This window comes from Phocoena sinus, chromosome 9, assembly GCF_008692025.1.
Source record: "Phocoena sinus isolate mPhoSin1 chromosome 9, mPhoSin1.pri, whole genome shotgun sequence".
In the NCBI taxonomy this organism is placed as follows: domain Eukaryota; kingdom Metazoa; phylum Chordata; class Mammalia; order Artiodactyla; family Phocoenidae; genus Phocoena; species Phocoena sinus.
In genome coordinates, this window is record NC_045771.1 from 22,771,915 (window position 1) to 23,060,272 (window position 288,358).

The 288,358-nt window shown below is 44.2% G+C and overlaps 4 protein-coding genes across 21 annotated transcripts in view; all 4 read right to left on the reverse strand.

Annotated features, from left to right (window-relative positions):
* Nucleotides 1–45,440: 45,440 nt before the first annotated feature.
* Nucleotides 45,441–180,137, reverse strand: NRF1 (nuclear respiratory factor 1). 6 transcript variants are annotated; one of them, XR_004351402.1, is made up of 13 exons: nucleotides 180,022–180,133; nucleotides 136,189–136,420; nucleotides 127,943–128,057; nucleotides 124,903–125,029; nucleotides 110,575–110,715; nucleotides 98,020–98,178; nucleotides 96,800–96,997; nucleotides 95,641–95,742; nucleotides 89,092–89,249; nucleotides 81,262–81,386; nucleotides 49,788–49,829; nucleotides 47,839–48,548; nucleotides 47,421–47,562 (listed from the first exon to the last, which is right to left on the reverse strand). XR_004351402.1 is itself a non-coding variant. In XM_032642852.1 (12 exons), exons 2-12 carry the CDS (start codon nucleotides 136,409–136,411, stop codon nucleotides 47,399–47,401), a joined length of 1,554 nt encoding a protein of 517 aa, XP_032498743.1. In that variant the 5' UTR covers nucleotides 136,412–136,417; nucleotides 180,022–180,137; the 3' UTR covers nucleotides 45,441–47,398. The 6 variants fall into 6 exon arrangements, 4 of the variants coding, with proteins under 4 accessions (XP_032498743.1, XP_032498742.1, XP_032498744.1 ...); XR_004351403.1 differs by lacking the exon at nucleotides 47,839–48,548 and adding an exon at nucleotides 61,254–61,357 and having other exon boundaries at nucleotides 47,496–47,562; XM_032642852.1 differs by lacking the exon at nucleotides 47,839–48,548 and having other exon boundaries at nucleotides 45,441–47,562; nucleotides 136,189–136,417; nucleotides 180,022–180,137.
* A 41,889-nt stretch (nucleotides 180,138–222,026) lies between these two features.
* On the reverse strand, nucleotides 222,027–226,201 carry SMKR1 (small lysine rich protein 1). Its single transcript, XM_032642562.1, has 2 exons — nucleotides 226,181–226,201; nucleotides 222,027–222,522 (listed from the first exon to the last, which is right to left on the reverse strand). The coding sequence occupies exons 1-2, from the start codon at nucleotides 226,199–226,201 to the stop codon at nucleotides 222,328–222,330; spliced, it is 216 nt and encodes a 71-aa protein (XP_032498453.1). The 3' UTR covers nucleotides 222,027–222,327.
* On the reverse strand, nucleotides 222,393–279,318 carry STRIP2 (striatin interacting protein 2). Of its 8 annotated transcripts, none has more exons than XM_032643610.1 (22): nucleotides 279,141–279,297; nucleotides 273,123–273,192; nucleotides 270,024–270,098; nucleotides 268,881–269,015; nucleotides 267,409–267,529; nucleotides 266,565–266,633; nucleotides 266,267–266,373; nucleotides 265,419–265,546; nucleotides 264,335–264,538; nucleotides 262,842–263,077; nucleotides 262,525–262,590; nucleotides 261,777–261,840; nucleotides 260,793–260,864; nucleotides 256,837–256,911; nucleotides 256,067–256,164; nucleotides 255,482–255,608; nucleotides 252,554–252,654; nucleotides 249,156–249,222; nucleotides 240,932–241,036; nucleotides 239,846–240,050; nucleotides 228,813–228,919; nucleotides 222,393–222,522 (listed from the first exon to the last, which is right to left on the reverse strand). In XM_032643610.1, the coding sequence occupies exons 1-21, from the start codon at nucleotides 279,279–279,281 to the stop codon at nucleotides 228,855–228,857; spliced, it is 2,331 nt and encodes a 776-aa protein (XP_032499501.1). In that variant the 5' UTR covers nucleotides 279,282–279,297; the 3' UTR covers nucleotides 222,393–222,522; nucleotides 228,813–228,854. The 8 variants fall into 8 exon arrangements, with proteins under 8 accessions (XP_032499501.1, XP_032499498.1, XP_032499497.1 ...); XM_032643607.1 differs by lacking the exon at nucleotides 222,393–222,522 and adding an exon at nucleotides 231,562–231,688 and having other exon boundaries at nucleotides 228,816–228,919; XM_032643606.1 differs by lacking the exons at nucleotides 222,393–222,522; nucleotides 228,813–228,919 and adding exons at nucleotides 229,203–230,102; nucleotides 231,562–231,688.
* Nucleotides 279,319–283,694: 4,376 nt separating this feature from the next.
* The window catches only part of AHCYL2 (adenosylhomocysteinase like 2), a 204,276-nt gene continuing 199,612 nt past the window's right edge, over nucleotides 283,695–288,358 (reverse strand). For all 6 annotated transcript variants that reach the window (XM_032642990.1, XM_032642989.1, XM_032642994.1 and 3 more), the window contains 2 exons: nucleotides 287,110–287,230; nucleotides 283,695–286,710 (listed from right to left, as the gene is read on the reverse strand). In XM_032642990.1, the coding sequence (XP_032498881.1) occupies nucleotides 286,704–286,710; nucleotides 287,110–287,230 (128 nt within the window). In that variant the 3' untranslated portion in view covers nucleotides 283,695–286,703. The remainder of the gene's footprint in view (nucleotides 286,711–287,109; nucleotides 287,231–288,358) is intronic.

Below are 288,358 nucleotides of genomic sequence, written 5' to 3' on the forward strand. Positions count from 1 at the left end.
AACACAGAAGATCAATAAGGTTAATTAAAAACACTTGGGTCAAAAAACAAACAAACAAAAAAACAGGTCTTAAATTTGAATAGAAATTGCTTGCTTTCTTGCTTGCTTGCTGTGTTGGGTCTTCATTGCTGCACACAGGCTTTCTCTAGTTGCAGAGAGCGGGGGCTATTCTTTGTTGCAGTGCCCCGGCTTCTCACTGCGGTGGCTTCTGTTGTTGCCAAGCACGGGCTCTAGGTGCGAGGGCTTCAGTAGTTGTGGCGCACGGGCTTAGTTGCCCCGCGGAATGTAAGATCTTCCCAGACCAGGGCTCGAACCCGTGTCCCCTGCACTGGCAGGTGGATTCTTAACCACTGCGCCACCAGGGAAGCCCCTAAAGAATTTCTTTTAAAAAATTATTAAGACAAATAATATTTCCTAGCTCTGCTGACTGGAAAGGACTAGAAATAATGACCAATCCAGTAGCAGTGAGTACCCCCTGACATCCAGATTCTAGACTCTGAATATTATCTCCCACTAAAAAGAAACAGGTGTCATTGGAGGAATTGTTGATTCCAGGTCTGAGGCAGAAAATGTCCAAGATGAATCTAGAACTTGTCATACCAGAAAGCAAAGATGCTCTCAAGGAAAAATAGGACTGAGTCAAAAGGACTCAGGAGCCGGCCTGAATAAGCTGCTCGGCATCATTAGTTATCAAGAAAATGCAAATTGAAGTCACCGGTGAGACGATGTGAACATCATAAAGGATAATAGCTGCAGTGCTAAAACACATCAATGCCATTCCATCCCTTGCACCACAACAAAGCCCTCTCTGATCAATGGAGGATGTTAGGGAACCACTTCATTCTGAAAACTGGCAAATAAAAAGAAAGAATCAAGTGTGTGAACTGCCTTTCCTATATGAACTGTACCAAGGAGCTAATCAAATCAAAGAGGGGAGACCTCTCTTTCTGGAAGTAGTGCTGTGAATAAATGGAGAAGGAGTGATAGACGGTCCCCGCTTTGAAACGTTTAATGAAGCAACAGATCTAGAGCAGCAGTTCTCAAAGTATGACCCTGGACACAGGGGGCCATGTGATCCTAGGATTTTCTTCATATATTTCAACCCAAAAAACATATCACAACAGATTGAATGCAGAAGCTGATAGGACAGTCCAGACGTTGAAGACATTTGCAAAAATGTAAGACAATGCCATTCTTCTTCTTAAGTACTATTTTTTGTTTTTGAAAATGGTTATTTTCATAAAATATGTTATTTTTGTTAACATATAATACACTTACTGTTGTTATTTTTGAAAGAACTAATAGTTTTTAAATTTCTAAGTTTTAATTTCTAATAAAGTAAATGCAAATAGATACAACTCATATAAATAAAACCTCCTTGGGGCCCTCAATAATTTTTAAGAATAGAAGTATTCTAAAACCAAGGATTTTGAGAATCACTGATCTAAGCAAAATGTCCTCAATGGCTGATAACATCTGAAGAAAGTCTTCGGTACAACCTACAAAGTATCTTGCCTAAATAAAACCTGAATATGATCAAAATACCAATTTATAGGAAAAACAAGAACAAAAGAATGTATTAAATGACCCCACGGGGATGCAACTGAAAATATCCTGACTGTGAGAAACTCTACAAGATAAATGACCAGATTTCTTTAACCAAAAATTGGAAAGTGGGACTTCCCTGGCGGTCCAGTGGTTAAGACTCCATGCTTCCACTGCGGGGGGCACGGGTTCGATCCCTGGTCGGGGAACTAAGATCCCGCATGCTGTGTGTGGCACAGTCAAAAAAAAGAAAATTGGAAAGCATCTACAGCAGCAAAAGGAAATGGAGGGCAAGCGGGTAGACCTCATGCTGTGTTCTTATCACAATAAAATAATAAAATAGAATATAAAATAAAATATTTTTTAAAAAGCAAATGAAGGGGAGCCTGTCTTGGGATCAATTAGAAGAGACAAGAGACATATCAACCAACAGCTATGTATGGACCACATATGGATTCCAGTTCAAACAAACAGAGGGGATGTTATGGACAGAATGTGTGTGTCCTCTCAAATTCAAATGCTGAATCCTGAATCCCCAAAGTGATGTATTTGGAGGTGGGGCGTTTGGGAGGTAATTAGGTTTAGATGATGGAATGAGGATGCAGGTAGTGTCGTTATAAGAAGAGGGAGAGACCAGAGCTCTCTTTCTTCCTGCCATGTGAGGACACAGAGAAAGTGTTGGTCTGCAAACCTGGCAGAGAGCCCTCACGAGACACCAAATCTGCCAGCACCTTGATCCTGGACTTCCCAGCCTCCAGAATTGTGAGAAAGAAATGTCAGTTTTTTCAGCCACCCAGTCTATATTTTGTTAAAGCGGCCCGAGCTGACTAAGGCACCAGGGGCCTTGAGGCTGGGGAGATCAGGAAGAGCCTGCTAGCAGAGACAACGCTTGCTCTGCGTTTTGAAAGATCAGCAGGAATTATTCAGGCAAAGAATGTTCCAGAAGAGGTACAAACTATCCTCATTCAGGGAACTGCAGTAGTTCAGTGAAGCTGAAGTGTAGGGAGCATTGGAGAGTGGAGAGGTGAGAGGGTGGGATAAGTAGGGCCATACCATGCAGTATGTGAGCCCCAGTTCGGAGAGACGGGGTCAGCTCTGTTTCAGGAAGAGGGGCTGGGGTGCATCCTGCCACCCCACTGTGCTCCATCTCTCTGACGCCTGGCCATGCAGGGGACAGCCAGGTCCACATCTGGTCACGGTCACTGGTCACAGCGGACTGGGCCCATGTGACATCTGGCCATTGTTATAGGACCTTCAAATGGTGTGGCATGAGGCCCTGGTGGCTTGCAAACAACTGTGCCGAGAAGCCTAACCTTCAAGACGGGTGACAGTGTGCTTATGGCAGTTTGGGGATCAATATAAAATAATTATGCTGGAGTTTCAAGGCGATATACTAGGGGACTAGAGGCTTGATGAGCCCTCAATTGGGGTGTCCTATAGAACCTCCTTTGGGACAGGCTGACAGGTAGCCACCAACTGGAATATGTCCCCCAAGAACCAAGAGAGGAGCCTGGAGGAGCCGTATCTCGCCAGCAGGTATCCTGGGAATCCTTTGCTGAACGTGGATCCTTCCCACTGGACTCAGTAAGTTGCATGAGAAAGAAGTGTCTGAGGGTCATCTTCACCAGTCCTCGGTATTGCAGGGCTAATGTGAAGTGGTGGAGTGTAAACGGAGAGGTCAGCGAGGCAGTTAACTCCCAGAGACAACAGCCGGTGACCTGCGTGAGGGTGCAATCCTGGAGATGGAAAGACCTGGAAGGACTGGGAGCTATTTGGGTGGCCTGAATGTGGGGCAAGAAAGTTCTCCCAGGTTAGAGTGAGGTGTACCATTCATGCGAGGGGGAGCCTGGGAGAAGGAGTGGGTTATGGATTTTTTAACATATTGGCTTTGAGATTCCTGTGGGACCCACACGAGGCTACTGGGAACAGAGATCTGAACCTCAGGCTGGAGATCCACTGAGAGAGACAGATTTAGCCATCGGCAGCCTACGGTGGGTGGTGGTGGGGCTCTGGGTGATGTTCCAGAACACCAACTGTATTTATTTTGTGAGGCTGCTGTTAAAAATTACCACAACTGGATGGTTGAAAACAACAGAAACATATTCTCTCAGTTCTGGGCAGAAGTCTGAAATCAAGTTGGCAGGGCCCCTGCCTCTGGAGAAGCTGGGAGAAAATCTGTTCCATGCCGCCCTCCCAGCTTGTGGGGGCAGCCAGCAGCCCTTGGCCTTCCTTGGCTGGTATGGGAGTCACTCCAATCTCTGCCTCTGTCCTCTCACTGCCACCTCCTCTGCTGTGTCTGTCTCCTCTGTGTCTCTTATAAGGACACTTGTCACTGGATTTAAGGCCCACCAGGATGTTCTCCTTGTCTCAAAATCCTTAACTTGAGGGGCTTCCCTGGTGGTGCAGTGGTTAAGAATCTCCCTGCCAATGCAGAGGACATGGGTTCGAGCTCTGGTCTGGGAAGATCCCACATGCCGTGGAGCAACTAAGCCCGTGTACCCACAACTACTGAGCCTGCGCTCTAGAGCCTGTGCTCCGCAGCAAAAGCCACCGCAATGAGAAGCCCACGCACTGCAACAAAGACCCAACGCAGCCAGAAATAAATAAAATAAATTTATTTTTTTAAAAATTCCTTAACTTGATTATATCAGGAAAGACCCTTTTTCCAAGTAAGGTAACATTTGCAGGTTCTAGGGATTAGGACGTGGGTGGACATATCTTTTCGGGGGGGGGGCACCATTTAACCCACTACACCAGCCATTAAGGAGAAGAAACAGGCAAGAACTCGGTGAGTGGGAGCTCACCTGGACCCTGCAGGGCTGGACCTCGGATGCCGCAGGACTGCAGAGGGACCCACTTGGGGATGGGAGAAGGTGGGAGTGGATATTTCTGGTTTGTTTGCTTTGATGCTACTTCTGCTCCTTGGATTTATTTCCTTTGGTGTTTAACAAAGTCTCTTTTGAAAGTTCTAGTCTGTCTTGGCTGTGTTGCAAAGAACCTGGTTTTTGGACCAGAGTAACAGAGGGGGCTCAGCTCACCTGGGCCAAGGTGTGTCAGCAGCCCTCCAAAGTGAGACACTGGGGGAAAGGAAATGAGGGCACAGGCAGCTCCTTGAGGCAAACGGGCCTGCCCTCCTGGAAGCCTCCTCTCAGAGCCGAGCCTCAGAGAGCCAGGGTTCTGTTCCATCAAGGCAGTGGTGTCCTTTACACAAGGCCTCCAGCCTGGGAAGCCTCTGGACGCCGGTGGTGCTGATGTAGAAATACAAAAGGCAGAGAAGAGGCAGGAGTTGGGTGGGCTGGGGAAGGGCGGGGAGGGAGGTGGAGTCCAGACTTTGCAGGTTCTGGCTACCCCCCGTGCCCGGGGAAAAGAGCCTTCTAGACCGTGAGACCCAAGAAGGCTGGGAGAGCCCCTTCCCCACCCCCGACGTTAGCCACACGGAGGGTGGGCCAACGTGGCCCTGCGCCGTGAGCAAGCGGTCCAGCGTGGCGTGAGGGAGGGCAGGCGCCCGGGCCAGCCCCGCCAAGGTTCTCTCTGAGCCGGAGGCTGGAGGCAGGCGGGGGAGGAGCCGACACTTGAGAACCTGGAGAGAAACGGGCGGCCCACCTTCCAGATCGCCCCACCCCCACGGTTTCCGGTCGCAGCCAAAGGATATAGTAATAGTGCCGGTCTGGAGGGCGATTGTTGCGCGAGTGAAATAGGCTGTTGCTGTGAAGCTTTTAACACGCACCTACTCAGTGGTCACTGATGGTATTAACTAATGGTCAGTGGTCGTAAGCACATGGGAGGTGGCAGTAGCCTGAGGTGGCTCGCAGGGAAAGTCGAGCACCTCTGCAGGGATGGGGTGACAGGAGCAACGGTTTGGGGGATGGCTCTGGGAGGCTCTGGGCTGATAATCCATCTCTCTGAGGTCCCCCCCCACCTAGAAAAGTGGGAGTTCATGTCCTGAAAGCAGAGAAGCCCCTTGAAAGAGGAATATCTTAGTGAATCTCACAACTCAGGTCATGGGGCATCATGCAAATTAGTGGGTACCCTAGGGGAAGACCCCTTTGTTCGATTCTGATTCCCCAGGCCTGAGAGTGCTTTCCAGAAGAACTTAGGGAGGAGATGCCATGCCCTTCCTTACCTTCCAGATGCCTGTCCTCAGGAAGTTCTGCTTGGTATCTCTCCGAAGGCTCCCGTGCTGCAGCCCTGGCAGATGCCCTGTGTTGGGCTGGGAGACATAGGCAGAGGGTCTTTGGGGGGCAAAAAAGGAGACACACAACAGAATTGGAGGACTCTGCCCAGCTCCATGGTGACAGCTATACACCCTTGGCTTTGGGGGGCAGGCAGGTGGGGAGGTGCCTGCCCGCCTGCCCCCCAGGGACTCAGTCTCTGTCAACTTCAAGAGCAATTTCCTTTATTACCGGCACCATTGGCTGGAACCCTGGATGAGCAAATGAATGTTGGAAGCAGGTGGGCACAGTTAATGCCTGCGGACGGCTTTATGTTCTCTCAGTGGTAAACAAAGATAATCTGAACTCTAAACAACCAGTCCAGGCTGCCCACGCAGTCCTCGCCGCCCACAGCAGCCCTTGCTCAGCAGATGATGGGCTTGTTTGAAAGACGCCAGGGCCCTTCCTTAACTGTCCAGATTCAGGGCGGTGGAATCACAGGATTCCACGAGGAGGGGCCGCCCTCACCCTGCCAGGGCCGCAGCTCTGCGAGGAGGATCCTCCTGCCACTTCCTGGCCCCTCACCTACTCCAGCCTCTCACTGCCCCGCAAACAGGAAGTCCTGCTGTGCTGCAACCGCCGCGATGATCCTGTGACACCCAGAGCCTCCAGGCCAGACTGGCAGAAGGGGTAGAGGCACCTGGGCACCCCAGCCCCAACTCCCCCGACATCTGCTGGGCAGGGTCTGCTCCCTCTTTCTGCTGGGCCAAGACTGGCTGGGCTCCTGCAGCCTGCATTCAGGAATATCTTAGTGAATCTCACGGCTCAGGTCATGGGGGACATTGTACAGATTAGTGGGTACCCTGGGGGTAGGCCCCCTTGCTCGACTCTGATTCCCCAGGTCTAAGAGTGCTTTCCAGAAGGACTTAGGGAGGGGATGGCACGCCCTTCTCTGCTTTCAGGACCTGAACTCCCACCTTCCTAGGTGGGGGGGCCTCAGGCTGCTTACTGCCCCAACTCCCCTCTCCCAGACCCCATGGCTCTGAGGGCAGGACACTGTCATAACTCAGCAGGCCTTTCCAGGGGCCGACAGTGCAGAGCCCCTTAAGGGCACCCTGCAGCATCCGAGGCTGACCACATGGGGGTCCCAGGGCGGGGCCCCCACTACTGATGCCTGGAAGTAAGAATACCCATTACTAGCTTTTGAGCACTTACTATGTATGTGCTGAATTGCCTCTCATACTGGGGCTCACACAGATTTAAGGTGGGTCCTGCAGGAGAGGTGGTCTGGGGGTGGGTCAGGAAGCATTGAGGCAGAAGAGTTGGTATGGGCAAAGCTGAGGCAGGAACACGGGGTCTGGGGACCTCTGGCCAGGAAGGGGAGTCAGAGCAGCCCCTCAGAACACAGGAGTGGACACTGCCCTCCCTAAAACCCTCAGGAGGGGCCTGGAAGCCCTGGAATGGCAGATGGGAAGTAGGGTGTATTAAGGGGTTGCAGTATTGACAGCCTTCGGGTGGAGGTTTCGAAATACCTGAAGGGTGATTGAGGGTCATAGTCTAGTTCCATCACTGGGTGTTACTAACCAGCTGTTACCTTGGTCACATCATTCTGGTCGCTTAGTCTCAGTGTTCTCATCTGTAAAATGGGGGCATAGGTTGGGGCAAACTAAACCACTAGTCATTTTTCCAAATTTTTTTAGCATTAGAGCCTGGAAGCTTTTCCTTAAAGGAGGTCTTTCTTGGGAGGCTTAAGAACAATGGATAAAAATGGAGCTGTGCCAACTGACAGTGGGAGGGAGAAGCCCAGGGTCTGATCAGGTTCCCCTCTTGTGTCTGCCCTGGGAGGCTGTTTGACAATCTCTGGGTTTGGTATCTGTCACGATAGTGACTCCATGGTCCTGACCCCACCCCACGATGGTCCCCTGACCCCCACCGCACATCCCCAGCTCAAGCAGGTGACCCCGCCTTCACGCTGGCCCCTCCCGGTCTGTTGCTGGCTTTGGAAGAGGGACAAACGCCCTAAGTCCCAGCCCTGGAAAAAGAAGGAGGATTTGACCCGGCCCCCAGTCCCCTGGCATTAGTACTGAACTGTCCATATTTCTGTGCACCCAGAACCCCTGCACCCCGGAGCAGGGGAGGGGAACAGCCCTCCAGGGACCTAGGATGTAGTCGCAGGACCTGCCTGGCCTCCGGAGCCACCCTCAGCCTCGCCCCCAGCAGACCCCGGTTCAGGGGCAGTTGTCCGATCTCCCAGGGCTATACCCGAGCACCTACTACATACACGACTGGCTCATTGGCATTTATGACACTGTGTGTGGCTTCTGTGATATGAACCAGTAATGTTTTAAATTTGCACACCCTTTGACATATACATATATATATTAATCAAAATATATCTTTTAAAAAAAATACGAGGGGGACTTCCCTGGTGGTGCAGTGGTTAAGAATCTGCCTGCCAATGCAGGCGACATGGGTTCAAGCCCTGGTCCGGGAAGATCCCACATGCCACAGAGCAACTAAGCCTGTGCGCCACAACTACTGAGCCTGTGCTCTAGATCCCGCGAGCCACAACTACTGAGCCCACATGCCACAACTACTGAAGCCCACACCCCTAGAGCCCGTGCTCCACAACAAGAGAAGCCATGGCAATGGGAAGCCCGCGCACTGCAACAAAGAGTAGCCCCTGCTCACTGCAACTAGAGAAAGCCCACACGCAGCAACAAAGACCAGTGCAGCCAAAAATAAATAAAAAATTAATTAATTAAAAAACCCCAAAATACGAGGGACTTCCCTGGTGGTCCTGTGGTTAAGACTCCGTGCTTCCACTGCAGGGGGCACAGGTTCATCCCCGGTCCTCGGGGAACTGAGATCCCGCATGCCACGGAGCACCACCAAAAAAAAAAAAAAAAAAAAGAATTTGTGTAATAGCGGGAAATTGGAAACTGCCCAAATGTCCTTAAGCTGAGCTTGATAAATTAAGGAATAACCATAGGATGAAATACTGCAGCAACTAATCGTCATATAATGTAATCTTCCCAAGAGGGAAAGCTTACTCAGTGAGAAAAGTGAGGTACAAAAGAGTACGTACAAAATGGTCTCTTTTTTTAAATTATTATTAAAACAAAATGCACGGTGGAGAAAGACAGGGTGAGCCTGCATTGGGTGGTGATCCATGGGTGGTGATGGCAGCTTTCTGGGATTCCTCTTCGTGGTCTTCTCTGTCTGCAGTCTAGGGGTTACTTCTATGATGGAGGGGCAGCAAACATTAGTTTTAAAAGAAAATTAGAGAAAAAGGAAAAAAACAAAACCCCAAAGCCTCCAAACAAATTCTGCCAGGAGGCACACCCATGGGCCTGGCATTTCTGTGGCTGCCCTCCCCTCCCCTTTTTCCTCTGCTTCTGTGTCACTCAGGTAATATGACCCTCCTGGTGAGGAGGGTCTCCATTCCCTGGGCTCCTCTTTCTGAGGCCAGCTGCGTTTCCTGGGCTCAGGGCTCAGGCCTGAAGAGGGAGATGCTGCCTCAGACTGTACAGCAAGCCCAGGCCGTGGCTAAGAGGAAGATCCTCTATTCCAACACTCACTGCATCCAGGAGTTGGACTGGGTCTGCAGGACCTTCTGAGTTTGTGTGGGCGGTCCTGTCTGCCAAGGGCTTCTTGCCCTTTGGTTAGTTATCCCGTAGTGAGACACTGGAGATGGCCCCTGGCCTTCAGAGACAAAGAGGAGAAACCTATTTCAAGGGTCTCCCATTCCTGCGCCCTGTGCTCAAAGCTCCACATAGATCACTGAAGTTAAGTCTAACGTTCCTATGAGGGGGATAAACTTTTATCCCCATCTTCCAGATGAGGAAACTTAGGCTCACAGAGGTGAGGTAGCTTGTTTCAGGTAACAGCAGCCACAAAAGCTAGCAGACGCTCCTAGCCGCTGGCAGGGCTCAGCCCCAGTCTCCCAGGCTTGTTCCAATGGGGCCAGGTCTTACCCCCTTTCCTGGGTCAGGAAGGCAGTGGGAGGTCCCTTCTACTGCCGCTCAGCTGGGCCCCCGGGTGGGACACGTCTGACTAGGCCCTCTGCTCCCAGGCCCAGCCAGCTCTGCCATAGGTGGGTGGGGCCTGGAAGCCTGGCCATGCACAGGCTGTTCCTGCTGCCTGCCCCTCACTGGGTGCAGAACGGACAGTGTTTACCCCTTTAGGGCACGTGCCCAGCTGCCCTTTGGACGGGCACCAGCCTGTTCCAGTGTGAAGAAGGGTCTCCCGAGAGGCTGTGGGTGGTGTGTGGCCTGGAGGCCCGGGTTTGTGTTCCTCACATCACGGGGAGCCGGGCCCGGCCCCCCGTACTCCCTTCACCCTCCGGGGTCTCGCCTTCCCAGCTGTGTGGACTGCCCTTCGGGGCATCCTCAGCAGCGGTGTTCTTCGCTGTGCTGTCCAGCGTCACCTAGGAGGGCAGCAGGGTGTGTGCGAGGGGGGCCGAGGGGGGAACGTCTGAGACAGACGGCAGAGGACAGGAGGGCAAGATGGAGACAGAGCCAGCAAGAGCAGGCAACAGAAAGATTCAGAGAGACTCAAGGAGAACACAGGGGACACCCAGTGGGCCCAGCAGCTTTGGGGACTGGGGGTGCAGTGGGGGATGGAGGCCAGGTGGAGTTGCCAGATTTAGCAAATAAAAATATGATTCCCAGTCCAATTTCAATATCGAATAAACAACTAATACTTTTGGGGGGTATAAGTATGCCCTATGCAATACAGTTGACCCTTGAACAACACGGGTTTCAATTACATGGGTCCAGTTACAGGCAGATTTTCTTTCCCTCTTCTTTCTGCGGTACGCGGGCCTCTCACTGTTGTGGCCTCTCCCGTTGCGGAGCACAGGCTCAGTACGCGCAGGCCCAGCGGCCATGGCTCACGAGCCCAGCCGCTCCGCGGCATGTGGGATCTGCCCGGACCGGGGCATGAACCCGTGTCCCCTGCATCGGCAGGCGGACTCTCAACCACTGCGCCACCAGGGAAGCCCTACAGGCAGATTTTTTTCAATAATAAATCCTACAGTACTACACCATCCGTGGTAGCTTGACTCCTCAGAGAACCTCAGATACAAAGGGCCAACTATAAGTTTTCATTGGGCAGAGGGTCGGCGCCCCAACCCCCAGGTTGTTTAAGGGCCAACTATATTTGGGACGTATTTATACTAAAAAAGAAAAAGATTCATTGTTATCAGAAATTCCAATCTGACTGGCATCCCCTGTTTTATCTGACAACCCTAAAGCCAGGGCCTCTGTTTTCTTCAGCTGAAGAGGCCACTCAGAAGGCACTGGACTGCTCCCTCTGGCCACTGACCCCCATCTTCACACAGCCGGGAAGGGGCCTCCCCGTCCTGGGACGCGCTCAGTCTCATGGGGGTCAGGCCTTCCCTCAGGGTAGGGATATGCTGACCCACGACGACAGGGCGCTCCCTTCAAATGCTGGCTCAGACTCAGAAGCCACTTTACCCTGACGTGTGATGTAACATCCTGAGCCCCCAGAAACCATGCTGCGGAGCCCAGGTGGGCTGAGGTGGGTTCCTCAGGGATGAGTGGCAGCAGATGGTCTGGTGCAAGTGTCCAGAGGATGCGCAGCTTCTGCGAAGGGTATCCAGGGGCCCAGGCATGGGCGCGGAGACCAGGGAAACACCCCAGCCCGCACCAGGCAGTCTCTCAGGACAGCATAGAACACCTGGGCTGGAAGGGAGTTCCAACTCTGCTTTAGGCATGAGTGCCCGGAGGCCCAGAGAGGCAGTTCTGGGGGCAGAGCCCAGGCCCCTTGGCCCTCACAGCAGTGCTTTCCACTGCGGTGTGGAGTGTCACCACACCACTGTGGCCTGTGGCCATGACATATTACTGCCCCTCATGGGGATCCAGCATTTTCTACTTAGCAAAACAAAGTTCTCTCCCCTCTTTTGTCTCATTTGGGGTGCACAGCCACCCTAGATGCTGATGGAACCACCAGCACTGGCCCTGTTTTACAGATGCAGACCCCGAGGCACGTATATGAAACTAGCCCAAAGTCTTCCAGAGGGGTGGTGGTAGAGCTCCAAGCAGAACCGGAGCCATCTTTGCTGCAGGCAAAGTGAGGAACCCCAGGGCAACTTGTTGCTCATTCTTCAGCCAGTCTGGGTAGGGACCCAGAGAAGTTACCTAGCTTCTGTAGACAGAAACTCAAGTTAATGGGCAGGCTTGGATGATGGAATATTTTGTGTATTTGCAAACAACTTCACCCAATCCCGAGAGTCTTGGTAGATTCCAATTCCTGCAAGAAGGGACTCTACAAACTTCAGAAAGATAGCAGAGGTGCCTCCGGCAGCACCTCCACTCCCCCTCACTGGCAAGCTGAGCCCCACCCTGCTCTCTGCGAAGGTGTGGGCTGGCCTTGGAGCCCAGGGCTCTGAACTCCCCACTGCCTGCTTGGCTTGAATGGATTACTTCTGATCCTCCCCTGCACCTCAGTTTCCCCACCAGTGAAGTGGGTGGAAATACGCTGTCATCTCAGGCTCGTAGGGGCCCAGAGTGATGCCCTGTTTGATTACAAAGTGGATTAAAAGTCTTGTGTACTTGATACAAGTAATTCTATCCTGTACATGGATAGTTTCATTGAAAAGCAGCCTCAGGTGGCCTTTCACCAGCCTCCCTGCCCCTCCCTTCAAGCCCCCATGGAATGGGCTGTGAAGGAAAGAGAGAAAGATGATAGGCTCCTCCTGGTGCCCTGAGGTATCACTGTTGCTGTTCTTTCTTGCAGAGGGCTCCCAGGAAGACCCAGCGGGGCTGGGTGTCTAGGCCAGGCAGGCCCCAGTTCATACCTCGTTCCTCCCAAGCTGGAAGCTTGTCTCTCCCAAAAAGGGCCATAATGGCTAGACAATGGGCTCAGACCGGAGGGCCAGGGTTCCTGCAGAACACATGGAGGGGCTCAGGTGCCCAAATGCATAGCCCAAGCTCAGATCTGGCCTCTGGCCAAGACCTAGTCCCCTCCTGCCCCTGGACATCTAGGTAGAGGGAGAGTGTAAGCTGCCCCAGGGGAAGCTGCAGTCCTGTTGCAAGGCCACCCTTACTCTGTTCCTCACAATGCAAGTAGGAAGGACTCAGCTGAGGCCCTGAGGTTGGTGCATAGGTAAGCGTTCGGTCACCACTACATTAGCTGTTGGTTCGGTGTGTTTCTGTCCCCCTCCTTCTGTGAGGGTTTTGCTGTTCTTTTTCTGTGCACAGCTCTTCTGCTGACGGTCTTTCATCATCTGCTCCTTCTGGAAGCAAGGCCTCAAATCAACAAGTGCATAAATGACATGTGTCCCGGTGGTTTTCAGGAAGTTGGATGTTAATGGAGCAGCATTCCCATCCCCACCATGACCACCATCTCCCCCTCCCATAATGCTGACACCCAGGCCTCTGGTGGCCTTGACCAGTCGAAGCTGCAGGCTGCAAATAGCTGTTGTGTGCAGCCCGCTGCCTGCACGAGCTGGAATGGCTGGGCTGGCCTGTTTGATTTCAAATGGATAGAAAGACTCCTGGACTTTATACTTTGGAGCAGAGTGATATTCTCCTTCGTTATGGCTGATGCTGGATTCAGAGACACAGCTCTAGAAGAAAGTTTGAAACTCATAGTTTTGTGAGCAGCAACTACCTTCACTGGCATAGTTGGCGAGATGGGGCCAAGGCCCGTCTGGAGCTCAGGATGTGGGGCTGCCTCTCTGCCCACTGGAAGCCAGAGGGTCCCTCCGGGGATATCCACACTCACTCTCACATAATGGCACTCAGACAGACTTGGTCCAAGTCCTGGCCCCACCCCATCCTGGCTGAGAGACCAAATTCCTGAACCTCTCCAGCCACAGTTTTCTCATCCATAAAATGGGCATAATAATGCTAACCTCACACAGCTGTGGGGAGGAGTGTAAAGCGCCCACGCAATAAGTGTGATTTCCTACCTCCTGGGTTTTTAAATAAATTACAGATCAGAAAAAGAAACCATGTTTATTAACAAATGCCATTTATATATTCAACAAACATTTAACGAGTGCCTACTATGTGCCAGAAAGGTACCGTTAACACCTGAGCTCTCAGACAATTGCAGGGTGGTGCCTGAGCTTGCAGGTAGGAAGTACACACAGGGACACATAGCCTGTGTGGTCAAGAGGCATTTTGCGTTTGGATTTTCATGAGGGAAATGGAAGGTTCAGCAAATGTGACGAGAGTCTTCGGGAGGAATTTCATGGTTTTCTAACCTCTAGACTGAGGGCAACCTGAAGCAAGATGTCCAGGCGTCTTCAAGGCAAGGTCAAAGCCACCATGTTAAGAAAACACTTCTATAAATGTGGCTCAGCTAGAACTAGCTTGGGGCTGGCTGAGGCCTAGGGCAGATGGCCTGAGTAAGCCCCTACTGAGGCCTCCAGTAGACTCGAGTGGGGCAGACTGGATTCCTGGGATCCTGACAGCCAAAAATCTAGGGTTCAAGTTTCAGCTCTGCCACTCACTAGCTGTGGGACTTGAGTGAGTCAATCTCCTGGAGACTCAGTTTCCTCATTGGTGGAATAGGGTTGTCCTGAGAATCCGATGAGATGAAGTGTGTAAAAGCCGTTTGTAAACAGCCAAAGTGGCATGATCAGGGTTGGGAGTGAGAAAACCTGGGTCCGAGCCTTCATCTGCCAAGGGCCCTCTTAGTGAACTTGGAAAAGGCACACTCTCAGCAAACCTCAGATCTTCCCATGCCACCGAGATCTGAGGAGGAGAATTCTGTAAGCCGTGATCTATCAGGTCTCAGTCAATCCGTGGCCCAGGCGCCCCAGGTTTCCCTGGTGGCTCCAAGGTGCCTGGAGCCCTTCACTGTGGCACTTCACTCAGAACATTTCCTCAGTATGGAGAACAGATCTGTGGTTTCCAAGGGGGACACAAGAGTGGGGGAGGGATGGATTGGGAGTTTGGGGCTAGCAGATGCAAACTATTGTATATAGAATGGATAAACAACAAGGTCCTACTGTATAGCACAGAGAACTATATTCAATATCCTGTGATAAACCATAATGGAAAACAATATGAAAAAGAATGTATATATAACTGAATCACTTGGCTACACAGCAGAAATTAACACAACATTGTAAATCAACTATACTTCAATTAAAAAAAAAAAAAAGAAGAGGAACATTTCCTCAAAACACAGAGCCAGGGAGTTCCCTGGTGGTCTAGTGGTTAGGATTCAGCGCTTTCACTGCTGTGGCCCGGGTTCAATCCCTGGTTGGGAGGAAAAAACACAGAGCCGGGTCCTTGTTCCCAGCCCCCTCAAAACTTACCCGTCCAGGCCAACAAGCACATGAAGAGATGCTCGACATCATTAGTTATCAAGGAAATGCAATTTGAAACCACAAGGAGATGTAGCTTCACACCCTCTAGAAGGCTAAAATGGAAAAGACTGGCCAATCAAGTGTTGGCAAGGATGTGGAGCAACAGGAACGTGGCAGCACGTTGATAGTTTCAAATGGCCATGATGGGAGTACTCCTACCTCGGAAACCAACAGAGGCTCCAAGTCAGGGCTGCCCTCCATTCCAAAGAGCTGGTTGTTAAACATTTACCAGCATAATTTCTGATGGAAACACGCCCATAAAGAGACTTGTACATGAATGTTCATAGTAACATAGTATTCGTGATAGCCTCAAATTGGAAATAACCCAAACGTCGACCACCTGGTGAATGGATGAACAACCCGTGGTACATCTAGGCAACGGAATATGACTCAGCGATAGAAAGGAGTGAACTAGTAATACACATAACAACGTGGATGAATCTCAAAGGCATTATGCTAAGTGAAAGCAGCCAGGTTCAAAAGATTACATATCATAATTGCATTTAGATGAAATTCTAGAAAAGGCAAAACTACAGTGATAGAGAGCAGATTAGTGGTTGCCAGGGGTTGGAGATGGGGTGGGGGTAGGGAGGCAGGGGAAGGAAGTTGACCTGGAAGGGAAATTTTAGGGGTGATCAAAATGTTCTATACCCTGACTGTGGTGGTGGTTACATGGGTGCATATACTTGTCAAAGCTCATCTAATTGTATGCTTAAATTGATTCATCGTATTGTACGAAAATTATACCTCAACAAAGTGGTCCAAAAAAAACCAATACCAAGACTTACCCATTCTGTGTCCCACTGCTTTAGGTCCCTCTCTCTGCTGACATATTTGGGTTACTGTGGGTTCATGGGCTGCAGGACCAATCTTAGGGAAAACTCCTCACCTGATGTCTACAGGATAGGCTGATGGGAAAGCGATTCTGAAGCAGGAGATGTACCTCAAGTTACACCTCCTCCGAGGTGGGCCAGGGCCTGCTGGAGTCAGGGAGGGCAAGACTGGGCACAGGCTACTGTCCCTTTCAGTGGGCGTCCTTGCCACCTTCTGCCCCCCACATGAAGTCACTGACCTGTGGAGCTGACTGACAAAACTTACGTTTCCCCCAAAGCCTAGTGGAACTGAGAGAACTGGGGTCATTGACGCTTAGAGGAAAGATGATGGGAGGGGGGTGAGGGCAGGGAGGGACCAGGACCATGTCATTATTTACCACGTGTGCTTAGAGGGTTAGCATATGGCAGATAATAACCAGCTGTTCTCTGTCGGTTCCAGATGGATTCAGAGAAAAATGGCCTTCGTTGGTAGCATGAAAGATTTAGGTGGGCCACAGTGATGAACTTCCTGAGAGAGTTCTTGAGAAAGTGGACACGTGTGTGCGAGGGTGCATGCGTGTTGTAAAACCAGAGCAGGGGAAGCAGGCACTGGGTGTACATAACTCCTTTCTCTGGAACACTTCAGGAACTGGAAAGACAAACCTCATTCTGAAATGAGCCTGGGTCCCTCTGGGCTGGGGACAGAGCAATGGCCTCAGACCCTTTCTCTAGGTACCTTGGAGGGCAATTAGCTAGCTTGTCCATCAGTAAGACCCCCAAACCAGAAGTCTGTGGAGCCAGATGGGTACTCACTTCCATGGCCCGACCCCCCTTCCAGACGACCCTGTGCACTCTCTTCCCCATTAGTGCAGAAAAGACCATCCATCACCAGCAGGGATGGTGATGTCACAGCTGCAGGCCTCCGAGTGCACAGGAAGACTGCTCCAGCCCCTCCAAGGTGCTAAATCATTCATGGGGTAGAGAGCCCGGGTGGCAGGAGATTTACTGCTGAGGAAACACTTTAGGGACTAGTGGAAATCAATTCTTTAAAGAGATCCCATCAGCTAGCAGGTGGCCTAAGGCTGAGGCTTGGGCATGTGATAGGGACCCAGTGAAGTGGGAACTGGCAGGGGGCGGGGGCAGCTTCGCAATTCCAAAGCAGAGGATGGAAGGGAGACCAAGGCTTGGGGCCCAGGGTAGGTCCAAAGTGAAGGCAGATTCCCAGCACCCTGGGGCGCGGGAGGGGGTGTGTGTGTAATGGGAGGGGGGCTCTCAGATCTCCAGCTCTGGCTCACATACTCCTCCTGTCACCCCCTATGGGGCTTCCGTGCCAATACCCACAGGAACTCTGCAGGTCAATAAGACAGAATAAGGAACATTGTTGGAATGTGTTTACTGAGACTCTTGGCTCTTCCACCTTGGACTACCTCATCCCAACCAGTCCCTGCCGGAAGGGGAGATCTAGGCCAACTTTGGTTTCTCTGAAGTGGAAGTTGGAGCATTCCCTGGCATTCATCTTCTTGTCTGAAAGAGAATGTGAGCTCCTAGAATGCCCAAACAGTCTGTTTTATGATGTAGAATTCCAGGACTTGATTCAGCTCCTGGGGTACCATGTGTTAATTTATGTGACATCCAGAAGCAGCCTGGGACTCCTGCTGCCCCACACCATGCAGCACACAGTGGGAGCTTCATATCCAGCACAGTAGTTCTCTTCTGGTCCAAGTCCAGCCCAGCTCATGTCTATAGTCACAGCATACTTCCTCCATGTGTCTGTTTTTTTTGGCTGTGTTGGGTCTCTGTTGCTGCGCGCAGGCTTTCTCTAGTTGTGGTGAGCGGGGGCTACTCTTTGTTGCGGTGTGCGGGCTTCTCATTGCAGTGTTCTCTTGTTGCAGAGCTTGGGCTCTAGGTGCGCAGGCTTCAGTAGTTGTGGCACACGGTCTCAATAGTTGTGGCTCGCGGGCTCTAGAGCACAGGCTCAGTAGTTGTGGCGCATGGGCTTAGTTGCTCCGCAGCATGTGGGATCTTCCCAGACCAGGGCTCGAACCGGTGTCCCCTGCATTGGCAGGCAGATTCTTAACCACCGTGCCACCAGGGGAGTCCCCCTCCATGTGTCTTGAAAAAGAAAAATGAAGGGATGAAGGAGAAAAGGAACAGTATTTTTAGATCAGCTTTGGAAAAGCAGACATAGCTCTAGGGTTTCCTTTACAGATAATGAAACTGAAGCCTAGAGGGGGAATGGACTTGTCCAAAGTCCATGAGATGGGAAAATGGAAAGAGAAAAGACCCCCAGAAGTCATGCTGAGCAGTTTCCACCTCCCTTGAGATGACCTTGGTCACTGCTAGCTAAAAGGGGTGATGTAGAGCAGGCAGCTGTGATGGAAAGAGACCGGGACAGGTTCTGGTCCTTGTCCTGCTGCCTGGCTCCTCTGCAAGATGGGTCTCACTGTGCTGCAGGGGGATTCCTGTGGGACCCTGGTTGTGACTGCACTCTGTACCCTGGCTCATTTATTCACTCAAACACATATTTATGGAGGGCCTTCCAAGAGTCGGGCATGGGGATACAGCAGTGAACAAGACAGATGTGGCCCTTGCCTTCCTGAAGCTTGCATGTTATGTTACCTGGGACTAGTGCTAAAGGCCGGGGCAGGCAATCCCCCCAATCCAATCCACCCAAGGAGGCTGGGCCCAGCCCTGATCCAGCTCTACAGGGTGCTCATAGCAGCTCCACATCCTTGACTCAGGCCAAAGGCTGCTTCCTACAGTAGGGACCCCACAGTTTTCAGGGCAGGGCTTCCACTTACTGTAAAAGCTGCATCTTCACCACTTTGGCCAGCCCCGCCCTCAGCTGCCCTCAGTCTCAGGAGGGCCGGTCTGAACTGGTTCCCACAGGGCAGGAGCCAATGCTGGACTCTGGTTCTAGGTAGAGCTTTGTGTGAAAAGCAGACTCCAGGAGAATCAAAGAGATTCAGGAATTCCTGATCTGCCCAGTCGCTACTCCCCACAGCCCTGCATCATCTAGGGCAGGAGGAAATCTTGGCTTGCAGCCCTTGTAGCTAGGGACCCAAGATACCCTCCTTCTAGACATCCCAGCACTTGCTTTGTGCCCACCCCTCAGGTTTGTCCCCAGGAAAATCTCTGCAGTTTTGCAGGTCCCCTCAGCCCCCCGCCCTTGGCTAGATGCCCAAGCCCACCTAGGGGACCCGGGTGTTTCTGAGGCCGGGAGCTCCGGCGGGCGGTGGGGGGGGAGTGCACCCTCAGTATTTCTTTCTTAACCACTGTTCTAGGAATTCTCTCTGGATCCGCCCAACTCAGCCCAGAGGTAGAAGCCCCAGGCAAGCAGCCAGAGAAGTGTGCTCTGGTCGCGGCTCTGGCCCCAATTAGGGGCCTAGCTAGGTCTCTGATCCCTCCCGTGAAAAAACTGAGGGGTTGGGTCAGACAACCTCCACAGCCCTGGGAAGGTCGGAGGGGACGCGCGGCAAACCAGATGGACCCCAAGGCCGACAGCGAGTGTCCGCGAACATGCGGAGGCTGAGAGGAACCCGAGCGGGGGCCGGCTGGGCGCGGGGCGTCCGGGAAGCGGCTGCGGGGAAGCGCGCACCGCAGGGAAAGGGCCCAGGCGGTGCGAGCCAGGAGATGCCTCCCGCTAGGAGCAAGAGAGGAAGGACGCCGTGCCCCTGAACGGAACGCCTCGCCCTCTCCACAGCTGTCTGAGAGCTGGGAAAAGACCATTTCGTGCCCGTGCAGGAGCTCCGGGCTCTCAACCAAGAAAGGCGGACAACCTGACCCCCTCGAATTGGGGTAGTGGCTGCAAATCTAATTTGGGAGGACGAAAAAGAACTGTCCCCTGAACAAATACTTTGCAACTTCCAAAGCGCTTGCAAAAAAACATTTCGTTATTTGATTCCCCCAGCAGTTCTCTGACTTGAACAAGCTCCCAATTTACAGTTGAAGAAACGCTTAGAAAGGTCAGGCAGGCGCCTAACAAACACAGACGTGTTAAGTGGTTAAAAATGCAGATTCTTCTAATTTGAGACAATTAAATCCTCACTCGGAAGCATCCCAAAACAGAAATACAGGTAAAAGCATTTGCCTGGTTTGGGGGCTCAATTATTCAGTTAAATTCTGCTTTGGACGTAGGAAGTGAAACATAGCCCGTGGCCAAAACCATTTCTGGGTCACCGACCTTTGGATAATCTGCTGAAGGCCTCGGGACCCCTCCCCCACCAACTGCAGACACAATCTCACAGAACCTCGGAGTTCCCGAGCCCTGTAGACATCCCCGGGCCTCGGATTGGGGTGGGAAGCTAGATTTCTAGCCAGGGGAGACCCTGGCCGAGCTCTGGCCCACAGGGCTCCTCTCCAGGGCCATGCACCGATTTTCTCCCTCTTTTCTCCAGAAGGAAAGTGCGGTGAGTCTTCTCAGCTTATTTCGCAGAAGAAGAAACCGAGGCTGTACTCAACCCCAAGCGGTGAGCTCCCACCCAGTGCTCGGTCCCCTATCCCCGCCAGCTGCCTCCTCCGCTGACTCCGGTCAAGGACACCTCTGAGGTGGGCGCTCAAGCCTTGGCTGCCACCGGGGCCAAACTCAGCCGGGGTGTCACCTGGTGGGAAGGTGGGAGACGGAGTGCTGCAAAACTGCACTGGCCGTGCCCGCTAGCTCCCCTCCCCCGGTCGCTCTCGCTCTGAGCACGCGTTCTGCACCCGCATCGCCCCGGAGCCGAGAACCCCGAGGCGCCCGCCCCGCCCCCCGCCCCTCTCCGCCCTCCGCGCCCCAGTTCGCTGTCTCTCGGGCTCAGCTCGCTCTCTCTGTGATTGACTCCTCCAGGCTTCAGCATCCCGAATCAGATTTTTAAAAAACCAATTCCTGCAGTTTCTTTTTTAACTGAAAGTTTAATACAAGCATGTGGTAAACACATACACTTCAGATAGTCCAGAAAGACGTACAGCAGAAAGTCCCCTGCTCTCTGGTCCCCGGTTCTCCTACACGGAAACCACCCCTATTTGCTGTGTCTTGGGTCTCCGGGCAGAGGCTTTTGGCGCATAAAATAACCGACACCTAGACACCCCCCTCATTTATATTTTTACACAAACAGAAGCCCATGTGTCCTTTGTGTTTTTCACTTAACATCCAGGATATTTTCCAGAATATATAACGACTATATATTTTTTCCTCACTCTTTTTAAAAGCTAGATAGATTCATTTCTATGACAGGATCGCTTTTCACTTGTCTATTTTTCTCGTTGTTTCTCCATCCTTTCATTCACTCCCCGCCCCCAGCCCGAGCTGAATCTTGGGGGTTCCCCGCCCTTTGAGAACCTTACAGAGACATTGTGCTGCTCGAAGAAAAAACGCACAAACACACCGTTTTTCGAAAAATGTCGGGGGATTAGTTGGGTTTCGAACACCCCTGCGAGTGTCGACCGAAGCACATCACATCTAAGATTCTAGAACAAAGCCCCGAGGGCTGGGCCTGGGCTAAGATCGAAAGCGCTGCGGCTCCGCCAGGGGACTGGAGCCCCCGGCACGTGGCCCTGGCGTGGCGTGGGTGGTGGTGGTGGTGGCGAGATCTCGAGGGGCGGCACCAGGAGCCTGGGATGCGGCGGCGGGGTGGGGTACCGGGAAGGCATCCCACAGGCCGGGATGCAGGGTCCGCGCCAGTGATAATACGGGGTCTGTAGTTGGCAGAGATCTACGGGTCACGAAGTACGCGCGTGCCTACACGTGCATTCTTTTTCTTCCTGAGAGGTGGGAGTCACTCTAACCATTTTGCAGATGGGGAAACTGAGGCTCTGAGAAGTGAAGTGAATCACTGAAAAACGCCCAGCTGGTAACTAGCGTGCAGGAGGACCCAAAGCCGGGGCTCGGTCTCACTGGGGAGTACTAGTTACGCATGTCATGGGGCGGAGAGCCAGGGTCGGCGCCGGGACCCGACCAGTCCGAGCGAGGCTAGTGACAGAATTGCCCCCGTCAGGGCGGGTCTAGGTGGGGGTGGGAGGCCTGCCTCCCACACACCCCGCCTCCCAGCTCTGCCTTGTACAGTGGGAAGAGAGCGAGAGGCCAAGGGTTGATGGATGACCTCTTCGCCCAACATCTTCAGCACAACGGGAACTGCCATGGAGGGGGCGAGGTTGGGGGTAAGGGAAGCAGAGTGGGGCAAGGGCCAGGAAAAGAACTAAGATGGCCAGAGAGGAAAGTCGAGACGCCAATAGAAAGAAGAGCCGTGTCCGGGGTCAGAGCTAAGGGCGCCGAGTCCTCCAGGTTGGAATAAGCAAGGCAGTCCTTCCTAAAAATTTAGGGGTCCTTCCTAAGCCCGACCCGTCGGGGAACCCAAAACTACACGTCGCGGATGCACGGCTTCGGGCGGAGACGGATGTCGGTGGCGAAGCGGAAAGGGTCTCTGTAGGGGGCGGACGCCGCCGCGGGCCAAACAGACGTCGGACCTGCTGAGGGAAGGCAGGAAACGGGCGTAGGGTGCGCGGGACAGAGTAGCAAAGGGAGGACCTGAGGTCGGCCGAAGCCACCTCCTCCCCCGCCTGCGCCTGGAGCCGAAAGGGATCCGGGGTATCGGGTCCCCAGGGGCCGCCCCTTCACCGTCGAGGTCCAGCTCCGGTTACCGGCCCGGCCTGCTCCCTAAAATATGTATGAGCACTTGCGGGTGCAGTTTCGCTGCCCCTCCCGGAGTGGGGCTGGGGGCGTCGGGGTGCTCGGGGAGCCACGGGGGGAGAAAGCAACGCTGGCTCCTGAGGCCGGGGCCGTCTCGACTTTCAGCCGCGCATTTAAGAAAAGGTGGAAACTGGATCCGTGTCGGCTGCGCCCCCGCCCTGCCAGCCCCGACGGCCGGACCGCGCGGCCCGGTGGCTCGCTTTGCGCTGTTTGGTGTCTGGTTCTCAACAGCAGGTGAATGGGCTCGGGCGGGGCGCGCCGCGCACGGGAGGCGGGGCGCGCGCTATAAAGGGGGCGCTGCAGGCTGCGGGGGCCACTCGAAGCCGGCAGGGCCTGCGCTCCCGCTCTGCAGTCCCAGGCACACCGCGAGCTTACCACCCAGCATCCTACAGTCCTCGGGGACCAGGTAGGGCGCGGATGGGGACTCAGCTAGGGAAGTTCAAGGCGACCTGGCTGGGTGAGGGAATGCGTGCGGGCCGGGGAGGGGTTAATGTGGAGCCAATCACCTCCCCGTTTTGGCCTGTTGGGCCCTGTGCGTTGCTCCTGATCTCCCCAGTCCTGGCCCTGGCGCACTGCGCCCCATCTCTGGCTGCGCTGAGAGCGACACCGAGGCTGCGCGACTCTCCTGGCCAGCGCGCCTGGGGTGGGGGTCTTGCCTCCTCCTCTGGCTGCGACGACCAGGGCCGGAGCAGGCCCCACCCAGAAGTCGGACCTATTGAAGGGTTCGTATCTGCACGAGCACTCTCGGCCCCTCCCGGCAAGGAAGGGGCGTAGGTGGGAAGGACCGTAGACCTCCACCCCCATCCCACCACCACTGCCTACTCCCTTCCTTCGCTCGAGCCCAGGGCGCGGTGCTAACGGTCTTCCATCTTAATACAAGAGACCTTTAGATTTGATGGGGCACCGGCCAGGAACCTTCATCTTTAGGGGCTTCTCAACCGCCAGACATTCAGGGGTCGATCGGGAGAACTAGGAGCTAAACGGGAGGAGGTCGGATTAACGTTTTATTTTAATCTTGTTTTGTACCGTGGTTGCCGTCTGGGGCAGCCAGGCGGGGCTGAGACAGGGAAGGGCGCCCAAAACAGCAGGGGGTGGGGGCGCACGGGTGCTCAGGATGCTGGGGAGGGAGGAAGAGGCCACCCCAGCGCTGACAGCCCGGGAGTCTCCTAGCCCCTGCCCCGCCCCTCGGAATGCTCCAGGTGGTGTCCGAGCGTAGGACGGCTGAAAAGGATCTAATCCACGCCCGCGCCCCAGCATTTGCCCGCCCCGCCCCCTCCTGGGGGAGCCATTGCCGTTGTGGGGGGAGGAGGAAGGGGGATGGGAACGGGTCTGGGGGCGGCTCCCCTCCCCTCCCCCTTCTGGGACAGGCAGCCTTTGTTCACGGCGGCGGCAGTGGCCAGACACCTGTGGGGCCGCAGAGCTGCCCGAGCGCAGGTGGGTGAGGCCGTGGCGTAAGCCCCTCGTACCCACTCCAGCCCTGCGACCCCGGCGGGTCCACTGAGACAACTCAGCCTTGCGCACCTTTCTGCGGGGGAGAGTGCGGAGATCCGTCCAGCGGCCCCACAGTGCGTCCCAGCTCCAAACGCACTTCCCTTCCCCCAGTCCAGGATCGGATTTCCAAGCTTGCTTGCTACGCTACACACACCTCGGCTAGCTCCCGGCTCAGAGGGCGGTGGGGTGGCAGGGCGCTGGTGCGCACCTCGGCCAGCTGCACCCCGGCCTGAAGGCAGGACGCAAGGAGAGAGGGCGGACGGCAAGACCCCTTGTGTCCAGACCCGGACGAGTTGGGCGAGCAGGCGGGGCTCCCGGCGTCTCCGCAGTCCCTGTCGGGCGTTCCCTGCGCTGTGCACCAACCGGAGCCACATTCAAGGTGAATCATCCCGGGCCCGCCCCCTGCCCCTCCCCCTCCTCACGGCACCTGAGCCAATGGCGCGGCGCAGGGGGCGGGCGGGGCTCAGGGGGCGGTAAACCCTCCCAGAGTCATTATCTCTGCACTCGGCGTAGTCCCTGCACCTCTGAGCCGGAGCCTGCGAGCCTCTCTCTGGCCTCGCCGTCCAGGGCACCCTGCGCACACTTTTCCTCGGGCTTCGGGGCCCCCATGCCTCTCCTGCCCTACCCCGCCTGCCGCGAGGAGGCGGCTCCTCCTCAGGTGGCCGGGCCGGGGCCTCCCCCAGCAGACCTGTCACCCGACACCCAGGAAGCGCGCGGCCCCATCCCGGCTCCTCTTTGTTCCCCCGCCGGGCTCCGCGCTCGGGCGCCGCCGCCTCCAGCGTCGCGCTGTGGAGGTTCGGGGCGCCGCCTTCGGTGCGGCCCGGGCGCGCCTTGGGTTCCGTCCATTGGCCCGCTCCGAACCAGGGTACTTTTTGCCTTGTTTCTCCGGTATGGACTCCTCGCGGAGCTGGAAGGCGGCGGTGCGCCCAGCCCGGAGCCGGCGCAGGTGAGTGTCCGGGGCGGGGCCAGGTGGAGCCAGCGCCGGGAGAGGAAGAGAAGGTGGAGGCGGGCGCCCTGGGGCGAGCAGTGCTAGAACCCGAGTTGCGGGCGGGTGGCCGGGCGGGCAGGGGCTGCCCGGCGCGGGCGGCCTTCGGGGATGACGCGGCAGTGCGGCCTCCTGGCTCTCCCGCGCCTTCCGGAGTCGCCCACGCGACCCCGAGGTCCCGGGTCCCCCCAGTGGAGATTGCTGTGAGCCCAGGGCTGTGCCCCGGACTTGGGGCGGCAGCGCGGCTTGAGGGCGGCTGGTGTTTAGCGAGGTGCTTATCGGCGCGGGCCCGCGCACCTCCCTGGGGAATCGAGCGGGGGTCATGTAGGCTTTTCGCCGCCCTGGTGGGCTCCGGGGGAAGCGCAAGGCTGAGAGGAGGGCTGCAAACCAGAGCCGGGAGGGAGTTCCTGCTCTGAGAATTAGTTTCTTCAGTCCCTTCTCAGGGCATCCCTGCAAGTCGTTACCACTTTTGTGGCCCCGGGGTGGCCCCGCCCAGTCTCAGGGGGTAAGCAGTTCTCGGACCTTCTGCTTCGCTGCCACCCATCCTGGGAGCCTCGGAGAACGCGGCTGAGACATTCTCCCCCCTTGCCCCTACTTCCATCCCTGTTTGCTCTAGGAGCACCCGAGGCCCCTGAGCTCTGCTCTGGGGTGGGCGGCGCGTCTCCAGCGCCTCACCGGTGAGCGCATCCTACGGATTGCGCTGGGAAGGTGCCACCCCGGAGTGTGGGGTCGCCCCATTCCGTGGCCCCCTCCAGGCTGAGCCATTCACTCTCCCTTCCCCCAGCCCTGGCATCCCTACGCTGTGTATAGACGTACCCTCCCGGGGCTGGGGGTGCTAATACTGGCTCAGAGAGATTAGGAACTGGAAGCCGGCGGTGCCCTAATCAACCTCTCCCCACCCCCATCGCCACCCCCATCGGTTAGGTGAGGACCGAGCCTCTCTGCATTCTGCCCGGCTTCGCAAAGCTCTTGAGGATTAAAAGCCCGATTTTCCTCCTGGGGGCCAGGTGGCGATGTCTGCATTATACCCCTGGTTCTCGGGCGAGGGGGGGCGGTCACTGGGCTCAACCGGGTGCGCACCACCCTCTGCCCAGCCCGCAGTGGGCCCAACGGGCACCGAGTCGGCAGGTCTCCCAGCCGAGAAAGAAATCTATCCTGTCTGTGGACCGAGCGCACCCAAAGGAACGTGGTGGCCCCATGCCCAGCTCTTAGCTGCAGCCGGCCAGCACATTCCCCGTGAGGTTGGTTCTCGGTTCAAATTCTGGCTGCTGACCTGCAGCCTCCGCTGCTTGTCTCTTTATCATTCATGACCGCCCCTTCCTGCACTGAAGACAAGACCCTGGCCCTGCTACTGGGAGGGAAGGGGGAGCCTCTGGAGTCGGTCTTATGCAAAGAAGAAAAAATTCCGGGGTACCAGTCTTGCTTGTAAGAATTTTGTTTATGCCTTTTCTTCTACGAAGTGGGTGAATGGGGCGCAGTGGCTCCTGGCTTGAGCCCACACAACTCCTGCCACCGTGTTAACGGTGGGTGCACTGGCGTCCAGGACAGCGAGGAAAGCAGCTTTGGGCCCCTCCCCTGCGACCTCATGGGGAGAAACGGTGGCAGGTACCGCGTCCGTGGCATGTCCGGGGGCCCCAAACACTCCTAGCCTCCAGCCCCCTGGACCTCGGGGACATTCGATGGAGACCCCGTCGCTGCAGGGAGCGGGTAGCGCAGCTGGGATCCGGAACTCCAGAATCACTGTGTAGAAGTCAAGGGGAGAGCCTGGGGGCTTTAGGATGGTCAAAGACCCGGAATCTCGGAGGGCTCGGCCTCTTGACCTCTCAGGAGCCCTTAGCACAGGAGGGGAACATGGGACCTGCTCTGTGCTCCAGGGCACCTGCGCTGAGGGAGGGAAACCTCTAGGGGAAGTGAGATTCGGATATCAAGAGGTCCTGGTACAGTGCAGGATGGTGGGGCTGAGACCACCGGGGAAGGGGTTTGTCAGCAGAGACCTTGTAGGGTGTGTAGGATACAGGAGACCCTCAAGTATTTTGGGCAGTTTGCTGGCACTGGTGTCAACCTGCCCCCCTCACCCGCCCCCCCGCAGGTCAGCTCTCCTTTTGACCTGCGCCGGCCCTTGGGTGTTCTTTTCTTTGCCAGGAGCTCACTCACGGCCAGGGTGGGAGATGAGGACCAGCCTCCTCGGGGACCTTATCTTCATCTTCCCACTCCCAGAAGGGGATTTCTGTGCCTTTGGATTTCAAGGTCAGGGCTGTGTCGTCCCCCCGACCCCACCGCCCAGGGAGGGAAGAGGAGGTGGCTCCGGGGACCCCTCTCAAACTGCAGTTTTCCCTCTTGACTTTTCAAATGAGATTTTTGTTGCTTACGACCCTCCCAGCTCTCCTTGCCCCCCATTTTCCACAGAGCGGGGAGATCCTGCTTTCCCGGGGGCCAGGCCTGAGCCCACCTTAGTTGAAATTGGAGACGTGCTGCAGGGCCCTGGAGCTTGACCCCAGCGGGGGTGGCAGTCTGGCAGTCGTGGCGCCACCCAGGCACTGCGGCACTGGGGCCTGACGCACTCCCGTTAGCAGGGGTGAGGCAAGCGCAGGGGAGGAGCCTTGCCCAGGTCTGCGCTGAGAAATGGAGGCTGGAAGGGGATTTGGCCTTGTAAGCTGTTCTCTGCAAAGATGAGGAAAACAGAGACCGCGTGTCTCCACAGAGATGCCCCGTTAGTCAGGAGAGCACCTAAGAACCTGGGGACCTGCTATGGCACCCTTACCTGTGGTCGCTTTTACTTCCAGGGCTGGGGGGAGCAGGACCCATAACTACAGTCCTCTCCCCAGACCTCTGCCTGCTCCTTGGTTGCCTGGTGCCAGGCTAATGCCCAGTGTTGCCCCCCAGAGAAAAGAAAAAAGGAATTCGGGGTTCTGTTTAAATACCCCAAGTAAGGCTTCTCATTGCTTAGAGTGGAGGCCTTGGGAAAGAGCTCCCGGACATTTCTCAGAGGATCTGCATCCCCTGCAGTGGAGTGGCCTGGGTTCCTATTAACATGCAGATTTATGGGTGGGCCTCCTAATCTACATTTCAACGGCCCCTTGGCTGAGTCTGTAGGGTACACCCAGGGCGCTGTTGAAAACTACCTCCCCTGGACACACTGTCTTTGCTAACCAGGCTTCCCAAAACCCCCCTCCCGCCCCCCAGGCTGGGAGATACCCTGTCTCTTCTTTTCTTTAGCAGAGTTCAGAGTTGTAGTGGGGGAAACTGAGACAGGCTGCCAGGCAGTGACTTCTAAAAACCTCCTTCCCACCGGGCTGGGTTGGCTTCTGGAAGACCAGAGCCCAGCAGTGGGATGTGTTGAGGCAGGACTGGGGAGTACCTGGGAGTGGGGAGGGTGAAGCGTAGAGCAGTGATTTGGGCCCCCCTGGGCACAAGTGACAGGGGCAGAGTTGGGTGAGAACTTGGTGTAGGTGCAAGCAGCCCTGAGGTCACTGGGAGAAGCATTGCCAAGGGGTTTTCAGGGTTTCCAGACCAGACAACGCTGGGGCTCTTCTAGCCACTGTGCCTCTGGGCTCCAGGCTGCCCTGGAGTAGGCCGAATTACTGCTCTGCTGAGCCCCCAGCCCTCTGCCCTGGGCACCAGCTCCCCTGGGGCCGACCCTCTCTCCCTTCCTCTGCCTTCCCAGGGCGCCTGGCACCAGAGGCAGGAGCCGCCACAGTGACTTCTCTCGAGGTAGCTGCTCTGGCAACCCCTGATGCAACCTCTCCTTGCCCCTCCCTTGCCTCCCTCGCCTCTGCTTTCCTCTTCAGTTCCCTCAGAGACAGCCAGAAGCGTCTCCCCTTCCTGGAGGGCAGCTGTGCCTCTAGCTCCCTCCGTGCTGCCTGCTTGGCCGTGGGTCTTCCGGCCCACCTGCCCTCCTATCCTGGCCTTCTCCTGCCTCAGTCCTAGCCACAGGCCAGAAGCAGAGATGCCCAGCCTGGGCAGTTCACGGTCTGATCTGGTTTGGGATGGGGATCCGGGGAGCAGCAGGTTTGGTTTGCCCCCTGGGGCTCTTTCTGCCATTACGGGGCAGGCTGGGGATGGAGGATGGTGGAGACCAAGGCATCTTGGAACAGGACTGCTGGTGTCTATGCTCAGAGGCCAGGAGACGTGCCCTGGATGTCCTGCTGGTCACTGTTCGTTTGGGTCCTGGCATGATGGGCAGAGAGGAGGCTCTGGGCAGCTGCTGGCTACTCTGAGCTGGATTTACTCCATCCCCAGCCTGAGCAAGGGTGGGCTGGGGGATGGGGCAGGGGCTGTGGTGGGCTTTCAGGTTGAGACAGGAAACACCTTGATATGGACATCTCCCCCTACCCTTTTCAAAGCCAGGAGTTTGGCCCTTCTCCCCTGCTGTCGTTGTCTCCTCAAAGGTCAGCTTGCGCTGAGTGGCTTGTGAAGGTGTGGGGTGAGGGGGCTGCTAAGCAGGGGGTGGGAGGCTGGGCCTTGGGAGCGGGAGTCTCTCCACAGGGTCGGCAGGCTGGAGAGTGCGACTCCTGTTCTGTGTATGGCACTGGTAGAATTCACTGTGAACAGTCTCAGTCAGTGAATTACCGAAGGGCCATAAACAGAGCAGAGACAGATCCGCGAGTGTCTCAGGAGCACCTCACCCCACTCTGGCCTCCCCAGTGGGCCTGGACGTCGGAAACAGGCTTCTTCCAGGGAGTGTAGGGACGCTTAAGATACCCACCCCTCCAGCGGGTCCCCAGAGGGTCCGCACCACTACCATCTGCTTGGCCGATTTTGGCACTAGCACATTTTTGCTTGTGTCTCTCCGCTCTGAGCAATCATGTGCAGTGCCAATATGGGAGAAGCGGGATGCTGCAGCCTTTCACCTCCCCCCCGCATCTTGTGTCCGGGCCCCAACGCTCCTCGCTGTCTCCCTGGCCCATCTGGCTCAGCTGCCGCGAGGGCCATGGCCCGTGGGCAGCCAGATCGCCTTACACTGCCTGGGGCCACAGCAGAGCTGGAAGCCCGGCAATCTGAGCTGGGCCAGCAGATGGGGCTGCCTGCGGCAGTGGAGGGGGTGGGTCACCATCTGTAGGGCCAGCCTGGGTGGTGCCATGGGTTGGAGAGGCTCAGCTCGGCTCCCAGCACACCCTTGGGGTGAGACCTGGGCTGGCAGCCCAGGGCCTGGCCTTCTGCCGCAGGAACTGAGGGAGGCAGCTCCTGGCACTGGGGTGGCCCTGAGATCAGGCTGGGTGTTTGCGGAGGGCTGTTGTCCCTGGGGGAGCGCCTGCCATGGACTGGGTCATCTGGATAGCACTAAGAGCAGGGTACCTGGTGAGCTTGGAGTTGGAGTGTGGTTCAGGCCCTGCCTCTGGAAGGTTCTGGGACAGAGGCCAATGGTCCCCTTCACACACCACAGACAGGAATCTGGCTCTCTGACTCCCTGGATAGGGGCTTTGATTATTGAATCTTTGCTGTCGTTGGTGTATCAGGTGACATCACATAAGTCATCTCGTTGATCTCCACTACAGCCCTAGCCCTGTGGGGTGTGGGATTTTTAAAGTCATGTTATGGACAGGGTAACAGGCTCTGAGAGGGAAAGGCCTGGCTGAAGAGCCCAGTCAATGAGTGGTAGAGCTGGGCCTGAGTGGCACTTCAGCCACCAGCCACAACGTGGGTGGGGTCAGCCCCGTTGATGGGTTTTGTGCTGTGGGCCCCCAGGGCTTGCAGACACAGCTCTTGAACCTATCAGCCTGGGCTCCTGAGGATGCCCCCAGACAGCAGACATTGAGGCTGAGAGGCCCGGACCCAGAAGGCCTGCCAGCTGACCTGGGATACTGAGCACCTGGGAGCTGTCAGGCCTGAAGTCACTGTCCCTGTCCCTGTCCCTGACGGAGATCCGTGGGGGGGGCGAGCCTCAGGCAAGGGCTGGTGACTTAGTCTGTATCAGCAAGAGCCAAAATAAGAGGCAATTTTGGTTTCTGGGCCAGGGAGTGGTGGGGGGAGGATGCCTGGTTGAGGCTGTCAGTGGAGGACAGCCGGATCCAATGGGCTGCTCCCAACCGCCCCTGACCAGGGCCCTCAGGACCACCTTGGATGGGCCAGCCCATTTCCCTGCCTGTTTCCCAGCAGGGAGGAGCCCCTTCCTAGTTCCTCCTGGGTGTGGTGATGGTAGCGCCATGCAGAAGTTCTTACGAGCCCTGCAGAAAAAAGGAGCTGTTGGCTTATTTCAAGATAGACGGGGAAGGGGACTTCTGCCCTGGTTAGCTGCCCCTGCAGCTGGATCTCCCCTCTGACAGCCCAGCCCCACACGGGGCGGGCTGGCCCGTGCTCTCCCTGTCTCTGCTCCAGGCCTAAAATGTCTGACCTGCCCGAGAGCTTCGCCGCCGGAGCTCGGGGCTCTAGGTCTGAGGGGCAGGGAAGAAGGGAGTGACCCCTGGCCAGCAGGGGCGTTGGAAGCCCACTGGGTGCGACAGAGCATCTCTGGGACTTCTGGAGGGTGGCCCTTGCAGCCGCCCCTCAGATCCCGGGTAGTCTGCAGTTAGGCTCCAATTCTTCCCGTGGCTTTGCTTCCGCGCCTCACACCTGCCCAGGTGGGCACCTTTGCTGAGCCCTTCCTAGCAGGTGCCAGTTAGGGGTGTGGAGGGACCAGTTCTGTGTCTCCAGCCAGCCTCCATGCCCTGCTGCCTCTGGGGGCCCAGCTCAGGGGTCCCCGGGGAAGACCGCAGGCCCCAATTAGTTTCAGTCAGGCCCTCATTTCTGGCTTGAGAGATGAGTTCGCCCACAATAGTGATGACCCCAGGATGGGACCCCTGCAGCCGGCTCTCCTCCCCAAGATCAATTTCCCGGCAGTTTGGGGTGGATGGGGAAGGCTTTCCTTTGCCTCCCAACCCGTCTGTCCCGCCTTTGTTCCTCACCACCCTGTACAATGGGGCCTGAATCCTTTGCGTGTTTCCCAGGGGAAATGGGCAAAAGGTTTTACCCATTCAACAGGAACCTCGGAGTCTGGGAGATGTTTAATCCACCCAATGCTCTGTGCCCCACAGGAATTCCTACTGTCTGACTTAAGTCTCTCCCGCTGCAGCTGAAAGCATTTTCTTGTCAGAGTGGGAAGGTGTCTGGGAAGCACTTTGCTCTGGTTTCGGGTGTTTTTCAAGAGCAGCCGCTCCCGGGTGTCTGCCTCCCGGTGCGGGGCCCCTCGCCCGGGGGGGCTTGGAGCCGCTGGAGCTGGCAGCTCCCTGGAGGGGCTGTGTGAGGTGGATTTTCCTGACTCCCCGCCCTCCCCCGCACTCCATTTCCGTAGGCAGTCCCGGCCATTATCCCAGTCCCTGCCCTGGCTCCGCGAAATGCGATCCGGCTCCATTGATTGCCCGTGGGGGCCGCAGTGCTGCCGGGCTGGTGCGCCTGTGGCTGAGAAGGCCCCCCTCCCAAAACGGCGTCCACAGGCCCCAGGCTGCCCTGCGGTGTGGCCCCTGCAGATGGGAAGGGCGCGACCCTGCCTACCTACACACTCTTCTGGGAGCCCCCAGGGAAGCCTGCCTCCTGGCCGAGTCGCTGCCTGGGCAATTCTCTGGGACCAACAGCCCCGTTTGCTCTGGTGCCTCCAACAGGGCTACCCACGCCCACAAGCCGTGCCCTTGCTCAGCACTGTGACATTCACCATCCAGCAGATTTCTCTCCGCAGGGGGGCCTCTCCCAACAGGCAGGCCTACTGGCCCTGCCCGGAGCTACAGGCACCCCTCCCCAGAGGGGTATCTGTCCCGGTGAGTCACAGCTGAGGATGGCCTGGCTCTGTTGTGTGCATCTCTCTTCTTCCCAGTGGCAGGGCTGCTGTCTCCCGGCCCCTGCGGAGGGCCACAGCCCTGTGGGATGGAATCAGCTGCTTCTCCAGCCTGGGCTTCTGGTTTGGAAACAGGCCCACCTGTGATTTGGTCTTACTGGCCAGGGGCCTTTAGGGCAAATAGATCTTTCCAGCCTTGGAAGGCTGGGCTGCCATGCGGACTGAAGACGTGAGGACCTAAGGGGCTTCAACACCCCTTAGGAAAGGACCTGACTACATCTAGGGGATGTGGGGCACAGGTGTGTGCTGTCTTTGGGGTAAGTTACCTGGAGGCCTGAGGAGGTGCTACTTTGGGGAACCAGACTGCACTAATCCTCCACGGTGTATGGAGTGGAGTGGAGGGGCTGGTGTGGGTGTATGTGGTGGGTTCCTTGATGTACATGGAATGCTGTGTACATGGGATAAGCTGGCTCTGGCCTGGCCCATTCCTGCCATTGACTGGCCAAGATGAGCGAGGTCAGTGCGCCCAGAGGCTACCCTAGCCCAGTCGTGGGTGGAAGGCCCCGCCCAGGTGTTCACGACCATCCTCAGGGAAGAGACGGCAGCAAGTGGAGCGGGTTGCCTCTTTGGGGCTTGATAGGGAAGAGTATTATGTACAGAAACTCGCCTGCCTCCCTGCGGAAGGAGGGACTGACATGGAGGGGTCTTCCTGGATCAAATGGGCCAGTGACATGGAGTGCCTGGTAAACGGCAAAGCTCTGCCACTTTAGCTGGCTCTTCTCTAGAGCCCAGGCAGAGGACTCCCGGGTTTAGAGGGGTGCCCCAGTCCCTGAACTCCCCCCACCCCCTGCGGCACACCTGTCCCCTGCTGAACCCCTTGCTGGTGGCCTGGCGTAGAGATACCTGGCCTGGGGTTCCCCCGAGAGCAGGTGGGCATAGCCTCGAGGCCTGGGCTGGGTCCTAATGGCTGCCCCCTCCATGTCCCCTCCATCCTGTCCAGTGGGACTGCACGGGGACTGCGAGGAGAGGGAGGGACCGAGGAGGGGCCGGGCTCCCACACCAGGGCAGCCACCAGGAAGAAGGCTGTAGCGACCTCGTCCTAGCTGTGGGGAGGGTGCCTCCCTCCTGGCCCTCCCCAGACCTCACTAACCGTCCCTGTCTCTTCCCTCAGCACAGGCCTCGGCCTCCCCAGCCTCCGGGGTCCCGGTTCTGCCTCCCACTGTTTTTGGCAATGGTAGAACTCACACTGGTGAGGTATTGGGATCCGGTGGTTCTAGACTTGCCAACTATGGTGCGAGGGCTCAGCAAGCAACTCTGCAGCCAGCCGCCGAGGGAGGGTCCACGCTCTACCGGGACCTGCTGCCCCGCTGGGACAGAGGGGACTCGGATCCACAGACCACCGGGCAGTGGCAGAGGGCAGGTGCAGCTGGAAGTGACACTTGGTGTTTCCCTGCATCCCCCTGAGGTCACAGGTCTCTGAATCAGCGGAAGAGCTGTTCTCTGGCCCTTGGAGCTACTGAGAGAGCTTGCGGTCCCGGCCGAGGTGAGGGGGTGGGTGGGGCGCCGGGCTTAGGAAGGAGGGAACGCTGGGGTTCCGGTGCCCTCACGGCTCTTCTAGGTGATGAGCCTCCTCACTCTCTGCGTCGGAGGCCCTGTTCGGGGTGGGCTCTTGAGGCCCCTGGGGAGGATCTCCTCTTCCACACTGAGAGCAGGTCTTCCCATTGGGCTGTTACCTGGGGGTATGATGGCAGAGGGAGGGCTGGCTGTCCATCCACAGGCATCCAGTAATCTTCCTGAGGCAGTGGAGGGACAGACGGATGGGACAAAGGGCCCGGAGATGTGATGTTTAAGCCGCTTGCATAGGTACGGGACTGGCTCCCTGCGGAGCTGGTGGCCCGTGGGCTGGACCGCTGCCTCCAGCTGCAGCTCTGTGCTGGGTGGATGGGCTGCTGATGCCTGAGTCTGGTAACAAAGCCTGCACCTGCCTTCCCAGAGCCTGGTTGCAGCAGGAGCTCCTTGAGACAGACCACGGGGTCAAGGACGTGGCTTGGGTCAGGACAGGTGGGAGAGTGGGGTGAGGCGTGGCTGTTGGGGAACCTTCTGTGCCTACAGAAGGCTCGGGGGCCGCTGGACTAGAGCTCCAAGCGTGTGTGCGTGCGCGCCTGCCTCTTCTGACTCACGGGGAGCCGTACGAATGCAAAGTCCTGCCCCCCTGCTCCCCAGCTCCAGGCCTGACCAGCCTTCCATTTCTGGGAAGACCCCGTCCCCCGCAGCTCTAGCTGTCTTTCCCCCTCACCTACCCTCAGAGGGTTGTCAGAGGTTCCAAACACTGAGGCTGATGGTGGGCATCGCCAGGCAGCCCGCTCTAGGCTTGCCCTGGTCCATGCAGCTGCAGCCTTTCGGGAAGAGAGGGGCCGAGTGAGGAAGTCTGAGGGAGAAGAAGGCTGTTCAGCGTGTGTCCCCCAGAAGAGGGCATTGAGCCTACAGCTCTTAAGAACGAGAAGGGGACTGTCCTTTCATAGGAGTTTAAAAACCTGATAAATTATGGCCAGGCATGGGGAGGTCGTGGGTTTGTTCCTTGTGCCACGTGTCTATTGAGCACTCACTGCATACCACAGTGTACAGCTGGGACAGGCAGTGTGAAGGGTGCGAGGGGCACTTGCCGGGATGCGGGAGCCCTGGAGGATGAGGGACATGGAACTGGGATGAGGGAGAGGAGGAGGAGGGGAGCCATTGGAGAAAGTGCAGGTTTCCTTGGGGACCACGCCAGGCTGGAAGGCAGACCATTGTTGAGGGCCTTGGAGGCTGTTTGTCCTTGAACCCGAGGGCAGTGGGAGCCGTGGAAGGCAGAGAGAAGGGATGTGATCAGGTGTGTGATTTGGCAAGATCACTTGAGGTAGGCAGAGGTAGAATGGAGGGACGAGACGGGCACGGGTCCCTGGTGAGGGCGCTGATCCGCGTGTTGATCTGAGGGGGAGATGGTGGTCTGGATGAGTGGAGGCGGTGAGGTTGGATTGGGGCGAGAAGAGTAACCAGAAACAGACCCCTTGGGAAGGCGAGTGAGGGAACATGGGTCTCCTGCCTTAAACGACTCTGTTCCTAAGCCTGTGAGCGGCGAGGCGAGGGTGAGCTGTAGTAATAACACCGCAGGCACCCTCAAGGGGCAGCCCGTGGTCCGCTGGGCGCAGGCCCTGTGTGGCGCTCCAGGGCAAGCACTGGGCTAATGGCCCGATGAGAATAAATTATCATCAAAGCCAAGGAGGTGGGCAGAGCAGGAGGTCAGGGCGCCCACATCCAGCACTCTGGGCCTCTTTGCTGCTCCAGGGAATTTTGAGGCCTGGAAGGGCAGACGGAATGGGATTATTCTGGGGCCTTGGTGGGGAGTTGAGGAAATCGGGGGGTTGGGGGGGCTTTGGGCAGATTTAGTCAAGGTGAAAGCTACCCATCTTTGAGCAGCTTATTATGTGTATTTTCGTGATTTCAATTAATCCTCACACTCAATGGGCCAGCCGGGATCAGGATGGATGAAGCGCCTTGACCTCAGTGAGGGGCAGGGAAGCCCACCCCTGGCCATCTGCCTCCCGAGGCTGCAAACGAATGCTGCTTTGCATGCCTGGAAGGAGCTGCCATGGGCTGTGGCCCCTTTAACCGCTGCAGGGTCCTGCCCTACCCTGGGAGCCATGGTTGCCGGGGTGATGGAAATAGCCAGAGCTGATGGAGGGGACCTGGGCACCTGGGCACTGTCACCACTGCTGCCTCCCAGCCTGTTCCCCAGACCGTCCTCGGCGCTAATCTGACCATCGCACCCCGCCCCTCCCCCCACCCCAGGATAAACCCAAGCGCCTTACCTGGTTTACGAGGCCGGCCCCCTGTGACCTGGCCTGCCACCTTGTCGCTGCTCCTGGTTTCCCTTGGTGCTCAGCTAGGAGGGGAGTCCACGTGGGGGTCTTGCCCCGCCCCTCACCTTTGTCGGTGTCCTTGAATCTACATCTATGGTCTGGTAGTGACCCAAATGCCCGGGACACACCTCTTCCCCAGTCCTAGCTGCCTCACTGAAAGCATCTGCTAGTAGATCCACTTCCCAGGCCGAGTCTCACTCATACTTTTATGCCCAGGGCCGGCAAGATGTGTAACAAGGCATGTGACAGGGAGGCCCTGGAATGACAGGGCATTGAATTGTAGCTTCCACACTCTGCATGACCTTGGGCACCTCCAGGATCCTGGTCACCCCAGAGCCCCAGTTCCCCACAATTGGAAGGGACACTCATGGCACAGGTAGCCCATCAGCCCCCTTAGGTCGAAGGGAGGTGCTCCAGTGAGCCAACTGATATTCCTGTTGGACCTTAACGGCAAAGGGCTGGGCTCGCTGCTGGACGGTGTAGACAGGGCCTGTCCTGCCATATACAGCTCAACTGGGGTGGTAGGACAGGTACAGTAACAGCCATGTAGATGGAGGGCAGGTCCGTGCGGTGGAGATGGTAGGAGGCACTGGGCCCAGAGGAAGGAATGGCCCCCAAGGCAGGGCTTTGAGTAAACGCAGCACCTAGACTGAGCCTTAGAGGAGAGGATCACATGGAGAGAGAAGCGGGCAGCAGTGGGCTCCAGGGGGACAAAGCCATAGCCAAGAGATGCCAGAAGAGTCAAAAAGGAGTAGTGGGAGATAAGGCTGAGGAGCCCTGGACTCACCCCTCAGTCTGCTCAGCCTGGAGGACGTGATCCTGTTCTCACCACAGTCACTAGCTACAGGCTACAGTCAGAGCGTGTAGTTGACACAACCAGGACAGGACAGAACAGTGGCCTCATGGGGGCAATTTTTGCCCCGCTGGGGGACACTTGGCAATATCTGGAGACTTTGATTGTCACGACTGGAGTGGTGGTTGCTACCAGCATCTAGTGGGTGGAGGCCAGGGATGCTGTTCAACACCCTACAATGCACGGTATAGCTTCTCACGACAGAGAATGATGGGCTCAAAATGTCAAGAGAGGTTGAGAAACCCCAGTACGGAGTGATAGATGAGAAGCACCAAGTTGGCATCTGAGAAGAATAAGTGTGAAACCCTATGTTTCAGTTAGAAGAAAAATCAGTTGTACAAGGGCAAGAGTGGAGGAGACCAGACTGCTGAAATGAAGGTGGAAGAAAGCACTGATGACTCTGGTTAACTACGTATTCATCTGGGACAGCACCGAAGGAGGGACAGCAGCAGGTCATGCGGGCGTGGTGGGGTGGGGAGGGGATAGGGTGTGTGAAAAGACTGTATCTGTGCCTTGGTCAGGGGCTGGTGCAGTCTTCAGAGCATCTACATCAGAGATCTGGACAAGTGACAGTCCGGGGACCCAGGCTCCCATCTGCAGCCATCTGCAGACTGATTACTGTAGGGCTAGCTCGTTGATACATTTAAAGAGGTATTAAAAATATATATTTTTTAATGCAGCTTTTTTGGTTTCCCCTGGGAGGGTCCTTCAGGAAATCTAGTCCACTTTATAATTAGAAACAGCTCACCAATCTCTAGGAAATGTTGGAACTGGAGATTTTGGCTATGAAAAGGTTTGGGTGGGAATGTGAAGGCTGTTTTCAAGTATTTGAAGGCATGGAGACCTTCACAGTTCTCTGTGGCCCCAGAAGCAATGGGTAGACTTTACAGAGAGGCAGATTGTTTGTCTCACAGAACTTCCTGACTGGTGTGTCGGGCTGTGACTTAAGACGGGCTAAGTCCCCATCTCTGGAGGTGTTCCAGCCAAGGTGCTGGGGAGCTGCGGGGGATGGCAGCCTTAGGGGGGCTGGACCAGATGTCCCTGTTCCAAGCGTCGGTTCAGGCTTAGGCTGGTTTCTCAGCCAGGGTGGGAGTGGGGGGGCCTCTTGCACCTCCTTAAACTTCCCGGCTACAATCTAGGCATTAGTGAGCTCACACACAGCTTTTTAAATGTGTGTAAGTGCTGTTGTGATGAACTACAAACGGACTGAGTTTTGCATTCATGGTGGCTGTATCTTTTCTCAAACACCAGATACTGGAAAGTCAGTGGCTGCAGTGGTAGGGCTGGTGGGCTATGGGGTTTTGATGGTGGCTCGGTCCCATATAAGGATTCTCAAAGCTCTGCTCTGAGTGTTGGCCGAGGCCTGACTTGAACCTTCTGGGAATGAAGGTCTCCCCCTGCACTGGCTCCACTGGGGTTTCTCAGGGTGAGAGGCCGGCCAGAAGAGGAGGCAGCCGGCCTTGGGGAGGGCGATGGAGGTGGCAATGAAGGCTCCCTCTTCCCAGTCTGGGCCCCCTGCCCAGCACCATTAACAGAGACGTTTCTGGAGGGTCTTATGTGTGTGCTCCCCTGCCCACCAATGTTATCTGCCCTGCCCTGCCCTGGAGGTCCCTACCTTCTGCCTCCTCAGCTCTCCTGAGAAGGCGGCATGGGGGCAGGATGGGGGCTGGAAGTCTTTAGGACCAGACGAACAAGGACAGCTTCCTGTGGAGATTATCAGGGGAGGTGAGATACAGGCAGAGGCGCTCCTTGTGTGGAAATAGAGCCCTTCGTTGCCACGGATGGACCCGCAAGTCTGAGGTGTCTTCTCTTTATGAAACCAAAGGCATCTTGCCTTGGTGGGTTTAAATACAAAGCGGTTTTACTTTCTGCAGTCATTGCCTTTACGATGTTCTGTTGACTCTCCCTTCTAGTTCCTTAATGAGGTTTTGAGTGAATTCCATAATTTTGTAAATACGGTCCATCATTAAGTCCAGACCATTTGAAGCTTCAGTCTCAATCCTGAGTTCAACTTCACCCTCTTCCATGCTTGCAAGGAAGGCAGGACCTGCAGTGTTTGGGGTGGGGTGTGGTCCAGATCCTCCAGGATGGGGGGGGGGGGCGGTGGAGCGTGGTGGGCAGGCAGGGAGGACGGGAAAGGAAAGGCAGAGATCCTGTTAGCTATAAGCACTTTCCTCAGGACCAAGGACCCCAATAGCTCCTCTCCAGTTCCCTGCAGGTCTTATACAGACTGGGGAGGCACCAGCTGGGGTGGCAGCTGGAGGCAACAGGGCTGTTTTTGCCTCTTGGTAAGCCCTGGTGGAGGAGAGTGGCTCCTGTGATTGGTGATTTTCAGCATATCACTGTGCTGACTCCACAGTTGGCAAATGTGTGGCCTCCTTTTATTTGGTCTTGATTTATTCTTTTTTTTTATTTCACTGCATACATCCTTCATGTAAAATGCTTCAAATTATTTTTGGAGAAAAGTGTTAAAAAGAACCCCTTTCCTTTGGGGATGGCGATAACGTTCTGAAATTTGATTGTAGCGATGGTTGCACACTGTTGTAAATACACTGAAGACCCTTGACTTGTGCACTTTAAAGCGGATGCACTTAATAGTATGTAAATTATATATCATTAAAGCTGTTTTTAAAAACCTCGAGGTTATTGGGGATAGCGGGAGTGGGGAGATGGGCACACAGTTACCCAATGATCCCTAATTTTCAGACTCAAGACATTCAGACTCAGGAGGCTCTTTGGTAGAGGCAATGAGGGGCAGCGGGAAAGCTGTTAAGACCCCAGCTTCACTGTTCCCTGGTTGCTGCAACTTCAGTGGAAATGACGGCAACTCCCTTTTGGTGGACCCATATTCCAGCCCCTATGGGGCTTCTCTACCTGTGGGATAGGCCCCCACCGACCATTCCCCACAGCCGGGTTTGGGTACCCTGCCCCAACCCTGATTAGCCCGGAGACAGACACGTGACCTCAGCCGGCCAATCAGCTGTGCCCTCCTCCCTGAGACCGCAGCTCCCTGTTGCGGGGTGCGAACTTGGACAGACCGAGGACACCGGTCTGTCTTTGTCAGGCACCTCTGGGATTTCTGCTGTTCACAACCGGAAAGGTTTTGATCACTAGTGGGCACCAGGAGCTTTCCGGCATCATCTCATTCCGTCTGCGCAGGCGGGCGGGGCAGTGCCAGGGCATGGACAGCACACTGAGGCCAGGACTCACAGCCAGGATACTCCACCTGGACCAACCCAGCTCACGTGGCTCATCTGTGGAACAGGAGTGACAACACTAGACTCAGCTGCTTCACTGGGAGAAGCAAGGGATTCCACTTTACGTTGGTGATAGGGTCCCCAGAAATGTCCATTGTTCACGGAGTTTAACGAATGTTTTGTATAGATGTCAACTGTGGGCCAGGATAAAGAATCCTATTGTGTGATTAGTCTCCCTTAACTTTTCTCTTGTGAATTAAAAAAAAAGAAAAAAAACCCCGCTCTCTTTAGAAATAGTTCTGGGGGGACTTCCCTGGTGGTCCAGCAGTTAAGAATTCGCCTTCCAATGCAGGGGCTGTGGGTTCAATCCTTGGGCAGGGAACTAAGATCCCATATGTCGTGGAGCAACTAAGCCTGTGCGCCGCCAAGTAAGAGCCTGCGCACCGCAACGAAAGATCTTGCATGCCGCAAGGAAGATCCTGCAACTAAGACCCGGCACCGCCAAAAAATTAAAAAAATCCCAGCAGGATTAAAAAAAAAAAAAAAAAAAAGTAAGTTCTGGGGACTTCCCTGGTGGTCCAGCGGTCAAGACTCCGTGCTCCCAATGCAGGGGACCCGGGTTCGATCCCTGGTCAGGGAATTAGATCCTGCATGCTGCAACTAAAGATCCCACATGCCAAAACGAAGATCCCGAGTGCCAACGAAGACCCAGCGCGGCCAAATAAATAAATAAACATTAAAAAAAAAAGTTGTAATGAGAGCCATACCTTTCCAAGAGTGGGCTTCGTGCTATAATCATACTGAGACAATGCTTAAAAAAAAAAAAGAAAAAAGCGTAATGTGACAGCTCATGCCCAAGAATGTGTTCAAGCACCAGCAACTTCACTGCCTTTCACCCTTGGGACAATCTCACAGGGCCAGTTTTTCTTAGGAATAAAATCAACATTATTTTACATCAAACGGTGTTAAAACACTTAACACTGGATTTTTGCAGAAATATTTTGAGTAATGAGGATGTGTGGGAATGGATGTTTTGGGTTCCGTGGATTTTCTAATTAAGGAATCACTGAGAAACTAAGGTCTCTCATTCGATGGGATGTACTGGGTGCCCGCTGTATACAAGTTCCTGTGTGTGTTTGCGTGTGTCCATGCATGTGCCGAAAAGGCCCAGCCACTGGGAGGCTGCGCTAGGTGTGGCAAGTCCTGGGCAAGGACCACAGCCTGTCCCTTACGACCTGCTCAGAAAACACGGACCACTGGGAGAGGCTGCACATGGGCTGAGCTCAGGACTCAGCTAGAGGTTTTTTAAAAATGAGAATCCAGGGACTTACCTGGTGGAGTAGTGGTTGTTTGAGACTCTGCGCTTCCAATGCAGGGGGCCCGGGAACGATCCCTGGTTAGGGAACTAGATCTCACATGCATGCCGTAAGAGTTCACATGCCACAACTAAGGAGCCTACCTGCCGCAACTAAGACCAAATAAATATTAAAAAAAAAAAGAGAATCCGGATGTGCAGCCCGTTTTCTGTCACCTGCCCCGAGTGGTTGGCACAAAGGGCAAAGCTTCTAAAGGCAGACATATCAGAGTCTGACCCCAGTCCTCCATTTACTAGTTCTGCATTTACCTTGGGAAGTTGCCGAGTCTCAGTTCCCACACCTATAAAATGGAATCAAACCTCCATCGGAGGTTGTGGAAAGGATTAGAAATAAAGGTGTAAAGCATTTTGCATAGTGTCCTATACAGAGCAGCCATTTAGTAACTGGTAATTGTAACTATTAGTTTCTTAAAGGGTAAGTTCAGAAGAAATTTGAGTTGAGACCCAGTTAATTTAAGTTACACCAACAATCTTATTTACAAGTGCATTAAATTTGGGGGACTCTTTCTAGCTTTCTTCCCCAAATATTAAATAAGCTACCTCTTAACCTCTCTGTGGTTCAGTTGGCTCATCCGTAAAGTAGTGACAATAACAGTACTTTGTAAAAACTAGTAAGTTAATATATAGGCAAATCTCTTAGAACAAGCCACATTGTAAGGGCTGTGTGCGTGTTAACTATTATTATTGCTACCATATAAACACTCTTAATTGCAGATAAGCCATAGTTCTCATAAACTAAAGCTAGGAACGCCTCTGAACAGGGCTGGGGGCACAGGCCTGTCCTTGCCTTATAAGTTGGTGCTGGGTAAGGCCCGGGTTCTCGGGGGATCCTCAATCCCCCCCACTCTGCAGATGAATATTATCCCTGTTCCTTTGCCTTTCCCCTCCCAACTCTGCAGAAATACACTCCAGTACTCAACAAATATTTGCTAACAGGTCAGCGGTTTTCAGGAGGGAGAAACTCAAATTCAGAGTGGGCTGGGGACTCATTCAGGGGCCCAGCAGCACCAGGAGCTGAACAGCAGGTGGAGAAGAGCCTACGTTCTCCAGCTATTTCAGGGTCCAGTCCTTACGCCGTATCTCCCCGCTCTGTGCACCTCTTTCCTCTGTGCTGCCTCCACCGTCCCGAATGGATCTTCTCCAAGAGCTGCCAACCTGGAGCAAACAGCAGAGGCCAGGTGGGAATGCACTGACGGGTGCCCCTGACTCTGGCATCTGAGCATGAGCCGTGCTGAGGCCACAGGCTGGCTTGCGCTGGTGCCCTGGGCAGCCCACGGCCCACTGAGATGGAGGTGAGAGCAGAAATGTGGGCTTGTCTTCCTCATCCCACGTAGCCTCTGCTCCAAATAAGCTTTGAAGTTTCCCGATTGGTTTTGGTGCTGACACCAAAGGGAGCCACCACGGGCCTAGTACAACTCCATCCATAGCTAAGGCTTTGGGGGCATGATAGAGGAGGGGAGAGGAATGGCGGCAGGTAGAAAGGAAGGCGAATGCAGGAGCAGGCCGTCTTCCACCTGAGAAGCGGCTGGAGATGAGCCTTGCTTGGGTCTGAGTGAGGCCAGCGCGCATTGGCAGCCTGAGCTCTTCTTACAGAGCGAACAGTCCCCTTCTCTTCCCTGCCCTTCGGGTTCTCCTCGGCTCACTTATCTGAGTTTGGAAGACTCCAGTGGTCACCAGCATCGTCAATAGATCTTCTCAAATGCAGGACTTAAAACCAAGAATTGCTAGCCCAGCATCTTGGTTTCGCTGAGCACCATATTCTTGTCTGCAGCCTGGATGATAAACTACTTAATGCAGAGGACCCTTAAGGAGATAAAATGAGATAATATAACTCATCCTGCCATAGCACTCCGTCCAGACGGCACCTTATCACACCGGGCTGCTGCGATCTGTTCACACGAGTATCTCCTCATCTCCTCCTGTTTCTCAGGCAACTGCCATGATTTATTCACCTGGCAGTGGTAGGCATTCACCAAGTTAAACAAAACTGACCTACAGACCAGAGCTGGTCTACAGGTGGGTTTTATTTTGCCTGCAGAGTATGTAAAGGAGTTTTGATTTGTTGTTGAAATCAGGAGACTCATACACAAACCTGGACTGCCCAGTTTCTCTGGAAAATTTAAAAGATGGGGCTTCAGGGCCCATGTTCCTCCCGCTTGGAGACGATCTGCTAGCACTCAGGAGGGGCTGCTCCCTTTAGACAGATGCTCTCCACTCTGTCCTCTCCATCACTCCTCCTCCTCTCACCACTGAATGGCTTCCACTTTACGCATTGATTCCACCTGCCTGGTCCCTGTAGGCAGCTGAGTTCGCAGCTCCTGCTGGTGGTTTGGGCAATAATGGAAGCAAAGGTCTCCACCTGCCCCACTGAAGAAAGTTTCGATAACATGCTTGCTGAAAAGGCAGCATCTGGGTCTTGCCAGGCAAACAGAATGGACTACGCCTCTGGAGAGAGGCCATCCCCACAGAGGCACTCTAGACAACCCAGCTGCTCCCTGGGTGGCCAACGGCAGTGATGTTTGGTTCATCTGGCTGCCATCAATCCTTCCTGGGGTCCACCCTCTCTGGTGACAACAGGTGATGATGTGCCATTTGTTCAAGAAGAGAGGGAAAAGGTGGCACTGGCTTTATTGAGCCCCCGTCAGGCAGCAAGGAAAACACTTCTGGCCTTCACATGCAACTGTTCTAATCATTATCACCAGGAAACCGACCCAAACATCCAAGGACAAAAGGAAAGAAAGGGGTGGCGGAGGCGGCAAGGAGCGCGTCACTCCAGGCTGAGGCTCGCAGTGGGCACAAGGGGCACAACGCGGAGGGGCAGACTCAAGGGGCTTGGAAGGGCCTGAAGCTGGGGCTGTGCTGTGGCAGGAGGCACGGGCGCAAGAAGGGCAGCTGCCACATTAAAATAGCGAGCTGTGCGCGAGCCCAGGGAGTGAGGGCCTAAAGAAACAGTTAATGGCTTGGGGCTCCCGCTTCAAGAAGAACAAGCCACTGCAGTAGTGAACAGCACTCATGTGGGGAGGACACAGATGGACGGGCACCACCACCCACCCTGATGTTTAATGTGGGATGCAATTAACCCCTAGAAGGGGGACTCCGGAATAGAGATTTTCAAAGTAGAGCCCCCTAATCCCCCAGGACAGCATTTTATAAAACTGATTCAACAGACCTGCTCTGGTGATGGGGGACGGACAGGAGGCCCCAGCCTCACCCTAGCACTCCCCTTACAGGGCTCCACAGCGCCAAGGAGCACAGTTCAAAGATCACTGAGCTTGAGTAAAAGCACCTTTGCCTTTTACAAAGCAGAACAAGCCTCCCCGAAAGAGAATTCCTAAGAGGCTAAGTGTTCCTACAGAGATGAACAGTTCCACTTCCTGTTGCCACTTTGTTACTATTTATTGAATGAGGCAGTAATAGACAGAATGGAAAACGACACAGAATCCATGCTCTGCTACTGGGGTCTTGCTTTTCTTCTTCTTCTTCTTGGCAACTTCTCAAACTATTAGGAGGTTATTTCACCACAAAGGAACACGGACTTTGAAGCCCCTGGACAGTTTCACAACGACGACGATAAAAAATAATAATTAAAAAAATAACAAATTGTAGAACTAGGGCTGTTTTATGTAAATTTCCCCTCCCTCCCCCCATTACGTACAGAAAAAAACATACAAAGAACATTGGATAGTTTTATATAAAACAAGCAAATACAAGAATCTGAAACTTTTCTCAAAGGCTGAGCAAGATGTGAAGAATCTTTTAATGTCGCATTAAAAGAAAAAAAAACACATTAAATACACTATCACACATGGGGGGCCCGGGAGGAGGGAGGAAGAGTTGTCCCTGTACTCAAGGAGCAGAGATTTGGCCTGTCAAAAAGTCAGGTGAATTTAGCCGCTGGAGACTTGGGGCTTGCAGCTGAGAAATCCCAGAATTTAGTTACAAGAACACCCAGACCAATCAACACGTGTGAGAAGGAAGCTGTGCGGGGACCCAGGCCCAGCAGGATGCACCTGGGAAAACTGCAGGGTTCCTTCTGAAACAGGGCCTGGTCCAGGAGTGCAGGAAGCACCCTCAGCCCTCTCTCTCTAACTTCCCCCAGCGTGACGGCCAACCTTCCACGAGCCAGGTGCCCCCGTCAGTTTCAGTCTCCTCTGTTAAGCTACAGAAAGTTACAGGAAAGGAAAAAATTGCTCCCATTGGTGTAACCTGGTCTTTGAAGATTTTTCTCTCCCTCCTTCCTTTCCCCTTCCAACCCCTCCCACCCCCCCCATTCTCTCCCCACCACGCACACACTCACAAGCACACTTAACACGCACGCACTCCTCAAACCCTTAATACTTCTGTTACCTTCAATTCATATACACGACCAATTCAGGACTGACCTTAAAACCAAAGCGACATGTTAATAGTCATGAGATCAAGAAGGTTTCCTCGGGAGGGGAGGAGATGGGAGGCTGAGGAAAACCCTCTCATCCCTGCCTGGGAGTTTTAAGGACATTCACTTGCCCGTGGCAAGGTCAGCACCTGGGCCAGCCCGAGGAGCGTCCCAGCTGCCAGACCACGAGGCCCTGGACCCTGCAAGCACAGTTTCTGGACCTCACCCCATTCTGGAACATCCTTCCTCAGGCAAGTCCAGCAGGGAGAGTTCTGGGTGGCCACTGGGAGGCAGCTTTGGTGAAGGGCATGGTCACCTCTGCCTGAGTTTGTCAGTAGCTCAACGCATGACCCTGGTATGAACAAAAACCGGTGGCTGTGTCTGGCCACGTACCCAACACCCACTAAACTGGGTGAATTATTTTTTCCACAGCTCACCTTGATCTCATACAGATAATTCCATGCGGGTTTCATACGTACATACATACATATATATATATATATATATATATGTGTGTATATATATATATATATACACACACACACACACACACACACGTATACATACACACATATACATACACACACATATATATACTTTATATATATATGTAAATGCGTATATCCATATGTACACATATACATATATTCACACTCACACATACACACACAGAACTATACACACGTTTTCGCAGAAAGAAGTCCTTGCCACAATTTGGCTTTTTGGGGACAGTGAAATTGACAACGCAGTATCTTGTTCCACCAATCCCAGAAAATCAAGAGTGGTGCTTTAAAAAAATGCAATTCCAAAATCCGCTGCCTTTCTTCCTTTTTAAAAAAAAGGTTAACAAAACTTTTCTTCCGAAGTCGAGAGACTTAATTTCATTTGATTGCACCTCTGCAAACGTGTAAAAAATTTTGAAGTAGACTAGAAAACGATGCCATGATATGGCTGCATGTCACTGTTCCAACGTCACCACCTCCACAGCCTGGCCGTCCATGGTGACTGCGCTGTCCGATATCCTGGTGGTCACAGGGGCCATGGCCACCTGCACCGGCCCATTGCCCTGGGCGAGGCTGGTTACCACAGTCTGGTACATGCTCACAGGGATCTGGACCAGTCCTGGGGAGACAAGGGGAGACCGTTGGTGGGGATTGGGTGCGGCTTCCCAGATGCTGGCTGGACAGGGCAATGAGCTCCAGCCCTCAGAGTATCACTGTCTGCAGCCTCAGGTAACTGCACACCCACTGTCCAGGCACGAATACAACCCTTTTCTCACCCCATTTTAATTCTTTAAAACAGACTAACAGGAAAGAAAATTTGGAGAAATTGTAGAAACATGCCTCAGAACAGGGCCTCCCCAAACTTGCCAAGAGATGACCCTGCCTGCCGGCCTACCTTCAACTTTAGGAAGCATACACAGGCCCATCAGGTGTGAATTCTCCTCTCAACAAGTCCATCTCTTCTGACTGCCTTCTTCTCCAGGAAAGGCCACCATTAATTTTCTCTGATATTCTGCTACACTGACTTCTTCAACCCTCTGGCTGCCTATGCTCAAGTTTCTCTCAGCTTGAAAAAACTTCTCCCTCAATCCTTTCCTGTCTTCTGGCCATTATCCCTCTCCTCAGAGTCAGCTTATTTAAAAAAGAAAAAAAAAAAAAAAAAGCCTAGGTAATTAGTTTTCTGATATTAGATTTCATAGACCAGTAAAATTTTTAAATATGTTCTGGGGTCAACTTTAAAAAAAAAAAGACCTCCAACTACCTCCTAATATCACTATTATTTTAGAAAGGAGGGTTTAACAGAAAGAAAGGAGGAAGCAAATAATTTCAGAAAAGGGCAGTCCTCCCTAAGAAAGGAAAGTTGATAATTTTATATAACATTAAAAAAAAGATTTCCAATTAAATAAGACAGAATAAATGCACATATAAAATTCCTCTTCCTTCTAAAATAAAAATTATAGTGAAGGAGGAAAAAAAGATATAAATGAGGGATGTCAACATATTTCTGGAAGATGCAAAGCAAACGTAAAGGGGTTCTGACTTATCAGAGAAGGGGAAGCTGCAACTCCTGTGTCCCAGAGAGCTCAGGACATGGAGGCTCAGCCACTGCAGAACAAGAGGAAGAAGCCAAAAACAGGCGTTAGCTGACAGCTTGTATTCAACTGACTGGACCAGCGGGTCCCACCAACCCCAACACCCAGACCTTTGTTGACAGGGCATCTGAAGTTCACCCACTGTATTGAGAAACTGACCCGGGGAGGCTGCAGGGAAGACCTATGGTGACATCTGGTGGGTGGGGAGGTGAGGGGAGGGGGGTGCGGAGACAATGAAAAACCTCGCTTGCGGCCCTAATATTTACCACCCCAAGGCCTACAGGCCACCCAGCTCTGCCCTGCATACCCCGACTATCAGTGTTTCAGTGTTTCACTCCTAGGGAACACAGAGAGAACAGAGACGATGTGGGGAGCAGAAAAAACAAAAATGAATGCTCCCAAACTCTAATATCTTCAGAGAGAAAAGGCTTGTATCATAAAAGTGGATAGCTTTATTAAAAAGGAATGAGAGAAAAGTCTTCAAAAATCAAATAGATGAAATCCATGCCACAGAAAGATCAGAAGGTTAAGTCAAGGAAATCTAGAGAGCAGGAAAGGTTAAAAGATGGAAAGCAGGAGACCTTAAGAGGTCCAAGCTCTGATAAAACAGAATTCCAGAGACCAGAAAAAACAGAAGGTAGGAAATTATGACACGTTGTAAGTAAATTTCAAGAACTGAAAAATATGAGTTTCAGATTGAAAAGGCCCACTAGGTGCCCAGCAGGACAGATGAAAAAAGATCCAGACGCTAAGACACAGCTTTGCAAAATTTCACACCACCAGGGATAAAGCAAAGCTCCCAAAAGATCTGAGAAAAAAAAAAAAAAAATCGTCATATACAAAGAACTGGAAATCATAGTATTGTGGGACTTCTCAAAAGCAAGCCTGGAGGCTAGAAGATGATGGAGCAATGTTTTCAAATGTCTGAGAGAAAATGCTTTCAGCCTAGAATTCTCTCTCCAGACTATGAAGTGACACCCAGGTCAGTTAAGCGTGGGGGCAGAATAAACACATCTGCAGACTTGTACGGGCTCTAAAAATTGGCCCGCCACGCACACTTTCTTTGGAAGCTCTGAAGGATGTGCCCTACAGAAACGAGAGAGAAAACTTAAGAAATAAGTGGCCGTGGGGTCTAGGAGACAGAGAATCCACTGTAGGGAGCGTGGGGGCAGCAGGAGGGCCCAGGAAGGGGGCTGTGCAGCACGTCTGAGAGGACAGAGGGGAAGTGGCATGAGCTCGTGGGATAAAGTACCTCGAGGGGTCTTCCAGAATTGGGTAGAACCGGTGATTACTCCTTAAAAAGTAGAAGAAAAAAAAAAGCAAGGATTAACCATACCCACTCGTCTTGGCAGTGAACAATTTTTTTTTTGAACAATTTTTACGTTTATAAAATTTTATGTTTCTAACAATATAAACATAGAAACTGAGTTATCAAAAATTGATAACAAGTAACGTCTCAACTCAAGACTATTGTTTAGAGCAATAAAGATACATACCAGAAAAAAGCATGAAGTGTTGCCCTTGGGGTACAAATATTTTTTTTTAAAGGCTTTTAGTCCTTTTTGTCATTTAAAACTATATATCACTTTGATGAAAATAAAAATTAATTAAAAAAATTTTAACAGAATATTTCCTAATGCAAAAAAAAATCAAACATAAAATAAACGTTATTTTACAATGTCAAATTGTATCTAATTGTTTTCTAGGAGTAAGTGTTGCCAGTTTAGAAATAAGTATTCGATGATGCAACCTGAAATGGGGCTTGAGGTTCTGCTTTGTCGACATTTTTGGAAATCCAGGCTCACCCTGGTGTGTGTTAATGGAAATGCAAGGCATGGCCCACCATCCTCACACTTGAGATGCTGGGACCTAAAAGGAGGAAGGAGGCCAGCTCAAGCAGGCTGAGGGGCCACACATTGGCTTCAGAAGGCTGTCGGGTTCAATTTCTTTCATCTAGCCCTTTGCAAATGGCTCTTACATGTCTCTAATCAATTCCTCTTTCCGTTCACCCCTTCCTGCCACCTGTTATGTTTCTATAACTCGTCATTCCCCAACCTCAAATTTTCAAATCCCCTGATGTTAAAAAGGTTCCCAAAGCCTATAATAAAGTTCAAATGTTGGGTATGGTATTCAGAACCGCTTGTGATTTGTCCAGTCTCATTTCCCTTACTCCCTGTGCTCTGGGTATCACCCTGGACTATTCTCAGTTCCCCAACATATTGGTCACATTCCTTTCTCTGGGCCTTTGCTCAAGTTGTTGACTACCTAGAATTCCCTTACTGCCCACTCCTTCCCCTTTAAAACTCTCCTCTTGGAAGCCTATCCCAGCCCTAGTCAATACTGATAGCAGCCTCCTTGGGGTTCTCAATAACCACTCGACAGTGGGGTATAATCTGGCTTGGCCCAGTTAATGTATGTAGACAGGCCTTCCCACTAGACTGAAGGCTCCTTCAAGGCCAGGCTTGGCTCTGGTTCATGTTCTATTCCCCACAGTATGAGGTACAAGGTGTGCCAAACACTGGCATCAACACGGCCTCAAGGGCAGCAGGCCAAGGGACTCTATTGTTGGCCTCAACCAACGTGCAGCTGGGCTCTACTCCCCAGTGTCTAGACTCCAGGCATGGGCCTGAGTGTATCTGAAGACCAAATGACCCCCTTCCATCACCCCAGTGTACCTTGATCATCTTCACTTTCATCCTCTCTTCTGGTCAAAACAGAAAAAGTTAGTGAAATAACCCAAAATGCCCTGTGGCAAAACCAGGACACCTCCAAAGAACCCACATGTTAGTAAACAGCAACCAAAACCAGAAGCAAAGATCAGTCTCATTTCACTGTTGTTGCTTCTGGGCTTGATTCAGTTCCAAAAGCTCTAAGCTTGGGGAACAAGTTACATACTTTACAAATACAGTGAATACTATGGGTGGGGAGCTTCTTCCTGACTATGAGCGACCGTCCTGGGTTAGTGATGGGGTGGAGAGAACCTTGAAGAACTGTGAGACTTAAATCTCTTCCACCCTGGCTTACAATGTGTTTGGGTTACCTAGGGTGTGGGTCCATGCCCAACACTGTTGTTAAAACACTTTTTAGTAGCGTGGAAGATCTTCCCCAAAATAAAATGGAGAAAGGTTCAAATGCAAAAATACAAATTGGCTGACACTGCTATAACCAGAATGATCTTTTGAACACAAACTGATCTTGCTGCACTCTTTTACAATTCTTCAGTGGTTTCCAATGGCCTGTGGGATGTAAAGTCCAGATCCCTTTGCAGGTATTTCAACCCTTCACATCAGCCCCTGTTGCTCAGTTCAGCCTGGTGATCCATGAATCCTCACCCACTGTACCTTCCAGGCAGGTGAACTGTTTGATTGAGGTTCTCTCCACACACACCTCCATGGTGTGCACACACTCTGACTTCTGCCTGGAATGACTGTCCCTGGCTTGTTCCTTGAATGGGCTTCTATTCTTCCTTCAATAGTCAGCTCCAATCTCTCCTCCTCTGTCTTAGCTCCTCTTTCCCCAAGGGCCCACAGCACTTTGCACTGGCATCCATGGAGGCAATGGTCACATTCTTTATCACTGTTTGCATGTCTTATCTCCAAGGAGACTGTAAATTCCTTAAGGGAGAGATGGAGTCTCCATACCTGAGTCCCTAGCGATCAGCAGGTGCTCAGTAAATGTCTTCTACACTCATGAATGAAACCTGCCTGCTGAGATTTCACAGGTGTCCTCGCCTAGGGACTAAATGACTGAAGTGGGTGAGTCTTCAGGTGATCAGGCTGTTTCAGAATGGGAGCTCTCAGTCCAGAGAAAGCAATACGAAAACAACTACACTCAGAGCTCATCCAAATAAAACCATTTTTAAAGATTTCACCTTCTGTCCTTCACCTCACAGTCAGGGAAGGAGTAAATTTGACCTCTACAACTGGGTGATAAAATGACTCCCATACAAAGCTGTCTCGAGAGTGAGTAACTGGTGACAGCGATTACATATCTAAAAAGCTTCTTGCAGGTAGAAATTCCATATACAGGGTCGTTTCGTAACCTCTAATGCCTTGAAATCCCAAGTCCGTTATTTTCTACATGCAGTTTCAGTCTACCTCTACCTTAAATAGGTGCATTACCATCCCATGGACTATTGTGGGGATTTTAGAATCTCTCTCTCTCACACACACAGCCATTCTGACCTGGGATTAGATTAAATCGACTCAGTGTCTCTGACCTAGCAGCCTTTATGTCTGTGGAAAGGGGGAGGGGGCTAGAGGCTTGGAAACCCAGCGTGCACTAAATCGGCCGGCTGCCCTTGGAAGAGAGATGATTAAATGCTGAGGTTCAGTAATCAGGCCAGGATTGTCCCTGCATCTGCTCAGCCTGCCCCTGATTAGCCCTAATCTAGAAGGCGTATGTTAATCTAAGCTTGTATTTGGGGTCATTTTGATTGATTAGGCAACAGGAAGCCCCTCCCATTCTACTTTAAGGACTTGAAGTTCCCCTTCAAGAGAACTTCCTAGTAATAAGACTCTCCTGGCATTTGTGCAACACTTTTCAAAGCCCTCTCACACCCACTGCACATCACTAGATTTCTGCTAAGACTCTGTAGCAGCAGGCAGGGCAGGTATTCTTCGCTTTCACAAATGATAGGCAAGTTCCTTTGGCAGAACTATGGACTTATAAAGGCACGTACTTAACAAAATCCTGAAGATTTTAGTACCCCAATCTCTAATACCCCCATCTTTCAAAGCTATAAGAAACCCTAGAGTTCTTCAGTTTAGAAAATCTAACCCCCCTTTTCTTTAAGTTCAAAAGTAAACAGATAAAAAGTTTAAACAAAACAAAAACATGGACTGAGAGAGACTGAGTGACTTTCCCCCCCTCAAGATGACCGAGTTTGTGGTAAAGTGAAGCATCTGGGAGCCTTTGCACGCACTAGTAAGCCCTTACCATCGAACACTATGTCCAGCAGGGACCCAGAAGGGAGAGGACTACCCACTTTGGGCTCACTGCTGCCTCGCCTCTCAGGCTTCTTGGTAAGGTTTACAGAATTGGCCAAAATGGAAAAAGAGGCCAAAAGAGACTCAGGAACTTCAGGTCCCAGCACAAGGATTTCCTTGTCAAATAGCAGTCAGCCCCAAATCCTGGAGGAACTGCTGACTCCAGGACCACATTCCCCTGTAAAAGAAAATGAGACCTGACCCTGCTCTGTTTTTCTACCACTGGGTATCATTCTTGAACCCAAATGGTCAAACACACTCCTCCCACTCTTCTCCCACCTCAACAAGTGGTGATTACATCCTTCCAGTTGCTCAGGCCAGAAACTTGGAAGTCAAGCCATCTTTGACTTCTCGTGCAATTCATCAGCAAATCCTGTCAACCCTCCTTTCAAATATAAACCCAGAATTCAACCACGCTGACTGCCACCACCCTGGACAAACTCCTATCCTCTCTTGCCTGGACTACATTTTAGCTTCTCCTGTAATCACCCTGCTTCGGCCCTGGCTCCACTGCACCCTGTTCTCCCCTCCACAGAAGCCAGAGGGATCTTCTAAAACTTCCACACGAGGTGATGGACATGGAGGCACATTCTGAAAATTCAGACATTTGCTTGGCCTTGTTTTCTGCAAAACAGGAGGTCATGAGGTTCTGTAGTGGTCTGTCTCTGATGGTGTCACCAGGGGAGGCTTTGTGGTAGACCATGGGCACCAATGAGAGTAAATTAAAGGTTAGTGTCACAGCCTTGCACACTCTGGATTTATCATTCATGAGCTGATCTACTCTATTCCTGACCCCTCGTGAGGTAATGAGTTTCGTCACTTACCTACCATGTAATGGATCTCTCTCACACACACGTGCGTGCGCGCGCGCGCGCGCGCGCACACACACACACACACACACACACACACACAAACGTATGCGTATAATTGGAAGTTACTTAGGGGAATTAATTCATTTTTCCCAAAACTAACTTCTTTTAGTATTCTGAGATTTGATGAATAAATCTATACAGTACAGTTAGCTAAATCTTCTTGAAATATTGTTTGGCAATGGCCACCCCGCCACCTCTCCCTGCCTTTTTGGCGGCTCTCTACTAAAGGAAAAATAAAGTCCAAATAGCTAATAGATGAGGGATTACACCAGCCTTTCCCATAAATACTCTATATTACCCCTTCATCACAACCATATCTGTCCTTTCAGTATACCCTAACCATCACATGTATTTACTCAGGCAGATTCCTCTGGCCTAGAATTATCCCTGCCAACCTAGGTCCTGTTCTTTCAACAATTTCCCTGTCTTTCAGGGGTTCCCCCAGACACAACAGCCCACTAGGTCCTCTCCTTCAGGGGATTTGACTGCCTCACCATTCATTTGGCACCAGATCTGTGCTAACCTGTTTCCAAGTAATTAGTTTTTTCCTATACAAATCTGCTTATTTAGATTGTTGGCAGGACTATGTCTTTGAGTACTGGGCAACCTGAACATAGTAGATGTTAATAATTGAATATGACAATTGATCGTGTTCTTCATGATTTTCAGAAGCTTGATTACATTCTCATTAGCCTTGGCCTCTGCAGCCTGAAGAGGTTTAGAGCCTTTTACTCTGCTCCAGAATGAGTAGGATTTTCTCCACAACATTATTAAGGTAGCACAGCCAAATGCCGTATGGTAGTTCAGGTGCATTTTATGTGAGGGTAAACAGAAGGTTTTATTTCCATTAAAGGCTCCCAGGCAGAAAACCTACGTGTGAATCCTGGCTCCTCACTTACTGGCGTGTGAGCCTCACTTTCCTCATACATAAAATGGTCATTACCAATTTCACAGCGTTGTTGAGAATTAGATGTGCTGACATAGATAAAGTCTGGCACAGTGCCTGGCACACAGTAGGTGTACAATAAATGTCAGCTGCTTTCAAAGATGACTTTGAATAAGAGGTTTGATGAAGTCTGGCTAGGGTCACAGATGTTAGACTAAAGCTCTCAGGAAGCAGAAAGGAAAGCAGAGACAGCACAGATCTCCTTTCAGCAGCGATTTGCTCCTGCCAGGAAGCACATCATTCGCCAAAGGCCTTCAAAGATGTAAAGATTAGAGATAAAAACCATGAAATCAGGGCAGATGGGCTGGCAGGCAGCTTCCTTTCTGAATGCAGCTATGGTCAGAACAGGCACTGGAACTGCACCATGACATATATGAAATAGCTGCTGATTCAGTGCATCAGTAAATAAAAAACCTAGGCTAAACCATTAATCAGTATTAAGAATGTTAAATATATGATCAGGGACAGTATGATATGATATCATCATGCTGATAAACTTCTAAACCCAAAAACTAATAACACAGGCTAGAGCCCAGTAGAGCACAGAGCTGCAGGCCTAGTCAGGGTCACCCAGAACCACAGACTGCCCTCCCCCCACCCCACTCCATGACAAGATAGAGCAGGACAGACGGCCTGAGGAAGAATGGGCCTTTCATTTGCCCTCACAATCTGGGAAACCTTTGGGAATTGTTGTTTGCTGTAACTGAATCTTTCAGCCCAAAGGCCTTCCAAGTTGGTCATGGAAATATCTTTAGCTGGAAGAAAAATATTGATAGTTGTGAGAGAAAAACAGCTAAACAAATAAATTCTCAAATAAACACAACAGTTGGTGGAAACGCAATAATTCTTAAAGCCCAAAGGAAAAATTCACAATGTAACGCCTTCTGTGGCTTATGGACATGAAAGCGAACTGTATGTGTCAATATTAGGAAAATGCCGGCTTAAATGGGGAACCAGAAGACTGTGACTGGAAGGGATCAGAATAAATAAGAAATGAAACCATGTATTGTATTACCTAAGTCACTTCTGCAGTTTTTAAAGAGCCACCGAGGGTATCTATAAGTGTGTTTAGGGATGACAGGCAGGAGGGAAGTCCTTTAAAAAATCTTATCTTCAGGTCTGGAAAGAAGTTTACATCAGTGCCTGACATCTCAGGAAAGCCACTATTATATGAAGAAAAATAGGCATGTTGTGTTCTGGTATAGAAATGGGAGAATATGAAGGGAAATCAGGTAAAGAAGCTAGTGCAGTAGGCAGGTGGCAGGCAGATAAAGAGGCTGAGAATAACAAACATGGACCAGATGGAAAGAGGACAGACGAGGGCAAGAAAAGGAAGGTCATGAAAAGAATGTTGATATCAAATGAAAAGGAGCTCCAGGTAACCCTCATAATAGTAAGACAAGGGGGAAACAGAAAAAGCATTTCTCTCCCAGTGGTTCTGTTTCTGTTATATTAGCTGCTTCTGGGACATTTAATCTTCCTTTTCCGTGTTCTTTAAGTCCGTGGCTTTTGAGGGCATTTGAGGGATTTATGGATTAAAATATGTATTACATCTGGCAAGTACTGAATATTCTCATGAAGCCAATAGCAGCCTCACAGGTACCCTGGGGTAATAGGCACTTCTCAGCATCCAAAGTTTTCTCCCCTCTTGCTAGACAATCTCAAGGCTCTCTTGGAAAAACCACTTTCTGGAATAACTTCCATAGCAATGACTCTCTCTGGGTAGGACAGTGTCACTGTGTCCTTAGCCTTGATTTTGCAGACCACCAAGAAAATCCTCTTGCCTGTATCCCATAAGCCAAACGTTAAAAGTGAATTCATTTTTACTTTATTAGTGAATGTATTTCAAAACATATTTTGGAGATATAATTTCACAATTCCCTCTTGAAATTACTGAAGTGCCCAAGAACATTAACGAAATCAGGGTTTAGTGCTTCAGAGTTCAGAATCACCATGGTTTATATCCTGGAGACTGAACTCCCAATGTGAGATTGAACAAGCCGACTCCAAGGCCTGTTGTCTGACCAAGAGGGCTTTAAACTGAAAATGGCAGGAGAGGAAAGTGTTCAGCTAAAGCCTGTGGGACATGTATATGCTAGGGAGGACATCTGATCAGAGATGTACAGAGAAGGGTAGGAGCTATACAGTAAATTTCCAGAGATCACTGGGAAGGGAGATAGGGAGAACACCCAAAGTCTCCGTTGTGGACAGGGTGTGAGCAATATGTGAAGAGCTGATATCTTTAAACAGGAAATAGAGCCTACATGACAGAAACCTCAGGAGAAAGCTACCAAGCTGTTTAAGAGTTTGCAATAGTCAGGTGTAGAAATGAATACGAGGGCCAATCAGGAGTTATCCAGAGTTAAGAATGGAGAGTTATTTATTTTTCTGTTATTACTTTCAATTTTTTTATTATGGAAAATTTCAAATAGGTGCAAAAGGAGAGAGACGAGGGTAAGGACCCCCATCCCCAGCCCCTTGTGCCCAGCATCTGGTCCTTGCCTCCTCTATCTGAACAGGGAAAGATGGAGGCAAAAGGCTTCCAAAGATGCTCTCCTGATTCTTCAAGCCCTCACTTAGCCCAGTCTGTAGAGCACCATTTAGAAAGCAAGCAAACAAACATCACTAGAACTTTCTAAGAGCATGCAAAGGGCAGAATTAAATTTGCTTTAGTCAGTAAGACACCTGAAGACAGCATACTGGAAAGTGGAAATAAACAGGTATGGGGTTTGACGGTCACAAAGAAAGAACTCTATCTTATAAACTTCATTTTAATCTATTATTTATCCTGCCTTTCCTACCTGGACTGTATTTAGCATAACCAAATTGTTAATGGGAACAAGTTCTTTATAAAAGAATTCCAGCTAATAAAGGCAGAAGGAATAATAACACTAGAGAAATCACTATTTTGAAACTCTTGGTGAAATAATGGATCTACACAAAGTCATCAATGGTTACTAAAACCGTTAGGTGATCAGGTGATGAAGAGTGTGGAACAGAGGAATCCCACCACCCAGGCAGGATGCAGCACCTGGAAGGGTATATAGCCTCTTAGTTACTCCACCCTCTAGCCGCTTCCTCCCTTCTGCAGAGATGAACCCCCTGTGGCATTCTGTCAGCATCCACTTGCAATGGGCCATATGCCATACAGAGGCTTGACAAGAATACAGAACTTCTAAAAAGCACTGAGCAGGAAGGGCCCCCAGAAAGTGGTGTGGAGAGGCAGCGGCAGGAAGACTGCCTCCACCCACACCCTGGTGCCTGGGCCACAAAGGTGTCTCTGACATCCACCTGTGGAGGTTTACAAATCCTTCGGCGAACATGCCAGCACAATGAGTGCCGACGATGCACATGTGTCTAAAAGCAGATCTTACAGTCAGCTCTTAGCTGAGCCAAAGGCAGGAGAGGTCATTTCCTCTGCACCACGCCGTTAAACTGGAACTTATGATGTGCTTTTCTTGTAGCAGACTTACTTTCTTTCTTACTTTTTTTAAACATCTTTATTGGAGTATCAGACTTACTTTCTAATTATGTCTTCTTTAAGCTAATATGAAAACTAATTTGTATTCCTTAAGAACACAGCAGCTGGCTGGGGGTGAAAGAGATGGGCCAGGCTTACCCTGGCTTGCTTAGAGAAACTGTCCAAGGATTTAAAATGTGTCATGGGTCATCTGCATACCAGATAATCTGTGTGTGGCAATTAAGAATTGACTAGGTTTACATTTATAAAACCGACAGGCCATTTCTGTCTCATAGGGCTGCTTTGAGGATAACCAACATTATATTTATATGATTTAAGTTCCTGAGAAAAGAGGTACTATTATTTCATATAGGTTTTCTCCCAGGAGTCAAATCAACCATGTAGTAGCTACTAGAGGCAGACAAATGGAAGAAACAAGCTTAAAGGTCCTGCCCTTGCTCCCCAGAGGAGCTGAAAATGGAAGATGCCACCAGCTCAGTGCTCCACTCCCGGGAGTGTTGTTCACGCCCCATGTCGTGCACAAAATGAACAATCCATGTACACGCTCTTGGCCCCTGAGTGTTCACATGCCCTCTTGTCCATGAGAAGCTCTGTTTAATGAGAAAAGAACTCTCAAGTCAAATAGTAGGGAGGGATGTGAAAGCTTAAGGAAGGGAAGGCCAGGAAGCAAGTCAGCTGTAAGTGGGCATTCCTAAAATTAAAGTCCTTTCTCATGGTTACAATTCATTATTATCATTATTATTATTGTTTTGTGAGGAGTGAGCAGGGGGTGGGGAAAGGACATGAGATTCTTGGAGGAAAAATAATTTTAAGGTGAAAAGACAAAACTTATAGTCAAGTAACATGGCTGGAAGTTGTTCCAAAAACATTCAGGCAATTTCCTTTTCCCCTTCCAGCAAGCCTGAAATCCAAAGTCCAAGGCTCACTTAAGCAGTCAAGACATTTCAGGAGGTACAGACCAATCTCTAAAACAGTCCTGTACACAAGAACTCACTGTGAAGATGGGCACATTGTATTTGTGCACTGACAGTAAGGTGGCTATAGAGTACTTGAAACGTGGCTAGTGTAACTGAGGAACTGAGTCTTTAATTTTATTTGATTTTAGTTAATTTCAGTTTAGAGAGCCAGGGCACAGCTCTAAAACCTTCCCAGAGCTTCCAGTGAGCCAACTCCACACCATAAGCATGCTTCAGTTGCACACACACTGTAGAACATAAGTGTTGCCTTTGTTTAGATGGAAACTCAATCTGAAATTGGATGCTCTGCACTTGCCTAAAATATATTTCCCTGGCATTCTTCTTATTTATATCACAGGTTTTTTCCTTTGCTGCCCTACCCCATCAACTTATTTTAACATACCCTACCTCCTAGGCTTGTGGGTGAGAAAATTTATCAACATTTGAGAGTACTATAGTATAGCTATACATTATAGCGCTACAAGTAGTAGGGAGAGGCTGGGCTGGGAAGAGTCAGAGAATTGCTGGACGCCTCTTTAGTGAGCCAATCTGATAGCAGTGTCTTTGTAGTCTCGCTCAGAGCAGTGTCTCAGTTTCCATATTTAGACCCCTTCAATGATTCTCAGATCCATTTACTAGCTTTACAACGGAAAAGATGTTTTTACCAATTCTACTTTTGAAAACCTCATTTAGGCTCTGAAAATCTCTAAATTGGGGCCTTTCTCATAATGAAGATTTGGTATAATTATAATGTCACAGGCAATTGTGCTGACAAAGTAAAACCAATATGTCTCCTTGCTGGGCCTTTGCTCTCAGTCTGACCAAGAGGAGGAGAAAAGAGGCTTTGTCAGGAGCAGATACGCAGTGGGAGGCGCCGGGAAAGCAGATCTGCTGAATGAAGCAGGTGCCACTTAGACATTCACTTTACTGACTCCGACCACAACCTCCCTTTCATTTGATAGCCTGCTCTTGGCAGGAGGATGGGGAAAGAGCATCACACAAAAAGGAAGCACGTTCATCCTGTTCAGTTTACTGCCCTGCTAGGCTGCTGCTGCGGGGTTCTGCACATTTGCTCTTTATGAAACAAACGGTAGAGCTGAGAAGTGAATCCCTGTATTTATACAGGTAATCTGAGAGCCAGAGGGCCCCAAACCATACTGGCTGAGCTGTGCAAGCTATTAGAGTTAATAACAGTGTGCTGACATTCCTTCAAAATCCTAATGGAAGCATAAGTAAAAAGAGGAAAGTTCCCTTTACCCAAGAACCTTAAAAACTTTATTCTGTAAGAATTTTTCCTGTTATGATATTCTGTTCTTGTGTGAACAGTGATTAATCCCCTCTTTACATGCTCAATTAAAACCATTTTTTCATCCACATATTGAATAGAAATGACTCCAGTTAAACTTGCCCAATTATGGCTCTGGATTTGGTATGCAAAAAAAAAAAAAAAAAAAAATCCCTTTACAGAATATTACCTGCAATGACAGGCACCAAGATTCTGTCTTGGTTACAAGGAGCTGGAATCATCTAAGACCAGAATCTGTCTTTCGAATACAAAGACTCAGAAAGATCTGGGGACCTAAAGGGAAGGAGAATGAGATAACGAAACATGTAACTTGGCCTTGAGGACACAGGGACGGAGAGGATACCATGGTCAGTGGTATCTATCTGCCTGATGGCAGGCACCTTCTTGGGAATCTCTGCTCTGAAGCCCTGACCTGAGTCCTCTGCCCAGAATATCCCTGGCTTGTCAAGTTTCCCCAAGCTGAGAATACCTGACACAGTCAGACCAACCTGGCTTCACATGTGTGCTAATTCCCTCTGGGGCCCCGAGGAGCCAACTCTGAAGACATTCAGCTTTCAACATGTAAAGTATCTAAAAGCATCTGAAAGACATGGCCATGGCTCAGATGAGCACTAAGAATAGAGAACAAAGTATAGTGGTCATTCCATTGTAAAGGCCCTCTTTTTCTCTGCAGGGCCTAGATTAGCAATTCCTGGTATAAAATGATAAATGCCTGAGGCCACCCTGGTTTATGATGGTGTAGTGGAGACGACACATCCCCTCTGGACTTCCAGATTCTGCAAGGAGAAAGATGAATCTAAACATCACAATGACACATTTTTTTTTTTTTTTTTTGGCCGCACCATGTGGCTTGTGGGATTTTAGTTCCCCGACCAGGAATTGAACCTGGGCCCTCGGCAGTAAGTGTGGAGTCCTAACCACTGGGCCGCCAGGGAATTCCCCACAATGAGAGCTATTCTGGAAGGCCTTTTGGACTTCAGGAGGTCACAATGAAGGGAGTAGGAAAGGAGGACAAGCTTCTACGCTGTGAAAGGGCTGGGTGAGTAACATACATAGGGCAGAGAACTGTAACCCCCTTTGGGCTCTAGAATCAAGAGCCCCATTACACATCTCCATGTTCCCATTTCTCAAAAGCAGCCATGTTTCCTTGTGAAATCTGGAATTCACCCAATGGTAATGGCTTCTTTCAGCCTGTAAGCCACCAGGCTCTGGATATTTAATTCGTTTTGGGGTCATGATAAATCCATTAGAGCACCTGACCTGAAGACAGCTGTAGTTGAGAAGAGAAATTTGCACTTGCGGAGCATCCAAGTGGAAATGGCCAAGTCATCTAGGTCATGAATAAGGCGACGAGGAAGTGGGCGTAGGTGTTGCCACTGCCTCCTGGCTCAGGTTTTCCTGCTCGGAACTCTGCAGTGCACAAAACTAGGCCAGCTCTTCTTGCAACCCTCTGCCCAGCTGTCCACCGGCTGCGGATTACTGTAGTCACGTGGCAGTTTTTTAGCAAAGGCTGGCTGTCTCTGTGCTGAGAAGGTCACTGGGAAGGGAGGCTCATGACATATTTCTGCTGCCCTCCCCTGTGCAGAGGGGCACAACTTGCCAGAAGACTACAGTATTCCTGCCACAGTCTTTATATCGGCGCTGTCCAACAGAGCTTTCGGCAACGATGGAGATGTTCTGTATCTGTGTGGTCTATTAGTAGCCGCTGGCTACATGTGGCTATTTAAATTTAAATGGGAGTAAATTAAAATTAAATAAAAAATTCAGTACCTCAGGCCACATACAGCTACTAAGCACTCGAACTGTGGCTAGTGTGACAGAATAACTGAATTTTAAATTTTATTTAATTTTAATTAACTTGCATTGAAATTCAAATAGCCACCTATAGCTAGTGGCTACTGTATGGGACACACTTTTATTTTATTTTATTTTTAAAATTTTTTGGCGTGGCTTGCAGGATATCTTAGTTCCCCGAGCAGGGATTGAACCCGGGCCCCAGCAGTGAAAGCACCAAGTCCTAATCACTGGACTGTCAGAGAATTCCCGGGACACACCTTTAGATCTTGGGTTTTGATGCCATTTACTTATTGGCTTCTGTTAAGATTCATCATGACACTGACTTCTAAAGTGAGCAAAATATGGCTATGACCATTCTTCAAAACAAGCCTGCAAAAATAGTGAGCCACATCAAGTAATAGTTTCATCAGATAAACAGTAAAGATGATTTTCATTTGTTTTATACCTTCTTTACTCTCTTGGTTGGGTGGATTGGCAAGATGGAGTGAAGGGGGAAAAAGGGAGCCCACAGAGGCAGTAGAAACAGTCCTGGAGATCTGGGTTTGGTTTCCAGTTTCACTATTTAGTAGCTGAGTGTCCCTGGGCAAATCCTAGCTTTAGCTGCCTCTGCAAAACAGGGCTATAAGCTCTGTTCTACCCACCTTACTGGGTGAAGGTAGAACAATGCAGACTGCTTACTTAGTCAACTGCAAGGCAGTGGTGGTGGTGGTAGTAGTAGTAGTAGTAGTAGTAGTATTGGTTAAAAAAAAACACAAAAAACAGGAAAGGAAAGAATGTAGAAAGAAAAGAAAAAGATGAAGGCCCTAAATAATAATGCTTAACGCATACAGTCAAAAGGCAAATAAAGAGCAAAACTGAAACAGTTATTTTCCTGGTATGACATCTACCAACATGCTTCCCAGAACGAAAACTTCATCTCAGGAGAAAGGTTAGCTGGCTGAAATGGGGAAAACCCTGTCTGCAAACAAAGTGTGTTTCCCAGAGCAGCCCAGGGAGGACAGGCTGTGAGGCGTGCTGTTCCGAGCGCTGCCCTGGCTACTGCAGTTCCCCAGTGTGGCACCAGCTTCTCAGGCAGCCTCAGATGCAAGTCCCGTTCATGCACTCAGCCCTTACCCTTCTTCTTTCTGAGCCACAGCTCAGAGCTCTCCTTATCTTATTTGTTCTAAGAAGTAATCTTTTCAGGTCTCTGAGTATGTCCCGCTCCCCCTCCACTTAAAAAAAAGACATGATTCTGAAGGGGAACAGTTGCACTACAGATGAACCTTCATGTGCTTTTTCTTACAGACCAGGCAATGCCTCAGCTTGGTCTGACTGACACCATCCTAGTATCTTAGCTTCGCTTCAGGTCTCCCTGTCAGTGGAAAAGAGGGCCATTTACCTTACAGGAGGGTGGCCTGCAAACCCAGAGTGCCATAGGCGCTGCTCTCTAGGGACTGTCAGGGTGTGGGGCTTGCAGCCTGGGACTTTCAGCTTACACTCAACACTGGTGCTCAGGAGCTGCCTGCTTCCAGTCCCGGAGGCACTGAACTCCCCGTCTTTGCATTAAAGGTACAGTATCAAAGAACACAACAGTTCTTTTCAAGCTATTATCATGCTTTAATGGTGACTGAATATGCACATTTACAGTAAAACTACACTTAATACCGTGGACACATTTCCTAAATTAATTTAATATTTACATCTCCACTGACTCATTTAGGAACAAGTCCTTATACTAATGTGTCCAGAGAATGAGGAAAAGGGAGAATGAGAGATGTATTTTATAGTTTATCAAGATGAAGACTGGCATTTTCTCTCTTATTTTTAAAGAAGAGTTGGAACAGAAGGACATGCTGTAAGTAATAATGGATGATGGTGGTGGTGATAATAAGGAAAAAGTGAAAAAAAGTCACCTTTCATGATGGAAGTTGAAATGCTGCTGGAAGAGAACAGCAGCCCTGGCCCAAGGAGAGTGATATAACCACATGCAGGAGCCATTAAACAATATCACCTTCAATTTCCTTCACTCAAGGTTATAGAAAAGGCTATGATCTATTCCCATTTTTACAGTATTCATCTCTGGAGCATAAGTTCTTCAACTGCATAAGGTAAGCATTTAGATCTGTCCTAAAGACAGGAAAGCAGGGTCTATGACAGTACCATGCACTCTGTACAACTTAACATATCTGGGGCAATGCTGGAGAAGAAAGTGATGCTGACAGCTAATAATAATTTCGTGCTTGCGATGGCTCTATAGCCATCGTACGAGGCCAAGCACTACGCTAAGCACTTCACAGGACTCGTTTTGTTTAATGCTCACAACCACCTATGAGCATGGAACTATCACCATCCTAATTTTACAGCGAAGGCTCAGAGAGGTTAATGCGCTAGAACACAGAGCTTGGTAGTGGTGCAGCTTTCAGAGTACCCGTCTAGGTCTGCAGGTCCTCCCATCTCCCTTGCCCCTCCTTTTACTCTCAGTGCCACACCAGATACTCACAAAGTGAAATGACCCTAGCCACACTCTCTACAGCAGAGGTTCTTAATTTGGGGGCGGGGGTGGGGAAATGGGAGCTCTCTCTGATCTATTTGCACATCTGATCAAAGCTGTGGACCCCAGAAAAATATAAAACCTTTCTGCAGAATTTCTCAGGGTCCACAGACCCAGGTTAAGGATGCCCTAACATTCGTATAATATACATAAAGTAGGTTTCCACAGAAAATTAAAACACACACATGTTGCCCCCTTCAGGTCCAGCTGGGCTTACCTCTTTATAATAAGTACAGGACAGACCTTTCAGCCATCCCGTCTCATTTGGGAGGCCTTGCAGGATAGGAATGTGTGTTCCTCATGCAAGGGCCCACCCAAAAGTCCTGCTCCCTTATCTGAACTCCATGTTTCTGTCCTTATCCACCTACTCTTTTATCCCCCTTGTTAAGAAGGCCAATTTTTTTTTAAAAAAAGGCATTCCAATGAGCATGGCTGAGATTAAATTCAACTGGGAAAACATATATATATATTTTTTGTTTGTTTGTTTTTGCTTGTTTTTGTGGTACACGGGCCTCTCACTGTTGTGGCCTCTCCCGTTGCGGAGCACAGGCTCCAGACGCGCAGGCTCAGTGGGCATGGCTCACGGGCCCAGCTGCTCTGCGGCATGTGGGAGCTTCCCGGACCGGGGCACGAACCCGTGTCCCCTGCATCGGCAGGCAGACTCTCAACCACTGCGCCACCAGGGAAGCCCCATATATATTTTTTTAAAGTTTATAAAAAGGTCAGAGGAAAACAGGGAGGTGAAAGTGATAACATGGTCAATGTGAAAAGAAGATAAAGTGTTTTTTCTGAAAGAATCTGAAAATTGATTTAGTTTGATCTGGCAATTGGGATGGGTAGTAAAATGTACATGTGTTACACAGTGCAGCAAGACTGAGTGGGGTCTTTGGGTTGTAGGAAATTTTATATCTATGAACCTTAAGGGGGAACCTCAGCAGCAGGACCGTTGGCAGGGCCAGGCCAGAACAGAGAGGGACGTATGGCACTGAAAGAAATGAGAAGGGCTGCTCTTTCTGTGAGTATAATGTGAATGCCCTTGTAAACAGCTTCAATTTTTAAACAGACCAGCCCCCTAGTCCACTTCTCTTCATTCAGGGCATGAGGAAGGTAGCTGGCCCCCGGTCTCAACCAGGACAGAGCAGGTAGTGGATGGTCTCCAGGTGTCGGACAACAGAGAAAGATGTACTTTACGAACGCTCTGGGGAATGAAATCAAGGGCTGGAGGCAGAGCCAAGGGGAAAGCTTCAGTGAGTAGCAGGGGAAGCAAATTAGCCAGTCAACTTGCTCTAAGCAGAAATGTAAACTCCCCTGAGCCCTTTCCCACATTCCCCAACCCTAACACCTCATTCTCTATTTCCCTGGAAACAGGTGGGGAGGCTGAAAGAGCCCTGGCATAAATTGAAGGGCAGCAGGAGGGCTTGGGTAGAGGATTCTAGAAGGTGAGAAAATAACTCTTCAGCTGCATTTACTCCCTTCTGACCATCATCTACTTCCGCCCCAGACAGTGTCCCCTCGTTCTAAACAGCACCAACCCAGGAATTCCCTGGCGGTCCAGTGGTTAGGACTTGGTGCTTTCACTGCAGGGCCTGGGTTCAATCCCTGGCTGGGGAGCTAAGATCCCACAAGCTATGTGTGCATGCCAAAAATAAAAATTAAATAAATAAAAAATAAACAGCACCCACCCATCCCTCTTATGTTCACTAAGTGCAAAGTAACCAGCTCACTGAAAATACTTAAATCTGACGGCCAGCTGCTGACTGCTTCTGTGACTTCCGGAACCAGAGAAACACACACACCTATAGGCTTCTCCAGGCGAGCAAAGGAAAGCCTGTGTGTGCATGTGCGTGCATGCGTGTGCAGTGGGTGGGGATGCTAGCAGGGGAGCACTTGGCATCAGAATCCACTAGAGACACAACATTGTAAATCAACTATACTCCAATAAAAATTAAAAAAAAAAAAAGAAACCACTAGAGGATCCCTACAGCCATGAGGAGCAGCTGGGGCAGATGGGCACTGTGGCTAGACCAGACAAAGGCAAGTGGCCTTCAGCAGAGATGGGAGAAAGGCTCTGACATTTCCAAACTTATTTGTTCAACACTGGGAGACAATCATCACGCTGTATTTGTGGAGTCCGGACAGAAACAGTTCCCATCAAAGGGAGGCAGCAGAGCAGAGCGGTTTGGAAACAAACTGCCTGAATTCAAATTTCACTCTGCTACTCTCTGTGTGAACCTGGTCAAGTTACCAAAACTTTCTGTGTCCCAGTTTCTCCATATGGTAAATGGGGATAATAGTGTTTACCTTATAGATATATTCTGAGTTTTAGATAAGTTAATGCATGTAAAACACTTAGCAGAGTGCTTGCATAAGCAAGCATTATAGAAATGTTTGTTAAATAAATAAAATTAATGGGGCACTGGGACTGAGACACAGAATGCAAGGCTAATAGCAGAAAAGAATGCTATGTCCTACCTTGCAGTACACCACAAGTGGGCAGTGCCCCCACCATCATCTTTAATACAAAAATGAAATTGAAGTTGGGGAATAAAAGAGAAATTAACATTTCAAAGTGCAAGAACTGAGCCTCCATAGAATTCTGCATAAACAGAATGGATGGCCACAATTTCTTAGTCTAGAAAGATACATCCGGTTTGGTCTTAAGCGAACGAACACGGTTGCAGCAGGGACAATGTATTCTCCAGCAACAATTACCGTCCCATTATCCAATTCACTGGGGCAGTATTCAGAGCACTTGTCTCCTACTCCTGGTCCATCTTTGTCATAATGAACACTCCCCATGTCCCCTGTCCCAGGGAAAACTGGGGCAGAAGGAGAAGAGAAGCCTTAAATTAGTCAATTTTAAAACTTCTTAGCAGTTCTGCTAACAGGCTTGGTAGGATTTTTTTCTAGGATGAGGCTTAATTTTTCCAGATGAACTTAAAAATTATTGTGAAGTTCACTCTGCAAAAAAACTCTTTGGAATTTTGATTGAATTTTTTTCAAATTTGGAAATAGGCCTTTCACTAGCTGCTAAGAATAACATCACAATAATAAAATATTACAGTATAAAGAACAGAACAAACAGATGAATAGAAACAAAAGAGCCCCACACAAGACCTTACACAGTCTACTTAAGAATTCTGCATAATAAAGATGAGATTTCAAAACAGTTTTTTTTGGCGGTACACGGGCCTCTCTCTGTTGTGGCCTCTCCTATTTCGGAGCACAGACTCCGGACACGCAGGCTCAGAGGCCATGGTTCACGGGCCCAGCCGCTCCGCCGCATGTGGGATCTTCCCAGACCGCAGCACGAACCCGTGTCCCCTGCATCGGCAGGCGGACTCTCAACCACTGCGCCACCAGGGAAGCCCTCAAAACAGTTTTAAAAGGATGGATTTCAACCTTTTTTACAGGATAAATGATGCTGGAATAATTAATTATGTAGGGGAAAAAATGATTCAGATTCCTACCTAATGCCATATACTAAAATAAATTCCAGATATTTTATAGTATTTAAAATGAAAATTGAGTCCATAGAAGAACGGGCATATAAATATTGATCTGACTTGGGGCCTATGTAAATATAAAGGTAAAAAGAGAAACAATTAAGGAAATAAAAGTGAAAGTGGGACTTCCCTGGTGGCGCAGTGGTTAAGAATCCGCCTGCCAATGCGGGGGACACGGGTTCGATCCCTGGTCCAGGAAGATCCCACATGCCGCGGAGCAACTAAGCCTGTGCGCCACAACTACTGAGCCTGCGCTCTAGAGCCCACGAGCCACAACTACTGAAGCCCGAGCACCTAAAGCCCGAGCTTGGCAACAAGAGAAACCACTGCAATGAGAAGCCCGCTCACCGCAACGAAGAGTAGCCCTGCTCGATGCAACTAGAGAAAGCCCGTGTGCAGCAACGAAGACCCAATGCAACCGAATAAATAAATAAAAAATTAAAAAAAAAATTAAAATTAAATAAAAAGTGAAAGTAACAGAAGTGAAATAAAAATAAACAGGGAAAGCTTGCAACATATACAATAAAGGGATTACATCTTTCCTACTGATTTGGAAAAACTCTTCATATGTTAAAGACTTCAGCAGAAAAACAGGTGAAGAACACGAATAGACAAATACAAAAATACACATGTGTAGATAAAATCATGAAGGAAAAAGTAAAATTATCTATCACTAATATTAAAAAATGCAAATTAAAATGAAATACAACTTATTGCCTACCAAATAGGCACACACACACACAAAGCAAATTATGCTAATATCCAATTTTGGTGAAGGGTAACAAAGCAGGTTCTAAACAGTTCTATTGTAAGTATAAGCAAGTATGAGCTATGTAGAGAGCAAAGAATCAAAGGTATGGACAAGATTTTATACCAAGATGAAGAGTATTATTTTTGTTGTAAAAATATTATTAATAGCCTAAATTATCAACAATAGGGAATTGGTTATTATGATGGATAATATGATGATATATTAGCAAGTATTAAACATATATTAGCAAGTATCAAAAAATATTTAACAACATGAAAATGGTGAAGATATTTCAAAATAAGTTATGAAATAGTACAACATGATCTTAATTAGGTTAAAAAACCTTATGAATGGGGGGAAAAGGCCATATTTTAAAAACTCAACAAAAACAAACCCTCAAAATATTAACATTCTATGTAGTGGGATCATAGATGATTTTTATAATCAGGACCAAAACAACCAAAACAAACACCTCCAGGAAATGCTATGCTCCCCTTTTTTCTTGTGGTGTTGTCACAAAAAGTGTCAGCCATTTTAGAAAATGTTGATCCTTTCTCAGCAGCTCTGGTACGAAGCTTGATGGACAATAATTGAAGCAGATGATTCCCATTACCTTTATTGATTAACTATGAACTTCAATTATTTGTTTTGTTTTCCCCCCATCTAGCTTTTTTCATTATTTTTTGTAGATATAGAAAGAAAGCTGAAAGATCTGTGGATCTGGTTCCCTAGAGAATTGCTAACAATGGATGGCAAGGATGGATAAGAGGTGAATATCACTCGAGAGTTCTTCAACCCGTGTGAGCCTGCCTTCATTGGTTCTGGAGTCCATTAGCAAAGGGAGTTCTAGGGTACAGAGGATGGCAGAAAAAAGGAAACCAATGGGCAATTTAAAATTGTTCAACCTCTTAAGATGTGTTGGGGGGAAAAGCAAGGGATAACTGTGTTAAAAAGAAAAAGAAAGAAGAAAGAAAAGAAGAGGTAGAGGAAGGAACTCAACCAGAGGCCTTTCCCAGATTTAGCATTTCAAAGAGAAAGGCACCTGTGAAAATCTTTGAATTGAACCAAACCATGAAACACCATCATAAAAGACCAAAGACTCAATTACCACTATTAAAAAAGGGAGAGACTTCTGGGAAGATGGCGTAAGAGTAAGACGCGGAGATCACCTTCCTCCCCACAGATACACCAGAAATACATCTACACGTGGAACAACTCCTACAGAACACCTACTGAACGCTGGCAGAAGACCTCAGACCTCCCAAAAGGCAAGAAACCCCCCCCCCCCCCCCCGCCCCACGTACTTGGGTAGGGCAAAAGAAGAAACAGAGACAGAAGGATAGGGACGGGTCCTGCACCAGCGGGAGGGAGCTGTGAAGGAGGAAAAGTGTCCACACACTAGGAAGCCCCTTCGCGGGCGGAGACTGCGGGTGGCGGAGTGGTGGAGCTTCGGAGCCTCGGAGGAGAGCACAGCAACAGGGGTGCAGAGGGCAAAGCGGAAGGATTCCAGCACAGAGGATCAGGGCCAACCGGCACTCACCAGCCCAAGAGGCTTGTCTGCTCCCCTGCCGGAGCGGGCGGAGCTTCGGTCGGAGCACAGGGAGAGGACTGGGGTTGGCGGCGTGAACACAGCCTGCAGAGGGTTAGTGCGCCACGGCTGGCCGGGAGGGAGTCCGGGGAAAAGTCTGGACCTGCCGAAGAGGCAAGAGACTTTTTCTTCCCTCTTTATTTCCTGGTGCGCGAGGAGAGGGGATTAAGAACGCTGCTTAAAGGAGCTCCAGAAACGGGCGTGAGCCGCGGCTAAAAGCGCGGACCCCAGAGACAGACATGAGACGCTAAGGCTGCTGCTGCTGCCACCAAGAAGCCTGTGCGCGAACACAGGTCACTATCCACACACCCCCTTCCGGGGAGCCTGTGCAGCCCGCCACTGCCAGGGTCCCGGGATCCAGGGACAACTCCCCCGGGAGAACGCACGGCGCGCCTCAGGCTGGTGCAACGTCACGCCGGCCTCTGCCGCCGCAGGCTCGCCCTGCACTCCGTGACCCTCCCTCTCCCCGGCCTGAGTGAGCCTGAGCCTCCAAATCAGCGGTTCCTTTAACCCCATCCTGTCTGAGCAAAGAACAGACGCCCTCCGGCGACCTCCACGCACAGGCGGGGCCAAATCCAAAGCTGAGCCCCTGGGAGCTGTGAGAACAAAGAAGAGAAAGGGAAATCTCTCCCAGCAGCCGCATAAGCAGCGGATTAGAGCTCCACAATCAACTTGATGTACCTGCATCTGTGAAATACATGAATAGACAACGAATCATTCCAAATTAAGGAGGTGGACTTTGAGAGCAAGATTTATTATTCTTTCCCCTTTTCCTTTTTTTGTGTGTATGTTTCTGTGTGAGATTTTGTCTGTATAGCTTTGCTTCCACCATTTGTCCGAGGGTTCTATCTGTCCGTCTTTTTTTTTTTTCTTAATAATTACTTTTTATTTTAATAACCTTATTTTACTTTATCTTCGTTCTTTCTTTCCTTCCTTCCTTCCCTCCTTTAGACAACGAATCATCCCAAATTCAGGAGGTGGACTTTGAGAGCAAGATTTATGATTTTTTCCTCTTTTCCTCTTTTTCTGAGTGTGTACGTGTATGCTTCTGTGTGAGATTTTGTCTGTATAGCTTTGCTTCCACCATTTGTTCCAGGGTTCTATCCATCCGTTTTTTTGTTTTTTTTCCCCTCTTAATAATTATTTTTTTATTTTAATAACTTTATTATATTTTATCTTACTTTATTTTACTTTATCTTCTTTCTTTCTTTTTTTCCTTCCTTCCCTCCTTCCTTCCTTGCTCCCTCCCTCCCTCCCTCCTTTCTTTCTTTCTACTTCTACTAATTCTTTCTTTCTACGTTTTCTCCCTTTTCTTCTGAGCCGTGTGGATGAAAGGCTCTTGGTGCTGCAGCCAGGAGTTAGTGCTGTGCCTCTGAGGTGGGAGAGCCAACTTCAGGACACTGGTCCACAAGAGGCCTCCCAGCTGCACATAATATCAAATGGCGAAAATCTCCCAGAGATCTCCATCTCAACGCTAGCACCCAGCTTCACTCAACGACCAGCAAGCTACAGTGCTGGACATCCTATGCCAAACAACTAGCAAGACAGGAACACAACCCCACCCATTAGCAGAGAGTCTGCCCCAAATCATAATAAGTCTACTGACACCCCAAAACACACCACCAGACGTGGACCTGCCCATCAGAAAGACAAGATCCAGCCTCATCCACCACAACACAGGCACTAGTCCCCTCCACCAGGAAGCCTACACAACCCACTGAACCAACCTTAGCCACTGGAGACAGACACCAAAAACAACAGGAACTACGAACATTCAGCCAGCAAAAAGGAGACCCCAAACACAGTAAGATAAGCAAAATGAAAAGACAGAAAAACACACAGCAGATGAAGGAGCAAGATAAAAACCCATCAGATCTAACAAATGAAGAGGAAATAGGCAGTCTACCTGAAAAAGAATTCAGAATAATGATAGTAAAGATGATCCAAAATCTTGGAAATAGAATAGACAAAATGCAAGAAACATTTAACAAGGACCTAGAAGAACTAAAGATGAAACAAACAATGATGAACAACACAATAAATGAAATGAAAAATACTCTAGATGGGATCAATAGCAGAATAACTGAGGCAGAAGAACGGATAAGTGTCCTGGAAGATAAAATAGTGGAAATAACTACTGCAGAGCAGAATAAAGAAAAAAGAATGAAAAGAACTGAGGACAGTCTCAGAGACCTCTGGGACAACATTAAATGCACCAACATTCGAATTATAGGGGTTCCAGAAGAAGAAGAGAAAAAGAAAGGGACTGAGAAAATATTTGAAGAGATTATAGTTGAAAACTTCCCTAATATGGGAAAGGAAATAGTTAATCAAGTCCAGGAAGCACAGAGAGTCCCATACAGGATAAATCCAAGGAGAAATACGCCAAGACACATATTAATCAAACTGTCAAAAGTTAAATACAAAGAAAACATATTAAAAGCAGCAAGGGAAAAACAACAAATAACACACAAGGGAATCCCCATAAGGTTAACAGCTGATCTTTCAGCAGAAACTCTGCAAGCCAGGAGGGAGTGGCAGGACATATTTAAAGGGATGAAGGAGAAAAACCTGCAACCAAGATTACTCTACCCAGCAAGGATCTCATTCAGATTTGATGGAGAAATTAAAACCTCTACAGACAAGCAAAAGCTGAGAGAGTTCAGCACCACCAAACCAGCTCTACAACAACTGCTAAAGGAACTTCTCTAGGCAAGAAACACAAGAGAAGCAAAAGACCTACAATAACGAACCCAAAACAATTAAGAAAATGGGAATAGGAACATACATATCAATAATTACCTTAAATGTAAATGGACTAAATGCTCCCACCAAGAGACACAGATTGGCTGAATGGATACAAAAACAAGACGCATATATTTGCTGTCTACAAGAGACCCACTTCAGACCTAGAGACACATACAGACTGAAAGTAAGGGGATGGAAAAAGGTATTTCATGCAAATGGAAACCAAAAGAAAGCTGGAGTAGCAATTCTCAATCAGACAAAATAGACTTTAAAATAAAGACTATTAGAAGAGACAGAGAAGGACACTACATAATGATCAAGGGATCGATCCAAGAAGAAGATATAACAATTGTAAATATTTATGCACCCAACATAGGAGCACCTCAATACATAAGGCAAATACAAACAGCCATAAAAGGGGAAATCGACAGTAACACATTCATAGTAGGGGACTTTAACACCCCACTTTCACCAATGGACAGATCATCCAAAATGAAATAAGGAAACCCAAGCTTTAAATGATACATTAAACAAGATGGACTTTGATATTTATAGGACATTCCATCCAAAAACAAAAGAATACACATTTTTCTCAAGTGCTCATGGAACATTCTCCAGGATAGATCATACCTTGGGTGACAAATCAAGCCTTGGTAAATTTAAGAAAATTGAAATTGTATCAAGTATCTTTTCCCACCACAATGCTATGAGACTAGATGTCAATTACAGGAAAAGATCTGTAAAAAATACAAACACATGGAGGCTAAACAATACACTACTTAACACCGAAGTGATCACTGAAGAAATCAAAGAGGAAATCAAAAAATACCTAGAAACAAATGACAATGGAGACACTACGACTCAAAATCTATGGGATGGAGCAAAAGCAATTCTAAGAGGGAAGTTTATAGCAAAACAATCCTACCTTAAGAAACAGGAAACATCTCGAATAAACAACCTAGCCTTGCACCTAAAGCAATTAGAGAAAGAAGAACCAAAAAACCCCCAAAGTTAGCAGAAGGAAAGAAATCATAAGGATCAGATCAGAAATAAATGAAAAAGAAATGAAGGAAACGATAGCAAAGATCAATAAAACTAAAAGCTGGTTCTTTGAGAAGATAAAATTGATAAACCATTAGCCAGACTCATCAAGAAAAAAAGGGAGAAGACTCAAATCAATAGAAGTAGAAATGAAAAAGGAGAAGTAACAACTGACACTGCAGAAATACAAAAGATCATGAGAGATTACTACAAGCAACTCAATGCCAATAAAATGGACAACCTGGAAGAAATGGACAAATTCTTAGAAAGGCACAACCTGCCAAGACTGAATCAGGAAGAAACAGAAAATATGAACAGACCAATCACAAGCACTGAAATTGAAACTGTGATTAAAAATCTTCCAACAAACAAAAGCCCAGGACCAGATGGCTTCACAGGCGAATTCTATCAAACATTTAGAGAAGAGCTAACACCTATCCTTCTCAAACTCTTCTAGCAAGGGAGGAACACTCCCCAACTCATTCTACGAGGCCACCATCACCCTGATACCAAAACCAGACAAGGATGTCACAAAGAAAGAAAACTACAGGCCAATATCACTGATGAACATAGATGCAAAAATCCTCAACAAAATACTAGCAAACAGAATCCAACAGCACACTAAACGGATCATACACCATGATAAAGTGGGGTTTATCCCAGGAATGCAAAGATTCTTCAATATATGCAAATCAATCAACGTGATACACCACATTAACAAACTGAAGGAGAAAAACCATATGAACATCTCAATAGATGCAGCGAAAGCTTTTGACAAAATTCAACACCCATTTATGATAAAAACCCTCCAGAAAGTAGGCATAGAGGGAACTTTCCTCAACATAATAAAGGCCATATATGACAAACCCACAGCCAACATTGTCCTCAATGGTGAAAAACTGAAAGCATTTCCACTAAGATCAGGAACAGGACAAGACTGCCCACTCTCACCACTCTTATTCAACATAGTTTTGGAAGTTTTAGCCACAGCAATCAGAGAAGAAAAGAAAATAAAAGGAATCCAAATCAGAAAAGAAGAAGTAAAGCTGTCACTATTTGCAGTGACATGATACTATACATAGAGAATCCTAAAGATGATACCAGAAAACTACTAGAGCTAATCAGTGAATTTGTTAAAGTAGCAGGATACAAAATTAATGCACAGAAATCTCTGGCATTCCTATACACTAAGGATGAAAAATATGAAAGTGAAATCAAGAAAACACTCCCATTTACCATTGCAACAAAAAGAATAAAATATCTAGGAATAAACCTACCTAAGGAGACAAAAGACCTGTATGCAGAAAATTATAAGACACTGATGAAAGAAATTAAAGATGATACAAACAGATGAAGAGATATACCATGTTCTTGGATTGGAAGAATCAACATTGTGAAAATGACTCTACTACCCAAAGCAATCTACAGATTCAATGCAATCCCTATCAAACTATCACTGGCATTTTTCACAGAACTAGAACAAAAAATTTCACAATTTGTATGGAAATACAAAAGACCCCGAATAGCCAAAGCAATCTTGAGAACGAAAAGTGGAGCTGGAGGAATCAGGCTTCCTGACTTCAGACTATACTACAAAGCTACAGTAATCAAGACAGTATGGTACTGGCACAAAAACAGAAATACAGATCAATGGAACAGGATAGAAAGCCCAGAGATAAACCCACGCACATATGGTCACCTTATATTTGATAAAGGAGGCAGGACTGTACAGTGGAGAAAGGACAGCCTCTTCAATAACTGGTGCTGGGAAAACTGGACAGCTACATATAAAAGTATGAGATTAGATCACTCCCTAACACCATACACAAAAATAAACTCAAAATGGATTAAAGACCTAAATGTAAGGCCAGAAACTATCAAATTCTTCGAGGAAAACATAGGCAGGACACTCTATGACATAAATCACAGCAAGGTCCTTTTTGACCCACCTCCTAGAGAAATGGAAATAAAAACGAAAATAAACAAATGAGACCTAATGAAACTTAAAAGCTTTTACACAGCAAAGAAAACCATAAACAAGACCAAAAGACAACCCTCAGAATGGGAGAAAATATTTGCAAATGAAGCGACAAAGGATTAATCTCCCAAATTTATAAGCAGCTCATGCAGCTTAATAACAAATAAACAAACAACCCAATCCAAAAATGGGCAGAAGACCTAAACAGACATTTCTCCCAAGAAGATATACAAACTGCCAACAAACACATGAAAGAATGCTCAACATCGCTAATCATTAGAGAAATGCAAATCAAAACTACAATGAGATATCATCTCACACCAGTCAGAATGGCCATCATCAAAAAATATAGAAACAATAAATGCTGGAGAGGGTGTGGAGAAAAGGGAACCCTCTTACACTGTTGGTGGGAATGTAAATTGATACAGCCACTGTGGAGAACAGTATGGAGGTTCCTTAAAAAACTACAAATAGAACTACCATATGACCCAGCAATCCCACTACTAGGCATATACCCTGAGAAAACCAGAATTCAAAAAGAATCATGTACCAAAATGTTCATTGCAGCTCTATTTACAATAGCCCGGAGATGGAAACAACCTAAGTGTCCATCATCAGATGAATGGATAAAGAAGATGTGGCACATATATACAATGGAATATTACTCAGCCATAAAAAGAAACGAAATTGAGCTATCTGTAATGAGGTGGATAGACCTAGAGTCTGTCATACAGAGTGAAGTAAGTCCGAAAGAGAGAGACAAATACCGTATGCTAACACATATATATGGAATTTAAGAAAAAAAAATGTCATGAAGAACCTAGGGGTGAAACAGGAATAAAGACACAGACTTACTAGAGAATGGACTTGAGGATATGGGGAGGGGGAAGGGTAAACTGTGACAAAGCGAGAGAGAGGCAGGGACATATATACACTACCAAACGTAAGGTAGATAGCTAGTGGGAAGCAGCCGCATAGCACAGGGAGATCAGCTGGGTGCTTTGTGACTGCCTGGAGGGGTGGGATAGGGAGGGTGGGAGGGAGGGAGACGCAAGCGGAAAGAGATATGGGGACATATGTATATATATAACTGATTCATTTTGTTGTGAAGCTGAAACTAACATACCATTGTAAAGCAATTATACTCCAATAAAGATGTTAAAATGAAAAAAAGAAAAATACCGCAGCCAACTGCAAACTTCAATATCAGAAAAAATTAATAAAAGCACAGCCAACTTAAAAAAAAAAAGATAACCGACTTAAGGGGGGGGTGGGGGAGGGATGGATTGGGAGTTTGAGATTAGCAGATGCAAACTATTATATAGAGAATGGATAAACAACAAGGTCATACTGTATAGCACAGGGAACTATACTCAATATCTTGTGATAAACTATAATGGAAAAGAATATGAAAAAGAATGTATGTATATATATTATAACTGAATCAATTTGTTACACAGTAGAAATTGACACAATATTGTAAGTCAACTATACTTCAATAAAACAAATTTTAAAAAATAGAATTTTAAAATAAGAAAAAAAAAAAAAGGGAGAACATAAATGAAATAGAGTAATGCTAGTGCTTGAGTAGTCTCTTTAGTGTTGGGGTGAGATAGGGTCCAGAAAAAAGAAGTCTTCAGATACAAGATCTCTTGTCCGGTCTGCCTTGGTAATTTGGAATTTAAACTTCTACCATGAAGGTGTCATTATCCTTAACTTGAAAACCACTGACCTACACTGCCCCAGCCATCTCACATTGGTTACTGTACTCTGTCAAGCTTCACACACAATGGTCCTCCATCCCCTCTAGTTCCATCCCAGAAGATGCTGAAACTCCTGCTTCAGGTCGGAACAGGTCAATATCCGCATTGTTCTTAGAAGAGTCATCTGCTAGAAGGATTTTTATTTAAGCCATATTTTGGAATCTGGGATGTATTTTTTTCCCCAGTAGTGTCTGTTACCAAATAGCACCTTGTTCTGCTGTCATCTTCCTGATAATAAACTCTTCCTGATAATAAATTTAGTCTACTGGCAGACACCATAAGCTTGTCATGACAAAAGTGACAAACAATGCCAATAGGACACAATCTGAAAGAATAATGAAAAAAGAACCCTTGAAATTCCAGACAGATGAACTAGTTGGTTAAATGAGAATATTTTGGCTCCAAGTCCCAGAGTAAATCCTATAGCACTCTGGGTAAAAATGCTAGAAGGCAGAAAGAGCATCAGAATTACCTGGATCATATCCAATATTAGATTCATCCTCTGGATTCCCAAGGGATAGATGACATGATACGTGCCTTCACCTAATATTACTAGGATAAGGCACAACTCAACAGTCTGATTTGATATAGCACCAAGAAAGTGGTAAATCCAACTCTCAAGTCTGAGTTCACACATGTTGGCAGGTCACAAACTAGGGAATGGTCTGCTTTGGGGAACCACTGGCTTTTTGGATGTAGATCATAATTTTCTCTTATCACAAATGCAGCCAACAACATGAAGTCAACACAACTGATTCACACAACCCAAGCTACTGAAAAGAAGCAGCTCCCAGGAATCAACAGTAGTGGTGTGGTTGACCTTTATCTCATGGCTGAATAGATCTACTTGGCGGGAGCCCCAGAGAGTCCTTACACTTACCTATAAATTCATCTACCTGAAAAGGTGAGGCTAGGGAGGAGCCAGAACTATAAAGCAGTCTCTTCTCCTCAACCGGACAGGTCAAGACCACTAGAAGGGATAACAAAGTATCCCATCAAACCCACACAGGGAATTATTTTTAGTAGTTCCATAGTGAATAACAGGAATTGCACTTCAGAAGAATGTCACACAGTCAGATATCTTCTGTTCAAGGTAGATGAGGACTGAAATGAGGAATAGAAAAAGATAAGGAAATAGGGGTAGGATTCAAGCTCAAGAGGGAGGTTTTCCTTAATTCCAACTATGGTCCATTTCACCCTGAACATACATGGCTATAAGATGCCCTTTACCTTGCAGTGTTCTGGCTAAGATCAACTTTATCTCTATTTGGGTTAGTTCATGGAAGCCCCTAGCCCTACAGAAAAAGCAGGCTGTAGTTTTAATATGTGATTTTTTGTTTAAGAAAATGATTCTCAGAAGCCACATGGCTCTTTACATTTCCTGTTATTCTTCTCTGGGAGACAGAAGTGCTTTCTTCTCCCCACTTTTGAAGGAGGATGCAGCATTGTGTCTTTCTTCAAAGACTTTTCCAACTAACATGTTATTTAGTTCTTAGGGATCTACCCTAAAAAAAGTGTCAGGGACTTTTCCTTCAGCCACTAAATGCCATTAAGGAACTGTCTGCTTAAATAAAAGTATGTCATTATCCATCCTCTTTCCAGGACTTTAAACTACAAATCTCCAAAAACCATAGAGTACTTAATTTGTCCTACTTAAGTATATGTATATTTTAAAAGCTTAATAAACAGTCACACAGAGTCTCACAGAACAGGACTGGTCTTCCTCTTTGACTCAGACTTTTGAGGCACTTCCCGGGCAGCTCAAGACTTCGTTACTGACTCCCAGAGCCTGCTGAAGTAGATCCAAAGAGCTGGGCTGGAGCTGTAAATTTTTGTCATATTTCTATGAACTTTATCCCTCTTGTTTATTCAGGATATCACCAATATCCAGGAAGTCAAAGAGCCGGGAAAGAAGGGCAGGGTGGTGGCAAGTTATTGGCTCAATCCGGAGGTCCTTGGTGAGGCCACATTTAACAGGAAGCAGAACCCAGAGCATCAATCAGAAAAGCGCCTTTATCACAGCCTGCTGGCTGACCTTGTGGTGAGATGGTGGTGCCCTTCTCGAGATAGTCAGAACATTCCTCGCTACCACAATGCACTCGCCCACAGGAGAGTCTCTGCTACAGTAAAGGACACTGATCTACCCCATGGGAGAAAATGGACAAAATGTACCCCATGGAAAATTTAAAAATCCCTCTCAGCAAGTACTGTCACAGCAAATAGTCACTTTTCAAATAAGTCATTCAGTTAGGTAGCCATTATTATGGCTTTTTTTCCCTCCCAGGAAACCCCAAGTCTCCTACTAGTGAAAGGAATCAGAGGCTCCTAGAATTTTCCTAGGTATCAATTGCCTACCAATATAAAAAAACTCAAATCAAAGTTCAACCTCATTCTGAAGGGTTTGTTGTCAGTCATGTCATGAAGGTTTAAGTGGAAACAGGGAAGAAATTCAATAAAATATTTATGCTCTCTTACCATTAGCATCTTGGACTCCAGTAAGTGCTCCGACAGCTGCTGCGGTTTCCCCAGACAGGACTATCTGTCCCCCCCCTTGCAAGGTGGCCTCAGCCAGGGTGGCGACAGCATGGGCGGCAGCTTCGCTGTGGGTATAGAAAGAGGAGGGGGGAATGTATGAGTTGAATAAAGGTATAGCACTGCAGCAAGACAAACCAAACTTTCAGCCTTCCCTAGGATCTCTCCACCGACTCCATGTTTGTGAGCCTACCAGCACATAAGGCTATTGACAGAATCAGAGCAATTTTTAAATGATAATAATAAATAGCTAGAGAAATCCCAAGTCTTTCACGTTTATACAGCTAATGTGAGATTTTCTTTAAACCTAGGATACGGGTGTTTAAGGACAGAAGGCACGCATTCCCAGTCCCTTCTTTATCAAGATCAATCGAGTGCCTGTAAGCCATAGTGGAAGCTCTGATCCATATTCACAATGCAAAAGCCATTTTGGTTGTCAATCACAATGTTTTCTTTTTCTCTTTTCTCTTTATGGTAACACAAGGCAGACCATCTGAAACTGCCTTTTTGTTTGTTTTTGTTTTTGTTTTTTTTTGCAGTACGCGGGCCTCTCACCGTTGTGACCTCTCCCGTCGCGGCTCCGGACGTGCAGGCCCAGCGGCCATGGCTCACAGGCCTAGCCGCTCCGCGGCATGTGGGATCTTCCCGGACCGGGGCACGAACCCGTGTCCCCTGCATCGGCAGGCGGACTCTCAACCACTGCGCCACCAGGGAAGCCCTGAAACTGCCTTTTTATAGCTAAGGATGGATGATAATGTGAGGAGTCAGCAACCTGGACTTGCTATTCAATTAATATTAAATAATTACTCAATACTCTGCAATAACCTATATGGGAAAAGAATCTGAAGAAGAATAGGCATGTGTATATGTATAAATCACTTTGCTGTACACCTGAAACTAACAAACATTGTAAATCAACTATACTCCAATATAAAATAAAACTTTTTTAAAAGATACATAAAAATATATCAAATAATAGCAATTTGGTTTACATCCATGATTCCAAATACAAAGTAATGGTTGACTAATATCTTGCAAAGTTCAGCCCTTCCTTTTGCTTCATGTATAGGTAGGCAGAACTAAATTAACACTTAAAAGTTTAAATTATCACTATAAGCCCAAAATCCTTGACTCTACAAACATAGTGAAATAATAAACCTCCCTTCACTGCAAACCAAACACTCTGCATAACAGAAAGATATTAGCCATCTATTTATAGTAAACACTATTCTAGCAGTTTGTATCCCATTTTTCTTTTCCTTATTGTATGCTTTTACTATATGCATAAATACCCACTTTTATTGATTCGATGATGATACAAACTATAAAATGTATTACTGTTTCATGTGCCAGCAAAAAAAGAAGAGTTCCTGGGCATTCCCTGGTGGTCCAGTGGTTAGGACTCCATATTTTCACTGCCAGGGCCCGGGTTCGATCACTGGTCAGGGAACTAAGATTCCCAAGTCCCACAGCACAGACAAAAAAAAAAGATCCTGACAATTGTAATCGTAAGATTATAGTTTACCATCCAAACTTCAGAGATGTTAAAATGTGGAAGAAAAGAAAAAAAGAACCCACCAGATAAATTCATCACCTCTCCTGGGAAAGTACCAGGTACCACTCTGCACAGTTACTGAGGGAGTATCAAAAGTGGGCATGGAGAAAAGGAGGTGGCGTCATTTAGTTTATCAGAGGTGGACAAAGTCCTGGGTTTGACATCAAATAAGCTAGTTGATTCAGCTTTGTTCTGAAGCTGCAGACTTTGCCACAACTATGGCAGTCATCTCGCAAAAACAAGCTGTAGGGGAGGATGGGGCGGGGGGCAGCTGTGGACCATTTAGGGCAAACGTGTCACGACTGTGGGCAAAGCAATGTGTACCAAACTTAACAGTGTCACTTTCATCTAAGAGAGTCAGCAAACAAGTAAAGCAACTGACATAATCATTCTTCTGGGGAAGACTTCTTGGTCACTATAAGGATGTTAGGAAGCAGTTTAAGAAGTCCAATGGACAGAAAAGTCTCATTAAATAGAAAATTCTGCCCTTCTTGCTAACTTGCCTTGCTTTTTAAATTGTTATGTGTGTGTTTAAAAAGTTATTTTTCTCTGATAATAAAATGCATGTAGAGACTTGTAAAAATTCATTAAGTATAAAAGAAAAATTTTAAACATCACGCAGAGATAAGAGCCATTTTCCTTCTAATCTTTTTTTTTTTTTGCGGTATACGGGCCTCTCACTGTTGTGGCCTCTCCCGTTGCAGAGCACAGGCCCCGGACATGCAGGCCCAGCGGCCATGGCTCACAGGCCCAGCCACTCCGCGGCATGTGGGATCTACCTGGGCCGGGGCACGAACCCATGTCCCCTGCATTGCCAGGTGGACTCTCAACCACTGCGCCACCAGGGAAGCCCCCTCCTTCTAATCTTAAACACAATTTTAAACAGATAATCAGGATCATACTGTACACAGTTTTATAGCCTGCTTTTCTTACCTAACTTGGTATTTCCCCATATAAATACTCTTTGACATTTATTCAAAATAATAAGTTAAATGTAAAACTGCTGATTCCCCCCACCCCCTTTTCTATTTGTTCAGCTGTGGTAACTTTTAATTTCCAGGCTTCCTTTAACTTAGTTCAAGATCATGATTACATATTTCAAATTTATTTACTTCCTTTATAAAAAATTTGGGGATGGAATTGAGGTTGAGCAAAAAGCTGAACAGAATCATAGAGTTTCCACGCGGCCCCTTTAAAAGCTAAGATCAATCTCTGTGCTAAAACGTACTTCCGATGTGATACCCACAGCCAGTCATTCCATAGTATCTGTAACATGAATTCAGAGCCAAAGTGGACCCTGGATCTGGAATTACTACTAAGGCTATTCTTTACCTTTTACAAGGTAGATTTTAATTTTAGGATGCTTTATAATTATTCATTAGAGATAGTAAAACGAATGATTATTTAGTGCCTAGACCCTTAACTTTTAATATTTTTCTGAGAAACTTGTGTCAAATAATACTACCAGCCAATTCTGCAGTGTTCAGCTATCACGGATTAACGATAAAAATATTTAACACTCTGACCTGAGACTTCATGGAAAGCCAAAAAGGATATTCTTTGGAAAATGCTTCAGCTGTGTGGTATTTTGAAAAAGAAAGCTGGTATATGAGAACTGTTTATATGGAAATAGGAAGCTGTGTTTACAGGTTACCTCAGCAACTGCTCATTTCCCCACTGTTTTATCACAATCTACAATAATCTTATTTCTTATGACATCAAAGGTGATGTCCTGCCACTCCTGGACACATGCTTGCAGGGTGAAATTTCACAGGCTATGAGGGGGAGAGCAGCCACCCAAGCCCTGACCCGGAAGAGTCCCTGTATCCAGTCATACCCATTTTATAATGTCTGAAGCTCTAAGTATTTGAAGTCAATTTTCTTAGTGCCTTTCTAAAATATGTTATGCTGGAAGAAAGCTGTGAAGCAGCAACAACTAAAGCAATCTGGGATGCCAGGGATGAGGGGTCCGACAGGGATGACAGGTCCACAGGTCGGTGAGGTTAGTTACTGCATGCCATGTTCAGGGGCCAGGGGCAAAGCAGCAATGCATGGATCTTTTACATGGTGCAAAAGACAATGGTGACGCCTGTGGTCAGCAGACTATCATTCTCAAGTCTATTCTAACCATTAGACTTCATGGGAAGTGATCAAACTGTACTGCGAGAAAAAGGTTACCTTCACTTAAAAGGTGAGTAGGGATCAAAATGTCTCTAAGCTACCACTTAGCAATTTTTCGACAAAAGTCATTTCCAAACCAGTTACAAATGAGAAGTTTCTAACAAGCCCCCCCCCCCCACCTTTTTTCTGTCAATGTTTTATCTGCAAGTGTCCCACCTTCACCTATAGGAAAAAGAGGCAGTTGCATAGTCCCTGTCCTCTATTTCCAGAGAGGATTTCTGATCTAGGTTGTCCATCCCATGTTACTGGACAAATAAATACAAGTTCATATATTAAAGCCATGTTTTATTTTAGTAAGATCTCTAATTTTAAGTCAATATTTTCATTTTAAAAAATGGTAAGAGTTGGGCTTCCCTGGTGGCGCAGTGGTTGAGAGTCCGCCTGCCAATGCAGGGGACACGGGTTCGTGTCCCGGTCCGGGAGGATCCCACATGCAGCGGAGCGGCTGGGCCCGTGACCCATGGCCGCTGAGCCTGCGCGTCGGAGCCTGTGCTCCGCAACGGGAGAGGCCACAAACAGTGAGAGGCCCGCATACCGCAAAAAAAAAAAAAAAAAAAGGTAAGAGTAAGTTTTTCTTTAGAAACATGATTCACTTCTTTTCTTTAAGCAAAGTCTCTTCACAGCAAAAGAACAGCAACTCTAACTTTCTTGAGCGTTTGTTTCCCCATAGCACTGAGTCACAGCACTACACACAGCAGACACTCAGTAAAAACTGTCTTCCTGTCAACAACATCACATAAATTTCTACCAGAGCAAATGTAGATTCAGTCTACCAATATTTATCAGTACCTGTCTCTATGTGCAAGGACTGTACTGGCTTTGCAGGACTTGTGTAAGAGGGAATGTAAGTTTAGGACAACTTAACCAACGACCTGAAACTTCAAATTAATCACTGTATTGCAACAAGCAAATGATGATTTCATTTCCTTTCCTGTCTGGTTGTTCAGGGTGAACAGGTCTGAGGAGTGACGCTCTGCTTTTCATTTGTTCACTTGATTCTCTCTCCATCTCCTCCTAAAAGTGTTAATTTATTCTGTATTTTGAAAATAATTAAAATTAACTAGCTTCTAGATTTTTAAATTACAATTTCTCCATACCCCTTTTGGGTATGGAGGGTGGGCTACAGGTTGTCTGAGCCCAGGGCCCTCATTCTAACTTGCTATACAAAATTCTTTTAACAGCATGGTTGAAAAAAAGGTCTGTCCTGCACCTGTCCTGATCCCCTTTCCCCTCAACAGCTGAGAGAACCCCTCTGCCTTCTTGTTCTCCAGCTGCCATTCCATGTAGCCTGCCTGCCTCTCTCTCTCTGCTCTGCACCCACATCTGCTGTTTACAATGCAGCAGAGGTGCAGGTGATTGTTAGAGAACCATGCTTGTTCCATCTGCACCTGAAAAAGAGAGGCTGGAAGGGAGCAGCTCTAGGAAATCGTTTTGTTACCACAGGAACAAAGACCCGATTCGCAGTGTACTTTTCACTAAGACGACTTCCAGCAACGAATTCTTTGGAGAGGCTGGGAATGGGTCTCATCCCATAGAGAAGCAAACACAAAGGGCTTGTGTCTTAAGTCCAATCCTCCTGACGTTAGACAGTGGGTTACCGCTCCTGGAATTAGAAGCCCATGATGTTCCCCTAGTAGCCTGCTATAGTCTAGTCTTCACTGCCAGGCTTGGTTTCTTCACCCTCAGCAGAGGCTGCAACACACCATCCCCCAACACTCATCGGGGTGTTGAACTATCTGATTGCAAACAGATTTCAACATCTCTTTACTCCTACATGCCACAGTGAACCATATTCTCCTTCCTTTGGAGTAAACACTGGAGCCACCTCAGCTGCATCTGAGTTTGTTAACAAGCCCTCAGGGGAAACCATTACCCTCCTTGCCTTTAGAAATAAGCCCTGGTCCTTACACTAAAGGGAGCCAGAATGTGCCTCATGTTTTCCACTATGTACAGGGTTCCCAGGACACTCCCACTTCACTGGAATAGCAAAGGTGCTGGCTCGATGAAATGAAGTTTTTCTGGTCTTTGATGGTGGCCTTTTAGACCCCACGCTACAGTGAGGGGTTACCGGACCAAAAGGAAGGAGGGTTTCACTCTGGCCATAGCTTTCAGGAAGTTTATCTGTGTGTCCTCTCTCAAAGGTACAGGTAGGATTGAGTCAAAGTGTAAGGAATCAAATAAGACTTTCATGTTACTGAAAAGTGATATGGTTCAATGGGCTAAGAAAAAAGTTTCTATCCCAGGTCACTCAGGGACTCACTGGTAACTCTGGAAGGAGAAGCGTTTGTGTATGTTTCAGTTTTTTATACCTGACCAACCACCAAGTCCTTACCATACTTCCTTCAAAATCAGTCACTTTATCTCCACTCTTACTACTAGTTTCCACACCTTTGACAAGTCATACCTGGACTGCCTCTTCTTAACTGGCCTTCTACTTTTAATCTCTTCTCGCTGTAAACAATTCTAAGTAGACAAATTTTAAAATATAAGTTAAATGATAATAAGTATAATTCTTGAAATGCTAATTACAGGCCAGACACTTTGATGAGAGTTTTATATACATCATTTCATTGAATCTTTATGATTCTACATGATGAAAATTATCCTTATTATAATGATGATGAGACTAATGCTCAGGGGTTAAATTTCTCCAGATCAAATGGCAACTAAATGGCAGAGGTAGGATTCAAACCTGAATCTCTACGACCTCAGAACCCTCTTCTCAGCCACTATACTATACAGCTTGATGGAAATCTTCTGTACATAAGCCTATCAAGGCTTTCTAGTGTCTACCACAGCCAATCTAAACTTCAACTGATTTTTATATTTTGGAGGAAGTGATCTCCTTACTCTGAATTCCTATGTTCATAGTCTACACCATACATTTGGACAGTAAATTACACTCTGAGTAATATGTGTTTTACTTAAATCAATCTCCCCATTCACAGTATGATTTCTTTTAAGGCAGACATTATATCTTAGAGCATTCTTTATTTACAGCCTTACCCAGTAGAGTGCTGGCATGTCACAAGAGTTCAAAGACTATTTGAGGCTAACAGCTGCTGCACGTAATGTTAACAGCAACCTTACCATATGCTGGGCACTGAACTAAGGATTTCACATGCATTGACTTTTCCCATTCTCACAGCACCCCTACAAAGTAGGCACTGTTTTTACCCCCCCGCCCCACCATTTTACATAGAGGAAAGCCTTGGCATTGAGCTCAAGTAAATCACCCAAGGTCAAACAGCTAGTAAGTGACAGAGCTGGGATTCAAACCCAAGTAGCGTGGCTTCAAAGCACACTCTTAACCATTAGTTAAAAGGTCTGGGTCCATTGAAAATAAAATTGTGTAAGCAATGAACAACAAGAAGAATAATATGGGGATGATTTTTTTCTGTCAACAACGAATAGAAGGAACCAAGCACGGAACAAAACAATTTAGTTTTGGAAATTACCTCTTACTAGAGTATTCCATTCTGCAGTATCCTTCCTAAACATATCTGAAGAAAATAAATTCAGTTTCTCCCAATAATCCAAAACTTATTTTATTTCAAAGTCACTGATAAGCAAGGGAAACAAACTTCCTGAAAGTCAGTAAAGTCAGCTCCTGACCAGCTAAAACATGGATTAATAGCCATAACAAAAAGCAGTTTCTTAGTAGGATAAAAGGAAAATCAATCCTGAAGCTTCTTGATTTTTTATTACATCCTTTGGTCCCTTTAAAAACACAAAGTACTTACATCTTGCTGCTTTTGGTCTGTTAAGGAGCACAGAATAGGATAAAGCAAAAGGGACCCATGTCCCTTGACCAGAAGGCTTGAGCTGGAAGTCAGGCTGGACTGGTTGCTGGGGATGGGATAGGATGGGAATGCAGTAGGTGAGGGCTGATTATAAAACAACTTACAGTATCCTATGGGTTAAGAGTATTAAGTTCCAAATGCCAATTGTGACAAACTGAGGTACAACATTTCTCTTTACATCTGTATACAGGGACAGATTCGACCTCCTCTTTTATCGCCCACCCCTGCCTCCACCTGTTGAGTGCCATGGTGACTGTGGCTCCCTGCTGCATCTCCTGAGAAGCTGCCACTGCAGCCTCTGCCAATGATGCCACTGCCTGGGTAGCCTCTGATGCTTGCGTCGTCTGGATGGTCATCTCACCTCCTTGTAACGTGGCCCAATTTTGTTCCACCTGAGGCAGAAAAGGACATGATAGTTAAAAAATCAAACTCACAAAAGGATTATGATTTTTAAAAGTCATTTTTCTAAAAAACTGCTATGTGCTCAGCCAAATACATACATACTTTTAAATTAACATGAATTACAATGTATAGAACAGGGTTTTTAGCATATCTTTGGTGTTAAAAAGGGGGGTATTAGAATATATACTTGAATTTGCTTATATTTGCGTAAAGAAACCCTGGAAGGACACAAAAGAAACCATTGAAAATATTTTCCTCAGTGTGTGCAGAGGGAGGAGTTGTGGGAATAGGTTGGATAGAAGGCAGAAAGAAGATTTTCCATTGCATCCTTTTACATAAAATTTGAAATATCTGAGTCATATCAATATAGTACCTATTCTAAAATCAAAGTTTCTGAATAAATCATAAGTATAATTCTAAAAAAGTTCAAACTGTACCAAAGGGAATACAATGCCAGTACTCCAGACCCTTTACCCAAAGGCCACTGTTGTTACCTATTTCTCTATTTCTCATGCATCTTTGCAGGGATATTCTCTTGATATGTGAGCATATTTACACATACACATACACACACTCAAGAAAAATGGCAGTACTTGCTACATGCCTTTTGTACCTTGCTTTTTTTCATAAACAATACAGCTCTGAAATGATTTTACTTTGGAATGTATCAAACTGCTTCACTCGTTCATGATTCATAATAATGGCTGCATAGCATTATATTATATGGATACACCATGATTTACTTAACCAGACATCTTTTAATGGGCATTTAGGTAGTTTCCAGTGTTTTGCTATTACAAACAGTACTGTGATGAATATCCTTACACACTACTTTGTATAGTTTATGTGAGTCTACTTACTGAGTAAATTCCTAGAAGTGGAATTATATATCAAAATTATTTTGTATTTTTATTTTTGATGGAAACTGCCAAATTCAGTAAACAATTTTTTTAATGTAGCAAAACCTGCTTTTCTTTTACTGGGGAGGAATTATGAAGAAACGAAACAAGCAACAAAACAAACAAAAACATACTATCTGGTTATATAGAGTAGATTAGAATTCAGCTTTTCTAGATCTAGAACAGGGTTTCTCAACAATAGCACTATTAACATTTTGGGTTAAATAATTCTTTGTTGTGAGGTCTGTCCTGTGGATTGTAGGATGTTTAGCAGCATCCTTGGTTTCTACCCGGTAGATGCTAATACATCCTCCACAATCATGATAATCAAAAATATCTCCAGACATTGCCAAATGTCCTCTCTGAGGGGTACAGGGGTTGCCCCGGGTTGAGAACCACTGACTTTAGTACAATGCTTTGCCGTTTAGAGATTTTTTTTTCAGTCCTGGATACCTGAATCTAGCTACTTCAGTCCATTTTGCTCAATAAATACTGGTTAAGTATCCCCTCGCCCCCCGCCCCCACCCCTCCACCCAAAACCAAAAAGCAACAGGGGTAGTGAAAGCAGTTTTTATTCTACGATACGGTAGGTGATAAATCAAGCAGCTCATGTATACTATTTCTACAGACTCAGGTCTCAGGATGTTAGCTGTGTTTACTGGAGCTCTTTCTGGGGCCCAGTGAGTGGTAAACTTGTGCCTTCATGTTACTGTGTCCCAAAGAAAGTGTCACAAGCTCTAGGAGACACAGATACTTAAAATGCCTCCCGTGGGACTTCCCTGGTGGCGCAATGGTTAAGAACCAGGAAGATCCCACATGCCGTGGAGCAAATAAGCCCAAGCCCCACAACTACTGAGCCTGCGCTCTTGAGCCCCCGAGCCACAATACTGAGCCCACGTGTCACAACTACTGAAGCCCACGCGCCTAGAGCCCGTGCTCCACAGCAAGAGAAGCCACCGCAATGAGAAGCCCACGTACCACAACGAAGAATGGCTCCGCCCACCGCAACTAGAGAAAGCCCATGCACAGCAACGAAGACACAACACAGCCAAAAATAAAATAAACAAAATTTAAAATAAAATAAAATAAAATAAAATGTCTCCCGCTTTGGCTCTATTGCTATACTTGGATTGTCACAGTGCTCCTCCAAATGTTTGTCAAAAGCTCCCCAGAGAATGAGACATCCCTTTGAGCTACATTAGTATTTGCCCTGAGTTCTTATAGACAGTGGGCTGTGCCAGCAAGCCTTCAGGGCCCAACATTAAGAGCCAGAGATGCCCTACTTCCTTCCTGTAGAGCTGCAAAGTTGCCCACTCAGGAATTCACGAAACTCTTGCTTCTTAAGGTATTACCTCTTTGATCTCATTATTCCAATGAGCATCACTGCAAACAACGCCACTTTAGATGGCAAGTTACACTGCCAATCCATAGATGGTTGATGATTCCACTCAGAACACCAGCTGAAGCTGGCCAGCCCTGTAGCATTTCCCTCTTTCCAGATCTGCCCCTCTATATTTCTGCCCATCCCATTGCTGAGTATGGCCTAGTGCAGCTCTCTCAAGTACTCATACTCTACAGCAGCAACTTAATACATATACATTTGGTTACAGCTATATTTGTAGTGAAAATGGTATTAGAATGTTGCCGTACACAGTATACTTTAAGGAAGTTAAATTTGTGGCACAAAAGATTAATGGATGGTGGTAAAGGGTGGAGAAGTGGGAAGAAGCAGATGAAGAGATTTCTATTCAGAGTAATGACAGGTAATAAATAAATCAGCTTAGGTGTTAAGGCTTCTTTGGAATTTCCTATTCTTGAGTCTCAGTGCTTTAGAGTTGTGTTTGCTTGAGCTCTTGCTGTGCTCCCTTTCCATCTTTTGGGAGCCACTGTGTGGTTATCTATGCCTGGATGTCACCATGTCCCAGAGAAAGGCCACAAACTCTAGAAGGGAAAGATATTCAGAGGATGTACAGTTAGCTTCTGTGCTTTTCTGAGAGAGACCCACTACAGTGAGGCCCTTCAAACTGTGGCTATCCTTGTCTCTCTGGCTACCGTGAACCACCTTGGCTTTTCCACACTTTCACACTGTGATGCACTGATTGTGATGCTCCCTTTGAGAGGAACACAACTCCCATCCTTTGCTTCCTGTTCACCCCTCTAGTCTGAGCTCAGGTGAGATTAGAGCCAAGACAACTCCACTTAAAGACAACTCCCTATAGTCCAAGGCTCAGGACCTCTCCTCTGGGTTCCACAGTACTCTGGGCTTGCTTCCACTAGATCCTTATCTGATTGCCATTTTCTCTACCACCTACCTGGGTGCTCCTTAAGAGCAAGAATGGTCTTTTTTTTTTTTTTTTTTTTTTCAGTACACGGGCCTCTCACTGTTGTGGCCTCTCCCATTGCGGAGCCCGTCCGGACGCGCAGGCTCAGCGGCCATGGCTCACGGACCCAGCCGCTCCGCTGCATGTGGGATCTTCCCGGACCAGGGCACAAACCCGTGTCCCCTGCATCGGCAGGCGGACTCTCAACCACTGCACCACCAGGGAAGCCCAAGAATGGTCTTTACTCTCCTCTACCTATAGTATACATAGTGTCTGGCACATGGTTCAGAAAGCATGTACTTAATGGATAGATGAAGAACATGTTCCTTTATTCAGATCTCCCTACTTGCTCTTCAGCATACCTATATTTCAAATAAACTGATATTCAAAAATTGATATTCAAAAAAAACCCACCTAAAATAAGCCGTGCTACTTCAAAACTGTTACATGTGTTGATGGTTCAGTTTAAAATTCATGTCTCTAATGTCTCTGTACTTTGGTTTCTTCTTCTAACAGAAGCACATGTCCTACTATTATCCGATATCATTTCTCTTTCAAATTTCAATTTTTCTGACACATAATGCAATTAATATCACCCATACCAATTGGTGGTCTTACCACAGAATAAATTCTCAAATCCATTTGTACTGTAAATATGCCATCAAAATGGAAATTGTGTATTTTGAAATCAATATATATAGTTTATTTCATATTATTTTGAAATTCTTTCCTTATTCATTTCTAAATGTTTATGTAATTTGTTCTGTGTCCCTAATTAGTTTTAAGTTGCATTAGGTTAGAGATTCTTTTGGTTTCTTTATAACTACTTAGATTATTCGATATTCTCAGCACACAGAGTACTCAGAGTTGGGAGACCATTTTATTACCAGAAGAGACAGGCCCACAGAAGGTCCTTCTTATAAATGTAACCAATTGCAACTAACTGGATGTTAAATGCAGTATGATCTAATGTAAGAGCTCTCACTGGCAAGGCTAGGATAACGAAATAACCTTAAAACTTCCAGAAGTATAGGTATTGTTTATTTTTGTAAATAACTTTCTGTTCCTTGGAGAAACAATGCTACATACAGGCAGTAGGGTGTTTCTACTGAGGCACCTGATGCAATGCTTTGTTGGCTTGATATGGTCTTATCTGTCCCAAGTCAGTGAGATATTCTACTTACAGTCCTCATGGCTCAAAACTAAGATGCTGACAACCATGTCAACATCTAATCAGAAGGCACACAGAAGCAAACTATAGACTCTAAAACATTTTGCCACTTTCTGAGATAACCTATGCTTCTTTTCTTCATATTTTTGTTTCATTGTAAGTGTGGGGTTAGAATTTTTTTAATCTGACTGAATCTGGGTATTAACCAACAGGTTATTTGTATATATCATTCACACACTTCCACACGATGACTTTAAAATGACATCAGTGTGCTGGAAAAGCCATAGATATGTGACTAAGATTTTTGTATCCTTCATATTTTCCATGAACTTTTGGATACATTGGTTGTGTGAAGTTATTCTGTAAAATGGGTTTCAAAGAATTAGTCTCTAGAGAAGTGTTTAAGCAACTCAAAGTTACTTTCTTTAAGAGTACCCAGGAAACATTCAGTAGGGAGATGCCTAAATAACTTTGACTGAGTCAAAAAGTAAAAAGTAACAAATCCCATAAATGTACCCACCACTGTCTTTGCTACCTCTTTCACACTTCAAGGAGTGTCTGTCCTCTAGTTTTAGTGTTTGGGGACTGACGAATTTTCCCCTCAGCTAATCCATTCTCTTTCATGATGTTTATATACCTTTAAAAGTAAATCTGTTGACTTCTACCTTTCTATACTGGAACAGCAAAGGGTAGCTCCTGCCCCAAACCTTCCCAGGCTCCCTCACTGGAAACACTCTCTCTTGAAGCTACAGACCACTTTGCAGCCTCTCTGACAGCAGGAACCACAGTTCATTTATGCAGATGCTTCTCTCTCCCTGAGAGCAGGGTTCCTGTGTAAATCAACGCTACATATCTAACACCTCAACTGCAGCACAGCGGGGGGCTCAACACATGCTGGCTGACAGGAGCCTGCTGTATTTCTCTTCACCTTGCTAGCCATGACCCTGTATCAGTTCTCTCCCTTCCCTGAGATGCACAAATGATAGTGATTTTGTGGTGTTCTGAGTGGAAATATTCCATGGTTTTGAACAAGGGTGAGATAATATTTTTAGCTTTATTTCTGATATTGCTCTTTGACATTTGTTGACTATTTTTCAAATTTCAGAAGTATAACCTTTAGGTGAAAAGTCCACAGTGACTTAACGAACCCTTTCCTGAACTTCACTAATGGCTCAGAGCTTAGACAACATTTTTCTAATTGCGTTACCCAGCTTCAACACTTACACTGCGCCTTTGGGCAAGTCACCTAACCTTTCAGTTTCATCATGTATAAAGCAAAGATGATAACAGAACCTATACTTCCTAGGGTTGAGGAGTGCTTAGTTTACCGAGTGTCAATAAAGGTTAGCTACCTTCCTTTAAGTTAACATCCCATAATTATCTCAGTTTTGATAGGGAAGGATTTTCCTGTTCCTTTTTTTTTTCCCCTGGCCGTGCCACGCAGCTTGTGGGATCTTAGTTCCCTGACCAGGGATTGAACTCAGGCCACAGCAGTGAAAGCGCTATGGCCGAGTCCTAACCACTGGGCCTCCAGGGAATTCCCAGGAAAGGATTTTCTTGTGAAGTCTTTTCAAAGGCTCATTTAAAATGCAATAAATCATGTCTACTGATTTACAAATATATATACCCCTTCAAAGAATGTTTTAGTCAGCTTTAGTTTTAATGATCTATTTTTTTTCATAAAGTCCAAAGATAAATTCTTTGGGATTCACAGCATAAAAGTACTAAATCCTATGTTACAAGTATACAATTGTAAGTTCCTGAAAGTTATGCCTGAATCATAAGGATCCATAAATTTCGATTGTTATAATTAACATACACAGAGTAAGCTACTTCACAAAACTGACATGGTGTGATGTCTTAAACGGTTTAAATAAAACAATGCTACAGACGCGTAGGCTACTTACAGTCTCTTCATCTTCTGGACCCTCCCTCTCCCTCACCTATACATTTGAGTATTTAAGTGGAAACAGACAGAATCCTTTCTTACCTCTCCATCAGCCACAGCAGAGTAATTCACTTGGGCAACAGTGACTGTGGTTGGCAATTCTGAAGCATCAGCCAATGTGGCTACTGTTGCCCCTGTACCAACCTAAAGAAAAAACATGGAAAGTGATGTGTCAGTGGATGGATCCTTCAACCTCTCCTTTACTCAGAAGTTAAGTTCAGATAATCCCAAATTCAGCAGAGGTAATGATTAATATGCCTTGTAATATGAAATGAATTACTAAAATCACATCTCAGACACTAACATGGGTTTCAGAGTTTTACTTCAACCATATAAGTCACTATGAGAAGCCATCATGTTTCATCATTGGTGCCCAGTGTCAGTCAACCAACTCTCTACTCTCTCCCCAATCTGAATTTTAGACGCTCCCTCTATCTACCAACAAATTACGTTTCACCTCAGAAGTGGTAATTCAGAAGGAATATTTCCTGGCCACTGAGAGAGTGAAATGGTAAAAAAAAAAAGAAGCCATTTTTACAGTGCTTTGATTTGGAAATGTCTAGAAATGCTATCTATAGCTTTGTATTTAGCAAAATGCAAACAATTTAAAATATTATTCAAAAAATAGAGTTCAGGTAGGAAGATCTTGGGGAGCTGTATAAAATTAATACAAGAATTTATATAAAGACAACTTTCTTGGGCTTCCCTGGTGGCGCAGTGGTTAAGAATCCGCCTGCCAATGCAGGGGACACGGGTTTGAGACCTGGTCTGGGAAGATCCCATATGCCGCAGAGCAACTAAGTCTGTGTGCCACAACTACCGAGCCTGAGCTCTAGAGCCCGCAAGCCACAACTACTGAGCCCACGTGCCACAACTACTGAGCCTGTGCTCTAGAGCATGCGAGCCACAATTACTGAGCCCACATGCCACAACTACTGAAGCCCGTGCGCCTAGAGCCCATGCTCCGTAACAAGAGAAGCCACCACAATGAGAAGCCCACGCACCACAACAAAGAGTAGCCCCCACTCACTGCAACTACAGAAAGCCAGCACACAGCAATGAAGACCCAACACAGCCAAAAATAAATAAATTAAATAAATTAAAAAAAAAAAAAAAAAAAGACAACTTTCTCCAGTCTGAGGTGAGGTGCCCACTGATCTGCCTCAGAAACCACAATCTGGTAACCAGAAGGTTTACTCACCTGGATAAGCGAGACAGTGCCATCAGGGTTACTAAAGGTCTGGACTACAGTCTGTGATGGTACAAGATGGGCTATACTGTGTGTGGTTGTGGCCTGTGTTTGTGTTTGCTGATCTTCAAAAGCATACAAAAGGTCCTCCCGCCCATGCTGTTTATAACAGTTTTTAACTATGGTCCGTAGTGCCTGGGTCCATGAAACCTGTCATCAAAAGACCAGAAAAGCACATTAAGTCACAAAGAATGTTGGTTATTCAGTTCTACTGTGGAATAAGCAGCTGCTTATTTATCAAACCAAACCAAACTTCCATGGAGTAACTCTCTCAGGATTATTTCCCACAGACCGATTTGGACATAAAGAAATTCAGCACCAAGTACCAACAATTTCACACTGGTTTCCTTCCTGATCAAAGTCGGGTTTAACTTTTGGGTATTCCTGAGGCCAACTGTTAAACTTCTCACAGAAGAAGGTTACTCTTTCATCAAGAATTTTATTTAAGATTTTAAAAAATATTTATTTATTTATTTGGTTGTGCTGGGTCTGCTGTTGCGGCACGCGGGATCTTCGTTGCAGCACGTGGGATCTTCAGTTGTGGCATGTGGGCTCTTAGTTGCAGCATGAGGGACCTAGTTCCCTGACCAGGGATCGAACCCGGGCCCCCTGCATTGGGAGTGTGGAGTCTTAACCACTGGACCACCAGGGAAGTCCCTTTATTCGAGATCCTCAGTAGATCTGAGGATCTAACTGAAAAAAATGAGTATGCAGAACAAGTAAGGGAGGACACCTGGTTTAGTCTTTCTTCTTTTTTAAAATAAGTTTCATTATCAGCAGACTTCACTAACTTCACATCTCTCTATATTTATATTTTCAACAGTGATGCTTGCTAATCAGAAATAAGGACATTTCAAGTCTTCAAAGTGATTAATACCTTTTACTTCAAGTTTCGTTAGTTTTTCCAAGCACCTTATAAAATTAAAACTGCTCCAAAAGGCAACTATGTAGAGAGAAGTGTAAATTCACAGAGCCATCCCAAGTTTTACAGTGATGGAGTGATGAATGGGAAAGGCTATAAATCAGAGAATATCAAACCTCTTTTGGGGGATAGGTTTGACTATTACACAAATGTTTTTAGACTTTATAGCATAAGAAGTAGAATAACAAAAATGAGGTGGTTGATTCAGAATGGAAAAGCAATAGGAAACTCAGGCCAGAGGAACCCTCACCCTCTGCTTTTGCTCTTCTGTGCGGACATCGCTCCGAACGTTTGCCCATGGGATATCTTCAGGCCACCAGATGGGCTTGCAGCTTTCTTTACCCCAGCCTGGTTTTCCCCGACCTGTGGAGTACTTCAGCATCTCTGGAATAAACGCCCGAAGCTGGGCCTGGAAAACAAGAGTGTGGTCATCAGTAGTCATGAAAGATGTCTGGGATGTGTTTGTGCCTCCAAACAAATTCTAAGATTATAAAAGAGAGCCTTCCTGGAGGGTTATGGAGAGCCCCAAAATGTGACTGTGAGAACCGTCTGTTTCTCATAGGTCACTATAGCTCCATGGGTGATAGAGAATTATACATATGTTGGTAAAGTACATCTTAAGCTGTATTTCATACACTTGCTCCTATAAGATCAAGAATATCTGCCCCCATGTTTGATTTCCGCCCCCTAAGGTACTATTGATGCTATAGCTTATTTCCCTTCTAGAACGTCCATGCATTTATGGTGTCAAGGTCAATATGTCTTCAACATGTTGTTCTGGAGGTAGTAATCAGAACAATTAGATGAGAGAAATAAGAGGTGACAAACAGATAAAATCACCACTATTTGTAAATGGTATGACTGTGTATCTGGAAATCCCCAGAGGATAAAATGAAAAAACTACTATAAACAATGAGAGTTTGGTAACATGATTGGACACAAAATATATGAAAATAAATGGGCTTTACTTAATAAAAAGGGAAAATAACTCTAAAACTCTTCTAAAAAGTTTCTAGTAAGATAGTCCAATGTCTATGAGTCTGACATACAGATATACGTATTGAAGCATGTGTTGATCTTAATGAATTTCATTCAGATTTATTTTACAAATCAAATCCAGACCAGACAGATGTTAAACCACAGAAACAACTACCTTTCTTTATCTCCTGGCATGGTAACCACGCTGTGTGTGTATACTGGGGGAGAAGGGGAGCCTACTTTGTGAATATTCTCAATTGCTGACAATGATTTTTGGCAAGAGAAGCAGTTTATCAAGTTATAATCTTCCTCCTCAGACGTACTGCTTTCCCTTGAACCTGGTGGTCTATAGTATACCAGAGATGAGCAGCATCCTTCATCTAAGAACACACTCATAGTGCCTCTTAAGACCAAAAGGAGAGGACAATTTTAGCATGAGTCACACGCAAGGACACGGGCTTGTAGCCGTAAAATAGAGAAAGAAAAAAAATAGAAATGGGAATACTTAAGTATTAATGAGATAATGAGTACAGCAAAACTTGTATTAAAGAGCCTATTTAAATATCAAGTGTTCTCATTTAAATACTATTTTACCAGAAGATGACAGAAATTGGTACATAACAGGGAAGCATGAAACCAAATCAGTAATGTTTACCTAATAAAGATAGTTCTTGCTGACTGTACTTACATCGTTAATTCTTGCCCCAAGCCTGCCATTTCACCTCCTTCTAAGTACCCCCCATCTCCCAGACAGTCTCCTGCCTGCAGGATAGGGTATTATATACTCCGTTATATATTTGGCTCTGTGGCATCAAGCAGCAGGCTAACAGAAATGTATCCATTTGCAAACCCAGGCTATCAGCTGGCTCATGAGGTCACTTCTTCAGTTATTTTAAGAAAGTGCATCTCAAAGTCATTTTTCCCTTTATCCTGGCTTCCTGGGAGTGTCTTTTTCTAGCCTCAGTTATATAGAGAAGGAAAAGGCTTAGTTCTCACACACAAGATTTATATTTCTTCATATAAAGAAATAATAGCTTTCTCTGATGCATAAACAAAATAAACTCATACCACAGACTTTTATAAGTCTTCCTCTTTCTTTTAATCCCATTACCAGTCTCCAAAAGGAGAGTTCTTTATATCCACGCCCAGCAGAGTGAGGAGATAATGAAATAAGAAGGCCAAATATCTCTAAATTAACAAAAAATGAAAGTTTTTAAAAGATGTTTTATGTGCTAGAATTTCTAGATGGGAAATGTTTCAAAGCCCCAGGAAGAAGACAGTAGAGGCTAATATGAGAGGCAGGAGAAACGGAAACAGCACAAAGGAAAGGTTACTTCCACAGGCAAAAACCTCTTTAAGTTAAAAAAATGGGCCCAGAGTGAAATTAATAAGTTCTAATTCAGAGTCAGATCTTAGCTTTTTAAAGTACTAACTATCAACTGTACAAAATTTGCCCCTACATCAAACAAGAGGCAAAAAGCACTTTCTACTACAAAAGTTAACTTTTAAAGACTGCACAGTTTAGAGATGAAGGACAATCTTTGCTTTTAAGTGCAAAGATAATGTGACTTCACTGAAAGAAGCAATTTTCCACCGGACTATTTTCATACTGTCCCAAATAACTAGTGCTAATAAAGGGATATTAATAAGGGTAAATGAGCTGTCCAGTATAGAAAGAGTTAAATGACTCCTTTCCAGAATTCAGCACTGTGCTCTCATTACCAGTTGGATTAATTACTGGTCCTGGAGAGTTTTGGAAACCCAAGCTACTCAATGCGCTTGTTAAGGAAGGTTTGTCTTTAATCCGCAGGGGAGACAATCAACAGGATCAGCAAAGGTAAAGCCTATCCTCTCCGGCTATCCTTTAATTGGGCTGCAACAAGCTTTCCCAGCCTCTCATTCTAATTTAGGGCTCTAGATGGGCTTCAAGTGCCCGGCGTGGTCAGTAAGCCCACCTCAAACCAGCAGAGAGTAGAAAATACCACTCCTTCCAGGGCACACTCAGCAAAGAAAAAAGGTATTAAACTCATGCCAGTGGCAATCAATAGTAAAGATTATGTGGAAATCACAGATGGTTTAAAAAAAAGGTTTTCTAAAACTGTAAGTTTTAATCTGGCCAAAATGAAACAATATTTCTTACTATGCTAGAAATTTTCCACTTGTAAATTTTGTTACTTTGCTGTCCAACAATGCTTTATCCTTATATATTCCCAAGTACCCTTCTCCTCCCATTTCCTCTCTCTTTGCTCTGCATGTACCCGAGATGAGGAATTTTGAGGCTCCAGATGTCCATTTAGGTTCAGTAACCAAGAAACGGCCTTTCAAAGCAAAATGTTTGCCAACTCCATATCTACTGAAGAGATCAGAGAATATGTAACAGATTTAAAGAGAAGGTAGCTAAAATCAAACCACATTGAAAGGTGATGTTTTCTATACCCTACAGGAAAACAGCAATGTAGCAGGGAAGGAAAAGTGAAGAATTTTCGGACTGTGGCTTCATAACTGTAATTTAAAATTATGAACTTCCAGGTTGACAGTCCCAATCATACTCAAATGGATATTTAAAGGGCATTAGAAAATAAAAGCAAAATGATTTTTTTGCTCACTTTTGGTAATTATTTGTACCACTGACCTCTGTTCATAGAGATAATGAAAGTGGCTTTCCTTACTAGAAACACCAATCCTATGTCCCCATGTTCGGTAGTAGTGCTAGCAGAAACACTGGTTTCTCTTAATCGCATTTTCCCATAAAACACATTCCCATAGAAACATGGGAAGAACAAGTTTGGAAGGAAAGATAAAATTAGAGAATTCAAGGGACAGCCAATGAAGACACTCCTCTCTCAAGCCAACACTTCTGCTTCTCTAGCTCCATACCCCATCTACCCATTACACTGTCTCCCTCCCATTAATCAAAATGCTCTTAAAATTTCCACCTTCTCTTTGAAGGAGTCTCAGATTAGTCAGTTTCTGCTACTTATCCTAGTTGTACTCTTCTGTATAAAAATTTAAATAACACAGATGAAGTCAAAGCTCTCTTTTTGATCTACCCTTCCCCAACCTAGTCACCTGTCCAGAGGCATCAATTTGATGAACATCCTTTTGTACAGGCCAAATTCTATGCATTTACATAAATACATGCTGGAAAGGCAGTTTTATGTGATGAAAGAAAACACACGTATTCACATATTTTAGTATAACTCACTTTTTCTACTCAACATTTTGCCATAGAGATCTTCTCACGGTAGTACAACTAGAATAATCTCATTTTTAAAGAAGCAGTTGCTTAGTACCCACAGCACAGCTTTCCCATTTTATTTAACCGCTCTCCTACTGATAAACTTTTAGGGTGTTTACAGTGCTTGTACATGCTTCTTTGAGCACACCTGCGAGTATTTCTGTAGCAGAAAAGTGGAATTGCTGGTTAAAGTGTATATGCATTTTGACATTTTAATAGATACTGCCTAACTGTCCTCCTAAAAGACTTTGTCAATCCTATTCCCACCAATGGTACAGAACAATACCCATTATTTCAAAACCTCCCTTCACACATTAAAAAAAAAAAAAAAAGCTTTAAATCTTTAATTTGTTTTCATGTTTTTCCTTCATTTTGCTTCCAAAAGGAAATGAGAGCATAGCTCTGTCACCTGTATATTGTCCACAGGCTCTAGGCTGGGGCAGGTCCTGACCCCTGCCTGCCGGCTGCCTCGAGGCCACAGGGCGCCTGGGGGTTCACGTGCAGCCCCAGGGGTCGCCTTCACATTTTTTAATTACCCTGCTTTCTTATTTTGGCTCATCGGATGTTAGGGAAATGATTTAATTTTCATTACTAGTGAGGCTGAGACTCTTTTTATGTTTACTGACTATTTTTCCTTTTTACAACTGTTCGTAATGCTTTGTTTATTTTTCTAATTTTCTTATTAATTTGAAAGAAATATTAATCTGTTCTAGATATTCTGTCATATAATATGCAGCTACTTTTCCCTAATCTAGTTCTGTCCTGAATATGGAATTTATATGCGGGCTCCCTGCTCTTGGTATTCCTGAATATATCCCTCAATTATTTTACTCTCAAAATATGCTGCGTTCTATTACATTCCCTTAATCTCATCCTGCTTACCTAAAATTTACAAAATGTGGAATGGCATCATATACATCAACATTTTTTGATCATTTCTGACAGTAAGAAAAGCCTACTCTGCACATAGATTCTGACACAGCAGTAGGAGAAACAGCTGGGAACTGTGATCTACAACAGTGGTTCTCAAAGTTGGCTGCACACTGGAATTGCCCGGGGAGTTTAAACACTGCAGAAGCCTATATCTCATCCCCAAAGATTCTGACTTAATTGGTCTGGAGTGTGGCCTGGGCACTAGGATTTTAAGTTCCCCTGGTGGTTCTACTGTGCAGCCAGTTTAAGGACCACTGAACTAATTTAAATACTTTTTATCCAGCCCTTCTTCTTTAAAAAAAATTTTTTTAATTGTAGTAAAATATACATAACATGAAATTTACCATTTTATAATGTACAATTCAGTGGCACTAAGTACATTCACAATGTTGTACAACCATCACCACTATTTCCAGAATGAATTCATCATCAAACAAAAACTCTGTACCTATTAAACAATAATTCCCCATTACTACTTCCCCCAACCGCTGGTAACATCTATTCTACTTTGTCTTTATGAATTTGCTCATTCTAGACACCTCATGTAAGTGGAATCACAAAATATTTGTCCCTTGTGTTTGGTATATTTCACTTAGCATAATTTTCTACTCTTTAGGTAGAAGAGGCCAGATCTATGCTTTTTCAAAACAAAACAATACTCAAAAAACCTAAACTGATAACTGATGAATGTTCTCTAAGTAAAACATGTCAATCCCTGTGAATAATTTCTTTCAAAGAAACAGTCGCTGTGCTGAGGCTTCTGAAGGTTTCCCCTGAAAACTTGTAAAGAATTTCTATCCTGTTGCATCATCACTCCAAGGTAATATTAAAGCAACGAAGATTGCCCCAGTGAGAGTAACAGGAGGGCAATAAGTTCAAGGGAGGAGAGGAAAGGGAGAGGGGGAAAAGGAGTGGATTTTAACCAGTAATATCAGACTGGTCTTTCCAGAGATATTTTTTCTATAATTATATTCTTTGCCTGGATCTCTTCTAACACAAAGTCCAAAAAGATTAACAACCTCCCAAGAACAAGAGACTCCCACAGGACTCAAATGTGGTAAAGAACATAACTGATTTTCCACTAGCAAAATCATAATTATTGCTTAAAGACTCTATAAGAAACAATTCAAGTCCTTTAACTCAAAATGTAGTCTGTCGTAGAGAATGGACTTGAGGACACGGGGAGGGGGAAGGGTAAGCTGGCACGAAGTGAGAGAGTGGCATGGACTTATATACACTACCAAATGTAAAATAGATAGCTAGTGGGAAGCAGTCGCATGGCACAGGGAGATCAGCTCGGTGCTCTGTAACCACCTAGAGGGGTGGGATAGGGAGGGTGGGAGGGAGACGCAAGAGGGAGGAGATATGGGGATATATGTATATGTACAGCTGATTCACTTTGTTATAAAGCAGAAACTAACACACCATTGTAAAGCAATTATACTCCAATAGAGAGGTTAAAAAACAAAACAAAACAGTGTAGTCTGTGAGTCAGCAGCATTGGCATCACCTAGAAGTTAGAAGGCAGAATCTCAGGTCCCACTCCAGTCCTACTGATTCACAATCTGCATTTAAACAAACAAGACTCTCAGGTGATTCCTATGCATATTGAAGTTTGAGAAGCACAATTTAGCCCATCCTCTGGTCTCTGGTCTGAAGTATCCAAGAAAATTTTGCCGACCTGGCTTTCAATATCTCTGAAAAAGATGACTTCATTATTTCATTGTAAATGCGACTGCAGAATCTATACCATATTAATGATTTCTTCTCCTAAGCCTTTTCTCAACCTCCTTCAATTCTTACACAAAAGAGGCAGACAGAAATGGGATAAGTTCTAGCCACTAGTCACTATTCTTAAAGGTGCCTAGAAATTCAAGTTTTCATTTTTTCACTAAAAATACTGCAGAGCTATGTGTTTTTTACCACACACACCAAAAAAGACTTTCTCAGAATCAAGATATATTTATAATAGTAAAAACAGAAGCTTTTCAGGTAAACATTTTATTTACTCATATAGAATTATACTTTTATCAAAACCAAAAACCAACATGCAAAACACAACAAAAACCACAACTACAGAGCTGCCTCCTGAAAGAATCGGCACATTCAGCTCACACAGAATTTAAGATACTACGTTATATGTAACTTCAACCTGTTGCAGAAGACAATTTTGACAGTTGCTGGAGCAAGTCAAGAAATTCTTTTACAACAGTAACTGTCCAGTGTAGATTACCAGAGATACTCAGTCTGAGCGATGATGGCAGTATAGTTTCATTGAAAAAAAGAGGGAGAGAGAGTAATGGGGGCAGGAGGAGAGAGAGAGGCAGAAGAAAGCACTGCCAATATGGACTCCACCCTAAGTTCTATTGTTTGTCACTAGCTTGCTTCATAGGTTGCTTCCTCTCTTTGTACCTCAGTTTTTTAATACATTATGACCTGTATTGGCCACTTCACTGCTGAGTTAAAAAAAAAAAAAAAAAAAAGCTAGGTTCATTAACTTTCTCTAAGTGAAAAATGGGTGAGAAATGGTATGTTCAGATTATTCAAAAGTTAATATAGGTAACGTATATAACTAGTATTAATAATTAGTAATAATACCTTTGTGTGATTCCTTAGTTTTCAAAGTACTTTCCAATATAACATCTCATTTTTTCTTCCTCCAACTCCATAAGGTAGGAGGGCAGGTATTATTCTCACTTTCATAAGATGAAACTGAGAACCAAGGCTACTATGTAGTAGAACGGGGATTTAAAGACTAGATCTTCGGGCTTCCCTGGTGGCGCAGTGGTTGCGAGTCCGCCTGGCGATGCAGGGGACGCGGGTTCGTGCCCCGGTCGGGGAGGATCCCACATGCCGCGGAGCGGCTGGGCCCGTGAGCCATGGCCGCTGAGCCTGTGCGTCCGGAGCCTGTGCTCCGCAACGGGAGAAGCCACAACAGTGAGAGGCCCGCGTACAGCATTAAAAAAAAAAAAAAAAAAAAAAAAAGACTAGATCTTCCAGCTAACTTCCTAATTTGTAAAGAATTAAAATAATGGGACACATAACTTTAGAACAATGTTGAATATAATTTATTCTCTTTGGATGATTCACAACTCATCTTAGGACTGTATATGGAATTATACTTGTAAATCAGGGTCATCAATATAAACATTAGCTATCTCCATAGCATTCAGTGCAGGTAAGATGATTAACAGAGCTGTCTGGTTAACCCAAAGTCCATCTCTATTCCAGTGCACTTTTATAATTCAGGAATTTTATCACTTCAAGGAAGTCATGAATTATCCATATGGTTTCAACTCTAGAATTGGTGTCCACTTAAACTTACGTTGTCCTTTATGGCTACAGACCATATCTGAGCTCTTCTTCCTTGACTATAATAGAAATTACACACACACACACACAAACACACACACACACACACACACACTCTCTCTCTCTCTCTCTCTCTCTCACACTGGAGAGCAAGGTTTAAATGAGATACTCCTGTAAAGAACTTAGTGTTGTGCCTTCCAATACACAGTAGCTACAGAAGAGAAAAATAAGAGAGAGAGAGAGAGAAAAGAGTTGACATCTTCACTGGAACATTAAAAAATCATTGGACAAAACAAAGCAGAAACATCAACAAACTTACACTTTAAAAAATTCAATTTGGGGTTTCTATGGTTATAAAAGAAATTCATGCTTATTAGACAAAGACACTGAAAATCACCCATAATGCCACCACACATATATAATCACTGTTAATATATTGGTGTATATCCATCTAAAGTTTCACACACACTCACACACATACAGGCAAGTTTCGTGTGCATGTTTTAAACAAATGAGATCAATTAACTCAATCTTGTATTCCCTGCAGGGGGAAAAATCTAGCCATCCCCGCCCCAAGTAGAAGAAAACAAACAAAAATAAAACCCTAAACCCCTCAAATTAGAGTACATAAGAAATGCTATTTTATAACTAGTTTTTAACTTAATATATCACAGTATTATTCTACTGCAATAGAGAGCAAATCATCATTTTTAGTGTCTAATATTTCACTGCACAGTCACTAACAGTCTCTTTTTTGGGCTAAACTGCTCTTCTTTCCATGTAAATTCTAAACACCACTATTATAATTTATTCAATCACACTGTTCTCAGACTTTCCTACTGTAAACAATGCCATGAGCATACATCTTTGCTTACTTGGAGGGCATGACATGCACATTTAAAATTTTGCCAACCTGCCCTCTGGAAAAATTGTACCAATGTATATTCTATTGATGATGCTTTATAATTCCCATAACCTTGCCTATCTAGGTTTGGTTTGAAATAGAACCCTGCTTTTACTACCATTAATAGTGAAAGGCTTTAGGATCAATAAGCTAAAAAAAAAAAAGAAGGTGTTTGGCTAACATTAAGAAGAAAGCAAATATTTGAGGAAAACAAAATAAAACACAATTTAAAAAAAAAAAAAAGGGTTGTGGGGGGAGGAACTGCAGGATCCGACTCCTCAGAAATTCCTGTTCAGCTGGAAGCTGGGTTCTTCATCACCCTGCTCACTCCTCCTCACCATGTTTGTTTCATTTGTTATGCGTTATTTTTTACTCGTCATCTGTGGTGAGACGGGTAAGGAGGGAATGTACAACAATAAAGAAGATGCATCCAACAAGATGCATCCAACAAAGTACCTCTGAGACCAACTCATGACTTAGTATCACCTTCCCTTGGATGTACCATTGTACCAAGCTCTACTGAGTGCATATTTCATAAAAATGGAAAACAACAGTTTTAAATGTTTTACCTCCAATGTGATAATTAAACTGTTTGCTCTGACTTCTGTGACCGTCCCCAAATTTTCCTAATTATCAGTAGCCATGATTTAATATAATAAAAACCTCAGATTATTTCAACCTAACACACCAAATGTGACAAAGAAGCAAAACATGCCCATCGCAGGAGAGGAGTTTACCTAAACATAGTGCACTCCTTCTCCTTAATGATGACTCCTTACTTCTGATTAAGTAAGCTTCTTAATCAGCTTAGTTAGCTTTAGATGTACTTTATACCTGAGATACGGAGTAGATTCTGTACATTAATCAGATAAGATTCACTTTATGTTTTCTTTAACCAGTCAGAATGGTCCTAGGGATAGAATAACAGCAGGTATGAAATGACAGGAAAAAAGTTTGGATAATGCTTTCCTTCGGAACCATTATCCAGAGATACTTCAAGTGTCCACAGAAAGATCTGTGAATCCAACAATCAAAAGATTACAATTCAGCATTATATTTCTAAAATACTGCATTACTTCAAACCAAGTTGTTAGTTCAGACTTAGGTAAAAATGAAGTGCCATCTCCTGAGCTGCAGCATCAATGTCTGCAGAGTGAACACCCACTCAGGAGACTTGTGACCCCGTTACCCACTCCCTGGATTCATTTCTGCTCTGCCTCTTAGGTCATTTACTGAACAGATATTGACTGAGTACTACAGTCACCCCTAGGTATCTGCGGGGGATTGGTTCCAGGACCCCACCACAGATAGCAAAATCCGAGGATGCTCAAGTCCCTTATATAAAATGGCACGGTATTTGCACATAGCCTACACACATCCTCCCATATACTTTACACCACCTCTGTATTACCAAAATACCTAATACAATGTACAAGCTATGTAAATAGGTGCAGCACTGCAAATTCAAGTTTTGCTTTTTGGAACTTTCTGCAATATTTTCCCCCCAATATTTTTAATCCGAGGCTAGTTGAATCCACAGATGCAGAACCCACGGATATGGAGGGCCAACTGCATTTAGAATACAGATATTATCTGGTGCCAGGCAGCTGTACTGGACAGCAGTGAAGAACAGAACTAAGCCCTTGCTCTCAATTCTAGCTGAAGAGACAGACCACACAAAAGTATAAATGTTAATAAGATAATTTCAGGTAGTGGTAAGTGTTACGAAGACAATAAAATAGGGGATGTATTAGGCTGTAACTTGGTGGTGAGGAGAAAGCTTCATTAGATGGGATAATCAAGAAAGGCTTGTCTCAGGAGGTGACATCTGAGTTAGACTTTGAATAAGATAAGGTCAATCATGCAATGAGTTGGGAAAACAATGTTTCAGGCAGAGGAAATAGAAAAAGTAAAAGAAAGAGCTTGGAGTGTTTGACAGGAAGAAAGAGGGTGAGTGTGGCCAGAGCACAGTGACTGAGGGGAAGAATGAGAAATGAGGTTGAAAGAGGCCAGGTTAATATAGGGTCTCAGAGGCCATGGCAGAGTCTAATTTGATTCTAGGAATAGTGGAAAGCCATTAAAGGGCTTAAACAAGAGGGTGATATTACCTGATTTAAGTTTTTAAAAAAATCTCTGGTGGCTCTGTAGAGCGTGGACTGCAGTAGAAAGGAGATCAATAGAACTGATCAATGTAAACAGTCCATGCATGAGATGCTAAAGGCTTGGGCAAGGGTGGTGATGGGAACTGAGAAGAATGGTCAGATTCAGAATACATTTCAGACATGAAATGACATGACTTGCTAATGAATTAGATGAGGTTTGTGGGGGAGTGAGGGCAAAACCAAGGATTACTCCTATGCTGGGACTTGAGCAACCAGATGGACCGTGGTGCCATCAGCTGATATGAGGAATACTAGGGGAGGAACACATTTGGAGTGGAGAGTGGGGGCAGTCAAAGGTTCTGTTTCAGGCATATTAGGTACTGGAGATCTAACAGTGGTATAAGCCGGGGTACAGATAGCATACGGATGGGATATAAGGCTCACAGGACAGGATGAGATTACTTGGAGAAAAACTACAGATAGAGCCCTGGGACTTGCCAATATTGATCAGGTGAGAAGAGGAAGAGGAGCCAGCACAGAGCTGAGAGGGAGTGCCCGGTGAGGCAGGAGGGTATTCAGGAGAGGGTGGGGTACAGAAACCAAGAGAAGAAAGTATTTTTAGAAGGAAGGAGTAATCAACTATGTTAAATGCTGCTGGAAGTCTGAACAAGATAAGGAAAGAAAACTCACAACTGAATTTAAAGCTGGAAGTATTAATAAAGAAATAAGGTAGAAAGATGTTATAAAAAAGGCATTTGATCTCGATCAAGCTATCACTTTTAAAGCTAAAAAACTTATAAGGGACAGTCTCAGCAAAATCCCTGAGGTATGTTGATTTATCAGGCTGAGTACATTTTGACTTCCCCTCTCAAAGGGAGAGGAGGAAAGCAATGACTCAGGAGGGTGTCCTTCTGAGTTTTCCATTCTTATTCCCTGGAGCAGTGAGCATTCCTTGGCAATAGTGTGGTGGTATTCAGAAGTTACATGGAAAGAGGAGCAGCTCAGCCCAAAAGAGACTGAAAGTTTACTTGTCCCCCTGATTGTGATTCATCAAAGTCCTGACAGTCTCCTGTCCAAACCAACTCCAGCTAAAAGTTTCTTTATCTAACCCAAGGGACCAAGTGAAAGGAAGAAACTGCCAACAGAAGTAGAAGACCACATCCACGCCCTCAGCTGGAGCATTCTCCTGGCACTACATTTTCTTTTCCAAGGCTGCTACTGTTTCACTATCAGGCTCCAGCCTGTGTCTCACTCTCGTGGTATATCACTGAGGACAAAACTAAAAAAAGAGATCTGAGGCCTGCCCACACCTGTGCCACCTCACTCCCTGCCCCTTACCTGAGTCATTTTGTCCACAGAGACTGGAATTCCATCGATGGTGAGAGGCGGCAGCTCTGAGTTAACCTCCTGTGGCGCAGGGGCGTGCTCTGCCAGGGCAGACTCCAGGTCTTCCAGGATCATGCTCTTGTACTTACGGACCTGCAGGGAATTAAGGGCAGAAGTAAACAAGATGCCCAACAACCAGGGAGGGTTGGTGCCAAGCAACCAGAGAGTGGGTGGGGCGGGCCTCCCTCAGCCATTGCAGAGCCCTAAGAACAAACATGTCCACAGCTAGCAGATAAAAATACCCGCTGGCCCCAAAGACATCACATTGTACAGAATTAAATGAAAAGATGATGAAATTACAGGTAACAATTGTAGAAAGAAGCCAGAGGAAAAATCTTTTACAGAAATACCGCTCCTCAGTTAAAATCACCTTTTCTCCGTAAATGCTGGCCCCAACACCTGTTCCAGATCTAACAGGAATGGCATTCATTATTCTGCATTTCCCAGGCCATTTGATAAAACCTAGCTGTGGCAGTTAATTACCAAAATCATTTTCAAGATCACTGAGGACTTATGTCCCTGAAACTCTAAGAAACTTATTTGAAACTTTCCTATGCCGTTACTTTCCTACAAAGCTAGACTACCAAGCAAACGGGAGATTCAAGTGTACAAGAGGCTGCACTGAAAGGCAGAGAAAAAAACTAGCTAGGTGTCACTATCAGTAAGGCCCAGGGCCAGAGAGAGCACCACAGGTCAAGTCCTCCTCCTTTCTGGTACTCCCTGGTGACAGAGGTGAACTTCAAACCCATGATGCGTCTGTAACTCTGACAAGCCCAGGTCTGAAGCAGATACTGTTACTCTGACTCCATTCCTTCCAATGCCAGTGAAAGGTCTCTCAAAACCCAGAACTTAACAGCAGCACATTGCACATGTACACATTCTTCTATCATGAGCAGAAATGGCAGAGAGACACTGGATCCTACCACCACCAATAATGGGTTCATTCACTTACAAGAATACACAAGGGGGATGAGGATACCTTTGGGGATAACAAAGAAGCCATGGAATTATAGAAATGTGACAAGATGGGATAGAAAATTAACTTGCTTTCAGGGCTCAGGCCATTATCTTAGAAAAAAAGGGTAAGAGAAAATGAGGTTTACCCAGAAGTTATGACAATGTTTGAGTCCTGGGTTTTCTGCTAAGTGGACTGAACTCCAATCACCACACACTTCCTTATAAATATCTCACTATGAAGATTAAAAGAGAAAGATTCCCATACTCAACCTCAAGCATATGGAAAAGTAAAAATTATTGTTGGCTACGATGTACAACTTTTACAGAGTTTTCCAAATAGGTCAACAATAAAAGTGATGAAAGAAAAATAGTGCAAACACGTAGAATCATTATTATCTCTAGAGATTCAGTTTTATCCTGGTTTCCAATAAAAGAGAAAGTTTCAAAAATTACTGCTGATATATTTATTGTAACTAAATAGCTGTGTTGTCATGGCATCTTTAAGGATACATATTTTCTGATTTCTAGGTTTCTATATCCTAAGTAGAGTTTTTACACTACCAACTCACAGAAAAACTGAGTAAGCCTAATTTATGGTCTTTGAACTTTAATGTATCAGGTTAAATCATTATATTAGTATGTATTCCCATAGTTGGAGTGAATGAAAATAATATAAGGGTAAATTTCATTGTGCAGAAACACCTGGCATTCTAAAACAAAAAATCATTAGATTATTACTATTATTAGCTAGTTTGAAACAATTTCAGCCATTTGTATGGGTCAGCAGAATTCCAGGAATTCAGATCCAGGCATTTTGCTAAACTTACCCGTGCTGTATAATTCCTTAAAAAAATCTTGATAAAAAAAAAAAAAAGAAGCTGGTAAAGCATCCCTCAGAGTAATTTACAACTTCAGGTGTGAACACAATATTTCTAAGTCTGCTTAGTAAAGTTAACTAACTTTCCCAGAATTAAAAAGCTAGGGCTTCAATTCTACCTGATCTATCAATCCTGAGATGAACCCCACCACCACCACATTTATCATTCCTCTGAAATTGGAATACATGTTAAAATTGCTGTAGACCAGGTGTTATGGGGCATAGCAGTCACTGACTGCACATTTGTGAACATGGCTGTTATCCCTGGAGGCATGACTGTAACCCCTGGCCTTTAAAATCAACAAACCATTTAGCACCATTTCAGAAAGGAATGTGAGTCTTGGCTGTTGTCTGATAACTTCCCCAGTGATCCTTCTGGTAAGACCAAAAAGCACCAGCATCAAACTTGTCGCAGCTTGGAAAAAGTCTCAGAGACAACAGTAGAGCTCTTTTTAAAGAAATGAAGCACCACCCATGCTCTTGATGGCACAGAGGACAATATTACATGAAACCACACATACAATGATGACTCTGAAACAAGAAGTAATCCAGAAGAATTGGACTGTGAGTGTGAAAAAGTTTTAGGAATAGCTAAAAAAAAATTTAGAAATAGGAAATTTATTTCACTTACATTTTCCTTTTTATGTATTTACAAAAGCAGTATGATTAAAATCTGTATCTAAGTAAGCCTGAAAAAACTCTTTCAATAAGTATAAAATAAAAATTCCAAGTGATAATAAGCATTGTGTCAGAGTTTGTCATTTTTTCTTTTTTTGGTGCTACATAAATAATGGTGCATCTTATAATTGATGGTATCAGAGATATGATGAAATACAGGTTTGTTTGTTTTCCAACTTCCACCTTCTATTCCAAAAACCACAGCTAAAGCCTTTGTCACTTCACACCAATATGTCGCTGTCAACTAACTTGTTTCACAATTAAAGTTAAAAACCACTTAAAAACAAAATCAGCTGGTCTGCCTACCAATCTCTCCTCCCCCAATTCATCCTCTATACTGCTGCCATTTAAAATTTCTGAAACACTGATAAATTATAATCAAATACCATTTACTGAACACTTGCTATGTGTCATGCACTGCATACATTATTCAATTAATTCTCACATAATTCTATAAAGAAACTACCATTATACCCATTTTGCAGATAAGAAAATTCAGGCTTAAGTAACTTCCCCAAATTATATAGCTAGTATATAGGAATATAGCAGAAAATCAAACTAATTTTTACGTAGCTTCAAAGCCTATATGTTCAGCCACTTCACTATCATTTATCTTTTTTCTCAAAAATACTCCTACAGTTCCCCACTTCTTATAGGATGAAGTCCAAACTTCTCAGTCTTGCGTTTCAACTGTTCTGATCATTCCCTACTTTCCCAATACTCTCCACCAGGGCCACCACGTACAGCTGTGCATGCCCAGCTCTGAGAACTATGTGAATAGCACCCTCCTGAGTTCCCAGCGCATAACCCAGAGTCCTACTGGGCAGCTTTGCTCACCATCCTCCCTCTTTAGCTAGCCATCCTCCTCACTAACTTCTGCATCTAGCAAGTTCTTTTGTCTCTGGGTCTTTAATTCTGCTTCTTATCCAAATATTATCCATCTTTCAAGGCCCAACTCAACTAATTCTGCTTCTTATCCAAATATTATCCACCTTTCAAGGCCCAACTCAACTTCCACTTTCTCTGAGAAAACTTCCCAAGTGTTCTTGCCATAATTATCTTACTCCTTTAAACTTCTACAGATTCAAATAATCATGTGTCACTTACATGTTATTTCCAGGCTACACTGTACACAACTAGTGTTATGAAATCACTGAGCACAGGAACCAGGCCTTTTGTTTATTTTTAAAATATATATTATGAAACATTTCACATATTCAGACATGTACAGATAATACATTAACAAACATCCTCATAATTAACAGAGATGAGAGCGTTTAGGGTGTTTACAGGAGCCATCAGAGTTCTGGGCACAGAACGCGCTTGTTGAGGATTTAGGAATTGGCTGCTACAACCGTAAGGTCAATGGGCCTTTAGTGAGGTTGCAAAAACAGTCCCAGACAAGATATAATTATTTTGCATACTCAAAGCTTTTCTGGATAAAAGAGGAATCTTCAGGAAGGTCTCAAAAAAGATTTTTAATATTTTTTTACCTATGAGCCCCTCTGAGATTAAAAATACATTGTCATCTGAGGTATATAACAAAGGGATGCTCACTTGAGCATCTCTTTGAGCATCAAAGCTGCCTTCAGACCTGTGATCCTGAAGCATGCCTGGCACAGAGCCAGGCCACACGCTGTGGCCCATGAAATCTGTTGGCTTCATTCTGTTCTCTCTTCAGTCCCAATGTCAGCCTCTTCCCTCTCCTGCCTCAGTCCAGATCTCAAGTTTTCCCCTTGCCCCCTGGATCCCTACTTTTGAACCTTGAAACCTCAAAGGACTTAGATGGATGGAATCCTTATCTCGTACTTTGTATCTAACAGTGTTAGTTATTTGTTGAGTAAGTTAATAAACAAACAATAGGGCTTTTCCTTTACTACTTTTTAAATATGCTTCCACATTTCATGTAACTTGAAGCCATTTTTTAAAAACCTATCTAAATAAGTGAATGACTTAAAACAAGAAATCATGAGACTATTGGAAAGGTGGAATTAAACAAAGGCAGAAGGATGACTTCAAAGAAGCTGGTGATAACCCCAGAGCTACCTCTTGCTTCTGTGACTGTGACTAATATCTGTACCTTAGAACTGGTTAGTCATACCCAGAGTAACCCCATCTAAATGCTATGGATTATTGACTCTGAGGAAAGAGCTCCACCTTCAGAAACTCCCATGGTTCTTCTGAAAAAAGATGGAAATTCTCTCTGTCCCTCAATAAAATTTTTCTAGGCCTATTCTACAAAGCTCATAAAAGTATGTGATAAGGCAGTAAGCCACCAAGACAATGTCCTTAGGGCACAGCAACTTTAAAATCTACCATTTGCCAATGCCTTTCATGCCAGTTCTCTGTAAACATTACATATAGGGGAATGATAATAAACTTTAATTAATTTCTACTGCTCCCCAGTGAAGTTGGTATTATCCTTATTTCACACATGAGGACACTGAGCCACATACAGGAAAAATCAATGTGGGAAACCACTCAAGAAATCAAAGCCGAAACAGAGTTTTCACAAAAGGGAAGTTTTTAGCTACATATGCCCACTCTAGTTAACATCAACCCATGGGTAGGATTGAATTAGCCTGTCTAAATGTTGGTAACTCTATGTTTTACTATGGGAGCCACACCTTCATTCACTAAGAATGATACTCAAAAAGACCAAAACATTCAATGGAATTATTCTGGAGGTCTTTTAACTTGCTTTGTTTTAAAGAGCAGAGGCCTTAAAAAGACAAAAGTTTTAAACTGCAGAGGACATTAGATCTGAAGGTAGTAGATCCCAAGCAGCTTAGAGAAATCTTAAGTTTCTAGGTTAAGGAACTCTCATTCTCCATCATAGTCAAAGGCCCTTTCTGAGAGTTTGCCTAATTTTAAGTTATTTCACTACCCCCATGTTACATATATAGACATGGCATATGTAATCTCTGAACCAGTAGCTTCTCCATCCAAAAAGTATTTATTATTCATTTGTATGCTGGGCACTGTGCTAAGGAAAGGGCTGGGGACAAAATGGGAAGCAAAGTTATCAGTCACAGTGCCCCAAGGTTGTATATATTCCAATCTAGTGGAGAAGACAAACACAAAAATAAATGTGTAATTACAAACTGGGACAAGTACTATAAAAGATGACACAATCTAACTTAATAAATCTTTACCTCTCAAGATCTCAATTTCGATCCAATGCAGGATCAGAATTTAGAAACCAAATCTGCATTCTGAATTTCTGAGTGCTGCCAAACGTTTAGGATGCTTCATTCATTCAACAAATATCACTGAGCAACTGTTCATGGCAGGCACAGTGCTTGCACTGGGAGCACAATGGAGAATAAAGTAGATCCAGTCCCTGCCACCTTAAGAGCTCACAATCTAGCTGGGGACAGACATTAATCAAATAATCACACAAATCGGTAAATAATAAAGCATCTATAATAAGTGCTCAGAGGCGCTGTGAGAGTCTTGGATAGAACAAGGGGCTTTAATCTGCACAGGGAGGTCAGAAAGACTTCACAGAGGAAGTGTCAACTGAGATGAGTTCTTAAATATAAGTCAAAGTTTAATAAGGTGAAGAAGGAGGTAAGAGAGGGCAAATCAGAGGGAAGAGCATACACAACAGCTTTGTGGAGGGATGAAGCAAGGGAGTGAACAAAGACTGTGGTTGGAGTAGAGAGAGAAGCTGGGGAATGGGGCAAGATGAGGCTAGAGACAGGTGGGAGTCAAGCAGAGGGCTCCTGCCACCGAAAAGGGAACTGGATGCACACCAAGATTGGTAGCTAGGGTCGTGGCAATGGAAACAGAGAAAGTGGGCCAATTTCAGAGATATTTAGGAAATGAATGGAGAACAAAGTAATAGATGGGGTGTGGGGTGGAGAAGAGGAGAGGGAGGTGCCAAAATGGCTCTAGGTTTCTGCCTTGAGTAACTGGATGAGGAGGACAGATATTGGAAACAGACATTAATTTCTTTGGTTGGGGAGGAGAAGACTTTAGTTTTGCTGAACTTGAGATGCTATTAAAATATCCAGGAGGAGATTTTTCTCTTTCCTATTCTCTTTCAGTCAGTCGTTTGAAAGTATTTTTGATAATGTCTGTTTTGTGTTATTTGCATCTTCAATATACATGGAAATGACTTTCTCCCTTAAAAACTACATACAAACATATGCACATATAGATGAAGTTTCTCTCTCTTACTTCCTACTCTCTTTCACCTCATCACTTACTCACCCCCAAGGTTCTCTGGCCTCTTCTCTTGGTTCTGCAGGTCTGACCAGGAGGAGCGAAAGGGAAAGCGACCTTTGCTGTTCAGTGGCACCAGAATAATGACCGTTATACTGCCTCTTTCCCTCCCCAGAAAGAAGCTAGCAGTAGCTATAGTGGGTGCTTGCTTATAGCAACCATACTGACCTTTCACAGAACTGGGAAGAACTGGAAGGTATAGTTGTCCCCCTTTAGAGGAGTGGGGGAAAGACTAAGAAAATGAGATTAAATTTGAAACTCCATATTCAATATCCTAGACAAACCTATGGGAGATGTTGGGCCCTGGCTCTACTATTCAGAAATTGGGGAATCTTGGGCAAATCACTTAACCTCTCTGAGCTAGCAGTATTCTCATCTGCAAAATAAATACCTACATCTCAGGGTTCCTGTCAGGACTACTGAGAATATAAATCTGCTCTACTATACAAATGTTAGTTACAACAATCCTCTGCACTCAGCAATTTCATAAACATGTAGAAAATGCAGATTTACTTTTAAAGTAGGATCAAATTCTGTATGGTTCTATTAACCTGTTTTCTTCACTTAATAATTCATCATCAGCATCTGAAAATATTAGAAAGATCTATGCTTAATGGCAGTGTAGCAGTCCTATCTATGGATAAGCCATCGATTTATCTGACCAACCCCTTATCTTTGAACTTTTAGGTTATTCTCAATTTTTAAAAAAATACTATAAATAGTACAGCGACTGATATCTTTGCTCATTTAATCAATTATTTTCTTAGGAGAAAATTTCAAAAGGAAGCTGGATTAAAAAGTGTACACTGGGGGCACTTTCTATCCCAGTTGCCAAAATGCCCTCCAGAAAATTACACCAATTTACATTGCCTGTTTGATATGCCAACACTGCAAGTTATATATCTTCTTCCTGTTTGCCAACATGAGCCATGTAAAATGACTTTTTGTTTTAATTCCCATTTCTTTGAAAATTTCTGTGGTTGTTAAACATTTGTAGTTTCTCCTTTTATTTATGTTCTTTTGTCTTTGGGTATTTTAAAAAATATAATTTTTAAATGAAAAAATTTAAATATACAAAAAGGTGGAAAGAACAGTAAAATAAATGTCTGTACATCCAGCACTTAGATTCAATAGTTGTACATTTTGGCATAATTACTTTATCTGCCATCTATACACACACACATTTTTTGGGCTAACCACTTAAAGTATAGACTTTGCAACACTTTTTAAAAATATATATATATATATATTTATCTATCTATCTATCTATCTATTTATTTGCGCCAGATCTTAGTTGAGGCATGCGGGATCTAGTTCCCTGACCAGGGATTGAACCCGGGCCCTGTGCATTGGGAGCTCGAAGTTCTTTAACCACTGGACCATCAGGGAAGTCCCAATACTTCTTAATATTTCAACATGCATCTTGGAAAAATAAGGGCATTCTCATACACAACTACAATACAATTATCACAACCTGCAAAAATAACATACTTCCTTAATATCATCTTCTAATATCTAACCCATATTCAAACATATCTTTGGATCTTTTTATTCATTAATCTGTTCATATTTTTATTGATTTTTGAGAGCTCTTTATATACTAAGAATGTTAATCATTAGTTCACTCCTTACTGTGTGACCCTGGACAAAATACTTAAGCTCTTAAACCTTCAATTTCTACATCTGTAAAGCACAGATAATAACATATATATATATACATCATAGGGTTGCTGTAATGATTAAGTAAAAATCATAAAGTGCTTAGCAGAAACAGACACATTGTAAACACTCAGTAAATTGTAGTTGTTCTTATTTTGAAAAATTTTTTTTCCAGTTTGTTGTTTTTGTTTTTATTTACAGTGGCTTGCCATACATCCCAGCTGTGGGCAAGGAGGTAATATGGGCAGAACACAGTATGGAGAAATAAATGAAACCCTGGAAAATATAAGAGAAACCTCAACACCACGTATTAAAAGACCCAGTAGGGACTTCCTGGGTGGCATAGTGGTTAAGAATCCGCCTGCCAATGCAGGGGACACAGGTTCAATCCCTGGTCCGGGAAGATCCCACATGCCGCGGAGCAACTAAGCCTAGATGCCACAACTACTGAAGCCCGCACACCCTAGAGCCCGTGCTCTGCAACAAGAGGAGCCACTGCAATGAGAAGCCTGCGCACCACAGCGAAGAGTAGCCCCCGCTCAACGCAACTAGAGAAAGCCTGCGCACAGCAACAAAGACGCAACGCAGCCAAATAAATAAATAGACAAAAGTTAAAAAAAAAAAAATGGCCCAGTAAAGTTTTCAATCCCCCTTTGACAAATTTGTAAAATAACTGACAATCTTGAATCTGAAATCCATATTCCAAAGATGAATGGCCCTACTGAATTTTAATTTTCCAGAGTTCCCAGCAGCCTCCAGAAAGAAGAGCAAGAAGGAATATTAATGATGGCTTCAGGTAGGAGGACAAAATGCAAATACCAAAATTTTAATAATATTTAATGAGATAATACATAATTATAATACATATAATACATAACCTAGAACACAGCATTCAATAAATGTTAGACATTATTACAAAATCATTTCTTTTACTGTTAATATGAGATTATGTGGAATACACTGCATAATTGATTACGGTAAACATGAGCTCTGATTCTTTAATACCACCCTGTGTATTGGTATATATATAAGATTAAAGAATATTCTGTACTTTGAAGGTTTAACAGAAGTCACCCCAAATAATCAGGAGCGTAGTGTCCCTTTGAAGGATATGGTTTAATTGCTTTTTCAGTTTTGTACATGTTTATTATCCTACTGAGGTTTAGATATATTTTCGTTATTTTATTTTCTTATTGAATTATCCACTTAGTTAGGATTTTTAATTTAAAAGAACAAAATTAATGCATATCATTTCCTTACAATGTTCAATCTATTCTTATCTGCAATTATAACTGTTATCTCACTTCTAAGACTGTATATTTTTCTTCATCCTTTTTCTCAATTAGCATGCTAGAAGTTTTTCTATTTCATTGGATTTTTCATAGTACCATTTCTTGAATGTAACAATTCTACTTCTGTTTACAAAATTATTAATTTCTTCCTCATGTTTACTTACTCTATTTCTTAGACTTATTTTCTTGTTCCCTTTCCAGCTTCTGGCTTTAGATGTAGTTTCTTTTCCTTCTTTCTTGTGTATAAAAAAAAAAAATCAAGGCAATAAACATTCCTTTGAGCATCAGTGTAGATCATAATTTTTAAAGTTTTTTAAAAATTGTTTTTAAGTAGTCTGCAAATTAAGTTGTTTTTTCAAATTTCCATGTGGCTGAAAATTCCTGTCAATCTTTTTTATATTAAGTTCTAAATTTTCTATACTTTGGTCAAAAACATGGCCTGTGTAATTTTCTGCATTTTACAATTTATTAAGATTTTCTTTGGGGCCTAATAATAACATATGGTCAATTCTTATAACCCATTCATGTAATTTTTCAAATATGGTATATTCAAAAATATATTTGTAAGATATCAATGTTAATATATCTATTCTTTATATTAACCTTATTAATTCTAATATTCGGATCTCTATGTTCTTATTTATATTTTTCTTCCTTGATCTGACAAAGATAGCAAAGCCTCCTACTACCACTAGTTTCTTTTTTTCTCCCATTTCTAACTTTTTGATCTACATTCTTTGCTTTAATGTTACTTGAGACATAAACTACTTATCAACACTAGAAGACCTATGGTTCTCAGTTAATACTCATCTGTCTTGAGAATCTGGCTTTGTCTGATATTAATGCTGTGATCCATGATTTATTTTTGTAGGGATTTGTCTGACATACCTTTGCCTGTTATTTTGCTTTTAAAATTTTAACACCTTTACTGAAATATAATTCATATACCATACATATTAGTTTCCTATGGTTGCCACAAAGTATCACAAACTTGGTGGCTTAAAACAACAGAAATTCGTTCTCTTAGTTTCACAGGCTCAAGCTGTTGGCAGGGCTGGTTGTTCTGGAGGCTCTAAGGGAGAATCCATTTTCTCATCTTGCCTAGCTGCCGTCTAGCACATATTCCTTTGCTCCTGACCCCTTCCCTGCACCCACCCTCTTGCTTCTGCCAACACATCTCCTACTTCTACATCAATCTCCCTTTGCCTCCCTCTTATATAAAGACACTCTGATTAGATTTAGGGCCTACCTGAACAATCCAGGGTAATGTCCCCATCTCAAAAATCTTTAACTTAACCACACCTGCAAAGTCCTTTTTGCCATATGGTAACACTCAAAGGTTCCAGGGATTTGGATCTGTATATCTTTGGTGGCCATTCATTAATCAGCCTACCACACACACCATACAATTCACCTGTTTAAAGTGTACAATTCACTCTTTTAAATATCTGTAGGGTCATGTAATAAGCATTATCATAATCTATTCCCCCTAAAAGAAACTCCATACGCACTAGCTGTCACTCTCCATTACTTCATCCCCCTTCTCCAACCTGGCAACCACTAACCTACTTTCTGTCTCTATAGCTTTGACTATTCTGGACACTGCACATAAATGAAATCATACAACATGTGGCCTTTTGTGAACGGATTATTTCACTTAGCACAACGTTTTCAAGGATCATCCATGCTGTAATATTTATCAGTACTTCATTCCTTTTTATTGCTGAGTAATATTACACTGTATAGATAATACAACTTCTTTTAATCCATTCATCAGCTGATGGACATTTGGGTTATTTCCAGTTTGTGGCTATTATGAATAATGCTGCTATGAACACTGTTATATATTTTTGTATGTAAGTTTTGCTGCAATGAACACTGTGTGTGTAAGTTTTGTTTTCAGCTCTCTTGGGTAAACGTAGGAGTAGAATTGCTGGGTCATATGTAACTTTGCTTTTAACATTTTGAGAAATTGCCTAAGTTTTCCAAAGCAGCTGCATCATTTTACATTCCCAACAGCAATGTATGGGGCTTCCAATTTCTTGACATCCCAACACTTATTATTGTCCATAATTTTTCCAACACTTATTATTGTCCATCTTTTTTATTATAGTCATCCTAGTAGGTGTGAAGTATTTCATCGTAGTTTTGATTTTCATTTCCCTAATGATTATTTATAAAGTGCTCATGTGCTTCCTGGCCATTTCTATATTTTCTTTGGAGAAATATCTATTCAGATTCTTTGCCATTTTAAATTGGGTTAATTGTTTTTTGTTTTTGTTTTGGCCGCACTGAGCGGCTTGTGGGATCTTAGTTCCATGACCAGGAATCGAACCCATGCCCCCTGCAGTGGAAGCACAGAGTCCTAACCACTGAATCACCAGGAATTCCAGGTTAATTGTCTTTTCATTGTTGAGTTATAAGAGTTCTTTATATATTCTGGATACAAATTCTGTATCAGATACATAATCTGCAAATATTTCCTCCCATTCTGTGGATTGTATTTTCATTTTCTTGATGGTATAGTTTGCATCTACTTTGAACATTTGTGAGTCACTGTAAGTATGTCACATAAATTAAATAGAATTGGGTTCTGATTTGGGTTGTTGTTGTTCCAATCTAAAAGGAAATCTTTATTTTTAACAACAATATAAATATAGTATTTATATTTATGGTTTATAACAGAATTAATTGGTCTCACTTATATTCCTTTGTTCTATACTTTGTGTTTTGTTTTGTTTTTTTAATTCCTCCCCTTATTTTCTATCTTTTGTGTATAGACTTTCTTTCCTCTTTAGTGGTCTGGAAGACATATTTTGTCTCTAATTCTACTGGCATTTATTCTTTAGCCTATATTTATCAAGTGTCAGTCAACAGAAAAATATCTCCTGCTTTTTCTCAGTTTAGGCTATCATATGACCATTTTTTTCCTGTTTCATAGAGTCTGTAACTTTTTGTATTCTATGGAGGACTCCAACAGTTTTCTAACACTTTCTTTTGAATTTTTCAGTGAGTAATTTTCAGAGGTATTTTTCTGAGTCTTCCAGATGAGGCTTTTTCATAGATCACATTACTATTAGTAATAGTAATACTATCTAAAAATTTTAATACTGAAGAAGACATGCCCAGATTTCATGTTTGTCAACTACATGAAGGCTGCCTGTTAGGTACCATTTTGCACTAGAAGCCATCTACCATATTCCTGTTATGAATATGTAAGGAAAGGTCCTAATATGCATCCTATTCTGGGGCCTCGGGAATTTAAAGGAAAACTCAAAACAAAACTCAAAAATGTTAAGAAAGAACCACAACATCTGTGTGTGTGAAAAAAAATACACTAAAATCTCAGCTGATTACTAATTCTGAACTCTTGAAATGTCTATTCAATGTGGGAGATCTAAGAAATGTTATTGTAAGCTAATAAATCTTATCCTAGTAAAAATAAAATGCAATTTAAATCTGGACAGATCATCATTCTACAAACGATTCAAAGTTATTTCAGCCAGAAAAGAGTAGTTCACATAGTATAAGTATGCAAGGGTAAAATACTATTTTTATAAAGTTAGCTATGGATAAATATATAATCAAAATATTCAACTATATTTCAAAATTGAAGCAGTGTTAAATCAATTCTTTGAAGAAATACAAGAGATTTAAAATATGCAACTCAGACTTCCCTGGTGTTGCAGTGGTTAAGAATCCGCCTGCCAGGGCTTCCCTGGTGGCGCAGTGGTTGAGAGTCTGCCTGTGGATGCAGGGGAAACGGGTTCGTGCCCCAGTCCAGGAAGATCCCACATGCTGCGGAGCAGCTGGGCCCGTGAGCCATGGCTGCTGAGCCTGCGCGTCCGGAGCCTGTGCTCCTCAACGGGAGAGGCCACAACAGTGAGAGGCCCGCGTACCGCAAAAAAAAAAAAAGAATCCACCTGCCAATGCAGGGGACATGGGTTCAATCCCTGGTCTAGGGAGATCCCACATGCTGCAGAGCAACTAAGCCCGTGCGCCACAACTACTGAGCCCGCGTACCACAACTCCTGAAGCCCACGCACCTAGAGCCCGTGCTCCACAACAAGAGAAGCCACCGCAATGAGAAGCCCGCGCACCACAATGAAGAGTAGCTCCCGCCCGCTGCAGCTAGAGAAAGCTCAAGTGCAGCAATGAAGACCCAATGCAGCCAAAAAATTATTTTTTTAAGTTAAAACAATAAAATAAAATATGCAACTCAGATATCAGTGATCAATAAAATGCTCCCAGGTTTGCCTCATGAAGTTCACATCTTGAGTAAACACCATTTGTTTCTGACATAATCAGTAATATTCTTAAAAAATCTTGCATTGGTTTCTTAAAGAACACAACGTCATTTTTTCCATTGCATCTGATGAGGTAAAATACCTTGTTATGGAAAGTAGAAACAGAAATGATCCTTTTTATTTTGATCTGCATAAAGGAGTTTGAAAACCAGGCCCAACTCCAACCTCTGGATGAAGGGAAGATAGAATAACTATTGTGCTAGACTAAGGATCAAAAAAATATGAACAACAACCCACAGAAAACAAACGGTATCTGAGAACACAACTCAAGTTTTCTTACCACATTCTCCAAAGGTGCTGCACCGAACACTTTAAAGACAGGGTTGGGTTTGGAGGGTGAGATACAAAGGACAATAGCTTGCTGTCCTACTCGAGTAGTATATTCATCTAATGTGGCTCGAAGTTTCCTGAATCAGAGAATGAAAAGAAACAAAAACAGTTAAAGAAGATAGAAATTACAGCGATACAGACACAAGATTTACTTTGACTTGGGACAATTTATTCTGATTAGATATGTTTCTTTTACCTGAATTTTGAAAAGGGAGTGTGTGAAGTTTAATGTCCTGTTCAGTAGAAATATGTACATACCTTTGTCCTGAAGACCCACGATTAGCTCACTGATAGATATAAGGGTCTACCTCAGGTGTACCTCAGGACACAGCCATGACACAATGCTGAACACAGCGAGTAACATACTTCCTGATCTCATCAATACCAAAGGGGTTTTCTCTTACTGCTGCAAAGATTAATGTTGAGATATCCTCTTATAGACTTTATTATATCAACTCCATGTTTAATGAAGGGGCCTTAAGTCACCTGCTTCTAATTTCTTTGATATAATCATTGTTTATGTCTTATTGACATAATTTTATCCAAAAATACTACTTCAAAAATGTTGCCATTTGCAGATTTTCATTGTGATATAAACAATAATTCTTAGTCCTGAAGTATTTTACAAATGAGGATGGAGTAAAAGAGCTTTTTCAAATATATCAACATTGGATGAAATAGAAACACTGTCCTTTCCCTCTGAAATCATGGGAGATTAAAGTTCTACATCCTATAATTCTTCTGGGAACTTGGTCTACCCTTTCAAGGGACTGGTGAGTCATGCCAATTCAAATGAAGCAAAGCCAACATGTCACAAGAAAGTTTTCCGTCTTTCTCCAAAAGCATGTACTATTGTGTCTATGCCCATTATAGAAAAAATATTTCTATAAATAATACATTCTAATTCCTCCTGCCTGTACTATCATTAAAGGAAATGGAATTTATCATTAAAGGAAAGGAAATTTTTTGGCCCATCTAGTGGTATATAACCTCTTTGCTGAAAGCTACTGTTAAGTACTCTCTGGATTTTCCCTTCAGTTTCTTTCTTATGTTCTTAATATAGACTATATTTTCCAGCTTTTGTCACATATCATTTACATGGGCTGGCACTCTGAATTCAACATTCCAGTAAACATCTGAAGTATTTGGATATAGTATTTAAAACACTACAAGAAGAAACTTCTGGAACATTTTATAGACAAAATTTCTTATCATATATGATACATGTTATGCAACCTGTCAAAATATTAACCCCTCCATGCACCACATCTGTGTAATAATCTTTCTTTGCAACCTACAAACTCTTCAGAAGAAATAAAACTGAGCAAAGGACCACATACCAAACAAGAAATTTGGTGGCATTCCTTGAAGGAATGAAGATCGAAAATATATTCACTGTCTCCAATTCCTCTCTTCCCATACTGTCTTGAAGACACTCCAGTCCTTTCATCCTTACTGCTCCTTTGAAAACACTCTTGTCAAGTTCAATCATGACCTCCATGTTGCTAAATCTAATGGTCAATTTGCATCTTACTCAACCTGTCAGCAGCACTTGACAGTGCTGATCACATGCCCTCCTTTTTGAAACACTTTTTGCACTTGGTTTCCAGAATACCACTCTCTTGGTTTTCCTCCTGACTCACTGGTTATTTCTTAGACTCCTTTGATAATTCCTCTCATTTCTCTAACCCCTAAGGGGTAAAGTGCTTCGGTCCACACTCATTCCCTAGGGGATCTCTTCCAGCCTCATAGTTTCAAATACTACCTATGTGCTTATATCTTCAGCTAAGGTCTCTCCTTTGAATTATAGACTCATATACCCAACTGCTTATTCTGTATCTCCACTTAATGGTTAAGAGGTATCACAGACTTAACGTGTCCAAACCAAATTCCTGATTCTGCCCTACCCTCACTCTCATACTTGATCCTCTTCCAGTAAGTGTCATCTCAATCCTTCCAGGAATCAGACCAGAAACCCTGAGGTCACCCTTCACTCCTTTTTCTCTCTCACACAGCACATCCAATCCATCAAGGAATCATATTGGGGTTACTTCTGAAATACATCCAGAACCTGACCACCTCTTGCTGCCTTTGCTACTGCCACATTGGTTTTAAGACACTGTCATTTCTGGCCTGGATTACTACAATAACCTCCTAATTGGTCTCCCTGCTTCCATTCTTGTACCCCCAGAGACTATTCTCAACACAGTAGCCTGAGTGATACTTTTAAAACATAAGCCAGATCATATCATTGCTTTGACCAAAAGTCTTCATTGACTTCCAATGTCACTCAGAGTAAGAGTCAAAGCCCTTATATTGGACCAGAAGATGCCATGGTGTGGCTCTCCACTACTACTCTGACCACACCTCTTCTCATTCTTTCCCTAGTTGTTCCTCAAACATGTCTAACGCATTCCTTCCCACTTCAGAACCTTTGCTCTTACTATTTCCTCTGCCCAGAAAGTTCTTCCCCTAGACATCAACATGGTCGCCCTTATATTTACTTCAGATCTCTGTTCAAAGGTTGGCTTATGAAAGAAGACCATTCCTATAGAAAAAGAGAAACTACTATATCCCCCCTAATCCCCTAAACCTTTCTGTTTTCCTTACTCTGCTTTGTTTTTTCCCACAGCACTTTCATCATCTGACCTATTACATACCTGTTTATTTTCTTTTTCCCTCCACTAGAATATAAGCTCGTTAAGGGAATTTATTTTGTTAACTGTTATATTCCCAAGGCCTAGAACAATGCCTGGCACATAGCAGGCATATAAGTTTTCTCTGAATGAATTAATGTGATACTATTCATCTGTTAATCATACTTCTAGTTTCATTTATTTATCTTGCAAGAGTACTTTAAAGTCTAATTCTGTCATCAAAGAATTTAACTTGGTGTCCCTTGATGAACCTAATAAGGTATAGTCTAACTCTGTCATCCACTCCATAAAGTATTTGAGGAACAGCAACAATATGAGAAAGGAAGCCCTCACCTAAGCAAACGTGTTTGCTGTCTCTTCCGGATAGACGGATTAGACTCAAACACATGAGGCCGTTTCCGTTTCTTTCCTGTTGCCACAGCAGCAGCAGCAGCCATTCCCACAGGACCTGAAATAAGAAGGGATGCGCTGAGATTAGGCAGAGCCTGATAGCTATACAAGGCAGAAAACAATTAGAGGTACAAAAAAGTAGCACTTATTTCCTCATATGTTATCAATAAATATAGATACTCCTGATATCAATACACTTCACCACTGTTCAACATGGATCATTTTTTAGTTTACCATTAAAACTTACAACAAATCTTTTTAAAAAGTAAATGACTGGGCTTCCCTGGTGGCGCAGTGGTTGGGAGTCCGCCTGCCGATGCAGGGGACACGGGTTCGTATCCCGATCCGGGAAGATCCCACATGCCGCGGAGCGGCTGGGCCCGTGAGCCATGGCCACTGAGCCTGCGCGTCCGGAGCCTGTGCTCCGCAACGGGAGAGGCCACAACAGTGAGAGGCCCATATACCGCAAAAAAAAAAAAAAAAAAAAAAAAAAAAAAAGTAAATGACTTATACTTCCCCGCCACACACCAGCTTGAATTTTATATAATGTGTTTTTTTGTTTTGTTTTGTCAGCATACCCATACTGTTAAGGCAATATTCTCCAAGGTGCTAGATGAAATTGCAGCATTGAGAGGAACAGTTTGCCAAAACAAAAAAGTCGCAGATTTCAAATTTCGTTTCCATCCCCGTGTCCCTCTATCCATTACTCCAAGAAACTGCCAAGTTAAGGAAGTCAGAGAAAATCACTCATACCTGGAACTCCAATACCACCACACCACATATAAGAGAAATATCTAGAAGGATACCATCTTAATCGGAAATTTTTTTTTTCTATATCTGAGAATTATGCCCTAAATGGAGCTGTTGACCACAAGGTCATGTTGATGAAAGCATCCTGGCAGGAAAGAGATGAAAACTGTCCCACTCTAAGGAAAAAATGTTAATAAAATTTGGTCTGGTTTGCCCTGAAACTAATAACTGAAAGAAAGGGTAGGCCTCAAGGAATTATTACAGTCTCCGATTCATGCAATCTCAACATATCAAGGGCATTCCTTTTTTTAAACAAAACAAAAAACCCGACAATCCACCTTCATCCCTATTTGTGAACCCTGTAAAAGGCTTAAATGAAAATTAGGTTTAAGTGCTCACGTTATCCTACATATATGTTCTATAAGTGGCTCAATTAAAATAGGCCTCCTTATTTTAATCTAGATGAGCCTCTCTACATGTTGTTTAGTAGTATACTCAGTCTGACTTAAATAAACTCCTCTAAAGAGCCCCAAAGTAATTAAAAAATAAATTAATGCCCTTTACCTTCCCTTCCATCATAAACAGCTGGTAGAGGAAAAAAATCTTATTGATGCATTTTTTCCAACATTTAATTTTTTTAAAATTGAGGTAATAACACTTAACGTGAGATCGACTGCCTTAACAAAATTTTAAGCGTACAGTACAGTACTGTTAACTATAGGCACAATGTTGTATAGTAGATCTCTAGAAACGTATTCATCTGGCAGCACTGAAACTTTATGCTGTTAACAGTAACTCCCCATTTCCACACCCCAGCCCCTGGCAGCCACCATTCTACTCTCTGCTTCTAAGAGTTTGAATATGATACCTCATATAAGTGGAACCATGCAGTAGCTGTCCTTCTGACCTGGTGTATCTTACTTAGCATAATGCCCTCAAGGTTCATCCATGTTGTCATATACGGTAGGATTTCCTCTTTCTTTAAGGCTGAATAATATTCCATATATACATACCACACTTCCTTTATCCATTCATCTGTCAATGGACATTTAGGTTGTTTCCACATCTTGACTACTGTGAATAATGCTGCAATGAATACAGGAATGCAAATATCTCTACGAGATCCTGACTTCAATTCTTTTTTTTTTTTTTTTTTTTCTGACTTCAATTCTTTTGAATAAACATCCATAGGTAGAATTGCTGCATCATATGGTAGCTGTTATTTTTAATTTTTTAAGGAACTTTCATACTGTTTTCCACAGGGGCTGAACCATTTTACATTCTCACCAACAGCATACAAGGGTTCCAATTTCTCCACATCCTCGCCAATACTGATTTTTTGGTTCTCTGATAATAACCATCCTAACAGGGGTGAGGTGATCTCTCAACTGTGGTTTTAATTTATATGTCCCTGATGATTAGTGATGTTGAGCATCTTTTCATACACTTACTTTTTGGCCATTTGTATGTCTTTAGGGAGATGTCTATTCAAGTCCTTTGTCCACTTTAAAATCAGGTTATTTGTTATGCTATTGAGTTGTGGGAGTCCAACATTTTATTATTAAAACTTTAAAATATATTTTAAAAACTTTAACATATATAGCAAAGTTGAAAGACCTTTACAGTGAACATTCATATATCTACCACCTAGATTCCACCATTAACATTTTAGTATATGTAACTATCCATCTTTCTACATGTTCATCAACCCATATTGGGTTTTTTTTAATGCATTTCAAAGTAAACTGCAGTATGATCCCCCTAAATACTTCAGTAGGAATATCATTAGCTAGAGTTTAATATTTATTCACAATTTTTTTCTTTTGAGGTAAAATTTACATATTACAAAATGTACAAATCATTCAATAAATTTTCAAAAATGCATACAACTATGAAACCCAATCCCCTACTAAGATATATAATAGTATCATCACTACAAAATTTCTCTCATGTCCCTTCCCAATCAGTTCCCACGGTACCGCCCACCATAAGAACACAATTATTGTTTTTTCACCCTATGTTAGTTTTGCCTATTCTAGAGCTTCAAATTAATGGAATCATACAGTATCTACCCTTTTGTGTAAGATTTCTTTCAATTAGAATAATTTTTTTAAGATTTGTCCATGTTGTTATATGTATCAGTAGATTGTTCCTTTTTATTGCTGAGTAATACTCCAGAGTATGAATAAACCACAGTTTATCCATTATTCTACTGATGGTCACTTTGGCTATTTCTGGTTTTAGGTATTATGAATAAAGCTGCTTAACTAAATTAATTAATTAATGCAGTTTAAATAAAAATCCCCATTTTTTGGTGTGGAACTTGATAAAGTTATTCTAAATTTTAAATGGAAGTACAAAGTCCTAAGAATAGCCAAAACAATTTCTGAAGATTTTAAAAAGGAGGCAGAGGCACTCATCCTAGCAAGTATCAGTAGTTACTATAAGGCTACAGTCTTTAAGACAGAGTGGAACTGACTGAAAGATAGACAAATAAACCAACACAACTGACTCGAGAGTTCACAAACACCCTTCTGTGTCAGAAGACAGAGGTGGGAAAAGGATGGATGATTAAATATGGTGCCGGAGTAACTGACTGTCTGCATGGAAAAATAATGAAAGTAGATTCATACATCATGCTATACATGAAAATAAATTCCAGGTGGATTAAAGGCCTAAATGTAAAACAAAAACATCAATAAAGCAACAAAAATAAACTTTATAACTTCTACAATAAACTACTGGAAAGTATTTATAAACTCAGGGTTAAGAAGAACTGCTTAAACAAGACTCCAAAAGCATAAACTGTAAGGTAAAACACTAATAATTTCACAATAATATAAATCAAAACCTTTATGGACAAAAAGAAGTAACAAAAAATTGGGGAGGGAGTGGGCAACAAACTAGGAGATAATTGCAATACGTATTACCAAGAAAACACTAGTGGGCTTCCCTGGTGGCACAGTGGTTGAGAGTCCGCCTGCCGATGCAGGGGATGGGGGTTCGTGCCCCGGTCCGGGAAGATCCCACATGCTGCGGAGCGGCTGAGCCCGTGAGCCATGGCCGCTGAGCCTGCGCGTCCGGAGCCTGTGCTCCGCAACGGGAGAGGCCACAGCAGTGAGAGGCCCGCGTACCGAAAAAAAAAAAAAAAAAAAAAAAAATTAAAAAAAAAAAGAAAACACTAGTATTAAAAAATATCAATAACTCTTAAAAAAAAAGACAACACATTTGGAAAATGGACAAAGGAAATATGCAAAATAAGAAAAGTTTATAGTCAATAAAGTTCTGAGATAATGCTCTATCTTGTCTTCCCTCACTGGCTGGAACCTCTTGCTCAGACAAGCAAATTAAACCAACACTGAGACACTGTTTCATACCCATCGGACTGGCAAAAATGAAAAACAATTGACAATATCAAATGTGGTAAGGATGAGAAGCAACAGGCACTCTAGTACACTGCTTGTGGGAATGCAAATGAATAAAACTATTTGGAAAGACACTTGGGATATCTAGTAAAGTTGAAAATGTGCCTATCTTTGCCCTCCAATTCCCCTCCTGGTTATACCCTCAAGCAGTGTTTTTGTTTTGTTTTGTTTTTTTAAGCAGTGCTTTTAAAACTTCGGATTTCCACCTGTTGGTGGCTCATGAGTAGTTTTTGTTTCTGTTTTTTTAATAAAATGGAATAAAGTAAAGAGATTAGAACACATGAGAGTGTGTCACTTGCAGGAGGAGTAAGTATTGCTTCATGAGAAATTGTTATTTTAGTTATATGTGCATCTGTTTATTCTAGATCACAATGTATTACTGTGGGACACTGTCAAAAGAACTTTGAAAACCAAAGCCAAGAGATCTCTCAATGTGTACAAGAAAACATATAAAATAATTTTCATTTGCAGCAATTGTAAATACCAAAAAATTATAAACAACCTAAGTGTTCTCCCAATATACAACATACTTAGATAATGAATGGAATACTAAATAACAGTCAAAATGAAAACATCTAGCCACATTATCAACATAAATGAATCTCAGAAAAATAATACTGAATGAAATAAACACTGTTAGACAAAAAATATCAGAGTGATACCATTTATATACAATTTAACACATGCAAAAACAATGTTAAATATTGTTTACTGATACATACACATACAAAAAAATATGAAAGACATGTAAGAGAATGATAAAGACCAAATTCAGAAGAGTGGTTACTTCAGTAGAGAGAGAGAGAAGGAACTAGGATTAGAAAAAGCAGTAACCAGCTACCCTTCCTGCTCCATTTACCTTACACTTCATTATATTCTTCAGAGCCATCAGTGCTTTATGAAATTATTTTACTTTATTATTTGTACCCTTCTCTCCACCGCTGGTCTGTAAGCTCCTTTAGGAGCAAGCTCTTGCCAGTCTTTGTTCACAGTATCTATATATAATAACATAAGGCATATAATATTGATAATTCCTCAATAACTGTTGAATGATTCAGTGGTAAATCATTTCTACCAGTTGGGCCTCAGTTTCCACATCTGCCACATGAAAGGGTTAAAGTTCTTTGCTAATCTTAAAACTATGACAGTGCAGTACAGTAATGTCGCAAAACTGTTCCTCAAAAGCATCTTCCTTCCTAGGAAAGAAGTTGAACTGGATTTATTATGTTAGGATGCCCTCTTCTGGGAAGTATTAAAATTTCAAAAAAGATATTTCACAAACATTTTATGTGTGTTTTGTCACTAAGCCTTATTTTTAAATTCATCATTCCAGAAATACACAGTAGATAACACCTGATAGGAATAAGTTTATTTTCATTGCAGCTGTCTTCTTCACTTTAAATACAGCATAAACTAAAAAAAATGTAGTATTTTGGCCATTTCTGATCATTGATTTCCTGTCCAGCTTTTCCTAAATATCTTCTAACATCAGTGTTCCTTATACAATATTAGACCCATCCAGGCATGGTCTACATGTAGTCTTCCACACAGTGCTAAATATACAGTGTAAATAGCAAAGAGAATGATACAAAATATCACTCAGCTTTAAGTCATTTAGAGGCCCAGAAAACCTCAAAACCTGGGCTTCCCTGGTGGCGCAGTGGTTGAGAGTCCGCCTGCCAATGCAGGGGACACAGGTTCGTGCCCCCGTCTGGGAAGATCCCACGTGCCGCGGAGCGGCTGGGCCCGTGAGCCATGGCTGCTGAGCCTGTGCGTCCGGAGCCTGTGCTCCGCAACAGGAGACGCCACAACAGTGAGAGGCCCGTGTACCACAAAAAAAAAAAAAAAAGAAAACCTCAAAACCTTAAATTGGATTAAGATGATCCAGGATTGCTAGTGCCCTCAGGCATTTGGTAGAAGCAAACAAAAATCCTCTCTAGAGGCGGATAATATTATTCTAGTTCCCAAATTATTTCTAAAAATGGTTTTCCAAACACACACACATCCAGCATTCATCCAAATATAACCAGTATGTGAAGAGAAAAACCAACATGAACAAGAAACAGCACTAGTAACATATCACAGGAACAGACCAGACCCATAGGCACTTCAGAAAGTAAAATGACCAAATGGCCTGTAAAATCATAACACTTACTTTACTCATAGATATTAACAAAAAAAAATTTTTTTTTCTATAATAACTGAAAACTGTAATACTGCAAATTTGGGAGGAAGGAAAAAAAACACTAGAAATTCTAAAACTAGAAAACAAAACCATTACCAAAACTAATAACTCAATGGACAGACTTAAAATCACCTTAGACATAGCTGAAGAAAAAAATTAATAAACTGGAAGACCATCTGCAGAAACTACATAGAATGAAGCATGAAGAGACAAAAGGGTAGTAATACAGAACAGAAGGAAAGAGACATAAAGGCTTCAATATGAAGACTAATATATTTAATTGGAGTCAAAGAAGGAAAAGAGACGGAATGGAGGGGACGCAAAACTGAAGCAAAATGTATGGCTAAGATTTTCCAGAATTGATGAAAGACATCAATCCGAAGATTCAAGATGTTTAAAGGAACTGTAAACAGAATAAATGAGAAGAAATCCAGAGCCAGCTATATCACAAAACCTAAAGACAGAGAAAATCTTAAAAGCAGTGGAGGAGGGGTCTGTGTGGGAGATAACCTTCCAAGGAACAGCTGTTAGAATGAAAGAGCTGAACGCTCAAAAGCAAGAATGGAAACCAGAGACAGTGGAATAGCATCTTCAATATGAGGAGAGAAAATAACTGCCAACCTAGAATTCCACACCTAGGGAGACCATCCTTCAAGACTGAAGGTTAAATAAAGACATTCTCAGGTAAGCAAAAACTAAGAGACTTTACTACTAGCAGATCCATGCTGAAGGAAATAAAATGGTATCTTTAGGCAGAAGAAAAATTCTCAGAAGGCAAGTGGGATATAAGGGGGAAAATTAACATTGACTATGTAGAAAACAAAAATAATGTCATATAGGGCTTAAAATATACAAAGAATTAACACACAGAACAACAACAGCATATAGGTCAGAAGCAGGGGGATGAAATTCAAGTGTTCTAAGAAACTTGCATTATCCCTAAAAAGAACAAAAGTACCACTTACATACGACTCTGAAATAAGTGAAGGGTGTATATTTCTAGGTGTACCACTAATAGCAAAAGTATGTATAACTTCCAAACTAACGAGAAAAAAATGAAAATAAAAAAAACAACTTTTCAATCACTCCAAAAGAAAATTGAAGGAAAAGTAAACAGAACAAGTGAGACAAAGAGAAAGCATATAGTAAACATGATAAATTTAAACCCAAATATATCAGTGATTAGATTTAATGTAAATGGACTAAATGCTTGACTTAAAAGTGAAGAGTGGGGACTTCCCTGGTGGCACAGTGGTTAAGAATCTGCCTGCCAATGCAGGGGACACAGGTTCGAGGCCTGGTCTGGGAAGATCCCACATGCTGCAGAGCAACTAAGCCCGTGCGCCACAACTACTGAGCCTGTGCTCTAGCCTGAGAGCCACAACTACTGAACCCACATGCCACAACTACTGAAGCCCACGCACCTAGAGCCTGTGCTCTGCAACAAAGAGAAGCCACTGCAATAAGAAACCCATGCACCACAACAAAGAGTAGCCCCGCTTGTGGCAACCAGAGAAAGCTCACGTGCAGCAATGACGACCCAATGCAGCCATAAAAAAAAATTTATTAATAAATGAATGAATTTTTTTAAAAAGTGAAGAGTGCTGGAATGGAGGAAAAAACAAAACCAAAGTTTTTATCACTAATAGTACATGAGTCTGCAACTTAAGCCTCAGTGTAATACAGGTACAAGTTATAAATTTAAGGCTTAAAAAGAAATCATGAAGAAATGATGACAATAAATGTGAGTGCCTGTATCCTAGGTTCTTTCAGATAAGCACAGTATCAGAGTTAAGCCAAAAATGAAGAGTTCCCAATACAAACATTACCTGCAGCAGCCAGATGGGCTGTTACCTCATCAGCCGCTGTGGAGTTGAGTATGTCTGAATCATCATACGAGGTGTCTTCAGGAGAAGAAGGTGAGTCTTCATCAGCACTCAACATACTGTGTTCAGTGTAGGTAGCCACATGGACCTGTTGAACTTGTTGGGCCACTGCATGGGCTTCTATGGTAGCCATGTGTTCAGTTTGGGTCACTCCGTGTTCCTCCATGAAGATCTACTGTCAGAAAAAAGGCAAAGAACAGGATTCAGTGTGTAATATATTCCAATGCTTAAAATAAGAGATATTTTCCCCAAGAGCAGAGGAACTCTGACAAGCCTTTGATTTTACTACATACCTCACCACACCAAGTCGTAGGAAATGGGGAGCATCATTCCAATGACATAAAAATAGTAGAATATTTTCCTTGTGTGAAACTATTTTGATAGTTTTTTTTTAAACAATCTGTGTGATTTTTATTGATGGGCGACAACTTTATACTCCTAGCTATCACTAAATGTGTACAATTAGAGACGCGGCGTCGTAGAAGAGCAGACAGCAGAATTAGACAGCAGACGCAGGGAATTATCAATCTTCATTATTTTGCCCATTTTTCATTATGTGTACACAGAAGCACGAATACAATTTGAAATCTTTTAATGGCAATAAAGTTACAATCACCCACCTATGTGACTGACATCTTAACTCCAAATATTTGATCTGCAATGTGTATGTAAGCAGCTTCTTGTCGCACAATTATTAAAATGTATTTTTCCTATTAGGAACCAGCAACTTATTTTTTGTGTTTGTTTATCTTTTGAAGTAAGAACTATTTCTTCTCTGATAACTGGCTCATTTTTATCATTTATCAAAAACTAAAGGCTGGGCTTCCCTGGTGGCGCAATGGTTGAGAGTCCGCCTGCCGATGCAGGGGACACGAGTTCGTGCCCGTCTGGGAAGATCCCACATGCCGCGGAGCGGCTGGGCCCGTGAGCCATGGCCGCTGAGCCTGCGCGTCCGGAGCCTGTGCTCCGCAACGGGAGAGGCCACAAGAGTGAAAGGCCCACGTACCGCAAAAACAAAACAAAACAAAACAAAAAACTAAAGGGTGAGGGAAGAAAGTGTGATGGATTAAAAAATTTATTTAAGGAAAGATAAAATTCATTTTCACAAATTTACAAGTGTTGTTGCTGGTGCAGGATTTATTCTACTATGCAGTTAGACTGGGAATCAAATGCAAGTTCCCCTTCTTACTCAGGAATGGCATTATTTCGGAAATGTGGTTTTTTGTGTATTTGCTTAAATCAAGCGATAGTCTGTCTCAACCAGATGGAAATTCATTGTGCTAATTTTATACCTCAAGTCACAAAACAATAAATATCCTTGATATTATATATAATGATAAAAAATATATTTAAAAGATCCTGGTGACTAGCATATGACATTGTGGACATAAAAACAGTAAGTAAGGGCTTCCCTGGTGGCTCAGTGGTTAGGAGTCCGCCTGCCGATGCAGGGGACATGGGTTCGTGCCCCGGTCTGGGAAGAGCCCACATGCCGCGGAGCGGCTGGGCCCGTGAGCCATGGCCGCTGAGCCTGCACGTCTGGAGCCTGTGCTCCGCAACGGGAGAGGCCACAACAGTGAGAGGCCCGCGTACTGCAAAAAAAAACCCCCCAAAAACAGTAAGTAAAATACTTAACATTTTCTTTATATTTCAAACACAAATGGGAGTTAAACATTTTGTCCCCAAAATGTGATTATTCAAATTGGTTTTTCTGCTTATAAAACTGTGTTTCTTATAAACCCTGAAATGATGCGGTAGTAAGATAAAGGTTTGCTCTCCTAGTGTACTTATGATCTGTCCCCTCTTCTTCCTCCCTAACCTACAGAGAAGTATATTAACCTTAAAAAAATTTCTGAAGCATACATACATACATATGATTTAAAATAAAAAGAGGTTCACAATATATATATTATTCTTTGACAATATATCTGGACATTCTGACATGTCAAAACATACAAATCTACCAGACCTTTCTAAATAGCCAAAGAACACTTCACTGTATCGATGTGCAATAATTATGCAACCAATCACCTACTGATATATAGGAAGGCAGCTTCTAAATTTTTGGTATTGTAAACAGCAGTGAAGTGAACATCCTTTTTTATCAAACTATGCATACTGGTCCTCAAAAAACTTTAAGAAGAATTACCATGTGATTCAGCAATTCCACTTCTGGATGCTATGCTGGGAGAACTGAAAGTAGGGTCTCAAAGGGCTATCTGTACACCAATGTTCATAGCAGCATTTTCACAATAGCTAAAAGGTGGAAGCAATCCAGCTATTCACTAACAGATGAATCAGTAAGCAAAACGTGGACATACATACAATGGAATGTTACTCAGCTTTAAAAAGGAAGAAATGGAAACTAGGAAGAGACAGGATCTTCCTCGAATTGATAAGAAAAAAATCTACAAAAAATCTACAGCTAGCATCATACTTAATGGTGAGAAACTAGAAAATTTCCCGCTAAGATGAGAAACAAGATAAGGATGTCTCCTCTCATCACTCCTTTTTGACATTGTACTGGGATTCCTAGCCAATGTAGTAAGACAAGAAAAAGAAATAAAACTGTCTTTGTTCACAGATGACATGATTGTTTATGTAGGAAATCCAAAAGAATCAATAATAATTAAAAAAAAAACCTGGAACGAGTAAGTAATTATAGCAATGTTGTAGGATACAAAGTTTATATACAAAAGCCAACTGCTTTCCTATATACCAGCAATGAACAATAGAATTTGAAATTAAAAAAACATGATTACCATTTACATTATCAACCAAAAATATGAAACACGTAGGTATAAATCTCACATAACGTACAAAATCATGAGGAAAACTATAAAACGTTGATGAAAGAAATCAAAGAACTAAAATAGACAGATATTCCAGTTCATGGATAGGAAGACTCAATAATGTCAAGATGTCGGTTCTTCTTAATGATCTATGGATTCAATGCAATCCCAATCAAAATCCCAGAAAGTTATTTTATGGATATTGACAAATTAGTTCTAAAGTTTATATGGAGAAGCAAAAGACTCCGAATAGCTAATACAATATTTTATTTATTTATTTATTTTTGGCTGCGTTGGGTCTTTGTTGCTGCACGTGGGCTTTCTCTAGTTGCAGTGAGCGGCGGCTACTCTTCCTTGTGGTGTGTGGGCTTCTCATTGCAGTGGCTTCTCATTGCAAAGCACGGGCTCTAAGTACATGGGCTTCAGTAGTTGGGGCTTATGGGCTCCAGAGCACAGACTCAGTAGTTGTGGCACACGCAGCATGTGGGACCTTCCCGGACCAGGGATCGAACCCGTGTCTCCTGCATTGGCAGGCGGATTCCCAAGCACTGTGCCACCAGGGAAGTCCCTAATACAATATTGAAGGAGAAGAATAAAGCTGGGAGACTGACACTCCTTGACTTCAAGACTCACTATAAAGCTACAGTAATCAAGGCAGTGTGGTACTGGTAAAAGAATAGACAAACAGATCAATGAAACAGAATAGAAAGCCCAGAAATAGATCCCCATAAATACAGTCAACTGATCTTTGACAAAGGAGCAAAGGCAATACAATGGAGCAAAGATAGTGTCTTCAACAAATGGTGCTGGAATACCGGACATCCACCTGCCAAAAAAATGAATCTAAACACAGACTTAACACCTTTCACAAAAAGTAACTCAAAATGGATCATAGACCTAAGTATAAAACTCCAAGAAGATGACACAGGATAAAACCTAGATGACTTGGCTATGGTGATGACATTTTAGATATGACACCAAAGGCACGATCCATGAAAGAAAGAACTGAAAAGCTAGACTTCATTAAAATTAAAAACTTCTTCTGCTCTACAAAAGACACTATAAAAATAATGAGAAGACAAGTCACAGGCTGGGAGAAAATATTTGTAAAAGACACATCTGATAAAAGACTTTGTTCCAAAATACAACTCTTAAAACTGAACAATATTGAGAACAAACAACCCAATTAAAAAATGGCCAAAGACCTGAACAAGACAGCTCACCAAAGATGATACACCTATGAAAAGTATGTGAAAAGATGTTCAGCATCATATGTCATTAGATGATTGCAAATTAAAACAATGAGATAACACTTTGCACCCATCAAGAATAACTAAAATCCAAAACACCAACACCAGCAAATGCTGATGAGGATGTGGAGGAACAGAATTCTCATTCATTGCTGGTGGGAATGCAAAATGGTTACGGCCACTTTTGAAGGACTGAGCCTCAATTTCCTCATCTTTAAATTAGACATCCATCTCTGAGGATATGGTTTTCTTAATTGTGTGCAAAAGATTTTGAGTCAGGCATCTAAAAAGCCTTTCTTTATTCTATTAATTCCAACGGCTCAAATACCGCTCTCTAAAACATTAAAATAAGGAAATTATAGGGAACCAATGCCCCTAACATAATTTTATGAGAGTGCACAAAATGGAGAATGGACCTGACAATGATTCCTCTGAACAGATATGAAAAGCAAGATGAATGCCCGGGCAACATGTAATGAACTGTGATTCTAAACATCACATCCAAATAAAAAGGCATATCTGTCTATTATCTGGAACCAGTGATGTTCAGCAGATTAGTCAACACTCCATTTAAAAAAAATCATTCCCCCAAACAATAACATAACATGGTAGCAATTTTACTAAAACCTGTTTCTTAGCCTGGATCATCACCTGGGATGCAACAAATACTTCATCTAAAGGTTCTTCTTTAATATATGATCTATAAGGGATCGGAGGAGGGGCAGTTTTGTACAGAGGAGTTCCTACTTTTGCCTTTATCGACCAGCAGGCCTGCGACTAAAGATAATAGAAGAGAACTCAGAGAAACAGATTTCTGGTCAGGAGCACGCTGGTAGCTATAGTCAACAATATCTAAGGAGCTACTGGAATTTGGATAAAATATCTAAGGGTGCTAAATTTAGTCTAATCCACACATAATGAGATTAAGTGTAGAGTATTTTAAAAATCAAAGTTGGAAGAGCAATTCAGGATATCCAATCAAGGTATAACTAAAAGTAAGAGAAAGCCTTAGTCTCATCAATAGCATTACCATATCAAAAGAAAAGCTGCAAGAACCGCCTAGGGGAAAGTCTCAGAGCAAGACAGCGTCTACAGCCAAAACGAGGGACAGGAAAACCAAGAGGCTCAACTTAATTCCTAGACATGTCCAGAATCTAAATTTCATAACTAGGATAGAAATTTTACTCAACACAACAGCCTTTCCCAAAAAAGCCTAAAGCCAAAGACAGTATTTGATTCTCGGGCAGACAACGGGTAATAGGTCAAAATTTCACCAGAGCAGGAAAAACTTTAAAAACAACTGCACAGGGGCTTCCCTGGTGGCGCAGTGGTTAGGAACCCACCTGCCAATGCAGGGGACACAGGTTTGAGTCCTGGTCTGGGAAGATCCCACATGCCGTGGAGCAACTGAGCCCGTGAGCCACAACTGCTGAACCTGCGCTCTGGAGCCCACGAGCCACAACTACTGAAGTCTCGGTGCCTAGAGCCCGTGCTCCGCAATAAGAGAAGCCACTGCAATGAGAAGCCTGCACACCACAACTAAGAGTAGCCCCTGCTCGCCGCAACCAGAGAAAGCCCGTGCGCAGCAATGAAGACCCAATGCAGCCAAAAATAAAAAAACAAAAACTGCACAAGAAAGTTTAGAAATAGTCTTGCCAGTTCAAGTTTAGAAATAGTCTTGCCTTGAGTGAGGCTAACTTCCTAATTTGGAGCATCTAAAAATAATTTATGACTGCAATCACATAATATTTTTCATTCCAATGTTGATAAATTTATAAATGTTCATTAATATTAATAACAACCCAAGAACCCAGTTAATAATAATGCTTTTATACAACATGTGAGAAAAACAAGCTTTACCACACAACTTCATAATGACTTGAGTGTGAGTGGATGGTTTTGTGAAAACAATATTCTAAGTTCACTGAAGGCAGGGCCTGGGTACATAAAGTCTCTATGAACAGCAGCCATCATAATTTGTTTCTTAATAAATGCTTGCGGGTAACTGGCTGCACATTATACTTAGTAAAGCTAGACCCAGGCAATTACAGTTTCCACAATTCTCCTATAAGGTTGTGCTGGCCATTCATCTCATCTCTCAGCTTCCAAGCCCTCTATTCTATACTTGTTCTGAACTGCTCTATAGCCAACTCTGGGTTGGGTCAGCCAACCTTATTTACCAGACTTGTCTGCCAGCTTCACATTAGGTTTTACCAAGGGGAGGCAACAGGTTAAGATGGGAAGAGGCAGGGAGAAGGGATTTTCTTGATGTTTTCATTCTTATTAAAGTTGCTCCAACAAGAGAGGACAGCCTCATGTGCCAACTCCAGCTGTGTATCTTCTCCCCTGCTGGTTGAGTACCAGCTGCCTGGCATCCACGTGGAGGTGAGATTACCTGCTGTGTGGGGGCCCCTCTGAACTCCTAGGTTCTTCTATTCCGTTCCCCCAGCCCAAGGGGTGGTTATTAAAATCTGGATTACTTTTGCTCTTTTAGTCTTCCAACACCTGTGTAACCAATTACATTCTCTGAAGCACCTCACATGGTTTACTGACTGATACAAAGGGAAGAAAATATGTACCTTTCTTGAAATTACTCATAGAGTGCTGGTAAGCAGCAAAACTTTACATTGATTTATATAAGTCAATACAATAAAATGTATTGACATTTTTATACTATCAGTAAAGTGATTCTAAGGACATTTTTATAAGGCTACCACTAGGGTTTGTTTCCATATGCCGATGGAAGTTGAATACAAAATCGAGTTTGATTAATCATTAAAAAGAGGCTATGTTAGAGAGTATAAAATGCCTCAGGAAGAGAGAAATGGGACACAGAAGTGAGAAGGGGGTACAGACAGAAAAAGAAGTAGGAGATATACAAACACAAACTTTGATGTGTTTATGAGTCTGTCTTACCTGCTCTTTAAATAAGATACTTAATAAGTCTAACATTCCAGCAAACCACAAAATCAACATCACAGTAATAAAATAAGTGCTTTTTTATGGAAATAATAGTGACAAACAATCACAAAAAGATTTTTCATATTATTCAATGAATATACTGGGTCTGGTATTTGGACAAACCAAAGAAAATTGTGGTAGCAATGGCAGCTTTGACCTTCATCTACTACTCTAAGTTCTTGGCAGACTATATGGAGAGATCTATGCATATCTGCTGAAAATTAATAGTAGGTACTAACTATAATTTCCAGTGTGGCGTGCAGAGATTTAGAGTTTTGTTTTCTTATTATACAACTAGGCCAAAAGAATCTAGTACAAGAGCATGCCAAGAGTACACAAAGTGTCCTCTCCAACCCACCTCATTCCTGCTTAAAGGCTTATCCTCACTTCCATAGCAGGATGGTTAAGAGTGCAAACTCTGGAGCCAGAGTACTGGATTCGAATCCTTACTCTGCCACTCACTTGACTCCTATGCTTTCGTTTCACCACGTAAAAGGGCTTAAAACAGGACATGTATATACTAAGTGCTAGATAAGTGTAACCTATTACTAGTAGTAGTACTATTCCACATAAAGACAGATAAAGCATAGAAATGTCAAAGGGAAAGTTACATGGGAGAAAAAATGCTTATAAATTGGGAGAAAAAAATTTATACATTGGGAGAAAAAATGCTTATAAATCACAACTAGGAGTTTTGACCATACAAGGACCTGTATCAGAACATAGTTATTTTCTGAAGTACAGACCCTTTTGAGGATGTGTGAAAGCTACAGAACTCCTTAGAAAAATGCATATACACACAAAATTTTCCAAAATATTTCAACGTTCTTGGACTCAAATCACAAATAGGTTATTTCATGATGATATAGCTATACCAGAGCTGAAACACTAGAGGGTGCCACAACCAAAGATAAATGTAAAGAAAGCACAGGGAATTTCAAGCTGCTTAAAATTCTTCAACTGGAATAAACATCCTTCCACAGAAAACAGGTGAATCTACTTCACCAAATACTTCAAAATACATCAACTCTTCTACAGGCTCTAGATCAGCACTGTTCAATAGAAATTTCTGTGATGATGGAAATGTTCTAAATTTGCACTGTGCAAAACAGCAGCCACCAACCCATGTGGCTACTGACATGAAACGTGACAACTGCGACTAAGGAGCTACATTTTAAAATTTTACTTAGTTTTAAATAATTTTAATATAAATAGCCACATGTGGCTGTGACTATCACAATGAACAGTGCAGTTCTTCTATATTCTAGTTTTAAGTTTTGAAATTACTTGCTTCTAATTGTTGTTAAAGAAATTTCTAATACAGTAGGTTCATACAATATTTCAAGCAAATCCATCCCTTGGTGAAAATTCAACACTGCAAAGATAGGAAAAAAGACTGTCCGTGTCTCTCCCTCACCCTGCAGGTGTTCACAATCAAAAGTAAAAGCTTTCTTTTACTCATAGAAACCCTGCCTACCCAATTCCCTGACTATTTCTTAAAGACCCTGGGTTAAAAGAGCTTAAAAAAAAATAAGTACAAATTGATAAAGTTAACTTAGAAGGCTTTTGCCTTTTAAAAAGCCTTTTCCAGGACTTCCCTGGCAGTCCAGTGGTTAAGACTCTGCGCTTCCAATGCTGGGGGCGAGGGTTCAATCCCTGGTCGGGGAACTAAGATCCCACATGCCATGCGACATGGCCAATAAATTTTAAAAAATAAAATAAAAAAGCCTTTTCCTTAAAAAATAAAAAAATCATATTCGAGTGATAATATCACCAAGGGCTAAAGGAGTACTGGGAAGAGAGGACTACAAGGACATCGAGTAGGTACCATGAAAAGGAGGACAGAGTCTTTAGCCAGGAGTAAGAGAAAAGTGGTCTCCACATTACAGCTTACAACCCTGTGTCTGTCAGAGTGCCCTGAGTGAGAAGGTACCTAATTAATGTTGATGACAATGATAAAAAGGATTAGAAAATGCATTCTCAAATATTCAGATGCTTATTAACAGCTACAAATATAAACAAAAAGCAGGTGAGTTGCAGAAGCTATCCCTGGATCAGAAACATGGTGGATAGGAAGTTTAGTAATGCCTAGGCATTTGCAAATGGGTAAGAATGCAGCTGGCTCTCTTTGCAGAAAAATCATTTCTCCACAGCTGCTCACCAAATTACCAAAAAATAAGGAGCTGTCATGTGATAGCAGGATTAGAGGCTCCCTCAATTTCCATTAAGGAGAAATAATATAAATTGCCCCAAGACTCACCCCTCAATCTCACGAGCACAAAGGACACTTTTATTCAGATCCTGCTTACTGTGAAATGTAGCATTGTTGCCTGGCTGCTTCTGTGGTGGGCCTCAATCCTGCTGGATTTGCCTTTACACAACCAACATTCAGTTAAAGCTGTTTCTTAGATTCTTCAATACATGATTTTTCTTTTGAGATAACTGAACTAGGACTTGTTTCTGGATAATATTATGAATGTATAAGTGTCAATACTATGGATCTAGGAATCTCTGCAATTCAATCATTCTCTCATTCATTCCACAAATATTTACTGAATTCTTATCAGGTACTCCTAGATTAGTTTAACATCAGTATTCCAAGAAAAACTATGACTGGCAATTCTAATTTTTTATCTTTAGTTTAAAAAATGTAGGGGCTTCCCTGGTGGCGCAGTGGTTGAGAATCTGCCTGCTAATGTAGGGGACACGGGTTCGAGCCCTGGTCTGGGAAGATCCCACATGCCACGGAGCAACTAGGCCCGTGAGCCACAACTACTGAGCCTGTGCATCTGGAGCCTGTGCTCCACAACAAGAGAGGTTGCGATAGTGAGAGGCCCGCGCACCGCAATGAGGAGTGGCCCCCGCTTGCCACAACTAGAGAAAGCTCTCACAGAAACGAAGACCCAACACAGCCCAAAATAAATAAATTAATTTTTTAAAAAAATGTATTATCATAAAAGTGACACATGTTCTTTTTGGGTAAATGAGAAAATACAAATCAGAAAAAAACAAAAATGAAACAGAAATCACCACCACCTGAGATAGCTACATTACCAAATTAACAATTTGGTATACATGCTTCTAGCATTTTCCCCCTGAGTTTCTTAGATGCTTTTTTTTAAACAAAGGTGAGGCTGTTGTGTATATACTGTTGTAGAAATATTTTAAAATTTAATATAGAACAGAAAATTTCATGTTATTAACATTTTACATCATTTTTTAATGTTTACAGAGCATTCCCTATAAAAATGTACAGTAGGTATTTTACTAATTCCCTAAAGTTAAATCATTTAGGTTGTTTCCAATATTTCACTATTATAAATACCACTGTGATGACAAGTTTGATATTCAATAAATATCTGTTGAATAAATGAGTAAATGAATGGTTTACTAAGTTAAGTCTTTAAGTACATACCCAATTATTTCCTTAGCTTTTAAGAGACATAAAACTTTCAGTAGGGCTTCCCCGGTGGCACAGTGGTTAAGAATCCGCCTGCCACTGCAGGGGACACGGGTTTGAGCCCTGGTGCGGGAAGATCCCACATGTCAAGGAGCCACTAAGCCCGTGCGCCACAACTACTGAGACTGCGCTCTGGAGCCCGTGCGCCTAGAGCCCGTGCTCCACAACAAGAGAAGCTATCGCAATGAGAAGCCCGTGTACCACAACGAAGAGTAGCCCCCGCTCGCAACTAGAGAAAGCCCTGCGCAGTAACAAAGACCCAACACAGCCAAAAATAAATAAGTTAATAAAATAAATTTAAAAAAAAAAACAAACTTTGAGTAATCGTATAGCTATGATTCTGGACATGCTATTATAGCAGGCACAGAAAGGTAATGTGGTAAAAACAGTAATCTAAACATAAAGGTGAGCACATAATACTTGGGGGATGCAAGACAAAAATATTAACCTTAATGATGTAAAAGTAGAGTATGGCTCCCAGAAGCTGGAATATAGAAAGAGGGCAGTGCAGGAGCACTTAAAATGCCATTCTACAAAATGGCAAGTTGAGAAAGTTTAAAGTTGGTGGATCAAAAAATAAAAGTTTATCATTTATAATTATAAAGATAATTATTAAAAAACTTTCAAAAAGAATATAAATATCAAATAATGGGAGATGGAGAAAGGAGGGAGTAGAAAAAGTGACTTAAATTCTTATTTTTCATATCAAAAAAGTCCACAGATATTGTATAAAGTTGATCAATCAAGAAACAGAAGTTTACACATATTATTAAGCCTTATGGAAGTAATTCCAAGAGAAGCTAAAAACAGAAATAGTGAAATGGCTTTTTTCTTTTTTTTTTTTTGCAGTACGCGGGCCTCTCACTGTTGTGGCCTCTCCCTTTGCGAGCACAGGCTCAGGATGCGCAGGCTCAGTGGCCATGGCTCATGGGCCTAGTTGCTCCGCAGCATGTGGGATCCTCCCAGACCGGGGCACAAATCCGTGTCCCCTGCATCGGCAGGTGGACTCTCAACCACTGCGCCACCAGGGAAGCCCAGGGAAATGTTTTTTAAAGGTTGTCTCTGGACTGTAGAGCTAGGGATGGAAAGGAAAGAGAAAAGGCAGGAGACATGTTTTTTTCATCATCAACTCTCCTCTGCTATTTAATTTGTTAGGAAGCACAAAGAATACCCTGATAAAATTGGCTGAAAAACCTGTAATTATTCACTTTGGATCCCCTAACTATATATATCTTCTTACCTTGATAACCAGTCAGACGCAGCTGCTCCCAGAGTTTTCCTTTAACCAGAGGCAAACTTAAAATGCCTAAGACCTTGGAGACTACCTAGTCTGATTTTCTCATTTTACAGATTAATCTGAGACCCAGAAAGACTGAGTTACCCAAAGTCACAGCTCTAGTTGGCGGCAAAACCAAAACTCGAACCCACATTCCCTGCCTTCTAATCAAGCGCTCCAACAGCTCCATCAGAGACCCACCCTTTGTCCCAGAGCACAGTCTCTAGCCATTACTGGCTTGGGCACGTTAACTTCTATCCCACACTATCATGTGTGTATCTTCAACCCAAGGGTTTAACTGAGGGGCCAGTGAATTTGTATTATAAAATAACATGCATACTGAACTGCAGTGATTTTTCAAACTGCACCTGCAGTAACCCATCCCAGTCCCTCTAACATGCCTTCCGTTCCCTTCACTCTTCAACCCTCACCATCACTGCCTTAGAGGATACAGCTGCTTTGAGGAATGGTTCCTACAGACTGAGAGGCCTGACAGCATGCTTCCCAGCCACAGGAATAAATGCAACTCATGAAGTTGCCAAAAAACAATGTCTTTTGAAGCTACTGTCTTCTGTGAGCACCAGGGCAGTCAAATTATTTCATGTTTTTCTTCACCCATATTACATGGGTTTATCTAGCTAATTACACACTCCCACTTCCAATAGATGGAAAGGGAACAAAACTTTTTTTTTTTAAAAAAAAGGAGGACAAGGGACTGACTTTTTTTTTTTAAAAATGGAGAACTGCGCTCACATTTTAATGTTTGTAATCATTATACCATTTTATAAAAATTATTTTAAAATGAATTTTAAATGGTATGAAAGTCCATTTATATATTATTTGTATAGATTATTATTTACGTAAATTTAGAAACAATAAAAAATAAGTATATGCAGAAGAGTCAAGATCTAAAAACCAAAACCCCGGCTTCCCTGGTGGCGTATCGGTTGAGAAGTCGCCTGCCGATGCAGGGAACACGGGTTTGGGCCCTGGTCCGGGAAGATCCCACATGCTGTGGAGCAACTAAGCCCGTGCGCCACAACTACTGAGTCTGCACTCCAGAGCCCGAGAGCCACAACTACTGAAGCCCACGTGCCACAACTACTGAAGCCCAGGTGCCTAGACCCCGTGCTCCGCAACGAGAAGCCACTGCAATGAGAAGCCCACTCACCGCAACAAAGAGTAGTCCCTGCTCGCAACTAGAGAAAGCCCATGCACAGCAACAAAGACCCAACACAGCCAAAAATAAATAAATAAATAACCCAAACCCCAGTATTGACTGTTTTTTCCATAAACTGTGCACAATTTATGGACAGCATATGTCTCACTAATTTAAAATAAGTAACACTGAATGTTTAAAAGCATGCTTTCACACACATGGAGCTGTGCATAATGGGATCAGTGGGGCAACAGCAATACAGATTAATATTGAAAAGCAGGCTGAGCAGTGAGCCTAACACTCATCACTTCCTGGTTTACTTCCTGCATTTTACTTCTGATCCACTGTGAAACTGAGGGCTAAGGGACACATACATACAGTTTGATGGTGGCAACATCAATTGAGGCTTTTAAAAAAGTCAAACAATGTATATGAAAGCACCTTATAACTGCAACATGCTAAAGAAACATAAGGCATTATTTTACTGTATTTTATTGTGGAGCAAGAAAGTGATGCAGAAAAGGAAATGATTGCTGCATCCATCCAGCATTTGAGTACCAGGATCTTAAGGGTTGGACCATAAGCAGCTCCAGGTCTAGTCAGAGAAAAATCATATAAACCAAAGCAGCCCTTCATACCTGTTTTGACTGGTCTGCAGTGTTTTTTGTTTGGTTTTTCAATGTGAATAAATTGCCAACATTTTAAAATAGGGAAATAAGAGTAAAAGTTCCAGACTTCTGACTTCTCTTGAAAAATTAGGAAGATCTGGGGACACCAGTAAGCAGTACTGTGTTAAAAGCTTGGGCTGGAGAGTCAGTTCTGTCATTTGCTAGTATGGTGATACTCAACCTCTCTAGGTGCCTCAGTTACCCTATTCATAAACTGGTGATAATGTATTAATACCTTCCTCAAAGTGTTAGTGTGAGGATTAAATGAAATGAAGTAATTAAGTAAAGGACTCAGCAGAGTGCCCCGCCACCCCCAATAAATGCTAATTGTTATTATCATTTCAGATTGGTAACAACTGACTGGCTAGAGGGAGAAGAACATGCTCTTACCAACAAGATAATAGCAACGAAGACTCTACAATGCAGTGTATAAACGCTAAGGGAGAATGGGGCTCAAAGGAGAGGGACGATAATCCAATCAATCAACAAATATTTAAGAAGGCATACAGATGGCTAAAAAGCACAGGAAAAGATGCTCAATATCACTAACTGTTAGAGAAATGCAAATCAAAATTACAGTAAGGTATTACCTTACACCGATCATAATGGCCATAAAAAAAAATCTACAAACGATAAATGCTGGAGAGGGTGTGGAGAAAAGGAAACCCTCCTACAGTGGTTGGTGGGAATGTAAATTGGAGAACAGTATGGAGGTCCCTTAAAAAACTAAAAATAGAGCTACCATATAATCCAGCAATCCCACTCCTGGGCATATATCAGGAGGAAACCATAATTCAAAAAGATACATGCACCCCGATGTTCACTGCAGCACTATTTACAATACACATGGAAGCAACCTAAATGTTCATCAACAGAGGAATGGATAAAGAAGATGTGGCACACATATACAATGGAATATTAGCCATAAAAAAAAAAGAACGCAATAATGCCATTTGCAGCAACATGGATGGACCTAGAGATTGTCATACTGAGTGAAGTAAGTCAGACAAAGACAAATATCATATGATATTGCTTATATGTGGAATTTAAAAAAAGGGTACAGATGAACTTACCTACAAAAAAGAAATAGAGTTACAGATGTAGAAAACAAACTTATGGTTACCAGGGGGTAAGGGTGGGGGAGGGATAAATTGGGAGATTGGGATCGACATATACACACTACTATATATAAAATAGATAACTAATAAGGACCTAACTGTATAGCACAGGGAATTCTACTCAATACTCTGTAATGGGGGCTTCCCTGGTGGCACAGTGGTTGAGAGTCTGCCTGCCAATGCAGTGGACACGGGTTCGTGCCCCGGACCGGGAAGATCCCACCTGCCACGGAGCGGCCAGGCCCGTAAGCCATGGCCGCTGAGCCTGCGCGTCCGGAGCCTGTGCTCCGCAATGGGAGCGGCCACAACAGTGAGAGGCCCGCGTACCGCAAAAAACAAAACAGAACAAAACAAAACAAAAAAACTCTGTAATGGCCTATATGGGAAAATAATCTAAAAAAAAGTGGATACATGTATATGTATAACTGCTTCACTTTGCTGGACACCTGAAACTAACACAACATTGCAAATCAACTATATTCCAAAAAAAATTTTTTTTTCAGATTACTGAGGACCAGGTTCTAGACAAGAGACACAGTGGTAAGCAAGAAGGCAGAGTCCCACCTCAAAGAACTTACATTCTGGAGGAGGGAGCCATGACAATAAAGACATAAAGGAATAAACAAGAATTTCTGGAATTGACGTGCTATGCGGAGGATAAAATAAGGCAATATGATAAGAAAATGCCTGGGGAGAGGTGTGGTCTCTGATGAGGCACATCTGATTTGCGACCTGAATGGGTGAGAAGAAGGCAGTCACAGGAAGAGCCTGGTAGAAAGGGAAACGGTGGAGGGAGACAAGATTGGAAAAAATCACATAAAGCCTTTGTAGGCCTTGGAAAGGAGTTTGGATTTTATTCTGATCAGGTAAGATTTTACGGGAGTAGCTATTTGAGAGGTGCCGCTGGGAGCTGGGAAGGAGGGTGGGGTGGAAGTATTCGGAGCAGAGGAAACAGTGTGGCATATGGAACATGACCAAACATGGAGTACACCAGAGGTTCAGCTAGGGGGAAACCAGATGGTGGGGGCCTATGTGCTGTGCAAAGTAATCTGTACTTCATCTTATAGCTCAGTGGTACTTAATATTATGAAGATCCGTTTATAACAACGGAAGGAAGGAAGGAAGGAAAGGAAGGGAGGGGGGGAGGGAGGGAAGGCGGGAAGGGAGGGAGGGGAACCTCTACTACATGATAATTGTATTTATTCAGAAAACCAGATAATGAAAAGAGCCCACTATAAATTACCTAATTTATTTGAAAACTCAAATGTAAGCAATACTTTTGAGAGACAGTATTATCTACTCAGTCTACAAATAACCACAGGTCACAAAAGCCCACTGCTATAACTCCTGGCCACCCTCAGGGTTCTAGGTTATAGGATGAAGCATTGCTAAAGGTGATAAGGAGCAAACATTCCTCCCAGCTGTGTGAAGAATCGCTTGGGAAGGACTGAGCCTAGACTGACTAGTTACCAAACCAGTCAGGTAACTAATTCAGTGGTCCATGAGGGAGCACTAATGGGGGCCTGAACTAAGACAGTGGGGATGGAGAGCACGGTGAAATATTTAGGGGGTGAAAATGGAAAGGATTTAGTGAACAACTGGATGTGAACAGTGAAGGAAAGGTAAGTCCAGGATAATGCCAATGTTCTGGCCTGGGTTAAAGAGGGGCTCATTAAACAAGACAAGGAATAGTAAAAGGGCAGATTTGCAGAGGACAACAGTGCGTAACAATATTTACATGAACTGTCCAATGAGATACCCAGATCTGGAGCTGTGATGCAGGAGCCTGTGATGCAGGTGTAAGTTTGGGACTCATCAACAAGGAGATGGTAATGAAAGCACAGAGCATGAATAAAATTGACCAGGAATAATACGTAAAATGGGACGATAAAAGAAGCAAGGAAACTTAGGGATATTCAAAGGAGCATATAGAGGAAGGAAAAAAACAACAACGTGTGAACACAAATGAGAAGTTGGAAGGAAAAATGAGAATCAGGAGATAGTAAGTGTCATGGCAGGCAAATGAAGAGAGAAGTCAACAATATCAAATCTGGTGGAAGAAGAATTGAGATAACGACTTGCCAAGAAATTCAATTCATTCATTCATTCAATACATACATAAAAATCACCTACTGTGTGTCAAGCATTGATGTAGACACAGGAGACAGCAATGAATAAAAAAAAAGTCCTCCCCTTCTTGGATTTTACATCCTACCAGAGGGAGATAAACTAATCAAATATATACATAATATTTTAGGGAGAGGAGAGGTGTGGACAAGAGAAGGTGCTGGCCAAGAAATGCCTTTCTGACAAGATCTCTCAGTTCACATCTGTAGGAAGTGAGGGAGACAGCATGAAATACTTGAGCGGAAGGGTATCCAAAGCAGCAAGAACAGCAAATGCAAAGATGCTGAGACAGGAGCATGCTGCGTGTGATCAAGGAACAGCAAAATGGCCCATGTGCCTGAAGCACCCTAAGCTAGGGGAGAAGAAGCAGATGAGGTCAGACAGTTTAGCCAGGATCAGGCCTGTGGGACCTTGAGGGCTACTTAAGACCTTTGGATTTTATTCTGAATGAGATGGGAAACCCTTGGAAGGTTTTGAGCAGGGGTTAAGATGTAAACTGATTTTCTTATTTACATTTTTAAAGGGTCACCTGGGCTGCTATAGGAGAGTAGACTGAAGGGAGGAAAGGTTGGGAACAGGAAGACCAATTATAAGGCTACTTTAAGATGAACATGGCTTCAGGACTTCCCTGGTGGCGCAGTGGTTAAGAATCCACATGCCAATGCAGGGGACACGGGTTCGATCCCTGGTCCGGGAAGATCCCACATGCCACGGAGCAACTCAGCCCGTGAGCCACAACTACTGAAGCCCGCACTCCTAGAGCCCGTGCTCCACAACAAGAGAAGACATTGCAATGACAAGCCCGCGCACCGCAACGAAGAGCAGCCCCCGCTCGCCGCAACTAGAGAAAGCCTGTGCGCAGCAACGAAGACCCAATGCAGCCAAAAGTAAATAAATAAATAAATTAAAAAAAAAAAGATGAACATGGCTTGGACCAGGGTAGCACCATCAGAGGTGATAAGAATTAGTTAGATTCTGCATGTTTTAAGGGTACAGCTGCCAGGATTTCCTGACAATTGGGATGCATGGTAGAGTGAAAGAGAGAAGTCTAAAAATGACTCCAAGGTTTTTGGTTTGAGCAACTGGAAGAACTTAATAGGCATTTACTGGGATGGGAATGAATGTCAGAGGAACAACTGAGATGCCTATTTTTTATATATATATATATATATATATATATATATATATATCTCCACGTGGAAATGTGAGGATATTATGAATTGCAGGCTTAAGTTTGCTATTTTAAAAACTGCTTTTAGATGCTTTTGAACGCTTTTTTAACATTTACTTTTGCTCCTTTTTGGAAGAATATAATTAAGAATTGCACTTATATTCTTAGAAATATTGAGGTAAACATTTATTATTTAGGTTCATTCATTTCTGGACAAATCAGCTATAAAAGTGCCACTATTAGCCTTTCTAAGGTAACAATATAACACTAGGTCACAATTATCTATCATATCTCAGATTTCTGTCAAACATTTTTCTTTATGGATGTCAAAACAGTCTATGAAAACAAGATAACTAAGTTAAAGTAACTATGTTGGAGAGATTCAAGGATGTGCTCTATAAATTACTATATGAATACTCTTCATTTCTTCTTTTTTCCTTTCCTTTCTTTCCCTGATAGCTGTAGTGCAAGGAGAAAGAGGCCAGAACTCGGAGTGAGAAATGCGTGGTTTTGATTTCTAGTTGCATAATCTTGGAAAATCATAAAATCTCTATGAGCTTCTCATTGATCATCTGCAAAACTGACAAGGATGATGCCTGCCTCATGGGTTAGTAATAGTAATAATAGCTAACACTTATTGAGCCTTTACTATGTGCTAGGTGCTTTTCTAAGTACCTTTACACATATAATCACATTATAATGTATAATGTAATCCTCACAACTCTAAGAGGTATTATTATCTTCACTGTCATGAAGTGAGGCACAATGAGGTTAAGTAATTGCTCTAAAGCAAACAGGAAATGAGTGACAGAAACAAAATTTAAGTCTTGTCAGTGCGCATAATAGTGATTTACAGTTTATAAAACATGTTCATATTTTGTTTTTTTTGAATTAATTTATTTATTTATATTTATTTTGGGTTGTGTTGGGTCTTCGTTTCTGTGCAAGGGCTTTCTCCAGTGGCGGCGAGCGGGGGCCACTCTTCATCGCGATGCGCGGGCCTCTCACTGTCGCGGCCTCTCCCGTTGCGGAGCACAGGCTCCAGACACGCAGGCTCAGTAGTTGTGGCTCACAGGCTTAGTTGCTCCGCGGCATGTGGGATCTTCCCAGACCAGGGCTCGAACCCGTGTCCCCTGCATTGGCAGGCAGACTCTCAACCACTGCGCCACCAGGGAAGCCCCATATTTTGTTTTTAAAGGTAGGAACAGCACAGTATTAGAATGATCAATGTGAAATAGGTCCAAAACAGTCAAATATCATCCATTTCACATGGTTCAACCAAAAGTATTATTATGCTATAGCCACTTAAAAAAATGAAACATGAAAATGTTTTTTAACTGTAAAGCACTATGGAAGGTATCATTTTTAAGCAACAATAAATAGAACCACACTAAGAATTAACACAATTGTGAAAATGAAAGTAGTATGAAAGGGAACAGACAGTAAATACAGGAATCTGTTCAAATTACACACCACTCAATGACCGATAGTCAATTATATATCCAGCCCAGGTTTCCATTTGCAGCCTTGGTATTTTTGAGGATTAATCTTCTGAAAGATATGGAGACAATCTCAAGCAGACATCACTTTCCCCAAGGCACTCATTACCCCCTGATGTAATATTTATTTACCTTTTTAGATAGTAAGTAAGCTCATGGGGGCAAAGATTTTTCTGTTTTATTCAATGCTTTATCCCACCACCTAGAACTGTTCAAGGCTCACAATAATCACTCAAATTTGTTTATTGAATGAGTGAGAAATTAGAACTTTCTAAGCTGGACAATAACATATGAAATACATTTAAAGACAAAGAGTACTCAGAGATTTTGTAATGTAAACAACAACAATAAACCTTTCTAAATAGCATAATAATGGTCCCTACCATAAACACTTCAGAAAGTGTCAGACATCTAAATTTGAATAGTACCTATTCAAAAATTAAAATCCCTATATTTACTTTGTGAGTAAATTAAAACAAAGTGTATCTTGAATTACTTCCAAAATTAAAATTAGAATAGCAAATAATCAAAGTTTCAGCCATAGTAGTAAGAAGGAAAAATTATCTTAGAATCCTGACAAGGAAAGGAAGTTAGAGAAAAGTAAAAAAGCACATGTGTTTCAAGAATAAAATTTACAAAGTGGTTGAATATAAAATTAAAATTCCTTAAAACTGGGAATAACATTTTTGAATTTAACTTGTACAAGATTTCCCTAAACTTAAAAGGGGGAGGAAGAAATGCTATCCTAAGTTTCTAATGAAATATAAGCTGCTTAAATAACATTTACACTATATTTCCTGTTCAAAAAAAAAAAAAATCACCAAAATTTTTCCATGACTACGGAAATGTTGCATCCATTTAGAATAAGTTATTTGAAAAATTACAGAGCACTACATAAAGAAAAATAATAATCATCCTATAAGAATAAAAAACATTTTTCTCACTACCAATATCTCAGTGTGATTGTTGATAAAATTCTAAAATTCAGGGCTTCCCTGGTGGCTCAGTGGTTGAGAGTCCGCCTGCCAATGCAGGGGACATGGGTTCGTGCCCCGGTCTGGGAAGATCCCACATGCCACGAACAGGCTGGGCCCGTGAGCCATGGCTGCTGAGCCTGCGCGTCCAGAAGCCTGTGCTCCACAACGAGAGAGGCCACAACAGTGAGAGGCCTGCGGAAAAAAAAAAAAAAAAAAATTCTAAAATTCAGAAGGGGAAAAGGGACCATCAAATGTAATTTACCACAAATATTTATCAGCAGCCACTTAGTCCTGACCACACAGACGTCCTGCAGCTAGCTGGCTGTCAAACCACCAAAAGCTGCTTGTCATCCACCTTCCTGGCACTTAGAACTAAGCTCACTTGGGTCAAAACAAGTCAACTACCTTTCTCATCAGTAGTAATATACTGGAATAAAAGTATAATTCTGTCTGCCAAGATTCTGTTCTTAAGAATAGTCTTGTAACTATTAAAAGGGGACATTAAATTAGAGCTATTGAAAAGGGTTATCTGCATCTGTAGCTTGATTGGGATAATACTTCTGAGGTCTTGATGTGTAATCAAACCAGAGGAAAGAGAAGTAACAGGAAAAATCAACAAATATCATAACCCCCAAAAAGAGTGAATAAAGAGTAAACTATTGAAAAAAATGCATATGCCAGTAGTAACATGTAAATAAAAGTAGGTTCATACTTTAGAATAGATTCCATGTGTTGTGCAACAAGGAATATTCATACTGACTTAGTACAGTTACAAATCATTAGTCAGAGAAATATTACGTAAGTATTAAAGGATGAAGTAGACTGATGTGTACTGACACAGAAAATGTCCACAATATACAGCTGTAAACTGGGGAAAAACCCAACAAAACAAAACACCCCAGGTTATAAAATCTGCTAGAATAAGTGTGGTCTCATTAAAACAAACAAACAAACAAATAAATTACAGATATGGCTATGGAAAAACAAAAGAATCTAGAAAGGTATACTGAAACTGTTAAGAATGCTTTTCTTCTGTGCATAATGGAATTATGAAGACTTCTTGTTTTACAGATTTTTTTTCTCCCTTTAAAACAATAAGCATGTAGTTACTTTTATAATGAGGGGACTGGAGGGGTGGTTAATCCCAGAACTGGGAAAGAAAAGACAAATAGTATAATAAGCCCCTCTACCCCTTCACCAAATGAAAAATCTGAGGGTGACCTCTAAGCTCATGGAATCAGAGAGACCCATATAAAGACCATCAAAGCTGCCCAATGTCCTCTGGGTACACTTTCTTTAAAAAGAATCCTACGTAGAACCTCAAAATATAAGATAAAAGTGGAACACTTCTTATTGAAGGAGCTGGGGAATGCTGACAGCTACAGGCGTTCATCCCCCTCACCTCCTGCAATACCCTCTGAGACTCAGCACTCCACAGAGCACAAGTGGAAACTCCCTACTTAATGCAAGTCTGAAGCATCGTGCAGTTGGGAAACTGAGACCCAAGAATTAGCCTCCTATTAAGATATCTGCCTAACAGACAGGCTCCAGGGTTATTTTATTTACTAGGCATTATAGACACAGTCCTTGGGGCCTGCAAACTTTTCAAATACATACAGAAAAGTTTAGAGAAAGCTGAAAACAAAAGAACTGGCTCCAAAATACCAAAAGAATGAATAATCAAAATTAATAAATGTCCAAAAAAAGAAAAATAGATATAAACCTTCTTGATGTTCAACATGATTCAAGCACACTACAGCTCCCTAGTGGCTCTGCAACTGTACATGTTTTTCTATTATATGAGGTTCCTGTTTAGCTATACATATCCATCAAAGTAACACAAGCTGGCATCTGCCACTGAGAAAAACAAGTGGAAAAAAAAGCAACAATGGAGGGACATTGTTTTGGAAACTGCAAAAAGACAGAAAAGATATGTTAATCAAATAGGTGGATAACTAGAGATTCAAGGGATAATGAAGTCTGCCCTCGGAGGGTAAAATCAAATTCCAAAAAACTCAAGCAGCTAAAATAATGAGCAAAATATCATAGGATAGATTTTAATAAACATAATACTCTGAACTCTGGCTTAAAAAAACCCATTGCAGAAGAACATAGGATGGTGAAGACTGTGTCATCACAAGAAAAAACAAAGAAAAACTCAAGGGGTGCTGGTTCACACTAAATTTAGTATGGAAATAAGCATGATATGTAAAATATGGATAATGGATAATGAAAGCATCAACCTGATCACACTTGTATTTACTGCTTGGCACTACACATTTTTTTTTTTTTGAGTAAAATGTTTTTTATTCTTATCTGTTGATTAGAAGAAAATGAATAATTTTAATATGGGTGTGAAAGGATACTCTACCTGCACTTTACCCTCCCTTCCCTTACTACTCAATATTCACCACTGTCTCTAGGTCAGGAATTATATTCTTTTTGGGATTATGTTTTTAAATTGTCATTTGGGGAGCATTTATATTACCTCAAGACCAAACTTAAGAACTAGACATTTCCTGTTGTCATTGTACTTTTTAAAGACATAGATTATATTTCACTGGGACTGTGAAAAAGCCAATATTATAAAGAATAGTTAGAAAAATATATATATGTCTAAACCTAGAAAAGAAAGGGCTTTAGGAAAATGACCTCTTATTAAATATTAAAGAATTATTATGAGGAATTATAAATATCATGTGGCCCCAATAAGAACAAATAGCCAAGAAGTTAGGCTAGACAGGGCAGAATTGTGGCCAATATAGATCATTCTTCTAACAGGGGTGTGAAAACAGCAGGTTGCCAGGAAGCAGTGAGCTCTCCCATCAATAGGTATCTTCATGCAAAGCAAAGACAACCACCTGGGGGCATGGGAGAGGTGGGCTTTACACATATACTAACAAGCCAGCATGCAGAGAGTAAGGGAGCAAAAAACAAAACAAAACAACTCTAAGATTCTGCACCAGGAGATTTTGAACCACGGGGTCCACAAATGTGTATCAGGAAGACTGTCAGGTGAACTGGATACATACCCCAAAGAAGATTTGATACAGTTCTTGACCTTCATCTACTGAGAGAATATAATCTATTGACACATAATTCTCTGCAGTTTGGGGTATGTACAAATGTACACACAAACAGAATTACATGGATACTATAAAACAAGCTTTAACTAAAGGTTTTGTCCTCTTTGAGAACTGTTAACAGCAGAAACTGAAAGGTCTTCCTAGAGAAATGTAGGGAAAAAAACAAAACTCTTCTGCTAGCATAGACTTAAACCATTTTAAATCAGTTTCCTTATTTTTAAATTATAAAGCAAAGAAGGTTTTATTAATGTACTGCTCCTCTAATCCCATCTTGGAAGGTCTGTACAGTGAAGCTAATCATGCAACAACTTTACTAAATGTTGCAATCGTACCATCCATAACATGGTTATGGGAAAGGGTTTTAGTTTTGTCTTATTTGCCTTTTAAATCAGTACACTAACTACCAAATGTAAAATAGATAGCTAGTGGGAAGCAGCCGCACAGGGAGATCAGCTCTGTGCTTTGTGACCACCTAGAGGAGTGGGATAGGGAGGGAGGGAGGCGCAAGAGGGAGGGGATATGGGGATATATCTATACATATAGCTGATTCACTTTGTTACAAAGCAGCAACTAACACAGCAATGTAAAACAATTATACTCCAATAAAGATGTTAAAATAAATAAATAAATGAAAATAAATCAGCACACTATTCTAACAAGCATAGCTCTCTCATTCCCCAGGCCAAAGCAAGGAGAAGCAGTAAGGAAGAAAAAAGAGAGTACGAACAATAAGGGAGAACAAATAAAACAAACAAATAAAAGAAAAAGCAGACAAGAACAAAGTACAAACAGCTGGTATTATTTATGAAGGGACAACCAGTCCTAAGACCTCAATTGCTTGTAAGGGCATCATCCTATCATAGGACAGGCATTCATTCGTTTACATACCTGACAAATGTGCTTTTGAAAAAGCATGAGCAATGTAAAAATACATTATGTCAGTCACTTTGGAAGACAGTTTGACAGTTTCTTACAAAACTAAACATACTTTTACTATATGATCCAACACACTCCTTGGTATTTAGCCAAATAAGCTGAAAACTTATGTACATGCAAAAACCTGCACACGAATGTTTATACCAGCTTTAGTCATAACTGCCAAAACTTGGAAGCAATCAAGATGTCCTTCAATAGGTGAATGGATAAACAAAATGTGGTATATCCATACAATGGAATATTATTCAGCACTAAAAGGAAGTGAGCTATCAAGCCATGAAAAGACAGGGAGGAACCTTAAATGCATATTACTAAGTGAAAGAAGCCAATATGAAAATGAAAAGGCTACATACTCTGATTCCAACTATATGAAATTCTGGAAAGGGCAAAACTATGGAGACAAGAAAAAGCAGTGATTGCCAGGACTGGGGGTGGAGATGGGGGAAATGAATAGGCAGAGCACAGAGGACTTTTAGGGCAGTGCCAATACTCTTCATGATATAATGATGGATATGTCATTATATTAATACATTTGTCCAAATCAACAGAAATATACAACACCAAGAGTAAACCCTAAAATAAACTACAGGCTTTGGGTGATTATGACGCGTTAATGTAGGTTTATCCTTTGTATATAGGAAATCTCTGTACCTCACTCTCAATTTGTTGTAAATTTAAAACTGCTCTTGAAAAATGAAGTCTTAAAAAAATGAAAAAGAAGCCTACAATGACTATTTGTGTGCCGTTTACACCAAAATACTAGGTACTGATTATAATTTTATCTTTTCTTGGCAAATAAATGTCATGGTGGAAAGCACTGATTACTGAACAGTTCTGGAATTTCTTTTGACCTAAGTGCCTCTGAACTCCTGTGCACTTTTAGTTAGACCTTTATTAGCATACCATTCCACTGGGAGGAAGGGAACAGGAACAGCATGACACAAAATTTGAGACAAATGCCATCATAGGCTACTGCTGGCAAACATTAGCTCCATCAAATTATTATTTAAAGTGAAGAAGGAAAAGTCATAGGCATTTCTCTCACCAGGGACAGTGTTAGGAAAGCTCCACCAGCAACACTGTCTCTTCATTAGATGAAGTTTACCCACCCCCAATTTCTTCAGTCTTTCCCCACCACCATGCATCCTATACATTCAAATATATTCAACAGCATATAACTATTATTAACTATACATTATGTAGATTATATATTTACATTTATATGTAAATTGTAAAATATATATACCATAACATTATATAACTATAAAGCTATTCAGCATTATCTAACTACAGGTTATGATGATTTAGTTTGGAGGAGTTCCTGACTACATCTGAAAATCCCTGTACCCCACCTCTACCATGGAACATTGGTGTTTGACATATCTATTTTTCCCATTAATATATTTTATTTTTAGAGCAGTTTTAGGTTTATAGAAAGCTGAAGCAGAAAGTACAGTGAGTTCCCATATATCCCCTTCACCACTTCTCCCTCTCCTATTAACATCCTGCTTTAGAGTGGTAAATTTGTTACAGTTGATGAACCAATATTAACTAAAGGCCATAGTTTACATTAGAGTCCACTCTTTATGTTATACAGTCTATGGGTTTTGACAGGTGTATTATGACGTACCCTCCATTTGAGTATCATACAGAATGGTTTTACTGCCCCCAAAACCCCCTGCTCCCTCTCTCCCTTCTCCCAAACCCTGGCAACCACTGATCCTTTCACTATCTCCACAGTTTTGCATTTCCCAGAACTTCATAAAGCTGGAATCATACACTACGTAGCCTTTTCTGGTTGGCTTCTTTCATTTAGTAATATGCATTTAAGATTCCTCCACGTCTTTTCACGGCTTGATAGCTCACTTCTTTTTAGTGCTAAATAATACCCCATTGTATGGAGGTACCAGTTATGAATTCTTTCTTTCATGGATCATGCCTTTGGTATTGTATCTAAAAAGTCATCACCATACTCAAGGTCATCTAAGTTTTCTCCTATGTTATCTTCTAAGAGTTTTATAGTTTTATGTCTTACACTTAGGTCTGTGATCCATTTTGAGTTAATTTTTATAAAGGGTATGAAGTCTGTGTCTACATTGATTTTTTGGCCGGTAGATATCCAGTTGGTTCCAGCACCATTTGTTGAAGACACTATCTTTGCTCCATTGTATTGCCTTTGCTCCTTTGTCAAAGATCAGCTGACTATATTTATGGGGATCTATTTCTGGGCTCTCTATTCTGTTTCATTGATCTGTTTGTCTATTCTTTTACCAATACCACACTGCCTTGATTACTGTAGCTTTATAGTGAGTCTTGAAGTCAAGTAGTGTCAGTCCTTCAACTTTGTTTTTCTTTAATACTGTATTAGCTATTCTGGGTCTTTTGCCTCTCCATATAAACTTTAGAATCAGTTTGTTGATAACCATAAAATAACTTGCTGGGATCTTAATTGGGACTGCACTGAACCTGCAGATTAAGTTGGGAAGAACTGACATCTTAATACAATTGAGTCTTCCTATCCATGAATATGGAATATCTATTTTAGTTCTTCTTTGATTTCTTTCATCTGAGCTTTGTAGTTTTCCTCATATAGATCTTGTACATATATTAGATGCGTACCTAAATATTTCATCTTTTTCATTTTTAATCAAAAAGTTAAAACCAAAAAAGTACTTAATGTTTAAAGAGATAAGCATCAAAATCTGATAATTTTGTTTACTAGAAAAATCTCTCAGATAAGTTTAAAAACATGTTAAACAATACTACCTAACTCTTCCCAGATGTCACTTACACAGTGTTTCCATACTAAGAAATATGCCATCAGTATTTGATATAGATAGTAAATTTAATAGGTATATGTGGAATACCTGGTATACGTGGAATACCTAATATGGAAAGCTCATTCTCTTTTCTTTTTCAACTAAAATACGATTACAGCCCTTATGTGGCTATTTTGCAATTTTATGTAATCCATGAAACTGTGTCCCATTCATATTAAAAGGTACCCAGAAAATACATAAACTTAAATGGGAGGGGGGGAATCAAAGGAAAAAAAATTAATTGTGGTATCTCTGGATGGCAGAGCTACAAATTTTTTCATCTTCATACTTTCTTTTATTTTCAAACTTCTCTACAAAGATCATATATTACTTTCACACTCCATTAAATCAAATATTATATAGCATGTAAAATGAGTATAACTACATGCATCAATAAAGATTAACCTCGGGCTTCCTTGGTGGCGCAGTGGTTGAGAGTCCGCCTGTTGATGCAGGGGACATGGGTTCGTGCCCGGTCAGGGAGGATCCCACATGCCACGGAGCGGCTGGGCCCGTGAGCCATGGCCACTGGGCCTGTCCAAGCCTGTGTTCCACAGCGGGAGAGGCCACAACAGTGAGAGGCCCGCGTACCACAAAAAACAAAAAAACAAAACAAAACAAAAATAAATATTAATCTCATATAACTTTAAAAACATACAAAACAATATATCTTTCCTATGGATACAACACATAAAGGTATAGTTTTTCTGTTTTTGTTTTTGTTTTTTGATACAGGGGAAAGGTAAACATCAAATTCAGAATAATGGTTACAGCTGGGAAGGGAAAGGACGAGGAAGGAATGCCCAGGAGGCATTATTATCTGTGAGTTTTTTTTAAGTTGGGTAGAAGATACAGGGTATTCATTATATTGTTCTATATCCTTATTTATGCCTTTAGTATTTAACAAATTTTTTGTTTTGTTTTGTTTGTTTTTTGTTTTGTGGTATGCGGGCCTCTCACTGTTGTGGCCTCTCCCGTTGCGGAGCACAGGCTCCGGATGCGCAGGCCCAGCGGCCATGGCTCACAGGCCCAGCCTCTCCGCGGCATGTGGGATCTTCCCGGCCCGAGGCACGAACCCGTGTCCCCTGCATCGGCAGGCGGACTCTCAACCACTGCGCCACCAGGGAAGCCCGGAAAATATAGTTATTTTTAATTAAAATGTTTTATTAACTTTAACAAGTAGTGGGTATATTATTTTTAAATTAATAAACATTTTTTAAATTTCTCAGTTTTAATTCCTAATACAGTAAGTATCAAAAGTTATAACCCACATAAACAAAAGCTCTTGAGTCCTCAATGACTATTAAGAAGGGTCCTGAAACCAAAGATTAAGAACCACTGGCCTGGGCTTCCCTGGTGGCGCGGTGGTTGGGGGTCCGCCTGCCGGTGCGGGGGGCACGGGTTCGTGCCCTGGTCTGGGAGGATCCCGCGTGCCGCGGAGCGGCTGGGCCCGTGAGCCGTGGCCGCTGAGCCTGCGCGCCCGGAGCCTGTGCTCCGCGGCGGGAGAGGCCAAAGCGGTGAGGGGCCCGCGTACCGCAAAAAAAAAAAAAAAAAAAAGAACCACTGGCCTGGGACTTCCCTGGTGGTCAGCGGGTAAGACTCTGCACTCCCAATGCAGGGGGCCTGGGTTCGATCTCTGGTCGTGGAACTAGATCCTGCATGCATGCCGCAACTAAGAAGTCCACGTGCCGCAACTAAGACCCAGCAGAGCCTAAATAAATAAATATTTTTTTTAAAAAAGCACTGGCTTACACTGTAACAAAAAGGAGGAAAAAAAACCCATATATAATAACCCAAGGTAGACTGTCCATCAACAGATGAATGGATAAAGAAGATGTGGTATATACATACAGGAACATTACTCAGCTATAAAAAAGAATGAAATAATGCCATCTGCAGCAACATGGATGGACCCAGAGATTATCATACTAAGTGAAGTAAGTTAGACAGAGAAAGACAAATATCATATGGTATCACTTATATGTGGAATCTAAAAAATGATACAAATGAACTTATTTACAAAAGATAAACAGACTCACAGACTTAGAAAACAAACTTATGGTTACCAAAGGGGAAAGGTGGGAGGAGGGATAAATTAGGAGGTGGGGATTAACATGTACACACTGCATATAAAATAGATAATCGACAAGGACCTACCATATAGCACAGGGAACTCTACTCAATACTCTGTAATAACCTATATGGGAAAAGAATGTGAAAAAGAATAGATATATGTATAACTAAATCACTTTGCTACACACCTGAAACTAGCATAGCATTGTTAATCACGTCCTATACTCCAATATAAAATAATAATTAAAAAAAGAGAAACACTGGCTTACACTTTAACAAAAGAGGGGGAAAAAAAAACCCCACAGATAATAAACCAAGGTAGAATGTTATGGCTACCATAGTCCTCTATTCTTGAATTTTCTAGCTCTTTTTTTTTTTTTTTTTTTTTTTACGGTACGCGGGCCTCTCACCGCTGTGGCATCTCCCGTTGCAGAGCACAGGCTCCGGACGCGCAGGCCCAGCGGCCATGGCTCACGGGCCCAGCCGCTCCGCAGCATGTGGGATCCTCCCAGACCGGGGCACGAGCCCGTGTCCCCCGCATCGGCAGGCGGACTCTCAACCACTGCGCCACCAGGGAAGCCCTTCTAGCTCTTTTTAAACTAGACCTATATTACCTACCTGGGTCTTGAAATAATTTATTTCACCTTGCTGTCAATATAATCAAAATGAGTAATTCACTTAGCAAGCATGAAAAGGCCTCAAGCAACACCAGGATGATGTTTTAAACTGATGAGTTTTTCTTCAGTCATTTTCTAAATAAGTGGTCTGAATTAAAACTGGTTTTATTTCCCTGGTATAAACAGCCTATAAAGAGAACTCTTTCACAAAGAACTATATAATATACAACTCTCTTGGAAAGGCATCCCACACAATCAAATCAGTAATAGAAAGCTATGAAATTTGGTTCCCTGTCTCTCAACAATAGGGTAAAAAAACTAGAAATCCTACACTGGTGCTGAGGATCAGGATACAAAACATGACATTCAAAAACAAACAAACAAAAAACACTTTCTAGAGGACCATACGCACATAAGCAATCATTTGTGTTTTTTAAAAAGGACACACACACACACACACACACACACACTTTTGCTTACCTTACCTTGAAAATTACACAAGAAAACTGATAGTGGTAGTTGTTTTGGGGGTGGGAAACTCACTTTTCATTGAATTCCTTTTATATTGTTTGATCATTTTAAAATGTGCATGTAATACTCTAAAATAACTATTTTAAAAACACCATTTCTACATCATCCATTTCTCCAGTCTTTTATCTCAAATGCAAATTCCAAATACTAGCAGATATGGAAATCACTAAATGCATATTTGTTAAATAAGCAATGGACACATATCTCATATACCTGATGGAAGTATCAAAAGCAACCCATCCATCAACCTGGAAGTGATCAGCCACTGATTACCTGAAAGGGTATCTAGTGATGCCATCCATCTGCCCAATATAATTGATATAGTTGCTACTTCAATGGTAACTCTCTTTTTATATTCACCCCAGCGTTTGTTTTAAGAAATGTTCTCTGAACAACACCAAAGTAGATAAGTTTAAAGATTCCTTTAGGGAATTCCCTAGCGGTCCAGTGGTTAGGACTCTGCGCTTCCACTGCTAGGGGCCTGGGTTCGATCCCCAGTCAGGGAACTAAGATCCCACAAGCCATGCAACGCAGCCAAAAACAAACAAACAAAAAAAGATTCCTTTAAACCATGCAGCAACATTAAATTCAGCATAAATTTTGCTCCCATTATGCACTAGGCACTATGATTTGATAATGTAACACTTATAACATACAATGTAACGTGAAAATGTACACTTGGTTCTAAACACCTAACTACACAATAGAAGTTTAATAATTACAGCAATGAAAAAGAAATGGGTTTTAATCAATTCTAAATTTAATGAGGTAATCTTATGATGTGGCTACAAATAAACATAATTCAAACTTGGACTACATTAATCATAGTGGCTATACACTGCCCCAAAAAACAGAAAAAATGGACCTACTGTAGTTTGTACTTATCAGACCAGTTGCACTTGTGCTGGGTTCTAGGCCACGCTTGATATCTAGGGGCCCTGAGAAAGTGCAGTAGGGTCAGGGTAGTTTGATAATATGGAAGGCAACATGTAGAGTTAGTTACCATGTGTCAAGTACTTCACCTGAATTTTCCTTAAATCTCCTCATATCAATGATACAAGTATTATTATCCTTGTCTTAAAGAGATTCAGGCTCAGAGAGATTAAGCAACATGCTCAAGGTTGCAAAATGCTAGGAGGTAGCATTACCAAGATTTAAACCCAGGAGCCCCTTTAGTGGGTTGAATGGTGGCTCCCAAAAAGATATGTCCACATCCTAACTCCTGGAAACTATGAATGTTATCTTATTCGGAAAAAAGGTTCCTTCAGATGTAACTAAATTAAGGATTTTGAGATGAGGAGATCATCTGGGATTATCCAGGTTGGTACTAAATCCAATGACAAGTGTTCTTATGAGAGTGAGGCCAACAGAGATTACCGACAGAAGAGTAGGAGACAGTGTGCCCATGAAGGCAGAGACTGCAGTGATGTAGCTACAAGTCAAGGAATGCCAGCAGCTACCAAAAGCTGTAAGAGGCAAACAACAGATTCTTTCTTAGTGCCTCCAGAGTGACTGTCGTCCTACACACACCTGATTCCTGATGTGTGGCCTTCTGAATTATGAGAGAATAAATTTCTGTTGTTTTAAGGTACCAAGTTTATAGTAACTTGTTGTGGTAGCCCTAGGAAACTAACATAGCCCCCAAACTCTATCCTTCCGGCATATCTCATTACCTTTCCAAGAAGGTTTAAGGATCTCGGGATATTTAAACTAAAACAGAGATGTCTGAAAGGACTTTATTTTAAAAAAAACAAAAAAAAAACTATACTTATTTTTGGAAGTCCTAAAGAGCAAAAGTGAGACCAGTAGGTAAAAATTACAGGGAGAAACTTCAGTTGAAATTAAACTTTCTAACCATCTAAAAAAGTATTAAAGACCAAACCGAGTTTCAGTAGTTAGTACCCACCAAAATGATTTCCTATCACTGGATGTGTTAAAGAAGACTGATGACCATGTAACTTTGGGGAGCTGAGCTGGCTTAGATGACTTAGAATCTCTTCCCATTCCCAAGTTCCTAAAAATTATAAAGTATTAGATGCTACCACAAAAACCTAGTAATAAGATAAAATATTACAAGTGAATTTTGCAAGGTTTCTACTATCATGTATTCAAATAAATACTATTAGTTAGTTATGTGTCAGGCACTGTGCTTGGTGATGGACACAAACATGATGTCTACTTTCATAAAGCTTACAATCTGGTGGGAGGGACAGACGTATATCAAGTAATATACCAACAAATGTAAAATGACATGTATAGACATAAATGGTGAAGAAAAAGTATAAAAATAAGGGAAATGTGGTAAAACTTCCCTGAGGAAATGATGCTTGAGTAGAGATTTGAATAAAATTTACAAGATTTTACCAGATAAAAGAGAGGAAAAAGCTTTCCAGGCAGAAGGAACAATAGGAAAGGTCTAATGGTTAGGGCAGCATGTTTGATAGAAAATGAGTCCAAAAGGTAAGTACAGCCACATTAAAGAGCTTTGTCTTCATCCTAAATGTGGGACATGATCAAACTTGTGTATTTAGAAAAGATCGATTAATTCTGCCTGCAATGAGGAGAATGGATTAGTGCTCAGCCAGAGTGGATGCAGGCAGACCAGTGATAGGTTATTTCAACAGTCCAGAAAAGAAACAATAGCAACTCAGACAAAAGTGATAATGGTGGAAATGAAGAGGATAATTTGAGCTTATTTAGAAAGTTAAACAGGATTTGATAATATGGAAAGACCAAGGTTTCTGTTCTGAGAAAACAGGTGAAACGGTGATACCCTTCACTGAGGTAAGAAAGAATGGAACAGGGCCAAGTTTGAAAAGGGAATCTCATTTTGGGATGAAGTGCATCTGAGGCATCTGAGAGGTGTCAATTAGGCCACTGGATATAAAGTTCTTAAACTCTGTTGGCAGGCTAAATCTGAGTATACATATTTACATGGAACAGCTGCATATTCTTTTACCTTTAAGGGAAAACAATTATTGTTATAAAATAATCATTATTCTTTAAAAAAGGATAATTTCAAAATTGTGCTAGCCTAAAACACAAGAATCACTACCTTACCAAAGACCCTAAATTAATACTAACCAAAGATTACCTATTTAAAGGACATTAGATATATACCACTCATTTAGCTACAAAATGGATTTCTTCAGAACGAGAACAATCCATCTTGGTGGATTCTCAAGTTAGGATTAGTGACTGCTCTCACATCTTTCAAACACAAAAACTGAAAAAAAAGTTTGAGGCAAAAAGTTTGTACTTTTTATTCCCAGACTGTCCACCTCTCCCTATGTCTGAAAGACACTGACTTAAGCATCTTAATTGTCAAGTATAAATGATAAAGTTTTTCTCCTGGAAAAGATTCTAATTTTCAAAGTAGAAGGGAAGAGAATAAACAAATCAGACTTTTTTTCTTCCAATACATACCTCTGCAGGCTTTGTATTATACTTAGATGAAAAATGACTAGACTACTTTAGATATTAATTGTGATAACTAAGGAAATATTTACCCTAGATTTGTTTCCATGTTGTATAAACAAACAAACCAGCTACCAGAAAGATTAAAGACAGAACTAAATGAGTAGGCAAGAAAATTGGATTACATTACTAACTTTTCTAAAGAAAATCTACTGCACAAAATCTTTGAGAAAGAGCCAGTCTTCTTTTTTTTTTTGCTGGCCTCTCCCGTTGCAGAGCACAGGCTCCAGACGCGCAGGCTCAGCAGCCATGGCTCACGGGCCCAGCCGCTCCGCGGCATGTGGGATCTTCCCGGACCGAGGCACGAATCCGTGTCCCCTGCATCAGCAGGCGGACTCTCAACCACTGCGCCACCGAGGAAGCCCAAGAGCCAGTATTCTTTACATAAAACTAAAATTATATATATCACATACTTCACTGAGGCAGAGGATGAACTAGACTACATAGCATTTTATATTTATAAATATATTTATATTTTACGTACATAAAATCTTTTGAACTCCCCACAAATAATGCTTTAAAAAAACAAACAAGCATTTTTAACACGCCTGTATTATATGACAGCTCTTACTAATATCAATTTGCTCTCAGTGGGAATATAACAACTCAGAAGGTCCCAGGGTAAAATAAAAGACTAATAATACTGAGACAAACTTGTTTGCTTTAGAAACTATCCTACAAATAGGAATCTTGGCTCATGAAGTGTGAGGGCAGAGTGGAGAAAAAGCAAGTTAATATGTGAATGAAACTGAGGTTAACCCAGGATTTAGCTCTCATTCTTCACTAAGTAAGCTTTCATAGGCAAGCCCTTCCGCCCTTACTCCAAGTTACCCTTACCTCAGCAAAACCACACAGAGCATGAAACAGACAGTAAGCATTTCCTGGACTAATTTGTATTTGGATAGAAACTTTAATATCTTTTATATTTCATTAAAATGGATTTATAACTGCCCCATTAAGAATGTTTCAGGGTAAAAATAGACAAATCAAACACCCTTAGACATTTTTGGTTCAAGACAATATACAGAGTATTATTTCATATTATCATATACAGTATATCCATGCACAGTGTGTGTGTGTGCATGCAAGTACATACATGTACACTTAGGAAAATATCTAAAACCATATAATTAAAATATTGTTAAATATGTATGACTGATTTACAATTATTTTAAATTTTCTTCTCTTTGCTTTTCTATAATAAACACATATACGTACCTTTTTACATTAAGAAAATATATTTGTTGTTTACCATGTCATAACACGAGACTCAGAAGTAATTTTAGAACGAATTTTTATTTAGAAGAAACTTTATCATTCTGTCCTCTTCATTTTTCAAATGGGGAAAAAGGCCCAGTGAGGATAAGTGACTTGCCTGCCCAAAATCTGATAGTTGACTCCCTATGGCCATAATTATATTATTCATACTTATGTTTATTTTTTCTAATTATGAAAGTTAATGCATTTTCATTAAAAATAATCTGAAAAATAATGAAAGCTATAGGAAAGAAAATGAAAATCACATATATGCTTCTAAACCAAAAATAACCGTTGATTTGGGGGGTTGTTTGTTTCCTTTCCAAAAAATTTTCACTACAAAAATAATACATTTTCAATGTAGAAAAACTTTAAAAATATAAAGATAAAAATTAAGGAAGAAAGAAAAAAATTTTAACACTCAATCACATAATTGGTGATTCTGGAATTGTTTCTTTAGACTTAGTTCCTAAAGCCAGTTTGGGGTGAACAGACTAGTTCTATGATGGTGTTTTTATGTAGCAAACCCTGGTTGATTCTTTAATTTGTGATTATTTTTATATAAAAGATCTATTACTGAAAATTTTATTTTACAATTGTTTAATGAAAGACAAAGGACTAAAAAAAGGTGAACAAAGAAAATACTCCAGTTCTATTTAGGGACAGATTTAGTGAATGTAAACATAATCCACAAACACAAGCCCAACTGCAAGCTGCATAACACAAATTTTCTTAAGATTACCCAATATGCTTATTCATGTAATTCTTGTATTTACCAATACTTTTACAGGGTAACCTATACAGTTGCCAACTGGCATTAATTACAGAAAAAAAATGAATTATGAGCAAATATATTTATAAAAACAAGCAAATCAAACTCATAAATTACTGAACCATCATTAACTCAATCAGCAAGACATTTGAAAATATTCATTTTTATCTGAGCCTTTTAAAATTTCTACCTTCTACATATTTTATGATGTACTTAAATGTATTAGTACAATAACAAGAATACCATTTATAAATAAGTGTGATTCAGAATGTGTGCTCAAAATTTACTTGTAAGGGTGACAATAAAATTTGGAGATCACTGCCCAGAATCCGGGGCCTAGCTGACAAAACTGTCTCCTAATGCAATTTCAAAGATCCAAAGATTAGAAGAAGAAAGTAAAAATGACCAATTATCTAAGACTTCATATGAAATATTTTAGGAATCAAATAAGTTCTAGTATGAAACATTATTAAATAATTTGCTTAAATTTCCAGATTGTGGGACTTCCCTCATGGTGCAGTGGTTAAGAATCTGCCTGCTAATGCAGGCGACACGGATTCAATCCCTGGTCCGGGAAGATCCCACATGCCTCGGAGCAACTAAGCCCGTGCACCACAACTACTGAGCCTGCACTCTAGAGCCCGCGAGCCGCAACTACTGAAGCCCACACTCCTAGAGCCGGTGCTCCACAACAAGAGAAGCCACTGCAATGAGAAGCCCACACACCACAACGAAGAGCAGCCTCCACTCGCCACAACTAGAGCAAGCCCATGCGAAGCAACGAAGACACAACAAAGCCCAAAATAAATAAATTATTTTAAAAATCCAGGTTTCATCAATGGCTTAAGAAATGTGAACACTACCAATCTGTTACCATTATATAATTTTAGACCTCAAAACATTTCATAATTGTCATATTTCACACAAACCCTATAAGACAGGCCAATGGTATTTTCATTTCATGGTCAGAAAAATTAAGCAAGGAGAGAATAAATGTGTTGTCCCAGATCACTGGATTGGTACATGTGCCTTTAGAAGTTTTCCAAAGTGCATATAAACAACTACCACCTTAAAAATGAATTTGACTTTGCTGTACACCTGAAACTAATACAGCATGATTCAACTATACTCCAATATAAAATAAAAATTAAATTTTTAAAAAATGAATTTGAGTGCAGTCTAATGAACCATTTAGCTTTCTTTCAAAACTTACTTTCTCTTTAAAACAATAGTAATTTGATCCCCGCACAAAGCCTATTGTATAGAGTGCATGAATAGTCATATACAGTGTGAATTCTGGAATATAAAAAAGCAAGGAATTCAGATGACTTGACAAAATCCTGAAGCTGGTTAAGCTGTGGTTTGGCATCCCTCCCACCTTCCTTCTGGTGCTCCTACTCCTATCTCCGAAAGGTACCTTACATCTTCCCAAAGTTCCTCACCCCAGACACCTACTCAAAGTTTCCCTTGCTTGATCTAGCCCAGTCAGGATAACTGATTTCAGCCAACTGACACAACCGACATCTGACTTAATCATTAACATTACCAAAAAGGCCCTTGACTTTTCTGTCTGTCAACAACCCCTTGAGAGGGTCCATAAAAGTTAAGGACCCTCTCCCCAGAAAAATCATATAGGCCCACACAGTATTTTTCAAACTATTTCAAGATTCAGGATCACACAGCCAAAATATATCCATGAACCCCAGAACTATAAAACCCAGGTTAAAAAACCCTGCACTTAACCTATAAGTATCATAAAACTTCAAAACCCTTCAAAAGAGATTATAAACTTTAAAGATTATAAACTCAAATATACGATACTATATATACTCAAATACATAAACTCTAATTGTTAAAATTTAAGTCATCTCCCAAAGTTTTTAATGTTGTAATTCCCATGAGAGAAGGAGAGTAACAGGACCTATTTCTAAGCATGGGTCATCTATTAAATTGTGTTTTAAGGCCCTACCCCTATATTCAATAAGACTCCAGAAATCTATTGTGTTTATCATGATTCATGGCGAAACAATACATACATACACACACATAAACACATTCAGAAAATTTACTTTATTTCTTAATTGCCAAATCCAGTTTTTATCCCAGTGAGCTCCGTAGTATTTCACATTGCTAAATCCTGTTAAAATTCCATTAATCCCTATCCTCAGCTTCTTCAACCCTATACCATTTATCTTATCTCTTCAGCCATTGTTTTTCAACTTCCTTCACAGGCCTCTCTTCTTCCACTTGACCTTCAGATATAGATGCTACCCAAGGTTGCCTTAGTTGTTTCCTCACTCTTGATACTATAGTCTTTTGCAGTTTCTATGACATTATGCCAATGAATACAAACCTCCTAATAGATCCCCTCTTCCCCTTGAGCTCCAGTCCAAGTCTTCAGGTACCTATTTTGACATATCTTGATTCCCACACCTAGCTTCATATCCTATTACCTTCCTCCTCAAATTCTGTTCTCCCTATATATTCCCTATCTTATTAAAGGCATCTTCATCCTCATCCATTAACCAACTATAATCTTTAACTCCCCCATGCTCTTCCCAATCAGGCCACAACCTCATCAGCTTCATTTTCCTCTACTCCCCAAGTACAGCAAAATCTGCTTGCTTTCTAAAATCAGACTATCATTCCCTTCATCTAGCCTCTTCTTTTTCATCAGTAAAACAGCTACTCATCCTTCAAAGTCCTACTTAAGCATCCACTACATGAAAAGTCTTCCCTAACCTCACTTACTCTCCCTGTATCACTCACCCCTTCCCCCAGAATTCCCTCCCTCCTTCTATAATCCCACACCACTCTTTCTTTATTTTAGTTCTCAACAAACTGTATTATAGTTAGTTGCACCCTTATCTTTCTCCGCTATAGACAAAGCCCACGGTTTATTTGTTACTCTTGCATCTAGAACATGACTGGAATACAGTATGTCTTTAATCAATGTCTGGTGAATATATGGCAAAACTCCAGAGTGAGGACACACTTAAGGTTACTTCTCAGTGGAGGGTACGCCTCATCCTCTTTTGAACATAAAACTAATTAAGTCCCCTAGTCTCTAGCTTCCCACTTCTAGTCCACTGCTTAGTTTTAAGCAATGTTTCATGGGAATATTTCCTCACTTCCTCTTGTTCTTTGTAGGTTTAGCTGCCAGCCTAACCACATTAGCATTCAGTGGCAGCAACAAAACAGACTCTCCAAGTTCTAAAAAGTAAAGACTTTACAACTACCAACAGTAAAATATAAGCTCTTTTTTAAAAATGGTCTAAACATTTATGCATACATAGTTCATTCTTCATGATTCTGAGAAAGGCTTGGCATAGTTTATCCAACAGGCACCATTTAAGAGTTCTGAAGAAAATGTCCCCCTAAACTGTCAGCCAAACTCTTCACATTCGTAACCACAGAAATCAGCATACACGAACTAATCTAAATACTGTGCTTATATACTAAACAATACACTACAAATGGCAGACACTGTATATCACCAAACTCATGACCCAAACGAAAGTAGCTCTTTTAGCTTCTTTTCAAAATACTACATCTCCAAAATTCAGCGATCATCCCAATCTGTAAAACTAGATTCTTTTACCAGTATCATCTACCCTTTCCCCCTCTCCTCCCCACCAACTTTCCCCCAACACACACACACACACACACACACACACACACACACACACCCCTCCCTTATTAGACATGGCTTCCTCAGAAATTATCTGATGGCTCGGGAGCAGTTTGATAACGAAGGCTACCAAGTCTGGAATTCTGGAGAAGATTCCTATGGTCGGTTTATTTTCTAAGTGACTGCTGCTGATGATACAATACAGATTGACCTCAAGGATCACACATGTGGTAGGCTTGCCTTAACCACCCCCTAGTTTTGCTTTGGTTGTTTCTGTTTTGGGGGAGGGGGTCCTTTTAAAAATATACTAGAATATCTCTATGAAGTTGTAGTTCTGATTTTTTTCAGTTCATATAAATGTTCACATTTTAGGACTAAAGACCACGTGATGAAATCTTTTTGAAGCTTCAGTTACTAAACTGCACTGAGTGGGGTTGAAAACATTTTAGCCTAATTATGAACTGCACTGCAGAAAAAATATATATATTCCAAGGTATATATAATCCACTTATTTTCCTTGAGCAATCAAAAATTCTGTTTATTTTCTAAGTTTTGTCCTCATTACATCAAAATAACTTCAGACAAAGCATTCTTGTTGCTCCAGGATTAAAAATTTCCAATAGCTCAATGTGGTTATCATCTTCTGGAAACACCTGAAATTGATTTGTTTCACCTCCTTTACTTTTTCTCTTCCAGCCTGTTCTCCTTAGTAAAATACTGATGGATAAAAGCACTAGCTGAAAAGCCAAGAAAGTGGATAATCCACTCCCTAGTTAATAAGGAAGGAACTATATGATACATGATGCTCAAAATTTAACATGTATCCAGAGCCTAAAAAAATACTGATTGGACTTGGTCTAAATAAAATGTTTCTAAAATAAACTTAACAAGTGGGTTTCTTTTTCATTGCTGTTTTACTAAGCATTCATGGAAAATTATATTTGGGTAAGCTCAGGCTGAAAACACTAGCTTTAGCTCTCAAGGAAAACATGAAAGAACAGAGAATTTCCTTCAGTATAAAACATTTTCTGAAATGTTTTTTACAAAACCAAAGATTGATATTTACCTGTAAGACTGATTTTCCAAATACTATTTATATATGTATTATTAAGCATCACACATAGATATACATAAACGTCTAAATTCAAATATCCAATTTCCTGGATTAATTACAGCCCCAGAGAGAGTATGCCAAAACTTCTGAGGTTAGAGCAGACACTTCTGAGACTCAACAACCCACAGAGCTCCCCTTTACCCTCCAACTTTTCAGAGTGGCACTGAGTAGATGAACAAGCCCACTGCAGCATGAAGGACTGGGCTTGCCTAAAGATATCTGACAGAAGCTGAACCTATGCAATAACTTCCTGTTCTCCAGAGACTGGAGGGTGTGCTTCTAAAGGCTGACAGTTTACAGAACTTCCAGAAACCAAAAAATGAGCATACCTTTTCAAATACTTGTGAAAAAAATTTTAATTTCAATTATACTGTTCATTATTATTATTCCCCAACAAACATTTACTGAATGCCTTATTACATATACAGAAAGAGGTATAAAAAATTTAACCCCAGGGGCTTCCCTGGTGGCGCAGTGGTTGAGAGTCCGCCTGCCGATGCAGGGGACACGGGTTCGTGCCCTGGGCTGGGAAGATCCCACATGCCGCAGAGTGGCTGGGCCCGTGAGCCATGGCCACTGAGCCTGCGCGTCCGGAGCCTGTGCTCCGTAACTGGAGAGGCCACAACAGTGAGAGACCCACGTACCGGGGGGAAAAAAAAAAAAATTAACCCCAGACTACAAGGAGCTTAAATTTCCCTTAAAAGTCACCCATTTTCTATCATTTCACATAAAATACTTCTTCAAGTAAGTCTGCTTGAACCTATGATGTATAGGCAATGCAAACTCAGATATTTAAATCATGGGAAGTTGGTCTTTAGCTCCCTAAAAAATTAGAGACGGATACATAATTGTGACTTAATAAAACCAAAAAAACGTACAATTTTGGGTTCCATTGGAGTATACATGAATTGGGAGGGAAACCTGAAATCCTTTCTTTAATTCCCTCTATATCTGGACAAGGGCCCTCATTATCTCCTACTCCTATAGTTATTTCCCTAAATCTGTTGAATTTCCTTAAAACCTGGTAAGAAAACTCCTGTCTTGGGGATAAGAAACCTTTTTTTTTCCCCCCCTAAATGAGAATATACCAAGACTCCCAAGCAAAAAGTAATTTTCCTCCTGTATACTGAATTTGATATGGGGTGGGGGGAGGAGGAAGGCAGGCAGATGAAATCAAAGGACCTCAAATAAAGATGAACCAAAAGACAGTAAACAGTAATTCTTATTCTGATGGACCTTGTTGAAAGCCACATCTAACTCCTGTCAAAAAAAAAAGTCCCACAAAAAAGTCTGCACACAATTCTGGACCCAAGTTAAGAATAGTTATACTACACTACATTTACATTTGATAATTGTATGTTTGCCTTTGCACTCATAAAATAAGGAAATTACACTCGGATGCACAGGTGGAGCTAGTCATATTTTCACTACCTATGAAATAACACATCAAGAACTTTCAGACACAATTCTAGGAGTCAGGCCACTACTGAATTAAGGGAAGGAAAAAACCCCAGCATCTCCAAAGTCGCCCCTCCCCTGAGTGAGGAACAACTCAATAACTTACTGTTCAAGACCAAAGGAAAAGGAATTTTTTTAAAGGCTGGGCGAAGGTGAAATGGGGAAAGGATCACTGTGAGCTGTGACAGCAGATGATGCCCTCGACAAAAGGTGTAAGATGTGCATACCCCTTCTCCCGCGGAGCTGACAGTCTCACTCACACTACCTTTCACCTTAAGAGTTTCCAATACATTGTCTCTACACACTTAAGAAAATGTGAATTTTTCTCTGACCCCAGAAATAATTAAGCACAAGTGACACCAGCTGTAAAGTAAGCAATTAATATATGCTAATCTAATGTTTAAGAAGGGATGGATACCACGCAACAGCTCCTCCAACTGGCTGGATATCATTTGAAGCCCTAAAAATATTAAGATTTTTAAACAACTTCAAGTTCTGATGGGCACAGTCAAATACTGTCGAAACTTTAGGACGTAGAGCAACGACACAACAGGTGAGAGAGGTGGTGGACATCATCGCCCAGTTAAGTGGATCACATGCAAAGGGCAAACCCTTGAGTTCCCCGAAAGGCTGGGGATGTGGGCTAATACCCATGCACAAGGCCATCCAGAGCCCCTGTCGTTCCAGTGGCAAAGGTTCGGTTCCTTCCCGGGGTCGCGCCACTCCCCCTGTCCCTCACACAGGGGACCACCACCCCAAGCACAGGAAGAACCGAGCCCCCTCCACGGGCAGCATCTCTGCTAGGGAAGAAAACACAATGTCGCTCCTTATTTCTGCGTACAAAAGGACTTTGCGCCCTCCTCCTCGAACTGCCGCCGCTGCCGCCTCCTAACTTGCAAGAAGGTGGGCAACGCGCCATATTCCAGCGTCCCTCAGTCTACCTGGGTAACAAGCCCACGCCACCCCGGCGGGAGGGAAGCTTCGGAGGTTGCCCGAAGAGCCAGCCTCCTCTCCCGCAGGAGACAGCAGCTCCCGCGCCCCGGCCCAGCCCGCCGCGCCGCGCCGCCCGCGGACCAGACCCGGGAAGGGCCAAGGAGGCGAGCTGGGAGCCGCGGCCCCCGTCCCGCGCAGCCCGCCCACCTCCCGCTCCCAGGCCGGCGCGCTCTCCCAGGCCTCCTGCTCCCGAAGCCGCGGGAAGGCCGGGCCCGGGCCCCGGGTTCCAAGGCGGCGAGGAGGCCGCGGCCCCGAGAGCCTCAGGCGGCGGGGGAGGCCGGAACCCTGGGGCTCTCGGGAGGGCAGAGCCTCCCTCCCGAGCCCGCCAGGACGCCTGGGGCCTAGTGAGGCCTGTGCATCCTCGGGGTGGCGGTTTGACTGGGCCGGGCCGGGGCCCCCCGCCCGAGGCGGGCCGAATCCGGCGGGGGCCCAGGCCTGGAGCCGGGGGCGGCAGGGTGCCGGCTGCGGGGCGGGCCGGCCGGCCGGCAGGCGGGCGGCGTGTTGCGGCTGCGCCGGGGCTGAAATAGCTGGAGATTGCGCGGTAGGGCACTCACCTCAGAGCGGCTGCGCTACCGTGGGCCTGCGCCGTGGAGACTGCGACCGCGCCGGCTCCTCGCAGCCTCCTGCCACCAGCGGCAATGGCGAGCGCTGCCGCCTAAGCCGCCGCCGCCGCCGCCGCCGCCGAGGAGGGGGAGGGGAGGGAGAGGAGGCACGCACGCTACGCACGGGCTCGGCTTCCCCGCCCGGCCGCCGCCATGATGGGGAGGTCGGCACTGTCTCGGCGGGGCATCTCGCAGGGTGTTTGGGCTCTGACCCCGGCCGTCCCCCGAGGTCTCCCCGCGTTCACATTTCCCTGTAGAGGTTTGGATGGAGCCGGAATCACGAAAGCAACTGTATTAGGGAAATGTGCACGCCCCGGGGAAGTAACGCAGGCGACCCAAGATGGTTGCTAATCTGTAAATAGTCACATTTCTCGCCCCCCAGCCCCGGGAAATAGGACCTCCTGAGCGTGCCTCGATAATCGGAGAGGGGCTTCCCCTCCTTTTCCTCCGCGCTGCCTTGCCAGTCGCTCCCTCACCCTTTCTTTGAAATGACCTTTGCTTCCCTATTTCAAACCCTGCCCAAGTATTTAAAAGCTAAAGTTTTTGTACAAAGCAATGTATAAATGTTTTCGCTCATTCATTCGTTTGGCAGGCATTTCCAGAGGGCCCATTCGGTGCCAAGTATTTTTCTGGGCGCGCTGGAGATGTACCTGTTAGGAAAAGAAAGTCCTTACTCTCATGAGCGATGAGTGGAGGGAGTCAGAAGCAATAGGGACCCCCCCCCCCCCCGCCAAGCAAGTGCCTGAGAAGTAGGGAGGGGTGGAGACTAGAAAAACTACTGTTAGAGACACAGGAGAGGTAGTTTTTGTTGTTCTTTGTTTTTTAAATTGTGATCTGGAGAGTACCTGCATCAGAGTCATTCAGACTGATTATTTAAATCCTGGAGTCCAAATGGTGTCTCCAGGATCTTGGCTTCTTAGCCCAGGAACCCGCATTTCTAACACCCCCCCCGCCCCACCCCACCCCCAAATACACACAGTCTCCTGGGGATTGTCATACATACCCTAGTTTAAGAACCGTTGCTTTAGGGAATTACTAAACATCCCAAAGAGTGTCAAAAAACAATTTGACAAAACCAGGATACTTTAATTTTCAAGAAGATTCCATTTACCTCAAAATTCAACATAATTAAACACGGAATGTCTCTTTTGTCCAGCGTGTCTAAGAGATTGTCACCGCCTACCACCCAGGTGTTCAAGCCAGAAACCTAGGAATGATCCATGCATGACTCCTTTCTCCCTGAAGTGCCATTATCAGTTAGATCGTTTAAAACAGTTGTTCCCTGTCATTTTTACCTTGGTCCAGGTGACTCGCATCTCTCATCAAGATACTGCAATAGACCCTTCATGGTCTCCCTGCCACAGGAATTGCCTTCCCCAATCCATTCTCCACCCTCCGGTTTGAATGGTCTTTCAAAAAAGTAAATCATGTCACTTTTCTGCTTAACAGGCTTAATAAGGTCCCATTACACATAAGTTAAAGTCTACAATTCTTTGAGGTGCCTGCATGGCCCTTCGTGATCTCAGCCCCTGCTGCATCCCTAACCTCATCTGTCACAGACTTCTCCCTCAGGCTGCAACCAAACTGGGAAGCTCTCAGATCATACAAGACAGGAAGTTCTAGCACCTCGCAACTTTTGCAAGGGCTGCTGTCTCTGCACAAAACTTCTCTGTCTTCTTCTATTCATCTGCTTAAACCTGCCCCTGAATAATTCCTACTACTCCTTAAGGTCTCCTCCGGGAAACGTTCCCTCATTTCTCCCTTCCATCATCACACCCAGTATTTACCACGTATGTTTATTGAGCCCTCACCTTGTGTCAGGCCCTATTTTAAGTCCTTTACACACATTATCTCCTTTCTTATTTAATTCTCAAGTGGAGTCCATGAGGTAGGTACTACTATTATTATTATCTCATTTTGCTGATGGAGAAACAACGGTATGTAGAGATTGCTTGCTCAAACCCAGACAGTAAAAGGTGGAGCCAGGTCTGAAAGCCATCAGCCTGACCTCAGAGTTGTGCCCTTAACCATTACCATATTTTTTCAGATTGCAGGTTGATACCCACTGATGAAGCACAAAATTAACTTAGTGAGCCATGACCAACATTTCATGAAAGAAATAGAAAATATCAGAGAACATCAAACTTAGTAAGACTCTTGTTCTATGAAACTCATTTCAGATATATAAATGTATGTGCATAGGTGTGTGTGTTTGTGCTAGATCATGCTATAAAATGCACTTCTTCTTGGATTTCAGTTGCAAAAAAGTTTGAAAGCACTGCGTTATTCTTTCTACACAGTACTTCTCCAACCATGTATCCTCCACAATCCAGAAGCTGCAGGAGGGCAGGGATTTTGTTTTGTTCATGACCATATACCAGCATCTTGTGCAATGCCAGTCTCATAGTAGATCTTTAAAAAAATTTTTTTTTATTATCATTTTTAAATTTTTTTAGGCCATGCTGTGCAGCATGCAGTATCTTAGTTCCCCAACCAGGGATCGAACCCGTGCCCCCTGCATTGGGAACATGGAGTCCTAACCACTGGACTGCCAGGGAAGTGCCAGTAGATCTTCAATACTCATATGATAGAAGACCTCTGTGTCTACCCTCCTCAGAAATACAAATTACAAAAATAAATAAAGAAATAAAAAGAAATACAAACGACATCGACTAATGGCCCTCAGCATCTGAGGGGTTATAGTTCTAGGGCCTCCACAGATACCAAAATCCCAAGATACTCAAGTCCCTTACATAAGATGGCCCACGTAGTATTTGCATAGAACCCACCCACATCTTCCCATTCTCCTGTATACTTTAAATCATCTCTAGATTACTTATAATACCTAATACAACATAAATGCTATGTAAATAGTTGTAAATACAATGTAAGTAGTTGCCAGTGCATGGCAAATTCAAGTTTTGCTTTTTGGAATTTTTTGTATTTTTTCTCCGCATATTTTCGATCTACCATTGGTTGAGTCCGAAGATGAGGGACCTGTGGATACAGAGGACCACTGTACTTCCCTAGACAAGTGAGCCTGGGAACCCCAGTTGCTCTATTCAAAAGACTCAAAATGACCTGAGATTCTAGAATCAGTCTCAGAAAAAATGCAGACAAATCTACCGTAAGAGATTAAAGAAGAACTAGATTCCAACCAAGTTGGAATGGTCATTTGATGGACTGGTTACCTATAAAAAATTATACTGTGTGCTAAATACCAAGTGAGTGGTGATACAGCTAGTAAGCACTCAGGTAATCAGAATTGAAGTCATGTGAGAACTCCTAGGGGGAGAAAGAAGCAAAGAGAGATGAGTTGGGGCAACTGGGGACTCTTCAGGACCCACTGATAAACTGCGTGGAGTTCCAAGAGCAGCAGCAGCTTCCCCATCTCTGCTTAGGAATGTGTACAGCCACAACCCAAAAAGGATGGATGGGAACCTGGCACTGTGGGAGCAACTTCAAGGGAGTTTTAGCTCTTTGGGAACGTCAAGGACTGGCCCAAGCAGGGTCTGCATTTCCACAGAGTGCTAGCCCAAGTGGCCAGAGCACATGCTTTCAGAGGCCACAGGCCACTACTGGGGAGGCATGTTGCATCATAACATGGGTGCCGCGGTCAAATTCTTGGTTTAAAGCCCGGCTGTACCACTTCCTACCTGTGAGACTTTGGCAAGTGGTTTAACATTTTAAGCTTCCTTTTCTTCACCCATGACATGGAAATAAGGAGATAATATTCACAGAGGACTTAACAACAGTACCTGGCACCCAGGAAGCACATAGTAAGTGCTGGGTATGACTAGCTCTTCCCATTACCATTAATCATATAAATTGCTTGGTACAAAATACAGGTATGATAGGTGGTGGCTGCTGTGATGGTGACGATGATGATGATGAATAAGTGTTCCTGAACACATGTTTCTGTCCCTGGGGACTCCCCAAAAAAGTTGGGAAGAGCTTTCAAGGGATGCCAAGACAAGGGATTTGTGTAAGGGAGCAGTGTGTCACAAGGTTAGAAATGTCAAGATGAGTTCTTTTATACCTAAGGGTGATTTGTGGGAGAGGGGACAGAAAAAACTATTTACTGTTACTTGTTTTTTTAAATTAATATTTGCTATATTAAGGTAACAACTTAAAAAACCCATCTTTCCTTATACCCTTAAGCTTAATTCATTAATCTCACCTATTTATATATCTAGGGAGTTTTTAACAATCATTTTCAAAGGGCCCTCCTCTCACTGAACCCAAGCTCTGCCGATGATCCCCCATAATATATATCTCCTATTCCAAACTGTTTCCCATGGGTCTGCCCTACACATGAGACTTCAAACTGTGACCAGGAGCTCATGTCATACAGACACCGTAATTTCAGTAGGTTAAAGCCTGTCCCCTATATCTTCCCTCAAAACTCCTCCTCCTGTGGTCCCTGTCTCAATTCACAGTGTCTATGGGTTATACCATCTTAGAATCTTTTTTTTACATGACTTGTCAGTTCAATTCAACACATATTTATTGAGCACCTATTAGGTACCAAATGCCTTGGTGCTGGGGTTACAGTGGGAAACATGGACCTTGTCTTTCTTGCGAAGAGGCTGATTAATGCTCCTTCAACTCAATTGGAATACACTAAGTTCCCTTAAATAACTACTTCACTTACAACATTGTCAATAAATTTCCCTAAACATTTTAATCAGCATTTATATACATAGTATATTCACTTTGCCTTTTAAATATGGTAATTAAATGCCTGATCTAACAAACAAAGCCTCCTCATATACTTAGTAACAATAACTTATTTATTGAGCATTCATTAAAAGTCAAACAGTATTGCAAGCTCTCATATGAATTCATTCATTCCCGCGCACCTTATGAAACAGGTACTGTTATCATACTTATTTTACAGGTGAGAAAACCAAGGCAAAAAGTTGAAGTTACTTGCTCTTAGATATCTAGCAAACAGCTATTAATCGAATACTCTTATAAATCTATTAAACTTATATATTATATATATTATATTATATATATATTAAACTTATATATATATTTATATATATATATAAGTTTAATATTTAATTTAATATTTATCTATTAAACTTATATATTATATATTTATATATATAATATATATATAAATATATTAAACTTATAAAGGATGTCAGATTCTCTTTCAATATTATTTGCACACTAGTAAAAATCTCTAACACGAGTCCAAAATCAATTATTCAGTTATATATCTTACATTGGAATCACAGGCTAATTTGTCAGATTCTCTAATTAATACATTATCTAAGTCTTACAAACATTGAAAATGTCAAATTACACAGAATACTACTAAAGTTAACACAAAAATGAATACTATGGATTTGGTGTATTTCATCTTTCTCGTATTTAATTCTAAACTGTCTTAGGATTAAATGACATTTACCATCCCGCGCACATTGAGGGTCAATGTGTCAAGCCTCCTGGGCTTACCTTTGCAGGAGAATGGGGAGTCCTGTCTCAGCAGCCTGAGGTTGCTTTTTGGCCAAGATGTGTCAGATTCTTCTGCCACCACTGTGAACACGCCAAGTCCCTTCTATGTGATGCTATGTCAACAGGGTTCTCCCAGACCCTCCTGTACAGATTAGATTCCCATAATGCTTTACCTACTTCTTTCTGGACCTATTGATTAGGTTATGAGGTCTGGAAAAAATCTGGTAACCACGCAGGTTCCCTCCCTTCTTGATTAGATCCAACCGACCTCTTTATTGGATGATTATATTTGCATTCTTTTCCTATTTTTGCTCTGCATGCCGTAATCCTAAAATCATTCTAATGACAAAAAAAAAAAAAAGGTAGGTTGAGACTGTAGAGGGTCCTAATGGCCTCCTTAGGAACTGGTTCTTAACTCAGTAGGCAACAGATAGCTTATGACAATTTTGAGCAAGGCACTAACAAGATCAGAATAGTGTAGATTCACTAGAATCCAAATATGAGTTGAGCCACTGGTCCCTAGAGGGCACTCGAGACTCTCCCCTTCTTCACCCTCTTTAGCGTGAAGTCAGGGTGAGAAGCGAGAAATTTCACCCTACTCCACCCCACCCCCATGAAGGAAAAAAAGCTTGCTAAAATTGGAGAATGTGGACAAGTTACATTTTCTAGGGATAGAGCCTTTAAAGGGTAAAAGGTTCAGCACGAGTGGCTACAGTCTGTCTCCCGTCTTCAACATATCCTGAGTGGTAACAAGGGCTGCCCTTGCCCTGCTGGAGGCACCCCAGCCAGCATCCTCTCTTTTCCTCTTCCACGAGCTTACCAGGCTCTGGGGCTACTGCCCACCTCTGAAGGCTGGGGACAGACCCAGCCTTTGGGCAAAGAGACTGCGGATTTGTCTTTCGCTTCACTTTCTCTGTTGAGAGTGGTTTTCTGTCCCACTAGGCAGTAAGGGTCTAAGACTCATATTTGGGTATTGATGGGGGAGAATAGGCAGACAGACATGACCAGAGTCCAGCCTATCTTTCCTGACTTCTGCATTGTGGTTTGAGGCCAAATACCCAGCTAATAATAAAGTTCTCTTTTGCCTGGTTGTGTCATTGTTCCCTGTACATGTAAGTCCCCCCGGGACCTCACAGGAAGGGAAGATGGCTAGCCAAGACAGGATTTAGGCATCCCCAGATCCCCAACCAGATATCTTCTCCTTACTATCCTAATATCAGTCCCTGAAAGATAAGCTGAACAGGCCAGAATTAAGCCGGAGATGGCTAAAATAAATGGCAAGAAAAGACCAATGAGGGAAATCAAGGAAAATTCGACACTGCTTGATAACTGATGAGATACTGAAGGACTAGGAGGGCAAAGGTCAGAGGTAATTCCAAGGTTTGAAGAATTAAATGATGAAAAGAGGGTGATGTCATTGACAGTCATCTAAAGGGACAACCTATTTCGATGGAAAGAGGGTGTGTTTGGTTTCAGACAGATTGAGTGACGGGTGGCAACAGAGAAGCTGTGTGTTGTGAGAAGATCACTCTCCGTCAGCAGCATGGAATGGAGGCGGGGAGGCTGAGGCAGAGCAATCAGGCGTTGAGTGCAAACGCCCGTGCGTGGAGGTGTCATGCTGGAGGTGCCGTGGAACAGAGGGGAGGGAAGGATTTGAGAGACCCTGGGAAGAACGCTTAATCAGGGCTTGGAGACTGATTAGATTTTGAGAGTGACGAGTGAGTGAGTTATCCAATAACTCTCTAAGACTTGCCTAGTAGCTTTGGACAGTTGCTCTTTTTAATGGGATTATTCACTCATTTCATTTATTTATTCAACAAATATCCTGTAACCGTCAACTCTGAGTGTGACTTTGGGAGGGACTAGCTCAACAGACTCCACCTTCTCTGGAAACTGCCCCCATTTACAGAATGGCCCCCAGAAGTCACACCTGTACTTCAGAGACACCTGCCCCATCCCTATTGGTGAGGGGTGCAGACATAAAATCATCTGACCCATGCTGCGCCAAGTTTAGAAATTTAGAATGTTTGGCTAAGAGACAGAGACTGGAAGCGTGCTAGAGCTGGGTCACATTAACGATGGAGTTACAGATAAAAAGTCCACGAACACCACTGAGGTCCTCAAGGCTGCGGTATTCCTATTGTGTCTTCTGGCCACAGATGATTAGTCCAGAAGCAGGTACCTGACTAAAGCTGGACGAATCAGATCCTTTCATGGAGATATTGAAATTGAAATTGTAATCTCTCTCTCTCTCTCTCTCTTTCTCTCTCTCCTTGACCAACAACTTACTTAACTTTGGGAGCTGGAGACAGAAGCCATTTTCCACCAAATGAACTGGGAAACAGACAGTACTGAGAGAAGAGTGAGGCAGACACACACAGAGATGCCAACATTACATAGAATTTCTCATGGTCCCCACAGCACTCTGGTCTCTGGTTCTCTTCCTGGGACCCACCGGATCCCTGTCCTGGGGTTCCATAGGTTCCTGAGTATTCTCCAAACAAATTGCCTTTTATTGCTTAAAGCACTTTGAGTAGAGTTTCTAATGGGCAGACACTCCCAACCTAGAGTTCTAATGAATACACATCTGCTGTTTATGAGACTCTGGGCAAGGCACCAGGGATCCAAATGGATCAGGCTTGGTTCTATACTCAAGGAAATTTGAGCACTGGGGAGAAGATAAACTCTGTTATCAATAACTATGATACAGGTAGGAAGAGAAAGCCCGCTAGAGATGTACGAAGCAAGTTCTTTGGGGGTTTAGAGGGGTGTGGCACTTGTAGAACTCAAGAGTGAGTGCCTCCTTAAAGTCTGCACCTTAGGTGGCTTGCTAGGCTCACCCCACTCCTGGCCCTGGCTTATAGCGAGGGTCAGCAGAACTTCATAGAAAAGTTAGTTAGCTAAACCTAGAAGCAGGGAGGATTTGGACTTAGGGTCAAGGTCATGTACCTCAAGATAAAGTAACATAATAGAAAATACTCTCATGAGAACTCACAAAGTCTGCTCTAGGATAATCGGACTCTTAAGTATGACTTAAGTGTTCAGAGCATGAAGGAAGAGGGGATAGTAAGAAAAACGGCAGCATTATAGAGTCAGACTCTGCAGGCACTGAGAAAATAGTGATGACTGTGAAGCTGTCATAGACATAGACATAGAGTGGTGCTTAAGAATATTAAGTGAACAGAATAGCATGAACTGAAGGAAGGGCTAAGGTTGGGGCAAACAGTGGAGGTTATTGTGTTAATCCAGGCAGAAAGGTGAAAGTCTAAATGAATTGGCACTGGGAATGCACAGACTGTAGGAAAAATAATATACAATTAATATAACTTGGTAGTTGATTGGATGTTGGAGACAAGGGAAGAAAGAAATCAGAAATGCTGTTGAACTCTATGCAGCTAACAAAGGATGAAAAAGCATTTGATGAAACGGTGTCCAAGACACGTATATGAAAAATGAAAGGGGTAGAACTATATATATGATATTCTATCAGGTTTTTTTGATTTTGTTTTGTTTTGTTTTGCGGTACGTGGGCCTCTCACTGTTGTGGCCTCTCCCATTGCGGAGCACAGGCTCCGGACGGACGCACAGGCTCAGCGGCCATGGCTCACGGGCCCAGCCGCTCAGCGGCATGTGGGATCCTCCCGGACCGAGGCATGAATCCGTGTCCCCTGCATCGGCAGGCGGACTCTCAACCACTGCGCCACCAGGGAAGCCCCTACCAGTTTTATTTTTAAAGGAGAAAAATATCTAAATAAACATATTTGCTTACATATGCAAAATATATGTATATATCTCTAAAGGAATACACACAAAACTTACGGCATTAGTGGCCACTGAGAGGGGAAATGGGTGGCTGGGGTCAGTGGGAGAGCATCTTTTCAGTTCACCATCAAACCTTTTGAATCTTGAACCATTTGGTTGTATTACCTAATGAAAACAATTGCTTAACATTGCTAAACAGAAACAACCCTAAAGCCCAAAGATGATGCCGAATGAAGTATGGGGCTGGTGACAGTAGCTCCATTAACAAAAATAAAGGAGACAGGAAGCGAAGTTCATTTGAGAACACCTCTGAGGCCATGTGAGCTTTTGTGGGTTATATGGAGTGCAAATATCTTCTCCTTCTCTGTGATTATCATTTCACTCCTTCATGGTGAATTTTGGTATGCAAAATCAATCTTTTTCTTAATGGTTAGTGCTTTGTGTCTCCTGTTAAAAAGATCTTTGCCTACCCTAAGGTAATGAAGAGAGTTTCCTATATTATCTTCTCGAAACTATATTATTTTAATTTTCACATTTAGCTCTACCACCTACATGGAATATATGTTTGTGTAATAGTATGAAGTAAAGGTCAAGCTGCTGCTTCTTTTTAAACATAAGGATTTCCACTGGACCCAGCATTGTTTATTGACTGCCCTTTTCTGCTGTGTTCTGCATTGCCGCCTCATCACACAGTGATTGTTTATGTGTGAGTCTGTTTCCAGATTTGCGTTCTCTATTCTGTGTCTTTAGACTTCACAGATTGTTTTTAATTCATAAAAAAAAAAAACTTTAGGAGGGAAAAAGGGACAGGTTGGGGCATTCATTATAAACATATGTAAATAGGGCTTCCCTGGTGGCGCAATGGTTGAGAGTCCACCTGCCGATGCAGGGGACACGGGTTCGTGCCCCTGTCCGGGAAGATCCCACATGCCGCAGAGCGGCTGGGCCCGTGAGCCATGGCCGCTGAGCCTGCGCGTCCGGAGCCTGTGCTCTGCAATGGGAGAGGCCACAACAGTGAGAGGCCCGCGTACCGCAAAAAAAAAAAAAAAAAAAAAATGTAAATAGTAAAATCATTACTATTATTTTATTTGCTTTAATTTCAAAGTTATCTATTTTTTAAAAACAAACATTCAAAACTGCAACATAAACTGTCAACCACTTAATTTTTTTTTTCAGTTCTATAGACCATTATAGATGAAGGGGTGATGAGGTCAAACAGAGCAGAGGTCAAACAGAGCAAAGTTCAAAATGGTTCCCCACTGGAGCACTTTGTACCAACTGTTTAAGGCACTGAGCTTTGAGTATGATCTTTCAAAATTATTTCAACAAAGATTACATGCTTTATTAGAGACTTGTTTACCTAAAAACCATTTGATATACAAATAATTTTTAGACTCCAACAACAGCAGGAGCATACGTTTCATAGTGTATGTACTTGTATATGAAACGTGGAATTCAACTTCGGTTTGTATCTTTGCAGGGAAGTATCAGGCACTTAATTTTTAAATTTGATTTAAGTTTTTGGATATATTACTTGTGGTTCAAACATTAAAATGTATATAAAGGCATACAATGAAAAGTCTCTTTCCACCTTGATCAAGTTTCTATCTAGTTTCCATCCACCCCAAGAAGTAACTACTGCTAGTAGTTTCTTATTTTTCTTCCAGATATTTTTAATGCATATATAAACTACCATGAAAATATATTTTTCACTTTTTTTACAATGATAGTGTGCTCTATACACTCTTCTGCACTTTGCTTTTTTAAAAAACTTAACAACATATCATAAAGATTTTTCCATAATAATACAAAAAGAGTCTTCATTCTTCTATATAGCTGCAGTGTTCTATTATATACATGCGTCATAATTTAATTACCCTGGTGATGGACATTTTAGTTTGTGTTAGTCTTTTGCTATTATAAATAATGCTACAACGAATAATCTTGTCTGAATGGCATTTCACCTGGGAGGGAGTAAAATTGCAGGATACGTTCCTAGAAGTGGAATTGTTAAGTCAAAGAGTTTCCTTGACCAGGTGCTGACAAATTCTCTTAGAGATTGTTCCAGCTTATACTCTCCCAGCCATGGATGAAGGTGCCTCTTTCTGAAGAACTTTGCTAACATATCATGGTTACTTGTTTATCTGGAATAATGCAGAGCAGTAAAACAATCAAATATATGTAATTACATTACATGTTATCATTTTTAAAAAAGATTTTTTATGGCCACTTACTGCAAAAAAAATAAAGACTTTATCCATAAGTGGAATACGCTACCAACCCCAAATCTTAAGCTCTTTTTGTGCTCCATTTTTCCTTTCTTTTCATATTGATGATTCTTTAGTTCCCTGTAGCCCCAAAATAATTTTGACAACTATCTTATCAATTTAAAAAAATGGATCACTTTAATAGCATCATAAGCCTTAAACTTGTTTTTATTACATAAAAATGATCCTCCCATTACCCAGCTTCAACTCAATTCATAGCGGATCTTATTTCATCCACATCTTCTCTACTCAGGACTATTTCACAGCAAATCCCACACTTCATATCATTTCTCTATAAATATTTCCAGATGCATCTATAAAATATAGGGACAGAACCACACTAGCATTACCCTACCCTAAAAAATGTAACAATAATTTCTTAATATCATTAAATATCCCATCAGTGTTCATTTTCCCCTGATGTCTCTTTAAAATTTTTTCTCGGGCTTCCCTGGTGGCACAGTGGTTAAGAATCCACCTGCCAACGCAGGCAACACAGGTTCGAGCCCTGGTCCAGGAAGATCCCACATGCCGCAGAGCAACTAAGCCCATGCGCCACAACTACTGAACCCCATGCACCTACAGCCTGTGCTCCATGAGCCTGTGCTCCGCAGCAAGAGAAGCCAGCAATGAGAAGCCCGTGCACTGCAAGGAAGAGTAGCCCCTGCTTGCCACAACTAGAGAAAGCCCGCACGCATCAACGAAGACTCAACGCAGCCAAAAATAAAATAAATAAATAAAAAAAAATTTTTTTTCTCATTTTTATTTAAATCTTGATTTGAACAAAGAATATATATTATGATGGGCTACATTTCTTTTTAAATCTTTAATTTCTTTTAATCTATAAGTTCTTCCATTTTATTTTTTCTTGCAATTTTTGGTTGACACCTGATCTCAGATTTCCACCCTCCAGAACGTGAGAAATAGATTGTTGTTTAAGCCACCCCCAGTCTATGGTGTTCTAGCATTCCAAACTCCCTAAGAAATCTCTACCCATGAACTACTCCCTCCCTTTTCCCCAGGGAAGGAGGTGACACTCATTGATTGTCAATGCTGGAGAAGGACATTTTAGAGAGGTTATCTTCTGCATGAGACGACCCTGGCCTCCATGTGGTCAGCTCCAGAAAATGATCTGTCCCTGCAGAGGGCAGTTCTATGTGGTGACTCTAATATGCAGGAGGGACCCAGCAAGAAGTGTGTGGCTACAGATCTAAGTCCCGTTCTCCAATCTCCTTTAATAATGTTGATATTTTATCTCTATTTCTGCACTGCTTCTGCATTCAGAGGGTGCTATAGACTGAATGAATGTGAGTCTCCCTCAAATTCATATGTCGAAAACTAACCCCCAAAGTGATGGTATTAAGAAGCAGGGCCAGGCTTCCCTGGTGGCGCAGTGGTTGAGAGTCCACCTGCCGATGCAGGGGACACGGGTTCGTGCCCCTGTCCGGGAAGATCCCACATGCCGCGAAGTGGCTAGGCCTGTGAACCATGGCCGCTGGGCCTACGCGTCCGGAGCCTGTGCTCTGCAATGGGAGAGGCCACAACAGTGAGAGGCCCGCGTACCGCGCAAAAAAAAAGAAGCAGGGCCTTTGGGAGGTGATAAGGCCTTAATAATAATAATAATAGATGGGGCCTTCATGAATAGGATCAGTGCCCTTATCAAAGAGACTCCAGAGAACCCCCTTACCCCTTCCGCCATGTGAGGACACCACAAAACGATGGCTGTCTATGAATGAGGAAGTAAGCTCTCACTAGACACCAAATCTGCTGGCACCCTGATCTCAAACTTCTCCGCCTCCAGAACTGTAACAAATAAATTTCTGCTGCTTATAAACCACTCAGTCTATGGTATTCTTTTATAGCCGCCTGAATGGACTAAGACAGAGGGAAATTCTAAACACAGCAGATTATCTAATATGTTTGTATGAAAAATCCAATGGAAAGTCTGTTGGAGGGTGCGCTTCATAGAAAACAAATTAAATGAAAAACCAAGGTAAATATTAACTTAGAAGGTGTGTGTGGAGAGGGGAGATTGTACAAACAATGAAATTAAAGCACAGTAAACCAGCAGGCTCAGCACTCACTCACTCCAGGTGCTTACTGATGATAGCGCTCTACATGCCAGTCATGCTCCTAGGCCCGGGGGACACAGTGGTAAACAACGTCCCTTCCCTCAACAAACATATAATCAGTATTTAAGTCAATAAGTACATAAAATAATATCAAGGTGTATGTGTGATAAGTTTGTGAAGAAAAGTAAAGCTGGGAAAACAGATGGAGGGGGAGGGTGTTATTTTAGCTAAGACAGGCTGGAAAGACTTCTCTAGTCAGGTGATATTTGAGCAGATTCATGACTGAAATAAAGAAGCAGGTCAGACAAACATCAGGGAGGAGTGTATTTTGATAGAGGGAAGAGCAAGTGCAAAGGCCCTGAGATAGGAATGCACTCAGCGTGGTCACAGGTTTGAGGAACCAGGGAGGCCACTCGTGCTGGGGAGAAGTGATGGAGAGGGAAACAGCAGGAAGAAGAGGAAGCCAGGGGCCAGATCCTATAGTGCTTTGCAGGATGCGGCAAAGACTTGAATGATTCATTAGCGTGATAAAGTATGCACTGAATATTGATGTAACTAAAACTCATGATAAGAGGATGGAGGTTGTGAAAAAATGTCAAATCCTCATCTACCATAACAGAAAGTCAATAGATAACATCTAAAATTGGTAAATCAAGCAATATAAGAATTAGCATATTATTTGGAAATATAGAGATAAATACCAGAAGAAACAGCTAAAAGAGTTGACAGTGGCTGCCTCCAGAGAGAAGCCAGGCTGGATGGCAAGGGAGTGGGGAAGGAGAACATTGTTTATTATTTTAAGGCTTTTAGTATAATGTAATTTTTAAAACGATACGCCACATTGCTCTGACAAAACCAAAAAGCAAAACAGGAAACCAAAACCACTGAAAAACCAATGAGTGACCTCTCACGTCCTAGTGTCACAGGCAATGACAAGGGTGATCTCCTTCTATTAAGCTGAAAGCTGGATCCCTGTAATTGTCACCCAGTGGCCTAGTTCAGCTGTTGGGAAAGACCCAGAGAAGGCCCCTCCCACTTCCCCATGAAGGGCCTCAGGTATGTGAAGCAGATCTGTCAGGAGACACCCTGGGACGGCCCAGCTACTTCCACTCTTCCTCACCAGACATGGTTTCCTCACAGAACCAACTCAACTAGGCAATAAGTAGCAGCACAGATGGGCAGGCTGGGCACTAAGATAAGGCATGGGACAGGGTTTGAACTTAAAACCCAACTGACCGAGGCATTCCTACACAGCTTCGCCACGCTGCGGGCCACGTTTAGTGGGAGAAGTTAGGAGGGAGGAGAACCTACACTCGCTGAGTATTCACTATGCGCTAGTTTTAAGTGATAGAGGCTTTACATACGTTATTTCATTTAATCCTCAAAAACAACCTGGTGTGTTTAATACCACTGAACGCCACACTTAAAAATGGTTAAGATGGATGTGTTGTACAACATGGGGGATATAGCCAATATTTTGTAATAACTGTAAATGGAAAGTAACCTTTCAAAATTGTATAAAAATTTTTAAAACGTTTTTTAGTAAAAATAAGAACTAAAAACAATGGTTAAGGTGGTAAATTTTGTTATGTGTATTTTACCACAATTTGAAACAAAACCTTGTGTGGAAAGTATTGTCCCCAGTTTTCAGACGAGGAAACAGGGACTCAAGAAATTAAGCACTTGTAAAGCAACTATACTTCAATAAAAATTATTTAAAAAAAAAAAAGAAAGAAATTAAACAACTTGTTCAAACAACCCAAGCAGTAGCTGTCTGAGCTAGGTGTGTCTGGCTTCAAAGCCAGTGGCTTTTTGCCCCCTGGGAGGTCTCGGGCGATAAGGTAAATGCCAAACGAAATGGAAGGAATCAGTTCCAGGAGGGGATCGTGGTCTTTCTCTGGAGTCTCACACCTTTGCCGGCTGCCAGCTTGGCACTCCTCCCTGGAGAAGTGAGCAAGCGCTGACGTGAGGCTCATTAATTAACGCTCAGCAGCTCTGGGAGGGGGGCCCATCAGTCTGCTTCTCACCCACGAAGGCCAAGTCCACGAGGGCCCGCACTGTCTACAGCAGGGGATAATGCAGGTCTGAGGCTTCTCAGCTACTCTGCGGGAGGCTCCTTTCACTTGATTTCAGGTTCCAAATTAGCTGAATTTTTAGATGATGCAAATCCAGTTCTTTCCCTGCAGGAGTTGGAGGAAATGACAAGTACTTGACAGAGGGCAAAGAGAGCATCAGCATATCATTAAAATCCAGGTGGGAGAGTGGGGGTTGGAGGAGGGAAGGCTTAAGAGGACAGGTGAAGGTGTGAAGAATACTTACAATAATAATACCATCAAACACTTTTATAAAGCATGCCATGTGGCAGGCACTGTTCTAAGCACTTTACCTGTATTAATTCGTTTAATTCTCATAACCACACTATGGGGCTATTATCAGTTAGCTAAAGAGTACACAGTTTATAAAGCATTGAATTATCCCGTATGCCAATTTCCACCTGAGAAAGTGGGACAGTACAATTTATAATAGACAAAAACTAGAAACCGCCTAAATGTCCGATAATAGGGAATATTAAAGCCATGGAATTTATGCAGACAAAAAGGATAATAATAATAATAACCATTATTTACTAAGTGCTTGCCATCTCCACGCATGCTTTACATATATTACCTCTTTTAATCTTTAAACAACCCTTTAAGGGAGGACCTTATAGGAGCCCGTTTTACAGGTATGGAGACTGAGGCTCAGAGCCTTAGAAGGTTAGCTGGAGTAGATTTGAAACCCAACCCCATCTAACTTCAGGACCCAAGCTCTTACTTATGACATTATCCTGCCTCTGAAGACTGGAAGGTAAAAAAGATTGCACAAAACTGCTACTCACCAGGATTACAATCACATAAAACCTGAGGCCGTGGGGAAATGCCAGTCGTGACTACAGTATGTGAATTCAGTAAGGGGGTCACGAGTGAAATGAGTGGAAACTGTTCTCTCTAAACACAATTGTTAAGGGAATCCCAGAACAGGGCATTTTCTTCTCTGCTTTCGTAGGTAACAGTCCCCCATTAGCTGTCATCATACTCTGTGCCACTTTGAGCATCTGGGCCTTCGTGTCCTGGGTTCCAAAGGAAGAGAAGTGGCAGAAAACAGTATCGAGTTGGCCAAAAACAGCTTATGGAAAAACCCGAACCAATTTTTCGGCTAGCCCAATACTTTTCCTTTCCCGGTTTCCCTGAGGCCTGCGGACCTGCACCGACAGCTCTTCGCTGAAGTCACACCTGCTTGGAGCAGAAGACTGTGGCCCAGGTGTCTCTGGGCCCCACTTTTCAGTTGAGTCCCAAGCCTTCTGGGAACCCAGGACTCCCCACTCACACACCTCCTCTTTGCCATGGACACCTGTGTCCTCCTATGTACGATCGATGGCCCAGGGTGTCTCAGGGCTGAAACTTGGCTCCTTCCTTGACTTTCACAAAACAGACCACTTTCCCAGAGCTTCTGTTGGTGGAGCAGAGTTTCCTGATGATTTCAGAGGGCAGACCAGAGAGGTTCACGTCGGAACCACACAGCTGTCATCCCTTTCTCCAAAGTCCTTTGCCTTTCTAACCTGTGCTGGCTTCTGGCCACCTCTCTGGCTCCTCTGCGTGTCTTCCGCTTGCCCCTCTCACTCATCTCCCCTTTCACTAGCCTGCTGCCTGTTCCGGAGCAAAGCCAGTAATTACCCCCTGGCCTCTTGCAAACCTCTTCCCCTCCTCTCCCTGCTAACTCCGTTCCCACAGGTCACACCAAATCCCCAGGAGACTCAGCAAGTTTCTTTTCATCAAAAGACACCTCCTTTCCGAAGAGGAGTTCTAATAACAACTGTTCAGAAAGAAAATTTGTTAAAAGCAAAAACCAAAGAAAACCTTGTTACACTTGAGATCATCAGAAAACAGACTGGGTAAGACAGAGATTTGTGTGCAACAAGTCGATTGGGACGTGCTCCTATAAGGAGTGGGGGAAGCAGGACTGAACAGAGGGGGAAGTTAAGCTCCAATGCCATTGCAGTAAGAGTCTTCACCCAATCCTACAGAAAGTTCTGGAACTAGGGTGGCCCTTTGGAGTTAGGCCATTGAGGCAAGGGGGCCAGGCCTTTGTGCTCCTGTCTCCTCATGCATACTGGCGGTCAGTGCCGGAAAGGCCCCTGGGAAGACTGGTCCAGATGGGGACAGAGCAGGCAAACTCCCAGCAGCCGAGGGAAGGAGCGCCTGACTCCTAAAGGGGCCATGTGGATGGCAGACATTGCGGTAATAATAATTTTTAGAAAGTATGAAACAATCTAAATGCCTATCTATTGGGAATTTAAAAAATCAATAATGGTACATTCACACCAAAGAACAGTATGAAGTTGTTAAACACTCAGTCTATTTACTGATGCGGAGTGATATTCAAGATATATTCTTAGGTGAAAAAACAAGCTGCAAAATTGTATTATCTTATTATTCCATTTTTGTATTTAATAAACATATATTAAAATATATATATGTAGTCTAAAAATATCTAGTCCAAACTTTTAATACAGACTGCCTCTGGAGAGGCAATTATGCTAAAAAATTAACAGTAAACATTTTTATTATAATAATCTTGAGCATAAAACTCTTCTGGAAAAAAAAAACAAGTCCTAGACAAATGAAACCAGGTAGCTGTTGATCAAATTTAAGCCAAGGAAGTGACTTTTCTTGCTGCTGACTTGAATTTCTCTCTCCATCAGTTTTCTCTAAGAAATGGCATTTCTCTCCACTTCCTGCCTTAAATTGTGCTGCAGCCTGAGCAGCTGTTGAGCAGCTGTCACATCCTGTTCCAACACAGAGGTGGCTGTGAGCACCTATTAGGAAGGCTGTTGGCTTGGCGTCCAGTGTGGGAGGAACAGGAAGAGCTGGGGTTGCCCAAATTCCACAGATTTGTTGCCATGCAACAAACTCCCAGGCTGTGGCCATTGCTCAGCGTCCCTCAGTGGAGGAACTCCGGCCGCTCTCTCTTCATCCATCATCCTAGTCATCATCATCGTCCAAAGAACAATGACCACTTAGGGAGAGTTTACCGCGTGCCGGGCAATGTACTAAGCGCTTTATATTCACCATCTCATTTCTTTCTCACGGCAATCTTATGAAGTTACATACAATTATCCTGTTTTACAGACAAGAAACAGAGGTCTGCACAACTTTGTGAATATACTAAAAGCCATAGAACTGTACTTTTATGGCATGTGATTACTTTCTCAAAGATTTTTTCTTATTTATTTAAATAAAAAATACAGAGCTTTTATTAGGTACCTTGCCCAGTCTAGATATATAAGATACAGTGATGACCAGCTGTGTAGAAGGTTATCAAAGCTTTTTTAAAACAGAACTGGGGCTTCCCTGGTGGCGCAGTCGTTGGGAGTCCGCCTGCCGATGCAGGGAACACGGGTTCGTGCCCCGGTCCGGGAAGACCCCCACATGCCGCGGAGCGGCTGGGCCCCGTGAGCCATGACCGCTGAGCCTGCGCGTCCAGACCCTGTGCTCCGCGACGGGAGAGGCCGCGGCGGTGAGACGCCTGCGTACCTCAAAAAAAAAAAAAAACAGAGAGAACTAAAGTCCACATAGGTTTGACGACTTGCCCAAGATCACAGAGACAGGTTGTTGTCAGCAAGAAAGAGGCAGGTGGTGGATGCTTGCAGTATCTGCTACACCAGAACCCCCTGTCAGCATGATCAGTGTCCCTGACAGCCTGAGTCTGTGGGTACCCCGGGGGCTCTGGGGTGGGCAAGCCCTCTGGGCAGTCCTTCTAGCTGTGAGCAGTAGCCTCTGAGCTCATCAGATGGCCCTAGCAGTGTGGGTGTGGGGAGGCAGTGGTAGGAATGGGAGTGAGAAAAATGAGTGCCATCTATCACAGGAAGTCCCCTGCCTAAAATGCTCCACCGGTTGGCTGGCTACATCAGTAGCTGCTGCAAATCAGCCATGCACAAGGTGGAGAAGGGGCCGGAGGAGCTGCAGGGGGGTTTATGTTGCAGGTGCCCTAGGACCCTCGCATCCAACTAAGGCGATAGAGAGCGCGGGTGCAGGGAGGCGGCTGGGCTGAAGGGGCAGCCCCAGGCTGGGTCGCAAATCTGTCTTCACCCATGCTGGAATCTGTCCTTCTGCACCGATGTGCCCTTCCAGCTGTGTATCTGAGACAGCTGCGTGAGGCTTGCGCTAAGGACACGTGAATGTGCTGTTAACCAGACCGGCAGCATTATCTTGGAATAGTTAGTATGGAAAAGTTTGATGGGTTTGAAATCCTTTGCCTTATCACAAGAAATTTCCATAAGAGCTGTTAAAGTCTTTAAAGATAATTTTAACTGCTGTAAAACTTTGAAGGGTGGTAAAAACACTTTTCAATTTTTTATCTGCTGGTTGGGCAAAATTTCTCACTGATGGTGATTACTAAGAACTCGAATAAACCATTATTCAAAAATCTTCATTAGCAATTATTTGTCGCCATTGCGAGCATATAAAAAACGTTTGAAAGAGTTATGTTCGTGCTATGTTTACCATCCTCACTGCAGAGCAGTGCCACCCAATCAGACGGCCACATGGGGTCATCGAGCACTTGAACTGTGGCTGGTTCAAATGGAGATGTGCTGTAAGTGAAAATACACAACAGATTTCGAAGACCTAGTAAGAAAACAAGAATGTAAAATGTCTCATTAATAATTTTTATATTGATGACATGCTGAAATCATAATACTGTGGCTATATTAAGTTAAACTATGTTATATAAATGTTTTAAAAGTTATGTTCATGGAACAAGCTCAAGTTTCTCATTAAAATTTGAAAATATTTTATTTGGAAAATTTTATACAAATGCAGTATTTAATATGTTCTCTAATTACTTTATATTTTATTTTTATAATTCTTTAATATAAAGAAAACATAATTACTTTTTCTATCAAGCCCCGTACAGATGTCCTCAAATCCCCTCCAGTTTACTTGAGCCATAAAAATGTGAATGCTTCTCGTGTGTGTGATGACATGAAATAATTTAAGAGAAGGTATTTTTGAGCATCTTTCAGGTTTGGAAAAGGCATTTTTGAGCATCTCACCATACCCGGAGCCATGCTGGATTCTTACACAGAGCTGTACATATGGTATGTTGTATAATATACACAGGGACAATTATTCACAGGAAGTCTTTGTTGTTCCACTAAGGAAAGAACACCGGGCAAGAAGCCCCCAGCAACTTGCTCTGTTGGCCGCAGAATTCATGGGCATCTTACTGAGGCCTGGACCAGCCACAGAGCAGCAGGCCAGAAGGCCTCAGTCTGAACACAGTGACAAAGAGAGGTGAGGCCCTTTGCTTTTTTGAGCTTTATGTTTAAGTAGAGCCTCTGGACTGGTTCCATATTGCATGTTTCCAGGACACGAGGCTTCCTCTCTTTCCTTCTGTAATCTCCAGAAGCCCTGGCTCAGCTGCCGAGCATCTGTGGGCGGGTTTCCTATAATCCACATGCTTGAGGCAAGGCGTGTCCAGAAGTCAGAGGCCAGGCTACCTGGGTGATTGTAAACTTGTTTAATTTTTGCATGTGTGGCTTTGGCAAACTGTTTAGTCCTCATTTTGGGCCAGCTGAATGCCAGGGCTGACTTTCTGTTTCCAGCCTCGCCCCCATGGTTGGAATCCTGCACTCTCCATAGAGGGCCTCCGCAGTGCAGGACATCCCCTGTGTGCCCCCACTTGTGTTAAGTGGAGTTGATGGCATTTTCTCAGCTCCTCTGAGGTGAAGTCCAGGACAGTCCATTTAGAAAATCATCAGGAGGACCTCCCTGGTGGCGCAGTGGTTAAGAATCCGCCTGCCAATGCAGGGGACATGAGTTCAAGCTCTGGTCTGGGAAGATCTCACACGCCGCGGAGCAACTAAGCCCATGTGCCACAACTAGTGAGCCCGCATGCTGCAACTAGTGAAGCCCATGTGCCTAGAGCCCGTGCTCTGTAACAAGAGAAGCCACTGCAATGAGAAGCCCGCACGCGGCAACAAAGACCCAAACACAGCCAAAAATAAATAAATTAATTAATTAATTTTTTTAAAAAAGAAAAAATCATCAGGGAGCTCTGAAGGTGATGGAAATCAGTGTTAGATCCCAGACTTTAGGGTCACTTCCCGTAAATGCAGAGAAGCAATATGGCATCTGTTCAGATGAATATTTCTTTCTCAAATTCTGTGTGGCTTTGGGGCTGTTCTGTGATATAACTGTCATAACTTCTCCATCTTTGCCCCAAAATACCTATGTACTTGTGCCTAAAGCAATTGATATACAAGCGTAGGTGGTACATATTACCATAAAAACTATGCATATGGGGCTTCCCTGGTGGCGCAGTGGTTGAGAGTCCGCCTGCCAATGCAGGGGACACGGCTTCGTGCCCCGGTCTGGGAAAATCCCACATGCCGCGGAGCGGCTGGGCCCGTGAGCCATGGCTGCTGAACCTGCGCGTCCGGAGCCTGTGCTCCGCAACGGGAGAGACCACAACAGTGAGAGGCCCGCGTACCGCAAAAAAAAAAAAAAAAAAACTATGCATATGTGTGGAGGGGAAGTACTTAGCTATAAGAAGTGTTGTACTGAGATGACAGGGGTCAAGGGTGTTATTTATTAACTTATTTAAATATTAAATAAACATTTAAATTTTTAAAAACTGTCCAATTTAAAGGGGAAAACTAATAAAGTCCTTTGAAGAAAGCCTGTTAAAAGCATTTCGACCATTTAAATGTCCAACAATAGGGGAGTGATTAAGTAAATCACAGTAATAATGAATAACCACTTACTGTACACTTTACTCTGTATTAGGTACTAACCTAAGTGTTTTATATGCATAATTTCATTTTGTTTAAGTGCTCAAAATAACCCAACAGAAGAGGGCTATAGTCATCACTATTTTCATTTTCTAGATGAGAAAACTGGGGCATAGAGACATTAAGCCACTCACCAAAGACCACACGGCTAGTTAGTAGCAGGGGTGGAATCTGAACCCAGGACTGTTAGGTCCTACCACCAACTGTCAACCACTAGGTTACCAGACAACCCACTATCACACAACCATGGTAAGTTTTCATAGTCATGCACATTACAGGTGGGACTCTAATGGTTAGAACCTTCTAAAAAGATGGCAATTTTGCAGCATCTATCCCAATGTTAAGGTGCACATACCATTTGTCATACAGTCCCACTTCCATCCAAGAGAAACTGCACATACATAAAGACAGTTGCACAAGTGGTTGGAAACATTGTAAATGTCCATTAACAGGAGAATGGCAAAATAAGTTTTGGCACATCTATAGATGAACTATGTGGCAGCTTTCTTAAAATGAAGTGGATTCCTATGGAATAAGGAATATGTCTTCAAGACATAAAAAAGCTAGTTGTAGGACCATTTTTAAAGAGCTGTTTTGTATGAGTATAAAGAAAGGTCTGCAAGGATAAAAACTAAACTGTTAAAAGTGGTTTACCTCTGAGGCATGACAGGAGAAGTAGTAGTGGAGGGAACATTTTACTTTTTCCTTTTTATATTTCTAAATTTTTAAATTATTTACAGTGAGTGTGTATTACTTTTGTAATTAAAAAATAATACAGAAAATTTTTAATGTTCTCAACCAATTTTGAATGATCTGGGAAAATATCGTAACAAGTAAAAAAAATGAGAGCATGAAATTATTTATACTGTATGAGCTCAGCTACAGAAAAATGCATTTAAAATCCAGGAAGGAAATATATCAAAATGTTAATAGGGACTGCCTCTGGGTGGCAGGATTAGAGGTGGGTTTTTTTTTTCTTCTTCTTTTTTTTGCTTTACTTTTCTATACTTTCTAAATGTGCCTTATTATTTTTGTAGAAAAAAAATTAAGCAGATCTGCCAAAGGTGCACGGCAGGTTGTAAAACACAAACAGCTGCTATCCATGCTGGGTGGTGTGACGACCTAAGATTCCCAGCCACCTAAGGAAAACTTCCTAACTGCAAGGGGACAGATGAGGAGAAAAGATGGTTTTTCTCCATCTTGCTTTTCTGATTAAATTGCAAGAGGGGAAAGGAGGGGGAGATACTAAAAGAGGGTAGAGTGTCCCAGCAAAAAGAGTGAGACTTGGAAATGGGGCCAGAATGAGGTTGTGTAGATGAGAGCACTGGGTCCCCAAGGGAAGGTTTCCGATCCCGGAGGTCAGTGATGGCTTTTGCCGGGAATGGGGGGGATCACTGTGCCTTTAATAGTTTCTGCATTCAACAGCTGAGTGGTGGGAAGGCAGGCACCACACCAGCTGAAGGGGCTTGTGCTGTTCCCAGGGACTGCCTGGGATGCTGCTGTGACACTGTGCAGAGGTGGCGGTGATGGCTGCAGGGGAAAAGCAGCTCCGTTATTTGACCCATGAGACCCAGTGCGTCCAACATTTCTGAAGTACAGCTCTGAGACTGGGATACCTCCTGCAGCCCAGCAGTCATCACGGCAAGCTCTAACATTCCGGGGAAGAGTACATCTCTCTTTTTTTAAAAAAAAAAATTTATTTTATTTATTTATTTTTGGCCGTGTTGGGTCTTCATTGTGGTGCACAGGCTTCTCATTGCAGTGGCTTCTCTTGTTGCAGAGCACAGGCTCTAGGTGCGTGGCCTTCAGTAGTTGTGGCATGCAGGCTCAGTAGTTGTGGCTCGTGGGCTCTAGAGCACAGGCTCAGTAGTTGTGGCACATGGGCTTAGTTGCTCCGTGGCATGTGGGATCTTCCTGGACTAGGGCTCGAACCCGTGTCCCCTACATTGGCAGGAGGATTCTTAACCCCTGGGCCACCAGGGAAGTCCCAAGAGTACATCTCTTTCTACAAGTAATCATTCTCATTTTGGTAAAGAGCTCATGGCTTATGTGCCCATTCTAGGCCTGTTTATCATTAGATGTCTTTCTCGCTCTTCTGCTCTGCTCCATAAATCAGAAGGGCTGCTCCCTGAAGGCTGTGTTTCCAGGACTCCTGTGTCAGCTGAATTCTGGCTTTTAGCGGATGGGAGACGCTGTTGCTCTCGGGAGATGGGAAGACAGGAAGTAGGGAGGAGTCAACGTATTTCTCCTCCTCCCTCTGCCTCAGGTGATGTCTCGGCAGCAGATGAGTTTCTTCCATGACACCAGCTGGGTAATCTTGGGCTCCAGTCACCCCACTTCCTCCCTGGTCCCCCTCAGCGTAGGGGCAGAGTCGACTTCTGTTGTTACCTCTGGCTTGTTTGAATTCACACCCCTTGTTTGGCTTCGCAATGCTTCTATCACACATGTAGTCAATTCCCTCCCGTTAACTTCTCCCTCCTGAAAGTACTTTAAAGTGGTTTCTGTGGTCCTGCTTAGATCCTGAACTAATACCTTCTTGGTCTAGGTTTGTCCCCATAAAGAGAATCCCAAGACGGGAATATTGAACAAGACGTATTATGTGCCAATGGCTTACCCTCCCTCTTACGGTGTCCCCTGGGGAGTGCCCAGTGCTTCTTAGCTTTTACTTTACATACCTATAACCTGGGGATCTTATTCAAATGTAGATTTGAATTCAGTAGGTGTGAGGTAGGACCCGAGAATCTGTATTTCTAACATGCTCCCAAGTGATGCCAATACTGCTGGTGCAGACCTGCCTGAGTAGCAAGGCACAGAGGCATCGAGATCTATATTAGGGAGGGAAACACGAGTGTCCTTTCGTAGCTCAGTGTCTGGCATCCTCTGTGGCACTACTACCAAGAGGCCTAACACTTACTGAACCTCTGTGTCTCTAAGAGGCGGCACAATTCCACATGCGAATGTGCTGTTCTGACCTATTTATTGAGTCGGGGACAGAAGGTGGAAGCCAGCTACCTGGTGGCAGGTTGACTGTGTTCAGGTAGCTGCTAGCATCTGACTCCTTCACTGACACCTCTCCCTCCCCGCCACAGCCTCTCCAGCTCCAGCTAAATCATCTGTGTGGTGACTCCACGACTGAAAGAACAGCCCATGTCCCACAATCTATCAACCTGCTCGGCGTTGCCATCATCCCATGTCACGATGTTGTTATTCTTACTAACATTCCAAACTATAAATAAGGAAAATAAGACCAAAAAATGCTGAAAACTGAGCTGACAATTCAAGTTGCATAAATTAATTATACAGGGGAGACAAAGAGGGGGACCTGCTGGTGCCTGAGTGTCCCTGGGTGGAAAGCTCCCTGCTCATTCCACCAGGGCCTGGAGAAGGTGGTGGGTAATGGGGCAGGAGAGCCCCCCACGTTTCTGGTCTCTTCCCAGCCCAGGCAGCACCCACCCCCTGCCCCGGCCCCAGCGAGCCTGCCACATGCACAGTGTCAGGAGAGCCAACTGCACACGAAGCCCAGACATGCTGGAGGCAAATGTGTTCTTCCCAGAGCCTCAGGGGAGTCCAGCAGGAGCTGAGGAGAGAAAAGGAAAATACTGGAAGTGAGGTCAAGGTCACGTCCCAATCAAGGCCTGGGCCTGGCCTCTCCCTGAACCCAGACCTGGCCTTTGGACCTTAGGGGAGGGGTGGGGGGAGGCAGGAACCAGAGGGAGGTGGGAGAGCAGAGGCTGAGAGGCCGAGTGCAGGAGGATGAATTCTTGTGAGTGGAAGAGAGCGGGCTGCCCTCCCGGCCTTTTCTCTTCCCTCTTTGCTGTGTTTTAAAATGAGCGCAGGATCTTGTTTTTATTCAGGTATGGTGAAGCCAACAGAGCAGGAGACGACGACTGCCACTGACAAAAGTTTGTTACCCACAGTTCCCAAGAGGAGGGGTTGCCATGCCACGCAGGGGCTCACAGCGGGGCCCAGGGCTGTCAGGAGTGAGGGGAAAGCCTGGGCCAGAGCCTTCACGGTGGTTTCTGTGGGTGAGGCAGGGCAGGTGAGCTGGGCAGGCTTAGGATGGGATGGCTGGGATAATTTGGGTGGGCTCTGGCTATAGGGGTATGATAAAGGAAGAAGCATGGCGGGGATATCAAAGATGTGCCCACAGGCAAGCTGTTCGCTATTTCTAGAAAATAGCTAACCTTGGGAGGGGCAGTTCTCACCCCCAAGGTGTCAAAACATCATAAAATACAGAACATAAAAAGCAGAATGAAAGAACATGCCAGAGCATCTGTGAGTCTTTGCGGGGGCTGTAACCTCTCCGAGTTCCCCACCCAGTGGGGTAGGGCACGAGAGCCAAAGTGGGGACGTGAAAGTCGGATGTGTCCAGGTTCCATCAACCACCCCATTCAGCCTGCAGTGGGGGAAAATTGTGCTTTTCCCCTTTTCTACCGGATACAGTAGGGGGTGGACTAGAGCTCTGGCATCAGACAGACCTGACCTGAATTTCACCTGGTCCTCAGGTACTGCTGTGTGACCGTGGGGAAATTACTTCACTCCTCTGTGCCCGAGAGAATCGTCTTACAGAAGCTTCTCTACTTTGGCTTCTGGCTCTGTGTGTTCCACCACTCCTGCCTCAGAGAGCCCTCTGGCAACAAAATGCAGATATCCTGGCTCCTCCCAGACCTTCTTGCGGCCAGTGCCTGGGCGACACTCAGTACATGGTAAAGAGATAGCCAGACCAGAAGTGACTGTGTCAGGGAGAGGTTCCAGGGAGCCGGGGAGAGATGCCCGGGGAATGCCGGCTCACTCCAGGCGGGCGGGGGCCCGGCCAGGCTGGGTGAGCCTCATCGCTTAGGCCGGAAGTGGGCTCTGAGGCCCCGGGACACAGAGCATGAGAAGCTCTCCCTGGTGCCACTCGCAGGAGGCCAGCACCCCTCGGCTGGGTCCACAGACTCACTGGAGCCTCAGTACTGAAGTCAGGTGTTCAGTGAACACAGGACAAAGACCCATTTGCAGCTCTGTTAGGCCCAGGATGAGAAATAAATCCACATCCTCAGAGGAAAATGGAAATATCACATCCTTTTCAAGTTCCTGGTAGCACCTGTATAAACTGTGGAGAATGGACCATTTACTTATTTATTTCTTTAAGAATGGACATTTTTAAAAGTAAGCTGATTTTTCCTGGTCATCTTTTCTCAACAAATTCCACGAAGGCTGAAAATCTAGAGTTCATCTCCTCTAATACTCCTTAATCCTGCCTACTCCCAACACAAAGATATCTTTGTATAATTTCTGATGAGAGAGGGTTTCACTGAGGTGATTTCACAGAATTCTGGAGCCGACGTGCTCTCGGCCCCCGTCTCCCAGCTGTGATGGAGCAAGCTCAGACTTGGGGCCCCAGGGCACCCCTGCTTTCTGAAATGCCTGACTCATCCTACCCCACTTCACTTGAAGAAAGTGAAGTGAAATTATACCCTCCCACACTCCTTTAAAAATGTATACTCTAAATTCCAGTTGTCGTAGTAACATCTTCACGCTGCCCTAGTGCCTTTTATATATTTCAGCACCGATGGACCATCAGTTACCATGAGAACAGGAGTGGTTTCCAACACAGCGAATCTTGTGGTGCTTATCTTTGTGTCTTATAAAAAACAAAATCCTCGTCCACAGGGACAGCCTCAGCAGAGCTCAGGTAGTTTACCGATGGAAGGACGCCATCCTCAGTCAGTGGATCCTAGAAACCACTAGAGGTTCACTTTATTTGTTGTCTGAATTGTATTTTGAAGAAAAGGTGTGTATGGGTTTTTTTTAAAGATTCAGCTACTCTATTAATTATCATTCTTAAGTGAGTAGATTGGTTTTAAATGTATATTCCTACCCTCAGCCTTGAAGACAAATTTATCACTCCCACCCCACAATTGTAATCATTCCCTGAGCCATGCTTCGCTCTACTCCCCCAAGCCCAACCCGGCGACCCACTGGTGACCAGGCAGTGCCAACTAATCAAGTGTTCCCTGCTATTTCAGACCCAAGGTCTGTGCATTTATCTTTTCTTTCATAGCTGAAATGTTTGGAAAATGTAAGCCCTTTGAGTTCAAGGACATAACACATCTTCAGAACTCTCTGCACAGTCCTATCTGTTAATTGATTTGACTTTAAGCTTTCTATTCTGATGTACAGAATTAAGTTTCAGCTGAGAATTTTAAGTCATTTCAGAGGATTTGTGTGTGGGTACAAACTTGAAGGGAGGAAGAAACCAACCCCACAGTCTGAATAGCAGGCTGTGTAAATGACACATTCTTTAATTAGTCCTATCGATATAACTAACTTGTATCCTGTGCTTACCACATGCTAGGCACATGGTAAAACACGTGACACATATTGTCTCATTTAATCCTCATAATACCCTATGATGTAAATTCTGTTTTTAATCTTTCATTTAACGAATGAGAAAACAGAGCCACAGATATTAGACAAGTTGACCCAAGTCACACACTAACTACCCAGTGGAGCTGGGATTTGATTACAAGCATCTTGCTCCACAACCCATGCACTCGATCACCAAGCCAAGTAAATCTACGTTCTACAAAGACATCCTCAATCCAAGGCCAGCTGTACATCTGTGCAAACTCAGCAGCACAGAGACCCTATTGTAACTGGTCATTCCCTGCGTTCCGTCTTTCTGTGTTACCACTTTGCCACTCCTGCCTGGGCAGAAGCAAACCAGGCTCCACTACAAGTATGAGAATCATTGCCCTGTGAATCAATTCCTGGTCTTCTGGGAAACAAGGTGGCCCCTAAAAAACCAAGTCTCCATAAAAGGGTTTCAATTTTTGACCCAATACTCCCACTCATGGGAATTTATTCTAAGAAAATTATTCAAAACAAACCTATAGGGACTTCCCCGGTGGTCCAGTGATTAAGACTCCACGCTCCCAATGCAGGGACATGCGTTCGATCCTTGGTTGGGGAACTAAGATCCTGCATGCTGTATGGTACATCCAAAAAGAAAAAAAAAAGAAGAAGAAGAAGAAAAAAAAATAAGCCATTTATTTTGACCAGAGGCTGAAACCAGAAGGAGAACTTAAGCTGATCCATCAAACAAAGCAAAGCTGGGCAAAGACTTTCTTCTTCCCACCACTGCTCCCATAGTAACTCCTTCCCCTCTTTTCATTGTCTCTCAAGGTCAACAAGTAGCTACAACTTCACCTTCCATATCTTCCTTCCATGACTGGACAGTGGTTTCCATCTGTGCCCATGTGGTGGTAGTGTATACACACACACACACACATGGCCCGGCTGTACTGTAGCAACACAGCAACAGGCTGCTGTCGTCGCCTTGGTGGGTTCTTGGAGGTTGACTTCAGCGGTGTGGATGGAGCTCAGAAGAACAGAAGCCTACAGACTGCTGGAGAGTTCAACGTGAAGGGCACAGGGAGACTGAGAAGAGACCAAATGGCTCTGGGCAGCTCAACTCCCACAGCCAAAGGGTGGACCCAGATGGATAGACGGTGCTGTTTCTAGCTCTCCTGCTGACCTATCTGTGGCAAGTACAATTGTGACTGTTGCCCCAGAAGCCAGGGACCAGGAGGCCCAATAAGACGAGGTCTGAGGGACCCCCATGGGGGCAGCGGCCCTCAGTCTGCACTCTCCTTGTGCTGAGACTGTCTCGAGCCTGACCTCTCATTCACAGTGTCTCTGCCTCACTTACCACTAATGCACTTTACATCCTAAGCGGGGAGAGAAAACACAAGGTTGAAATATCTGGGGAAGGCTGTTCACGGAGCAACAGATGCAGGTGCAGACGAGCAGGCAGGAAGTGCAGACTCCAAACTAGGGAAGGCAAGAGGGGAGAGTTTTCTGAGGGAGGTGGTGGAGGTAGATGCGGGGTAAAGGGGAGGGTGGTCCCGTGGCAGGTAATGTGGTTCAGGGCCTGGAGAGCGAGCTGTGCAGGAGGACGCAGAGAGCACTGTTCTCGCCATATCACAAGGAAAAGATGAGAAGTAAGGCTGCTCACAGAGTGAGTGAGCTGGGTGAGGGGCGGTCCTGAAGGGGGGTCATACCTGCTCCCACCATGCCCAGCTGGAAAGAGAAAGTCTTTTGTGGGGGGTCTGCCCTGCATACGCCCTCCCCTCCCACCTCCACCACAGATCTACAACAAAAAGGGAAAATCCTTGATTTTTGTGGGTTTTATTGTGGTAAAAATATGTAACAGTTATCATTTTAACCATTTCCAAGTCTACATTTTAGTGGCATTAAATACATTCACGGAACTTCCCTGGTGGTCCAGTGGTTAGGACTCCAAGCTTCCACTTCACGGGACACCGGTTCGATCCCTGGTCAGGGAAATAAGATCCCTCAAGCCAGAGCGGATAAATAGATTAATTAATTAATTAATTAATTAATTCACAATGTTGAACAACCACCACCACTATCCATTAGAACTTCTTCATCAACTCAAACAGAAACTCCACACCCCTTAAACAACAGCTTCCCATTCTGCCCTCCCCTCAGCCCCTGGTAACCCCTATTCTACATTCTATCTCTATAAATTTACCCATTCTAGATAACTCATGTAAGTGAATTATACAATATTTGTCCTTTTGTGCCCGGCTTCTTTCACTTAGCAGAATGTCTTCAACATTCATCCACATTGCAGCATGTGTCAGAATCTCATTCCTTTTCCAGGCTAATAATCCGTTGTATGTATAGACCACATTTTGTTGATCCATTCATCTGTTGATGGACATTTGGGTTGTTTCCATCTTCTGGCTATTGTGAATAATGCTGCTACGAACACGTGTGTACAAGTATCTGTCTGGCTCCCTGATTTCAATTCCTTAGGGTGTATACCTAGAAATGGAGTTGCTGGATCATATGGTAATTCTATGTTTAACTTTTTGAGGAACTGCCAAATTTTTCCACAGTGACTACACCATGCCTTGAGCTATTTAAATGAAAAATGAATCTATTCCAAAAGCCTCATGTCCACTTGGCCTGGAAGCATGGTCTAACGTCCAGGTTCCGGAAGGCCACAGCCTCACTGGGCTGTGAAATGTGGGTGCCCCAGCTTAACGACAGGGTCAATGGAGAACTGGTGGCATCCAGGAGAGGGTGACCAAGAGGGGTCATGTCAAGTAAAAGTGGTTGATGGGAATTCCCTGGCAGTCCGGTGGTTAGGACTCCTCGCTTTCACTGCTGAGGGCTCAGGTTCAGTCCCTGGTCGGGGAACTAAGATCCCCCAAGCCGCACAGCTCGGCCAAAAAAAAAAAAAAAGTAAAAGTGATTGAAGGGACTGGGTGTTTGGCCTGGAGAAGAACAGGTGCTCCTCTCCACAAGGAGCTGTCTCCAGGCGTGTGAAAGGCTGTGACATGGCAGTGTGGAAAGGCCTTTCTGTAGCCATGGAGGGAGAAGTGGGCTGGGAGAAACCCACCAGGAGACCAACTTTGGCTGAACACTGCTCTGAGGGCCAGAGTCCACCGTGGCAGCAGTGCCCACACCCTGGGCAGTGGCGGCAGGTGGGAGAGGGGATTCCTGGGATGGGTCATCACTAAGGCTCCATGAACTTGGGAGGCCAGGGAAGAAGACAGCACAGAGCAGTAGCTCACACTTCCTGGGCTTCTTTCATTGTGGTTGTTCTGCCTTTGAACAAATGGGAAGGTTGAGCTGGGAGGATTTTTTGCAGTTGAAAAAATCTCACACTTTCCTTTTTACACAGGAAATCAGGAAGCACACAGTCTCGATACAAATGTAATTGCTGGATTATGGATTTTGCTTTGATAAATTTAAACACTCAAAATAAACTACTGGGGCTTCCCTGGTGGCGCAGTGGTTGAGAGTCTGCCTGCCAATGCAGGGGACACGGGTTCGAGCCCTGGTCTGGGAAAATCCCACATGCCGCGGAGCAACTAAGCCCGTGCACCACAGCTACTGAGCCTGCGCGTCTGGAACTTGTGCTCCGCACCAAGAGAATGCCGCGACAGTGAGAGGCCCGCGCACCGCGATGAAGAGTGGCCCCCGCTCACTGCAACTAGAGAAAGCCCTCGTACAGAAACGAAGACCCAACACAGCCAAAATTAAATAAATTCATTAATATATATATATATATATTTTAAAAAATAAACTACTGAAGAAGAGTCATCTTATTTGAATGGTTTCTCTAGGAGCTGGAGGTGCAGAAGAAAATGGTATCAGAGATAAGAGTTTTGAGACTGAAAGCTGCTTACTCGGGTATCCTTATGGCTTTGGACACCTCTACGGGTGGCTCAATAAATAAAACGTGAGCACACAGATACAGCATCTTGAGGATGCATTTCTTCTTTTTTTTTTTTTTTTTGCGGTACGCGGGCCTCTCACTGTTGTGGCCTCTCCCGTTGCGGAGCACAGGCTCCGGACGCGCAGGCTCAGCGGCCTATGGCTCACGGGACCAGCCGCTCCGCGGCATGTGGGACCTTCCCAGACCGGGGCGCGAACCCGTGTTCCCTGCATCGGCAGGCTGACTCTCAACCACTGCGCCACCAGAGAAGCCCTTAACTGTATTTTTAAAGAGCAGTGGCTAACACGGGATTTGTGTGTGGTAAGAAATGTAAGATGGGGAGAAAATCAATCTCTAGTTGGCCCTGACCCGCAAGACAAAACACGGACGCAGCCCCCAAACCCAGCAGCGGTGGCTCTACCCGCAAGTGGACCCAGCCGCCAGGAGCCTCGGGCCACTGCAGTGACCCTGCTGCAAGCAGGCGGTGTCTCGGGCTGTCGCGGATCAGGGACACACGCTGCATCCTCCCACCACCAGGGGGCGATGAGGAGACAAGGGCTACAGCCTGTCGGGCGGGGCGCAGACCGGGATTCTGACACCAGCAGGCTTTTGTTTGTGCGCCACGGAAGCCCCCGTCCTTCCCTTCTATTTACTCTCATCTCCTATTTGGTATACCTCCTGAGACCAAGAGGACCCCTTGTCCAACAGATCTTGGTCCGTGTTCCCATTCCCCATCCTCTCTGACATCTCTGCAGCGTGCAGCCCCACAGACTCCCTTTCTTCCAGGTTTCCTCTCCCTTCTCGTTCTCCGACTCCATCTGTAACAGTTCATCTTCTTCCTTCTGCTGCTAAATCAAAGGAGGCGGTCCGCAAGGTTCCCAACTCGCTGCTCCTTTCTTACCTCCGCACTATCCTGACAAGCTCTCGGTCCCAACCACGTGCTTGCACTGAAGTTGCAAACGTCTAAAGCTACACCTCTGGCCAGCCGCTCTCTTCTGAGCCCTGGTCCCCAAATCCCGAGTGCCTGCAGGGCATCTCCCTGAGTTTTCCACGCCACCTCACGTCCCCAGGGAGAAGGTCTGATTCACCTAGCTCATGCTTTACAGCCAGGTGACCAACCCTGGTGCAATCACGGAGGGTGGGAGGTAGTGGGTGGGAAGGGGGCGAAAGAGGTAGAGAGCACAGCCAACGTGGGGAGGCAAGGGGAGAACCAACATACAAACAGAGACCACAGGAAAAGGAGAAGTAAAACATATAGAAGTACAGGCAGAGCTAGAAGGAGAGCCAGGAGCGACAGTGTCAAAGAAGCCCAGACACAAGAGTCTTGAGAAGAAGGGAATGGACGCAAACAGGCTTTGGCAATTACCAAATTCCATCCACTCAAAGGCACTTCCCCACCCCCAACCCCACATTTGAACACAATGTGTCATACAACTGGCGGCATTTCATTGTTAATTGGTGATGAGTCTCCCACCTCACTCCACCCCAACCCCGCCTCGTTCTTAGCTGTACAGAAAATGATAGTATGGTTTGCAATCCTTGGAATTTTAGAATTAATGGAACAATGACATTTATCAAGCAATTTAGCTGGAGCAGTGGAGGCAGAAGTCTGAATGTAATGGATTGAAAAGAGGACATTCCACAAAACAACTGGGTCTAGGGAATTCCCTGGTGGTGCAGTGGTTGAGAGTCCACCTGCCAAGGCAGGGGACACTGGTTCGAGCCCTGGTCCGGGAAGATCCAACATGCCACAGATCAACTAAGCCTGTGCGCCACAACTACTGAGCCTATGTTCTAGAGCCCACAAGCCACAACTACTGAAGCCCACATGCCTAGAGCCCGTGCTCCACATCAAGAGAAGCCACCACAATGAGAAGCCCACACACCGCAACCATGAGTAGCCCCTGCTCGCCGCAACTAGAGAAAGCCCACGCGCAGCCAAAGAAAAAAAAAGGGAACATCGAGGAGTTCCATGGCCTAGTGGTTAGGATTCCGGGCTTTCACTGTCATGGCCTGGGTTCAGTCCCTGGTTGAGGAATTGAGATTCTGCAAGCGGAGCGGAGCGGCCAAAAAAAAAAAAAAAGTCAACGTCATAAAAGACCCCCCCCCCACCCCCGCGAAAGGGAGGAAACTGTTTTAGATTAACAGAGACTACAGAGACACGATAGCTAAACACAATATGTGATCCTTGATTAGATCACCGATCAAAAACTCATCCAGCTAACTGGGATAATTAGGAAAAAACGAAGATGGACCGTATTGATATCAATTTCTTGACCATGAAAATCCTATTGTTATAAATGAGAATGTCCTTGTTCTCAGGAGCTAAACTATTTAGTAATGAAGGATAATGATGTATGCAACTTACTTTAAAATAGTTCAGGAAAGAAAAGTGTATGTATATATATATACACACTTTTACATATTTTAACATTTTGCCACCTTTGCTAGGCATGTAAAATACACATAGATGCATATAAACTACATATACATTATATGTATATGCTGCTTTATGTAGAGATCCACAACTTAACAGTTTGCCACATTTACTTACTCTGATTATCTGTATATAAGAAATATATATGTAGATATACATATGTTTACATGTATGTATATATTTGTATTATATATATAATATATACACTTATTATATGTGTATACACACACACAACAAAATGTTAGTTCCTAAATCTAGGTCAATCGCTCTCAACTGGGGATGACTTTGCCTCCCAGATTTGACGATGTCTGGAGACGTTTGTGTCTGTCTCAGTTGCAGGGGTGCTACCAGCATCTGGTAGGTAGAGACCAGGGATGCTGCTAAACATCCCACAATGCACAGGACAGGCTCCCACACAACGAATTATCCAGCAGCCCCAAATGTGAATAGTGCCATGGTTGAGAACCCTGGTCTAGGTAAAGGGCCTGGGTGTCATTGCACTTTCTTTCAACCTTTTGGTAAGCTTGCAATTTAAAAAAATACAAAGTTGATGTAAAAAAAAAAAAAAAGCGAGAGAGGAAGAATATGTGACAGAAAGGTAAGGAAGTGGAGAAAAAAGTGTAAGCAGATTCTTTCCAGGATCTTGTCTATAAAGGGATGGATTACAGCTGGAGGGAAAGAAAGAAGGCACTCCTGTCCACCACACTGCCAGTCCCACCATGAAGAGTCACCCTACATGTCCTGCTTATAGCACCTGACCAGCAGACCTGCACCATCCTCAGGCACAGAGGTCAGACCAGTGGGAGACCCCAACCCCTGATAGCTCATCCACTGGCTACTACCACAGAGCCTGGTCTATGGTAAGATGAGGTGGGTCTCTGATTCTCTCACCTGTAAAGACCCTGAAAATGAGGCCCTTAGGAAGCTAACGCTTAGAGGAAGCACAGAAAGAGACCACGGGGTAGAGCTGGAGTCACAGGGCTCACGACAAGCTGAGGTTGTAGAAAAACAGAAACCTAGGGTAAGCAGAACTTAAGAAGTTGAGAAAAGATGTGTGCAGCACGGGGTGGGGGGCGTGGGGACAGAGGTCAGCAGCTGGTAGAATTACTACAGCAGCACAGGAGTGAGGATCACCGCCAGCTGCTGAGCTCCCTGACTCTGACCTGAATCCTGGCCCCTGAGGGTCCCACTGGACCTGCAGGTTCTCATCTCCCATCTCCCTGGTCTCTGTGCTCTTGTTCAGTTCCTGTGACCTGTCATGCTCCCCCCCTGCCTTTGCAGAGGCTCTGCCCCCTGCCTAATTTAGTCCTAGTTAACGCCTTCCTAGGACAGATCCAGGTTTTGTGGCACCCTCTTTAAGAAAAACCAACAGCCGGAATACAAGATCAATAGGGCTTCGCCAGCTCTCCCTGACACCACCTCTTCCAGTCTCAACTCTAGCATCACTTCCTTGGTTACATCTACTTGCCCTCTCTCCCTCCTCCACTAGGTCAAATCCCTCCATATGTAATTCTGTGCTGTCCAACCCAATGGCCACTGATTACATGAGGCTATTTAAATTTAAATGAATTACAAGTAAATCAAATAAAATATCCAGCTCTTTAGTCTGCACTGGCCATATTTCCCATGCTCAAGAGCCACAGGTGTGGGTGGCCATAGTGTTGGACAGAACGAATATAGAACATTCCCATCGCTGCAGAGAATTCTGTCAAACAGCGCTGGTCCACGTTGTCATAGCACTAACCAGTGACCATTCACCCCCGTCCACCGCAAGGCTGAGCCCCATCACACGTCTGTTGGCCTGACTGCTGTCACTCCAGGGCCTGGCACATAGCAGGTCCTCCATAAACATTCATTAAATGATTTGATGACTGTGCCATTCTTACTGTTACAGGGATCTCCTTTCAAACCCTGTTTCCAGACTATGGTGAGCCCCCATCTCTGCTTTTTAAGGTGGGGGAGCCCTTCCTTTTCTAGGCTGAGGGAAAGGAACTGGCAGAGAGGGAGAGCATGAAAGTACAGGAGAAAGACCTGTCCTAAAACAAAAATACACACTCTTGGGCTTCCCTGGTGGCGCAGTGGTTGAGAGTCCGCCTGCCGATGCAGGGGACGCGGGTTCGTGCCCCAGTCCGGGAAGATCCCACATGCCGCGGAGCGGCTGGGCCCGTGAGCCATGGCCGCTGGGCCTGTGCATCCGGAGCCTGTGCTCCGCAATGGGAGAGGCCACCACAGTGAGAGGCCCGCATACCGCAAAAAAAAAAACCAAAAAAAACATACTCTCCCACATATGGAGATATATTCATATCACCACATAAGAAAAAGCCCAAGAATATACCAAATATGCCAAAATGTTGGTAGAGCTTATCTCCAGATGGGTTAATTGGGGTGAATCTAATTACCTTCTTTGTGATGTTTGTTTTTCCAGAGTGTTCCCTGGGTACGTTATTAAAGGGATAATTAAGTAAACTCTACACCCAAAAATGGAAGGGAAGGGATTCAGAAGCCTAGTGGAAGTAAGTCCAAACATGCAGTCTTCCCTGAGGACTATGTGAGGGTGGACAGAAGGTTGAAGGGAACTATTCAGCCCTGAGAGCCTCTGATTCCCCATGAAGGGGAAGAGGAGGTGAAGGATGAGGCTGGATAAGTGACTGGGACTAGAGCTGTGGTCTCCCTTCTAGCCCCAAGTCTAGTGCCTGCCAGATGGGGCTGCTGAAAATATGTTGTTGAAGGATGAAATGAAGAATAAAAAGAGGATGCAGAAAAGGCCACTGTTCTGGGCACCTGTTCTGGCAACTGGTACCCACCCTCACCTCCTTATCTCCCAGGCTTTTTGGACCTTTGCTAGCTAACTGTCATCAACTTGTTAAAATGAGATATAATTCACATACCGTAGAAATCACTATTTTAAAGTGTACAATTCAGTGGTTTTTAGTATATTCACAATGTTGTGCAACTGCCAGCACTGTCAATTCCAGAACACTTTCACCACCCCAGAGAGGAACCCCTACCCATTAGCAGCCACTTCCTATTTCCCTCTCCCCCTAGCAATCATTCATCTACTTTATGACTCTATGGATTTGCCTATTTAGGACAGTTCACATGGAAAGAATTACACAAGATGTGGCCTTTTGTGTCTGGCATATCTCACTTAACTCAAGGATTTCAAGGTTCATCCATGTTGAAGCAGGTATCAGAATGTCATTCCTTTTATTTTTTAAAATATATATTTGGTTGCACTGGGTCTTAGTTGCGGCCCCCTGGCTCCTTAGTTGTACCATGCGAACTCTTAGCTGTGGCATGCGTGTGGGATCTAGTTCCCTGACTGGGGATCAAACCCGGGCGCCCTGCATTGGGAGCGTGGAGTCTTAACCACTGTGCCACCACGGAAGTCTGTCATTCCTTTTAATGGCCAAGTAACATTCCACTGTATGGACAGACCACATTTTGTCTAGCCATTGTTAATGGACATTTGGGTTGTTTTTACTTTGGGGCTATGAATGTTTATATACGAGTTTTTGTGTGAATGTATATTTTCAATTCTCTTAGGCATATACCTAGGAGTGGAATTGCTGGGTATATGGTTTATAGTAACTCTACTTATAACATTTTAAGGAACTGCCTGTTTTCTACAGCAGCTGCACCATTTTACATTTCCATCAGAAACGGACAAGGGTCACATTTTCTCCACATCCTCGCCTACACTTGTTATTGTCCTTCTTTTTAATTGTCATCAATTTTGCAAGGGGCACTGCCATTCTAAAAAATGCCCTCTCTCGGGAATTCCCTGGCGTCCAGAGATTAGGATTCTGGGCTTTGACTGCACAGAGGGCCCAGGTTCAATCCCTGGCTGGGGAGCTAAGATTCCTGCAAGCTGCGTGGCTCTTGGTCCTCTCTCCACAGGCATTGCCAAATCCTCCTTCCTGCTCTGGGGACATTGTGCTTGTCCCTGTATTCACTGTTCATGGGGCGCTGCCTCCTCCCCCCACACTTGAGCAGAGCCTTCCTCACAGAAAGGATGCTTCCGCCACAGACCACGTGTGGCCTGTGTGTGGGCTTTCCCATCACAGCTCCTTTCACACGCTCTCCTTTGAATCCTCATCCACAGGAAGGATCAGGATCCTGGCCGATTTGAGTTTGGCGAAATAAAAATAGCAGCGTTCAAGGACCTATTTTATCATCAGAGGCACTCCAGGTGTCCTAGAAGGGCCGTCCCACCCTCCTCTTAATCACCTTCATCAACTGTATGATGTTTTATTGAAGCTGAAATAGAAATGTAGCTGCTGTCACAATAGAACCTGGGCATCAGCCCCCTTCACCAGGCTGGGAGCACCTGAAGGGCAGGAACCCTGTCTTATCCTCCTAATGCCAAGCATAGGAGATACCCAATAAATTGTTAAAATGAGATAATTTTGTTGAAGAAAGTTTTAAATGGAATATTTCACCAAAAAAATTGAATTTCTCTCGAAGTAAAATGTGCCACAACTTTTATATGGCTTGCGTGTGATAGTTCATGTCATATACACTCACTATACCACCACCATAGCTATTTAATTCAAACTTCCTAACAGCTTCTCAGAACCCCAGCATTGCAATGAGGACAATACTAAATAGCCTTTAGCCACTCTGCTAAAACCTGGGTGGAGACCCCGAGTGCGCAGCGCCATCCAATCAGGTCAGTACTTCTTCTATTCCAATGCTTACAGTCCTTTCTGCTCATCATTTAACCATCTCAAAAGAAGAAAGCATTGCCACCTCCAGATGATCTCCTAAGCCTGTAGAAGTCTGCTGACTGGCATGTCTGTCCTCCCCTCAGCGATGTTATCCTGCTGTGGACAAGATCAGAAGGCAGCAATGCACATGCCACTTCCCCAATGTTCCCATAAACATAACTGCTCAGACACGAGCTCCTGAACCCAGCCAGGTGAGGCAGAGGAGGGCCTTAGACATCCTACACGTTCAGAGATTCATCAAGTCTTTCAGCATCTGGTGTGGCAGCAGGAACTAGAGCAGTATCTCCACGGGTCTGGTCCAGCAGCAGCGCAACGTGGGAGTTTACCGGAAACTCAAATTCCTGAACCCTGCTCTTCCTACTGGGTAGGGCCCAGCAATCTGTGCTTTCAGGAGTCCTCATGTGACCACGGTGCACACCCAGGTTTAAGAAGGACTGGACTAGAGTTGGTGTGTCCACAAACAGAAACTGCTCGGATCCAGCCCAGCAATCTCAGCAGAGTGGGAAGGTGGCCCTGTTTCCCAGGTCTGTAGACAGAACAGAAAAGATCCCTTCAGGTTAAGAGGAGGACCAAGTTTCACCTGAGCTGAGCCAGGGCTCCTCTGGCAACCAGCCAAGGGCTCACACTGACTCCGCACAGACGGTATAGCTAGACAAGTGTCATCCCCAGCAAACTCATGTGGGTTCTGAGCACCTCACTTCTCTGGTACAAAGATTCACGGGATTGCCTTTTTTCTCTGATATTTATAAAATCCTGAGTCCTGGGTTATAGACTTCCTTAGCAAGCTTCATGAACGTTTGAGATCCTCACAAGGCAGCCTGTGACATAGGTCAGTACTTCTTCTATTCCAATGCTTACAGTCCTTTCTGCTCATCATTTAACCATCTCAAAAGAAGAAAGCATTGCCACCTCCAGATGATCTCCTAAGCCTGTAGAAGTCTGCTGACTGGCATGTCTGTCCTCCCCTGAGTCCTGGGTTATAGACTTCCTTAGCAAGCTTCATGAATGTTTGAGATCCTCACAAGGCAGCCTGTGACATCGTTATAAGTAATTCAAACAAACTAGATCGTCTCTGGACTGGTGCTGCCTAGAGGAATCAACTTCAAGCTCAGAATTGTGAATGGAGACAACAGTGCAGGTGTCAGCGCCAGGGGAGGTGGCAAGACGTGCCAGGAAGACAGAGCAGGAGGCAGGGATGGGAGGCTATGTGATTTAGAGATGGTGCTTACGCTTAAAATGCCTTTCCTTCCAAGTTTCACATTTGGGGCTGAGCAGAACCAACTGCAGTTTTCTCTTTTAAGTGTCTCCACACAGGCTGGGGAGATCCCAGAATATCATCAGCAGAATGCCCAAGGCAGGCTTCCCTGGTGGCGCAGTGGTTAAGAACCTCCCTGCCAATGCAGGGGACACAGGTTCAAGCCCTGGTCTGGGAGGATCCCACAGGCCATGGAGCAACTAGCCTGTGTGCCACAACTACTGAGGCCGCGTGCCACAACTACTGAAGCCTGTGCGCCTGGAGCCCGTGCTCCACAACAAGAGAAGCCACCACAATGAGAAGCCCGCGCACCGCAATGAAGAGTAGCCCCCGCTCGCCGCAACTAGAGAAAGCCCGTGCGTAGCAACGAAGACCCAATGCAGCCAAAAATAAATAAAATAAATTTATTAAAAAATAAAAAGAATGCCCAAGGCACATTTCTAGCACCAAATCCAAAGCTCAGACTCAGCCAAGTTTAAAAGAAAGTCTGCAGAAGGTGGGAAGATGTAAGTGTGTAGAAAAAGACGAAGAAGAGTCGGGTGAAAGAGAAAGGAGAGAGGGACCAGTGCTGACCGGTCCCCTTCTCCCTGTGCTCCAACCACTGACGCTATCAGCTCATTTGAGCCGCTGTTCCTGCACACTAGCAGGTTCAGAGCAGGACTGACAACCCTGCTCTCTACCGCTGTCTGTGGCTAATTCGAATCAGACAAGAGTCAGACCTCTGAGAAGAAAATTATAGAAACAAAATATTTATTATTTTTCCAGAAAAAGATGACGAAAGGAAACTGTGCCCAAAAGAGGGACACATAAGCAAATTCTGTGCTTTTTGCCATGTCTTCTGTAAATAACAGACCCCCTTTGGTAAAAGAAAACAACTCATGCACGCTAGAACTGCCTTTGGAGAGCGAGGTTTAATTCTGACCCAGACTTATAATAATTTTTTAAAGTCCTATCAATTCCATCACCGTGTGGGAATTACTCAGATTTTTTTTCCCCCTCTTCTAAAAAACCAAAGTGGCTCACCATACCCGGGTTTAGCTGAGGAAGTAAAATGCATTTAGCATTAACTACCACTGAAAAGCACACTTAGCTTGCATCTCAAATTGTCTTCAGTAAAGTCTATTTTGCTTGCAACAGTGGTATTATCCTGATTTTTTCTACTACAGAGGACAGAAGCTGGGAAACGGTCTGGCTTAAGTCTTGTTTTTCCCCTTCTTTGACTTGGTAGCGCCTGGCCAGCGGAAGCCGCGCAGGTGCAGGCAGCCAGCGACGTTGTGGGCAATGTAGTAGAGGTTCAGCATCGCGGCGGGGCTGAGGATGTCCACTTCCGGTTTCTTCTGCTTTTTCCCACGGGACTGGCTTTGGCCTTTTCTTTTCCCTTTACCTGGCTTTCAAAGACAGGTATATATACGGGGCGAAAATTAGCTTTTATAACATTGACATTATATAATTTTCTACATTTCCTACCGAACTTAAGAAAAAAAATTCCTAAAAGTTAAAAAACTGTGACAACAACAAAAACTTGAAGTGGGAAGAGAAGTCATATGCAGTCTGATTCAACAAATGCCTTTTAAGACCCCCAGTTTAAAAGAGATCCAACCTGATTCAAGCGCCCAGAGACTGGGAGAGCAAGGCGGAGAAACTGAGGTACGACTCAACACCTAGATATTGTGAGCTGTGTCATTCACCGAGAGGGTGAACTATAACGAGGTGACCCAGGGCGAGGAGAGAAGGCGAAGGGACAGAGAGCTCCGAGGGGAATGAGTGTACGGGGAAGGGAAGGCTGGTGCCAAGGTTAATTCTCATGGATCATGGCTCCCCAACTCTCACACACCTCCCCAGAGAAGACACTCTTTTAGCAGAAAAGCAGCGTTCTCCTGTTTCCTTTCTTTCAAAAACAAAACAAAACAAAACAAAACAAAAACTAACCACCCCCTGCTGCCAAGAACACTAAAAAAAAAAAAACACCCAACCTAATGCAACTAATGTGTGGACCCTGCATTTTGATTAGAACAAACAAGCCATGAAAAGACATTTTTTTAGGCAATTGAGGACATTTGACAATATCGAGTAATTGTTAATTCTATTAGGTCTGACAATGGCATTGGGTCATGGAAGGAAATGTTTCCACATTTCAGAGGTGCACACTAAAATCTGTAGGCATGAAATGAAAGAAGGCCTGAGATTTGCTTTAAAATACTGCACCTTCCTCATCCCCCTCCCCCCCAAATAAAGTATAGTTGAAGCAAATGTGGCAAAATGCTTATAATTTCTGAATCTGAGATATGGCTATATAGGGATTCATTTTAGTATTCTATTTTTGTGCATGTTTAGAAATTTTCCTAATAAAAATTAAATTAAAACAGATAATTAGGATCAAATACATATTTTGGCATTTGTTATGCGATAGTCTCTACCTCATTAAACAGTCACGAGGATTAAGTGAGGCACGAACATAAGGCACTTAGCCCGTGTCTGACATGAAGAAAGCACTCAGTGAAGGATGTTGCCATCACCTTTATCACTGCTAATCCTCAGAGCTGTGTTTCAAGGGAGGGAGGTATCATTTCCGTCTTAAAAATGTAAATGCAGAGGCTCTGCAAGGTCCCAGTACAAACCAGCATCCACCAGGCTCAGGCGTTGTGCTCTGGCCACAAGCACACTGCCAAGTTAATGCCCTCCCGGCAAAGGAATGGCTACCATCCTAACCTGGGAATAAACTATCTCCAAAGTTTTGCTAGAGCTGCACAAAGCTGAATGGAATTCTCTATGTCCTATGACCCACCCATACAGAAAATAAATGATGGGAATGCATTATTGAAAAAGTGTCTCTTCTAGGCAAGGGAAAGGAGGAGTGTATAAGTTATCAAGAATGCCTGCAAGGGCTAAATGTTTGTGTAAAATAGATGTCCTGTTCATAGCATCTCACTTAAAAAATGTCCCAAGTTAAACAAAGAGAAACATAGTCAATGTGTTAAAAACACTAAAATACATTTTGTGAAATGAAATGGAGGACACTCCTAGATTCAAAACCCAGAAAGGAAGATGAGATATATCTTGCAACACAGTGGCCCAGCTTCTGTGAGGAAATCCAAATGAAGAGAAACAATATGGAGTCCCATATGATAACTGCATCTCCTGATAAAGCATCACCTTGGGGTGTGGGATGTGCACTGCCATAAGCTCTTAAAGATTTTGAGTTTTGGCTTCCTTTCTGATTTTATACTTTTTTGCATGTCAAACACGCTTGACCTGGAATAACTGCCCCCAATAATGTGTGTGTTTTAATCTCTAAAACGGTTTGAGAACTAAGATCCACACCAAAGTTTGACATTTTTATTCAAAGTTCTCTTCTTTTTGTAGATGATTCTAAAATTCATATGGAAATGCAAAGAACTCTGAAAAAGAACAAATTTGAAGGACTAATACTACCTTATTTCTAGAGTTATAATAAAGCTTCAGGATACAGACAGTATGGTATTGGTATTAAGATTAATAGAATAAAGAGTCCAGAAATAGATCAACACATACACAAATAATTGATTCAACTGATTTTCAACAGAAGCGCCAAAGCAATTCAGCAGAACAAGGATAATCTTTTCAATAAATGGTGCTGGAACAATGAATACCCATTTGCAAAAAAATGAACTTCGATCCATATTTGCACCATATGCAAAAATTAACTCAAATGGCTCATAGACCTAAATATAAAACCCAAAACTATAAAACTTATAGAAGAAAATGTAGAAAAAAACCTTTGTGACCTTGGGTTAGGCAAAGATTTCCTGGGTATGATATCCAAATTGATGTCTGTGAAAGAACAAATTGATAAATTCAACATCAAAATTAAAACTTGTGCTCTTCAAAAGATATAGTTAGAAGAATGGTAGACAAAGCCACAGATTGGGAGAAAATATCTGCAAATCATAAGTCTTGAATGTGGTGATGGCTTAATGAGTGTATGCCTATGCCAAGCTGAAACTGTACATTTTAAATATGCACAATCTATTGTACATCAATTATACCTCAATAAGTCTGTTAGGAAATTTTTGTAAGGGAGTGAAAGTTTTCAGTTTCTGAGCTGGTTGGTTGCTTGAACGCAACTCCATGGCTCTTGACTATTCCTGGGTGCAGAACACAGAGCTCCTGACTTAAAACTCTCCAAACTCCTTAGTGAAGACCATTCCTTCTTTCTAGTTCCCAAACTCGCCAAGCTCTTCCCTGATCCCTCCTCTTCCTGATCTTCACAGAGAGCATAATTTGTTTCTTACCTTTGTGCTAGCCTCTGCTCAAAAACCACCTCTTCAGAAAAACCTTCCAGACATCATGCCTCTATTCTATCTATAATTAGGGTGACCATAGAATTTATTGCCCAAAACAAGGCACTTCAACAAACATTAACTAGCACTGTTCCAGGCAAAGGGGGAGGAGGTACAGATGGCCTCTTAAAAACCCTCCCAGGGCTTCCCTGGTGGCGCAGTGGTTAAGAATCCGCCTGCCAATGCAGGGACACGGGTTCAAGCCCTGGTCTGGGAAGATCCCACATGCCACAGAGCAACCAAGCCCGTGCGCCACAACTACTGAAGCCTGTGCGCCTAGAGCCCGTGCTCTGCAACAAGAGAAGCCACCGCAATGAGAAGCCCGCGCACTGCAACGAAGAGTAGCCCCCGCTCACCGCAACTAGAGAAAGCCCACGCGCAGCAACAAAGACCCAATGCAGCCAAAAATAAATAAATAAAATAAATAAATTTAAAACAAAACAAAAAAACCCTTCCCAGCAGTGTCACTTTCTATCTCCTTACCCTAAGCATTCACTATTTAATAATATTTTTTTGTTTGTGTATTTATTGTATGTTTCCCTAACCAGAGGTTTTGTCTATGAGTTCACTGAACTTTCAGGACCTAGAACAATGTTTGGCATATTGTAGGGATGAATAAAATATGCTGAGTGAATAAAATGCAACTCAGGGAAAGCAAATGTAGATTTCTCCTTCTCTGGATTTTAAGATGCCTCCTACATTCATTTAACAAATTTTTAACAAATACTTCCTGTGCATAAGGTCTCATGTTAGATGGAGAGAAAAGCAGATCTGGGCTCCCGCCCTCAAGAAACTTACAGTCCAGTGAGGGGGAAAATCACAAACACATTTAGTCACTATCTATGCTGTGAAGGAAGCCCAGGGTACATGGCATTATGATGACATGGGATGGGCAGGGAGTGACCCTCGTCTGGGACATGAAGGAAGAAGGATTCCTGAAGAATGGCCTGTGGGCTGAGGGGTAGGGAATTCCCAGGCAGAGCAAACAACCTTTCAAGTCAAAAGGACCAAAAAAAAAAAAGGTCAATGTGACTGGCCTGTAAGCAACAACCATGGGGGCAGTGAGAGGAGTTGAGGCTGGAAAAGTAGGCAGCGTACAGCTGTAGCCTGTAGGCCTTGCAAGCTAAGGTTTGACCTTTATCCAAGGAGCAGTGAGAAGCCATCAGCTTAAATGGCTTTACTTATTAAACCATTCTGCTTCAGCTTCCTGGCCTCTGAAAGAAAATGGCAGTGTCAACCACGTGAAGTAACCAGGGAATAGCTCTCAATTTAAATCAAGAGCTATTTATTTAGTGCTTTTACATGCAACACACTGGAAGAAACACAGGTTTACCAAACACATTTCTATACTACAGTCTAATGGGGGTGAGGATTAAGACTTTCCAAGAAACAGGCAAAGCAAAGTAAGTGAGGTGCAGGAGGCTACGGATGCTTAGGAAGCAACAGGGGAGCAGGAGGTACTTCAGAGGTGGGTCTGTCTTTAAGTAGATTGATCATTCGAGGTGGGGAAGGTGCAGAAGACTTCCAGAAGAATGTAGGTCTATGTGGGATGTGGTTTTGTTTTTGTTTTTTAAAGCAGAGAAGATAATATGGTAGATAAAGCTCAAGAGGTTGAGGCCCCCTTACCAAGGGCTCCCAGCGCCAAGCTCAAGCAGAGCAGTGCCTAGTTCAGCAGACAGTGGAAGTCCCTCAGGACCTGGTCACAGCCATTATGGGTTGATCAAACTGGCAGGGAAGGACAGAGGAGATGGACAGCCCCTGAACAGTGATAGGGGGCTACTGCCAGAACCAGGCAGGTGGTAGTAAGGAGCAACAGTGGCAGGCAGGTCACAAGAGACTGGATGAGGACTCGGGAACAGGAATGCTTTCGAGTTTGCGGCCAGGAGAATGAACGTGCCATTGGGAAGTACAGAGATGGTAGTGGTTAAAAGAGCTGGATTTTGAACACAGTTTGAAAAGGCTCTCTGATGGAGAGATCCAGCAGGAAGTTGGAAATGAAGGTTTGGCGTCAGTGAGGCTTGGTTTAAGATGTAGCTCTGTCAGCCAAAGACTTGGGGTTCAGATGGAAGTAAGGATGTTGCAAGATTTCCTGGGCAGAAACCCAAGAACTCCCTGCACAAAAGGTCTCCTTCCAAAGCCTTTCCTCAAACTGAGGTTGGAAGGAAGAATCACTGTCTACAGCGGGCACTCTGAGTCCCACCAAGGCTTATTTTCTAATTCCGTAATCCACCGAGAGGAATCCTACCTGGGACGCTAGCAGGGGCAGCAGAAGCTAGATGCCTGGCAAGTCGCCGTTGGCACATACTGGCGCCCTGGGCATTTATTTTCTGGGTGTGAAAATTGCTCAACAGAACCGAGGGACTGCAACCAACCAACCAACTCTCTCTCTCTCTCTCTCACACACACACACACACACACACACAAAGGGCTCAGCCTGATTCTGCGGTTGCCATCCCTTTGGGTGGGCGCAGACCACCTAGCAAACCCCTCTCCCACCTCATCTTGACCCAAAGCGTTCAGATCACTGGACTGGACACCACCACCAACCCGAGGAGATAAAGGCACCAATCTCGTGGCGCGGACAAATCTTAGTAAAGCGTGCCTCCACGAGGCAAACGGTATTAAACTAATTTAACAAGAGCCTGGGAACCTCTTACACTTAAATAAGACGTGTATTACCATGGTAATGCTTTCTCAGTTGAGCAGGTGAGTGTGACATAGATTCCTAATCCTCAAAGAGACCCCAGTTCTCCGCGTCGTTTGGGGTCGGCGCCCCCTCGCCCATTCCTGCGGCTCACGGGACTGCCACGTCCGCTCTCGCCCCCGAACGGCCACAGACCCGGGACCTCGCCACGCTTCTCAGGAGCCCGCTCCCGCGGCGCGGCGCGAGGAGGCCGAGGCGCTCAGGGGAGCCCGGCGGGGTGAGGGGGCAGTCAGCCACTGGGCCGCCGCCACTACACGCTGGGACACCCACCGCAACGAGTTGCGGGCTGCGCGTCTCTGACGAGCGCGCCTCGCGGGCTGAGGCGCCGGGCTCACGGGTGCCGGCGGGCGGTGAGCAACACGCCGCGCGGCGCGCGCCGCGGGGGGCGGGGCCGCTCAGTGTTTACCTGTTGCCAGGACACCGGGGCCTGGCGCCCAGCCGTTGGACTGAGCCCGGCCCGCCCAGCCCGCCCACAATCGCCTTTGTGAGAGCGGCCGCCGTCCATTTCACCTCGCGCGACTGCGGCTAAGGTTGCGAACGCCCGGAACCCGGGCTCCGCGCGGGGGAGGCTGGCTTTGGGCGACCGAGAAGGGCGCAGGCGAGCTCCCGGCCAAAGCCGGCCGGGCGGGCGATGCTCCGCGTGTACCGTACTGACCTTGGAGTGGGCGGACTCGGCTGTGCGTGAGAGCTAGGTCACTCACTGGCTGACGTTGGAGAAGTTATCGAAGACTCCATGACCGTTTTTGGAAAATGAGATAAAGCCTTTGAGGATTGAAATGAAAATAACATGGGGAAATGTTTGTAAAAGAGCCTGTAATAATACAAACATTACAAAATGTTTTGTTTTTTCTGCGGTACGCGGGCCTCTCACTGTTGTGGCGTCTCCCATTGCGGAGCACAGGCTCCAAACGCGCAGGCTCAGCGGCCATGGCTCACGAGCCCAGCCGCTCCGCCGCATAGTGGGATCTTCCCGGCCCGGGGCACGAACCCGTATCCCCTGCATCGGCAGGCGGACTCGCAACCACTGCGCCACCAGGGAAACCCTACAAAATATTTTTTAAAGGCGCCTGAAAAAAGTTCTCATACCCGTCGTGGGATTACACAAGGATACAGTAGATTCAGTTATGCTTCCAACCTTGAGTTCATCCTGACATCCTCCTCCCCGCAGGAGAATATACAGTTTAGGAGCTGGACCCTCATTCATTTTAATGACTCATTTCTTTTTATTCAAGTTATTAGGCATCTATCATGTGCCTGACACTCAGTTTTGGGCCCTGGGAATTCAGCCCTGAACGCAGAAAAGTTTTTTTTTGGGGGGGATGTCAAATGGGGGACGTGGCAGACATTAAAAATGATAGGTGCAACAGGATGTATTACATTGGGTGTATTAAATTGATACGATGATAGCTGACTACTCTTTTAAACTGGTGAATGGGGAAGGTCTCTCTGAGGTTTAACTGAGAATTGGGTGATAAGGAGGAGTCAGCTATGCCAAGGTCAGGGGACAGGACATTGCAGGCCCAGGGCAGGAGGAGGAGACTGGACCCAGAAGCAGGGGTGGGGTCCTGAAAGGCTCTGCAACCAAGGGTAAGGTGTTTTTTTGTTTTCCTTCTTTTGATTGATGACCTCACTTCCAAAGGGGAGTATTTGTGTACCAGGTTCTCATGCATTTGCTTTCTCTAATCATCAACAAAGCAAACCCAAGTTCCAATGACTTTTAATTTGTCTGGTAGTTTTTTTGAGTACATAGGCCCTTGATATGGCAAATTCTCCTGCCTTCTGCCTGTGCTTTCTCCTCTGCTGGCGCCTTACTCCCTGGGTAGGGGTGGCTCACACTCCCTGTGTACACTTCTTTGGGTCATCACAACTCTCTCAGGTTAACCCCTATCGGGCTCACTCCCAAATCTGTTCTAGTCCTGCTTTTCCTGAGTTCCAGATTGGAGGTCTGAAAAAAAAGACAGAAAGCACAAGAAAGCACGATTTGTCAGTGAACAGGTGAAACATAAAATGAACGGTCTAGTGACAATTGGTACAACTTCAATGGCAGCACCATCTTCCATTGACCAAATGGGTCTTCAGCCTTTGCACTGGAGAAAGCCCTAGCATTGACCTGAAGGGAGGTGAGGAGGGCTGCTGGGGGGTGGGGCTGAAAGGCTGACTTCCTTATAACAAAGAACGCAGGTTACTGTTAGAATCAAAGGAAAATGTCATTGACAACACAAGCATTCTTCTTAAACACCAGTCCACTTAAGAATCTCTTAATGTTTAGCACTTAAGATCCGTTTATTCTACAAGAACCAAACAAATCTTCCTGTATAAATTGGAAGATGATGTTAAATTTAGATAACTATTCAAACTCACATTGGAAAAGTACTAGTTAATTTTATGAGTACACATCCTTATGTCTTCTTTATAAATAGTAACATTAACTGTGCTGTTCTTTAAAAAAAAAATTACCAGAATTAAAGTGCACATTCTTAGAATATTCAAACTTAGAATATTCTATCACTATCTTTCTTAGAAGTTACATTTAAAAATTCCTATTTATTCCTCTCTACTCTGGTGGTCGCTCTTCCTCCCTCCCTTCCTCCTTCCCTTCCTTCTCGTTTTCTTTTTATCTCATTAAGTTCAACAGTATAGCACTGTTCACTTCACCCAGTATAGCCCTCATTTTGAAGAGGAGGTTACAGAAAAAATAAAATGTTCTTTGTAGATAATCTCTGGTCAGTTACTAGGGTCCCAGCAGTGAGAACCTTGGGGTACAGTAAGACCAGGCGGGGCAGACTCAGGAAACTATCTAGAGCAGGGGTTGGCAAACTCAGTAAATATTTTAGGCTTTTCAGTTCTCATGTCCTCTTTTTTCCAACTACTCAACTCTGCTGATGTAGAATGAAAGCATTTATAGACAACATGTAAACAAATGAGTGTGGCTGTATTGCAATAAAACTATTATGGAAACTAAAATTTGAATTTCATAGAATTTTCATGTGTCATAAAGTATTTTTTGTCTATGGATTTTTCCCCTCAACCATTTAAGAATGTGATAAAAAACCATTCTTAGCTCACAGGCTGTATAAAAATGTTGGTGGGCCAGTTTTGGACCATGGGCTATAGTTTGCTGATCCCTGAGCTAGAGAATTTAAATGCTATTTATTATTCTTGCTGGGGGATTCTTTAAGAGGGAGGGGAATGAGGTGGAAATAACCAGCAATTTTTGAACACTCATGTTTAACAAGCATTATTCTAAGCACTATTATATTGACACATTTAATCCTTACAACTCTAGAAAGTAGGTAGTATTATTATCCCCATTTATGGATGGGGAATCTGAGACATAGAGAGATGAAATAACTAGGCAGTTATCACACAGCTAATGGAGGCAGAGCCTGGGTATAATAACTCACCAAGTTGGGTCCAGCACTGTCAATCTGAGCCCTTATGCTGCATGGCCTTTCTGGGTAAAACATCTCACATCTTCCAGCAAAGACATATTTTCACAGGCATCCACATGGAGAATCTTTGTCCTGACAGCTCCATTAAGCATTTGAACAAAAAGTTACAGAATGTTCAAAGTAATGTTTCCATTTGGAGGCAAGGGGACAGATGGCGCTATCTTATTTAGTAAGAAAGTCACAGTCACCAAAGGTGTTTGAGCAGAGGTGGGATGACTTTTGTACTCTTGCAGTTCCTTTGAAAGACTTTTTCTTTTCTATAAAAGTAAAAATTTTAAATTCTTCCTTTTTGAAATTTAAATCTGGCTAATTACTGAAGGAGCAAATAGGCTGAACATCTCCCCATAGACCACTCAGGCCCAATCTCATTCCATTTACAGGATCTGGGGGTGTCTGAATGGCCAGAAAAACTGCTTGTAGGAAATTACATTTCAGATTGCTTTGGCCTATTGCTATGAGAACTGAGTGAATCTCCCTTCACCTCATCCACCACCACAACATACACACATGCAGACGCACACACACACACATCCTATCCTTCCCATCTATACCCTTTCGTATAACATTTCTTCCTAGCTAGAAAATGTCTGAAAGCAGTGTTAGGGAAGAATTATCTGATTTAATTATTTGATATATAAAATTTATAGTCATAGAAGAGAACATTGATATAGAAAAATAGATCTCCAGGATAAATGATAAGAGCAAGAATAGAACAGTACATTGTGCTTCTAATTGTAAAAAAAAAAAAGTCGATGAGGAGGAGATGGGTATTATCATGGGGATTTTCTGAAAGAATAAAAAATAGAAAAAAACATTGGCAGTGATTACTTCTGGGGAATGAGACAATAGATCTGGGTTGGGAGATTACATTTTTCTTTGTGTACTTTGAAAATCATTTGAATTTTTTGCATGTATCTTAACAAAAATACCAAAACATAAATGTATTCTTCCGTTTTACACATGTTCCCTCATGTCATATCCTCTACCCAAGCCTAAAACTCTTTCTTTACTTGAATCTCCTTTGACTACATCAATAGCTGCAAGTATTTTCTAGATAAAAATAACTTCCCTGGGTCTTGCCTTAAACCTCTAATACTGATAAGAGTAAATGAATCAATATTGCTATTTGTTAGTGTCTGATGAGTTTTAGTGGGTTGAATGGTGGCCCTCCAAAAGGTATGTCCATGTCCTCATCCCTGAAACCTGTGAATATGGTAAAAGATAAAGGTATTTAGATTGCTTCCCTGTTGGCGCAGTGGTTGGGAATCTGCCTGCCAATGCAGGGGACACAGGTTCGAGCCCTCGTCCGGGAAGATCCCACATGCCGTGGAGCAACTGAGCTCACGTGCCACAGCCGCTGAGCCTGCACTCTGGAGCCCACGAGCCACAACTACTGAGCCCACGCACCACAACTACTGAAGCCCACGGTCCTAGAGCCCATGCTCTGCAACGGGAGAGGCCACAGCAGTGAGAAGCCCTTGCATCGCCATGAAGAGTAGCCCCCACTCACCGCAACTAGAGAAAGCCCGCGCGCAACAAAGACCCTATGCAGCCAAAAAAAAAAATTAATTAAAAAAAAAGTTAAGGATATTTAGGTGGTTACAGAGCTCATCAATTATAGCATCCAATGAGATCAAAGTCGTGAGTTTGATTGTTGTATGAACAAGTGTCATTTTTGTTCCAAAAGCACAGGTGAACTTTTTTTTTGGGGGGGGCGGTGCTGCACAGCTTGTGGTATCTTAGTTCCCCAACCAGGGATTGAACCCAGGCCCTGGCAGTGAAAGCACCGAGTCCTAACCACTGAATAGCCAGGGAATTTCCCCACAGGTGCATTCTTAATCTCAGCTAGTTTTATTGTAAATATGGGTCATCTCAAGAAGGACTAGAGGAATGAATTCTAACTTACCACTACTTGGGGGAAAAACAGAAACCATCAAAACACTTGTCTTTATATAACAATGATTAATAATTGTTAGGTGGAAGAGCTGGGGATCTATGGGCAAGAAAGGTCAAGAAAGCCACACTGCAAGTATCAGCATAAAGCACTGAAATGAGTGTTTTCAAACATTCACTGGAAAGCTGTTGATATTCTCAAGAAGAATCTCTAGGGAAGAATCTCTAGGGAGTTCCCTGGTGGCATAATGGTTACGGTTCCGGGCTTTCACTGCCCTGGCCTGGTTCAGTCCCTGATGGGGGAACTGAGATCCTGCAAGCTGTGCAGTGTGGCCATAAAAAAAAAAAAAAAAAAAAAAGGAATCTCTCAGATAGTCCCACCACCAATCTCAAGAGCTCCCTGGGAAGCTGCTGACTCACTGTCTACCCATATGCAACTTGCCTCCCTATAGGTAGTATGCTTCTCTGGACCAATGTTAGGCTCACCTACGTGAACTGCTTTTTGCCAGTGGACTATGAGCAATTTAACTTGTGCCACATCCAAGCAGGAGCTTTATTTATTTATTATTCTGTGAGTAGTGTTTGTTCAGTTGGAATTTCTTCTTTTTTAAAAAAATATTTATTTATTGGCTGCATCAGATCTTAGTTGCGGTGCACGGGCTCCAGAGTGTGTGGGCTCTGTAGTTGCAGCACGCTGGCTTAGTTGCCCCGCAGATTGTGGGATCTTAGTTCCCCAACCAGGGATCGAACCCAAGTCCCCTGCATTACAAGATGGATTCTTAACCACTGGACCACCAGGGAAGTCCCCAAGCAGGAGCTTTAAATGTGTTTTCGTGGTACGGTTTGGTCTTTTGCTCCTGCCCTTCACTATGAGAACAGTATGTCCCAGGTAAGGGCTATTCCATCAGCCTAGTGCCAGAATGAGACAACATACGGAGCAGAGCTAATCTAGCCAAGTCAATTGAGTTGAGTAGAGCTGCAGCTGCTTGCCAGAACCAAGAACAAGAGAAAAAGGTTTGTCATAAGCCACTGAGATTTTGCAGTTGTTTATATCAGCCTAGCCCCAGGGAATACTAATGCAAGATTTTATATATTCATCTAATTATACCCTTCCTTTCTAGATCTAATGTCTTGATTCTCTTGTGTTGAAGAAGTTAAAGACCAAATTTCTAACTCCAGTACAATTCTTTTTATTAAAGTACTTCAGTAGAGAAACAGTGTTATCAACAATCAACACAAACTTTACTGAAATATTCACAAATAAAAATTTTCTACTTTATAAATCACTCAGATAATGTTCTTCTGTGTTGTAACAGTAATCACCATTGGAGGTTGGTTACTCTGATTTATTCCTAACCACACACATGTATTCTCAAATTGGGAGATTCAGATCAGTTACTGTAACATATGGGGCTGGCTATCAGTACCTGAATGCTAGTCCCAGAAAGTCAGTAGAAAAATGATGTAATTTGAAACTAATCATTTATCTTTGGTGCCTCAGTTTTTCCATCTGCACTGAGAATTTCCCTTAGAGAAGATTTATTAAAAAATATGAAATGTTAAAGTTTAGCATACATCTATGCCTTGGAAAGAATTCACATGCATTTTTTTTTTTTTTTTTTTTTTGTGGCACACGGGCCTCTCACTGTTGTGGCCTCTTCTGTTGCGGAGCACAGGCTCCGGACGCGCAGGCTCAGCGGCCATGGCTCACGGGCCCAGCCGCTCTGCGGCATGTGGGATCTTCCAGGACCGGGGCACGAACCTGTGTCCCCTGCATCGGCAGGCGGACTCTCAACCACTGCTCCACCAGGGAAGCCCACGTGCATATTTTTAAGGGGATAACTTATCTGCTCTTGATTAAATTAAATACTATATACTATTTATTCAAAATAAATAGACTGATAATTGTTCTTTCCTTGAAAGTTGTCTTTTCACTTAAATCACATTAAAATCATAGGTTAATAGGGTTCAATAGTGTTCAATAATGATATACTCAGTAAATTACTTTAATTGCAATGAGGACTGCTATCCTACTCAGACAAAATTTACAGACTATTTTCAGTTTCATCCATTACATACTTACATTCTTCATGACCTCACCATAAAAACAGAAATCCTGCTACCCGTAAAGCACAAAGGGGTGAAATTCAAGCTATAATCAGAATTTTGGTATAGTTCCTTTGGAAATCATTAGCAATCTATCCTGACTTCAAAAGAGACTGTGGTTGACAAAGGATGGAGTAAATAAGCTGATTTTGACTAGACATCCTGGCACAATTAAAGTGGCCTGGTGCTATCATAAAAAACATTCAGTAGTGTCCATGTTGCAGGGTGGGGGCATTTAAAGTAAAAAAGCTTGAAAGTATAGATGCCATCATTCTGAGGACGGAAGAGAAATAAGATGATCCTGATTGAATCAGAAACTTTTCTAAAAACCATGTTTCGGTTGGGAAGACTGTGATTCTGCTGTAAAAGGGAGAAGTTTAAAGAGGTTGGTACATCAACCCTTACATTTTCAAAGAAATGTGTAATACTTCTAGGTAGAAACAGTATTGCTAAATACCCACATGACACTTTGAAACTGCTAGCAGTAAAAAGGGAAAAAAAATCATTAATCAACATAGGAGACAAAGAAAAATGGTAACCTGTGATGCTCTCGCTGTTCTATTCAATTAAAAAAATAAATCGATCACAAGCACAAATGGACATGCCATCTCAATAAATAAAACCTCCTGTAGATAACTTGTCATTTAAAAATGAATTGGATGAAAAGAATAATTTTCTGCAATGTACTCAAGTCATTTTAAGACTGAAATAGTTTCAGAAAAACATGAAACATCCTTAGAGGAGGCCTGACTGTTTTGTATTGGTTGTGGCAGAGCACTCCATGCCCTATACAGAGTACACAAGGAAATACTTTTCACACTGAACATAGATCTCTTAATAAAGAAAAAACACTACACAATATACCTTTCTATAACATGCAGTATTTAGGTAATAGTAAATCATCATCCTTCACAAAGAAGATGCAGTTGCTCTAAAAATCATCTCAGAGCTAATGATTTTAGAAAGAGGTGAGTGTCAGAATTTTAAATTAAAATACAGACTTAATTTCAAAGTTGGGTTTGCCAAACCTCTGGTAATCCAGGGTGAGCAAGAAGGAAATGTTCTCCCTATTTTATGACCTGCACTTCCCATTACCTATGATGAATGCCATGAGTCAAATGCCATAGTAAACTTATTCTCACTTTTGGGGCCAGCAAAGGCTAGCCTGGTTCTAGGCAAGATGAAAGCAGGGAGCAGTCCCACAAAAGAGCCTGTCCAGGACTGATCCAGCAGGAGATTTCAAGGGCAACTGGGCACCCAAATGACCCCAGGGCAATTAGATCAATTTTTTTTATCACTCAGGCTCCCTGCCTTGTATTATCTCCAGGCCTAACTGCTCCCATAATAGTCCTGAACTACACTGGATGTCCTAAGCCTGGGTCACTGCTACCCTGGACAAGCACTCCTAGAGCTGGAAACAAAGGCTGAGTGGGCAGGGTAGGCAGAGCACCATTTATTGGAGCCAACCCCCATCTATCAGATGCCTGTTGACAAGAGCTCAGTCAGTGATTCTGGAGCAGCTCCTCCCAACAGATGGGCTGTGAAAAAACCTCTCTCTCCAGCCAGAGCTCATATGAGTAGTGGAAATCCTCAGGCAGATCCAACCTCTGCCCCAGCACACTCTGCAGGCAGTTATCCACAGGTGAAAACTCAGAGTCCTGGGGTCTGTCATACCGGCGGCTGTTAAAAGCCTCAATGTTGGCCCTCAAGGTGCATTCTTCTGCTTGGAAGTCCCACGGCCTGGCATCGATGTCTGTGTTGGGAAGATTAGAAAGAAAAAGATGTATACACCTCAGGACACTGCTCCTATTACCACAGAGCATGGTCTATGGGATACCAACAATGCAACTGCTCAGAATTTCCTTTTTTGTAAAAAGCAATGTACAAAGTTAAGTATATAACACGCTGCTAGTCAGGTTTAAAAAATATACACATGCCCACATACATATGCTTATATATGCAGAGACTATCTTTGGAAGAGTCTAGAAACTGGTTAACAGTGATTACCACTGAGGAAATGAGGGCCCTGAGGGAGGTAGACTTCTTTTTATTGTATTTCATTTCCATTATTTCACTTTCTTGCTAGTTATATGTATTACATTTTCCAAAACAGCAACTCAGTTCCCTTTATTGAACTTTCCTTAGGAATAGGAGTTTCCCACTTGAACAAAATCACGGTTTTCAAGGAATGGTAAGAGGCAGGAAGGGGCACAACAAGGAGAACCAGAATGAACCAGTTACTGAAGACTTTCCTGACTCCATGGAACCTCCTCCAGCACACGAAAAATCTATATGCAGCTTATGTTAAGATTATGAGGTGGGGCTTCCCTGGTGGTGCAGTGGTTAAGAATCCGCCTGCCAGTTCAGGGGACATGGGGTTGAGCCCTGGCCTGGGAAGATCCCACATGCAGAGCAACTAAGCTCGTGCACCACAACTACTGAGCCCACGTGCCACAACTACTGAGCCCACGCGCCTAGAGCCCATGCTCTGCAACAAGAGAAGCCACCGCAATGAGAAGCCCACACACCACGACGAGGAGGAGCCCCCGCTAGCCGCAACTAGAGCAAGCCCGCGCACAGCAACAAAGACCCAACGCAGCCAAAAAAAGAAGCAAGCAGACAAATTCAGAAGGTGGATATTCTGCAGAACAACTGGCCTAGTTCTTCAATTATGTCAGTGTTATGGGCGGGGGAAAAGAACCCTGCTAGATTCAAAACAAATAAAAGGATATAACAATCAGATGAAATTTGCGGTCCTGGGTTGGATTATGACTTGGAAAAGAATAGCTTTAAAGAATATTTTGGGGCAACTGGGAAATTCTGAACATGGACTTGATTATTAGATAAAATGAAAATGTACTGATATAGAAAGGTAGAAATAATGTTAACTAAAAAGAGAAGATTATACACAACACTGTAAAGCAACTATACTCCAATTAAAATTAATAAAAAAAAGAGAAGATTACAAAATAGCATACACAATTTGCTTTCACTTAAAATGTAGGGTTTCCTTGGTGGCGCAGTGGTTAAGAATCTGCCTGCCAATGCAGGGGACACAGGTTCGAGCCCTGGTCTGGGAAGATCCAACATGCCGTGGAGCAACTAAGCCCGTGTGCCACAACTACTGAGCCTGTGCTCTAGAGCCTGTGAACCACAACTACTGAGCCCACATGCCACAACTACTGAAGCCCACGCGCCTATAGCCCGTGCTCCACAACAAGAGAAGCCACCACAATGAGAAGCCCACACACCACAACGAAGAGTAGCCCCCGTTTGCCACAACTAGAGAAAGCCCATGCGCAGCATGAAGACCCAATGCAACCAAAAATAATAATAAATAAATAAAATGTATGTGTATATGTAGAGGAAAAAATCTGTATAAACATACAATAAGATTTTGGTGGCAATCTTTGGACGGTTCAAATATGGCATAAATATGGTAATATTGTAAAGTGTTTGCTTCCTTGTATTTTCTAACTGCTTTGTAATAATAAAAGGTTATTTTATTCTTAAAAATCTCTCAGAGAGACTGTCATACACAGTGAAATAAGTCAGAAAGAGAAAAACAAATACCGTATGCTAACACATATATATGGAATCTAAAAAAAGAAAATAAATGGTTCTGAAGAACCTAGGGGCAGGACAGGAATAAATACACAGATGTAGAGAATGGACATGGGGAGGGGGAAGGGTAAGCTGGGACGAAGTGAGAGAGTGGCATGGACATATACACACTACCAAATGTAAAATAGTTAGCGGTAAGCAACCGCATAGCACAGGGAGATCAGCTCTGTGCTTTGTGTCCACCTAGAGGGGTGGGATAGGGAGGGTGGGAGGGAGACGCAAGAGGGAGGGGATATGGGGATGTATACATATAGCTGATTCACTTTGTTATACAGCAGAAACGAACACACCATTGTAAAGCAATTATACTCCAATAAATATGTTAAAAAAAAATCTCAGAGAAACCTGCCACTTAAAGGAATGTTTTGAAAAGGGGTAATTATCCCTCAATTGACTTGTTCTATAAAATGGATTTTCTTAGTTCACATGGGACAGGGTACGTGCTGGAATTTGAGGCAGCGCCTTAACGTTTGTTATAACAGCACCTGACTATAATCATATATTTTCTCATCTAAAATATGTAACAATTCATACCAAAAGAGTAGAGATGCTTGTTTAGTTTTGTTTCAATCCTGGGCAACTCCCAGAGGTCAAAAGCTCTGAGAATACTCACCATTCCCATAAGCCCAGTCATCATTCATGCGGTGGCGTACTTTCTGATAAATGGCTGACATGGTTTTCATGTTGCTTTTCCTCCACTGGCGCCCGAGGTACTTGGTCTGTATTTTTAGCAGCTTCAGCACATAAAGTTGCAGCATGGCCTGTTTGACCTTGAGGGCCCGCTTTAAGATTGGAGCAGATTTAAACACTACCAGCATCTGCCCATTTAAAGAGGGATAAGAATGAAGAAAGATAAGCATCTAAAGTTTCTTTGGAATTTCCAACTCACAGAAAAATTAAGCCAAACCTGGCTAACCTCAGACTACCCTGGGGAGCTTTGGAAAATCTATGGTCCAAGCTCCACTTAGACTTAGTCTTTAAGAACAGAGGAAGCACTCCATTTATATTTCACAATTCAAAATTTCTAATATTCAAAGTGCAAAAAAATTTTGTCAGCCACACATCCCCTTTCCACTGTTACCAGTTTTCTGTGTATCCTCTGGAGATAATTCTATGTATGTGTATGTTACTTTTATTAACAAAAATGATAGCAACTACATACCCTTTCACCTTGTTCCATACCTTGATTTGTTTTGAATTTTATTTATTTTTAATATTTTTTTATACAGCAGGTCCTTGATTTTTATTTAACCATATATTTGAAAATTATTCCACAGCAGTACAGAACCATCGCATTCTTTATAATGATTGTATTAATATTCTATTATAAGGATGTACATAAATAATTTAACCAGTTGGTATTAATGAGCATTTATGTTTTTTCCAATCTTTCATGATTACAAAAACTGCTGCAGTGAATAATCTTAGACTTGTATCATTTGAGATGCGTGACTATAATCCAAAATACAATGCTAACTTCCCTACCAGAGCTGCCCTGAGGGAGGGTCCATATTCAGCTCCCTGGGAAGAAATGGACCGGTAAATAATTATCATAGAATAAGTAACCAGAATTAGGAGGTGCTAAGTCTTATGGAGCGTTCAGTGTCTATCTATAAAGCTCACAAAGCGAGAAGTCCATATTTACTAAAGATAAAAAAAACCCAATTATGCGGACACCATGATCTGAAGCTCCACTCACCATGGTTCTGGAATGCTTCCATTTGGTCAGTTTATTAAGCAGCCTCAGAAGGTTGATGCAGGAAAAGAGGTTCCTCCAGCAGAACTGGTTGTTGTCTCCAGCTTCCTGTAATAAGGCATGCTCATCATTATCTCCACACCTATAAGGCATTCCTTCCCACAGAAGTATGGAAGTCACTGTTGGTTTAGGTGAGGCCTTCCATATGAAATGCTACCTCCTTTCCATCCCGCTCTTCACATAGTGAGGCGTCAAGGCATGCAATATTCTTCAACTGAAAACACACAGCTGCCAATCCTGGAAGACTCTGTACCTAGAGCAAGTACTGGCTAGAAAGATGGTACATGAACATAGAAACTTCATTTAAGCAAACTTTCTTGTGTAGCTTTCTGCTTTAACGTCAGAAAAGAGATGATAGAATTTTGCCCCCATATACTCTGCACTTTTAAGTAAGCTATGTTTATAATTGCTAAGAGTTATTCTGGTAGATTTCAAACTATTGGGTTGGCCAAAAAGTTCGTCCGGGTTTTGTAAGTTACAGAAAAACCCGAACGAACTTTTTGGCCAATCCTATATATTGTATGGATCTGATATTCATTACAATTAATTCTTAAAAAAATCAACCTCCACCCTCCTTTATCAAACCATATTGCAGTAAACTGCTTCATTCTCTAGCATGGAAGGAAAAACGGCAGATGGCTTATTGGAACCAGGTGTTTCTCTTGAATGTTTCTTGATAGCTTGTGAGCACCCAACCAGAGATAACAGATGGATGTCAGATCAGAAACAGGTAACTACTCATAGAAACATCTTTCAGGGACAAAAATAAGAGTCTGGGCTTTGGGGCTTGTACCTATATACTGGTGTCAGAAGCTATATAAATCAATTAACACACTTGGGGGTCAAACTAACATCTTGGAAATTTCTCACGTCTACAATGTGAGAGAATGTAGAAGTGGGAGATGTGTAGAAGTGAACTGCTTTCTGGTGAGTGGAAGATTACCCCCTCCTCTCCCAAATTAATTTGAAGCAAGCAAGGCAGACATACATCAACTGTGGAATGAACAGCCAAGACTTTTGAGAATATTAGGCTCTCCTAAGAAAGAAATAAGACTGAGGATCAAAAAGGTGCAGGGAAACTTTTCAGAAATATTGTTTAGAAATAATGTTCTCCTGCGAATTCCCTGGTGGCCCAGCACTTAGGACTCAGCACTTTCACTGCAGGGGCCCAGGTTCGATCGCTGGTCAGGGAACTAAGATTTCACAAGCCGCACGGCACGGCCAAAAATAATAATAATAATGTTCTTCTTCCTCTAGTAAATGTTCAATATTGTGTTTAGAACTAGTCCCAGGAAAGCTGTTTTTTCTTTTTCCTTTTTTTTTGTGGTACGCGGGCCTCTCACTGCTGCGGCCTCTCCCGTTGCAGAGCACAGGCTCCGGACACGCAGGCCCAGCAGCCAAGGCCCACAGGCCCAGCCACTCCACGGCATGCGGGACCCTCCCGGACTGGGGCACAAACCCGCGTCCCCTGCATCGGCAGGCAGACCCTCAACCACTGCGCCACCAGGGAAGCCCGCTATCTGTTTTGTTCTAAGAGAGACTTCCATGGGAGCCTCCACTCTAGTGCAAAACAGATCAGTTTTTTTTTTTTTTTTTTTTTTTTTTTTTCAGATCAGGTTTTATAGATGTTACATTTTGTGTGGCTAACAGAGGAGACAGACTCCTAAATGCTTATGTTTTAAAAAGAAGCAGGGGAAACAAAAACATAAGAGAGAAGTAATTATATTTCAGCTGTGAGCTTTCTTCATCCTGACTTCTAATACAGTAGCTGCATAAAAAGACTTGCATTCCTTGTGGGATATGGGAGTAGTGGCATGGTCTTGGAGAAGCGGCACTGGAGTAGGCACCAGGACACACGGGTTATGGCTTCAGCCCTGGCTGTATCACCTTAGGCAAGTAATTTCCCTGTTTCCTGTAAGAGGCTGAACTAAGATAACCTTTAAGATCCTTTTATCTCTGACCATTCAATAATTCTGTAGCTTACTTTCTCCAGTTGGCTTAAAAGTTAAAGTTTTGAGGGAGAGAATGCTGATTGTGGCTGCCTTTTTCTCAGAGCTGAGTCTCAAGTCCCCTCCTGAAGGTAGTCTCACCTGCCCAGGGCCCTTCCCTCTGATAATGCTTCCCTGATGTCTATAACTAGCCCCACTTCTTGCATCACCAGATGCTGCCTGGAGTGGGCACTGAAAGCACACATGCTGGTCAGCGGCTCTCCCTGGAGAGCTGAGTCCAGGCTTGTTGTCTTCTTTGCTGGAGCCCTGCTCAAACCTTCTCCCTTCTTCCAGCCCAACAAATAATCTTTTTCCCAGAAAAAGGTCCATGGGTGCCCTTTCAGAATTGCCTGTCTTGAGAGTTTTTTCTTTTTATGTTCATTTAAAGCAGGTTTGGGCTTCCCTGGTGGCGCAGTGGTTAAGAATCTGCCTGCCAGTGCAGGGGATATGGGTTTGAGCCCTGGTCCGGGAAGATCCCACATGCCGCGGAGCAGCTAAGCCAGTGCGCCACAGATACCGAGCCTGTGCTCTAGAGCCCGCGTTCCAAAACTACTGAAGCCCGTGCACCTAGAGCCCGTGCTCCACAATAAGAGAAGCCACCACAATGAGAAGCCCGCACATCACAATGAAGAGTAGCGCCTGCTCACAGCAACTAAAGAAAGCCCGTGTGCAGCAACGAAGACCCAAAGCAACCAAAACCAAATAAATACATTTATAAAACTAACTAACTAAATAAAGCAGGTTACCTTCTTCCTTCCTCTTTTTTTTTCAGGACTCAGCATATTAAATAAGATGCAAACTTCTTCATGGGGATATATTTTGTGAACAGCAGCACTTGGCTGTATTCTCTTGTTCCTGGTACTTAGCAGTACCCAAAGCAAGACCTTTACTCACTTTCAACCAGCTAAAATTAAAAAAGAATTGCCCATGTTCCACTCTCACAAATAAATATTTGTTTGCATATACATTTGGTCTGAAGGTTCAGTTTAGCAACCACATCCTACCCTTTCAGAGCATTTCTAAGGCCCTACAAGGGTTCTACTCTCAAAGATCCATCCATAGCTCAGCTGAGTGAGCCAAGCCAAATAAAAACCCACACTCTGGACTTCCCTGGTGGTCCAGTAGTAAAGAATCCGCCTTCCCATGCAGGGGACGCGGGTTCGATCTCTGGTTGGGGAACTAAGACCCCAGATGCTGCAGGGCAACTAAGCCCGCGCACCACAACTACTGAGCTCTGGCGCCTCAATTAGAGAGCCTGCGTGCCGCAAACTACAGAGCCCATGTGCTCTGGAGCCTGCGTGCCACAACTACAGAACAGAAAACCCACACGCCACAACTAGAGAGAAGCCCGTGCTCCGCAACGAAGAACCCACGCGCCACAACGAAGGATTCCGCATGCCTCAACGAAGATCCCGCGTGCCGCAGCTAATACCCGACACAGCCAGATAAATAAATAAAGTTAAAATGTTAAAGAAAAAGAAAATATATTTAAAAAACAGGCTTAAGACAATTAAGTGGATAATTAATTCAGATGACTGTGGAAAGGAAGAACAGAGTGTTTCTTCCTTTTGTACTGAGGAAATCAGATTGGTTAGAATCTGAGCACTGGAAGAGACTTAGCTGTTCTAGTCCAATGCTGTTATCCATAGAAGCAAAACCTGAGGTCCAGAAAGAGGAAGGTGGTCTGGCCAAGGTCACATGGTAAGTGCCCCAACCAGGGCTTGAACATAGATTTCCAGTATTTACTGAATTCTAACACTTTGTCTTTATTTACTGTTCATCTTCTGATTAAGTTACTGCTAGGTTAAGGACCCAGATCTAGGTATCAAAAGAGTTATGATTCTCAAAAGTGATGTGAGGAGGTATGGAGGAAGGAGAAAAGAAAATTTCAAAGTCATTTGGGGAGCTTTAGCAAACTACTTGTGCCCTGGGACAGACCTGGGCATGTGACTTTAAAAAATCACCCCATTACAGAAAGGGTGACAACTAGGAAAATCGATAAAATGCAAAAAAAACCATTTATCCATGGTTTTCCCTCTGTATAAATAAATACCTCATGGAAAATGGATATATACCTTATGATATGTTCACATTTTGTCTAGGATAGAGAAACAATAATGCTAATGGTGATATTGGTTTTAAATAGTGATGGTGAATGTCAAAACAAAGACTTTTATTTAAGGAGGTCACAAATCACTGGTTAAATAATGCCTAAAAGGAATGCTAGAGACCTTAATACCTGAACATAAAGAAAACAAAAATAAAAACAATAACAAAAATCTTCTGGAACATCTGTAAATATCTGGATTAGGAAGTTATAAAAACTAATAAAGATAGATGAAAGGATCAGGTATATAAATTTAAGTGATATGAACATATTTTTATAGGTATTTCTGAATATAAATCATACCCAAATTTGAAGAATTTTGCAATGAACTACCTTTTAAGAATTAACTTAATAATTTCACTCGCCTAGATCTGAAAGGAAATGACAAATATTTCTTTGCAAATGGCTAGGTCATGCAAATTCTTACCCTCTGCTTTGGACAACACTTCACCACTCCACCTGCTTCCATATCAGTAGAGGGTAAGACTGGGCAAGATACTAAGAAACTTTTAGGTCTGATACTCAATGACTCCAAAATACAATGTATATTTAGTTAGAAATTATAAATGCATTGTTGTAATAACATGATATATGTTATAAATTACATATAAAGTAAAAAAGGATATTAATACATACAAAAGATCTAATATATCCCACCCCTAAAGCATCATGTTGCACACCCTATTTTTCATACCATTGCTCTAAACCACCACCCAGATGCTGAGCATCCTACAGTACTTGAGGCCATACCCACTGCCTTCTCTAGCAACCTCCTTCTAAAGACCATACCTAACTTCCACACAATCATACATTCACCATCCTTCTCTTATGTTTGGAATTTAATTTTAATTTTTTCCTAGTTTAGTGGATTGAATTTGAATACAGACTTTTGGAGATCTAGAAATTGTAAGGCTTCCTGCACCAGGTAGGTGAGGAAACTCTTCAGTACATGAGTAAAGATGGCCTATTGTAGAGCTACATATTTTGACAAGATGAGAAGACCGTAGAAATTAATGTTCCATTAACTTTGCCTTTATTTCATGTCCATTGTATGTGTAGTTGGAATTCCAAATGAAGTTGAACTCAGTTCAAATACAGAAAACTGAGAAAATATGAATCAAGACTACCTTAGCCAAGTAATTCCACTTCTAGGAATCTATCTTAAGGAAATAATCAGAGATGAGGTCAAAGATTCATGCGTAAGGATGTTCATTTTGGATTTATACAAAGAACACTGAAATAAATGCCCAACAATAGTAGAAAACAATCATTTTTTAAAAATTAGTGTAATATTATATGTAGCTATTAAAAATCATGTTCTAGAATGTTTAATAAAATCATATTGTGAACATTTAAATTTTACTATGTGAATTGAAACATATGTAAAGTCCTTATTTTATTAAATAATATGTGTGTGTATATATGAGTGAATATATAAATATATATGGTTAACTGTAGCAAAATATTAACAGTGGTTTATTTTCTTTCCCGTATGTTTCTGTATTTCCCCAATTTTCTGCAATAGTATATATCAATTTTAAAGTCAGAAAAAAAAATTGAAATGTTACTTAAAGAAACTCCTATACATTTAAAATGCCAGTACATTTTCTGTGCTTACAATTAATTCACTGAGCCTGAAAAAGACATAAATCTTACTCATATAAACACTACTCCTTTCTGAGTGCAGAAGCCATCAGTTTAGATAAACAAACCACTATACTGAGGATCTATGTGGAGTAAACTTGCTAGTTAAGTCCATGACTGAGCTCAGGGAAATACTTCTAAGTTCAAGTAAAAAATTAAACAATCTGTGGTTACCAAATGAAACCACCAGGCGCCACTGTTGCTTCACAGAAAGGACAGGAATCACTAGCATGAATCTGTTTTTCATTAAGAATAGATACATGCTTTTTTTTTAAAAAAAAAAAATTCACTTATTTATTTATTTTTGGCCGTGCTGGGTTTTCTTTTCTGTGCGTGGGCTTTCTCTAGTTGCGGCGAGCGGGGGCCACTCTTCATCGCGGTGCGCGGGCCTCTCACTGTCGTGGCCTCTCTTGTTGCGGAGCACAAGCTCCAGACGCGCAGGCTCAGTAGTTGTGGCTCACGGGCCCAGCCACTCCACAGCATGTGGGATCTTCCGGGACCGGGGCACGAACCCGTGTCCCCTGCATTGGCAGGCAGACTCTCAACCACTGCCCCACCAGGAAGCCCAAAAATAGCTACATGCTTTTACCTACTCTTAGATAACAATAAAGTCTTCTCAGAGGCATAACAAATATTTCAATAATTTTCTGTTCATATCCCAAAAAGTTAATCAGAAGAGATAAGAAAGTTTAGTTCCCATCAATTCCTACTTATGGGATTGAGAAAAGAGAACACATTGTATCAAGAAATTGATTCAGGTCATAAAAGCTGACTTTATGTTTGTTTGTTTTTGCGGTATGCGGGCCTCTCACTGCTGTGGCTTCTCCCGTTGCGGAGCACAGGCTCCGGACGTGCAGGCTCAGCAGCCATGGCTCACGGGCCCAGCCGCTCCGCGGCATGTGGGATCTTCCCCGACCAGGGCACTAACCCGTGTCCCCTGCATCGGCAGGCGGACTCTCAACCACTGCGCCACCAGGGAAGCCCGACTTTATGTTTTGAAGTACCCTACTAACAGTAGAGCTTTAATGCTATCCCTGTGCCACTGTTTCTGTGAGAAAGTGCATTCCTCATTCCAACTCTGAATGACAGGGCTGCATGTCTCCACCCTGGCTCTGCTACTTTCAACTATAAAGTTTTGGCAGCTATTTAACTTCTCCATCTATAAAACACTAATACCAACCTCATACAGTTGTTTTAAAGATTGAGAAACATCATAAACAGGGTTAGACAACTTATTACCTCTCTCTGCAGAGGTAGGAAGCTCCCAGCTTCCTTGGCTGCTGAGACCACATCTAAGTAAGAGAGGGAATCTCTGCCCCGGTGCTTAAAAAGGTGCTAGACTTAGTGTCTCAGGACATGGGTTCTTCTCTAATTCAGGGTCTGTCATGAGGAGTGGACCTGACGAGTCACTTCATCCACTGTGCCCTCAGGTTTCTCATCTTTGAGATAGGGGGTTTGGCCAAACGGCTCTCAGGTCCCCTCCAGCCAAGAATCCTATGGTTCTGTAAAACTTGTGCCACAGAAGGTACCATTCTACTTTTGCACAATAAACTTCTCTGATGTGACATCCTGCAGGTATTAAAGTTGGGGGACAAGGGGTTGGGGCACACACAGGTGCCATCATCTGATCATTTATTAAGGTCCTTCCGTGTACTGAACATGGTGCTCGACTCTGAGGATATAAAATGAAGATGATACTACCTCTTCCTTTACGGAGTTTTCAGTCAAATGGAGAAACAGATACATATAAACAATTACAGTGCAACAGGGTGAAGGTATGGGCTGAGGTATATCTAAAGAGCTGTAGAGATGAGATAGACACTTGATTTCAACATGCTGTTCATCAGTCAGTTTCATGGGATTCAGAATAACTGAGGGACTTCTATGATTTGCCTAGAACTGTTTCCAGCATGAGGAACTTTCTGGGTCATCCTTCTGTGGCCATATTGAATTTTGCCTCAGAGAGACCTAGGTAAGGTATTTTCTGAAGTACACACCCCTGGGTATTTTCTGTAGCACAGCAGAAAGAAGACAGATAATTTTTTTTTTTTTAACATCTTTATTGGGGTATAATTGCTTTACAATAGAAGACAGATAATTGATTTAGGCTAGACCAGAAGAGATTCTCCTGCCATTTATCACAGATGTTCACACTCAATTTCAGTCCCATTATCTTTCTAAATTTCCTCTCCTCAGTGTTTTTCACTGACCCTTTTCTCTACAAAATGCTATGCTTAGCTTTTCCAAATCTTTCTCAACTGGGTCAGCAGCTCTAAACCCCTACTACCTCTGTGCTCTTGCCAATATGCCTCTACTGATCTGAGACTCCCAAACCAGGGCATTAGGGGGCTAGAGAAGAAAAGGAAGAGCAAATGCCAACCTCTGCCACCTGGTAATTTCAAAGGGTATCAAATCCCCACTTGCTTACCAGACTCTCCGTAGTAAGCTCTGGCAAATCCTGGATGGTACAGCATGGGTAATCCAGGACCGAGATACTGCAAGATGCAGAGATAAGGACAGGCTTTAAGTAAATGGCAATGGCAGCAAATGGCTATATCTGAAAGGGCAGGAGGTATTTCTCTTCAGCAGGCCGTATCTATTTCCAAAACTGCTTAGTGATTTCAGCTGAAACTGAGGGTTCTGGTGCCAGGCAACTCCAGATCCAGTCTCCTCTCCTCATAGCCATGAGAGGAACCAACAGAATTCTTTCAGGCTGGCCCCTATCTGGCAGAGGCAAGAGAAAGCAGAAAGAGAGCCTCTGTATAGCCACCTTTCTCCTCCCTTCTTTAAAGGAATACATAAGCTTGTGTGCATTTGTGTTTCTGCATTTAAGTGTATGCTTGTGTGTATGCGTGTACATAAAATTGTGCTCCCAGAGATGCTGCCCAAACTCATCCCAATAATAACAACCTGTGGAAGTGAGAATGAAATGAAGACCTCTCCTCTGTCTCTTACCAGATGTTCCTGAAACTCAGGAGCTCTGGGGAATGATCACAGAAGCCACTCCTAGAGGAAGCTTGAGACAGAGGCAGCTTCCTGCAGCAGGGCCAATCTAGTAGCTCAAGAATGGTAATAGCATCTGCCCCCAAAACAGACAGTGGGGAACTGCAAGGGAGCTAGAGGCTCTGCGGTGAGCCCAGGGAAGCAGGCATGAGTCAGCAGGGGAAATAAGGCACCACATGATGACAAGGACATGGTCACTCGAAATGACGGCTCTCTTTCTTTTCTTTTCTCCCTTCTTCACTGGTACAATGCAGAATTTAGACTAGCTAATCTCTAATGCTCCTTCTGGTTCCAACATTCCATAGGTTTTAAACACCAATCCATCCGAACTAGAGTAGTTGGAAATGGGTAAAGGATGTTGGCAAAGCATAGGCTATAAAGAGGAATATGGGGTTCCTTCAACCTGTCTCTACATTTCAAAGTCAAAACTTCTATACAAGCAAAACACAACAATTTATTTGACTAGAAATGTTGACCTTTGTCCAAGAAACCCACAAAGGTAACCTAAGGGAACCAAGGTAGGAGAGGGGAGGGCAGTGGACCTACCTACTGGATTCTCCCAGGGCTCTGCACTACTCCATTAGGATAAACATTCTTGGCTGGCTCATCTACTTATCTACCCACCTCCCACTGACAAAGCCCCGTGGCAAAGTAGGTACTGGCAACCAGGAAATGAGGGTGGGAAATCAAGGATGGATTTGTTCCAATCTCATTGTACTGAATTCTAGCCTAAGGGGGCATAAAATAAAGTTACAAGTTTCTAGGATATCTAGATGGTAAGAGACATGAGGAAACTGCAATAATGAGCTGTAGGTGCTCAAGTTCTCAAGATCATGCAACAGTAAAGCTTACAGGTAACGCATGAGAGGACCACTGTATCCAGGCCAAGCTTAGCAAATGGTGTAGTCTGGCACTACCACTCTTCCAACTCCAAATTGAACCTGATGGACACCTATTGGATTGTCTGCCCCTGCTTCTAGGCCCATGGTACAGGGGGCATTTAGTTCCTGAACCCCACTCCCCAGTCACGGTTGATTGATCCAAGGGTGGGCCTCTAACCCTGGGAATGTGGAACAGGGACTGAGAGCCAATTCAACCTCTGAAGTGGCACAGGAATATGTTTAGTTCATGTGGGCATATTTCACTAAGTGGCCTAGGAAGCAGACAAAACTATTTGTCAATGAGAGAGGAAAAACTGGAGTGGAGGTACAGAGGCTTGGTGGCCATAGATGGAGGTGGAGAGCTTCCTGGGCTCCTTATGCTACAGACCAACACTGAGGTCCAGAGCTGCATCTCTGTCCTAGGTTCCTCGAGATGATATACTGCCCATTTTCTCCTAACAAATTCCCATTCTATGTGAGCCAGGTCCAGCTCTTTTTGGTTCCTTATCACTAAGAGGGTTGACTGATACACACAGGTACCTTCATGAAGCTGTGACCCTTACCCAGCCCGACCTACACTTTCATTTTCCCCGGTAACCCAACTAGTATGTCTTAAGTGTCTTTTTTTTCTGGCTGTGCCACGCGGCTTGTGGGAACTTAGTTCCCTGACCAGGGATCAAACCCGGGCCCTCGGAGTGAAAGTGCAGAGTCCTAACCACTGGCCAGGGAATTCCCATAAGTGCCATTTTTAAGGGGGGTGGTGCCCAAGTCTCTCTGCAGTTAGGAAAAACCCATTCTCCAAGGCTTCCTCCAAACAGGAAAAGTAAAGCACTCTCATCTATGTTTATCTTAACTAATGCTTATAAAAGCTCTATGATATATAGTCAGAGTAGGTATTATTCTCATTTTAAAGATGAAAATACTGTGTCTCAGAGAAACAAAGTGTCTTACACTTGAGATGACACAGCTAGCAAGTGGCAGATCCAGGTCAGGAATCCAGGTCCCGTGACTTCAGGTTCTGTTTGTGTGTTTTAAACTACATATAAGTAGGCTGCATCTCCAGGGTGGAGTTTCTGGCCGTGCTGACAGACTGGTGGGGCAATATCTCCTAGCCCCTCTCCAGTCACCTCAAGTGTCAGGTCAGCCTTCTACTTTACGAACTTTGCCTCTGGTAAAGCACTTCTGGTCAACTCTACTGATTATCATGCTTCTAGTTTTTGTGTAAGTAGCAAACTGAGGAACAAGGATCTACTCTGTTAACCTCCCAAGTCCCCACTTGGCTGGAGCAATCCATAGCAACTGTGATCAGAAAGCAATTTATGCTTTAACCCTGCCTCTGCTGCTTACTTAAGGGGTCTCACTAGCATGTTATCCTTAAGTAAGTCAATTAACCTCTCTGAATTTGTTTCCTAATTGGTGAAATGGGAATAAAACTTACTGTGATATGTCTTAGCACTACTGAGGAGATTAAATGAAATAATGGATGTGAATATCCTGTATTTTTTTAAACTACAAATTGATCTAAGTAAGGTTCTATTATTTATCTTTAGTTACAAATTCTGTATAACACTTTACAAAGTAGTGTGATTGATCCAACTTATGATTTATACTAAAATTAGGGCTGACCAGACAAGTAGGATGCTTCACAAAAAAATATTTTCTGGATCCTTCTGCCACAGGGCTGAAATTTCATCGTTGCAGTTTCATTTCTTTGAGTCATGGCATTTTCAGTTTTCAAAACTATTAAAATACAAATATCTTTGTGAAGAGGCCAAACCATACACCCCACCAGTAGCACTTCAAGGAAATTAAACTTGACAGTGACAGCTCTAAGATAGAAAGGACCAGGGACACCAGGAGAACAGAAAGTCGGCTCTGAGACGATGTAACTTCTCAACCATCCCAAATATCCCTTTGAAATAAACCTGTCCAGAGTTCCTACCTGTTTTTGGCAGTGATGTAGGACAAGATATTTTGATTGAAGAACTTCAGGATCAATGGAATGCAGTTGGCAAATACCAAATGTTGTGATACATATTCAAACTGAATTAAAAGATCAAAGCAGAAAGGATGCTTATTTGGGGGAGAATAGAAGGTCTGTATGAAAAAAAAGAAGAGGCAAGTACAATTCTAATATCCATTCCTAAGAATATCCACTGTCCACTTGTGTTATCAGTCTTCCTGTCTGGGAAGTGGGAAGAACCACCTTCAGCCAGCCCATCCTACAGAGGAGGGGACAATCTGCAGTGTGTGTATGTTGCAAGCACCTGACCAAAAGCACAAAACATAAACAAGCCAGAGAGAAAATCCCACTCCAGATAAATAGAAAGAATTGCTGTGAGATTTGTTCCTAAGCTCTACAGGAAAGGAAGGCTCCCTGAGGGAGTTGTCTTCCATACCAAAGCTCTGGCTCATAGAGTTTCAACTGTGATTGATATAGCAGGAACAGGTGCAGCCCAGCAACTGCTGGCATCACTCAGTCAGGATGGATACGGCACACAGTAACCAAATGAACCACTGGAATGTGGGCTCCAGCGTGAGTCTGGTTCACTATATTAGCCCCCATACTTAGAATATCAGTATTTTAATGAATGAATCAACAAGAGTCCTTCAGTCAACAGATACTACACTGAGAATAAGTTCAAGATCTTTTTGATGGGCTGAACACCAGAACACAGGGCTACATTTTGCTCTCTTGAATCTGGATGGGGTTTGCAACCAGGAAGACCTATTGGGGCAGTGTCATGGAGTTATGTCACCTGGATTTTGCCCATGATACACAGAGGAACATCAGACACAGTCTGTCTCCAGATCCAGAACCTAGACTGCTGGGAAGTGTAGAAACTGGGTTGAAAAAGCAGAAAATTGTAGTGTTTTAAATCCCTTAGCTCTTCCTGATCACCGAGAAATAGCCATGGCGGCAAGCTAAGCTGCCCTTTGCTCAGGTGTGAGGTTAGCAGTGGGGAGTCAGGTTGTGTTGCCCATTTCTCTCTTCTGCCTTAATACTTTCTCCCTGGCAGCTGACCCAGGGTATTTTCCAAAGCCTCAGATGGAGAAGCCAATGCATACCTACTATCAAGTGATGGAAAACATTTTTCAGTTTGAGACATGTCTGTAGCCTTGTCAGGATGCACTGACCAGGGCAAGACCCATCATGCCACCCACCTGTCTGGCTGCTGATCCACATATTGCCCACCAAAAGAAGCAGACAGAAGCACACATACACAGTTCTCTTTCTACTGGGAGCACTATTTCTCATCCATCCCTACTTCTTCCAGCGCTGCTGCTGCTCAGCAAACACTGGCAGAAGAAGTGTGAGTACTCAGGGCACCTAACACACCCAAAGATGTCTCTGAATGTACGAAAGTGGAGAAATATCCTGGTTGTACAGTCAAACCTGCCATGGACACATACCCTGGAGGGGCTTCCCTGCACTCTGAGGTCCTGCTCTTCTACCAGCAAGCTTGGTTCTGACTCCTTAGGAGGAAAATGAGGCAGAGGCCCTGTGCAGGAATGAGAAGGCTCCCTCTCCTCTCCATGTCTCACCACAGAGAACATCCATTCACTGCCCCCATGTTCTCCTATATCCTGGCAACACCCATAGCACCAAGTCCAAACTTTTTAGCATGGCAAACAGCGCTTTCATAGGGAAGCAGGTTCTTAACCTTTTTTAGCCTCAGTGGAATAAAATAAGACCCAACTCGTAGGGTTGAGAGAATTAAATGAGATCCTACATGAACTTAACAGAGTGCTGGCCACATTGTAAGTACTCAAAACTGTGTGCTAACATATGTATTATGATCTGCTCCCTGCCATCCCCTCCAGCTTCATGTATCACCAGATGTCCCCACTCCCTCCACTCCAGGCAGAACTCCAGCAACATTTAATTCGTTTCCAAGGTACTCTGCTCTCTCCCTTCTGGACTTTCACAAATTAGCTTTTCTGCTTGAAATGCTTCCTGCTACCTTTCCCTGACAACTCCCGTATCCTGGCTAACATCTGTTTCTTTAGGACTCAGGTTAGAAGTCACATCTTCTCCACCTCAGGTTGGATTAGGTGTTTCCATAGCAGCCAATGCTTACCTGTATAACTGCACTTATCACGCCATAATTGGCTATTTATACATCTGTATCCTTTACAAAACTTCAAAGCCCTTAACAGCCAGAAGTGTGTGTTATATAGAATTACATCTCAAATGTTAGAGAAGTGCTTCACGGGACTTCCCTGGTGGCGCAGTGGTTAAAAATCTGCCTGCCATTGCAAGGGACACGGGTTTAAGTTCTGGTCCAGGAAGATCCCACATGCCGCAGAGCAACTAAGCCCGTGCGCCAAAACTACTGAGCCTGCGAGCCACAACTACTGAAGCCCGCGCGCCTAGATCCCATGCTCTGCAACAGGAGAAGCCCACGCGCAGCAACGAAGAGTAGCCCCCGCTCACCACAACTAGAGAAAGCCTGCGAGCAGCAACGAATACCCAACGCAGCCAAAAATAAAAAAAGTAAATAAATTAAAAAAAAAAAGTGCTTCACGTATAGAAAAGTATGCTCAGCACTCCCCCACTTCCCCTTTTTGTGGCATGCTTGAATCCTGTCGTCCATTGCTTCAAAGCTGGCAGGGCATATTCCCAAGAAGCTAGGGATTCCTATTCACAACCGCTGGATAATGTTCAAAGGACACAGACATTTGCAACTTTCTAGGACAATTCCCCACTTCCCACCCCAAGCTTGTGCAACAGGTATCTGGATTCCGTGAGACAAAAGAAAGGCTGAAAGATGCTTAGCTGGACCTCAAAGGCCCTTTCGTTCCTCCTTTGGGAGACAGGACATGGAGGACACCTGAGACATGTGGAGAAGCGCTCTAAGCTGCTCACCTGGTAGATATGATTCAGTTTGAAGTGTTTGAGGAGTAGCAGGAGCAGGGCAGAGATACTCTTTACAATGATCTCCTTGTGCCTGTTCACATCAATGCCCAACTTCATGCTCTGGAGAACAGTGATGCTACAACGGGGAAAGGAAGAGTCAGTGCAGAGGGTGACCTTAGAGCAAGGCCTACGAGGACCCAGGTATTTGGGTCAGATACAATAAACACAAGAGAGCCAGAACTTCAGAAACCTGAACTGTGCTAGGGAAACCTCCAGAGTTCCCACTTATGAGTCAGGAGAAAAGCTCCTCTGATCTCTTTGTTTCTCTCTCCTTTGGCAAGCTCATCCCTTGGCAATGTCCACCCACATACATGTGCAGCCAGTAACTGGCACTGATGTTACCCTCCAGACTCTCAATTCTGAGCTGAAAAGAGCAGAGCAGAGAGCACTGCAGTGGAAAGGGGCTGCTGGTGGCAGAGAGGAGATCTCTTTGGAGACAATCCCTGTAAGTGTTAACAAGGTGAGGTGGGGACTAAAGAGACCCTGCAGACAAGGTAGCTAATATTTAGCAGCTGCCCCAGTTGAAGCACTCACGGCATCTCCTCAGGCAGGACATCTGCCAGGATGTTGATAGAGTCTGTCTTAGCCTTGGATGTAGGGGCTGCAGCCAGTAGAATCTTAAGTAGAGCAATCTGGGAAGTAGAAAATGAGGAAATCCCCCCCATTCAACAAGGTTATTCTTCCACAATTCAACAGCCCTAAGAGAAATGTTTTAAAGCCTTTCTCTAAGTTCTTCCCTCAATAACCAAATCTGCCCAGCCTCCAGAAGGGCAAACAGGTGCCCTGTCCTGACAGGCTTGCCTGTGAGGCTAAGGAGCCAGAAGGGAGCTTATGGGCTGTTCTGCTTCAAGACTGCTCTTTCCAAAGAGGATTGAAGGAACAGAGTGAGAGGGGCAATGCCTAGAAATTAGGTGGGAAGTATAAGCAAGATCTCCCTCCCCAACCGTTTTCCTTCCTCTACCTCAGACCATCAGCGTCCTCACCATCATAGCCTGAGGCCAACTAGGACACCAGAGGCCACGGCAGACCTCAGGGGGACTAAGGCACTTACTTAGGAGGAGGGCCCCCTATGCATCCTGCAGGGACCCACCTCATTCTCCACCCCTCGCAAAGAAGGACTTGGGAATATAGCCAAGTCCTTCTTCCTCTGGGAGGAGCCCTGAGGAAAGCTCAGAGAATGCCTTGCCTGAAGGGTGAAGGCTCAGGAAGCAAGCTCAAATGACAGATGGCTCAGCTTAAGAGGGCTCTCAGCTCTCTATTCCTCACAGCTGAGAAGGGAAACTCTGGCCCAGCCATCTCCTTACCATGTACTGGGGGAGGCTATACAGCATGCCCTGGTAGAGGATTTCACATGGCGTCTCTGGTACTACCTCTTCCCCCTATGGCAAGAAACATACAGTTTGCCCAGGCCATTTTCCAGTTGACCAAAACCTATGTTTCCTTGGTTGTGGAGGGTGGCAGGAAAAGATATGGGAGTCAGATCAGGATTCCTACCCTAGCTGTGTTAATGATTCATTGTAGGACCTTGGGTAAGTTACTTTCCCTCTCTGAGACCTAATTTCCTCTTCCTAGGATCAGTGGGCTGGTCTGGATGACCTCTGAGGGCTCTTCCAGCCCTGAGAATCTATGATTTTGGTTGTCATGTCATCTGGAATCAATCCAGAATTCTTTCTATGTCACTCTTGCTAGGTCAGGAGTCAGAACTCCCAGCAACGCAGTGATTAAGAATCCACCTGCCAATGCAGGGGACACGGGTTCGAGCCCTGGACTGGGAAGATCCCACATGCCGCGGAGCAGCTATGCCCGTGCACCACAACTACTGAGCCTGTGCTCTAGAGCCTGTGTGCCACAACTACTGAGCCTGTATGCCTAGAGCCCGTGCTCTGCAACGAGAAGCCACCACAATGAGAAGCCTGTGCACCGCAACGAAGAGTAGCCCCCGCTCACCGCAACTAGAGAAAGCCCACAGGCAGCAACGAAAAATGCAGCCAAAAATAAATAAATTGATAAAAAAAAAAAAAAGAACTCCCACCAAGGAGTTGGCTCAGACTACTGCTTTGCTGGACATACTTGGGCTTAGCTCAGGCCACAGGTACGCCTGGGACACTGGAACTGACACCCCACACAGAGGCACTTCCTATGGTGTCAATCTGAGGCCATCTGAGAGCTCTGGGCTGCTCCAAAGTCAGAAAGGAGAGGTAGGTGACTCAACAGAGAGGGTTAATAAAGGCCTGGAGAGGCAGGAAGGGGTATTAGCAGGGAAAATTTTAGGTGGAAACTATTTTCTTCCCTTCTCCACTACCCTCTACAACATCCCTTCCTCCTTTCTGACCAGGCTCCTCATGCACAGCTCTGTCCTTGTGATGACCCCACTTAAGCCCTTTATCAGAGTAGCCCTTTATCAAGAGGCTACTCAGGCCACTGTCATCTTTGGCCAGTGCAGTCCTTCCTCCACCCCCAGGTCGCTCTATTACAGGACAAGGGTCACTGCCATGAGACCCTGAGGCAAGGAGGAGTAACTAGGCCCCTTCTATTCTGCTGCTTAAATGGATAATAACCCTGGCAATCCTGCATGTTTGCCTTGCTGTTCTCTAAAAGGCCTATTTCATACATTCTCCCCTCTCTTCAAACCAATCCCCTCATCCCACAGCCCCTCAACAGTTGCTGACCCTACCTCTCACTTCACGGACAAAACAGAAGCAATCAGACAGGCACAGCCTCATTTTCTCAACACCAAATCTATCAGAGAGCCTCTACCTTCCTTCTTGACATGAAGGATGAACCACCCATGCTCCTATCAAAGGCTACCCTCCGCTGGTGCTCACACCCTTTTGTTTTATCGAATGCATCAGTTCTATAATTCTCCTTTCTCCTGGATCAACCCTTTTAGGACATAAACACACTCCAGTATCTCCTAGCTATAAAACATTCCATTGACCCACATCCTCCTTGCGCTACCACCCCATTTCTACCTTCCTTTTCACAACAGAACTTCTACGTGGTTTGTCTATGTTGACTAAGTCTACCTCCTTTCTTTACATTCCCTTTTCAATACACTCCAACTAGGCTTCCGGCCCCACCACTTCACTTGAGGTTGCTCTTATCAAGGTCACCAGTTATCTCTATGTTGCCAAAGTCAATGGGCACCTCAGGTCTTATCAAGCACCATTTATTAGCAACGTTTAACATAGCTGATCACCCCCTTCTTCTTGAAAGACTTTCTTTTTTTTAAATAAATTTATTTATTTTATTTATTTATTTTTGGCTGTGTTGGGTCTTCGTTGCTGCGCGCAGGCTTTCTCTAGTTGTGGTGAGCGGGGGCTACTCTTCGTTGCAGTGCACAGGCTTCTCATTGCGGTGGCTTCTCTTGTTGCAGAGTACGGGCTCTAAGCACGTGGGCTTCAGTAGTTGTGGCTCACGGGCTCTAGAGAGCAGGCTCAGTAGTTGCGGCGCACGGGCTTAGTTGCTCCACCGCATGTGGGATCTTCCTGGACCAGGGATCTAACGTGACCCCTGCATTGTCAGGCGGATTCTCAACCACTGTGCCACCAGGGAAGCCCTGAAAGACTTTCTTTGCTTAGCTTTTATGGCATCACAATCTCCTGGATTTCCTCCCACCTCACTGAGGGTTTTTTTTTTTTGGCTCCTTTCCTGAATCATCCCATCCTTGACATATTGGTGTGCCCCAGGGCTTTGTCCTGGGTTCCATTCTCTCTCTATCTTTACTCCCTCCTCAGGTTATCTCAGCCAGTTCGATGGCTTTTAACATTGTCCATGAGTCAACAGTTCCCAAATTTATTTCCCTAAGTCAGTCCTCTCTCTAGAACTCTAGACCCATATACCTAATTGCTTGGCTGCTCTGCATGGGTGTCTAATGGACATCTAAATCTTAGTACAACCAAAATAGAACCCTTGATAAGACAGAACTCCTAGGAATTCCCTGGCAGTCCAGTGGTTAGGACTCCATACTATCACTGCTGTGGGACCAGGGTTCAGTCCCTGGTTGGGGAACTAAGATACTGCAAGCCGCACAGCACGGTGCCCTCAACCACAAAAAAGAAAAGAAATGAAAGAAAAAGAAAAACAGGGGGGAAAAAACACATTAAAAAAACCCCAAAAACAGGGCTTCCCTGGTGGCGCAGTGGTTAAGAATCTGCCTGCCAATGCAGGGGACACGGGTTCAAGCCCTGGTCTGGGAAGATCCCACATGCCGCGGAACAGCTAAGCCCGTGCGCCACAACTACTGAGCCCGCACTCTGCAACAAGAGAAGCTGCCGCAATGAGAAGCCCGCGCACCGCAATGAAGAGTAGCCCCCGCTTGCCGCAGCTAGAGAAAGCCTGCGCGCAGCAATGAAGACCCAACGCAGCCAGAAATAAAAATAAATTAATTAAAAAGACAAAAACAAAAAAACAGAACTCCTCATCTTGACAAATGGTACTTATTCTTGATTGCCCTTTATGTCTCTCTATCCACAGCCAATTGAACTGCAACTCCTGTCAGCTGTACCTCCAAAATATAAACCAAGTTCATCCACTTCTCCCTATCTCCACACTTCCTCCCGCCATCTAAAACACCATCATCTCTCACCTTGACTATTTTAAGAGCTTCCCAACCTCCCTGCTTCCACTCTTTCCTCATCCAGCCTTTACAAAGTAGCCAATGGTTTTTATTATAAAAACACAGATCATGTCACTCCCCAGTTTAAAATCTCCAAAGGCTTCCCTTTGTCACTTGAATCAACTTCAAGCTCCCTATCTTCGCTTAAATGTCCTGTGTAAAGTGGCCCCAGGCCACCTCTCTGACCCCATCTCAGACAACCTTCCCCCTCCCCACTGTGCTCCAGCCACACTAGCCTTCATCCACTTACCTCTAACATTCTGAGCTTGCTCTCACCTTCTTAATAAGTCTGTTCGCTCTGCTTCAAATGCTCTTTCCCCTGATGTTCTTACGGCCAGCTCCTTCTTATACCTCAGATCTTAGGTAATTACCACCTTCTCAGAGGTCTACATACCCTGACTGCCCAATCTAAAATAGTCTACTACATGATATGTCACCCTATTTAAATTTTCTTAACCATATCTACAATTCTCTGAAAGTCTTCTCGTTTCCTTAATTATCGTTTTTCTCCAACATTAATGTATTGTGAAAGTAGAGACTTTGCTTTGCCTAGCATACAGTAAGAGTCCAACAGCATGCACACGAGTTATGCGACAGCACTGCAGACAGATGTCCTCCTGTGCAGGATTCCACTTGACTCACCAAAGACATGGGGCACTTCTCTAGCTCCTCCTCATTCTTGATCTGAACATCTGCGATGGAGATGTACTTGTGCTGGGAAACATAAGACATCAATAAGGGGCTGAGGGCCTCGATCACGTGTGTACCAGTGATCATTTCCCCAATGACAAGGAAATGTCCTGTTTATGGGTCTGTCAGCCCAAATACACTACGCACCCTTTGAAGGCAGGAGCCTTATTTACCTTTGCATCATGAACAGCAGCAAAGTGCTTCAATACAGTGTTTATTCCATATTTCCATGTTTGAAGGGCGCAAATACCTTAGCATTTACCTTCAACCAAAGTGCAAGGGGAGGGACTTCCCTGGTGGTCCAGTGGTTAAGTCTCCGTGCTCCCAATGCAGGGGGCACGGGTTCGATCCCTGGTTGGGGAACTAAGATCCTGCATGTCGCATGGCACAGCCTTTCAAAAAAACCCAAAAAATCGTGCGAGGGGAAGCCAAGAATAGGCCCTTGCCCCTGGACCACTGCCCTGAGAGTTTTGCTGCATGTGCCTGTATGTGTGTCCGTGTGTGTACAGAGTGATGATGATGGGGTGGGGTGGGGATCAAGGTCTGTGCAAGGAGCTCTTACTCGTGCACACACACACTTTGGATACAGAGCAGACTGCTACTCAATCCTGGGCCTGTGGAAGTTAGTGATCCTCTAAGGAAAGAGAAGGAAAGGAAAGGAAGCAATAAGTGGGAAGAGAGAGAAGGGTGGGAGGAGGGAAAAGGAATGAGAGGAAGAAAGGAGAACTTGTTCATCTATCTAAACGTAGGACACTGAGTAGGTACGGAGAGACCTGATTCTTTACCTCTTTGGCCAAAATGCCTGCGGAGGAAGTACAGAATAACAGGTTCAGAACGTGTCTGGTGGAAGAGCACCACCCAGGACCCAGGACCCTAGTCATCCAACTTGCCTTGATGGCTCCCTATCCCTGAAGACTGAGAGCCCACCCTGGTCACCTGCTTGAGGGTCTTCACACTCTCATGGATGGGCCTGGGTAATCCAACCAAGGTATCCGTGTCCCTGTGAAATGCAAGACACACCAGATCATAAGGGTCAAAAGCAGAGAGAATTACCAATACCCCCTGGAGTCATGTGGACCATGCCACTTTCACCATCTGGTACCCTGGATCTTTCTCTGCAAGTTACCAGGTCCCCCATCGTTGCTTCAGGACACAAAAAGAATAATGGTACAGGGAAGTGTCCCTGAAAATTAGGATTTCTGTATAGTCTTTTGGGAACTCACTTTGTCTGGGAGCAGGTTCCTACTTAAAAGGGCATGTTGCCCAACACTTCTGGCAGTGAAACGGTAGCAACAATGGTTTCTCAGGTTTTGTAGTGACGAGTGAGGATTCAAGAGGGTGGGGGAATGGGGAAAGATCTGTTCCAACCATGTCGCTTCTTCACAGAATTCTGGCCCATTACAGAAGGGCTTGCAGGGACCATCTAATAACACTGACAAGGAAATTGATGTTCAAGAGGGAAATGACTTGTTGCTCAAGGTCCTACACCTGGATGAGAACATAAAAGTTCTAGGAAACTGGAAGGAAAAAACTCCATGGCAAGAACCCAAAGCAGTCACTGGGAGCTGCCCATGGCTCTGGGTTGTATAATCACGACCAGGCAACATCTCTCACTCTAGGCCACCCGCTCCCGTGGCCCTCTAAAAACCACTCTATAGCCAGTTCTGACCATCCAGTCACTTACTGCCCCAGAGTGAATCCGATGAACTTGTTCCTGCTCATCTCCAAGAAGTGTTCAATGTCCTTCTGTCTGAGAGGATGGTGGAGAGACAAATCCCAGAGAAGGAAAGAAAAGCAAACCTTGAGAGAAGGACCCTTACTGGGCTCCTACTCCTCCAGTTGGAGAACTGGAACAGTAAGGGAAGACAGCAGGGAACTTCAAACCCAGGAGTTCCGACTCCCAGACCAGCTTATTGAGCCCTGAATACATAGACCACTCCACCCTGGGCCTCCAGTGACTGAAACCCCGAAGCTCAGGGTGCTTGGTGTTATCAAACCTACCTGACCTTTGGGGTCCATGGTAGGCCCTTGGGAAAGGCCACCCGCTCAGCAGAGAGGGGTGCCTGTGAGGGTGGAGGTGGTACTAGAGGGTCCTGCTCTAGCAAGTCTAACTCTCCATCCAAGGTACGCTCTCCATCGCCAGCAGACTCCTCTTCCTCCTCTGTGGCTGGTTCCTCAGTCTTAAAGAGATCTCTTTCGTTGTAGATGTCCAAGCTGTCCTGCTTAGTAAGGAGTTGCTGGGGGGTTGGAGGGGAGTAGGTGGAAGGAGAGAGGGAAGGTGTGCAGAGATCTCACCCTGGGCATCCTTGTCTAAGACCACCCCAACCCACAGGCTGCTAGACTTCAGGGAACATGGAAGTAAGAACCCATCTCTAGTGAGACCTTTTCCTTCCCATCTCAACCCTACTGTGCCCACCAGGCCCAATTCCAGGACAAGCAGCTCTCACACAACCACGCCAATGGCTGGGAAACAGAGCATCGATAATCCCAAAGTCACAGTTACTTAGCTTTCAGAAAGCACTGATGCCTTTTTTTTTTGCCAGCACTTTCCTTCCTAATTATGCTCTACTTAGGTGAACATTCAATTAGTTTGCCTTCTGTGAGCATACACCAGCTGGCTGACTGAGGAAGAGGAGGACAGAAGCTTGCTGCTAGGCAGAGGGAAGCAAGTATGGAATTTTTTTTTTTTTTTTTCAAGTATGGAATTTTAAATCTTGTCACAGAAAGAAAAAAAGATTGGACAGAAATAGGCCAAAAAGTTAACAGTGATTGCCTCTGGTTGTTAAGATTGTGGGTGACTTTTTTTCCTCCCTTCTTCACATTTTTATATTTGCTCTAAATTTTCTATAATGAGTAAGCATTACTTTATTCAACAAAAAAAATAAAGGTTAAAAAAATCACATTGCAGATAATGTAGACTAGATTACTGAGTGTGACTGTCTGAGCCTGTCACCTGTAGTCGGTGAACTCAAGTAGATCAGGCAGGTAAGTTCATGGGAGCATGGTCAGCTCTCAGCGCAACTTGTCATTGTGACCTTTCTAGGGATGCAGACTATAGAACCCTAACCAGTCATCTTGTAAGTGTAAGCCTCTGGTTCCAAGGCCAGATAAGAGCATGGCTGGCTCAGAGTAAATCTTACTGCGAAGACAATGATAAAGTGCCTCAACCAGGTACCTATGCCCAGGATTATACCCCAACTGTTGTTCAGGGTGCTAGGGAACTCCAAGCACTGAGGTCTAGGCCAATGATCCTTAGCAAGACATGGGTCTATGATGTGATATCACAATGTTACATCTTGACAGCCCAGGACCCTGTCAGGGCTCGGGAATAGAGGCTGAAGTATAGACTCCAAGATTTCAGGTTGGTCTCAGGGCCAGTCAGGGGCAGGAGAGCTGGGTCATTTACTGCTCTTTCCTACCATATCCAGAGCTGCTTAGAATCTTGAGTTTTGGCCAGCTAGTGTCACAACACTACTGTCTGCTTTAGTCCATACCCTTCGAGAACCACGGCGGCCTCGCAGTTTGGAGGGTGGTGGTGCCAGCTGAGACTCCCCCAGGTCGAGAGTGTAAGAGGGCGGGGAGGCAGCACGCATGCTCTTCACCACCTGGATACTGTCCTCAGCCAGTGGAGGCAGGCCTAATTCTTCCCGCTTCTGTACTTTGAGAGCCTGCAGCTGCTCAAATCCACCGAGGGTAAACTAAGGGTTAAACGGGAAAGGGGCACATAAGAGAGGAAGGGAGGGAAGTCAGAGGGAGCAAGGTCAGGGAAGCATGCATGGAGAGGAAGAGCCACAACCTCCAGTCCCCTCAGACCCCCTCCGTAATTAGGAAGTAATAAAACAGGAGGAGGCAAAAAATGTGGTCACCATCCCCAGTCTCAGAGATGGTTACTAACCCTCAGAGCTCAGGGGTCAGGATAAAGCATTATTTACTAACCCAGGGCTGGAAACATCACCAGAAATAAGGAAAAGGACCACTGGGGGCCTCCACTGAAAAAAACAGGAAAATGTACCCCCTTTTAAGGAGCAGATCTAGATACTATAACCCCCCAGAATCACTCAAGGCCTGCCCTGGAGGGTATGCTGTTCAGCCAGTCAGAGGAAGGATAGGGTTGAATAATTAGTAACAAAACTGCAACCATACACTTATGAGGACTTCATTTTTTAAAAGCAAATCCTCTATTTATCTGGATGGAGAGCAGGCACTAAACCTCACATTTTACAGCTAGAGAAACTGAGACACAGAGAATTGCCCGAGGTTTCTCAGTATCAGCAGAGGCCAGATCTCCCAACTCTCAGCCAGGGTTCTTTCCATGAAACATTAGCTCTACCAGGAGAAGGTGCAATGACACCCCAACTCAGAAAGTGGCATCTCCCATCAGTCCAACAGAAATAGGTAACCTACTCTGAAACAGAACATCTGATTTCTCTAGGACAGCCTTACTGTCCCTCCACTGGCTAACAGCTGCCCTATTCTTCTGCCTAGCTCCAGCCTCCTGGAATCAGACTAGAAGAAACTGAGGTGGCAGAGGGCACTGCTGATCTGATGAGATGGGAGAGGGGTGAATCAGCCACTCACCATGACTACTTTCCAGAGCAGAAGCAGGACCTTCTTTATGGGGAAGTGGGGAGCCAGGCCGCTGCAGAACTTGGTGACCATAGAGAAAAGCAGAAGGGCAAAAGGCTCCTCATTATGCATGGAGAAGCCTGGGGGTTGTGGAGAGAGGCAAGTGAGAAAGTGAGGATGAAGCAGCTGAGACCCAGTCCCTGTAACCCTGTTTCTGGACGCTGAGGAAGGCACTCACCTTCCCGCAAAGAATCTGAGTACTTGGTCCTTAGAAGGAGGCTTAGAGAGCTCCCAGAGTGAACCCCCCGAGGGCAGGATAAGGGAGGTCATGGAGTTAAAATGGCATAGTTCCCAAAGCTTGGGGGTGGATATCAAACTAGAAGTAACAGTAATAAAGATAATCAACCGTAATAAAGATGCTTCCTGGCTGAGGAACTCAATGCATTTTGTAGATCACAACTCACTTTCCCACATCAACAAATATAGTATATATTTTAAAATCCCAAAGGCCTTCATATCTTATCCCTGACTGATGACAATACCAACTCATATTTTCAAGGTAAGTCAACTCATTTTCTTCATGTGGGATTTGTGATCGAATGGGAGAGGGATAACTATTCCCATTTATAACCAAGGAAACCAAAACCAAGATATAGAGAAGACATATGACTGGGCCTAGCTCATAGACACAGGGGCAATCAAGCCAGACCCTCAAGCCCACCACAAAGTATCTCTGTCCTAAAAGAAGGGATGTTAGTTCTAAAAAAAAAAAAAAAGAAGACGAAGAAGAACTGTCTGTCTCTCCTAGGCAGATGCTATGCCTCCCCTCTGCCACAGGCACCTCGAGTGCCACTTCTTACTCAGTTCAGTGCGGAAGGTCTCCCGGGCTGTCCTCCACCCGTAGGAGTCTGTCTCTCGCTCCAGGCGGATATTTTCCACCATTAGGTACATGACACTCAGCAGCACCCTGAGGTTATAGAAGGGTCACAAGAGGTTCCCAAGGCAGTTTCCAACCTATAGATCTCAGGGATGGTCTCTGTGGTGGCCCAACCCAGTGGAATTAGCAACTTCTAGTGGCCTGGGTGCGTCTGAAATTTGGGCAAAGGTAACCCATTGCTAACGATCCCCTGTTCCAATCCCATGGGCAGGCCCACTCACCGGAGCTCTGTGCTATCAGCAATGGAGATGGCTGGTTTCCGAAGAGCACTGCTACAGGCCTGGCTGTTGCTGCCACAGGGATGAGGGAGAAAACAGGAACCCGTAAGGCCTCTTTACTCCGTGTTGCACACTTATCATATGCACAAACATGAGTACCTGCCATTCCCTGGCTATGTAGCTAAAGAAATTGGTCTAAGGTAGAGAAGCCCATAGAATTCTCCTGCCACCTAGACAAACCCTTATCTGTGGTGAAGACAGGCAAGGGCAGGGTCTATGATATTTGCTCCTCTTAAAATCCCTGCTGTTTCTAGTACTGTGCTGGACACAAAACAGATGCTAAGCAACACCTGGTGAATAATAAACAGAATTTGCCCCACTAAAACTCCTGGGTGATAGGCATGAGACAATATGAGGGGTCACTATAGTGGTAGCAGCAGATAAGGCCACCTCTAGAGCTGTAACCATGAGGAAAAGAACTGGGCACAGCAACAGGAATTGGTCCCATCCATCTTGGGTCACGTTCTCAGGTAGAACAGCTTCCTTCATGGAGTCCACAGTTAGGCTGAGCTAAGAAGGTATTTGGATACAAAAGCAATACAGGATCGGCCCCTGAGGCCCAGGATTGAAGCTGTAAGTGGGGCAGAGCCTGCTGATGAGCCCAACCTTAGGGAGCAGGACAGGCTATCAGAGACCATGGCTGGATGGAGGGGGACTGTCAGTGAGCTTTGGAGGAGGTGTGAATAGACCCAGCTTTCACAGAGGGCTCTACAGTGAGGGAACCAGTATAGGAGATGAGGCACCCTTCAAGGAAGGGGGTCGCCAGCCCTCCCCTAAAGCTTCTCACTCGATTTCCATGTGGAGTAGCTCCAGGAAGGCCGAGAAGGTCCCCATCTGATAGAGCAGGAAGCAGTTGTACCTGGACCAGTGGAGTACATCGACTTCTGAATCACATTCCCCAAAAGTGCCTAAAGGACCAGACAGTGCCGCAGGGGTTGAGGAGGAGGGGGTTATCCCAGTTCTTTCCACCCTGCCCCATGATCTGAAGACTATCTCCCAACACTCTGTCCAACAATTAGGTTTACAAAGGACAAGTGCCCCCCAGAACTTCCTGGAATGAGGCAGGGGAGAGGAGAAGCAGTCTCCAGGGTTAGGTCCAATGTGCTCATCACTGGTTTGTCTTAAGTTTGAGTTCCCTGAGAAGCAGATCCAGAGATAAGGATTCAAGTGCAAGTAGTTTATTTGGGAGTTGACCCCAGGAACCATCGGTAAAGAAGTGGGGAAGTGAGATAGGGAAGAGAAGGCAGCCAAGAGCTCAATCCCAAGTGGGGAGAAGCTCTGGAAAACATAAAACAAACAACTCAGAATCATCCCACCCAAGAGGGGTGAGGTGGTCAAGCTGCTCATCCACTAACCCCTGGCAGTCACTGAGGAATGCTGCTGGACTAGGGGAGAACATTAATTCCCTAGCACTTCCTGGCTGCCCCATGTGGGCTGCACAGAAAGCCCTCAGGCAAAAAGATGAAGGTACTGGCAGCTGGAACTTGGCCAGAGTGCCAGACCCAAGAGATAGGCTTGGGCACTGCCTTGTTTACTGCAGTCGTCCCTTCACCAGATGTCCACTCTCTTTCTTCTCCATTTATGATTTTTCTTTTACAGTTTTTTTAGCTCCCAACTAGTTGGTTCTGCCAACAGTCCTCTTATTTCTGACCTCAGGGCTTTCTTTTACTACTCCAGCTAGGCTCATTTTTCTTTCCAACACCTGGCTAATAGGTCTCTTCTGGGAAGCTTTCCTCAGTTAATCTCATTGAGTTCTGATTCTCCAAATTACTCACAGCATCCACTCCTCCTGCTATGTTGGCTTGGACCTTCTAAATGCCAATGAGAAACAATGCAGCGGGTCCACGTGTAAATTGGTGGCACCCTCCCTGCCTCCTCTCAGTGTCAGAACCAGGCCACAGCTGGTAAAAGAAACCTCCATGCTCAGCTGGTGGTACACTGTCAGCTCTGGCCACAGTGACCCTCTTGCTAGTCTCCACATAGGATTACAGCCCAGGCTAAGGAAAAAAAGAACCCTATAAGAAATCCTGGCATGTCTGGAAAGAGAAAGGCCGATTTCAAGGGATCCAGAACAGTACCTACCATCATCTCCTCATCTTTCGCATAAGCACAAGGTTACTTCTAGCACATGACAAGATCTGTCCTCAAGAGGCAGGAACCTTGCTTTCCCAGCGTGGCTTGCCTCATCCTAGTCCTGCTAACACCATCTCTCTCTCTCTAGTGTCCACCCCTCTCAAGTTGGCAAAGCTGGCCACTCACCTTGGGCCAGGTAGAGAACAGCTCGGGCCACCTTCAGTCGCCGTTCCCTACTGACCACCTCCAGCCGGTCCAGGAGTCCCATCACATAGGCCTTCTGGGCATCTTCCTCCAACTCCAGCCACTCCTTACCCTGCACTGGGAACAGAAGGCCATACAGATCTGGTGTCAGCTGTTGCCTCCCCTTCCTGGAAAGGCTCCTGATGATAGCATATGTACTTCTGATCTCAGCCCCCCAATAAATTCTTCTCTTCGAAAGCTTTCCTTGTTTAGCTGAGAAAGAATAAGTGATGGGAAAAGTAAAAAGCCCAAATGTTCTGGCCCACTCCAGAGCCTCATCTTCCTCCACATCCCCTCCATTTCCGCTTCCCCCTCCCCAGCCTATACAGTTCTATCTCTCTGCCTTTCCTCAAGGAGTTCCCTCTATCTCCCTATGTATCCAATTGCTATTCATCCTTACAGGTTCAATACAAAATCACCTCTTTCCCACTAATGCTCCAGCCAGAAGCTCTGTCCCCCATGATACGTTTTACTTCTCTAATGACACTTCCCATTTTCCTCTTGGCCTCAGCTAGTTTTGTGACATACACATCTCCCCTCTGCTATCTGACTATAATTTCTTTAAAGATACTGTAAATTCACCTTCACCCCTGCCTCCTGCATCTCTGGCACAAAATGGGTACTCACCACACATTTGCTGAGTTGAACACTGAATTGCCACTGACCAAGTAAGGAAATGGAGGTCTGAGTGGATCACAGGGTGGGCACATGAAATTATTACCAGATGCTATGAGGAGTGAGGCAGAATTGGAGACAGGGATTGAAAACTAAGGTCGAAGACTAGGCTGGGCACAGGGTTACCAGGCAGCAGGGAACCAGTCCAGCCCCACCTCCCCATTCCTCTGTTCTCTGGGCCCTTGACATCAGGGAAAGGGACCCAGTTCAGGCTTCTCTTGCTTCCACTCCGTGACCTCTCCACTTGAGATATAGGAAACTCTGTGTCCCATATGCAAAAAGGAATAGAGAAGTTATATGGCTATGGAGAGGATGAAGAAGGATCATACTTTATTTTAGGCTTTTTCTAGATCAGCCTTGAATATCATGGAGAGAAAAAGCAGATCTCTATGAATAAGGGTCTGGGATCACCTTGGCTCTTGAAGTCTTCTTCAAAGCACCTCCTGTTAGTGGTGAATTCCGGGTGTTCAGTGTAGCTATACAATTCTGTGGCAGGAAAGATAGGATAGAGTCACAAACATTCAGCAGATCCTTACAGAAGGGGCCTGGGGTGGAGAAGGTGGCATGAAAGAGCTAAAGCTTCCAACACATTCCTGTGTCCAATTCAATCCAGAGTCAGCTTCCTCCTTTTCAGAGCAGTTAAAAATAGCCACTTGTGTCCCTGGGTGATTAAACCATCAAACCTGTCCTCCTCCTGCCAGCTGGCTGCTACAGCAGAGAAGGCAGGCTCCGACATTTGGTGAGGGCCAGGAGGAGGGCTGGAACAGAGAGGGCTGAATGTCATCACTGCTGGTTCTTAGGGCTGCAACCCCTTCTGCTTGTCAACCCAGACTGGGACTAATCCTGTCTCTAGGGAAAAAGGGGGCAACACAACTCCTGAAGTTTAGAGGCAAGATCCTTGTGCTATTCAAGGAGCCAGTTCATTCTCTCCCTGCTGAGTTTCCTCGAAGGGTACAGAAGTTTATGTTCCTGCCCACGGCCACCCGGGCAGAGGCAGAATCAAACCATACAGAAGCAGCTTTGATTGCCAAAGGGCGGCCTGTGCCCAGGAAAATCTAACTTTGCTGACAGCAGCCTCTCAATACAAAATGCAGACAGCTTATGAGAAATAAAAATGTCCTTTCCTACACACACACACACACACACACAGCAGAACATTACACAAGTATGCTCACCTTACAGAGAACAAAGAAGTGAAGTCATTAAGCCAATAGGTGCTTCCTCAAAACTCTGTTCCCTAACTAAGACCCTTGCTGGAAATTTAACAAGGTCACAGATAATACAAAAAGCAAGAGAAATTCACTTATATTCCAGTCAGCTGTCTAATGGTCAAGAAATACCTTGTCTGGGAGCCAGGGCTTTTGAGTCCTGAGTTCCAGAATCCTGGAGTGACCAGAAACAAATCCCAGCTCTGTTTGTTAAATTCTTCAGTCATTAGTGAGTAGTGTAGATATATATATTTTAAGAGTAGAGCACAAACCCAGTTAAAACAGGGAGCAAGGCTCTTAGGTACTGAACTTTGCTTTTGTCTTATTTTTAAAGTTTAGATCATGAACTTTCATATACTACAGGTAAATACAGAGTACATAAAAGACACTGCGTTTATCTTCTACTCAGATTAAACAAATGTTAACACTTGTCATATTTGCTTCAGACAGCTAAAGTCCCCTCTTCCTTCCCAGTCTTATTTTCCTCTCTAGAGATGATCACTATGATGAAACTGGTATGTATGCTTCACATGCCTAGTTTTATACTTTTAGTACATATCTATGTGCCTGTAAACAACACGTGATATTGTTCTGTTTTTCAAGTTTTTATCCAAGCAGTATCATACTGTATAAATTATTTTTTCTTAGAAGCATTTTTTATTATGTCTTTCAATAGCTTACATGAAAAGCAGTGTGATGAACACATCCATTCACTTAACTGACACGGTTCTCAATCAAGTGTGCCACTAGACTTCCTAGAAACATCTTTTAGACTTGTGTGTTCAAGCAGTTTTTTTGATGCCTGTATAAATTATTTTGTCACCGTTTCTTCTCCCCTTTAATATATTTTTAATATTTATTGACACTGAAGCATATTGATATAGATCAATTATTTTAATGACTATACAGTAGCCTAATATACTGATATACTGCAGTTTCTCCATTCCCCTACTAAGTTGTTTTCAATTTTTCACAGTGGCGACAATAAACATTTTTGTAAGTGTTTTCTTGGGCCCAAGAATTTCTTTAAAGTGTACATCTAGAATCGTTGGGTCATAATACGTGTGAATTCGACTTTGCTAGATATAACCAAACTGCTTTCCAATTCTATACTCTGTTCCCTCATGCCAAGCCATGTATAAAAAGTACTCATTTCTCTGTACCCTCACCAACCCCAGGCTTTTAAATTTTGCATCTGATGATTGTTGAATAATATCTCACCATTTTAATTTGTTTTTCCCCATTTCCTAACATAATTGAATATCTTTTCATATATTTACTGACCACATGGTTTTCTGTTCTGTGAATTCCTATTCATATTCTTTGACCATTTATCTATAGTCTCTATTGGGATGTTCATTTCTTTCTCTCTCTATGTGTGTGTGTACGTGTGTATTCATATTTTGGATTCTAACCCTTGGTTAGTTATTAAACTTAGCTCTCTATTTCTGTCACTCATCACAAAATTTATTCCCTATGTTTATTCACAAGAACTTCTTTAAAAGCATTTGTCTCTTTTCTCTGAAAAAGCCTGTCTTAAAGTGTCACTTTCATGTGACAGAATATTTAACTTTCACATAATTTCCACCCAAAGCTCATTTATTAATAATTGGCATTTGTAGCACATGTAACACGGAGGCCCTTAATGCAAGGAGACCACGTTTAGCCAAGCTAAAAATCCAGAGAGAAGCAGTCCAGCACTGAAAGAAGAATGGGATCACTCAACCCCAGCTCAGAAACATCCAAGCAGAGCTCCACTGTGATGGATATAGATGACATGTTCAGCTTTGCTCAGCTGGCCAGTTGTCTACACAGTTTTTCTTCAGACATTGCTGAGACTTTAATAAGGGGCAAGTATTAGGGGAAGGGGGTGAGATGGACGTAGAATAGAAAAGGAGAGAGAGATGGAATGGGAAAGCAATGGAGTGGGTGGCAGAAAGGGGCACCCAAAAGATATGGGTGACTATGGGAAGAGAAAGAAAGGAGAAATGGGGAGAAGGTGGAGAGAAAACAGATTTGAGAGTGCACCAAAAGAGAATTAAAGAAGGGTGAGCAGAAAACAGGGATAGAATGAAAGAATGGAGAATGTCATACATAGCCAGGGAAGCATTCACAGAAAGAAATGTGAAAGCAAACAAAGAGATACTGACCACTGGAAGGTGTAGAGAAGTGGGAATGTGGAGAACAGCCTGTGCTCTATAGCCACTTGCTGAGAACAGACAAGCTGCCAGGGGAGAGCACAGGCATCTTCCCTCTCCTCCTGGCCAACCTTCCACTCTTTACAGACCCATCTATCTCATACCTGACAACTCTGCTGCGTGCCCATCTGTGTCTCCATACTCAAATTCCAGGGTAGGGCAGTCCACAGAGCCCTGTAATGGAGAAATCTTTGTGGTAACTTGGGGAAAAGGCTGACAAAAGGAGATCACACCCTCATTTCATTTTCCACCTCTCTTGGAGGCCAAAGTTAGAGGAAGAAGGCAACTAGGAGAGTTCCATCTGGGCCTTTCATCCAAGAAGTACCCTCCTCCAAGCCAAAATTAGAGGCTCAGTGTGGGGCTGGGCTGAAGATTCCTATATAGAATCAGAAACTCTGGGCAAAGGACCAGGATCATGAACAGATATGAAAGCTACAATCTGTGCCCATATCTGATCTACATAAACACAGACCTGAAGAACATCTAGCTAATCTCTAGAAAAACAAGACGGATGAAAACAAAAGAAGTAAACTGGATTCTGACTTCAGCTCTGTCATTAACCCATTGTATGATTTTGTATGATTTCATTCTGTGGATCATAGTTCCTCATATATAAAAAGGTGTCCTTAGTTCCAATATTCCACAATTTTAGGACTGTCAAATAAGGTAGCATTTCCACTTCAAATTGTACTAAAGGCTAGATTTCCTATGATGTTGTATGTAAAAATTTATAATACCCTTTTTTTTTTTTTTTAATTATTTATTTATTTTTGGCTGCATTGGGTGTTTGTTGCTGTGTGTGGGCTTTTTCTAGTTGCGGCGAGCGGGGCTACTCTTCATTGCAGTGCGCGGGCTTCTCATTGCGGTGGCTTCTCTTGTTGCGGAGCACGGGCTCTAGGTGCGCAGGCTTCAGTAGTTGTGGCGCTCTTGGGCTTAGTTACTCTGCCGCATGTGGGATCTTCCCGGACCAGGGCTCAAACCCGTGTCCCCTGCATTTGCAGGCAGACTCTTACCCACTGTGCTACCAGGGAAGGCCCTATAATACCCTTTTAAAAGTATTTTTAATATAATCCTACACCCGAACCTCTTTAAGCATTTTGGGATAGATTTTTCCTACCAATATATTAATAAATATGAATTAAAAAAATTTTGAATGCCAGGTCTTGTCACATACTATGTGATCTTGAACAAGTTACTTAACCTCTTTGTGCCTCAGTGTAGTATAAAAAATGTATTTGGTCTTTGCCCCATCACCCACCTTCCTGGCACAGAGCTCTTAAAACCTTTGGAATTTCCTGAGTAGTAGGAGTGCCTGTTATTCATAAGGAGCTCCTGTCAACCATACTTGAGGTTATGCTAATGAGGTGACTTAGAGTGAGAATTTCAAAAAAGGAGCTCCAGGGAGGGGAGGAGGCTGAAGACTGAGTTTAATCAAGTGGCCAGTGGTTTGACCAACCATGACTAGGTAACGAAACTCCATATAAAAACTCTGGGGGGGCTTCCCTGGTGGCGCAGTGGTTGAGAGTCCGCCTGCCGATGCAGGGGACACGGGTTCGTGCCCTGGTCCGGGAAGATCCCACATGCCGCTGAGCGGCTGGGCCAGTGAGCCATGGCCGCTGAGCCTGCGCGTCCAGAGCCTGTGCTCCGCAACGGGAGGGGCCACAACAGTGAGAGGCCCGCGTACCGCAAAAAAAAAAAAAAAAAAAAACTCTGGGGCTTCCCTGGTGGTGCAGTGGTTGAGAGTTTGCCTGCCGATGCAGGGGACACGGGTTCGTGCCCTGGTCCGGGAAGATCCCACATGCCGCGGAGCGGCTGGGCCCGTGAGCCATGGCCGCTGAGTCTGCATGTCCACAGCCTGTGCTCTGCAACAGGAGAGGCTACAGCAGTGAGAGGCCCACGTACCGCAAAAAAACACAAACAAAAAAACTCCGAAACAATGTGATTTGGGCACACCAATGTGCTAGGAGGGTAATGCCACAGAGAGGGCATGGAAATTCTGCACCACTCCACCTCCATACCTTGTCCTATGCCTCTTTTCATTTTGTTCCTGAGTTGTATTCTTTATAATAAAATTGTAGTCATAAATATAGCACTTTTCTTAGTTCTGCAAGTTGTTCTTGCAATCTATCGAACCTGAGGGGGACAGTCATGGTAACCCCTGAATCTGTAGTTGGCCAGGCAGAAGCGCAGGTAGTCTGGGGATTCCACTGTGGCTGACATCTGAAGTGCGGGCAGTCTTGTAGGACTGAGCCCTTAACTTGTGGGGTCTGTGCTAACTACGGGTAGTGTCAGAACTGAATTGGTATCAGGGAATTGTTGGAAAATGACGTACTCAGTTTTCTCATCTGTAAAATGAGGATAATTCATAGGGTCATTGTAAGGACTAAATGAGATAATAGAGGAAAAGCACTTAGCACACAATCCAGCACCTGGTAGCACTATGTGGACGGTTACTCCAAGAATTTTACTTACTCTACTTATGATTTTAATATATTATAAAGGCATTTTTCTCATACTATTATTATTTTTTTAAAGATAAAGGTTTACTTTTTAAAAAATGAATATTTATTTATTTAGGCTGCGCTGGGTCTTAGCTGTGGCATGCAGGATCTTCGTTGCCACATGCAGGATCTTTGTTGCAGTTTCCTGGATCATTAGTTGCGACATGCAGAATCTTTAGTTGTGGCATGCATGTGGGATCTAGTTCCCTGACCAGGGACCCCTGCATTGGGAGTATGGAGTCTTAGCCACTGGACCACCAGGAAAGTCCCTGTCTCATATTATTATAACTGTCACTTTAAACAGCTAAGAGAAGAGTTCCCTGATGGCCTAGTGGTTAGGATTCTGGGCTTTCACTGCCACGGCCTGGGTTCAGTCCCTGGTGGGGGAACTACAAACTGCACAGCACAACCAAAAAAAAAAAAAAATTTTATTAAAAATAAATAAACAGCTAAGTGGACAGATGTCTATTGGCTTACTTAACCAATTCTCTATTGTTGCACATTTGTTTTTAATTTTTCTTTACTATGTACATGAAGCTGTAATACTCTAATAAATTTTTTTCATATTTAGGATCTTCTCTGACAGATTTTTATAACGGGAATGAATGCATCAAACCTTATGACAATTTGTATGGCTCTTTGTACATGACAAGTTGTTTTCCAAAACCACTTTATGAATTTACACTGCCAAAAAGGTGATTCATGTTTAAATCCACTATAGCAAAGATTTCTAAACTTCTGGATTACAGGGACCAGTAAGAAAAAAAAAAGGTGGATGGTGGAGAATGACATAAGGTTGTTGATGTTTTATTTTCTAAGTAGAAACTTAAAAAATCTCTTAAATATATATATAATTTTAAAAAATCGTTGAATGCCCCCAAAATGCAAAAGACAAAAATATCAGAATAAGAGCCATTAAAAGCAGTGAAGCTTTTTTTGACTGTAAGTCAAAGTATAAGTAAACTTTACGTCGTGTCCCAACACACACAAAACTGGAACAGAAGTTTAACAAAATAATATTTACCACTACCATATGTGATAAACCAGTACTTCCAATTAGTCTATTTCTTTAAAAAAAATGTTGGTCTCAACTCACAGGTTACTCCCTACAGTTTGAAAAACATTGTTTTAAATTACATACATCCTTTAAATTTAGCGTATTGAACTACATTTTATGAAAAACTCACTTCAATGCCTTGAATTTTCCTCATTTTGCTACAAACCAGTTAAACTTTGTCAAGGACTTTGGGAACGACCTGAAGCAAGAAATCTGGCTGTAAGAGGTCTGAGGTGAATCTTTTGGTTAGGTTAAGAATCTTTTTATTAAGCAAACAATCATTCTCTAGCTTCCTTTTAAGGTTAGGATATCCATACACTAAGCCATTGGGAGAGGGTAGGTCTATGGTACCCCTATAAACACAGTGATGTACGAGGCTCTGTTGACTTGTGCCAACAGTAATTCTCTTCCAGAAATTCCTGAAGCCCTAGAGAGGAAAGAAAATCATCCTGCCCAGGACTGTTTTCCACAGGAATGCAAAAGGAGGGAGGGAAGGAAAAGCAGATAGTCATCTATCTGAGAGTCAGCAGAGAGTCCGGCACCCGGGTGTTGTGATAGGGGACGTATTGACAGGTAAGAGCAGCTCTCCTGCTGCAGTGGAAGGTGAAGGAAAGCTAATGTTTCCGGCCAACCTTTGGGCAGGCAATAAGCTCAGATGGTGAGGATCACTGCAGTTGTTCATTTCCACATGAAAAGTGCAGCTGCAGACAATCAGGCGGTAAACTGTGGTGCAGGTGGAAAGCTCTGAGTCTCTGGATACTGAACTCACTGGCAAGAGTAAAACTATCAGAGCCTTTTCCTGAAGGAAGACTTGATAGGTAGGGAAAAGGCCTCCTGGTTCAAGAGGAGTTTTAATTCACCCATAGAACATATCATTCCGAAATTATTTTATTCACTCCCACACTGTCTCTGCACCCCGACTGTGGAGAGACCGCTGTATTCCTAGCACCTAAAACAGTGCTGGGCATATAGAAAGAACTCAACAACTGTTAAATTAATAAAAGACTCATCCCCCTGCCCCACCCCCCAAAAACCATCTGAACAAGAACGATGTCTCTATGGGGGAAGGAGAAACAGGGTGCCCTAAAAGGCCAGATTCGTACTGAGGCAGGGAGGGAGATGATATGGTGCATAAAACCCTGATCCAGTATGGCAGGAGGGCTGAGCTCTGCCTCTGAAAGGTGGTGTGATTTTGGGCCAGTCTTTTCACCTCCTCCACTTCTCTCTTTTATAAAATGGGATGGATTCCTGCTTGTCTGTATCAAAATGGAAAGCATACATGAAATCCCTTTGAAACTGAAATACAGTTCAAATGGTAAACTGTGGACTGTGATGCCTAAGATCTGGCTTCTACTACCAGTTCTGTCCCTTGATGATGATGATAATATAGTACTAAGAGCTACTGTGCGCTAACCAACTACATGCACCGTGCCTGCACTGAATTAAACATTTCATATTCAATTATCTCATTTTGACTTTATCGCAACCTTCTGAGGCAGGTAGTATTAACCTCTTTTTACAGAGGAAGAAACTGGAGCTCAGAGGCTGGCAATCTGCCAAAAGTCACACCAAGAGTAAATGGTAGGGCTGGGATTCAAAACCTCAAAACCTGCTCTGACTGAACCCAAAGCCTGGTACCCCTGGCCACTGTGCCAGATGTATGACCTTCGGCAAGCTACTTTTGTCTCCCACTTCCGTCAAAGCAAGGGCTAAAACCCGGTGACCTCTACAGACCCTTCCACACCTGACATTTTGTGGTCTGATTCCCCGCTCAGATCCGGTTCTGCTCTTGGCTAGCTGATGGAAGCTGGCTGGATGAGGGGGTTGGAGTGAATGTTAATTCACTCCTTTCATCCTCCTAGTTAGGGTTTCTTTTAAGAAGAGGGAACATTCATACTCCCCTCTGTGGGTCTGTATCGTGGGGGGGGGGGGGTCCATCCACCCGCTCTGGTACTGCCCCGCCTGACTCCTGTGTCATTAACCCTTACGGGGAGGGGGCCTGATGTCCGTGGAAAGTGCTCCCTCAAGGGCTCGCCAGCACACGGGGGGAAGGGGAAGGGCCCAAGTCACGCGGCTGCTCTGCTCGGCTCGGGGTGCCTCGGGGTGGGAGGGCGGCTGCCCCCACGCCGACCTTTTCACTGCGGCCGGGCTCCGGCCTCCGGCCTCCCACCCCTCAGGCCACTCACTTCACCTCTCCGCGCCTGTTCCTCCTCCGTAAATCGGCCTTAAGAATTACCACTCCGGAGGGCTACAGCGATTAAGTGAGATAAATATGTGAAAGTATCCCGGACGCTGGATATCACGCTCTATCTTCGCGCCCCCCGAGGGAGGCCAGAGGGCTAGAAAGCCCCAGACCCGCGGCAGGAGACGGGCGGAGAGGGTCAGGGGCTGCAGAGCCCGGAGTTCAGGCTGCGGCGTGCCCAGCAGGCGCCCGCTCCGAGAGGCGGCACGGGGCGCGCAGGGGTCTCCCGGCGGCGGAGGGGCACGCGACCGAAACACCTCAGCCAACGCTTCTCGCCCCGGGCGTCTCCCGGCCCCAACTGAAAGCTCTCCGGGCTCCTCACCTCCGACTCCCGCCGCTGGCTTCTGAACGTTTCCCGGCCTTTAGGCGCCGCCGGCTTCCCTTTGCCGCCGCCGTTGCCGTTGCCGTTGCCATAGCCATTGGCAGGCGGGTTCCCGGACCCGGGCGCCGCGGGGTCCTCCATGCGGCTCTCGTCAGCAGCTCCCCTCTGCCGCTCTGCGCTCTCTGCCAGGGGTTACCCCACAGCCGCCGCGCGCCGGAGCCAGGCCCCGCCCCCTCCACAGCTATTGGTTGAGACCTTTATCCGCAGCCCCACCCTGCATCGCGATTGGCTGTTCAACCTCTCTGAGCGGGACTTGGAGGGGGCTCATTCAAGGGATTTTTTTTCCCACTCCCGCGGCGTCCCTGGTAGCCTGACACTCCGTGGTCGGCTCTTAGCTCCACCTCCCACGTCCTGGGCCTTGAGCTCTAGGTGGTCAGCTCTGCTTCTCACTAGGTGTCCCTCAGCCCTCACCCCATCCCAAATAGCGATCGTTTTGGGGAGCTCTAGTCTCTGCCTGCTGCTCCACTGCAGTCTTCGTTTCCCCAGTATCACAGACCTCTGCCCCCAAGTCCTGGCTCCTGAATACTTTCCAAATCCCGCTTCAGTCGAAGGGGAGGGATGGCACCGCCGGGTGGCCAGGGACACCGCAGGAAACGAGCGACTCTCCCTCTCTGGAAGCTGAGATTTCAGAGGCGAACTCATTCCACTCGGAGTGAGGGCTTGACTGGGAGACTGGGGGTTGAGGGGTGGAGTGGGGCGTTTTTACTTCACTGAAATTGCTGGTGCCTTTCCGGGCTGTTCCTGGCCATCTGCCTTTCTCTGCTGAAGGGGTGCATCTTCCTCATGGTGTGAGCTAGGGAGTAAAAGTTGATTGGAGTACAAATCCCCAGCGCCACCTGTTCCCCAGTCCTTTCCTTCATTCTAAGATCCTTCCTAAGGGCTCAGTGTTACCTGGGGCAAATGAGGCTGTGTGGTTTGCCCACTTTGGAACTTAACGTAAAAAGCGTCTTACAGTAAATATGTGTGCAGTCTGGGATGGTAATAGAAGCCCCAAACAAGTTGGGGGGGGTTGTTGAACTGCCACTTTGTTCCAGGCATTGCACTAGACTCTTTCCAGATATATCTCTCCTACAGGTTGTTTTCACTAATCCAATATTACTGACAAGGAAACCGGGACTCTCAGAGACTAATTACTCCTTGCTTGCAGTTCCAAGGTATCATATTCTAATATCTTGTTTCAGTGTCTCTCGCTGGAGGAAACTCTGCTCTTCTCTTGGCTAACTTCTATTCTTCCTTAAAAATTCTATTTAGTCATCACCTCCTTCTCCAGAAAGCCTTTCTTTTGACCCTCATCAACCTACTCAGGCTGTGCTGGTGTCAGCCAAGTCTGCCTGGATCCACAATCCTTATATTTTCTACTACATCCTCAAAGTAAGGGGCCCAAAGGAATTATCCCCCCTTCTTGTATCATACCTCTCCCTCACACTTTCCTCTGCTAATTAATAGGTGACAGATCAAGACAGAGTTGAGAGTGAGCACTCCTTGGAGATTTCTGAGTTCCTTTCTCTCCCTGGTCTCCAACATCTCCTTACTGTACCCACCCACAATTTTCCCTTTCCTCTCCCATTCCCACCACCCACCCACCTCAACCTGGATATAAGCTCTCTGAGAGTAGCTTTTGTTCATCTGTGTATTGCTCATTTCTGTGTGTTTAACACAGGGTTTCTTCTGTACTGTCGACTGAAAAATGTCTTGTCGTGGGGAGCTGTTTTGTGCACTGTAGAATGTTTAGCAGAATCCCTGGCCTCTCTTCACGAGATGCCAGCAGTACCCTCCCCCTAACCGTGACAACCAAAAATGTTTCCAGATATTGCAAAATATCCCTGGGTGGGGTTGCAGGGGGCAAAATCTTCTGTGGTTGAGACCTACTGGTTTAAACAGAATTGAATTGATATGAATTTCTAAGAAAGTCTCTGGCTCAAGGCCTAAACTATTTGATTTTGGAATTTTTTTCAGGGTATAATTTTGTTAAACTCTTAAAGATTCATACTCTGCTTTAAAATTCACAACCCACACCTAGCTCATCACTGCTTCAGTGTGGTAAACCTGCCACAGCACAACCCATTGGGGCTTCTTAATAAAATTATTTTCTACCTTCCCTCTTCCCAGTATATCTCCTCCTAAGCAGTCAGAGCTCTAGGACTGACAAGCCCAGAACTTCATATTCTTTTGTGAGCCTAGTCAATCATCAGGATCCCCAACAATGGTGACATACAGGGTGGCTACTTTTGAGGTTTTGTTCTTTTTCCAACCTATCCCTAGGGCCAAGGGAGCAGAGTAATCTTCAGTTGGGAGTAGAATTGAGGACAACAGCTCTCAAGTCCCCTCTGGCCTTTATGTAAAGCCATTTGCTGAGCCTAGAGCTCCATCTGGCTTCACTTTGGGAGATGGGGTTTAAAAAAGCAGTGCTATGGAGATTGCAAAGAATCAACATGGGGAGAGACCTCAATCCAGTATCTTTTCCACACTGCAGTAGAATGGGAGCCAGTAAAGATCAGACATCTATCTAATCATTAGAGGCCCAGACTTTCAGAGCTTATCATAAGGAGGAAGATATCTGGAAACAACTACTGGAAGAAGTAACAAGAAACAACAGATTAACTGAAAACTTTGAAACTCTGGGCCATGTAATTGGCACACACTCAATTTCTTTTAGCTTATTTGTCAACAAAGAAGTGACAGCCATCAACACCACTGACCACAGAGGTACCCGTAAATATACCTTGGAGCTAATTAGGGACTGGTCCACATCTTGCAGAGATGGCTCCAGTGTGGAATTATTTTTAAACCTACACTACCACTTTCCCTTGTCCCCAAACTCAGGTATTCTGAAGCTGCTGGCAGAGGGCTAGAGGTATAAATAGGTATAGTTACAAGGACCAAACATACCCCTTTCCCCATATAAGCACTCCACTTTAATCCAGAGGTTGCTTGGATATGTGATTATATAGATAACACCTGGCATTGAAAAAGCTTTAAAATAAGATTGCAGGAAGTCTTAAAATACCTAGTTTTTGAGGGTATCGGGCAGCCAGGATAAAATAGTACAACAGAAAAAGGATAAGAATACCCTCTTTGCCCTATAAAGAGCACATGTGGGTGTAATGAGGCAATTCAGGCTGTAGGGCCCTAGGCTGAGACAAGGAATCGATATTTATGTAGTACCTAGTGTTTGCTGGGTCTGTAAGCAGTATTTTAAAAATTAAATCAGGTCATTAAATCTTTAGGAGATAAGCATTATCCATTTCACAGGCAAGAAAACTGAGGCTCTGAAGGGTTATATAATTTGGCCGAGTCACACAACTTGTAAATGGTAGAGCTGGTCAAGTCAGCCTGACTCCAAGCTCTTTCCACAACATCACGAGATTGAGAAACTGCACAGCAGTGGGCAGCCTGGGATTACCCTGTGAATCTGAAATTAAGACCGAGGCACTCAAGTTTCCATCCTACACAAAAGAGGAGTCAAACCTTGCTGTAGGGCTTCCCTGGTGGCTCAGTGGTTGGGAGTCCGCCTGCCGATGCAGGGGACACGGATTCGTGCCCCCGTCTGGGAGGATCCCACATGCCGCAGAGCGGCTGGGCCCGTGAGCCATGGCCGCTGAGCCTGTGCGTCCGGAGCCTGTGCTCTGCAATGGGAGAGGCCACAGCAGTGAGAGGCCCACGTACCGCAAAAAAACACAACAAAACAACCTTGCTGTAGTGGAGCAAATCCTGCCAGCTGGTTTACAGGCTCCATGCTAGCTGCTGCATTCTCCTTTGAGAATGGGCCACCTTTGAACCATTACCAATTGCCCAGGCTATTCCAGCCCTGTGGCCCTTAGTTTAGACAAACAGAAGTCAAAGTGGCATGAGATTCTGATAGGGAAGAAAACATCTTGCATACAGGATATAGAACTTGTTTAGGTTGTCAACTAAAGAAAGTAGCTATCTTTAGTAGCTATTTCTCAAAAATGGCTACTCTACTGGTAGTTGAGAAAGAACAGGCAGTTGGACTCATCCTCTGGTTATGATTTACTCGGGCAAAACCTGACTTAGAGACAATTCTCTGCTAGATTCATTTCTTTCTTCTCTTTGGTTGGATGTCATAGTCAGGTCCTGTAGTCAGGGTCTTTTGGTCCCAAACCACAGGAGGCTCCTTTTTGTGCTCTCCAGCTTATGGCAGCACACAGAGGGCTTGGGGGACCAAGATCCAAGCTTTAGTTTCTCTGCCTTAAGCCTATACTTCTCAACTCCCCCAGAGTAGTCGCTTTACGAAGGCAGGTTCTTTATACACATAATGGGGTGGGAAGTGGGGGAAGGGTGATATTTATGAGTGGAATGACCCACCATGGAACAAGGGACTCAAGGCTAAGGACACTTAAACATGCCTATTGGTAAGTGCTTCAGCTTTTCACATCCTTGCGCTACAGCAGGCTCTCTAGCCTGTTGCCCAGAAGCCTCTCTCATCTCTAAATTCCTAGTTCACTGAAGCAAGGAATACTCTCAGTACAAGAATCCATTTTAAGAATATTTTATTTTTCTTTTGAGATTACATATTCATTATTGCTGATCTAATACAATCACTTAGACATAAAGATTTCCAAGAGCCTCTCAGATATGGCAATCTTTAGAGGTTTTATTTCCTTTCAGTAAGATGACAATGAGAACTAGATGATTTTACATATATATGTATGTATATATAGTTTAGAACTTGTCCACATATAATTTGCTGGTGTTGCCTATTTTTTCCTGTAATTTTCCTTTATTAAAAAAGCTTAATGCAACAATGCATTTTGATTTCTTTTTTAAAACCATGACAAAGTTAATTTTGAGAAAACCACAGGAGCAGCAATTTCAGATCTGTTCAGAGAAAAGCCAAGCAGCAAAAAAGCTTTGCAGGAGTATGTGGCCATGGGGAGCCGTGCTCATATGGGAGGGGAGGATGAGGAGGTCGGAGGGCAGAGGAAAGGTAGACCAGATACTTTTTTTTTTAATGAGAAAAAGAAAACAGTATTTCCATTAAGAAGGCAAAAAACCTTGAAAACTAGCACAAATTCACTGCAGAGAAAATGGTAAGATTCCCCACAGGCCAGGGTCACATATAAAGAGCTAATTAGTCTTCTTTCCCATGCTTCCAGATACCTAGGATGCATCTGAGGTGAGAGCTCGAGGGAAGAAGATGCATTTGTTCTGATTACACGGGCAGAAAGAATAACGACCAAATTCCAACACCAAGGTAGAACCCAAATACTCAGGAGGCCTGGACCTCCTTTTCCTTAATGGTTATGACACAGAGTCCCCAGAAAGAGACGAAGAGTGGTCACCTGAAACTCAGAGGCAAATACCTCACCATGGGTAGCAACATGGGCAACCTAACCTAGAAGCCCAGTGTGGCTCTTTTTCATTTGGAATGGGTCTCTTCACATTTTCAAGGCAGAGTATGTCCTGTCAGGATCAGCACATAGTAAGCTCCACAGGCAGCCAGGCTTTGCTGAGAAACAGCAGGTTATGACTTTGGCTTAAGAACATAATAAGCTAGAGTCCAGATATCTGCCTAATGGAATCTTCTCTGGATATAAGATGAGACACAAATTTCATCTTCTGAATCTTCTGTTAAAGGGATCCAATTAATTAAAACAAAAAGCCAGAACAGGGTGGGCAAAAGGAAGAATTGAATGGCCTAGTGGGATTTTCAGCATTTATGATCTTCTCCATGAAAGAATATAGCCACGCATGTGGCATTTTTCCAGTACTTGCTAAGACATACGGCCTCTGAGGAACTAGATTCTATGGGCTGAGACTGTGTACTATTTAGTGAGGCAAACAACCATTTACCTAAGATCCACCTCCCTACCTCCAAAGGGAAGGTCACTTCCAGACTAGCTCTGTGGGTATATGTGAAGACCAGGAGAAGTTGGAGAAGGTAGAAATCGGAGAGCAGAATTAGGGTGGGAAGGTTATGGTGATTGTGGGTGGTCTGGTGTTTCCTTGGGTCACCTTGGTCTTGAGACTTTGAGGCAGACCAGGATAGGGGAAAAATGGAAAAACAAAACTGAGAGTGTTAAACAGGGTTAGCAGGGGGAGAAAGAACTCATTTCATTCAAGATTCCTAGGACCACTCCAGACTTTAACTCTTAGAACCAATCTGGTCCCAATGGAACCCTTAATACCAACAGGTCAGTCTCTAAAAGGAATCCAACTCTTAGGTGGGACGCAAAATTTCAGGCTGCTCACATTACAAATTTTTTGTAATGTTGGAGTTACTCAAGAAACTACCTCTGGAATACAGAAACCCAAGATGGCCAGAACGTAAAAAGATATCCCAGCAGAGGAGAAAGACCACAGACCAAATTGCAGAGACGTTAGATCTCAGTTTCATATTCAATGGCAATGGCCAAAGGGATGAATGTCTGACGACGTTCAAACTAGCTTTGATCATCTGGATTCAGTTTACGGTGTCATCTCTGTATAGCTTAGCCAGTTAAGCTGCAAAGCCCTTCCCAGGAGACAAATAAATATATTCTGCTTCTTTAGGGTGTTGAGTTGTGGGTCTGAAAGATCTGTCGCATTTCTGAAGCCCTGCTCTCCCAAATCCCTTGGAAAGTAAGCCTTTCCCTGCTCAGTTTCAGAAGGAGTTTTAGGCAATAGGAGGAAGTTTCAGGAAGCAGTGTTTCACAACAAGCCTCCTTTTCTGAGACAGTGCCAATCTGTAGGGAGCTTCCTGGGAAATTATCCAGTTAAATGACAAGGAAGTAAAATTATGGGCCCCAGTGGGGCTGGCCCTCACTTCCTGAGCAGAGGCTAGTTGGGTTAGAAAGAGGGCAAAGCAAATGTCTGATAAACATCAGAGCTGTTGAGGAAATAATAGAGGCACATTCCTCTTGGAACCTGAAATTGTTAAAATGGACATAAATATTCAAGGAGAAGGAAGGAGTCCCGGGTAAGGAAGGAGACTCCCAGGAAACAGAGGCACAGCTGAGTTCTTTGTGTATCTTGCCAAAGCCACAACACTCCTTCCTTCCTTCCATTTTATAAAGAAGGCAATGATAGTGATGGTCAAGGCTGGGAACCCAGGCCATGTTAATTCAGTGGCTTCCAAAAGGCCTCACCTGGGGAAGGGCCAAAGCTGAGAAAGGCAGCTGCTAAAAATTTATTCCAGAAAACCTCAGAGAAGGAGGAGTCTGGAATCCATGGACTAACTCCTGAGCCTGGACAAGAGAACAATGCCCAGTGCTGAGGATTCCGAGTCAGTGGGGAATGACTCAAAAGATCCACTGGGAACCCCATTTCTTTCCTTCCTCAGCCTGTCCTCTGCGGCTCTCACAGCCCTCAGGACAGCAACCACACTCTGGGCCAAGGCGACATTTATTATTTAGGTTAATAAATAAATAACCTAACATATAGGGTGAGCACGGCAGGCAGCTGATTGGAGAAGCAGCTTGCTGGGTTCTTTCCTGTATAGGAGTGGAGAAAAGACTTGGAGTTCTATTCCTTAAAACTTCTTCTGGCTTGAATTACAGGAACTTAATACCTGCAGGAAAAAAGAAAGATGAGACTGTGATGTTATCAGCTTGTGGGGATACTGGGACATGAAGAGCCGGCCTAAAGGTATAACGGGGAGGCAGGGACTTTTCTGCAGTGTATGGTGAGGGTAGATAAATGTGGTGCTTTTTCACATCAATGAAGAAGGCCAGTTTTTCTCCATACAGGGTAAACATCAAATCAAGAAGATGAAGTGGCAAATTCAGGAAAGGGAACACTGTTTAATGTCTGGAGAAGGCCTCAAGGAATCATTTGGGGGTGGTAGTGAGTGGGAGTGGGTTTATTTTCCTGAGTTCATGTAAATATGGTGATGGATGAAAAGACCAATTCCAGTGCAGGAAGCTCATCACTACTCAGGCTTCCCTATTTTATGGGGAGTCCAAGGCACCTGTAGTAATTGGGCTTGAAGGGCCCATTCTTGTTGAGCCCCAGATACTTGGCCTGTTCATCTGTCAGCTCGGTCAGGTGGGCATCAAAGGTGGGCAGGTGTAGGCTGGCCACATACTCATCTGGAACAAAAGATCACAAAAGACCTGGTATAAGCATTCTTGCCTCTTGTCTGGCTGTTCTCTCCAGCCTTAAAAAGTTGGAAGACACCTTCTAATTCTCGGAGCTGAACGAAAAATGCTTAACTTTTGCTCACTGGACCTCAATTCTAAGGAATGGTTGCTTGAGCTTAAGCCCAGTGCTTTCCAAAGTCATAACATTTCTTCCTTACAAGCTGTTTCAGCCTTGAACCTTTCCTTCTCCCCAGAAAAGTGAGAAATGAAAGAAGCAATAGGCCTTAGAGTCTAAAAGGAAGGATGGGACAGTGGGTGGACTCAAAATCAGGAAGCTCCAACTTTAGTTCTGCCTTGTACTTTATACTTTAGGTCACTCAGAAAAACTAACACTTGGGGAGCTCCGAAAGGAGTGACTGAGAAGGACACTACACCCTTAGTTCTTATGGGTTTCTATGTTACACCCTTAGTTCTATGGGTTTCTCTTACCTGAATACATATTGCTTATTCAGAATTTTGAGTCATTTCCTATGTATTTGTTGGGTCTCCCTAACTTCATTATACATTCAGTTATGGACTGTTCTACTTTTTTATATTCTTCCAAGGTGTCTATTAAAGGGATAATATGTCAACTTCTCACAGTTGCTGTGCATCTAATGCTGAAGCAAAACAAAACCAGAAGCTGATTTATTCCCTGATCTTTGGCTTGGGAGTTTATAAACATACGGTATCAGTTCAGGTGTTTGAAGCAGGTTCGTTAAAAATTTAAGACAGTTTAATGTTTCTCCTATACGAAATGGCCACATAACTAAACTCTTAACTGAAGCTATTCAGAGTCTTTCCTTTGGCCTGAAGCAACAGGGTCAGAGTTAGAAGGTGTAGTATGAAAGTCTTCTTGGTCTGAGAAAAGTTTGGTAGGAGCTACTTAGCAGCCTAGAACTGGAGTAAGTCAGATGTCACAAGGTAGGAGATGATTCCTCTTTCTTGTGGGGGGAAGAGTTTTTTTTTTTCCTTTGGGATTTTTTTCTTGTGTAATAGATACTTTGGGAAAATCCTTAAAATTCACAGGCAGGTAAACTAAATCACAGCAAAATGTCCTTACTTCATTAGGACAACCTATTTGGAAAACGTGATAAA

Coding starts and splice junctions, on each gene's coding strand:
- NRF1 (XM_032642852.1), bottom strand. CDS start 136,411: ATGGAGGAACACGGAGTGACCCAAACTGAACACATGGCTACCATAGAA. Junction 125,030..127,942: donor CAGCAAACACGTTTGCTTAG/GTGAGGGCTTCC, acceptor TCTCTGATTCAG/GAAACTTCGAGCCACATTAG. Junction 81,387..89,091: donor GTCACCATGGCACTCAACAG/GTGGAGGCAGGG, acceptor CTATACCCACAG/CGAAGCTGCCGCCCATGCTG.
- SMKR1 (XM_032642562.1), bottom strand. CDS start 226,201: ATGAGACCTTATGCACAGGAA. Junction 222,523..226,180: donor TGAGACCTTATGCACAGGAA/GTATTTGTTAAA, acceptor TGTCTTTGAAAG/CCAGGTAAAGGGAAAAGAAA.
- STRIP2 (XM_032643605.1), bottom strand. CDS start 279,281: ATGGAGGACCCCGCGGCGCCCGGGTCCGGGAACCCGCCTGCCAATGGC. Junction 267,530..268,880: donor TGTTCTCTACCTGGCCCAAG/GTGAGTGGCCAG, acceptor CTGGTCCTTTAG/GCACTTTTGGGGAATGTGAT. Junction 266,634..267,408: donor CTACTCCACATGGAAATCGA/GTGAGAAGCTTT, acceptor TCCCTGTGGCAG/CAACAGCCAGGCCTGTAGCA.